Consider the following 288,358-nt stretch of genomic DNA (forward strand, 5'->3'; position numbering starts at 1 on the left):
TCCAGTCGGCTTCACAGTGGAGCTTTCTAATTCTTTAAGTTGTAGGGTTAGATAGTTTACTAAAAATTTTTCTTGGTTTTTTTGAGGTAGACCTGTAGTGCTATGAACTCCCCTCTTAGGACTGCTTTTGCTGTGTCCCATGGATTTGGGGTTGTGGTGTGTTCTTTTGCATTTGTTTCCAGGAATTTTTTTATTTCTTGATCTTATTGGTAACCCATTCATTGTTTAATAACATGCTATTTAGCCTCCAGGTGTTTGGATCTTTTTGAGTGTTTTTACTGCAGTTTTCATGCCCTTGTGATCTGAGATGATTGATATGATTTCAATCTTCTTGAACTTGTAGAGACTTGTTTTGTGTTAACATGTGGTTTATCTTTGAGTATGACCCATGTGCACTGAGAGGAATGTATATTCTGCAGCTTCAGGGTGAAAAGTTCAGATTAAATTCATCTGATCTAGTGTGCCATTTAGAACTTCTAACTACAGCAGTTCCTTTAACATTTCCTGTATAGTAGAATACCATACAGCTGTGAAAATGAACAAACAACACAGGTAATGTGGCTAAATCTCACAAACATAACATTGATGAAAGGAAGCAAGACACAATATAATGTATAGTAAAACTATAAAGTTTAAAAACAGTCACTAAACTTAATCTATGATGATAGAAGTCATAGTGGTTATCTTTGTGATTGGGACACTCAAAAAGTAGTCTAGCTTTAAATAGTTACAAAGCCAGGACAAGAGCCATTTTCATTGTGACATTCTAGAATATCTCCTTTGTTCTCAATGACTTTTAAGAGTTCTAGTTCATACATATAACTAGAAAAAGTCAAATCACAAGATGAAATAAATTATAAGATTGGTAATCACCTCCAAGTTAATTTGTTTTAATGTAGTGGTTCTCAATCCTGGTTCCATATCAGAAACATCAAGGAATTTTTTTTTAATCCCCACCTGAGGATATGTTTTTATTGATTTTTGGAGGGTGGAGGGAGAGAGAGAAACATCAATTGGTTGCCTCCTGTATACACCCGACTGGGGGTGGAACTCACAACCTGGGTATGTGCCCCACCTGGAAAGAAACCCACAACCTTTTTGTGTATGGGAGGACACTCCAACCAACTGAGCCACACAGTCCAGGGCGGAAACACTAAAGGACTTTAAAAAGCAAGTAAAACTGATTCCCAAGTCCCAGCTCCAGAGGTTGGAGCCTGGGCAGTGCTATTTTTAAAATGATCGACAAAATGTCACAACCATTAGGATGGCTACTTTTAAACAAACAAAAAAAACCCAGAAAATACCAAATGATGTGCAGCTAGGGAGGAACTGGAACTCTGTAGAATGTCGAGGGGAATGTACAATGGTGCTTCCACTATAGAAAAACACTTTGCAGTTCCTCAAAAAAAAATTAGAATTACCATATGGTCTAGAAATTCCACTTAAACATTTATAGAAGCAGGGTCCTGAAGATATATTTATACCCCCATGTTCACTACACTATTCAAAATAGGCAAGAGGTGGGCCAAGGTGTCAATGAATGGATAAACAATATGTACAAATATATAGTGGAATATTATTGAACTTTAAAAATGAAGGACATTCTGACAAGCACTACAATATGAATGAACCTTGAGAGCAATATGTTAAATAAGGCAGTCACAAAAAGACAAATACTGTATGGTTCTACTTATGAGATACTTGGAATAGTAAAATTCGTAGAAACAGCAAATAGAGTGTGGTTGCAAGAGGGGAGAATGAGGAGTTGTTCAATAGGTATAGTTTGTTTCACAAGATGAAAAAGTTCTGGAAACTAGTTGCTCAAAAGTATGAATATACTCAATACTACTGAACTGTACACTTAAAAATGGTTCCGATGGTAAATTTTATGGTATGTTTATCACAATCTTTTTTTTAAGTTGAGAATGAACACTGAGTTAACACAAACAAAGATATTGGCTAAATGTAACACTGATCTCTAAAAGTGGGCAGTTTATTTGATAATCATGCATTTCATTTTGCTAACATACTTGGTGTAGTACCTTTGTTCTCTGATCCTTAAAGTAACAACACTGTCTAGTTATGCTAGATACTGTCTTTCTGAAATACTGTGAAGTTTTAAAGTATTTTACTTTAGGTGTAGCAATGTGCAATAAAGAGTAGCATTTTAATACTGTCATTTTTTCATAATTGTTACCATTTTATTCAGATTAGCCAGAAATCCTTTATTTTGCCTTTTCCCCTTCATTGAACTAATGATTGTAGAATAACTATATACTAATATTATCTTTAACATTGCCTGTTATTTTATTTTTCCAGAAACTTAGACTTTTCCTGCTAAGACCTCAATTAGTGTTTTAGAAAAGCAGAAAGAAATAACTGTGAAAGACTGAAATAACCTAAATCATCCAAAAACGAAGGCATACATAATGAAACAACTTTTAGTACTTGTATAGGAAAAGGTTTGTATTTGTTTAAAAATTGATTCATTTGTTATTTGGCTTTTTAAAAATCATGATGTGCTTTAAAGTATGATGTCTGTTACTCTTGAATACATTTTACTTCCTATAGAGCCATTTTGAAAGTACTTTGAAAGTAACTCAGTTGTGGGTTTGGTTTTTTTTTTTTAGGACATGTACTTGTAGACATTAGAATATCAGGATTGGAAGCAGTTAAGAATGTCTCTTCCAAGTAGACAAACAGCTTTTGTTAACCCACCACCACCAGAGTATATAAACACTAAGAAAAATGGGCGATTGACAAATCAACTGCAGTATCTACAAAAAGTTGTCTTGAAGGCTTTATGGAAGCATAGTTTTTCCTGGCCTTTTCAGCAGCCTGTGGATGCCGTGAAACTAAAGTTGCCTGTAAGTATGTCTTATAATTGCATTAGTTTAAAAAGGAAAAGAAAACCGTGTAAATCTCTGAAATAAATAAACTAGTCTCTAGTTTTATAAAATATATTTAATAAACAGCTGATTTATTCAGCACCACTGGAGCATATACCAATGACTAATTTTTCCTAAATAACAATGCTCATTTTTCTGAGTATTGAATTTCTTACTTTAACAGTTTGTGTTAAATTATAGTTCATGCTTTCTTGTTATAGCATATGTCACTTGACTTTTTCATGCGGGCTATCATGAGGGTCACACCCATGAAGTCTCTCTTGACAGTTTCTGCCTAATTAATGTGTAAGATTGCTAGTAAACCATGGAACTGGGATTATACTCTTGCTCTGTCAAATTCAATAGATACTGGTTTCTTTTTCTTTATGCCTTTTACTTTTTGTTTTCCAGAATGGTTCTACTTTTACATTCTTGTGTTATTCTTTGTTTGTTGGTTCTTTTTCCCTCTTAAAAATAATGCCATGGCAATCAGCTTTGTTTCTCATTTACTAATGGTTTTAGTTTCCAGGTTATGGCTTTTGAAAGGTAACCTATTCTCTCTAGTTACAGGTGTACAGTTTCTTAAATTTCCTTGTGTACCAATTGTATTCATTCTTAATACTAACATTTATAATGTCTTCTTGAAAATCATAGGATTATTATACCATTATAAAAACCCCAATGGATTTAAGTACAATTAAGAAGCGCTTGGAACATAAGTATTACGTGCAGGCTTCAGAATGTATAGAAGATTTCAATACGATGTTTTCAAATTGTTATTTATACAATAAGGTATGTAAGCATTGTTATACTTGCTAATTCTGTGCTTTCACATATAGGAGATATGTATAAACAAGTGCGCTGATTTCAGATTTCAGGTCTTGATTTGGAGTATTTTACCTACTTTTAAAGATGATTTTTTTTTTTTTTACCAGTTTTTATCTATCAATATTTTTTCACTCTATTTGCTATATTTTTGCCTGGATAGCTGTAATGACTTACTATGCTTTAAAAAATGAAATGCCAACAACAGCTGGTTTCTGTGAGTAAAGTATTATTTCAAAATATTCTCCACCGCTCTTCTGCCATTTTAATTATAAGATGATAAACCTTGTTATATACTAATCTTGCTTAGATTTTCATTGTATGAATCCCTGGCCATAACCTAAGAAGCCAAACAGATTACATTAAACTTCATGACAAGTTTAAGATTAGACACATTCTCAGTTATATCCTAGTAGTAGTATTTGCATCTGTGTTAATGCATTAGACTGTTTGTATGTGGACACTTTGAGTATAATCTTCACATTTTATCCATAAAATCAGACTTGTCTGTTCAATTTTTCCTCCATATGGGATTCCTGTTTCCAGGAATACTGCATCCTTTCCAAGCTCTTTTATGATATCTAAACATCTTAAAAAACATGTCCTAATTATTCAGAATCACTAGTGACACTGAAATGTAATAGAGATTCTGATTTGCTTCCCAAGGGAATTATCAGTGCCACCTTATATGTTTAAAAGATTTAAGACTATTAGTCAATGTAATTTTTTAAAAAAAATCAGAACCACTGATACTCTCAAAGTACCATTTGAAACTTCATTTTAATTTAAGAATTCCAAAGGGTCTTTCACACTCTGCATTTAAAAATAAAGTCTAGTAATTCCCCTGAGCTACCTAACTGAGAAACAAGTGTTCTTTGCTTCAGACTTTTGCTTTGTAATTTAGTGTTTTTTTCCCCCTCAATAGTAAAGCTAAGGAAAGTAGTTAAGATTTAAAAATTGAGTTCTATAGTGTCATTTTATCATTTAGTTAATTGAAAACTGCAAATAATGAGGTAATTTGCATAGGCATGAATAGGTTTTGTTTTAACCTATTTGTGAGGTAGAAATTTTAATTTCTCCTACTTTTTGTATTAATGAGATTGGTTGGATTGTAACTCTTTAGCACTCAGAAGGCATCTTGTGTCCTTTTTAGAAGTTAAAGGGGTAGGATGTTAGAATTAAAATATGAGCTGCTGTCCTTTTTTCTTAACTTAGACGTGATAAATACTGTTTAATAAATAACCATCTAAGAGTGCTCTGTTTCTGCCTTCTATAAGATAGGCTGACTTATAGAAACTTGGTACTAATATTTATACTGTCTTCTGGAAAACCATAGGATTATTATACCATTATTTTAAAAAAATGACAACAAAAAACCAGTGGACTTAAGTACAATTAAGAAGCGCTTGGTACAGTGACCATATTGTGTAACCTTATAGTATATTTTCTAGACTGGAGATGACATTGTTCTTATGGCACAAGCTCTAGAGAAGTTGTTTAAACAGAAGTTATCACAGATGCCACAAGAAGAGCAAGTTGTGGGTGGTAAGGAAAGAATAAAGAAAGGTAAGCCAGAAAAGGTTTATGTGCCTGCACATGTGTACACACGGGATATAAATATAATGGCTAAAACTAAATAATAAATCCCTCAAGGGACATAGACATCCAGAAGTCCTTTTACATCCTGTTCTAAGGGTGTAAACTGTCTTTTAAACAGTCTGCTAAACCTTGAGCACAGGGATAGCTATCATATATGATTAGGGAGGATTACATTGATTATGACCTCGGAGCCAGATTTCCTATATTGTGAGCACCCAATAAATCATGACCACTATTACCATTTTTAGTGGGTCTTGTATCTGTGCTATACTAACAAGAGGGTCAGAAATGTTGATATTATCTGTACCAAAAGATCCCATAGCTAAGAATAAAATGTTACTGTTGAGTCTAAAAATTCTGTTTCTTTTTATTAACTCAAAAAAACTTTATAGAGAAACAGTTTACAGCTAATAATCCTAATATTCAAATATGGGATTATAAAATCTTAAGTATTCAAATAGATTTATTCTAAAAGTTAACCAAGATTGTCATAGATCAAATATTGGTTTATCTATGGATCACTCAAGCTGTATAACCTTGGTTAAGTTGCTTAATCATTCCATGTCAGTTTTCCATCTATACTATCAGGAAAATATTTAGCTTTCATTGTTGTAAATGTAGAGTATATAGTTTAGTGGCTTGGATGTAGAAGACATGTAGCGGGGTGATGGTAGAAGTTGGGTTATGTTGTTTTTTCTTCTTTAATTTTTTATTCAATTTATTTAAATTAAAAAAATGTTACCTATTTCTCCCACCCCTGTCTCTTGCAACTGCCAATCTGTTCTCTCTGTGATCTTGTTTTTTGTTTTTTGTTCTTATTTTTTTTAGATTCCACATATAAGAGAACCCATACGGTATTTGTCTTTCTTTGTCTAATTCATTTCTCTTAGCACAATGCCCTCTAGGTCCATTAATGTAGCAAATGGCAGTATTTTATTCCTATATGTCAATTTCTTTATCCATGTATCTATTGGACACTTAGGTTATTTCCGTATTTTGGCTGTTGTGAATAAAGCTGCAGCAAACTGAGGTACATGTATCTTTTTGAATTAGTGTGGTTTTTTTCCTTCGGACAAGCACCCACAAGTTGAATTGCTGGATCCATCTCTAAATATGGGTCTTTTTTTTTTTTTAAGCGCTTGATATTCAATATTCTTGCTAAATTCCATCTCTGTTATTAATCTCCAAATTTATGTCTCTAAGATAGTCTTATCTGAGCAACCAATTCTTATCCCCAAGCTACTTTACTATCACTAAGTTTTTCACTGGATATATTCGCTTAGATGTCTTATACACATCTATCACTTAACATGCTCACAGTTCAGCACTGATCTTTCCCTGATCATTCCTTGTAACAGAAAATGGTACTAATACACAGTTGTTCAAGCCAAAATACTAGAAGTTGTCCTTGGTTCCTTCCTTGCTGTGATCTCCCCCCCCCCCCCATATTCTGTTCATTAGTAAATCATTTGGATTTAACCCCCAAACTGCCCTTGCAACCATCCTCGTAATGTGATCCTGCTGTCTGCTTACAGTGATCCTGATTATCCTGCCTGGTCTCTTCTCTATATGATAACAACAATGATCTGTTAAAAAAATAAATTAGAATATGTCATTCACCTGTTTAAATGTCTTTGGCTCTCTTTGGCTTCCCATGGAAGAATGAAGTCTCAATTCTTACCATAGCCCTTTGTGATCTGGTCCTTGCCCAATTCTTCATTCTTATCCTGAGCTACTTTCCTATCACTAGTTTTTCCTACTGATTGTCTTGGAATACATTTTTACTGCCAACCATTTCCTGGCTGTCTGCTTCTTATCTTTACAGTAACATCTTAACTGCTATCTCCTCAGAGAGGTCTTCTTGGCTATCTTTTCTGTAGTAAGACTCTACCTTAATTTTGTCAGCATCCTATCTGTTACCTTCCCTACGCTTAGCATCACTTGTAATCAATTTGACTACTTATTTTATGTCTCTTTCTTACACTAGACAACATGTTTTACAAGGACAGACTGTCTTCAATTTTGTGCCCCAACAACTAGAATGGTGGCCTGATTCTTAATTGGCATGCAATAAATATTTATTGAGTCCTCCTGTGCTTCAAGTACGGTATTAAGCAATACAAGAAATATAGTGGAGACCAAAACAAAGTGTCTTTCCCCTCACAGAGCTTTTTGTCCTCGCTGAGGAAATAGATAAAAATAAGTAAATGTAGGCATTCCTCATTAAACGTATCTGTTTAGTTTCCGAGTTCAAAGAGCAACAGATGAGAGGCTATCAAAGAATATTCGGTTGTTTGAATCTTGTTGGTTCCTAAGTTTTAGTGAGTAGTGAGAGCTCAGAGGCTGAGGATACTAAACTTATCTTGAAATATATCCAATTTATTTGGGTCCTAAGTTTATTTAGCAATAATTCGGAAAGTAGGGAATACGAATATGTTGCATGTCAAATGTGATAAGGGTGTGGTAAAAATAAGAAGAGAACTGGAGAGTGGTGAGGGTGGGAAGACGGTTATTTTATATTTGTGGGCTTGAGGAGGTTACATTTGAGTAAAGGCTGACAAGAATTTTGTAGTGAGCCATCACGATGTGTCCTTCCAGGCAGAGCAAATAGTCTGCTCATGCTTAACAAGTAGGAGAACAGCCACGCTAGAAGGTTGGGGTGAAATAAGGGAGGGAAGTGAGGTTGGAAAGAGGTCAGGTGTGAGGAGAAGGCAAAGAGATCATGCATATACTTACAAGCCCTTGTGAGGACTTTGGCTTTTACTTAGAAAATTAGAAGTCCTAGGGCACTGAGCACAAGTATCATAATCTTATGAAATTTTAAAATGTCACTTTGGTTGCTATTTTTACAATAGACTATAGGATGTAAACACAGAAGAAAGCCTCTTAGGATGCTATTGCAATAATTCAGTTGAGAATTGATGCTTTGGACCAGGGCAATTACAATTTCTGAGAACTGTATAGTTGGATTTTGGATATGAAGATAGAGGCAAAAGGGTTTGCTGATGGATTGGATATTAGGTTTGAGAGAGTGGATTCAAAGATGACTACAAGGTTTTTGGCCTGAGCGACTAGAAGAATGGAGTTTCCTTGATGGAAGGATGGACTTGTGAAATAATAAGAACATGCATGCTCGTTCCTTTGGCAGAATCATCTAAAGGATATATTGATAAAGTCATGTTTGCATCTGTCATTCTGTGTCAGGTAGTGATGGATTATCTGTAATGATTTTGAATCCTTGGATATTTATGCAGGACATTGTGAAGGCCTCACATAGTATTATACAGTTTGTCTCCGAGACATCTGAAATTTTTGCTATCTGTCTGTTAGAGTTTACATCACACATCTTTTTGAGTAAAATTAATAAGCCTACCATTAATACCAGGTTTTGAAGTCTTTGATATATCTAAATTGGTCTAACACTGTCAGCAAGTATGTGGGAGGGTTTCAAAGGAGAATGGGAATGTACCATGTTTATACTGCTAAAAAGCACAACTAAATGGATTAAAATAGAATACTAAGAAAAATGTCTTAGTTCTATATTTTAATCAAATATTGACTGTGGTTCAAACTTTGCTAGGCACTCAACAGAATGTAGCAGTTTCTTCTGTTAAAGAAAAACAGTCTCCTAAAGTATCGGAAAAAGTACTTAAGCAGCAAGTGAGTCCCTCTGTACTTCCTGAAACATCTATTTCTCCTTTAAATATGGCACAAGGTGCTCCACCCAGCTCTGCCTCACAAACAGTGGCCCAGGTAAGTTTACTGTAGCTTTGAAGTATAGTTCAGTGTAAGTTTGATTGTTGTGGTGTCTGTACCTTTTTTAAGTTGATATGAAAATTGGTCTTTAGTATACAGCTGTCAATCTTTTTGCTTGTGTATATTTTGTGAACAGAAAACTAGGATGTGGGTCAAAATTTGGAGACCTCTTAGGTAGAATTTGAACTGCTTTAGTATCTTTATAGTTTCTTTTTTTCTTTCTTTATAGTTTCTTGAGTGTGTGTGATGTAACTTACTGAATTCCTTTAAAAAGTCAGGTCGATAAATTTTTTAAAAAATTTATATGCCCTAGCTGATTTCGTGTATTCAAAAACTTTCCATATAACCATGACCTTTTTTTCTATCCTTCATTAGTCTCAAAGGTTTGCACAAGACAGTTCATAGGGTATGAGAAGAAAATAAGTGAATTATTTCTTTTGCCTGTAAAAGAAATCAGCTTTTACTAATATTGAATATGTGGAAGACATGTTGCTAATAATCCTTTCCTTTGTTTTTTTTGATCATTTGTTTTTTAAAATATATCTATTGATTTTAGAGAGAGGGAGGGAGGGAGAGAGAGAGAAACATCAATAGTGAGAGAAGCATTGACTGGCTGCCTCCTGGCCCACAACCTGGGCATATGCCCTGACCAGGAATCCAACTGCTGAGCCACAATGACTGGGCTCCTTTCCTTTGTTTATTAAGAAAATTTGTTCTGAATGTCACCTTACAGTTTTTTTGTTGTTGTCGAATTGTTTTGTTTTAGGTTACAAGGGGTGTGAAAAGGAAAGCAGATACAACTACTCCTACAACTTCAGTAGTTAAAGCAAGTGGTGACCCTTCCCCAGCACTTACAGACAAAAAAACAACAAAAATACCACCTATAAAAGAAACTGTGCGGAAGAAAGTTTTGCAGAATTCTCAGCAACAATATAAAGTTAAAGTAACTGAACAATTAAGGCACTGTAGTGAGATTCTTAAAGAAATGTTTGCAAAGAAGCACTTTTCATATGCATGGCCCTTTTATAATCCTGTTGATGTTAATGCATTGGGACTCCATAACTACTATGATATTGTAAAAAATCCAATGGATCTTGGAACTATCAAGGTAAGTCTTAATGGGAAGAACTTCTTTTCTTGATTATAAAAGTGATTTTTTGTCCTTGTAAAGAAATATCAAACTGAGACAATGATAAACATGAAAATTAAAACCACCTGGACTGAATCGTGGGAACATTTAAAAATCTATCTTATTTTCTATTCAAACACATCCATTGTTTTTGTTTTGTTTTTTAAATATATCTTTATTGATTTCAGAGAGAAGAAAGGAGAGGGAGAGAGAGAGATAGAAACATCAATGATGAGAGAGTCATTGATTGAGCCCACAACCCGGGCATGTGCCCTGACCGGGAATCGAACCCTGATCACCTGGATCCTAGGTTGATGCTCAACCGCTGAGCCACGCCCGGCGGGGCCACATCCATTGTTCTTTACCACAGTATTTGAGTTACAGTATATAACTGTACCCTGAATTTTCACTTACTGTAGTGTGGATATTGTCTCATTATTTTTAAGAATTTTATTTTTATTCTTGCCTGAGGATATGTATTGATTTTAGAGAGAGAGAGACGAACATGGATGTGAGATACACACATTGATTGGTTGCCTCCCCCATGCAACCGGACCAAGCATCAAGCCTGGAACCAAGGTAGGTACCCTTGACTGGAATCACACCCAGGGCCCCTCAGTCCACAGGTCGATACACTAACCACCAAGCCAACCTGGGTAGGGCAAGAATATTTTTAATGAATGCATAATTCTAATGCAAAAATCTTTTTGCCTAAGCCGTATATATTGTTTCTAAACCTCTCTGCACTGCAGGGTCTCTTTATTGATGATTTGGAAGCTTTAAATTATTGGAAAAATTTGTTTATGTAAATTATAAGGGAAATCACTAAAAATAGAACTGTAGTATTTACAAAAGTTTTTTCAATCGTCTTCTGAATGACTACTCATTGTACTCCATACTTATTGCCTAGAACAAAAATTTTCAACCCTTTTCATCTCATGGCACACATAAATTAATTACTAAAATTCTAAAGCACACCAAAAAATGTACTATTTTTTGGAAATCTGACAAAAAATATGATTTTCATTCATTCACACCGAATGGCTATTCTTGTGTTGGATGTTGTCATTTTTTAATTTGACAATCTAAGGGAAAAGAGGTCAGTGCTTCTTACTAAATAGTTATTGGGTATCTTAAAAATTCTCATAGAACACCAGTTGAAAAATCATTGGTCTAAAAAGTTTGGCTTTTTTTTCCTTTAAAAATTTTTTTTTAATCATCAACTGAGGATATTTTTTCCATTGCTTTTTTAAGAGTGGAAGGAGTGAGAGAGAGAGGGAGGAACATCTATGAAAGACAGATTGATTGGTTGCCCCCTGCATGTGCCCCAGCTGGGGCTGGGGATTGAGCCTGCAGCGGAAGTATGTGCCCTGGGCCAGAATCGAACATGGGACCCTTCAGTGTGGGGGGACGGAGGGGTTCTAACCACTGGGAAAACCTGCTAGGGCTGGCTTTTCTTTTAAACAAAGGATTTTTTAATTTTTATCACCAACATGAAGTTTATTAACATGTTACTAATTTTTGTGTTCACCCTCATTTTTTTCCATCTTACTCTTTCCCTCTTAGTTTGTTTTCTTTTTACTAAAGTGCAAACTTTGTAACTCTTCCATAAACACTTAGGAGTCTATATTTTGTCTGTATTCTTTTTAATTTTTTAGCCTGGGCCACTGTGACTCAGTTGGTTGGAGTGGCTTCCTGTACACAAAAAGATAGCAGGTTCAATTCCCTGATTCCTGTCAGGACATATACCCAGCTTGCAGGTTCGATCCCAGTTTGGGACAAGTACAGGAGGTAACTGATGGATGTTTCTCTCTCACATAGATGTTTCTCTCTCTCCCTTCCTCTAACAATCAATTTTAAAAAATATCTTTAAAAACATTTTAATAGTTATTACAATATTATTGATTATATGCCCTATTTTGTACTTTACATCCCCATCACTCTTCTGTAACTACCAATTTGTACTTCATAATCCTTTCACCTATTTCACCTAGCCCTACCTCCAACCCCTTCCATCTGGCAAACATCAAAATGTTCTCTGTATCTATGAGTCTGTTTTATATGACTTGTCTTTCTCTGCCTGACTTACTTCGCTCAGCACAACCCTCTGGGTCCATGTTGTTGTATATGGCAAGATTTCATTCTCTAATGGTTGAGTTATATTCCGTTGTTTATATGCACCACTTTTTAACCCATTCATCTGTTGATGGACACTTAAGTAGCTTCCATATCTTGGCTATTGTAAATAATGCTGCAGTGAACATCTGGATACATATGTCTTTTCCATTTAGTGTTTTGGGTTTAAAAGTCTATTTTGTCGGTACAAGTATTGCTATCCCTGCTGGGTTTGTTTCCAGTTTTATGATATATCTTTTTCCATCCCTTTAAGGTGTCTCCTTTGATCTGAAGTGAGCCTCTAACAGACAGCATATGTAAGGGTCTTGTTATCCATTCAGCCACCCTACATTTTTTTGGAGCATTTAATCCATTTGTATTTAAAGAAGTTGTTAATAAGTATTTATTGCCATCTTAAAATTTTTTCACCTTTTTTTTTTTTTTTTTCTTAAAGACCCTTTAACATTTCTTATAATAGTGGCTTGGTGGTGATGAGCTCCTTTAGGTTCTTTATCTGTCCTTCAGTTCTAAATGATAGCCTTGCTCCGTACAGTAAACTTGATTGTAGGTCCTTCATCACTGAATATTTCCTGCCTGTCTCTTCTGGCCTACAAAGTTAGTGTTGATAAATCAGTTGAAAGTTGTATGGGTGCTCCCTTTTAGGTAACTGCTTTTAGGATTCTTTGTCTTTGACCTTTGGCATTTTAATTATGGCATGTCCTGGTATAGGCCTCTTTGGGTTTATATTGTTTGGGACTCTCTGGATTTCCTCGACTTATATGTCTGTTTTCTTGAGCAGGTCAGAGAAGTTTTCTGCCATTTTTTTAAATGGATTTACCCTCCCCCCCCCCCCCCAATTTGGTGGTTTTTGCTTCCTTATCTTCCAAATTGCTGATTTGATCCTCCCATTCATCTACTCTGCTGCTGATTCCTTGTAATGTATTCTTCATTTCTGTTATTATGTTCTTCATTTCTGACTCATTCTTTCTTATGTTTTCTGTCTCCATTTTTATGTTTCCTCTTTGTTGATGTTCTCAATAAGTTCATCTACTGTACTTCTAAATACACTGAGAATCTTAAAACCAGTGTTTTGAGAACTCTGCATCTAGTAGATTGGTTGTCTCCATTTTGTTTAGATCTTTTTCTGGAATTTTGCTCTGTTCTTTTATTTGGGTCTGTTTTCTTTGTCGCTTCATTTTGGCTGCCTCCCGGTGTTTGTTTCTATCTATTATGTAGAGTTGCTATCTCTCCTGGGCTTGGTAGTAGTTATGTAGTAGGTGTCCTGTAGTGCACAGTGGTTCAGCCTCCTCTGTCACCCAAGCTGGGCACTCCAGGTGCACCTCTTGTTGTAGTTGATGGCTGTTAGTACATCAGTGGGAGGGATTCACCCCTAGGCTGATCAGCTGCAAAGACTGGCTGAGACCACAGTGGAGGATCTGTGTAGAGGCCAACCCCATGGACTAGGACTCACTTCAGCAGGGCAATGTTTCCCGCTGAGTCTGCCCCTTTAGTATGCCACTAATGGAGGTAGCTGGGTGGTGCTTGGGCATGGTCTGAGGCTGTCCACCGTGCGTGCTGGCTCTGCGACCTCCTGGGAGGTGCAGACCAAGGTCAGATGATGTCTGTGCCCTGCCCAGGGACCACCTGGTATGATCTACAAAATGGTCTGCTGATGGTTGCTACTAGAGCTGTATTTGGAGGTACCCTGGAGAGGCCAAGCTGCAAACCAAGCCTGGCTTCTGCTAGTACCACACCCGGGGCCACTTAGCAAGAGATATGGGGCATGCCAAGGGCAGATGCTGCTTGTTTGAGAAATTTTAGGAACGCCCACCAAATGAGCAAGACAGACAATGTGTAAGGAATAGCCACTGGAAGAATCTTGGATCTGCCCAAAACTTGGGTCTCAGGGAATCACCAAGGTGGAATAAGCATTGTTAGCCAATCTGATACTCAGATATGACACAAGCCTGCCCACTGTGTGGGGAGTTCTCAGCAAAGGAACAATGGCCTCTTCCCGCACTTCCGTCTGGGAGAAAGCGGCTACTCCAGCCCTTGCCCTGATGCCTGACAATTCAGTTCCTCCTCTTATGTCCCTGGCACCTTATGAGCTGCTGCCACAGCACGGGAACTCAGGGCAAGTAAGTTCATGCACAGGCTCTTTCAGAATACCTGGGACTCCAGGAGCTTTCTGTCTCATTCAGCCTCAGTACCCGTTTGTTTTTCCAGCTAGAAGTTATGGGGACTTCTCTTCCTGGTACTGAAACCCTGGGCTTGGTTGGAGGGTCTGTTGTGGGCCTGGGGCCCCTTGCTCCTTGTGGGGTGAGTCTCTTCAGCCAAGATAATCCCTCTTGATTTTCAGCCACCACATGTGGGCATAATATTGCCCTGGTCTTAATCTCCGCCCCTCCTGCCAGCCTCGCTGTGGCTTCTTTATATCCTTAGTTACAGGACTGAATGATGGTTGTTCTGTAATTTAGTTGTAATTTTGATGTGGTTTTGGGAAGGTGTGAATACCACCTTTACCTACACCACCGTCCTGACCAGAAGCCCTGTTTTTGTTTTAATCTTCAATGATTCTATAACTGCCTATGCATTTCTAGAAGTTATTTTCCCTCAACACTAGGAGGATACCTTCTGGTATCTGTTGCTGCTGGTAAGAGCTCTGCTTTCAGCGTACTTGTTATTCCTTTGGAGGTAACCTGTCTTTCCTCTAGTTGTGTATTTAATTTTATTCATCCCGACTGGAAATTAGCACGTCCAATCTGAAGCTCATGTTTTAAGTTCTGAAAAAACATTTAACCATTATCTCTTCAAAATATCCTTCTACTTTTCCCTGTACACTAACAGACTGACAGGTCATGAAACATTTCCTGAACTAAGTAAACCTGAGCTGAATCTTAAAGGATAAATAGGACTTACTACGTTATAGGACATTCCAGGCAGAGGGAGCAACTTGCAAGGCCTTGAGGTGAGGAAAGCATTTTCAGAATACTGTAGCAGGACAACATGGAACATGGAGAACATGAAACAGTGACAGGGGGAAAGAGCTGCCATTAAACATGAGAATTATACCCTTATATTTGATTCTTAAAATGATTTCTCTAGCGGCAACCTGGAGATTGGTTAGGAGGCTATTATAGGATTACAGGGGTAAGATGGTGATATTATTTAGTTCTCTGAATTCATTCCAGCCTCCAGTGATATGATTGGCGGAAAGTTGTTTCATGTTTTAGTTTTGCATTTTGTCAATTACAAATGAGTTCTGGCATGTTGCATTTGTTATTGACCTTTTATATGTTAACGAATTGTTCATTACACATTTCCCCCAGCAGTCTAAAGGATTTTCTTGTCTGTTAGTTGGTTTTTCTTTTTATAGTTTTATAGTGTCTGCCTAACTGGCTACTCTACGCCCCCATTCTTCTACATACTTTATATGCAGCTAGCTAAAAATGAAACCCATGATTATATTTCTTTTCTGTTCCATTTTTAATGTCTTTTCATTCCTAGGACAATTTTAATACAAATCTTACATATAGATGTTCAAGGTTTGTTTAAGGAATTACCTTTCATTGCTTTTCTATGATCAAACTTGTCTAAGATTATCTGAAAACTTCCTGTTTTCGGGCTTTTCTGATTTTGTTCCTGTTCTTTTCTTTACTTGGAATGCTCTCCTTCCCTATCTCTACTTGTCAAAATTCATTGTTTGTTTTTTTCTCCAAGTCTAATAATATGAAATAGATAAAGCAGAATTTTAACATTTGTCAAATCTGGATGATGGGTATTTGTTTTGGCATTATCTGTATTATTCTGATGCTTAAATACATAATATCAACACTGCCTGTGCTCAAATAATTATTGAACTATGTTGTGAATCCTGTAACTTTTTCTTTATTTAGAGAAAAATGGACAACCAAGAGTATAAGGATGCATATGAATTTGCTGCAGATGTTAGATTAATGTTCATGAATTGTTACAGATACAATCCTCCAGATCATGAAGTAGTGACAATGGCAAGAATGCTCCAGGTGAGTTCCATGTGCTTTGAGAGTGAATTTCCTGTGAACATAGTTTAAAATTTTAGAACCATAACACAAGAGATAAAGGATAACACCCATCCCCCAAGTAATAAAGTACAATTTATAAATTATACTCTTAAAATTGACGGGATTATTTGTTTTGGGGGGGTATAGCATCATTCAGTAGCAAATCTTTTAACAAAGCTGCCCTGCATATAGAGGATATTGGGGAAAATGTTAGTGAAGAGGGGACATTAGACATCTGAGATAGGATTGACTGGAGCCCAGGTCCCACTGAAGGGAAGGCTTAAGTACTTTTGTGGCTGAGCCACTGGGAGGTAGAATGATAACAGCAACCACAGGGCAGGAGATCCTTGAAAGAAGGTAGAAGGTCCTCTATATAACTTGAAAGGTCTGTCTTACCTGGAAAAGGGTAAGAGAAAAGTTGCTGTGGTTGTCATAGCATGGGAAGCATAAGTCTTAAATTTCTTCTTGTAATTTTTATCTAGTTTTTTAGAGATATAATTGGCATATAACATTGTATGAGTTTAACTTGCACAACATAATGATTTGATAAAAGTATATATTACAAAATGACGGCCACAAGGAAAAACAGAATTGTCATCAAAATGACACTAAAGTGTACCTTTTGTTAAAAAGTGATAGTGCTTCATTAAATAAAAAATGCAGAAAACTTTAACAGCCTAATTCTCCATTATAGGATGTTTTTGAAGTGCATTTTGCAAAGATCCCAGATGAACCTGTTGAGAACATGCCTATATGTAACATCAAAACAGATACCACAAAAACTCTTGGTAGAGAAAGCAGTACTGAAGCTTCCTCTGAAGATAACTCTTCTGGTGATTCTGAAGATGACCAAGTCCAGCGCCTTGCAAAGCTTCAGGAACAGGTAGCTGAGTGTATTGATACAAGTTTTTACTACTGTGAGCTGTTGCTACTGATCCATTAGAAAATCCTTTTTGTAGATTAAAAGCTGTTATATTTAAATCACTTAGCAACTGTAGCTTCATTTACCTCTTGGCACATTTGTTATGTTTAATATTCTTACTAAAATATATCTTAAAATTCTGTTATTTGTATTCTTAAACATAATGAGTTGATTTGCTTTGAAATGATTTATATGACATAATCTGGAGATATTTTATGGATGAGATCTGTAACATTTGCTACCTTTTATGATGAAATGTTAACCTGCTCTAAGCTGAAGCCTGAAAAAATCAATGATTAAAAACTTAGGACTATCTGGAAATGTTAATTATTCTTGGTTTGGTTTTAGATGAATATTTAAGTATGGGTTGAGCACGATTGTGTTTGTAATTTAATATATACCCTTAAAAATACTGAATTCATGAAATGAAATCAGAACCAGAGGAAAATATAATATGAAATGATTTTAAAATGTAATATGAAGGATACTCTTGATTTTTGAGTGCTTCGTTTTTTCCTAGTTTCTTTAATTATTTAGAACCCTGATGTTTAACAAATTTTTCCTTTATCAGCTTAAAGCTGTTCATCAACAACTACAGGTTCTGTCTCAAGTACCTTTCCATAAGCTAAAGAAAAGAAACGAGAAGTCTAAGAGAGAAAAGAAAAAAGAAAAGGTTAATAACAGAGATGAAAATCCAAGAAAAAAGTTTAAGCAAATGAAATTAAAGGAAAAATCCAAGAGCAAGTAAGTATCTTTTATGATGCCTTATTAAAAGAATATTATCTAAAATAAATTTGACTAAATTTAATTTTTGTTTCAGCCAGCCAAAGAAGAGGAAACAACCAGTGTTGGCTCTGAAACCTGAGGATGAAGATAATGCTAAACCTATGAGCTATGATGAGAAAAGGCGATTAAGTTTGGATATAAACAAACTCCCTGGAGATAAACTTGGAAAAGTTGTTCATATAATACAATCAAGAGAGCCTTCACTGAGAAATTCCAACCCTGATGAGATAGAGATAGACTTTGAAACACTGAAAACAACAACGCTGAGAGAGCTGGAAAAATATGTTTCTGCATGTCTAAGAAAAAGACCAGTAAAACCTCGTGGTACATATTTCTGTGTATTAGTAGATATCAGTCTGATACTTGCTGGTTTTGATTTTGCTCACTCTTTTTATTTGTTTTGGTCCTAAATCACACAGGTAAGAAAATGAAGTCCAAAGAAGAGCTTCATTTACAGAAAAAACAGGAGTTGGAAAAGCGATTACTGGATGTCAATAATCAGTTAAATTCCAGAAAATGTCAAACAAAATGTAGGTGGCCATTTTCAAATGTTCCTGTGACTATAGGGATATCCTATACGTACACTTTGTATAGATACACTTTGAATAATCATAAGGGAAATGTTTATTAATATACATTTCATTTTCAAAATTGAGCTATCCGCTGTTAAAGTATGTATACATATTTGGGGGACACCTGTATTTAAATCGACTGGCATTTTAATGTGTTTCCCTGTTTTGTAGCTGAGACAACACCATTATCCCAAGCTGTTGTTGGAATTGGTTCCCGACTGAGTGAAAGCAGCAGCAGCTCATCGGAGTCTGAAAGTAGTAGCAGTGATTCAAGTTCTTCAGACAGCAGTGATTGCGAATCAGGTGAGCTGTCCCCTTAAGCACACCTCTGTTTGTGGGAATACTTTTTTCTTGTAATATTGAGACATATTTTGAAGAAATGTTTGTTACCTAGAGTGTATGGCTTGGATGCCACTTATTATTTAATTTCATGTCGATGATCTTACTATTTTCCTTAAGAGATTCTGTATAAAATGAAACTTTATATTATATGTATGCGGCTTATAGTCTTGTAATGTTGAAAATAATTTTACTAAAGGTGGGATAGTCTCTTAGCATATACCAGATCAGATCTAATGCCAGAAAAAATCAATTAACAAAATGGTTATCTTTTTAAAAGATAAAAGATTGTTTGAGGACATTTCACTTTACTCTTCATGATCTATCAGATCACTGTAACGTTGCAAAGCATGTCCTGTTGTGACAATGTGACAATATATTCTGACTCAAATAATCATTTTGAATTAAGAATTCAATCAGCCTAGAAACTGTGTAAAGCAGATTTTTCACTTTTTTCTCACCATACAATATTATCTTCCATTTATAGAAAATTGTTCTTTAAATTCAGGCTCTCAGTTATGCTAAAGTACCATATTACCTTGTATAGTTTATTGTTAACTGTATCAAACTTAACTCATTCATGTTTTCTTCATGCTCTTTCATTGATGGTTATGTAGCTCACAAGTAACCTCTGCCCCAAGGACCAGACTTGGCAGTGGCATTCCATCACTGCTCACCAAAAGGCAAATTCAGAATATAGAACACTTTTGTGCCTAAAATTTTGCTTTATTTCTAAATGAGATGTTTGTGTGTCATGGAATTCAATTCTCTCTTAAAAAACAAACAAACAAAAAACCAAACAAACATCCCACACAGAATATTGTCACATCAGATATTCCTACCATTTGTAAGAATATCCTTCTTATTTTAGTCTGCTAATAAGGGTCTGCTGCCTTGCACTACGTTCTGTTTTCACTTTTGGTTCTGTTTAGTTTGCATTTATGTGGCACTGATTGCTGCATTTGGTTTTTAGGTTTCTTAAGTACAATAGTGGTAAACTTTTGTTTTGTTTTTTTTGAGGCTTGTAAAGAGCCTTTATCTAGCACAAAGTATATACTGTCACAATCTTCTCTGTTACCTTTTACTAAAGTAATTTAATGTTTTTTACCACTCTACCAAAAAGTTACATTTCTTTTTCTCTCCCCAAATCAAAGTGGTTCAATGGAAGGTAAAAGCGGGCAGAGCTGGGAGGGGTGGGCCTTTCTCAGGAGATCACATCCTACAGAAAGTGGTAAACATTTTTGTTAGAACAAACAGAACTTTTAATTTTGTTGGAATTTGTCATACTTGAAAAAATTTTAATTTAGGGCTCTAATTATACATTATTTCTTTATATTTGACTTTTAAGCATAAAGCAATGCTGGAAAAACTCAAGTTGCATTTAGTATTTTAAATTGTAATTAGCATTTGTAATTTCATTTATTAATAAAGCTTTTGTGGCCTAATAAGTTAGAGCACTTTGTCTTTTATTTGTAGGATAGAACTCATATTGAAACTGTTAGCTTGAATTATCTAATTCAATATTGACTTCTTTTTAAAAATTTATTGATTGATTGATTGATTTGGGGGGGGGGCAGAAACACCGATCTTATGTGCCACGTACCTATGCATTCATTGGTTGATTCTTGTATGTGTCCTGACCAGGGATCAAACCTACAACCTTCTCATATTGGTACAATGCTCTAACCAACTGAGCTACCTGGCCAGGGTTATATTTCTTCTGATCAGTAAATGCCTTGAGTAATTGAGAAAAAGTCCTCTATATAGAGCACTTCAACAAAGTACCTTAATTTTTATTTGAATCATCATTTTCTGATAGAATCTTCCAAAATATTGCAATAAGGAAAGAAAATATTTATCATTCACTTATTTAAAAATCAAATTAGCAATTGTGGCTAGTGTGGCTCAGTTGTTTGGAGCATTTTCCTGCACACTGAGAGAGGTGGCAGGTTAAATTCCCAGTCAGGGCACATACCCAGGCCATGGGTTTGATCCCCGGTCGGATACAAATGGGCAACTGATCAATGTTTCTCTCTCCTTCTCCCTTCTCTCTAAAAATATATAAAATAAATTTTTAAAAGTCAAACTAGCAAAGCTTTATGTCATCCCACATTATGATAGTATATAGGTTTGTGATACAAAGTTCAGTTTGTCTTTTAACATGATAATATGAGTTATAATTTACCTTTGAAATTTTATTATCTTATGAACATTCAAAATATTTACTTCATTGGAAAACAATTATGTTTTTACTTAATAAATTATTAAATAAAAGCAGTAAGACCTTCTGGCCTAAATATGAACTTCAGTTGTACCCATTAAAATATTATAAGACGGTTAATTTCTAGTATGTAAGCTAAGAACATTTTTTACTTTTACTGAGAACAACAAAAATCTATAAATAGGGGATTGTAAATTATGAAAAGTAATGTTCAGGCATCAATAATATCTATTGTAAAAATAAGTAAATCACCTACCATTCTTAATTATGCTCATGACATTTTCAAGGAACAAGCAACAAATCCCAAGTCTGAGTTTACAAGTGGGGGGAAATGGGGCTTTTTACTGAGAAAATACAGTTTTTGAAAGTGAGATATGTTAGCAAAAACTTTGTTGGGTAAGTAAAAGTTAATTGAATACAAATAAGATTTTGTTGTTCCCCTTTGCCCCCAAATTATAAAAGAAAGTTTATTTAGAAAGTTACAGAGGTAGTAGAAGTGAACCAGCTGGGCTGCGCAGGCTCAGTGAACAAGTTACAGAAGCATAAGAAGGGCCCTTGGAGCGTAAGAGAGGGAAAGGCAAAGGTAATGAACACGCTGGGGGAAAGGCTTGGGTGTGCTTCCTAGTGCCAAGATTTTGTAGCTTTAAATTTATTATAATTTGCCTGAAACTTAGTTGGAATATCTTGATTCCTAGAACCCTAGTTAAGAAGGCCTTTGGTTATTCAAGATGGGAAATATGAATATAATTACATTCAAAATTTTATTAGAGGAAACTTTTTAAAGCTTTTGTGAAAAGTTATTTTCTGATAGAAAGATACTGATCTTTAGTACTTTTTTAATCTGTTTTTTAATACCTGTCCTGGATTTTTATAGCAACTTGATTTTATGCAGTTTTCTTAATCAAGTCACAATTTCTTAAAATTTTATTCACCAGGGACATGTCACTAAATTAAATTTTTAAAATTCCTCAATGTTATTGACTCTCCAGGTTCTAATAGTTATTCTGTATTTTGAGTTGGCCTCTTATTGCAATATCATTGTTTGGGTATGCGAAATGTTTTAAGGGTAACATCTGTGAAAAACATCTAAGTTTTGTAAATAGTGTTAGAGATGTTTATTCCACATTACTTAAATAATTATCTTCAATGTATTCTCAGACATTAACTTACATACTTTTGAAAAATATCGACTTAATCCTGCTTTGTTAAATAGGATAAATTAATGGCAGAGCAGTGATTTACAAGGAAAGTTTTATTTTAAAAAATTCTTTATCATTTCAAGCAAGATACTAAGTTCTAAGATAGAGTTGTAATGAAATCCCAAATCATTAAAAAATATAAATAAGAAAGCTGTGGGCTAGAAGCAGTGCTTAAATTGCAAACTTCTGATCTTAAATTATACTTTTGACTGACATCAGCATATGCAAATTTTCATGTGCAGATATCTGAGGACAATTTTTTAACATTGTTATATAAAACCTTTCTAAACTTTTTTTCCACAAGCATCAAAATCTCATTAAATGTCAGATCAAAGATGTAAATGAGGCTTGACAATAAAATGAATTCCAGGTGCATATATCCTGTGTAAGCTAGGTTGTACTAGGATGCTCACATAAGCTATTGAGAGTTTTGTAATGCTTAACAACCTTGGCTATCGTGAGTGATATAAAAGGGAGGGATAAAGTTACTAGATCTAATCTGGTGACCGATAATATTACTAAGAAACAATCAAATGAAGCAGCTCATTTCCCTTTCATAAAACGGAAACGGGCAAACATTCCAGTAATAGTGCTTTTGATTGACACCTCATTGGAAATAACTTCAGGAAATGTCTAAACATAAGCTCAGTACTTGATTAGTGTGGAATAGAATAATTTTCAGGAATGTTTATAATTCCAATTGCTAAACAGTTATACACCAAAAAAACCTGAAAGTTTACAGCATCAGTTCTTTACCTGGTCAAGACAAAGTGAATATGTCACCTCACCTTCTGGACTTTTTGCTTATATAGGTAGTGTTCAGAGAATTTAAGTTCTTTAACAATTGTTTCTTTTTAAAGTGACTTTATTGCTTACATATAAGAGAGTAAAATAACAGATAAAATAAAATTTCTCTTTAGTACTACAACCCAGGTCCTCTGTAGAGGTGGCAAGGATGTGGTGTGTTTTTAAAAATATATCTTTATTGATTTCAGAGAGAGGAAGGGAGAGAGAGAAACATCAATGATGAGAGAGTCATTGACCGGCTGCCGCCTGCACGCCCCCTAACTGGGGATCAAGCCAGCAACCAGGGCATGTCCCCAACCGGGAACCAAACCTTGGTCTCCTGGATCCTAGGTCCATGCTCAGCTGCTGAGCCATGCCCGGCTAGGCTTTTTTTTTTTTTTTTTTTCCATACAAGGGGAAAATGGCCAACATTCAAGTGTAGATTTTGTTTTACCATTTTAGGAGGAGAATGGTTTAGTAAATGTAGAAAGTACAAAATGAGAGCTTTGGAGTAATCTTTGCCATTTAAGCTAGAAAGTTTAAGAGAAATGAGTTCATTTTAGAGTTCATCACTTAAATTTTTAAAACTTATATTATGTTCTCATCAAAGTATTTTCAAAGTACCAAAAGGATAAATTCAAGAATTCATACTTGATAAAAAATGAAGTCCATACTTGAGCTTTGAGTTTTATAAACAGTGATGAATTTTGTCTTGTGCATTTAAAATTATTCTGTTCAAACTGGACCTGCTAGAATAAACAGGCTGAGTAGAATAGTATTTCTCATCCTTGGTAGCACATTAGAAGAAACACCTGTCTGTAGAACTTTGAAAAGTGTCCAAATCCTAATTGAATGGAGAATGAGGCCAGGTATATACAGTGTTAAAAGTATCCCAGGTGACTAATGTGCTGCCATGTTTGTAAATATCAATCTAGGGTTGTGTTTTGTTTCTACTTTTTAATTCTAGTTTAAATGACCTTGGTAAAAGAAATGGGCAGTTTATAATCAGTTTGTTCTTCTATATCAGGGGTGGGGAACCTTTTTCCTGCCAAGGACCCTTTGGATATTTATAACATCATTTTTGGGCCATACAAAATTGTCAACTTAAAAATTAGCCTGCTATATTTAGTCAGACATTTAATTAACTCACCCCTAATGTGATGGCTGGAACTGCTCTTCTTTGGTGAGTCCTTGGCAGGGCCAGATGAAATGATTTTGGTCCAAGGGCTGGAGCTTTCCCCACCCAAAGTAAGTACCAAACAATTCAATGAAAATTGCCAAAGCATTCTTTAAAGGAAGCATATGTTTTCAGTTCAGAAACAAATTCTTTGATTTTTATCAATAGACCATGGTTTAGGTGATAAGCTTGGGTAAATCACTTATCATCTCTGGACATGCCTTCTTTCCTATAAGATAGTAAAAGCAGGTAGTTATATCCCTGTCATATATGACATAAGTGTGATTTGTTTTCCTAACAAACCTTCAGTCATGTTTTCTGTATATGACATTATGTTCTGGTTTTGCATTATGAAATTATATTTGTAATCAACTTATTACAAATTATATTTATAATCAACTTTTAAGTAGGTATTGGCTTGCTGATAATATTTCTTAACTCTGGAGCATTTATCTCAGTGCTTTATAGGTGATGGGGATTAAACAAACCCTTTAATCAAATATCAGATTCCAGCTCTTTTTTTCTATGATTAATTTGGGGGGGGGGCACTTACTTTAACATGAAAACTTTCCAATCAAACTTTTATGTTGTTTTTGGGGAGCTGTGAAAACAGAACACATTACATAATGTGTATATTAGGAATGTGTCTAGTAGTTTACATATATTATTTAATCTTCAAGGTAGGTATGCATATTATCACAGTTGTCTTGAGAAATTAGTTGACAGTGTACCTAATGTCCATATATCATTGTTTCATTCATGTTCCCACGACTTTTTAGGGCTTTTTTGCTAATTAAAATATGATCTTAAGCTTGAGAGTGAAAATGTGTATGTTTGTCTTTTAATTGAAAAGGCCAGGAACTCACAACTAAACAGAAATGTGCAGTTTTACTTTACTGTGTTCCTGGAAAGTCAACAATGTGAGTAGAATGAGAAGCAAAATGCTGAGTTTTAGGCTATTATTCGTCTATCTATAGTCTGTAAGGCTTATAAGACATACCATATTAGATGGCTTTGGATTTGTTTGTGTGTGTGTGTGTGTTGTAAAAGTAAGTTTTTTGAAGGTCAGGATAGTGAGGCAAAACAAAGGTCCTTGGATACAGGACCAGGGGGTAAGCCCAGGATGAGCTGCCACTGCCCACTGCACCCCTGGTTGCTTGCATAGAGATAGCAAAAATACACGCCTGAGAAAGGGGCACAGGTGTGCTCAAAGAAGAGTGCACTTGGCTTTGATTTTTTTTTTAATTGAAATTCTTCGATGCCTCTTGCTAGTGTCTTCAGATTTTGAGGTGCTAATTTTTATTATAATTCAGAGCTTTAGTTTTATATGTCAGAAAACAAAGATAATGCCCTTGAATTTTTAGCAAAATAATGATGTGGTATACTTACAAGTTTATATCATAGAATAATGTAGTTTAGGTACATACTTGAACAATTAAGACAGATGTATAGATGTGCATATATTATGATTATCTTAATGAAGTCTGTTTTTTGTTCAAAATGAAACCATAATTTCTTCCCTAAATGTATAAGCTACCAGGACCTAAATCCTCAATCTTTGCAGTCTGTCTCCTTCCTTTCTCCTTCCACCTAACCCCCAACACTTAAATGATACTTACTGGAGTGACATTGATATGGTTCACACCATTTTAAATACTTGAATTCGTTAAATTAAAGCATGTTATTCACCAGCTCATAGGTTTCAAAGGTCTGGGACATAGACCTCATGAACAGCCTGAGGCTGGCAGCCCCAACTCAAACACACAAAGTACTTCAGAGGTATAATCAGCACCACTTACCAGGTGAGGTCCCAGAAGACAGGTACAAACTGAGCGGGGGGAACCAGGCCGGAGGCCCCTGCCTGCGTCACTCTCCTTCAGGCCTCTCCTGTGCCTGGGGACACATGGAATAAAAGAACCTTCCCAATTGGACTGCAAGGAAATCAGAAGTCTAATGTTAAGGGAATATAGGAATACCTTTCCTCGTGGGAAGGGAAAGATCTTGTGCGCGCATACACACAGACACACACACAATATCTCTTCAGCAGTAAGTCACCTATAATCATTTTGATTTGCTTGAGGGCAGCACAATTGGCCTTTGATAGGACATGTAAAAAAAATAAAGGCATTTCTTTTTCCTTTGGGGATTTTGCGCACTTGCCTTAGAGTATTCTCAGAGTTCACACTTCAAGGGCCCACCACACTCTATCCATAAAAGCTTGGATTTCAATATATTAGCATCTGATGCTGGCCTCAGGTTTCAACACTGACACAGCCACTAATGTCAGTGATTCCAGGTCAGTCTGTATGATTATGCTTTTGGAGAACAAAAGAGAATGTCCTCATCACTCAAAGAGAAGGCCATGGAGCTTTTCAGACATAAAGACATTGAACTTCCCTGGGAGTACTCCTTTTGTGCACGGAATTTTTAAAAGTAGACTACCAACCATTACAGGTGTTACTCATTTACAAAACAACTTTCTAACAAGCTGTGAGTACATTCTCTTCCCCCAAGAGAGTTTTATTAGCTAATATATCTTTTTCTATAAGCAGTTGCTTATTTTTAAGTTCATATTTCTTTATACTTTTACCTTATTTTGTACTTAATTGCAGTTCACTCAATAAACTTTATTTCGGTAACAAACAAAAAAAGAAAAGCACGTTATTGAGTGGCATTTAGCAATTTTAACAATGTCCGGCATCAAACATTTTAGGAAAGGAAAGAACAGTAACATATCCAATGGAAACTGATGGCATTTCAGGAGGCAGAAGGTAATTATTAAAATTAAAATGTTTTAAGTTTGAATAAGATTTGGTGTTGACCAGCCTTGGTGTCCTGGAGCCTGAAGCAAATAATGATGAGGTTGCTCATGAAGGCTGACCTGGAGAGGTGGGTCAAGGCCTTCACTACCAGTTTGGTGCTTTACCACACTGACCTAGGCTTGGGATGGGGGAGGATAGCACCAGAGTCAATTTTAGGATAAAGAGGAACCTATGAGCACCGTGTCAGAATTCTTTTTATACCTACTCTACTGCCAGTGTCAACGGTATTTGTAAAGGTAAATGAGTTACTATAAAACCCCTTTGTTGCCAAATAGTTGAGGCTGCCAAATAGCTTAGATGTAACTACAGCATTAATTAGATGGGATCTTTATTATGATGCTTAGCAAGCAAAGCAGACTTTACCATGAAATCAAATAGCTTCATTTTTAAATAAAGACTATCCTCTCAGATAAATAACATACCCTTCTCTTATAGTAAATTCTTATTTTAATTAAACCCTTTATGGCTACTTGGTAAATGATGATTTCAGTATAATTGGCACTCTCTGTTTAATTAAACCTTCTCTCTTTTGTGACTTCTTCCTTTTTAAACTATCACTAATTCCAGCTCTTAACTGTTAAGTAACACTGATCTTTTTTTCCTAAATATGTATTCCATTATGTGGGAAAGAAAATGTCCCTCTTAAAAGCAAGTATCCCTTTAGAAATTTTGAGCAAAACCTTGGAAAGTGTAAGAGCCTCTTGACTTAAGAGGTTCGTGTTAAAGGCATCTTCTTGAGATCATTTTATTTCTAACATGAAAATATTTGTAACTTGATGTAATTTTAAGCTGGCAAACATTGAAATATTTATTTATATACATTTGCAGAAATGTTACCTAAATTTACTGAAGTGAAACAGAATGATTCTCCTTCTATAGAGGAAGTAAAGGTAAGTTAATTCTCCATTTTTACCTTAGAATTTAAAAATTATGTATGTTATAACTCACTAGTATAGTAGTAGCTTTCTTTACAATTGTGTAAGTCAGGCAGATAAGTAGGGAATTTTCAGCTTAGTCTTGAGAGCCCAAGTAGATAGGGCAGGCTTGGTGTTCCTATGTATGCACAGTAGGGTATGCACAGTAAGGTGGAATTTCCAAGAAAAAAAAAAAAAATGTGGGAGGAGAATGGTACTTAGGGTTTGTAAAGATAAAGCTTGCAATTGCCAGCTGTTTTAGCACACCTGTGTTTGACTAGTGGTTGACTGACATGCCTTGAAAAGGACAGAAGTGATTTTATCTTTCACTAATTCAGGTTGTTATCATAAAACTTTTAATCCTTTGTGCCCATCCCAGATATAGAAGTATGGGTATATGCCTTTATTAAGTTATAAACTTAGTTAACAACACCTAACTAGATTAGGAGAATACAACATGAATCATACTGTCTTGAAGGAGCTCAAAGTTGTGAGAAGAGATATAATCAAATGGTTAAGAGATTATATGATTAGTGCTATAGTAATCCATATTCATAATTTATTGAGAATGAAGAAGTAATATATATACTACCTTAAACTGGATTTTAAATTATAGGGAGAGGGAAGAAATGGTTAGTATACTGACATACAGGTAAGGGGTTTATTTTTTTAAAGAGGTAGTAAGTAGCCTGAAAAGAAGCACAAGCACAGGAGGTGTGTTCAGGGAAATAGGCAGCAGAGGGTATTTTTAAGGGATTAGTTGGCCTGGGAGAAATAATAGGGAGAATATTGAACACCTAAGTGAAGTGTTGATATTTAATTTGGTAGGCAGGAATGAGCTCTAAAGGCTTTTGAGTAGGAAGAAGATGCAGATACCAGTCTTGGCATAGGTACTAGTGGAATCAGAAAATTATATAAAGTTATGAACAAACTTGGAACCCTTCTCAATCCATAGCATGTAGAATGCTACCTTTACGATCTGTTTGTGGCCATAATTTTTTCAGTGTCACTCACTGAGGAAAAGAATGTCCACTTATGATAAAAGAGGGAAGATATATAGTGTGCCCCCCCCCAATAAAAATATATACACACTTTGAATAATTAGAACAAATATATAAATACTTGTGTGTTTCAGAAAATTATTTTTTCACTGACTTTAACCTCAGCATTTGACTTTAAACTTTAGGCTTGGGTCTACATTGTTGAGATAAACATTCTTATGGCATTAGTTTATTTCAAGTTATCATAGGTATTCAAACTCTTGCCTTCTCTACTCACTACTCTAAGCCCTTTATTAGACAGAGGAGAGGGGCTGTCGTATTCACCTCTGCTACCTACAACTCAAAACTTAGTAGATAAGGTACCTGGGCTCTTTGGTATCATAACTTAGCTTGCCACTGAATTAGATGTGAGATTTTAGGTAAGGTGCTTTTATTATATCTAAGTCCAATCATAAACTAAACGAGGAAAATAAGTATATAAACTCATAGGATTATTGTGAGAATTAAAGAACTATATAAAGGGCTTAGTGTGTTGCCTTGCACAGTGTAAGCATTAAATAGATGTTAGCTATTCTAATACAGCTTTTACGTAATAGTTAACTGTGTATTGAGTCAGAATTTGTTGTTAGTCTTATGGGTCAACTATCGTGATTTTAAACCCTCCCTCTGTTTAGGTATGTAATTCAGTAAAGAAAGGTGTAAAAGAGGATTTGTCCCTAGATTTGGTATAAAAACTAAGTTTTTATGTTTAGTACATCTGGGAAAGCATTTGAAAATAAGCAGTACTCTTTGATAATACACATGTAAGTCTATGTGTACTAACAACTAAGATTTTAGGCCTGACTAACTCTACTGTAAGCTATCTGATGGTCAAGATATTTAATCTTTCTAAACATTAGTCTTCACAACTGTAAGATAGGATTAATTATACCATATCAGTTTGTGTGACTTAAATAATACCATATTCAAAAACAGTATTAAATTATATTCTTGTGTTTCTGTTCTTATATTTCTTGTGTGCTCAAAACTCTGAAAGGTAATTTTATTAACTTTGTCTTAACAGATACAATCTTCTATGCAAGATACAACCTCTTGTTCTACTGCCCTTGTTAATCAGACTACACATTCAAGTGAAACACCACCAAATCACTACCAGATAGCATTTAATCATCAAGAATTAGAACATACACAGAGTGTGAAAAACATTTCACCTTTACAAATCCTACCTCCCTCAGGTAATAAATTAGCAAGTAAATGACTGCAAATGATAAACTGACTTCCAAATCTGTATATGAAAATGCTAAGGTGACCTAAATTGTTTGTTTCTGGGATACTGAAAATCATGACTAGTAAATTTCAGGTTAGAAATAATCACTAAAACACATGTTTAGAAATTATCTGCTTCTCCCAGCCGGTGTGGCTCAGCAGTTGAGCATCGACCTATGATCCAAAAGATCGTGGTTCAATTCCCTGTCGGAGCTTATGCCCAGTTTGTGGGCTCAATCCCCAGTTGGGGGCGTGCAGGAGGCAGCTGATCATGACACTCTCATCACTGATGTTTCTATGTCTCTCCCTCCCTCTCTTTTCCTCTATCTGAAATCAATAAAGATTTTTTTTTTTTTAAGTATCTGCTTCATACCCAAAGGTACTCCTTACATTTGAATGGAAAATTATAAGTACATTTCACATGCAACTTACTTCCATATACACTGCCATGTGTGCTATATATAAAAACCTGTCACTGCCAGAGCCCATACGCCCAAGTACTAAGCTGACTTGGGAAATGTTGCTCTTAATTTCCATGATGTCCATGCCTACATGGGTTGGAAAGGTAGGATGGAACAAGGAAGGAAAAGATAGAGATTCCATAGAAAGAGAAATAAAATTATATACATTAGAAATAGTTTACAGTTAAGGAAAGTTAGGCTATAAATACTTGCCTAATGATGGTTCTTATTTACCAAAAACATTTTCTGAAGTTGACTAACTTTTTATATTGTTAGGTTCATTAGACTTTATAAATATCTTATTAGGTTGTCAGAAGTGGAGGCATTGCCCGTCTCAGCATGCTTCTCTTTGGGATGTATGGCACAAAGGATATTCTCTGATAGTGATTAGCCCAGCCTAGAGAGTGCCTGAACCTTTGGGCCAAGACTAGAGGCAGGCATGGATATTCCTTACGCAGGTCTCCCCGCTGGCTGGTCTCGGGTTTACCCTTGGCCTTCCAATGGCAGGGCTCTCCTAGCAGAGGTCACGTCTAAGCTGTTTTCTACAGTGGAGACTGGGCGGAACCAGTTTTGACCTTCCTTTATCACTTCCAGCAAAGCCTCCCTACTCTTTTGTGTCTGAGGGTTCTGCTTGTACGGATTTAATTTGAGTTACAGCTCTGCACCATGGGGAAGGGAGTGGCAATCAAGGGAAAATACCTGCCCAGCCGAGCGTGGCTCAGTGGTTGAGCGTTGACCTCTAGGATCCAGGAGATCGGGGTTCGATTCCCGGTCAGGGCACATGTCCAGGTTGTGGGCTCCATCCCCAGTCGGGGCGCCCAGGAGGCAGCCGATCCTCATCATTAGTGTTTCTATCTATCTCCCTCCCTCTCCTTTCCTCTCTCTGAAATCAGTAAAGATATAGTTCTTTAAAAAAGAAAGAAAATATCTAAGGCAACACTGGAGAGCATCCCAGGAAGAGGAATAACAGAAGATTCAGAGTGTAAAATATTTATCCTTTTTGGGGGCCGGGGGGAATGAAAATGCTCTGATGTAGTTGGGACCAAGCAGGAAATCTGAGTGGTATAATCTTAATTAAAGAAATTATGAGGACAAACTAAGGCAGTAAGTATAGACAAGATGTAGGTACTTAGCAAGATATTTTTATGGCAGAATTGATTGAAAATAACAGGTAGTGCTCATTTTGGACATGTGAGATGCTACAGAGTATCTAATTAGAAATATTACAACCAGAAATAGGTGGGAACTATGACAAGAACTGTAATTTAGGAATTAGCAATATTGCAGAAGCTACTTGAAGCCATGAGAAAGTCCTGGAAGAGGGCTTTAGAAGGAAATCCTCACCGAGCGCTGAAGCAGGGTACACAGGAGAGGGTAAAAACTGGCAATGTGAGGTTTTTTTCCTTTGGCAAAAGCTCTTTTAGTGGCCACTGTGACTGAAACCAGATTGCTGTCAATTGAGAAGTGATAGAATCTGGATATAAACCAGCCTTTCAACAAGTTTCTTCAGGAAGTGGATAGGAAGGGAAGATACCTGTGGCTTTAACGATAAGATTTTTTTGTTTTTGTAAGACTGGGAAAGATTGTTTTGTGTTGAGTTTTTAAATCAGAGATAGTTGAACATGTTTGAAGATTGGTCAGAGAGAATCAGAGGAGAGAAAAGTTGCCATTTTCATTATAGTAAGTTCATAAAAGAACCATAGGGAAGGGTCAGCCTTGAAGAAATAAGAATGAAAACAGGAAAAGTGTAGTCAAGGTGGTTTTTAAAGAAAACATCCTACCTATGAAAAGATAGGCTTTACATATCTAATTCTCCAGTTAGAATTAGTTATTGTTACTGTATTACTTCAACTTCTGTTTGGTTGTAACACAATGTGTAAAGGGACCATTTGGATGATTAGTTAGAGTGGCTGGCTATTCTATTGCACTTAGCAATTTTTCAGAAGCAACATGGTTTGCATTTCCCACTGTAGTGGCCCTATGCCCAAGAGAAACTGCAAATGTATATAATCTATAAAATGTATATAGAATTTTAACTTTTCTGGAGTTTAATCTTGATGGAAAGAAATTTTGGGTTAAACCTTCAATTTAAACAAAAGTAAAGAAAATGGCCCTAGCCAGTTTGGCTCAGTGGTTAGAGCATTGGCCCACAGACTGAAGGGTCCCGGGTTTGATTCCAGCCAGGAGCACATACCTTGGTTGCAGGCTTGAAAAATGACAAAATACTGGAGCATGTAAAATATTTTTAAAATGCATTTTCAGTGTTAATCGGTTTTTTCAAAACCTCTGACATTATCTTTACATTAACTGAAAGATATCTAATTTCTTTCCTTAAGATAAGTTCAAGTTTTTAGTAAAAAAAATTACTACCTTATCCTTATAACTTTTCTCCAGCTTATAAAAATCTCAGTTTTATAAAGAATTTTGAAAAAAAACAATATTTAATGCTGTCATCAGTGTGGATTAGCATAGCAAATGAAAAGGTAAATCAAAGAGTTTAACTTCCAGTAGCAGAAATAAACAACTGGGATATATAAAAAATAATGTGTCCTAAAAGAAGCAAAAATAAAATTTAAGGAGGGGGGAAGGCAGAATAACCTGATCTCTTTGGCAGATGTGTGTTTTATAGAATAAACGTTATTTGAGCTGGATACTGGAGAGAAAGTATGTATAACTAGGATTGGAAGGCATTTTGTATGGTGGAAATAACACGAATGAAGGTATTTAGGAAACCAGTAATTCGATGTGATTAAAGGTTTGGTTGGATAAACAGAAATACAAGGAAATAAATCTGGAAATGTATACCAGGTTCCGCCATAAAGAGCCTTGATATCTAGAGACTTTGGACATAATGGTAATGGTAGAATCAGTGGGTAGCCAGTGAAGGTTTTTTGAGCAAAAGGGTGTGCTTCAAGGCAATCTACCAATATTTTAGGTCAGTTGGAGGAATGGGGCATAAACGCTAGAGAAGGAGACGACCAACTGGGCTTGGAAGCCCCTGCTAATACAACAGCCCAGCTGGTCTCTAGTCTCTATACCCCATTCCTCCAAGTGACCTATATAACTACTGAACATCTAGTCTTTTTTTATAATCCTCACCGGAGGATACTTTTTTCATTGATTTTTATACTGGGAGGGAGGTGGAGAGAGAGAGAGACATCAATCGGTTGCCTCCTGCAGGCACCCCCACCGTAATTGGGGATCGAACCTGTAACCAACTGGGAGTGGAACCTGCGACCCCTTGGTCCCAGGCCAAAGCTCTAATCACTGAGCCAAACTGGCCAGGGCTAAACATCTATTCTTAAACATAACATAAGCATATCAAACAACATTTCAAAACTAAATTTCCCCTTTTTAATCCCCACATTTAAATCTTCTAAATTAGAGTTAGCAAACTGAGAGTCATTTAGAATTTACTTAACTTGACATATATACTCTTTCTACTTTTTAAATATCTAGCCCCAAGTAGAGAATGTAAGTTTCTACACTATATAAGTGGCCAGGATTTTGAACTTTGGTCAGTTAACAAAGATAGCAATATAGTTTTCATTTGTTCCCTCTGTTCTTTTGACACTAGTTAGGACCTATAGACAATAACTAGAGAGAATTGAAATGGAAATGACCCAGTTCAGTTTCGTGCATCGGGATTCTCATGGTCAGAAATGACAGACAATTCAGCTCAAACTGGCTAAACAATAAGGAATTTTGTTACCACACGTAATAGTCCACATGTAGGTCAGTTTTCAGGTATGGTTTAACAAAAGTGCAAGTTCTCTTTCTGTTTTTATCTTCACCCATGATAAATGACGTATTTGTATGAAAGCTTAACAATTAGCAGGATTGCATAGTTCTCTTCACCTCCAAGTCAAACCAACCTCTTGGTACTCCCATCCCTCCACTCACTATTTTAGGTGTCTGGTGTCTTATTTCTTCCCTCCTTTGTGTTTCCTTCTCGATGTGGCCTCCAGGATGCATCTTTCCCTGGAAGCCCTACATTGGCTTAGGCCTTGTCTTTCCTAAATGATTCACTGGTGTGGGGGTGGGATGACCACAATTGGTTAATGAAGACCCATCTCTGGAGCTAAGGTCACTACACACCGGAGGACTGCTGTACTTTTGGGACAGATAAAATAGATTTTGATGGGTAAGACACAATGTCAGCTATACTTTATGCTGACCCAAAAAAAGAGTAGCAGAAATAGAGGAGGTAAATTTTAAGTGAAAAGTACTTAATTGACATTATAATGATTTCCAGCAAAGTTGAGAAGCATCAAAAAATTAGTCATTTTGTTTTCATAGTTTCTGACCTAGAGGGGTTGAAAGTCAAATTCTGGACAAGCAAGATGAAACATCTTGATTATACTGTTCTAAAAATGTGTTCATCTAGGTGATTCTGAAAATCACTTGAATGGTCTAACTGTGATGCGTCAGTCTGGTGATGACACAATGGTCTTCGAATCAGAATGTCAAGTTCCTGTGCAGAAGGTAAGACTAATGTTTCTTCTCACAAATATTGAAGGGATTTAAAATGTAATTTAGAAGTAGCACAAAAGGTATTTGAAGCCCTAACGTGAATGAGTTTTTGGATCTCTAAACCTAATTTTTCCCTTTTTATTAAAAATAAAGTTACCTGTGAGCCAGCACCCTTTCCCCACCCTTAATTCTCATGATTGTATTTAATTGTAAATTCTATAATGCTGGTATCTGCCAGGTATCCTGGATTTTCTGTTTGTTTTTTAATCCTCCCCCAAAGGCATGTTTAGAGAGAGGGAGGGAGAGATGTGAGAAAGAAACGACGATTGGTTTGCCCTCTGCACAGTGCCCTGACCTGGGTTCGAACACCAATTTGGAAGACTTGATATGAAAAAATATAGTATCCTTAGTCTTTTTTTTTTTTTTTTAAGAGTTTACTTGTGTGTTTTTGTTTGTTTGTTTTTGAACAGTTTTAGACACACAACAATTTAGAGGAAGGTACATAAATTTCCCTTATAACCCCACCCCAACACATGTATAGCCTCCCCCATTATCAACCTGCCCCACCAGACTGGTACATTTGTTACAACTGAATGAACCTATATTGACACATTATCACTGAAAATTCATAGTTTGCATTAAGGTTCACTTATAGTGGTGTACATTCTGTGGGTATAATGACGCGGCCGTCAGCATAGTGTGCTACAGAATGTTTCACAACCCTAAAAGTCCTCTGTTCTGCCTAGTCATCCCTTCTTTTCCTCCTTCCCGGCTCCTTGGTCTTTGATATAGATTGCATGTTGATAATAATGTTTTGGGTATATTTACTTAAATAAATAAAATATATCATTAAAAATTTACTTTTAAAAAAAACTTTTTAATGTGGTATGGAAGATTTTAAAGTACATATATTTCTAGTGGGCAGCACTAGAGCATGACATCTCATTTAAGAACAGTAGTCACAATCAGTTTAGTCTTCATACCAAAGAAAAGAAAAATAGCACATTATTCATTATTCTGAACAAATAATGTGCCATTCTTATGACATCATCTCACTTATCTCTTATTGATCATTTATATATTTGCTTTATTTTCCCTATATGATCATAAGTATTGTCATTACAGTGACTGGTTTATTTATTTATTTTTTTTTAGGATATAAAAATTAAGAATGCAGACTCTTGGAAAAGTTTGGGCAAACCAGTCAAAACTTCAGGTGTACGGAAATCCTCAGATGAGCTCTTCAACCAATTTAGAAAAGCAGCAATAGAAAAGGAAATAAAAGCTCGAGCACAGGAACTAATACAGAAACATCTGGAACAGAATGCAAAGGAACCAAATGTATTTCAAGAAAATCAGAGGTCTGTCATTTACTGGGTTAAAGGAGGCCCTGGGCAATCTAGACATGTATTTAAAATCAAGTGACTATGATTCAGCTATTCTTAGTTAAACACAGAAAATTAAAAATGCAAAAGAGTACATTTGTATTGATTTTTTTTATTGGTAAGTAGTAATCTGCTTTGAAAAGGATAGAAATAGTCAAGTTATTCATTGAGCTATTAAATATACTAATTTCTAAATGATAAATATATCACAGTTTTCCAGAAATGTCTTAATATTGTTTCCATTCTATGTGTAAGAAGATAGTAGAGTACCTTGGTCACAGTTTTCCAAAACCTTCTCTTAGTTAGACATCAAAAATAAAGCTTAAAAATTATAATATATGAAGGGGGTTATCTAGAACATTGCTTTATATTTGTCATTTAATAGCATATCTTTGTAATAACTTTTAAGGAATTTGAAATGTACTTTGAGCTCTACTGTTTCTTTCAGGGACCCTGGCTTCACTCTAGAATCTTTTTCAAATAAGATACAAAACAAGTGCCTTGGAGAAGAGCAAAAAGAACATCAACTGTCTTTGGAAGCTCAAGAGAAAAGTAAACTCCGGCTTCTCAAAGACCGTAACTTAGCAAGGGAGAGAGAGCAAGAACGGAGGAGAAGAGAAGCAGTAAGTGAATTTTAGTTTACTAAACCTAACTAAGGAAAGATTTAACAAAGCAGTTTCTTCACATATTCAAAGATGTATTTGAGGTATTTTGTCAGTGACAGTGGAGTTACCTCTTTAGTAAGGATCTAGTTCTAAAATCAGGGCCTAAAATAAAGTTTTCATAGTCAAAAGACACCCTGGAGCTGCTACTACACTATGTGGGTTCAAATCCTGCTTCTGCCATTTACTAGACTTTTGGGTTTGGCCTATTTAACCTCTCTGTGCCTCAACTTCCTTATCTAGAAAGTGAGAATAATAATTCCTGTTGCACATAAATAAAGTGATTTATCACTTACTGTTACTGCTCTTGAAGAATTTAAAAACCACCTATGAATTGGGGTTAAAAGATATGCCATCTGTCCCAGGTTCAGTATTTCTTTAGCTGAACACCAGGTGGAGAAGGTGACTTGCAGTATGTCAATTATATTTTAATAAACCGGAAAGAAAAAAATTAGTTGACTTGTGTTTAGGATTTCTGTTAGTGATTTCTAATTGAATTCCATTGTGGTTAGACAACATACAATGCCTGTCTTGAATTTTTTTAAATTTATAGTTCTCTTGCATAGGTTAGATTGGTTCATTCAGAAAATAATTTGATGTGTCTAGCACTATGTTGGTTACAGAAGATACATGAAATAATGTAATCTCAGTTCATGTTCTTATTAATACCCACTCTGTCAACACAGAATTTTCTCTCACTTGGAGAGAAAGAATCAAATTTGTTTTTAGTGTTCTTGTCGGTTTTAATTTTATTTACCACATAAACAATACTTTAACAAAAATTGGATAGTATATATACCAAAATAAAAATTATGTGCAAACTCATTATATACAAACTCATTAAGTTGGATTCATATTGTATGATCTGTTCCAAATGTTGCATAATCATGTTTATATAGATGTAATAAAGGCATACATTTTTTAAAGTAACATTTAATTTTTCTCTTCCTTTTTATAGATGGCGGGAACCATTGATATGACTCTTCAGCGTGACATTATGACAATGTTTGAAAACAACTTTGATTAAAACTCAATTTTTAAATTAACCATCAACTTAAAATGAATGATATAAAAGATTAAGATGCACATGGCAAAATGATTGCTTTCAGACACCAATCTTATGTTGTATTTTGACTGCTCTAAAATGATTAAACAATTTTCACTTACATTTCTTAATAGGTATATGTTCATTATTTTAATGACATAATTACAGGAAATTTTATAATATTGGATCCCTAAAACTTGAATAAATTCCCAGATGTTATTCATTTTATCAATAATTGTCTGCAGTATATTATAGGCCTTGTCTTAGCAATGAAAATCCAAAAGAGTTAGTCCCTGCTTATTTAAAAATGAAGAATATATAAAGATGTATCAAAAACATAGTTCCTGTTGAATTTTTAACTTTTAAAACAAATATTTGTCTTCAAAAATATTTAGAACCTTGAACAAATAATACTTGGTTTCTTTATGTGTCAGATTACATAAGATTTTCTGCTGATTATATATTCAAAATTTATATTGAAATTAGTTTAAAGAAAATATTAGCTATGGTTTGAAATATGTTAAGCTTAAGGCAACATAACTAATAATACATATTAATTATGTATATAAGTCTCTATAGGAACTTATACAGCATTTCTTAACATGTATATGTGATAGCAATGGATGTTTAAATCTTAATTATATTAAGTTCTTTATTTAAATCTGTAAAATATTTTTCTTTCCTCATTCTCAAGTTGCTATTATGTATAAATCATGTATGTCAGCTCCATGTATTTTAAATTTTTGGACTCTTGAAGTGTAACATGATTCAGGCACTACTCTGATACCATCTAAATTAAAAATGTGCATGTATTATATAGAAAAAGTTTTCTTGAGTTCATTTTTTGATAATCTATATTTTTTGGAAACATCTTTAAACAATCATACATTTAGAAAACATGATTAACTAGTGGCTAAAATGACCTTCATGAAACATAGCCAGTATTAAGGTAATAGTCATACCTATTCAACTATTTCTATTTTTAACCAACAAGTATGTGTATACTAACAGTATGCATTGTTATTTTCCTAAAAGATCATATAGATAAGGTATATATCTATATATAATCTGTGTATGTATGTGTATGTAGATATATATAAGATATATCAGAAATACATGGTGGTTACCTCTTGGTGATGGAATTGCAGGTACTTTTTTTTTCCATTTTCTTTAAACTTTTCAGTATTTTATGGTTCTTTTCAGTATTGATTATGTAATACTTTTAAGATTGGGAAATTTTCCTTCCAACCTTGGTGTATCAAGGGACAATGCTCTAGCCAACTGAGCTACCTGGCCTGGGCAAAATTTTCATTTTGAAGAGAATGAGAATAGTAAAGAAGAATTTACTTCTGTAAATGCACATACTCAGTTTGGGAGTATGTGCATTTACATACTTAGTTTGCTCAGTGATTAGAGCATCAGCTTGCGGACTGAAGGGTCTTGGGTTTGAATCTGCCCAAGGGGCACAAACCTCAGTTGCAGGCGGGATCCCCAGCCCTGGTTGGGGTGGGTGCAGGAGGCAACCAATCAAAGTGTGTGTCTCCCATCAATGTGTCTCCCATTCTCTGAAAAATATCCCCCCGTTGAGAATTAAAAACATTAAAAAAAAAAGTTTAGCTTTATTAACATATCCTTTATATTAAAGGATAATGTCTCTCTCTTATTTATTGATTTGAGGGAGAGAAAGGAAAAGAGAAATGTCAATTTGTTCTTCCACTTATGCACTCATTTATTGATTCTTGTATGTGCCCTGGGGGACTGAACCCACAACCCTGGCGTGCTGGGATGAAGCTCTAACCAACTGAGCTACCTGGCCAGTGCGATGATGGGTTTCTTGAGGTTTCACGTATAAACACTTGGAGCAACCCTTAGAGAGTGATAATGGGTATCACTGTTTAGTTTAACAAACTTAAATTTTAACCTTTGCTCAATCTGTAAGGAGTCTGGCACATTGTAGATGCTAACAAACTTTTGGTACATGGTTGAAGTCTGTTTAGCAAAGAAAATAGCAGTTTATAACTTATGCATTATTTTTCAGTAAAAGATTGTTTGGCTTAACTTTTTGTTTGTTTGACATCGATGTGAGAGACATACAAATGACCGGGAATTGAACCCATGACCCTTCAGTGTACTGGCTGATGCTCTAACCACTGAAAACACTGGCCAGGGCATTAACTTCTAACATGGAGTTTACTTTTGTTAACTTCATGCACAAAATACTGCATATAACTTATTAACCCTCAACTAAAACTTGGTTTCATGAGAACCCCTTTCTGTCCTCATCTCTCCAAATTCTTTTTCAGTGTGTTTTCTGGAATTGGTGATCAGTCATCAACGTTCCCTACATAATAAACCTTTTTGCTTGTTTCTTTTCTCTTTTTGTTCTTTAGTTGTTCTGGAAGTGTGGTCCCTGGGCTATCTGCCTCTGCATCACGTGGGAATGTTTTAGAAATGCAAATTCTCAGACTTCAGACCTACTAAATCAGAAACTCGGTATGAGGTCCAGCAGTCTACATAGTGGAATGAGCCCTTCAAGTTTGAGAGTCACTGCTCTAACTGAACCAGGGCGCTCTCCTGCAGACTCTCACTTAGTGCCTGTTTTTTTAGTAATGTTCTTACCTTTGGAGTGCCACTTGCAGACCATTCTCCCTCCCTAAACACCCCAGTTTTGTTTTTCGTGATCATAAGATTATAATACCACTCAATCATTTGCCATCCCTAGCTCATTCCTTGTTCCCCAGAGATTTTAGTCTGTTTCATTGTCACACTCTATACACTTCTGAAACTCTTGACCTTTCTGCTAATGATCTTAACATCTAATCAACTGTAGCTACTCCTTAGTAATTACCAATAGCTAATGACTAAGTCAGGGGTTTGATCCCTTACTTAGTCTCAGTTTCAAGCACCACAGTCTCACTGCTATCTCCTTTTTTTTTTTTTAGCTTACTCCCTTGACTCCAGCAGTCATTAGGCCTCAGGAGGACTACAGCCCATTAATCCTATGCCTTCTCACAGTAGCTCTCCCCTTCAGGCCCTCACTTCTCTCCTTTGCACTATTACTTATAATCATTCCCTTGCATGTATCTCCACTGTGCTCACACCTCTAGCCAACACTACCTTTCCCATTATCAATCTATAATCTAAAAATTTTCTTTATAGGAATTTGAAAATTAAGCTATACCTCACCCTCAAAATGCGATTCAGTGGTTTTTAATATAGTCAACGGTGGGGATTTTTGTTTCTTTTCATCTTCACATATTCTGGATATTAACGTTTTGTGTTATCAATATTGCCTCTAATTGTCACTTGTTAATTTGTACATAATTGTGTAGAAATCAACAGCTGAGACCTGGCCAGTTTGGCTCAGTGGTTAGAATGTCAGCCCTTGGACTGAGGGGTCGGTCGGGTGTTTGTTTCCTGGTCAAGGGCACTGTACCTTGGTTGCAGTTTCGATTCCCAGCCCTGGTCTGGGTGAGTGTGGGAGGCGACCAATCAATGTGTGTGTCTCACATTGATGTTTCTCTCCCTCTCCCCCTCTTTCCTTTCACTCTCTAAAATCAATGGAAAAAATATCCTCAGGTGAGGACTTAAAAAATGAAGTCAACAGTTGAGGTCAATTTGCCTTTTTTTTTTTTATTCCTCACCTGAGGATATGTTTTTATTGATCTAGAGAGAGAGGAAGAAAGAGAGAAGCATGGATTGGTTGCCTCCTATATGTGCCCCAACTGGGGATTGAATCTGCAACCTTTTGGTGTATGGGGTGACACTCCAACCGACTGAGCCACGAGGCAAGTCATATGGCTAACAAATATAAGATGATGAACTCCACCACTTGTAGTCTGGGAAATGCCAATTAAGGAAACCAATTATTTTTCCATTCAGAGTCAAAGAATATGAGGGCAACAACTAATGCTGGTGAGGATAATGGGAAAGTGATACTTTCAAACTCAGAGGAATATGACCTGGTCTATTGTTTTTTTGGAACAGTTATCTGGCACCATTTATTATAATTAAAACTACATACTCCCACCCTGGCAGGATAGCTACTCAGCAAGTTAGAAATACAGGAAAATTACTTCAATTTGACAAGGAACGTCTACAAAAATCTACACCTAATGTTTTATTTAATGGTGAAAGATTCGATGCTTTCCCCCTACATTTGGAAGCAAGGCAAGGATGTCCATTCTTGCCACTCTTATTCCACATAGTACTAGAAATTCTAGCCAATGTCATAAAGCAAGAAAAACAAGCCATAGAGACTGGAAACTATTTTTGGTTTTGGTGGGTTTTGTTGTTTATTTCATTAGCTATAATTTCCCAAAATAAGATTAAGTAATGGAAGCAATATCTGTCATTCTTATTTCCAATTCCAAAGTAAATGGCTAAAGGATTTCACCACAGGCTATATGGTATTTTGTGTAATTAATGTTTAAGCAGTTTCTGAGTTAATTTAGCTTTAAGGAATAGCTGTTCAATTTCTCACCAAAATTAAGAACTTGCTTTATGAAAAGATAAGGTACAGATTAGGAGAAAATATTTATAAACTGTATATCTGACAAAAAATAGCAAGAAACTCAACAGTATTTCCAAAGGTTATGTACTATATGATTTCATTTATGTAACATGTTTGAAATGACAAAAATTGGAAACGAAGAACAGATTAGTGGTTGCCAGGAGTTAGGGACAGGTGTGGGTGTGGTTATAAAGGAGCAACATGAGGCATCCTTGGGATTATAGAAATGTTCTGTATTCTTGACTTTGTTGGTAGATAGATACACAAAGCTACATATATGACAAAATTGTAAAATGTAAAGTACACTGAATAAAGTGTACACAGGTTCTCTATTATGATTGCATATCAATTTATAATTATCTCATAGTTTTCATTTAAAAGTAATAAAACTAAAAGTTCTAAGCTTATTGTGATCACTTCACAATCATCATATCATGTACCTAAAACAAATACAATGTTATATGTCAATTCCAGGGGTGGTAAACAGTTGGTTTACAATTGTGAATATGAGAAAGTTTATTCTTGTACTAGTATTACTGTATTATTTTCCATATTAGTATTACTGTATTATTTTCCATATGAACAACTGTAAATGTACTTCTGCCCACCCCAGTATCTCTCAATTTTAAAAAATTATGGAATTCAGGCTTCCACTTGGCATCTAGAAAGCTGGAAAAAGCAATTATCCCACCATTACAACAAATTAAAAAGCTAGACAATCTTTGAAGTAGTGACTTCTCTTAAAGTAATCTGAAGGCTGAGATTGCAGGGTAACCAAATAACCTGAAATCTAAGAAAAGACAAACACATCAAAGTAGAGACAGGACATAAGTATAGGCTTACCTGAGGCAGATATTACCAAATGCTGTGTAATCTGGCAACAACAACAAAAAATCATCTAAAAGTTTTATCAAATTGCTAAAGGCGGGGTATGGGCTAGCTTGAGAATATAGAACCCCTGGGAGCACAAGAGAAATCTGCAACCACTTGCAGGTTCTTCTCCACAGACCTCATCAGTACTTTACAAGGCAGACTTGGGGGTGCAGGATGAAGGTTCTGAGAAAGCCATCTTTCGGATGAAGGCCTGAAAGAGAACAGCCGATATAAGAAAAGCAAAAAGTCCCCCCCTCCCCCATCTCCCCTAAAGAAGACAAACCAAGTTTCTGGGACAAGAACAGCAAACCTTATCACCTTTAGGGCACTGATGGACCCACTGCAGCTGCGGGAAGGAAACTGAAATAAACTTAATCCTGGGAGAGGGGCAGGAAATACATCATGGTGCAGATCCTCAGTGATACCTTGTCACTGGGGGCAGGGAAGGACTGAGGTCCCACACTGATATCCAAGGACATAGTGCCTGCCTGTGAGGCTGAATTAGGACAGCAGAGAACGCCCCTCTGCCCTCTGCCCTCCCTACCACCAGTAACAAGTAAAAGCAGTCAAAGAATATATTTGAGTGGCACACAAGTACATAAAGGTGTTCAACAGTCATTAGGGAAATGCAAGTTAAAATTTCAGTAATACACTACACACTTCTTACAATGGCTAAAATTAAAAAGATTTTTTTTGACAATCCTAAGTGCTTGCAAGGATATGACCTAACCATAACTCCCTCACACTGTCCATGTAAGCTAAAAATTGCACAGCCACTTTGGAAACCAGTTTGTCAGTTTCTTATAAAGTAGAATGAACACTTGCCACCTGACCCAGCAATCCCACTTCTAAGTATGTAACCAAGTGAAATGAAAACTTATGTTCACCCATACACACAAAAAAAACTTTACATGCATGTTTATGGTGGCTTTATTCACAACCACCCAAACTGGAAGAAATCCAACTGTCCCTTAACTGGGGAATGGATAAACAATATGGTACATCCATCCATTCAATGAAACACTAATGAGCAATAAAAAAGGAACAGTACATGTAACTGCACAGTTGAATCTCAGACGCATTATGCTAAGTGCAAGAAGCCAAAAACAAAAGGTTACATACTATATGATTCCATTTCTACAATCCTGTAAAGGACAAATTTATAGGGACAGAGAACAGACTGGGGGTTTCCAGACTTGACTCTACACATAATGATTCTGAACTAGTTGGAGAACATCAGCACCTTCAGAAGAGTGTTAGAAATGAATACAGTCATAATGTCTGCTGCGTAGGATGACAACTACGCCCCACAATTCTGTGGTCCAGAAACAGGCCTAATGAGAACCCAACAGACAAGTGGGCAACGAGGCGATGTGAACACTGGGCAGCACGGGAGTGGCGCGGAACGTGGCAGGGCCGGGGCCTCACCGGCGTCCCCCGCAGGCGGGCGATCTGGACGGGGACTTGGCCTTGCGCAGGAAGGCGGGGGCTTCACTCCTGCCTGGTCCCGGGCGGCCCCCGCAGCGCTGGGCGGCTCTCGGAGCCCGGGCACGGCGGCTGCCGAGCGCGCACCGCGAGTGCGGGAGCCCGAGGCTGCGACGCGGAACGGCGGCGGGGCGCGGCCGCCGGGCCCGCGGGGAGGTGCGCGCGGAGCCGCCGACCGCGGACGGACCGGCGGGCAGGCCAGACGCGCCGCGGCGCCCGCTGCCTCACTCGGGGCCGGTGCGAGCGCCGCCGCTCCGGAGCCTCAGGCGGGCGGTGGGCTGCCCCCGCCGCCGCCGCCGCCGCCCGATGGCGAGGCTGCGGGACTGCCTGCCCCGCCTTATGGGCGCCATCCGGTCCCTGCTCTTCTGGTCCCTGGTCTACGGCTACTGCGGGCTCTGCGCCTCCATCTACCTGCTCAAACTTTTGTGGAGCATCGGCAAGGGACCCGCGCAGACCTTCCGGCGGGTCGCCCGGGAGCACCCGCCCGCGTGCCTGAACGACCCCTCCCTGGGTACCCACTGCTACGTGCGGGTCAAGGTGAGGGCCGGCGCCGGCGCGCAGGGTCGCGAGGGAACGTGACGGCCGGGAGGGCGGAGGGCGCGGGCCGCTCCTTCCCTGACGCCCGGCCCAGCGTCCCCTAGTGTCCCGGGCTCGCGGGGCGCGCGGGGGAGGGGCGGGGAGGGGGAGGGGGCGGCCGCGACGCCAGGGGGGCGGGAGGGGCGGAGGGGGGTCGGGACTGTCTGCGCGCGGCCGGGGGCGCGGCGGGGAGGAGTGAGGGAGACCGCCCGGGTTCCGAGGGAAGGCGAAGCTGTCTCCCGTCACCTTTTTGCCCTTTAGCGCTCAGATGGCTCTAGGGAATTGCCCCCGGCGGCGCCCTTACTGCCTCGGGAGCCTGTCCTTGCCCAGCTTTTAAAGATTGGAAGAGCAAACAGAATAAGTCATCGGAAAGCAGGAGTTTGCTCAGATCAGCAGGATGGAGCGCTCACAGATGACCTAAGCAGCGTGGAGTCATAACTAAATGCTGTGTGTCTGTGGAGAAGGAGGCCGGCTTAGGAAGCTGGAGACCAAAGGAATGGGAGAGAGTGAATGTGAGGCGCGCGTGCAGACCCCTGAGTGGCCCTGCTGGCCCCGCGCCTCCGCGCGGTCGCGCGCGATCCGCGTCGCGAGGCTCCAGGTGGCGCCCTGGGAGGCGCCCCGCAGTTTGGCGCACAGGCCTTTCCAAAGTAGCCTCGCGGGAGCGGACGTTGATGTCACCCAGTGGGGGCTCCTGTTAGGAGCTAGGTTGTCCCGCAGCTGGAGTTCAGGAGACGAAGGGGTATGGCTCTCCTACCATTATTCAGCCTGGGATTGGGGTGAGAGTTAAATGAGTTAATATTTGCAAACCACCGCCACCCACAAAAAGTCGAGTGTCTAGCGCATAGCAAGTGCAATAAAATAATTTGTTTACTAAACCCAATCATGTGCCCACAGCATTTTATCTTCCAAGGCAGAGTCAGATTTTTTTTCTTTATCCAACATGAGCAGGAAAATCAGTGTAAACATCGCCTGGAATTCCTCATAATGCCTTTCTTCTCACTGGCCACCTAGTTTCCCCAGCCCCGCCGGGCGTGGCTCAGCGGCTGAGCATCTACCTAGGATCCAGGAGACCGCGGTTTGAATCCCCGTCAAGGCACATGCCCCGGTTGTGGGTCATGCAGGAGGCAGCCCATCGATGACTCTCATCATTGATGTTTCTCTCTCTCTCTCTCTCCCTTCCTCTCTCTGAAATCAATAAAGAAAAAGCGTTTCCCCAGAGACACAGAACCAAGGGGTGGAAAGGACAATGACATGGGAAGGAGCACATGATGGGGATTCTAACCACAGCCCTACTCCCAACCCACTTCATGATCTGTGTTATTAACATCCTTAGGCCTTGGTTTCTAAATCTGCAGAAACGATGGGGTTGGATTAAATCAACTTTAAGATTTTTTTCATATCTGAAAATTCAGTTGTTTGGCCAACCTGGTGTAAAACCCAGCGTCCGTGCTCAGCTTTTGGTTCTTGGTTTCTTTCTTCACTTCCTTCTGAGGTTTTGTTTCTCTTTCTTGCCTTTTTCCTCTCTTCGGTTTGCTGTGTATTTGCTGCATCCTGTCTCATTCCTGTGCTTTCTGTTTCCCTTGGGCAGCCTTGTCTCCCACAGGCAGAGTGATCTTGAGCACTCAGAGCATTCTGCTGTTCCGAGTACACTGATGTGACATGAGGAGCAGGCAGCAAAGGGAACTGTGCACGCAACTCTCAACTTAAAATAAAAATGTGGGAAGGAGAGAACTAAAAATAAGGAAGGAGGTGTGAATTATATAACTGATGGCACAGCTCTTGACGGGCAAGCTGAGAAAAATACATGAGTAGGGGGTAAACATGGCAGGAATATAAATTCAGATCAGAATCATTTACATGTCTTGTAGAATTCGAATGAGATGAAATGTGACACAGCAGTAAGATGAAAGTCACAAATTGTGACATTGTTTCAGAAGCTCATAATATTCAAATTGATCTTGTTTGTAAATAGAGGAAGGGAAGGTACTGTAAAGGGAATGTTGACAAAAGTAAATCTGTTGCCCTAGCAAGTTTGGCTCAGTGATTAGAGCGTCAGCTGGGGGACTGACGGGTACTGGGTTCAGTTCTGGCCAAGGGCACATAGCTTGGTTGCAGGTGTGGGAGGCAGCCAATTGATGGGTCTCTCTCACATCGATGTTTCTCTCTCCCTCAAAAGCAATGGAAAAAATACCCTCAGGTGAAGATTAAAAAAAAAAAAAAAAGTAAATCTGTCAGTTTACCCTATTGATAAATCATGAAGTTTTTTCTTTTTGAAAATTAATAATATTTATTTTATTTCTTGATATTAAAAAATAATGCAAGTGAGTTTTTTTTAAATGAATTGAAATATTAAATGTATTGCTTTGACAATCAACACAAATCATGACTAAACTTTCATGTCCTCTATTTTCTACTGCAGGATTCGGGGTTACGATTTCATTATGTTGCTGCTGGAGAAAGAGGCAAACCACTTATGCTGCTTCTCCATGGATTCCCAGAGTTCTGGTAAACTTACCAACTAAATTCTTTTGCGTTAAAGGCTTAGAGTGTCACACATACAGGGACTTTATTAATAAATGCATTGAGGACGCTAATGTACTAGACATTGAAGAAAAGAAGGGGGGATGGCAAAACCCCACCTACCTCATCATTTTTCCAGAGTAAAAAGTCTTTGGATGCTTCTTCCTGAGCTTTTCCCACGTATAGATTTTTCTCCACTCTGGATTTACCTGCATAAATAAACCCAAGTCATTTTCACATTACACTTCTATTTTCTTCCATCTGGAGACAAGTTAATTAGGTGGTAAACAGCCCATGCAAATCAACATGTGTATGTAGACTCGGTTAGTGGAATGCTTGACATGATTGGCTCAGAGTAAAATGTAAGTCTGAAGCATTAGTCAAACCCGCATAAAGGAACATGGGCAGTGAATTCTGGCTCAGTCACTTACTTGCTGCAGGACCCTGCACACTCATCTACCGTACTCTTGCAGAGCTGTGAGGATAAAGAGCCTTTCACATGCCCCAGTGAACACTCAATAAATGTTCATTTTCTTCCTTCATTCCCATTCACTCAGCGTGGAGATTCATGGGCCAGTAACTAACATCCTCGATGCATTTATTCATAAAGCCCCTTTTATTCATAAAATATTAACTAAAGTGTATTAAGGTAATACCCCTTTCAGAGCTAGGTGCATTTTAAATCAGGACTTTGGATGACACAAAACCTTTAAAACTCTGAAGGAGGTAAATATGTCATTGTGGGCTTCTAGGTGTTAAGAGAAATAGTAAGGGAGAAATTTGGGGACAGGGCATTGCCTCAGACCTTTAAAAAAAATCATTTTCTTATTCTGCCCGAAGAAGATGATGATGGTGGTGATGGTGATAGTTAACATTTGCTGAGCATTTACTATGGGCCAGGTGCTCTTCTAAATGTTTTACACAGAACATCTCACTTAAGCCTCATAGCTACCCTTCTGAAATTGCCAGTGCCAGAAAGTGAGGCACACCTTGTTCTTGAACTTGAGAGCTGACCTCTGCTGCATGTCCTCGGGATATAGGAATGATAATGAGCTGGGAACATACATGGATTTTTACCCTTCAAATTTCATACCTTATGGAAACATTCAAAAGGGTTGATATTTAACTTTTTAGAAAGAAAAGATTTAAAGGTTGTTCCCTGTTTCTATCTCATACCAACCCCAATACTTGTCCGTGATTTTTTTCCTCCTGGGACTTGGCTTCTTTACACGTGAAACTATCTACATGAAGATAAAAATAAACAACCATTTGGTAATTGTTTCGAGGAGTTCTAGATAATAGCAGTGATACCATTTAATACAGGAACAGTGGTTGCTGTCACATTTTAAGAAATTATACTTTTGCACATTTTTCACTGTATTGTCCCATTGTTTACCCTTTATAAGAGCACTTTTGCAAAATAGAAATGCCTGGTGATTCTTGTACTTGTCATAAAGTCTTCAGTGAGTGGAACAGCCTAGGAGGTGCCCAGGACTGGTTCTTGGATATCAGTCCCATTTGCTCCTGCAAAGTCAAGTCTTGGATGTGTCCTAAAGGGATCTGGTCATTGTGATACATGGTTTAGTTTTGAAAAACAACTCCTAGAGATATTTTCACTCTGAAGAGCATAGATTAGGAAATATAAGCAGATCATAGGAACAAGTCTCTTCTATTCACCAAATCCACCATTTGTTACTCCAGCAAGAGCCTTGCTGTAATTTATTATTATTATTATTTTAACAATAAATTGATAAACAAAATAGAACCATAGACATGGAAGCATGAAACAGATCTCAGAGGGAAGGTGGGAAGGAGGGCAGGAAGAAATTGACCAAAGAACTTATAAGCATATATGCATAGCCCATGGACACAAACAACAGACAGGGGAAGGCCTTACTGTAATTTAAAACAACAATAACAAATCGCTGATAACTCCCTCAAATGGACTATATTGAATTCACTGAACTTTGCTAGCCATCAATCTGAAAGCTACCTAACTGTTCAGGGAGATTCCAGAAGCAACTACATAGATATTGCTGGTAATCAAAACCCTCTTACTATGTCATACCCAAACAAAGACCTCTATGTTAAGGCTTACTCTGTCTTTCTTTTCAATCAAATTGCTACTATTATCCATTATGGAGTTTAGTCAATTCCATTCAGGTGCTCCAATCAGGAAAAAGTCAATTCAAAGCAGAGTTTAGAACAAAGTTATTTTGGTTTTGTTTGTTTAAATTTTTATTGAATTAACTGGAGTGACATTGGTTAATAAAATCATATAGGTTAAAGGTGTGCAATTCTATAATACATCATCTATATATTGTATTGTGTGTTCACCACCCAAAGTCAGGTCTCCTTGCATCACCGTTTATCCCCCCTTTACCATCTTCTACCTTCCCCCACCCCCTTTCCCTCTGATAATCATCATACTGTTGTCTGTATTATGATTTGTTTTTGTTTTAGTTTTTTTTTTGCTTAGTCCCTTCACTTTTTTCACCCAGCCCCACAATGTCCCTTCCCCTCTAACAGCTGTTAGTCTGTTCTCTGTATCTATGAATCTGTTTCTACTTTGTTTGTTAGCTTATTTTGTTCGTTAGAGTCTACATGCAAGTGAAATCACATGGTATTGTCTTTCTCTGACTGGCTTATTTCACTTAGCATAATACTCTCCAGGTCCATCCAGGCTGTCACAAAAGGTAAGATTTCCTTTTTTATGCTGAGTAGTATTCCATGGTGTACATGTACCACTGATTTTTTATCCACTCATCATCTACTGATGGGCACTTGGGCTGCTTCCAAATCTTGGCTATTGTAAATACCGCAATGAACATAGGTACATACATTCTTTTGAATCAGTGTTTCAGGTTTCCTCAGATATATCCCTAGAAGTGGATAGGAAGAATTAACATCATTAAAATGTTCATACTACCCAAAGCAATGTACAGATTCAACACAATTTCTATCAAGATACCAATGGCATATTTCACATAACTAGAACAAATATTTCACAAATGTATATGGAACCATGAAAAACCCCGAATAGCAACAGCAATCTTGAGAAAGAAGAACAAAGTTGGAGGAATCATGCTACCTGATATCAAACTATACTACAAGGCCATAGTAATCAAAACAGCATGGTACTGGCATAAAAACAGACATATAGATCAATGGAACCAACTAGAGAGCCCAGAAATAAACCCATACCTATATAACCAATTAATATTTGACAAAGGAGTCAAGAACATACAATGAGGTAAAGACAGTCTATTCAATAAATGGTGCTGGGAAAATTGGACAGATACGTGCAAAAAAGATGAAACTAGACCACCTTCTTACACCATACACAAGAATAAACTCAAAATGGGTTAAAGACTTAAATGTAAGATTCAAAATCATAAAAATACAAGAAGAAAACATAGGCAGTAAGATCTCAGGCATTTCTCATAGTAGTATTTTTTCTGATATATCTCCTAGGCAAGGGAAACAGAAGAAAAAATAAACAAATGAGACTACATCAAACTAGAGTTATTGCACAGCAAAGGAAACCACTGACAAAATGAAAAGACAACCCACTGAATGGGAGAACATATTCACCAATGATACATCCAATAAGGGGTTAATATCCAAAATTTATAAAGGACTTATACAACTCACCACCAAAAAACATACAATCCAATTAAAAATGGGGAAAGAACCTGAATAGACACTTCTCCAAAGAAGACATACAGTTGGCCAATAGACATATGAAAAGAAACTCAGCTTCACTAATCATCAGAGAAAAGCAAATTAAAACCACAATGACATATTACCTCACACCTGTGAGAATGGCTACCATTAGTAAATCAACAAACAACAAGGATTTTGAGAAAAGGGAACCATCCTGCACTGTTGGTGGGAATGCAGATTGGTGCAGCTACTGTGGAAAGCAGTATGGAGTTATCTCAAAAAATTAAAAATGGAACTGCCATAACCCAGCAATTCCACTTCTGAAAGCAAAGCTATTTAAGCCACTTCAGGTCTGTCTCTTGGGCTTTGTCTTCTCTTTTTCCAAAAGCCCCTTTTCTCTTGCATTTCTCTCTTCTTTGAAAGCCAAGAAACTTTTCCTGGCATTTTAAACCAATTTCAATACATTATAAATATAAATATTATTCCTCTATTAATCAAGTTTGGCCTCAATACACAAGAAATTATAATCTTATTTGTAGATCAAGTAGGTCAGACTATTTGACACAATGAAAGCAAAGTAATGGTAAATTGGCAATGTGTGTAAAAGTGCTTTTTAAACAGAAAAGCATTATCTGCATTTATTATCATTACCTAAGAATAGCCATTTGAGAATTGGTGACATTGAATACAGGCTGCCCCCCCCCCCAAATGTACACAGACTTTAACCGCTGAAACCTCAATTTTGAAAATGAAATGTGCCTTTATAGTTATTCAAAGTGTGTGTATACATTTTGGGGGGACCCCTTCTATATACTATTAGATGTTACACAGAAACAACAAAATCCTGGGTCTTCTTTTTTAAAATCTTTTTTAATATATCTTTATTGATTTCAGAGAGAGGAAAGGAGAGGAAGAGAGAGGTAGAAACATCAATAACGACAGAGTCATTGATCAAGCCCACAACCCGGGCATGCGCCCTGACCGGGAATCAAACCCTGATCGCCTGGATCCTAGGTCGATGCTCAACCGCTGAGCCACGCCCAGCCAGGCTTCTTTTTTAAAATCTTAAAGAAACATCAAACAAGACACACATCTGTGAGACCTTTATCTAAATTAACACCAAATAAAGCTGTTTGCCAAGAGATGATTTTTCTCCCGCTCTCTCCCTGCCACAATTTGCATCGCTTTTAAAAATATTCCGAGCTGATGCAGGCGATTTCTTTGAGTCGTTTTCATCACCAGCTGCATGGAATGCACTTGTCATTATTCAAGTGCTGAGGCAAATGAGGGCCCTTCATACACACAGCTGAGCAGAGGCTGATGACAGCTGCCTCTTCTCTGCTGTGAAGGGGAAAGGACATTCTACATCTGAAAATGGCTAGCCTGGGAAACGTAATGTAGCCTCCTTATGTTAAGTGTAATAACGAGGAAAAGGGTTGCTTTTAAAAGAGTTCTCTGCTATTACCGAAAGCTACCAGAAAAAAAAAAAGTGGATGAAAATAGCTCATCTTGTTTATTTGTATTATTTTCAGGAGTTACTGATTTTGCAATATGTCTCATTCTTGCATCAAAGGGTTTTTTTTTTAATCATATGAATGACATACCCATCAGTCTATCACTGGTGTTATTTCTTTTCCAGTTAAAAGTGTAAATCAAATATGCTTTTTTTATGATCTTCAGGAATATTACATTTAAAAAGTATTCTTTTGCAGTTTATTAAGATACCAGTTGCCCTATTTCTTAGAAATGTTTAAGATATTGTTTAACTCCACTCATTGATAATGGCAATAAATTTATTTGTAAGGCAATTTTAATTACTAATATAATAGTGAAATATGCAGGTATTATGTTTACATAATATCTAATATAATTTTAAATGTAAAATATTGTGGAATTGTACACATTATTTTGAATCAAATTTCTACCTTGAAATCACTAATTAAGTGAATTCTGAATGAAGACACAGATACTTAAGATATTAAAACAATGAACATTTTAGCTGGGGCTGGATGAAAAAGGTGAAGAGATTAAGAAGTACAGGTTGGGCCCTGGCAGATGTGGCTCAGTTGGTTGGAGGGTCGTCCTGTACATAAAAAGTGGTGGATTCAATTCCCGGTCAGGGCACATACTCAGGTTTCAGGTTCAATTGCTCCCTGGTCAGGGTGCATGAGGGAGGCAGCTGAGCAATGTTTCTCTCTCTCTAAAAAATAAAAATAAAAATCAATAAATCTTTTTAAAAAGAGAACAGATTGGTAGTTACAATATAGTCACAGGGATAGAAAATACAGCATAAGGAATTAGTCAGTAATGTTACAATTACTATGTACAGTGCCAGGTGGGTATTGGAAACATCGCTGGGGGGGGGGTCCACTTTGTAAAGTGTGTGATTGTCTAAGCACTATACTGTCTACCTGAAACCAATGCAAAATAATATTGAAAGTAAATGGTAATTGAAAAATAAAACAATGCACATTTTAATAGAAATTGAATATAAATTTCCCTACAGGAACTTGGGAACTTTAGTTGACATTGTCTCAAGCACTATGATGATTCAGTGCTTTTATTTGTTTGTGGTTTCACTTTTTATACAAATCTCTATTGAGCACTTACATGGTCTAGATATTCTTCCAGACAATTCAGGGAGCTCACAATCGAGCAGAAGCACCAGAGGCCAACAAATCTTTATAAAACACATGCCCAGTGTACTGAAGTGTGTGTGTACAGTTGGGAGAGGATAGAAGGGACCCACCCAGCCCTCCTGGGAAGTCTCCCGAGGAGAAGATTCCCAGGGTGAGGAGGAGTTCTGTGAGTGAAGGTCGGGGATTTGGGGGAGTAGGGAAATGATGGGGAGGGGTAATGTTTCAGACAAAGGAAATCACGTGAACTAAGTTATAAAAGCAAAAATCGATACTTTGTTTATTCACTGCAAGTGGCTTGGTGCCCCAGAGGCAGCAGGATTTAAATCCTGCTCTGGCTCTTTGCTAATTCTGTGACCTTTGGCACAGCGACTAACCTCCCCGCGCCTCGGCTTCTTCAGCTCAAGTGGGATGATAATAACCCCACTTCACAGGGTCGTTTTGCAGATCGGCGTTCCGGTACATGGAGCACTTAGTATCGCGCCGGACACGCGGTGAGAATGATGCAGATGCTAGCTAGTGCCTTTTGTTATGTATCGAGTGAGAGAGAGTAAAATAATCAGGCTGGGAGATTGGGTTTAGTCAAATCTTGGAGGTTTTGTCTGCCAGAATGAGCTTGGGTTTCACGTTATGAGTAATAGAGTGTCAAGAAAATATTTTAAGTGGGGAAATTACATGAGTTTGTGGTTTTGCTACATCACTTTGGTTTCGTAGAAGGAAGAACCTAAGAGGATGAAGTGGACACAGATGAGTCAATAGGTTGTTGCATTAATGGAGGCCTGAATTAAGGTAACGAGAGCAGGGATGGGCAGGAAAAGTGATTAAATAAATATTGAAGAGGTTAAATCTGCAGAACTATACTGATTGGGTGTAATGGATTATATAAAGAGAAGAGTTGTGCTTCAGTTACAAAGACATAAAAAAATCAATTCAAAATTTTAAGTAAGGCTAATAAGAAAATAATAATATCATATGTATTGACAGATGAATATCTTTAAGGAAACAAACTGCTTTATTTGTTTGTTACAATCCAGAGGCAAGATTAACACTATCACTATGGCCTAGCTAAGAAAGACACTTTTTATTAACATTTTCAAATCCAGCTTAATTGGTAATGATTTTACAGATTTTCATAAATCATAGATAGCCTAGTAATAGATCAAAGATTCTGTATCCATTCATAATTCCAAATATATGTCTGACACTCTTCCTGATAATGTCTGTTGATATAAAGTGGTTGATTTATTTTATTGGTCTTACTGGATTTTTTTCATTTTGCATTGGTTTATAATTTCAGATCACTGTGTTCACTTGCCTGTAGCACTCCAAAAGTCTTTTCAGACAATAATCTGCCATTTGACTAGTGTCAGATAATTTTTACACTGTGTTTCCATGAACAGATGTGCATGCAAATTTTTTAATGCATATTTTGAGTTCCATAACATAGTGAATCACTTTGAAAAATCCATGTCTTTTTCCCCCCGTTTGTTATCTAAAGTGATTTTGCTTGTTTGAAGAAAAAGCTTGTGGGTCTCTGTATTTAAATTAATTCTGCTATTAGGGAATATCTGGCCAGCGAGGCCTCTGGACTTGGCTATAGCAATATGGCCATTTTAATTGGTCAGTGCCAGTGCCATTTTGGTTGTTAAGTGTTTTTAATATCACGCTTGCTTGTACTCATGGTGTAGGATCTTCTCCACAGATGAATTTTGTTTTAGCAAGAAGAGGTTTATCTTAACCAGTTGTTTTATTGGATTCTTCAAGTCATAATCTTTCTGTAATCTTTGGACTTTTTCATTCATAAGTGGACTATTATTACTAAAAAACACTGAGCCCTATTTGCCAGTGGAGTTAGGTAAGTAAAATCTACCTTTAAGGGAAATAAATTTTCATCTCATAAATTTTTTCAGAGAATCAAGTGGTTCTACAATATAGAAGCATTTGTAGCTATAGATTCCCTGATAGCTGCACACATTTAAGAAAAGCTTAGAAAATTAATTTATTAAGTACATATATAAGTATATTACTTTTAGTATCTGATATTTTATAGTTTCTGTAAATACTGGTGCTTTGTTACACCCCACTGGAGCTGGTAAAAAAAATTTTAATAAAGAATATCAGTGCTTCCTTCTCAAACAGGTCTCTTCTTTCCTGCTCATACTCAGCTCTATAACCTTTCTTAAGATAAAGAATTTCTCATAGTTTTCTACTTAGGAAATTATAGTGTTACTATTTGTATTGGTTACTGTGGTATTTTTAATGTTTCTTATGTCCCGCAGGTATTCTTGGCGTCACCAGCTAAGGGAGTTTAAAAGTGAATACCGAGTAGTAGCGCTGGATTTGAGAGGCTATGGAGAAACAGATGCTCCCATTCATCGAGAGAATTATAAACTGGACTGCCTAATTACAGATATAAAGGATATCTTAGACTCTTTAGGTAGGTTACTTAAAAAATAGTATTCTTTTTAAGGGACTAACATTCAAGAAATTGTAAATTGATAACCGCATTTCCTGGGAGGATGCATTTTTCACCTACCTGGGTTGTTATCTGGATCCTGTCACCATGGTTTTGGGTTACAGACCAAAATGTTTACACCAGGAATTTAAAATAATACATCCAGAATAAGTATTCAATCCACCAGCCAAGAATGACTTTCAAAATTATTTTTAAAAATAGACCTAATGTTACTATTTTCCCCCCCAGAACTAATTATTGGAAATTTGAGTGTTATACTCAGAAAATTTGTCTTCAGAACCCACACCTAAATACTCATTTTAAAATGTTACAAGCTGCAGAAGCACTTGCATTATCTTACTTGTATTGATGAGTTAGTGCCACAGTAATATTATGTAACAAGCCACCCCAGACTCAATGGCATACAGCCACACCCATTGATTCCTATGCTCATGAATCTACAGAGCAACTGTAGGCTGGACACCTCTGGGTTTTTTCCCTCAGGCTGACCTGTAGGTCCAGCTGGGACTGGCTTCTCACTGTGAGTTGGACTGTAGCCCAAGCTAAAGGGGAGTAGCTACCTGGGGAAGCTCTTTTCCTGGCAGGGCAGACATGGTAAGAGGGTGAGCTGAGCTGCACATGCATATTTCAGGTCTCTACTGTCAGCCCTTTGGCCAAAGCAGGTCATATGGCTGAGCCCACAGTCCAGTCATACACCCATCGCAAGAGCAAAGCAAACCACACAGTCCAGCCTAACATCAAAGGGGCAGCAAAGTACACTCCCGTGGCAGTGGGGAGAGGGGAAGAGTAAATTTTTTTAAACAACAATCTAATCCACTGCATCCCTTTTGACTAAAACCCAGCAGTTACCACAGTATGTTAATGGATACTGTTCTTACAATTTAGTAAGAAATCCATGAAATCAAATTAAAGGCCCTTTCTACAATAATCGAATGAGAACATAGATCAGGCCAATGTTCTTAGAGCAGAAAAAAATGGATGAGTCTGGGGGGGGGGTCAATGCAATGTTGTCATTTAGTCTGATTAGAACAACATAGACTCAGAGAGACTTATTTCCAACAGCCATATTTCATTCATATTTTGTGGTAATTCAGCCAGACCTGGCCTGAATTTGTCATCATGCAATTTTCTAGGCAAATCAATAATAGAAACAAGATGTTTCTCTGTGTGTGTTATTAGGATAGTGGTGGGGTAATGGTAAAAATACTTACTTGAAAAAAATTAATTTTATGTACTGTAGGAATGAATTACAAGTTAATCTTACCCATCCATACAAAGGAAATCCTGTTGGAATCACTACTAATCAATACTTTAACTTAATTCAGATTACCATAATGATTACATGAAATGAAACTTGTATGTAATTGGTACTATAATTAAGACTTTCCACTAATTCAGTTTGATTTCACAGTTCCAAATTTACTGTGTTGAGTTGTAACATTGAATTTGTGAAGTTAGGGAGAAAATAGATGCTTCTTTGAGATACAGATTTACCAGGTGGACACAGATGGGACATTGATGATTTTACTGTAACTAGAAATTTTCCAGCATTCAAAAATAGCTCGAATAATGTTGCTTATGACAACCTAATTATGTGTAGCCTTAATCATGGTTTCCAAACTATTACAGATTAAAATATATTTATATTCCTGGGAGAGATTCTGAATTTGTAGGTCTAGAGTGGAGCCTGGGCATCTGAGTTTTCCAAAAAGCTACCTAGGTGATTCTGACATACATACAGGTTTTGGAAATACCAAACTCAGTATCTGCACAAAGTGAATCACTAGGGTTGAATAGTGGAAAGATTAGCTTCAGAAGTGAACCTCTTTTATGTGAGTTAATGACACACCCACCTGTTTCTTTTCAATGATGTCAACATTATTTCTTGATTATAGGGTATAGCAAATGTGTTCTTATTGGCCACGACTGGGGGGGCATGATCGCTTGGCTGATTGCCATCTGTTATCCTGAAATGGTGATGAAGCTTATTGTTATTAACTTCCCTCATCCAAATATATTTACAGGTGAGTTTAAGTTTCCATTAAAGCATCTTTGCCAGCATGACAATTCACTGTTGTCATTGACACTTTGGATTAAAAACAGCAAAATTTGGTTAACATTTTTTAAATTAAATTACTAAAATATGATATTAGCCTATGACTATGTGCTTTAAATATTTACTATTTAGAGTCTCTAAGAAACAGTAGCTTCATACTTTCTCGCATAATTTTGTTTCTTTTTAGAAAACATTTTACTGTTAACTTGGGGAGGGATAAAGGGAAGATGCAGTAACATTACTTTGATGGTAATGGATCTTGACAGCCTAGAAATAAGCTCTCCTCTTGCCTGACAGCTTTGGCTATCAGGAATGGCAGGATTTTTTAAAGCAACAGTTCTCAAATTTTTGGTCTCAGGACTCCTTTATATCTTAAAAATTATTGAAGACCCATTGAGCTTTTGTTTAGATGGATTATACCTATAAATGTTCACAGTATTGGAAATTTAAAATAAGACTTTAAAAAAAATTTATGTATGAATTTATGAAAAATAACTTCAGTACATGTTAACATAAAATTTTAATGAAAACTAGCTACATCTTTCAAAACAAAAATTTTAGTGAGAATAGTGTCATTGTTTTACATATTTGCAAACCTCTTTAATTCTTGGCTTAATAGAAGGCAGCTAGATTCTCAGATCTGCTTCTGCATTCAGTCTGTTGCAATATGTTGTTTGAATTGAAGTATATGAAGAAATCTGGTCTCACACAGATTTGTAATTGGAAGAGGGGGGAATATTTTAATAGCCTTTTCAGATAACTGGATTTTCTTTAACACTACATAAAAGTCAAAAATTGGTGGTCTTTTAAAGGTTAGTAACAATGTGAAATCTGATGTCATATTAATGAACTTTTTGTACTGTTATGTTAAAATCCATTGGTATTTCTAGCCCTTTGAATGGATTTTTCTACCCATGTATGATTTTGCATCATCATGTGTTGGAAGATATTGGTTGAGTTATGCCGATCTTCCATAATTTGACACATTTCATTATATGATATCAAAGAATCACATTCATTAATATCACCCCAATTTCATTTTTTCAAAAAGCCATTAAGTGTTCCAAAGCCATCAAGCTCACAGCAGCAGATACAAGTTTCCAAAATTCTAATTTTCAGTTGACAGTTTGAATATTATCATTGGCAACAAATACTGTTGTTTTCCCTCAAGTGAAAGGCTTGCTTTGTTCATTTTTAAGAGTCAATCTGCCAAATACCCAAGTCTGATAATAGTTTGTTAGTTATCCTTTCAAGTAAAAATGGTGTTCCATAAAAATGCAACTTATCAACTCAAACAATTGCACAAGTGCTTTTCCTCAAGACAGCCTTTGTATCTGGGTGTGCACAGAACTGCTTGTATGTACTTGCTATTTCACCACAATATTAAAAAGACAGGTACTCAAAGGTTGAAATATAAAATAACTTTTGCTGTTTCAACGAGGACATTCTTAAGTAAAACTGGCATTTAGTTGTATGTGTTTATTTGCTTATTGCAAGTATGTGGTAGTGCAGAATATTGTCACTACCAGTATTGTTTAGTGTCACTGCCTTGATTGTGCTCAGGCAGCGATGCTGGACTCTACCGTGGCTTTCGTACCATCAGTGCAAATGTCAGCAAAATGAGAAACGCTGATAGTGTCTTAGTTTTGTTATGAAATTGTTTTGATCACCTGGATTCCTTTAAAGGGTCTTGGGGATTCCCAGGGATGTACAGGGACTGTACTTTGAGCACCTCTGCTATAAAGGGAATTCATAAAATCTTAAAAGTGATTAAAGACTAGAGACCTGTGAATCATGCTTTTTTTTTATTTGGTTTGGGCAGAAATTACAATTTTTTCCTCTTTAGCCTTCTCACATTTTCTGGGGTTCAGGTACTGCTACAACCTACGGCAGCCTCTGGGGAACAAAAAATTCAGAACATATTTCTGTTTCCTCCTCAAAATTGAGCAGGTAATCGAGAAAGGGACCATGACTACCTAAATGTTTTATATTATGAGTGTAAGAGCTGAATTTTTAGATACATATCCAGTTGACCAATCTCTGTTACAGCGATAGGATGGATGCTTAGGATTCAAATGTCAAACTGAGATACATCGTGTTTTTCTCAGTTGCATTAGTCAGCAGAAGTCTAGCTACATGCTTGTTCGATTGACCAGGACCCTAGACTAAATGTTATTTTGGATAAACTGTAATTGGTTGTTTCAGCAAAAACATACTTGGGATATTTCTGAAACAATTTCATCAATGAGTTTAATTCCAATCAGATCAATATGCTTATAATTGTTTTGATATCTCTTAATGCAGGGCTGAAAAAATCTTGTTCAGTGATGACGATGCTCCGCTTACCTGAGAATATGCACATTTAATATGTAGGATTTCATAACTTTCCAGTTTAAAACGTCAGTGTCTTCCCAAAGCATTTTAAATCCTTATCAATTTTGGCCCGACCTAGCCAGGCTTCTCTTTTCTTTCTGACTCATTTCATACCATCTCCCCCTAGTCATTCACGAAACACCAGCCACGTTAGCCTTCTCTCTGCTTCTTGAACGTGCCAGGCCCAGGACCTACTGACTGTTCTGGATGCTCCTCCTAGATCTTTGCATGGCTGATTCCTTCTTACCATTAAGGACTCAGCCCAGAGAAGCCTATTCTGACAACCTCTGTTACATTATGGTCCCTTCGTACCACCCAACTGGCACTCTTCATCAGATGACCTTGTTTTGTTTTCTTTATGGTATTATTGCTATCAAAATGATCTTTTAAGTATTTGTTACTTATTGTATAAGTTAATGAGAACATCTTTTGTCTTGTTCACTGCTAAATTCCCTCAAACACAGTAGATATTCAAACATTCATTGAATGAATGAATTTTCTGGGTACATGAGTGAATTTATAGGAAACACTTTTTTTCTGTTGAGGCCAAGTGGACAAGTTATTGAGATCAACCAATAAGGAGAACTTTTAAACAATGGAAAATTATCTCCCTGTGTATCCCTAGGAAAAGTGTTAGGTCACTGATCATGACCTTGAAAGAACGGCAGTGTTGTTTGGGTTTCCTGTTCCTTTCTGAGTCAAGACTTTATAAAGTGGAACTTTCTTTTTATTTAAATTGCTATAAATTTTCTAAATAACAGAAAGATCCATAATAAAGTAGAAGAACATAGGAATTGTTTCAAAGAGAAATACACAGAAATCCCTATTTGTGGATTCTTTTATGGGATCATCTCAAAGGTGAAGTTGCCTTAAAAAAGAAGTTCTATCAATAGTAACTAATTTATATTCCTTGGATAAGATCTAAACATGGCATTTTAATTTCAGAATATATTTTACGGCACCCTGCTCAGCTGTTCAAATCCAGCTATTATTACTTCTTCCAAATACCATGGTTCCCAGAATTTATGTTCTCAATAAATGATTTCAAGGTAAGTCATACATAGTGAAAGACGTTAACCAGTGCTATTGCAGTGATCATTTGCAATGTATACAACATCAAATCATTATACTGTACACCCAAAACTAATACTAATGTTATAAGTCAATTGTACCTCAATTTAAAAAAACACTGATGCCCCTAGAAGATGACAGAATTAAGAAGTTAAAAATATAGACTGAAGGACTAAAAAAAAAAAGAACTGGTCCTGCTCATGTTGTTTTGCTTTGCGTTTATTGTACGTCTGTCATATGCTGTGCACCGAGTTAGGCATTTCCTCCTGTGCAAAAGAAAAAAGGATATTTTAAATTAAAATCCATCCTTAAGAAAGAAAAATAGACAAATACCAAAACTTAATAAATGCTTCTAAGGCCTCATCAATAGGCTTACTTATTTTTAAAGTCTATGTTTGTATATTTGAATGCCTGGCTGTTCAGTTTTTTTGAGCGCCTGTGACCCTAGAGGAATACTTCTTTTTAGAAAGCATCCCACGGGGAGATGAGGGAATATGAATGCCTGGGGAGAGAGTTTGATAGCAGCAGAAGTTGAAGCCCTTGGAGTAAACAAAGCCCTGAAACAAAGTAAGCGTGCAGGTATTGGTGTACCATGTACACTGACACCAGGAGTCCTATGTAGAATCTATTTCTTGAGGTTTATTGAATGCTCCTTGTATGTCCAACATGGTGTTCGATATTTAGGGAGATTAAAAAAGGGACAGTATTATTTTACCTGAAAATACTTCAGCATGTATCTTTGATAGGTAAGGACGTTTTTTTTCCTTCACATAACTCCAATGCCATTATCAAACCTACCAAAATGAACAACTCTGTAATATCAATTACTGTCTCCCTTGTCTTTACACACTTCATTTGTTTGAATCAGGACCTAAACAAGGTCCACACATTGTATTTGGTTGTTATGACTTTGTAAATTATAACAGTTCCTTCTTTTTTTTAATTTTGAAAACAAAACTCCCCAGAAGACTAGACTATTTAAGATCTTACTTAAATTTTTAGTATGCTAGATGTTTCCTGAATGGGTCGTCTCCACAGTCATTATATACAGGGCTCTAAGAAGCCATAGGAATATACAGGCGCAGACTGAAGGGACAGGCTTATCTCCAACGCCTTGGAAAGGATTGTGTGTTATGGGCAGAGCCTTGTGCTCCCCTGTGCCACCTGGAGAGGGCCCACAAGAGTAACCTCCGGGAGTAGCCACATTGAGTTTCTGTTGTTTAACACAATTTTTTTATTGAAGAAATTTAGTCAAAATGTCCTGTAGTCATTTGATCTACATTTTGAATTTGGCTGACTTCTTCGTATTTAACTTGTTCTGCCAACCCTTGTTTTTCCTACTTCATAGATGTTACTGATCTAGAGGCTTGATTAGACTGTTTTAATTTCACAAGAATACTTTATAAGTGGTACTGTGTATCACTTAATGTATCACCTCAGGGAAGTACATAATGTCTATTTGTCTAAGTTTTAGTAATGCTAACACTGACCAGTGGGCTCACAAGTTGTCAACCTGTCCAAAATTTCCTAGCAACCTTTCACCAAATAATTTTAGCGTAACTTGACCATTACTGCCTAGGTCCATTATTTCATTAGGCTGTGCAAAATGGTGATTTTCTAATTCTCTCATATTTTCTGCTTTTATTAACTGGAATTCTTCTTTTTTCCTTTTATTAAATATCTTCCCAGAGTAATGAGTTGGTACCTTAGAAATCTACAGTGGTGACTAATAAGGGATTTTTTCATATCGTTATGAGCTCATGAAGTTGCTTTTTTATTTGTTTTTAAATGTTTTATATGTTTTTATTGATTTCAGAGAGAGGAAGGGAGAGGGAGAGAGAGAGATAGGAACATCAATGATGAGAGAGAATCATTGATCGGCCGCCTCCTGCACGCCCCCTACTGGGGATCAAGCTCGAAACCCAGGCACGTGCCCTGACTGGAATCAAACTGTGACCTCCTGGTTCATAGGTCGATGCTCAACCACTGAGCCATGCTGGCTAGCAGGGAAGTTTTTTTTTAATATTTGATATGTGTCCATCAATTACAGTCATTATTCTTTTTGGTACCCAAATTATCCCATATTAGGAAAGTGGAAATCCTTTCAGGTTGGCTCCTGTGTCCTTTTGGCAGAAGCACTTTAGTCAGTGATAGCTTGCTTCCATAATGACCTAGGTTTATCTTTTATTTTCTACCCCAGATCTGGGATCAGTCACTTATCAAAGGGACTCTAGCCCCTATTAGTAGGGAATGGCATTTTGAGACCACAATCTGGGTGTCCAGGTAATTATTGTTTTACTGGGTTTTCATTTCTTCTAGATCTTTCCACTGGACCAGATTTAGACACATATACAGGGTGTCCCAAAAATATATATACACACTTTGAATAATTATTAATTCCAATGGGTTAAATCTGAAAAGAAACATTGGAATTAATAATTATTCAAAGTGTGTATACAGTTACGATTTCTTACTCATATTTCCAAAGCAAATTTAAGACTACAGTGTTTTTACTTAACCTCTCTGGTTGTATATAAAACATTTGTATAGTTTCAAGTCAAAACTCTAAAACAAGGTGCATTCAGAGAGGTCTCGCTTGTTTACATTGTTTCTCTGTTTCCTCCCTCTCCCATAGAAGACCCTCCTAATTAGTTTTTGTTTCATCTTTTTATTCATTCTTTTTAAAAATATAAGAAAATATGTATATATTTGTCTCTCCCTTCTTACACAAAAGGTAATATACTATAAACAGAAGCCCTTTGCATCTTTCCCACCCTTGCTTTTTTTCTCTTAACATATCCTGGGGGTCACATCATTTCAGCATATAGAATATCTTTAACTTTTCTTGAAGTACTAAGAACACACAATACACCATTGTGTGGCTAAACCATAGTTTCTTCAACTAATCTCCTACTGATGGACATTTGATGTGTTTCCAGTCTTTTTTATTACAAATAATGCTGCAGTTAATTGCCTTATGTGTGTGTCATTTCATATTTTTGCAAGTGTATTTTGGGTTGAGGGATCTGCATTTTAAACAAGAATCCCAATATTCTGATGCAGGTGTCTTAGTTCCATACTTCGAAAAATGAGGTATAGAGCAGTGTTTTTCAAGTTGTGGGTGGGGATCCATTAGTGAGTCATGAAATCAATTTAGTGGTTTGCTGTGTGAATTATTAAAAATAAAGTAGAATAGCCCAGCTAGTGTTGCTCAGTGGCTGAGCATCAACCCAGGCACCAAGAGGTCCCCAGTTTGATTCCTGGTCAGGGCATATGCCCGGGTTGCAGGCTTGATCCCCAGTAAGGGGATGCAGGAGGCAACCGATCAGTGATGTTTCTCTCTCGTTGATGTTTTATCTCTCTATCCCTCTCCCTTCCTCTCTAAAATATCAATAAAAATATATTTTTAAAAAAAAATTAGAACAGAATTGAATTGAAAATATCAGTGCATGCTACATTAAGTTCTTTAAGCTTTTGTTTCAGAAATATATATGTAAAAGTATGAACTGGATCATGATGTAAAATTTGTCTGACTCTAGGCTATGGTACCAAAACACAAGCTCAAACAACTTTAGGGAGAGAACTGGTTGTCAGTAAATGGATGAACTACTACTGCTAGCTGGAATATTGGGGAAGACTTTAGGGTTGAGATAGTAGTTGAGGTTGGCCTTGTGGAATGTGAATCGGCACCAAGAAGACAGGATGCTTTTCATAAAGGTGAAGTGTGCATGGGGGTTGGAAGGGAATATTAGAAGTAAAGCCAACAAAGCAGAAATGTTTAAAATGTGTTTGTAAACAATGAAGTCTCCAACCTTTATGGAGCAGAAATGAGGAGTTGTCAACGCACACTGACCATCTTTATCGTTTTCTTTCAAAAGCCAAAGATCTAGTTTATTATTAGGTAACAGAAAAGCTTTAATTATTCTTCTTTCACTTAAATTAGGCTTTGAAACATCTGTTTACCAGTGATAGAACTGGCATTGGAAGAAAAGGATGTCGCTTAACAATGGAAGATCTTGAAGCTTATATTTATGTATTTTCCCAGCCTGGAGCATTAAGTGGTCCAATTAACCATTACCGAAATATCTTCAGGTCAGTATAATTTTTCTTCAGTTAAATAACATACTCATTCCCTAAAGAGCCAATACTGTATTTTTAATAAGTTTACCACTTATCAAACTCAAATAAAGTATTTTGATTTAGTAAGTTGAATAATCTTTTTTATGGAAAATTTCAAACATATGGAAAAGTAGAGAGTAGTATAATGGATCCCAGTAGAGCCGTCACTGGTTTTATCCGTAACTCTATTCACTTCATCTCTCCCTTTAGATTATTTGAATAGATGTCTACTTTTAGTTATATTTTTAATGATAATTTATTCATTCAAGAAATATTTATTAAGCGTTCTTTGTGTTATGACTGTGCCAGAACCCAGAGTATAACAACAAACAGGACAAGGTCCCTGATCTCTCAAAATTTATAGCCGAGTGGGAAAAACAGACATCAAGCAAATATTCACAGTAATGAGTACATGGTTATAAATTAATGTAAAGACTTGAAAGAAAGGGATGAGAACTGGAGAAATGATGTTTGAACAAAGAAATAAAGGATGAGTTAAGTATTGACTGGACCAACTTCGGGGTAGAGGAATTCCAGAAAAAGGAAACAGCTTGTGCCAAAGCTGTGTGGGAAGATGGAGGGTTGTAGGGGTTTTGTTTTTTTTGTTTTTTAAAATATATCTTTATTGATTTCAGAGAGAGGAAGGGAGAGGGAGAGAAACATCAATGATGAGAGAGTCATTGATCAGCTGCCTCCTGCACGCCCCCTACTGGGAACTGAGCCCGCAGCCAGGGCATGTGCCCTGACCGGGAATCGAACCCCTATCTGGATCCTAGGTCGATGCTCAACCACTGAGCCACGCCAGTCGGGCAGGGGTTGTGGTTTTAAGTAATACAATGAGGGCCAATGTGGCTGGAGCCTAGAAATGGAGAGTGGGAAGAAGAGAATGGAATGAGACTGCGTCCAAGAGGCAGGCAGCGTTGGTCACACAAAGCCAAGCAGACCGTAGTCAGGACTGAAGAGCCATGAAGGTGAAGCCAGTGAATGAGAGTTTCAAGCAGAAAAGTGAAACAATCCAATTTGTATTTGACTAAATTCACTCACTGTGGAGAATGTATTAGAGGAATGAATGTGGGGAACCAGCAGGCTAAAGATGACAGTAGCTCGAACTACGGCGAAAGCAGTGGAAATAGGGAGAGTGGGTAGGTAGATTGAGGAGATATTGAAGAGGTAAAATTGACAGGGGCATGTGATAGGTGGGGTGGCAGATGAGAAGGGAGATGTCAAGGATGGCTCCTGGGTTTGTGGAATGAACAACTGTATGAGTCATCACGCCATGCACTGAGGTAGAAAACACAAGAAGGAAACTGCTTTTGAGGAGAAGGTCATGAATTTTATTGATCTTAAACTAGTTGAATTTGAGGTAGTTCCTTAGATATTTAAATAGGTAATTGGATAGTAGGGCCTGGGACTCAGGAGAGACCCTGGAATGAAGATACGTAAAATCTTGGAGTCACTGACAGAGACAACTGGAGCTTTCACTTCAGAGGATATTATCAAGGGAGGAAGTCTAGAGTGAAGGGTAAGACACAGAGGCTTGTCTGTTTGGGTTTGGACTCTAGGTAGGAGAAAAAGAATTTCCCTTGAGGATTGGGAACTACAGCCTGCCTTGAAGAGGTTCCGGGGCTTGATTTTATGCTAGCTCCATAATATTGGAATTCTTGGGGGGAAAATATATTTTTAAAATATAGCTTATGGTCTTAAGCTAGTTATATTCCCTAGCACTCCTGGCAGAAACAAATAAGAAGCCTCTTTGCAGGATACATCTCAACTCAGACTCACACTGTTCCCACAGAGAAAGCCTCCTGAAGTTGGGTTCATAATCCAAATCACCCAAAAATACCAGTCCACCATTGATGAGCCAGAATCTAATTGCAGCAGAACTCTGCCCTGGCCAGCATGGTCCGTGGTCAGAGCACTGGCCTGCGTACCGAAGGGTCGCGGATTTGATTCCTGGTCAGGGGCACGTACCTGGCTTGCAGGTTCGATCCTGGCTCCAGTGGGGCGGGTTCAGGAGGCAGCTGATCAATGTGTCTCACGTGGATGTTTCTCCCTCTCCCTCCCTTTCACGGTCTCTAAAAATCAATGGAAAAAAAGATCCTTGGTTGAGGATTAGTTGCAGCAGAACTACAAATTTCAAATGATAGAAACAACAGAGACTGTAAAGCATGTTTAAATCATTTAATACATGAAAATAAAAAATATGAGAAAAAAATAAGATAATAGCAAGACAGAACAGAAATTCCTGAAAAGGAACCAAAGGGACTTCCAGAAATGAAAAATATAGTTAACTGAAATCTAAAATTCCATAAGTGAGTTAAATAGTAGAGAGAATTATGAGTTAGAAGATAGATCTTCCAAAAAATTATCTAAAATGTAGCTTAGAGAGATAAAGAAGTGAAAATATGAAAGACAGGTTATATTTGACATGGAAGATGATAGAATTATAGAGAGATAGGTAGATAGATATCATTCATATATAATACATATGCTAAGAATCTTTTTCTAGTAAAATAAAATATTAGAAATAGAATATATTATTTTCAGACCAGTAGAGGGGGACAAGAAAACTATCAATTTTAACAAAGGCAAGAAAGGAGAAAAAGGAAGCAAAGCAGAGTAAATAGAAAGCACAGATTAGATGACAACAACAATTTCAATATTTCAGGATGTTCAATAAATACTAACATATTAAACTTGCCAGTTAAAAACCAGGAAATATTGATTGGATTTAGCCACAGTTAAAACATAAGGACACACAAAGGCTGAAAGTAAGCGTATGGGAAAAAAGTTATAGCGGGTGTTATTTTAAATAAAACAAAATCTCTCAAACTCTTTGAATATGGAATCTGAGGGGAGTCATGAGATTATATCAATGAGGGGAGAAGAGGTAAATTCAAGTCTTTGTTTTTTATTAACAAGAAGACTTGTGTGTAGATATGTCTTTGGCAAAATAGAGATGTTCATTTAAACAGTATTTGCAGGTAATAATTTATCAACCAAGGCAATGATTAGAAAGGCAGACAGGCATTGCAGAGGCTACATGTTACATTTTACAGGATATAGCAACATTGTCTGAAGTCCATGTTGTTTTTTGTTTTTTACAAATAATATTTGTAAAGTCAATTATAAGAGAAAATAGAATGACACATTTTCATACAGTCTAAATTTTGGACAGGAGACAGGAATGATAGTTTTTAAAAGTTCTCAATTTACCTCTTTACCAGAACTAGCTTTGTGATGCAAAACAGTATGTTTTAAGTAACTATCAGGAGGAAGGGAAATTATTTTCTTCTTGCTGAGGTTCTTTTACTAACAACTTGTTCATTAGGACTTGCATTCCCAAGAGTAAGCCCTAGAATCCTGTTAATTAGCAAGGGGGGTGAGTGCGGAGCAGGCCTGTGAAGGTCAAAACTCACAATTGTATTTCAAAGCGAAGACAGTTTTTGCCTAGATGTTGTAAGTTAAATCTAGCTAGGTGAAGGTCATGTCAGACTTTCTCAAAGTTCAACTGACTCCCTCTCACCGTTCTTCATGTAGGGTAATCAAGATCAAGTACATCATTAAAAACAGGGTTCTGTGATATATGACTATAAATAAAATATAGTACATTACACTCAGGCATGAAAATCATCCTCATTTATCACACTAAGGCTCTCCAGAGCTATAGCCTCATCAAAGGACTTTTCAAAATTTGAAGCCAAGGAACCAAAATGAACTAGGAATCGGACTAGCAATAGGACCTAGCCTGCAAAAAAGACGAATACATGTAAACATATAACAAAACATCAAATAATAAAACAAAAACTGACACTTACAGGGAAAAATGAAAATCCACAATTACTATTTGGCAGATTTTAATCTGCCTCTCTCAGAAGGTGATCAGTAAAACAGAAAAAAGGTAATAAGGATATAGAAAATTTGAACAACCCAATCAGATCTTTGATCTGATGAATAATTCTGGAGTCCTGCACTTAACAATTAGGAAATACACAATATATTTAAGCACATACTAACATTTACAGAGATTGAATAAATACTGGACTATAAAGCAAGTCTTAACCAATACCAAAGGATCACTATCATGTAGATTATTTTCTCTGAACACAATGCAGTTAGAAAATAACAACAACAACAAACCTTTAGAAAACACCATATATTCAGAAATTTGAAAAACATTTCAAAATTACTCACATTAAAAAAATCATTAAAAACTTAGAAAAATGATAACATCGAAACATGCAGAATACAGTTAAAAAATACTTAGGAAGAAATATATTTGTAGCTTTGTTTGCTTACATTAGAAAAGAAAACTGAAAATTAGCTAAGAGTTCAATTCAAGAAGTTAGAAAAGCATCATCTAAACAAAAATAAATGAGAAGAAAAATAATTTAAATTTGATAAAAAGTGGAAGTTAATACAATTAAAAGTAGAGATACAGTAGAGAAAATTAAAAAATAAAGACAAAAGCAGATTTTCTGAAGACTATTAACGGATAAATTTTTGGCAAGATTGGTAAAAAAAAAAAAGAATGGTACAAATAAATAACATTAGGAGGTAGAAGGTGGACATAACTACAAACGTACCTGACATTAAAATATAGAATTAACAAATTTGAGAACTTAGACAAAATGTTAAAAAAGTAATAACATAAAAACTCAAAACTGACTCAAGAAGAATTAGAAAACCTGAATAGACATAGCCATTAAAGAAATCGGTTTATTAATTTAAAGCAACTTATCTACAAGAAACACTTACACAGCCCAGCCAGTGTGGTTCAATGGTTGAGCATCGACCCAGGAACCAAGAGGTCGCTGATTCGATTCTGGTCTGGGCACGTGCCGGGGTTGCGGCTCAATCCCAGCAGAGGTGTCAGGTGAATGAAGAGTATTTCACACTCATTTGACTGGGGAAGAAACTTAAACCTTTGAGAACAAGTGTTGGCAATGATGTGGAGCAAAGTGAATTCTCATATGCTGCTGTGGAGCATACAGTCAGTTTGCAAAACCACTTGACAATATCGAGTAAGGTTGAAGACGCGCATACTCTCTGAGGAAGCAATTCTGTTACTGGGATGTACTGTAAAGAAACTTCCACATGTGCAACAGTGGACATACACATGAGTTCAATATTATTTGAATTATCAAAATAATTGGAAAATTTTAAATGTCCATTAACAGGAGAATGGATCAATTGTGGTATAGTCATAGGATGGAATTTTACACAAGGGTGAAAATGAATCATCATTGGATGAATCTTAAAAATATAATGTTAAGGCATGAAAGCAAGTCGTGGGAGGATATGTACAAGTTTTCAAAATGCAAAACACCTCCATATATTATTTACAGAAACATATATACTGTATTTGGGGGGATCTGACAAATAGTACCCCCTTTTCCTGCCTAATATCTGACCTAGTTGAGAAATCAGACAAGAGTCAATAGATGAAAACCAAAATATCACCTTCATTACTGACAAAGGACAGACTGAAGGCTATGGCTTAATATGAGAACTGAAATGCTCTTGATCACTCCCTGCTGCCTGTGTGAGACTTTAGAGCAGTTTGTCGGAAGAGCAAACTTGTACCTCCCCTGCCCCTCAGGTAGAGAGGAGAAGAGAAAGAAATTAAATCTCTTACTTTCAAGACATATTATTTGATAGACCCACCTAGCCCAGAGCCCTGAACCAGCAACTGTCACTCTCCAATCAAGGATGGGCTAAAGATCTAGGAGGGTTTAAGGAAAATCTCTCCTTAAGGAACCAGAGGAATGGGGTAGAGGTATCCTAACACATGTAAGTTTAAAAATATTCATGGGGATTGTAAGAACCAAATTCAACCTAGTCATTACTCCTAAGGCCGTGGTTCCTCACTCTGGATTATATCAAAATCACCGGGAGGGCTCGTTAAAACACGGATGACTCAAGCCCACCCTTAGAGTTTCTGATTCAGTCAATCTGGGATGGGGCCCAAGAATTGGCGTTTCTGACAAGTTCACAGTTGATACTGACGGTGTTAGTCTGGTGACCACACTTTAAAAAATCACTGCCTTAGGGTCAGGTGAAGAAAAGAAATGGTATCAAGGAAAGGTAAGCAGAAAGATCTAAATATATTTTAAATGTTTTATTTCTTGAACTGAGTGGTAGGTGTTATTTTCTACATTATCCTTTTAAATCAAAGTAATGAAATATTTCCACATACGAAAGTAATGATGGCTTATATAACACTCTGGAAAATGCTGCCTTAATACTTACAAATCATCTGATTACTCAGACTTTTGAGGGGTAACATGTTAAATTCAGGCTAATTTGAAATAAGTATGTTAAAATACATTTTTATAGGTTAAATGATTAACAATATAGAGCAATAATTGTTACTACTTGCTACGGTTTTTAGGTCTTTCAAATTGTTTCTATACTTACTAAGATTAATCAACTTTAATCAGAGATATTTTCGTGTTTCCCAGTTAAGTTCTTTAGCTTAACATACTAAAACCTACTCTGTTAAAATATTTAATGTTTTACTTTGTTTTATTATTTTTGTTGAGGTATAACTGACATATAACTATATTAATTTCTGGTATACAACAAAATGATTTTATATTTCTATATATTGCAAAATGATTACCACAATAAGTAGTTAATAGTTGCCACCATACATAGTTATAAAATTTAATTTTCTTGTGATGAGAACTTTTAAGATGAACTCTCCTAGCAACTTTCAAATCTGCAATACAATTAACTGTAGTCACCAAGCTATACATACTTTACATGTAACTTATATTTCATGTGAAATTCAGCAATTTGAATTCTCAGGACCAGAGAATATGCCTTTCTTTTTAGTTTTCTGGAAACTCCTCCCTTTTGATTCTAATTTGATCTGGTGAGGAATTGATGTTTCTCTTTGTTTTTTGACTAATAGCCTTTAAAAATTCCCCTTATCTTACTGATTGAATTATAACATGCTCAGATATTGTTAAGTATGCAGATAACTGTTAAAAAATGTTTTACCTTTGAACATTTTATGAGCTCTAGAATTTAAGTGGCTTGCAAGTTTGTATAGCAATTCATGTATTAATAATTAAGTATAGAATATATTTTTCTATCAGTTTAGCCATTCACAAAGAATTTTTAGGACCATTACAACCAAATGATGGCCACTTGCATGGGAGTCAAAAGGTAAGTCCTTGGTGGACATATGTGATATCCTGCACATTCCAGCAGCATCTGTCAACCCCAAGTAGCCACAAGTCAAGCTTTTGGATAAGTAGTGAAAATGTAGGTCAGTGCTGGAGTGTCTAGTTAGATGCTCATTCTCATCCTTATCAGCAAGAGTGTAATTAATACCATCCCACCTTTCTGAAAAATAGTGTAGCAGAAGGTGTCAAAACTTTAAAAATGTTTATACTCTATCTCAGGAATTCCCCTTTCAGGGCTACCCAAAGAAATGATCTAAAATGCAAACAAAGATTTATGCACAAAATGCTCATTATATTATCACTTAAAACAAGGGGATCTTTTAAGCGATGCTATGATCTAAATATTCAATTATAAGAGAATAGTCAAGTCATTTGTGGGTTATTATGCCATAAAATAGTACCTTTTACAGTTATGTTTGAAAAACTTTATGAAATGAGAATGTTCTTTAACTATAACTTAATATGAAATTTGCATATTTATACTGTACTTATTGCATTGTATTTATAGTATGGTTTTAAATATATGCATAGGAAACAATCAAAAGATTATCTTTTAATGATGGAATCATGCATGATTTTATTTATACTTTTCTGTACTTAAGAAAATATACAATAAAACTTTGTTTTAAAAAGATTCTTCTTGCAAAATAAATATAGTGTCATGTAGTATTACAGCTCAGTCCCTAGATATTTTCTGACTTTCCAGTTCCAATTTTCACATAAAATGCTTTAGATTATCTAACAAGCAATTTAAAATATATTTAAGCAGTAACATTGTTTAAAGCTCTCATCACACCACTCAGAAATTTTGGTATCCTTTTAAAGCAAATTATTCCTCATAGTGATAACTTTTGTATTTAATTTATAGGCCTCGTTATAAATTTTGCTAGCCCATCCAATTAAAAAATTTATTGGGCTCTTAAATAGCCTTTTAAATACTTTATTGGATAGGTGGATTGCCTAAAGCAGTGTTTCTCAACCATTTTTTCATTGTCACCTCCCCAAGGAACCTGGGTAGACATTTTTCCCTAGTTGCCCCATCACACGAAAGTTTAACACCTGCTGTGTACTACATGGATATCCATAGTTTGTATATAGGGTAAGATGTTTTTCATTCTTCCAAGAACCAATTTTTCACCCCTTTGGTGGCAATATTGCCCCCTTTGAGAATGTGTGGCCTGAAGAAACATTATGAAAAAGTGTTATTTTAACTTTTAAAATGAGTCTCAAGCCCATGTGTTTTGTTTTTATAGCTGCCTGCCTCTCAAACATCACATGGTGACCACTCCAACACTACTACTGTGGGGAGAGAAAGACGCATTTATGGAGGTTGAGATGGCTGAAGTCACAAAGATTTATGTTAAAAACTATTTCAGGCTAACTATTTTGTCAGAAGCCAGTCATTGGCTTCAGCAAGAACAACCTGACATAGTGAACAAATTGATATGGACATTTCTAAAAGAAGAAACAAGAAAAAAAGACTGACTTTTCTATATCTTCTATGAGAGGTCTGTAATAAAATCTCTAATTTTTTAAAATTGTTCACCAACTTCTTTGAGATTCACTAGGCAAGAAAATGTTTTAACATGCTTTATCATAAATAAATATCCTGACAAATGTTACTGAAAAAAAATCTGAGAATGTGTGTGAACTTGTAACATAATGTTGATTTTCTTCTGTTGTATTTTACACAGAAAATCACCTGCCTTAACATGCATACACTTGTACAAAAAGGAAGTTGGGGAAAGTGGCTCAGTTTTTCTTTCTTTTGTTCTTTGCCCTGTTAACATGTGGTGCCTTTTACATATGTATAGTAAAGAATAGCCATATTAAAAAGCAAACCTGCAATGGTATAAACTTTCGTTTTATTGCTCAAAAGTTCTCTTAGCTATTTTTTAACCATTAAAAAAATTCTATTATCAAATCTCTTATAGTATTTTTATTAGTTTGAAGGCAAATATGACTAGATGAATACATATTCTTAAAATAGGCCATAAATACTACTTATACTGGGAAGATTAACAAGAGATGATGTGAAGATTCTCATATATACATATATATTTATTAAACATTGCAAAGTAGGAAGCATATCCATTAAATTACTTGCCTTAATTCTCCAGCTAAGTTGGTGAGAGATTTAGAAAAAGGACCTCCTGGCCGGGCAAGGCTCAGCGATTGAGCGTTCACCTAGGATCCAGGAGATTGAGGTTCGATTCTGGGTCAGGGCACATGCCCAGATTTTGGGCTCGATCCCCAGTGGGGGGCATGCAGGGGGCGGCCGATCAATGACTCTCTCATCGTTGATGTTTCTCTCTCTCTCTCTCCCTTCTTCCTCTCTCTGAAATCAATAAAAAGACATTTTTAAAAAAATGGAAAAAGGATCAGTGTCCTTTTGCCCCACTCAATACAACAAGAATTAAATACTGTACTTCCTGTGTGCACTAGAATCTAAGCTCCACAGGGCAGAGACTTTTTATTGTTTTATTAACTGACATCCAGCATCTAGAAGAAGGGACTGGCTCATTGTAGAAACTCAAACATTTGCTTAATAAATAAAGAATAGTCCATGGCCAGGTAGCTCAGTTGGTTAGAGCATTGTCCTGATACTCTAAGGTTGCAGGTTCGATCCCTGGTCAAGGCACACATAAGAGTCAATGAATAAATGCATAAATAAGCGGAACAACAAATTGATGTTTCTCTCTCTGTTCCCTCCTCTCTCTCTCAAATCATTCAATAAATAATTTTTTAAAAAAAGAATATATCTGACACACTGCCAGGCACTGTGGGAGAAATGTAAAGATGACATGGTAATATAGAACTTCCCCTTAAGAAGCACACGCAGAATGCAGTTAAGTTAAACAAGGGTTCAAGAATAGTAATGCAGGTACAAATAAAAGTGTCACCGAATAGAGAACAATACCAGTTTAAGGAACTACTCATTCTCTTGGGCTGCCCTCCTTGGCAAGGGAGACAAACAGTGACGTTGCTAAGTCATGGCTCCTTAGGGACTACAACTGTGTTCCCTTGGTGAAAGGAATGTTTCCCTCCCTGAGCATAGTTCTGATAGTGACAGGAGAAAGAGGAATGGCCCTAAGAATTCTCGTCATTGTATCCTAACAACTTGTATTTACTAATAAAAGCCCAATTTTCTGTATACATTTTACTTGTGCCTCATAACCACCTTGCAAGTTAGGGAGTATCACCAATTTACAGATGTGAAAATGAGGTTGGCAGTGCCCACAGTGTAAGTGTTGGAACCAGCACCTGACCTAGATCCGTCTGGTTGTAAGGCCCATAGTCTTTCCACTTGGATCACATTCTGTCTAGCAGGCTCCGGTGTCCACACTGCTCTTCCTGTTTATTGCTAACCTGGTGTGCTCCAAGAAATAGATACATCTCTCGGAAACCTTCGATTTGACTTTTAATTCTGCGAAAAGGAATTTAAACTAGCAATTAGCAAGCACAGGAATATTTTGTATAGCACTGTCAGAGTTGCAAATGCTACAAAGTGTAGAGGAGAGTGTAGGTTCACACCAACTTTGATTATGCTTTCCTCTTGATTATTTCCAAAAGACAGCAATAAAGGGAAGGGACAGGGGTTTGTTGGCTGTGTCTGTTTACGCAATGAAGTGACCCTGACTTATTTTAATAAAAATATGTTACTGACAAAGGTGATCTCAAGGTTTCTTGTTGTTACTTATGTCGGTTTGGAATGCTGACTGGCTCACGTGAGTAATGTTAAGAGTGTGAATCAGACGTGCCATGGCTAATTCTGGCCTATAATAATGGTATATTCTAATTCTCAATGGACGTGGAAGAGGGTAACAGATATAAAGGCTCAAGGGTGCTATCAGTTAAACCTCTTAGCGTAAAGAGATATTACTGTCTGCAGAAATCAGTCTGTAAGGAGAGAGAATGAATTCGCCCGCCTTACCAGCTGCCAAAGCACCTCACAGTAAGTACACTGTACTAATAACGGCATTTACATTTTAAAATCGTCCTTAATCTCCATATATTTAAATTCACACATCCCTAGTAGCCATCTACTATATGCTTCATATAAACGTCATGAAACTGTTACCTGAAAATCACTTAGGAAGCCTGTCTGTATCAGAAAGAAGACGGTTCCCAAAAGCAAAAGATAGGGTTCTAATTCTCCTGCTACATCACCTACCCCTTGGAAATCATGTTTCGGATTTTAGAGGCAATACATCATTTCCTATTAACACACAATCGCCTCTAGGAGTTCTCTAATTATGTGCGAACAGAAAAGAGCGCTGTGGGGAAGGACCGTGCTCCGGGGGCGGCCCGGGCCCCGCGCTCCCGGCCCCCCGCGCCTGCTCAAGGGCGGGCCTCATGTCTCAGCAGTCCCTGGACTGCCAGGCGGAGGGGACCGAGTCTGGCGACAGCCTGGGCAGGATCAAGTCCCTGTACCCGCCGGCCGTGGCCAACCCGTTCACGCAGCAGACGCGCCTGAGCGCGTGGCGCTGGGCCTCCACCCTCCTGCTGGGCACGGTGCTCGTGCCCGTGCGCGTGTCCTGCATCGCCGCGCTCGCCGCCTTCTTCTGGCCCGTGGCCGCGCTGTCCACCCTCGGCCGCCCGGCCGCCCCCGAAGAACCCGCCACGGCTTGGAGGCGGACCCTGGTGCGCCTGCCTCTCAGGCTCTTGTTTCAGATCTCTTTCTTGGTAGCGGGGTTCCTGGTTAAAGTGAAAGGGAAGAAGGCGACGCGGGCCGAGGCGCCCATCTTCGTGGCCGCCCCGCACTCCACTTTCTTCGACGCCGTCGCCTGCGTGGTGGCCGGGTTGCCCTCGGTGGTCTCTGCCAGTCAGAACGCGCGCATCCCCGTGGCCGGCAGGTTCCTGCTGTCCACGCAGCCGGTGCTGGTGACCCGGGAGGACCCCGAGTCCAGGAAGACCACGCGGGATGAGATCCTGAAACGAGTGACCTCCAAAATGAAGTGGCCCCAGATCCTGATTTTCCCAGAAGGGGTGTGTACCAATCGCACGTGCCTGGTCACTTTTAAACTGGGGGCCTTCTCTCCAGGTGTCCCCGTGCAGCCGGTGCTGCTCAGGTACCCAAACAGCCTGGACACGGTGACCTGGACCTGGCAGGGCTTCACAGGCTTCCAGGCCTGCATGCTGACCCTGAGCCAGCCCTTCACCAGGGTGGAAGTCGAGTTTCTGCCTGTGTACATCCCAAACGACCAAGAGAAAAAAGACCCCGTCCTTTTTGCCAATGCGGTGAGGGTCAGCATGGCAAATGCCCTGGGGCTGCCGGTGACAGACCACACTTACGAGGACTGCAGGCTGATGATCACCGCGGGCAACCTTCACCTGCCCATGGAGGCGGGTCTGGTGGAGTTTACAAAGATCAGCCAGAAGCTGAAGTTAGATTGGGACAGCGTCCACCATCGCTTGGACGAATACGCTGCCATCGCCGTGGCCGCCAAAGGAGGGAAGATAGGCATCGAAGAATTTTCAGATTACTTAAAACTGCCAGTTTCAGAACCCCTGAGGCAGCTCTTTGCCCTCTTTGACAGGAACAACGACGGCAGCATAGACTTCAGAGAGTACGTGGTGGGCCTGACTGTCCTGTGCAGTCCTGCCAACACCGAAAAGATTCTGCAGATGTCCTTTAAGCTTTTCGATCTCGATGAGGATGGCTTCATCACAGAGCAGGAGTTGGCGGCTATACTTCAGGCGGCTTTCGGGGTGCCAGATCTCGATGTTTCCAGGCTCTTTCAGGAAATAGCTAGACAGAACTCGGAGTACATTTCATACAAGAGCTTTAAGAAATTTGCCTTGAAGCATCCAGAATACGCCAAATTATTTAACTCATACTTAGACCTCCAGACAGCCTATGTATACGCATTGCCACAAGTACAAGTTTAGTCGCTGTGTTCACATGTTAAAGTCAGCTCCGAAAATGGTGCAAGTACCTTCCAGGTAGAAACTATGAAATAAAAATGTTTCTTTGAGGAAAAAGACAATAGTTTTTACTCTTAGTGGTCTGGGCACTTAATTATGTATTTAAAATGTACTTAGGAATATATATTTCAAGTAGACTTTCTAGTACCTGTTTTTTTCTTTTTTTGAGGAATAAAACTTAGATTAGATATAATTGCCCCCCTCCCCCAGCAGCAGTATTAGTAAATATTAGATTTCCTTGATTTAACATACTAAGAAGTATAATTTTAGGGGGAAAAGAAAATGATTCTTAAATGTGTATGTGTATTATAAAACAACTGTTGATACCTGTTTTTAAAGATATAATTGTTTTATTTTTTATTTAAAAAATATTTTTTTCTTGCTTTTTAGAGCAAAAGGAAGGGAGAGGGAGAAGGGAGAAAGATAGAAACATTGATGATCGGCTGCCTCCTGCATGCCCCCTTCTGGGAATCGAGCCTGAAACCTGGGCATGTGCCCTAACCAGGAATTGAATTGTGATCTCCTGGGTCCTGGGTTGATGCTCAACCACTGAGCCATGCCAGACCAGGCTGGAGTGTTTTTTATAAGGGCACTAATCCCATTTGTGAGGGGCTTCACCCTCGTGACCTGATCACCTCCTGAAGGCCCCACCTCCAAATACTATCACATGGGGGATTAGGTTTCCATATATGAATTTGGAGAGGACACAAATATTCAGTCTACAGCACCCACCCAGCTTGATATTCCCATGACAATAATACATACACATGTAATTCAAAAACAATGATTTTTAAGATGTACTGGAAAATAGTAATGTAATTAAGAGATTTTCATGTAAAAGTAGTTGCCAAGGTATATCTTTATTCAAACAATTGTGCTATTACTCAAACATTTAACAGTGAAATTGTTTCTAATTAGAAAATGAGCTATACCCAAAATGAGCTATACCTAAAATCAGGGTCATGTATTTTTCACTTTTCCGACAAGTATTTAGTATTAAGCCATGATTCAGGATCCCAGGGTGGGATGTACCTAGGTCCCCTTTCCTCTATCTCTTGGGAGAAGCATGGAGGACAGAGGAGAGGTGGGGTGCAGTTCACATCTGCTCAGGCAACTGCCTTCTGCCTAGTGGATGTCCCGGGCTGACACCCAGGATATGGGGCAGAGGGACTTGTACACACACAGTTACCATCCGCACATCAAGACATCACCCCTTTTAGCAGTCATTGTCTTCTCACAGTGGTGGAGGTCCAGGTAGTTCAGCCAACAGTTCTCTGTCTGGGTCTGGCTGGGGAAGCAGCTGTCAAAAGGGGCAGTCTGGCAGTTCCTGATTTGGGTCTTTTTTTGTTTTTATTGATTTCAGAGAGAGGAAAGGAGAGAGAATGAGATAGAAACACCAGTGATGAGAGTCATTGGTCGGCTGCCTCCAGCACACCCCCTACTGGGTATCAAGCCTGCAACCCGGGAATGTGCCCTGACTGGGAATCGAACCACTATCTCCTGGTTCATGGCTAGACACTCAACTACTGAGCCACACCGGCTGGGCTTGATTTTGGTCTTGATGTCTTCTGCCATGTTATTGACTCTTAATGACACCACAGAAGCCCCTGGCAGCTCAATGTGACCCTCAGCAAAGCCACCTCCATCTGACAGGAAGGGGAATTCTAGGTCATTATTATACTCTACCTTTTAACTCGAAATGTTTAACATAACTTTATTTAACCCTTTTAATACGTAACACTTAAAAATCTTTTTATAGTAAAACAAATAGATAAAACTACATCAAACAAATATGTAGCTAATAATTATTACATAAGTATGTAACATATATTAAATAAATGTAGTTTGTTTAAATCCTTACCCAAGGATATTTTTTCCATTGCTTTTCAGAGAGTGGAAGGGACAGAGAGAGAAACATCGATTGGTTGCCTCCTGCACTCCCCCGCATGGGACTGGGCCAGGGATCAAACCCAGAACTCTTCAGTACTCCAATGGATGCTCTAACCACTGGGCAAAACTGGCTAGGGCTAAATATAATCTTTTTAAAGATGAACACTCTTGCAACTAACACTCGGACCAAAACGTAAAACTTTGCCAGACCCCCCAGGCCCCCAATCATAATTACAAGAGTCTCCTTCCTCCCAAAATTAAGCTACTTTCCTAACTTTTCTGTTGCACTTCCTATGTTTCTTTACATTTTTAGCATCTAAATGTGCATGCTTCCTTATCTGTAAATTGGGCTCATAGCAGCACTTATCTAAATGGTGGTCGTGAATCAACACATATAAAGCAAGTAGAGCACTTTTCTCACCTAATAAGCACTCAATAAATATTAACCATTATATTATCTCTGACACCCTCTTCTCTACAGGAATTAGAATCAATTACCTAGTTACGTTTTAATTAAGGTGCCTGAATAATTGAGGACATTATTTGGAGAAACGGCCACTTCTTGGCCAATTTTATGGGACAAGGTCCATATATTTTCCAAGCAATTAGTATCTCATTCGTTACCTTGTACTAGCGCTGCTGAATGAAAGTGAATGAACTTTCTTCCTTTGGAGAAAGTATAGTGTTCAAAAAGGAAAAAAGAAAAAAAAGGCTTTTTCAATGATTCCACTACAGCTATTTTCTTCGGGCAAAAATATTCAAAACCCTGTAACTCATCAGTCCTCCCACTTCCCCGCTCAAAGGCTCTGCCCCTACAACTTTACCTCCTCTCTTCATCGCCCTAAGTTTTGTAGCTCTAAAAGCAAAGCGCTGGCATATAACCTGAGGTTTCTCAGCTGAGGTCCAGGAGCAGTTATTCGCGCCACGCTGGATGTTGTACACACCCTTTGCAAGGGGCTCAGGAGTGTTCTGACTCCCGCTGATTTTATGTTTTCCCCCAACCCCCGCACCCTAGCACCCCCAATATCCCTTGCCCAAAACCATTAAGCGAGGGAGTGCCACTCGCCTCTGGAAAGGTTTTGCGAACCTGTCTTTTCTAAAGCCGGGGGGGGGGCGGGGGGGGGGGGAAGCTCTGACATCCCACACAATGTAGGAAGGCTGCACGGGTTGTTAGAACTCGGCTCTCAATTTTAAAACCCTATTAAAATGCACGGTTAACACCAACCCGAGAGCAAAGAGGGACGCGGGAAAGGACCACGAGGACCGGGTAGTCCCGGGGCCCATCAGCCCCCTGCGCGCGAGGGGCGGGGTCCTGGCCGGCGGAGGTAAACAGAGCGACTACGCCTGCGCCCAGCCGCCCGCGTCACGTGCCGGCGCGGCCCGGGCCTCGGTGGTTTCCGGGACCGCTGCTCGGCTGCCGTACGGAACAGCCGAAGAGCTGACAAGAGGCGTCACCTTTCCCTTAGGGGGCGGATTCGGGTGGCGGCCGAGCGCGCGGGCGGAGACGCCCCTTCGCCGGGAGGCGGGGAGTGAGGCCGTGTCCTGGGCTCGCCTGGCACCGCCGTACCTCGGTGGGACATGGCCCGCTGTGGGGAGGGGAGCGTGGCCCCGACGGCACCTGTGGGGTCCCCCGGCGTGTGCAGTAAGGGGTTGCCAAGGAAGGGGCCGTGTGAGCGGCGCCGGCTGAAGGCGTTGGTGTCGGAGCAGCTCGGCCAGGATCTGCTCAGGTAGGAGGCGGCGGGAACTCTGGCCGCTTCAGTTCTAACGCGCCCACCTCCGCCGCTGGCGCTGCGGCTCCTTCTCGGTCTCGGTTCCTCCCGCCTTGTTCTCCTCGCCTCGGGCCATTGGGGATGCCCTGCAGTCTCCTCCCTATGAAGCGGTTCGCTCCCGAGCACCTCGGAGACCACGTACCAGGTTCAAAAAGAGAACCCCGGGTGTAAAATAAAACCAAAATCAATATCATAGTTACGTGCAGCACCAGTAACAACACGGCTTAGGTCTTGAAAGACAGATATCGCTAAGGTCCGGGTGCCCCCAGGTTTCTTGGTCCTGAAACGTGCACAAGTTTTTCTAAGCTTAAGCAATTTTAAGAAAAACGATAAAATTAGGCAGAAAAAAAAAATTAAATTAGAATGAGGAAGAACAGAACAAATTACTCGAGCTTTGGAGGTTTCCTTTTTTCTGAGCTCTCTTTAAACAATTTATCAAATGCTTACATAGAAACAGCGATTGCAACCTGGCTTCCCCTCTCCACCTAGAACACTACAGCTCCCAGCAACTTCCAGCTCCCATGAAGTCCAAAGCAGATAGACGGAGGGTTGTTGTGAAGCTTCACCCAGGCTATGGTGACCCTAGCTAAAGTCATCTCAGTTTATAAAGAAAATAAAGCTTAGAAGTATTCCCTAGCTAATTTCCATTTCCACCAAAACATTGATTCTTGATCTTTAGTGTGCATCAAAATCACCTGGAGGGTTTGTTAAAATTTAGATTTACTGGGTCCCAGACCAAAGGCCTAATTCAGTTGGTCTGGGATGGGCCCTGAAGTTTTTGCATTTCTAACAAGGTCCCTAGTAATGCTGGTACTGCTGGCCTCAGGCTACATTTTGAGAACTACTGAATTAGAGTAAACAGTTACAACTAATAACTAACAGTTGTGCAGCTGTCTACATTTAGGCTCCAGCAGTTAACAACTGAACTTTATAAGGTAAAAATATTTCCTTTTAATTTGGGCCTATCAGAGATGCCCCTTTGTCTCCACCAATTGTGGATTGATGTAAAAGATGGAAGAAATAAGACTGAAGTTGTGTTTTTCGGGTAAGTTGCTGAGGATGAGGTACTCCTCTTCAGTGGCTTTATTCTTCTGACTGTATTGTGAGCATAAAATGTCATGAATTTCAGGAAGTTAATATATCTAATGTATATAAAGAAAATGAGGTTAAAAGTACAGCACTTGAACAACTTATCCTCATTCTAGCAGCAGGTAACGATGGGACCCTGAGCTCCCGAGTTATTACAAATAAAGAAATACAGGTGTAGCATCTTTTTAACTACAAAACAACTTCACATGCTCACGCAGCCACCTTAAATGCTAATATTCTTTAAGCACAGCAATAGCTTTGATTTTTTCCTACAAATATTAATGAAGTAGCTAGCACCTACTGTGTACCTAGCTCTGTACGAGGTCCTGAAGAATGAAAGATTAATAAGACATGGCTTTGGTGTTTGTGCTTAAACTCTAGTGAGAGAGATAACAGCCAAACAAAAGTGATGTTGGGTCCTGGCAGTTTTACTCAGTGGTTAGAGCATTGACCCTCAGACTGAAAGGTCTCAGGTTTGATTCCAGTCAAGGGCAGGTAACTTGGTTGCAGGCTCCATCCCTGGCCCTGGTCCAAGGTGTGTATGGGAGGCAAGCAATCAATGTGTGTCTTTCTCATTGATGTTTCTATCTCTCGCTCTCTCTCTTTCTCTCTCCCACTCTCTGAAAAGCAATGGAATTTTAAAAATATCCTTTGGTGAGGATTTAAAAAAAAAAGTGATGGGACCCAGGTGAGTTGTGGAAGGCTTTTTTAGGGTGACATTTGAATTATCTCTTGGGGGTTGATTAAAATTGAATAGGTAGAGATTAGGAAAGGAGAAATCAGAGTGTATTTAAACAAGGGGAATGGCTTTTACACAGGCATAGAGATTTGAAAGAGCTTGATATAGTTTGGGAAAGCAAGTTGTATTGGATTCTTCTAAACAGCAAGGAATAGACATCTCTGGGCTACCGGAGGTAATAGGATATATGGAGAATTAAGGAAAAACAGGAAATAGTTTCAAAATAAAAAAGCCAGATCTGATGTAGAATTGGAAAGTTGCTGGGGATATAAAAGCAACTGTACAGTAAAACTAATTGAGAAATGGACCATTATTCACAACAATTGTAGTAAAAATACTTACTGCCTTCCTACTATTAGCTAGACCCTGGTCTGAGACATAATGGTTCATTTACTCCCCTGTGAGGTAAGTCTTGTTATTATTCCCATTTAACACACAGGGAAACTGAGCATTAGAGAATAAGCGGTGGAATGTTGCCAGTCAAGCTCACATTAGAATCACTTGCCCAAGGTCACACGACCAGAATTTGAACCCAGTCTGACTTCTCTGCAGTAGTTACATGAACTGATTTGTCCAGTAACTGTTTCTTTATCTTTGCTTCTCTCCTTACACATTTCTTTTTCTTACTGTACTCTGGGTTAGCTTTGCAACTCTCTCAAGAGTGTGATTAGTTGGTCCCTGTTTACTATAGAACATTTCTGCCAGAGTTTACTTGTTTAACTACTGCATTGGCTGATGGCTAACCGTGGATCAGTCTGTTGTCCATCCACATGGGGTTAAGAGCCTCAGGGTCATATGGTACTAAGCAGGGCCATATGTAAATAATAAATGAATTTGGAAGCTTTATGTGGGAAGGGATTGTGTGATGGCAGGCAGTCAAAGTGACAGTAGATAAGGGTAAATGGGTAAACTAACACTAAATCATGGAGGCCTTTTTTCAGTAAAGAGTTTGGAATGTATTTGGAGGCAGTGGAAAGCCATTGGTACTTTTTTTTTTTTAACATTCTATATTATTTTATATTAGTTTCAGGTGTACCCATTGGTGTTTTATTTAAGTAAAGGATCAACATATTTAGGTCTTGAATTGAGGAAAGAGAAATTGTAAACAAGGAAACCAGCCAGGAGATTTTGTGATAGTCTAGAGATACATAATGGTGGTGGAAATGGAAAAGGTGAAAGGGATTCATATGTGCTATTGGCGAGCTTTGCGACCAATTACATGTGGAGGAACAGGGAAAGGGAAGTATAGAAGATGGTGCCAAACCTTAGGACATTTGAAAGGGAGGAGCATGGTGAATGTTCAGGAAGCCACATCAAAGAGATCATTGGAAATATGTCTGGAGTTTAGGAGGGAAATTGGAAGAGCAGATATAGATTAAAGGTTGGTGGCATCACCAGCACCCAGTTGTCCAAACCAAATATTGGAGAGATCCTAGGTTATTCCCCTCAGCTTCTATATCCAGTCACCAACTACTGCCAGTTTTATTACCTAAATATATTTTAATCCCATCCCTATTCTCTTTTTAAAAAATTTATCTTTATTGTTGAAAGTATTGCAGGTATCCCCCTTTTCCCCCCCATTGATCCCTCCACCCTGCAACTGCACCCCATCCTCCCAGGCCTTCACCACACTATTGTCTGTGTCCATGGGTTATGTAAATATGCGTATAAGTTCTTCGATTAATCTCTCTCCACCACCCTCTCACCCCCGCCTTCCCACTGAGAGTCATCAGTCTGTTCCATGCTTCTATGTCTCTGGATCTATTTTGTTCCTCAGTCTGTTTTGTTTATTAGATTCCACATATGAGTGAGATCATGTAACCTGAATCAGGAAGAATCAGCAAAACTGAATAGGCTAATAACAACTGATGAAATCGAAAGCAGTAATAAAAAAACCCAGCAAACAAAAGCCCTGGTTCGGACAGCTTCACAGGAGCTTTTTAATTCTTTAAGTTGTAGGGTCAGATAGTGTTGACTTTTTGTCTGGAAGATCTATCCAGCAAAGTCAGTGGGGTGTTAAAATCCACAGCTGTGACTTTATTGCTGTTGATCTCTCCCTTAAAGTTTTTAAGGTTATTATTGATAGGTCCTTATTTATTGCCATTTTAATTCCTTATGCCTATGTTTCTCTCTCGCTTTATTCTTATTATTACAGCAGTCCCTTTAACATTTCCTGCAATGCTGGTTTGGTGGTGATAAAATCCTTTAGCCTTTTTTTGTCTGGGAAGCTCTTTTCACCATCTATTTTGAATGTCAGCCTTGCTGGATAGAGTAGTCTTGGTTTCAGATCCTTGCTTTTCATTACCTGAATACTTCATGCCATTCCCTTCTGGCCTGTAGCGTTTCTGATGAGAAGTTAGCTGACAGCCTTATGGGAGCTCCTTTGTAGGTAACAGATCGCTTTTCTCTTGCTGCCTTTAATAGTCTCTTTGTCTTTAATTTTTGGCATTTTAATTATGATGTGTCTGGGTGTGGGCCTCTTTGGATTCTTCTTGCTTGAGACTCTGTGCTTCCTGAACTTGTGTGACTTTATCCTTGACCAGGTTAGGGAAATTTTCTGCCATTATTTCTTCAAACAGGTTCCTTGCTTACTTTTGACCTCCTCTGGCACTCCAGTGACACTAATATTGTTATGTTTCATGTTGTCCCACAGGTCCCTTAGACTATCCTTCTGTTTTTTCATTGTTTTTTCTTCTTGGATATTTTTTCACGCTGTTGAGCGTCCTTACAATCAGTATTCTGAACTCTGTATCTGATAGATTGCTTATCTCCATTTCATGTAGCTCTTTTTCTGGAGACTTCTCTTGTTCTTTCATTTGGGGCTTGTTTTTTGGCCTTCCCATTTTGGCTGCCTGTTTGGGTTTGATTCTGTGTATTAGGTAGATCTGCTAGGCTTCTCAGTCTTTTTGGAAGGTCTCTGGTGCAAGCCAATGTCAGACGCAGTTTGTGACTGGCCCTGAGTACCCTGTTTGGAGCTATCAACAACCCAGGGCTTGGGATCTCCTCTGTTGGGGCTGGGTGTGTTTGAACAGGACCAAAATGCACACCAAAGTCTGCTTTTCCAGAGCCCGGGTCCAGAAGCAGATCAGGTAAAGACTCAAAGCACTCTGAGGTCTGCCTCTGCCTGCAGACTGATTAATCTGATTTTCTTAATGAGCCTCAGGCTGTAGAAACTCCTCTGGGTAAGGTGAGACTTTTCCAGCAAGGTGGGGCAATTGCTTCCCCCTTCAGGCAAAAGCTGCAAATTGTCTGCCTGAAAAAGATGTCCTCTGCAGTATGGGGCAATGACTCTGCACAGGCACAGGAATCCAGATGGGTGCCTTCTGATCTCAATCCCCAGAGCCCACAACCCTAGATTCTTCTCACACAGTTCTAGTCCACTCTGCCCTCCCTCTTCTGGAGCCCAAGGTGAATAGCTACACACAAACTTTGTGTGTTGGCTCTTTAAGAGGATGCCTGCATTTCTAGCCATCTCTCTGTGGCAGACAGAAACCCTGCTGCTTTTCACAGCCAGTTGTTATGTGGGCACCTCTCTCAGGTCTGGTGCTCTTGGCTGGGAAGCCCAGCCTGGCGTTTAGGCCCCAGAGTTCTCAGTGGGAACCCCCACAGCTGAGATCTCCCTCTGGAGCTTCAGCTGCTGCCTCTGGGAGCCCAGCCAGCCCTCTCGCACCTCCGCACTTCCTACCAGTCTCTATGTGGTCTCCATGTTTCCTCCTTGGCTGTTAGGGTGCTCTCCAGCTTGCCTTCAGTTGCAGTTGATTGTTCAGGATGGATTTTCTATATTTTAGTTGTAATTCCAGTTTGGTCCCAGGAGAGGGTCAGTGTAGCTTCCACTCAGCCCACCACCGTCTTTTCTAGACAGGCTTACCCTGACCCATCTTCAAACTTAGCTCCTGCCTCCTCTATCCCTGTTCTCTGTCACCAGTCATCTCCTGGCTCAAGTCCTTTACATCATTCATCTGTGCTGTGTAGTAGTTTTCTCATCTTCATTCTCATGTTCCCCTAATTCCTCTTCTACACAATTATCAGGTAACTTTTTGAAAAATGAATTTGTTCGTGTTTCAAACCATTTAGTAATTCTCCTTCAACTGTAAGAGTTTAGCTCTTTGCCTCTCACTCATCTTTATCCCTACAGCTGCCTCTTCCTCTTCTCATCTCAGTACTCTGCTGACCAATTTGTAGCTCCACACTCCACATACCAGGAACTCCTTTCTACCTTGCTTTGCTTCCCTGACCAGCTCTTATTCAATCTTCAAAATCCCATTTGGTTTTCATGCCCTCTATAAGGCCTTATGTCTGTCTCTGAAAAAAATTTACTTATTTGTGCTATTGAAAATATCATGCTCTTCAGTTTTCAGGCCTGGCCTCCCTAGTATTATTCTGTACACTCCTCAAGGGCAGATATTATGTTTTAGTCATCTTTATATCTGCAATGCTTAGTACATAGTATACTTGCTCAATAAATTTTTAGTGATAACCAGGTTTACTCAGCAGTCTAAAATGCTTTAGATAGGTTAATATGGTAGTTGTTGACAGAGAAATAATATGGAAAGAAGTTGGGCCTTGACATCATTAAGCCTTTACTCCAACCTGTTCTTCTTCTAAACCTTACTGTTAGATGAGACAATAAATCTCCCTTAATGTTTAAGAGGTCCAAATTAGATATTGTTACTTGTAACTGATACAAGGGGTTTTATAAAATAAAAAGCACTATATTTTCACATTAACAATTTTTAAGACACATTAACTTTTTTAAATTGAGCAAATATTCATGAGCATCTATTATGAGCAGCAAGACAGATTCTCGAGTGAAGGTTGTATGGCTAACAACTGCAATGCTTCCTTATTCACTTGACAAGTGGGGAATGGGAAGAAGGTGAGTGGGAGAGAGGAACAAATTATTTGTACAATTTGAGTTTTTATTAATTTTTGAGAGACCAATACATTTTTGCATAACTTTAAAAATCAACTGAAAGTAATTCATTGATGAAAATGTTGACTAAAATGCATTTGTTTGCTCATTGTTTCCAAGGTTCTGAAAGCTTTGTTCTGAAGCATTTTGTTTACGGTAAAACACAACAAAATTTAACAAGCAGATATCGAGCTCTTGCTATATACTGGGGAGTTCATTGTCTAATACGGAGAAAAAACACATAAAAATGATGATGTAATGACGGAAGTACTGTAATAGAGGTGTGTACTGAGTGTGATGGGATCAGAGGAAGGAGCCATTAACTTGGTCTTCGGGGAGTGAGTGTCAATGGCAACATTCTAAGCTTTCACTGTAATGGATCTCTTCATCCATTACTTGTACCTCCTATAGTGAATTGGTTCTGATTGCCAGTTATACCATGTAATATACAAGTCCTCTGAGAATACGTACCTTGCTGATGATAGTGTTATAGTAATATGAAGTGCTTAATATAGAGAGAGTAAAAATATAGTTACCACGGAGACAAAAGATTATATTATCACAATTTCTATTATGATGCTAATTTCTGTTCTTCCGTCTCTTTACTATACATGTAATCAGTGGGCATATATACTATGTCTGTACATTAGTAAAGGTATTTGAATGGGTTTTAGATCATTTTAATAATAGATTAGAACATCTGTAATATTTTCAACAATAAAGATTTTTTTTTTAAATGGGAAAAAAAATAGATTAGAGCATGATTAGTTGTGTTTGTTGGGGGAAGGGGATGGAAAAGGGCTTAAATGTCACATTCTTGACAGCCAAACCTGCATTTCAGACTTGGTATTTGACAATAGTCAGAAGAAAGTGTACCAGTTTCTAATCTGTATTGTCTATTGTTATATCTGGTTTGTTGGTGTTGTTAACTGGTTACTTTTTTGGCGGCAATTTTAGTAAGATTTTAAAAAATTGATTCTGCACAATAGTCAACTATATTACTACTTTGTATTTTTTTCAAAATAAATCTGAAATAGAAAATCAACATAAGTAGCAGAAGATAAACTTTACTATTATTAAAAGAAATAAAAAGAAATATTTTTTGAAAAAGTATCTTACTCTTTAAGTGAAATTACTTTTGTTTTCACGTATAACTTTTGGAAAATTAGATTCTAAACCAGTATTAGTGTTCTTTGGAATGAACTGAGAACAAACTTTTTTGTATTAACATTTATTTTATGTTACCTCTGTATTTAGTTTGTGTTATTTTTAAAACCTATTTTATAACAATGGGTATATTACATATTTATGAGTATCACTAATTAAACTATGGTTCCTTTTTATTCCTGACAGGCTTCTAAAGGAAGAAATCCATACAGATGTTACTTTCTCTATAGGTTGTACTTTATTCAAAGCACACAGAGCGGTCCTTTTAGCAAGGGTTCCTGACTTCTATTTTCATAGTATTGGACAGACATCAAATAATTTAACAAATCATGAGCCTGTTGCTGTGGAGAACTTTGAAGCTTCAGAATTTAGGACATTTTTGCAGTAAGTGCATTCTTTATCTTTTTTTCTTATATTTAAGCCTAATATGTAATTCTTTTTAAAACATATGTATATGTTTTTATTTCATATATTTTTATAAACTTCTAAGAAAAAGCCATTCATTTAAATTCCAAATTACCTTAAATTAGTATTAGCAGAGGCTATGTATTAGTGTTAAGAGTATTAGGAGACTTAGTGTTGGGAGAAGCTAAGTACTAACTTAAGATTGATCCTGAGAGAGAAGATCTGCCTTCTGGCTGTGCATTATCTTGTTTTATGATTTCTCTTAGTCTGTTTTCTCATGTTTAGGACAGGAGTTTGATAAATGCTTTGTCCTTCATAGCACTTCACAGTCCTCTCTTTTAAGCACTTAGTCACATTATATCTTGTATTAGGTTAGTCATATATGTCTGTGGTTATATAAGCCCCCTGAGATTAGATCCTCTCATTGATGTGAGCATCCCCAGTGGTATCTCATGTACTCTCTTGCACATACAAAGTGTTTGTGATGTACCCTTCCCCTCTTTTTTTTAGTACTTTGCATTGAAACGTCTACATTACTATAAAGCATAAGTAGAGGGTTAAAATGGAAAATATGAGATTAAAAATATTTTTAGTAAAAATTCTGATAAAATAGATTTTTGAGGTTTTACTTTGTAAAATTCACTCCTTATAAGTGTCTTCAATGCATTCTTTCTTTTTAAATAACCAATAAAGATTTTGAAATATTCCGTTATGTTGTTACTTTTTATAGAGTTCCTTTGGTGTATACTTGAGTTAGAGTTGGAAATGCAGTCTTTGAAAAGTTTTTTTTTATACAGTGACTTCAGATATGGATCAAATGATTGACAGTGGAAAGTAGTGCTTGCTTTATGACCTCATGATTAAAATTTAACTCAAGATCATTAAAATCTTTGATTTTCCAATAAGACATCCCCTGTTACAGTTGTGAGAGAGAGTATGTGTATATTTGTATGTGTGCATGTGTGTGTGAAGGAAAGAAAAGAGGGAAGACCTTTGAATTTTCAGTTTAACATCAATAACTGGGAGATGCTGGGGTAAAGTGTCAGCCATGTAAACACATAGAACAACACAGAACAAAGGATTCCATATCCCCTGCAGCTTTCTTGGGTGGTGGCTATTTTCTCTCCCATATCCTCTGTGCTAATAGGGCTAGAAGTGGGTGGGATAGGTATATTCTTGTATTAATTATATTTAACTATATTTTCTGTGTTCTTGATGCTTTGGCATTTGAGGCCCTACTGACCCAGTTGGTGGAAGGACTACTTCTCCCAGGATTAGCTAATTTCCTGTAAGCATGCCTTTTATAAGCAAACCAGTTCAGAGTTCATTCAGACACCCATGGCTTTTATCTGATTCTTACACTCCAGAAAGCAATATTCCTCTGCTCTAATCATTCCAGGGCCAGGTACCAAGCAACTAAAAGACCACCTTTATAGCTCAAAGGACCCCCCCTCCACACACACACACACACACATTCAAATTATCCAGTCCTAAATTTGCTCAGCTGCTTGCCTTGCCTCATTCGCCCCTTCCCACAAAACCACAATAAAGGCTTTTGCCCGCGCTTTGCCCTTGCTCCTCCTGCCTCCAGACCCACCCTGTTGCTTCCCCATTCAGCCCTTCCTGATGTGGTATTCCCCACTCCTCTTGGGAACTGCAAGTAGCTATTTTTCCAATGACATTCGTCTCCTGATCTGTTGACCTCAGCATACCTCCATAAAAACAAATTCCCAGGTACATTTTTAAATGCTTGTGAACTGTATTAGTTCTTCCAGACCTTTCTTTCTTCTTTCTTCCTAAACCCTGTCTTTGAATCTCATTTTACATAAGTCTGTACCACTAGCCAGTCATGTGTAGATCCCCTGGTCAGTCAGCCTCATTCCTCAGTGAAACTGACTATTGCCAGTTTCTCTTGTAACAGACATTTTGCTAGTTGCAGTTGCCATATAAATGGTGTTTTCAGTACCATGGCTGCTTAGTTCCTTAATCCCCATCTTCTAATAATCTTGTTTCCATTATATCTCAACCACTCAGTACCAAGTGAAAGCATAATTTATGTCATTATCAGTAACTGCAACTCTCCACAATCTGAGGTCCAAGCATCTCAGTCTCTTAACTTCTACTTCCTATCTTTCTAGCTTACTCCCTTAAAACTCCACTTCTACTAATTCATCAACTCCACCAGGAGCTGCAATTAATCTTAACCACATTTTTATTGTTTCTTATCCTCATATATTTTCATTTCCATCCTTACTCTGCTTAAATTCCTTTCTATCGTTGTATCACTTCCTTTACATAAGCCTCTGTTCCCTCATCACCTCTAAATTTGCCTTATTTGCATGTCAGAACTCCAAACCTTAATTGTAATCCTTTGACTTCTCCATTCCTGCATCCATACAGTTGAATAAAACAAGAGAAAAACACATGCTAATCAGTCTTGCTTTAAATCATGACCATGAACCTCAGGTAGACATTTAGTGCTGTTGGTCATATTACATGAATCGTAATATTTCCCTAGTTTCATTTGCTCTCCCGCTCTCCTGGAGGATATTGCACATCTCCTCCTCCTCGGACTTGCAAGTGCTCTTCCCTTATTTTCATTCTCACTTTATGACCTTGCTTTCTATTTCATTGAGAAAATCAAGGCAATTGGAAGAGAACTTGCACAGATTTCTCCCACAGCTACATACTTGCATCTGTATCCTGTGCTTTGTCTCTCCTCTTGTTACTATTGATGAACTGTCCATGCTTTAAGATCAATTCCTCCACTTGTCCACTAGATCTCATTCTATTCCTTTTCACCTACTCAGAGACATTGCTCCAGCAATTTTCACTTTCAGAAAACAAGTTTCCCTTCTCTTGGATCTTATCATTAGCATGTAAACATGGTATCCCAGCTCCTCCACCTAAAAAATCAATGAAACCCTCTCCTTATCCCACTTCCCCTCCAGCTAGTACTCTACCAGCTAATGCTCTATCTAATGCTCTGCTCCCTTTCACATCAAATCTCAACAGTTATCTATCACACTCACCAATTCCATTCTCCTTTTTAAAAATTGAGATATTCACTTATTATAAAATTCACTCTTTTATAGTGTTTAATTCAGTGATTTTAGAGTACAGTTGACCCTTGGACAGCACAGATTTGAACTGCACAGGTCCATTTAAGTGCTGATTTAAATCTGGGCTATTCAAGGGTCTGTATTCACAATGTTGTGCAACCATCACCACTGTCTAATTCCAGAATATTTTCTTCATCGTAAAAAGAAACCCCATACCCATTAGCAGTCACCCCCCACTCTTTCCTCCCCTCTAGTTCCTGGCAACTGATAATCTACTTTCTGTCTTTATGGCTTTGCCTATTGTAGGCTCATATAAGTGGCATCATTTAGTAGTACATGGCCTTTTATGTCTGGCTTTTTAAGCTCGGTATGATATTTTCAAGGTTCATCCATGTTGTGGTGTTCATCAGTATTTCATTTTTATGGCTGAATATTTCAAGGATCAAGGGTCACCAAGACCTTCCTTAGGTTTGATGATTTTGTGAGGAAGACTCACAGGACTCAGGATATAGTCATAATCCAGGCTATAATTTATTACAAGGAAATAGAGAAAAGGCACATGGGGTGAAGTCCACAGGAAACCAGGTGCACACTTCCAAGGGTCCTTTCCCAGTGGAGTCATACAGGGTATCCTTAATTCCCCTAGCAATGAGTTGTGACAACATTTCTGAAATGTTGCCAACCAGGGAAGCTCATTAAAGACCCAACACCAAGGGTTTTTATTGGGGGTTGGTTACATATGCATTCTTTGCCTAATGTATACCCATATTCCAGATTCCTAGAAGGAAAAGAGGTGTTTAGCATAAAACAATTGTTTAGGCAAAATGAGCCACCCTTGTCATTTACAAAATGCTAGGAACACTCCTGAAATCATGTTTTCAGATACCAGCCAAGAGCTGACCTTGTTAGCCTTACAGAAGATAAGTCAGGCCTGCTATGTTAACTCTTTTCTGTGCATGTGGATATACCATATTTATTTATGTATTCATCAGCTGATAGATATTTGGGTTGTTTTGACTTTTTAATGTTATGAATAATTCTGTGAACACTATGTACAGGTTTTTGTGTCAGCATAATGTTTTCAATTCATGTTATACCCCTAGGAGTAGAATTGCTGTGTCATATGGTAAACTTTTGAGGAAATGCCAGACTGTTTTCCAAAAAGGCTATACCATTTCACATTCCTACTACCATGTATGAGGGTTTCAATTGTTCCACATTCTCAACAAAACTTTCTGTTATCTTTGTTATTGTAGCCACCCTAATGGTTATGAAGTGGTATCTTGTGGTTATGATTTGAGTTCTCTGATGGCTAATGATTTTGAACATCGTTTTGTGTGCATATTGGCTGATTGTATATCTTGTTTAGAGAATTGTCTGTTCTTTGCCTATTTTAAAATTGGGTTGTCTTTATATTTATTGAGTTGTAGAAATTCTTCATATATTTAGATACAATATCTTATCAGATAAATGATTTACAAAAGTTTTCTCCCATTCTGTGAGTTGTCTTTTAACTTTTTTGATAGTATCCTTGAAGGCACAAAAAATTTAAATTTCTATGATTTCTATTTTATCTACCTTTTCTTTTGTTAATTGTGCTTTTGATGTCATATCTAAGAAACCGTTGCCTAATCTTAAATCATGAAGATTTATACCTGTGTATACATACAAAAGTTTTATACTTCTAGTTCTTATATTTAGATCTTTGACTAAGTTAACTTTTGTATATAGTGTGAACATAGGGTCCAACTTCATTCTTTTGTGTTTGGATATCCAGTTGTCCCAGCACCATTCTTTTGGATATCCAGTTGTCCCAGCACCATTTTTTTAAAGAGACTATTCTTTTCCCATTGGATTTTCTGGACACCTATAAAGGAAAAACACTCTCCTTTGTGTCTCTTCCACTCTTAATACTCTACTCATAGAATACTTTAGTTCTGACACTTCTGGTCATCAAATGTGTGGGGATTTTTCCTCACACCAAGCAATTCTGAGATTCTCCAGACACCAGCTGGGTGTCCTATAGATTTAACTAAATTCTGACAATATATACCTGGAGAAAGCATCAAATCCCACAGGTTAAGGCCTCATTCACACAAGACTGCTTCCCATTCCCTACTTCAGATGCCAATCCCAAGTCCAGGTTGTTACCTATGCTTCTGACCAACTGACTATAACTTGGAGGTTTTCAAGACACCTACCTTAAGTTCAATTAATTCGCTAAAGCAGCTCACACAACTCAGGAAAACACTTTATTTACTTAGATTACCATTTTATTATAAACAGATATAACTCAGGAACTGTCAGATGGAAGAGATGAATAGAGCCAGGTATGTGGGAAAGGACACAGAGCTTTCTTCTCTGGAAACACCACTCTCCCAGTACCTTCACATGTCCACCAACCTAAACGCTCTTTGAACCCCATCCTTTAGAGTTTTTAAGGAGGCATCATTACATAAGCATGAATGACTAAATCATTGACTATTGGTGATTAATTCAACCTCTATGTAAAGGTTTGTCATCTGTAAATAGAGATAGCTTTATGTATTCTTTTCCAACCTTTTATTTCTTTTTTTTTTACCTAATTACCTCAGCTAGAACCTCCAGTTAAATATTGAATAGAAATGGTGAGAGCAGACATCCTTGCTGATTTTAGAAAGAAAGCTTTCAGTCTTTCACTATTAAGTATGATATTAGCTATAGGGTTTTTTAATACATCCTTCATCAGGTTGAGTATGTTCCCTTCTGTTCCTGGTTTGTTTAGTGTTTCATCATGACAAGGTGTTGGATTTTGTCAAACGCATTTTTGTGTGTGTTTATTAAGATGATCATGTAGGTGTTGTCGTATTGACATGGTACCTCAGTCCATTTAGGCTGCTATAAGAAAATACCACAGACTAGGTGGTTTATCAGCAGCAGAAATTTGTCTGTCACAGTTTTGGAGGCTGGAAGTCTAAGATCAGAGTGCCAGCATGGTAGAGTTCTGGTGAAGGCCCTATTCTGGCTTGTGGACTACTGACTTCTCACTGTGCCCTCACGTGGTAGAAAGAGGCAAGGGGTCTCTTTGGAGTTTCTTTTATAATGGTACTAATCCCATTCATGAGGCCATGACCTCATCACTTCACAAAGGTGTTACCTCCTAAAACTATAACACTGAGCATTAGGTTTTAACATTTGAATTTTGGCAGGGGCTCGGGGAGGGGGGCGTGTAGGGAACAGAGTCATTCAGACCATAGAATATGGTATATAGAATTGATTTTCACATGTTTAACTACCCTTGATTTCCTAAGATAAATCCCAGTTAGTCATGGTGTATACTTCTTTGTATATGTTGCTGGGTTCAGTTTGCTATTATTTTGTTGAGGACATTTTCATCTTTATTAATATATTAATCTTGTGATGTCTGCAGCTGCTTTTGTATAGGATAATACTGACCTCACAGAATAAGTTAGGAACTGCTTTCTACTCTTTGGAAAAGTTTGTGAAGGATTGGTGTTAATTCTTTAAACATTTGGTAGAATTCACCAGTGAAGGCCCCTTGCCCTTGGTTTTTCTTTGTGGGACATCATTTTTGATTACTAATTATAGGTCTACTCAGATATTCTGTTTCTTCTTAGGTCCGATTTGGTGGTGTGTGTCTTTGTGGGAATTGTCCACTTCGTGTAGTTTATCTAATTTGTTGGCATTATATATTCCTGTCTAACATTAAAAAATTTATAGACTACTTTTCAAACTTTCTGCTATTTTAGATTGACTTTTCTATAGTTAGTCCAGATTTTAAAGATTCTAAAATTATGTAGTTGTTGTATATGAAAGCTGCACATTGGGAAGCTATCTTTTAAGAATCACCATTATTTTTATTAATATTTTATATTTTGTCTTTTAGGATTGTATACTCATCAAACCGAAACTTAAAAAACTATGTAAAGGAAATTCTTAGCAAAAAGATAGTAGAGAGTGGGGTACCACAAAAAAAACATGACTTCAATTTTGGAAAGTGTACTGACAGTGATGGAAGACCATCTCTAGAGTTCTTAGATAAAAAATCACCTGATTGTTCTCTTCTGAAGCATGAAATTCCAGATGTCAACGATGGAGAGATCAATTTTATTTCCAGTGGTGAGGCATTTTTATATGTTGGTTTTTATAAAATTTTATAGGCATAAAAGTAATTATATTCTGATATAATTAGAGAAAAGCATACTTCAAAAATCGGTTCACTGCTCTTTTTATAATAAGTAAATGAAAGTAAATGTAATGAAAGTAAATTTTTTATGAGTAAATGAAAATAATAGTATGGTCAACTTCCAGTGTTCCGAAGTAATTGGAGATGGAATTATTATGAATAAATACACACATAACTCAAAATTCTCCTTTTAAACCTCCACATGTTATAATCCTTATTCTAATCTATGCAATAAAAGCTTTACCAGAATATAAAGTTAGTTCTGTTATAATACAATAATATAGGCACTTCTTACAAAACACCATGCAACACAAAAATCACCATTGTCATGACACACAAAAATTACTGGAAATTTTGTTGTGACACATTTTAGAAAGCTAGGAACGTAATAAAAATGGTAGCTTAGTTTTAAGCATGTTAAAAGGTGAAGAAATATACAAATACTACAATAAATATAGCATTTGACTTTGCAAAGGACCTTTGTTTGTAGAAGTGGATGTCAGAGGGGTTACAGCTTGTGAATTATTGTGAATTGGCGGAAGGAGGATGTTAAGGATATGCATATAGACATACAGATATATAGATATAGTAAGTATTCTAACAGGAAACTTGAGATCTCTGGATCAAAGAACAAACTGTTTATTATTCACAGAGCATCTTAGTGCTAGTTCCAGCTCCTAGTCCCCATACGGCTCATTGGTGAAGGCTGGATGCTACCCTTCACATGCAGTGGGATTGCACCACGGAGAGGAACACAAAATAGCTGGTAGATCTGCCCATCCTCCTAACCAGAGAGACAGAGACAGAGACAGAGAGACAGACAGACAGAGCTTTATTTTGGAAGGTAAAGAAATCTTCTCTGGTGAAGGGAGAGGAAGGCAGCTTCACTACCTGGGAGTATAAGAAAATAAATGGTTTGGGGGTGAGGAAAGTCTTTTTGGGGCATCACATTATCTCTAGCTTCCAAGGCATGTTTACTGTTTATTCCTTTATCCAAATTTGCCAGTGCTCTTCTCTGAAAGGCCAGAGCATGTAGAAACACAAATATATTATTAGAAAATGGTCTCCCAAATATTGGTTGAAATCCAGCTAAAGTAAGAGCAGAATTTGCTCTTGAAACTTCCTCTGTGTTCTATGACATGGTGCTCTCTTGATTTTCCTTGTTGCTACTCCTCATTCTCCTTCACCAACACATCATTTTTCTGCCTGTTAAATAATTGGTATTCCCAATTTTTTTGAGCTTCTTGTATCTGTCTAAATAAAGGGAGGGGTAAAAGTTTGTATGGAAAGTAATACAGTAATTAATAAATAATAATACAAGAATAAACTGTGTTTCACATACAACTGTAAACCTACTTTCCCTCCATCCTGAATACCTTAAATATCTCAAAATTTAACCTGTCCCAAACTAACCTACTCACCCACCTCTCCCAACCTGCTCTTTATTTAAATACCCTATTAATGTGAATTAAATCACCGTCTTTCTACTCATTTACTCTCCTGTCCTTTATTCACGACCTATCTATTGATTTATTTACTAAATATTCTTTTTATTTTATTATTTTTTAAAAAATATATCTTTATTGATTTCAGAGAGAGGAAAGGAGAGGGTTAGAGAGACAGAAACATCAATGATGAGAGAGTCATTGATCGGCTGCCTCTTGCACGCCGCCAACTGGGCATGTGCCCTGACCAGGAATTGAACCCCAATCGCCTGGATCCTAGGTTGACACTCAACTGCTGAGCCACGCCCAGCCGGGCCCTAAATATTCTTAAATACTTCTCTTTTATATCCTCTTGCCATTTCTTTATTTTAGGACTTTGCTACTTTTTCTTGAGAATTTGCAACCCAGCTGCTAGCTAGGCCTCTCATTGTGCCACCCTCCATTTGTATCAGATAGAGCAATGTCTGTTAATTGCAAGTCTAGTCATGGCACTCCTCTTATTAAAATTCTTTAGTGGTCTCCCATAGCATGAATATAAATCTCAAAATTCTTTTCTGTTGTATGAAGGGATTTTGTGAACTGGCTCCTGCCTAGAACTCCACACCATCCTGTTTTCAAAACCCCTTTGTACCCTGTGAGCTCTTGTCTTACTGAATTACTTGACTTTTCCCTCCAAAGAACTATATTTAGTCACCGTGTGCTTTTGTATTTGCTATTTGTTCCTGGAATGCCATTCTAATTATTCATCACATGATCTAATTGAGTATTGACTTTGTGCTAGGTCTTAAAGATTTATGAGTGAGCAAAACAGGTAGTGTTCCTTTCCTGCAGTTTAGTAGTGTTATCGGTGGGGTGCTCTTCATGTTCCCACATGGTGCTGGTTGAAGTGGGCTTCTTGGGTGTCACAGGAACAAAAATTTCCTGAGGCCCCCAGGGAAGGATGAGGTATTATGGAAAGCTTTATTTCTCTGGAATTAAGCCCCTGAGTTTCCAGTGACCCATTTCTCTCTGTCCCGCCCTGGAGGAAGTCCCATTTTGTCTTCAGCAGGGCTAAGATCAAAGCCATTGCCCAGAATTTCCACTCCATATTTGCACAATCCCGTCCAGCATCAGGGTAGCTTAGGTTGTGTTCCCAGCTGCAGACTATTGCATGTGGAATCTGCATGGCCCTTGGCCATGTGGCTTCTAAGGGCACGTGACTATGGAGGGAACACAGAGGAGTGCAAGGAAGCTGGAGCGAAGCAAGAGGAAGCAGAGAGCCAAGAGAATTTACAAAGCATGAGATTCAAGGAGGTGGCCAGATGATTGAGGTTTATATACCCCTTTAAGGCTAAACAAAAGAAAAAAGTTTGAGCTACTGGGTGTTGGAAGCAAAGTGAGGGAAGGCCAGGGGACAAAATGTATAGTAAATAAGGGTGGTTTTGTTATGTAGGTGAGTCAAGTGCTGAGAGTAGTTTCTTCCTAGTAAGGAGATACCTTTACAAATGGAAATTCCCTTTATAATTTTCTTTATAAGAGGGAAAATTTATACTTTATTTTTAGGCAGTTAGGGGAGAAGTAAAGAGTTTTTCCTGCATTTGCTGCTTCTCAATTACCTTTAGCTAAAAATTCTCCTTATGCCAAAGTGGCATATTTTGGAGTGACATATTTACTACCCACAGCTGAGCCCAGCAACTACAAATTCAGGGTTTCCTACGACCACCTCCCTTCAAGGTTTAATAATTTGCTGGACTGTCTCATAGAACTTATAAAAACATTAAGATACAACTTAGGAACAGTCAGATGGAAAAGATGCATAGGATGAGGTATGGGGTGAAGGGGCTACATACAGAACAAATGTCCATACTCTGTCAGGGTGTGCCACTCTCCCAGCATGTCAGTGTCTTGACCAACTTAGTAGCTCTCTGAATCTCATTGTGCAAGAAGTTTTTATAGCTTAATCTCCAGCCCCCTTTCACTCTCCAGGGGTCTGAGGGATATTTCAGTAACTAAAATGGACTTCCAGCCGTTTTGGAACTTACAATAAACATAGTAAAGAAGTTAGAAGGTGACATGCTATAATAAAAATAGGACAGAGAAAGGAGGGTTGGAAGTTGAAGGGGTTCAGAACAGGCCTCCCCCAAATGTGCTCCTTTGGCCTATGGTTTATTTTGAGCTGAAGGCAGTTAAGACCCTGTGGGCTCAAGAGAAACTTTTACCTCTCCCTTGAACAGTTTAAATGTGGGCCTTCCCCATAATAAGAGTTATTATAAAAATTAACTTTTTATGACATCTGTATCGCAGGACAAACATCTAATTACTAAATGTCTGCTCTTATCATCATCCCACAAATTATCATTCTCCCCTCTGAAGCTCCAAGCACTTTATCTCATTCCTTAGCTCAGGATGTCATTTTAAACTTATTTTACCTTTCTGTCTCTGAACCTCTCGTGTTTGTGGGGTCTCTGATTCTCTCATGTATGTGGTACTCCTATACATACATATGTAATTAAATTTGGTTATTTTCTTTTGTTAATCTGTCTCATGTTGATGTAATTATTAGACCAGCTGAAAGAACCTGCAAGGGCAGAGGAAAATTTTTCCTCCTCAACAGAGTGCTAGTGATGGGAATTGCAATTATAAATGGGATGGTCAGGGTCAGCCTCATTGAAAAGGTGACATTTAGACAAAAGTTTTAAAAGCAGTAAGAAGGTTAGACAAGCGAATATCTTGGAGAAGAGTGTTCAAGGCAGAAGAAATGGCAGTGAAAATGTGGAAACATAACCTGCCATTTGGAGGAATGAGAAGGAGTTGAGTGCAGAAATAAGCCAAAGAGTAGGCAATGAGGTCAGAGGGGAAATGGGGAGCCAGATGTTGTGGGGCCTGGTAAGCCATTGTAAGACTTTGACTTTGACTGTAAAAGAAATGGAGAGAGCCAAATGGTTTTGAACTAAGATGGGCCATCATGTTAGTTCACAATCTTAGTTTAAATTACATTTAGAAACATACCTCTGAAAAATTTATTAAAAATAGACTGTGAGGGTCAAGAGTAGGGGTCCTATGAGGAAGTTAATGCAGAAATCCAGGTGAGAGGCGGTGGTGGCTTGGACTAGGGTGGCAGCAGTGGAGATATTGAGCAGTGGTTAGATTCTGAATCTCTTTTGATAGTAGGGCCAATATTGGCATCCTGGTTTATAAATACTTAGTTTGTAATTTTGGTTAGGAGGAATCTGTCTCTGTGACTGAGCCTCACCAGATTAATGGTCAAAGTTTCTGGACTGGCAAAGCTATCATATACAGTGTAGTGTTTCTCTTTTTTTATATATACATGTTTTATATTTTACTTCCCACTACCTAAATTGTGAATCTTTTGAAGTAAAGATAGTTTATAAACTATTTCTTTTCTGTACCTCTTCATATTGTGTATGTACTAAACTCATAGTAATCCCATTGATTTCAGTTGAATTTCTTTGGTTCACAAATCATTCTAGACATAAATTCAGGAATAGGGTGGAATTAAGTAGTGAAAAATACCAAAATTGGAAACTTTTCTAACTTTCTAAGTCAGATGTTTATGCAGTGGCTTCTATTTTGGTGTATAATTTTATGATAATATTACCTATATTTAAATGTATTTATGTTTAAAGGTATATTTATATTTAAATATAAGTGGAAATATTTATTTCAAAGCAGAAAGTATAGATGATTTATTTTTTTTAAAAAAATATATATTTTTATTGATTTCAGAGAGAGGAAAGGAGAGGGAGAGAGAGATAGAAACATCAATGATAATGGAGTCGTTGATCGGCTGCCTCCTGCATGCCCCCTACTGGGGATCGAGCCTGCAGTCTGGGCATGTGCCCTGACTGGGAATCGAACCTGGATCTCCTGGATCCTAGGTCGATGCTCAACCACTGAGCCATGCCCAGCTGGGCTAGATGATTTCTAAATGTTGTTTTATTTTTAATTTACCACTTAAATAGTCCAGTCATTGTTGCTCTATTTCAGTAGCTAATCAAGGTAACTGTGGAAAAACCTTTTGTTAATATTAGAATACAAATATTTGGATATTTATAATATTAAGGGAACTAATTTTTAGTCTTATTTTTCCCTTTTAAAGATATTTCTGACTTGGAACCTGCATCTGAATTAGGAGAAGACTTATTGAAACTTTATGTGAAACATTGTTGCCCAGATACTGATATTTACGTTGATGGAAAAAGTTTTAAAACTCACAGGTAACTTGGCATGTCATTGATTTTTGTGTCCTGGTTGTGACAATATAAAGTATAAAAGCATGACTGTCTTTTTCTAGCACAGTGGCTTTCTGGCTCTGATTCACACAGACCTCAGTGGGTTTCTAACAGGGAAGGGGTTGGCCATTAGGCAGAAATTTCTGCCTGCAGGTGCCCCTACCCGGACATGTGCACATGTTTCAGCCAGAGTAGATCTGTGTTGGGCATGACCCTAAGATTTTATTAGAAGAAAATATTCTGTTGCCTAAAATAGGTTTGAAAGCCACTGTCACAGAAAATGTAATTAAATGCAGTTTTTAATTTCACAGGCATTCTAGTATTGAGAATAATTATTTCTACATGAATGACATGTATTTTCTCTGAATGCATTTTGGCTGAGTCTTTCCTTCAGAATGGATGGTTCTCATGAATAGCATTGATTAGGAGGTTTAATATCTCAGTGTACTTTTTTAAAAAAAAACAACAACATTATTCTGCTTTACAATTGGGTTGCTTAGACATTCCAGGCTTTTAGATTTTAAACTAAAGCCTGCTGCCTGTATTAGTCGGATTCTTTTTTGCAAGTAACTAAAATCTGCTTAAAAGAAAAAAAATTTTAGTAAGAAATACAGATTTTCTGTTGAAACACAAAGGAAAGAAGTACAGCTGGGACTCACAGTGGACTAGAATTGAAACCAGAAAACTGAGGAACCCAGACAGTTCTTTTTCACTCTCTGTGTTTCAGACAGAACGTTGTTAAGTTACTCTGTTGCTCCTAAAGAGGAAGAACCGGACTATCTGCAATAGCAAGAACCAGTCTTTGAGGTTCAAGGGTGCACAGCCTTAATAATATTAGCATTGAGTTTAGATTTCAGGACCACCAAGCCAAGCAGTAGTGATGTTTGTGCTTTGAAAAATCATACTGGTCCCCTGGCCATTGTGGCTCAATTGGTTGGAGCATCATTCAGTGCACTGAAAGGTCACAAATTTGATTCCTGGTCAGGGCACACACCCAGGTTGCGGGTTTGATCCCCGGTGTGTGGGAGGCAGTGGATCGATGTTTCTCTCTCTTATTGATGTTTCTTTCTCTTTCCCTCTCTCTCTTTTCCTTTCTCTCTCTCTCTATTCTCCATCTCTCTCTCCTTCTCCCTTCCTCTCTCTCTTAAATCAGTGGGAGTGTGCCCTTGGGTGAGAATTAAAAAAAAAAAAAATCATACTGATTGTGCCTGTTAATTGACAACAGTACATTGCTAAACTCTAGGATTGCCAGTTTCGTCCAGACTATGTACCGTTCAGAGTATGAACTTTTCTCTCTAGGAACATATATTTTTAATTATACGTATACACATATACACATTTTCCTAATTTTTATAAAATCTGCATTATGTATAACAAAATACAGAGTATAATACAGATTTATCAATATATTTTCCATACTATGGAAATGTATTTCCTAGTTCATGGTGTGTGTGTGTGTTGGTGTTAGTAGAGAGAGAGGCCAATACAATTTTGCTTAAAAAATTAATTTAATTAAATTTTGGTCCAGATTTTTCTTGACACAACATGAGTATCCTACCATAGTTCTACTTAGAGTCCTAAGGCTACTGTCACAAGGGGAAGCAGTGCCCATGACCATTTGCAGTGCTCTCTAACAGTGTCTGTATTTGGCTTCCCTGTGTGTGCAGCTCAACAATGAACTGTGTTTTAGAAGCTGGATCTAGAATATTAGGTTTGTATTCCGGGACAACTCTTGCTCACATTTCTGGTTTATTTTGTTCACCTACCAATAGAAATAAACTTGTATTAATTAGAAAAGCAGTTTCCTGAGGACATATTTCAAGATCTGACTTAAGTTTTCCTACTTTGTTGCTAGTGCTCTATGTGAGTTACAGTGGCAAGTGCTAAATTCCAAGATTACCTTCGTTGTCCAAACTCAAACATCTCTCTGTTTAGTACATAATAATTTTGTTACTCAGTTCAAGGAATATTATGTCAGGAGTTTCTAAAACACGTAATATAGTTTAAAGCCCAACATAGAACGTTCTGCTAGATCAGTGTCAGCATTTATCCTGGTAGAATGGCTAAAAATTCATTTGTAATGTGGCTGCTTTAATTTTTAATTTCTGTGTACTTATATATTGGAAGATCATTGCAAGTACTCACAAAGACCAGGATGTATGATCAGCATTACATTCAGTTTAGGTCTCAAATTTCAGAACAGCTTAGGTTGCTAGTTTAATATGTTCGAATTGGTATGGCAATGAAATAGTTTCTTGGAGTCACTGTATTCCTCTCATGTTCAAGTTCCTAACTCAAAATCATCCTTGCTACCCAAGTTTTACCAAGAGTCTCTCTCCAGTTGCTAGTTGCTTTGTTCAGTCTTTATCTTAATCCCCAGCCCATTGCCTATAGCCCTTTATATGCTACAAGACAGTATGATGCCAACTAGTTGCTTGTGGTGGCACAATTAAGCCAAAGAAGTTATTTATAACAGAGTGGTTAAGAGTATGTGGACTATATGGAGCCTGTCTAATGGGTTTGAATTCTAGCGCTACTGTCTTTGAGCTATGTGAATATGAGCAAGTCTTTTAACAGTTCTGTGCTTCAGAGATCTTATCAAACATTGGGATTGTAAAAAGTACCCATCTCACGAGGTAGTTGTGACGACTAAATCACTTATTACATTTAAAGGGTTTTAAACAGTACCTGGCACATAGTAAGTACTATGTAAGCGTGTGCTATCATACAGGTGATAGGCCTTTGAAGCAAGCTTTTGTATAGATGGTAGCTACATCCTATATGCCCTTTACTTATGTGGGGCAAGCAGAGAAATGTGGTTTGAATCATTTGCCTTTTCCCACAATCCAGGGAAGAAAGAGGTAGCATTACACCTCCAGGTAAGTGACATTTATTACACTCCTCTCCGTCTACACAGACCTTTCCCTCTCTGACCATACTTCTCCACTCCTTCCCACACCTTTGTCCTTGTTTATATCTAATACTTCTGCCCTAAGGAGATAGGAAGAGAGCTATTTTTGGGGGGAGGGAGGTTCTAATAAAAGGAAGATCTATTAGAATTCATTGATCCCATTTGTTAGTTATGTTACTACGTTTTTGTATTACTTCCTGGGATGCTACCACACATCACTGCTTGTTGCGGATCTCTGTAACCTCACTTTCCTGCTTGAATTGCTCTCAGTCATCAGATGAATACCATCTGGGTATCGTGCATTTCTCTCTGCTTCTATTTCCTCCTGTCACCTTCAGCCTACCCCTAAGTACCTATCTGACCCACTCTATTGCTGATCTCCCATTTTATATTGTTATTTATTATTTTAGTGTTTTCTGAGAGGAATTAAATGTTACATTTTTAAGGTAATTTATTTGTTGCATTTCTATGTTCCATAGTTAAGATTCCCTTATGCTGCTTTATTGAAAAAGCAGGGCAGTGATTCCTTATTTTAGCTTTGTGACACTTCAGATATGATATCCCTTCCAAAATACCTTTTTTTTCAGTGCCTGATATTATACCATTAGATATTCATTCATTGGGTTAAAACATTGTCACATCCCCCTTTAAAATGCAGATTTTTTTGAATATTTAGTACATCGTCACTCAGTCTGGAGGTCAGTGTCTGGACTATACCACCAATTAGCTATATGTTCTCAGCTACATCAGCGGAAAGCTTTTTCAGAAGCATATAGTTTAATAATTCAGAAGTCAGTCTTTCTGTGTTTAGATTCTGATTCTACCATTTGTGGAATGGTTGGGAAGTTAATCTCTCCAAGTCTTAATTTTTTTATCTATAAAAGAAATAGCAATAGTAATTAATACCATAGGAGGCTATGAGGATTGATCAGATAATGCACACAAAACACTTAGCACAATACTTGGCACATTGTAAACTTTCAGTAAGTGTTAGTTGCTATAAATATGTGTTAGATAACTGGAAGAGAGACATATTGTTGCCTCTCCTACCTTTATAGCCAGAGTTGGCAAACCACGGCTTAAATCCTATCAGTGGCATGCATGCATACACACACACACACACACACACACACACACGCAAACACAACAAAACAACAAAAACAAAGAGAATGTGCAACAGGAACCTGTATTTGTCTGATATTTACCACTTGGCCCTTTACAGAAAAATTTTGCTGGTCCCTGTCTTACTAGGTTTGCCAGGAAGCTTTAGTGAATTAATTATAATACAATTCCAAATTACCATGCAATAAAGTGAGTTACTAATGTCTTAATACTAACTAGTAGTGATAAATGGCCAACCCTGTTCACTTGAAAGGCTTAAAATAATGATAAATTATATGTGAGAACAATAGAGGGAAAAGAGGTGAAATTCTTTGGTACCACAGATGTTTGGGGACAGTTGCAATGGGGAACCAAAGCAGAAAGCACTCTGGGTGCCTGAAAGGAAACAAACCACCCATAGAAGAATCTCCTTAACTAAACTTGACTGGACCTGCTCTTCCGATATTCTCTACGGAACCTGCTAACAACATGTTAGGCAGAACTCGCAAGGCTTAGGAGGCCATTCTCTAGTATACCTACACATTTCCATTCCTATTATTGAGTTTGTGTCTTCCAAGAGTCACTTGGGTTTGTTACCAAGCCTGTTTAATGCCATTCAAATTTATTATTTTGATGGCATAACTTAATGAAATATCACATAAACCAATAATATATAAAATATGAAGAGAAAGGTAAAGTGAATGCTTTGGAAAGATTTAATAAAGGAGGGGCACTTTAAAAATTGCTGTTGAATTCAGTGTAGATGAAACTATAAAAGTTTGAGGAGAAGCTATAAAATCTAAAATGATTCTGAAGTACAGATTGCTTCATAAAAGTTTTAAATTTCATTCTTTAGAACAGTTTAACTAGGAATCATAGAGAGCATATATGGGTATAGTTTGCAAGAAATATGAGGCTCCAGTCAATAAACCCCCATTTTTAAAAAAAGATTGGCCTTAGGACGAAAAACTTGTGAATGAATGCATATTTATATTTTAAATTAGAATAAAGTGATTATGATATACACAAATCATTTTTAAAAATTCTCTCCTAATTTTTTGATTAACCAAGCAACTATCAGTCCTAATTGTGTTCGATAATAGGGCATCCACTACACTTTACAAATAATTTTTTAATTTAGGAAAGGCTAATCCTATGAAAGCTGTAGTCAATGGGTATCAAAGTGGATGTCTCAAGAGAAAGCTTTCCTTTTTTAAAGTTTATGTTCTCTGAAAATATTTGCCAAGAATTGGAGTGCGTAATAGTGACAGCTCCAAAAAGGTTGGATTCACTACTCTGGATCTAACCCTTATTAAGTTATGTGGAAATAAAAAGGGAAATAATATTCTTGGAAGCAAGGGTACTTTAGAAATTAGTCCTGGTAAAAAATTCCTTCTTTAAATCTTAGTTATTCAGGCCATTATTCTGCCTGGAGTAGTGAATCTAGTTCAGCTAACATCAGGAAGTATTGAATAGCAATGTACTTAAAAACCAAGAGCAAGGGGGAAATTAGGACATCTCTGCAGTGCCAGAAGCAGACTTGTCAGTTGAAATTAAATTGAATCAAATGAAGAAAATAGTTTTTGGCATGTTGGAAAATGAAAAATCTGGCAGAGATTTTTTTTAATATGCCATATACAACATTATTTTTTAAACTGAGGCTTATTTCCTGATTAAATGGAAATGTTTTCTAAGTTTCTGTCTCAAGGTGAGGGTAATTGTTGCAGCCCCAGATGCTTTTATTCTTAGAAGGAAAAGCTAGCATGCTATATTAGTTCAGGTCATCTGAAAAGTAGACACAAAGATGGGATTAGACTTGCAAGAAATTTATTAGGTTAAATGCATGTGAGAGAACATGGGAAGGAATCCAGAGATGACTAGGAGAGCTGTTAAACTGAAATGTTAATCTGACCCTGAGTGAAGGAGACAGGAAGGAAAGGAAGCGTTAGTAAAAGCATCTTAGACTGCAGTGCAATTGTGAAGAAAGTTTGACAAGCTGGTGGAAAATTCCCAAGCCAAAGTCACCTATCAGAAAAGGCCCTGTCTCCCAGGGATAAGCCTACTTTAGCATCCCTGATGTGCTCAGTCACTGGCAGGGAACAGCCAGTGAGAAGGCAGCCTTGGGATCAATGTGCTGTAGATTTCAGAGTGCTGTAGCTGGGCCATAGGTCAGTTTATACAGTCAAATATCAAAGAGATGCATTCTTGTGATTAGTCACACATGTAATTTATGACATACTATATAGTTACATATCATTACTGTTAGGCATAGTCAGGTAAAGTAAATAGAGGGAGGGAGAGAATTCTAATAGTGTTCTTCATTAAGATTTATTTAATGGCACTTATTATATGCCAGGTACTGTGTTTTGTGCTAAGATTGAGATACATACAAGTAAAGAATGAAGTGCAGAGGATCAAATAGATTATTAAAATTCATCATAATTACTGTATTAGAAAAGACTGCCATAGGCAAAGATCTAGCAGGATTTCCAATAGATTGTTAACAGTGGTTATTTCTATAGACTTAAAATGTTCACTTTTTAAGAGTCTGTATTAGTTTATTACAGGCAAAAATTACAATTTAAAAATGTTTTTAAAATTTTAACTTTCCATGCTTGAGGAGAGAATTGTAGACTGCTTAATATTTTTTATCTGTTTACATAGGTTCAATCATACTCTTAAGGTTAACATCTTTGTCCTCTTATAGAAAAATAAAAATTCCATTGCAAACTTATTGAAGTGATTGTTTCACTTAATTGTCAGTTTCTGTTTCTTCTTCTCTTCTTCTGCTTACTTTAGGTGTGATTTATGCTTCTTTTTATAGTCTCTTAAGGTGGAATCTTAGGTCATAGATTTGAAACCTTTTCCTTTACTAAGATAAGCACTTAAAAGCTAAAAATTTACCTCTAGGTACTGCTTTAACTGCATTTCATATATTTTGGTATATTGTATTTTTATTTTCATTCAAATAAATGTATTTTCTAATTTTCCTCTTTGATCCATGAATTATTTAGGTGTGTACTTAACTTCCAAGTATTTGAGAATTTTCCAGATATTTCTCCATAATTAATTTCTAGTTTAATTCCACTGTGGTCATAGAACATATTTCATATTAGCTCACGTAAATTTGAAACTTGTTTTATGACCCAGAATATCTGTCTTAGTGAATGTTCCACATGTACTTGAAAAGAATGTGTATTCTGCTCTCCTGGGATAGAGTGTACTCTAAATGTCAAATTGGTTGATAGTATTGTTCAAATCTTCCATGCCCTTAACTGATATTTTTGTTTACTTGTTCTGTTAATTGCTGAGAATTTTGAAGTCTCCAAATATAATTGTGAATTTTTCTGTTTCTCCTTTCAGTTCCATCAGTTTTTGCTTCATGTATTTTGAAAGTTGGTTATTTGGTACATACACATTTAGGATTGTTATTTCCTCTTGCTGAATTGACTCTGTTTTTATTATGAAATATCACTCTACCACCAATAATATTCTTTGTTGTAAAGTGTTTTGTATGATGTTAGAAGAGCCACTCCAGCTTTCTTTTTTCATTTTTAAAAATAATGTATAAAATTGACATATTAGTTTCAAGTGTACAACATAATGATTTAATATCTGTATGTATTGTGAAATGATCACCACAGTAAGTCTAGTTAGCATTCCACTCCAGCTTTCTTATGGTTAGTGTTTATATGATATATGTTTTTCCATCCTTTTACTTTTAACCTCTCTGTGTCTTTATATTTAAAATGAATTTAAAATTAGTTTCTTGTGGACAGCATATAGTTGTGCCTTGCTTTTATTATCCAGTCTCATAATCTCTCCTTTTAATTGAAGAATTTAGAGCTTTTTTGATAATGTAATTACTAATATGTTGGGGTGTAAGTCTATCACTTACTATTTTTTTAACTATTTGTTTTTAATTTTTTATCTTTTTTTCTCTTTCCCTTTCTTTCTTTGTATTAACTGAATTAATTTTTTAAAATTTCAATTTATTTTTGTTTTTGTCATACTAGCTATATTTTGTATGTGTGTTTGTGTGTGTGTATATGCACATTATTTTTTTAATGGTTGCTTTAGGATTTATAATATGCATCATTAACTTATCACCATTTACTTTCAATACTATTATACATCTTCAGGTATAATGTTAGGACTTTCCCCTCTCCTGTCTTTTGTGCTGTTGATGTCATACATTTTATTTCTATATACAGAGGTAGGCAAAAGTAAGTTTTCAATTGTGAGTACAAGAAACAGTTTATTCGCTATTTTAAGAATCAGAACCTGCATATGTCTTTTCATACGAACAGCTGTAAACCTACCTTTTACCCACTCCTGTATATTCTGAACCCTACTCTAAATTGTAATTATTCTTTAAATAATTATCTTTAAGTTCTTTTTTAAATGAGGAAGAAAGTATTTTATATTTCCCCACATTTCTAGCACTTGCAGTCTTTTGTGTAGTTTCAGGTTTCTGTTATAATTTTCCTTCAGCCTGAGAACTTTCTTTAAATTTCCTGTAATACAGGTCAGCTGGCAATGACTTTTCTCAGCTTTGGTCTAAAAAAGTCTTTATTTAGTCTTTATTTTTAAAAGATATTTTTGCTGGATACAAAGTTACAAGTTGGCAATTTTTTATATCTTTCTGTGCTTTAAAGATGTAATTTTATTGTTGCCTGGCTTGCATTGCCTCTGATGAGAAGTCTGTGATCATTGCGTACCTTTGTTTGTCTGTATGTGATGTGCCTTTTCTCTCTGGCTGTTTTTTAATTTCATTTCTCTATACTGTAATAAGTTCTCAGCAATTTAATCATTTGTCCTTTTCTTCCTGTTTATCTTTCTTTTGAATTATTTGGCTTCTTGGATTTGTGGGTTTATAGTTTTTATGAAATTTGAAAAGTTTGCAACCATCATTTTTTTTCCAAATTTCTTGCAGTCCCCCTTGTTTGTCTCCTTCCCACATAGGACTCTAATTATATGTACGTTAGTCCCACAGCTCACTGAAGCTCCTTTGTTTTTTGCAGTTCCCTTTTTCTCCTATGTTTTATTTGGATAATTTGTATTGCTATGTGCACAGGTACACTGATCTTTTCTTCTTGAATATCTACTCTTCTCTTAAGTCCATGCATAAATTTTTAAGTTTCAGATATTATGTATTTCATCTCTTAAAGTTCTGTGTGGCTTTAAAAAAAAATCTTTTATTTCTCTCTTCCTTATGTTTGTTATTTAAAAATCGTTAAGCATATCTATAATAGCTTTTCAAAATTCTTTGTCCGCTAATTTCATCATATCTGTCATTTCTGGGTCTGTTTCTATTGAGTGATTTTTCTCCGGGTTATAGTTCATATTTTGCTACTTCACATACCTAATAATTTTTTATTAGATGCAGGATGTTATGAATATTATGTTAAGCGTTTGAATTTTGTTGCCTTCCTTTAAAAAGAGTGTTGAACTGTGTTTTAGCAGACAATTAAGTTATTGTGGTTCAGCTTTGTCTTTATGAGACTTGTTTTTAAAATATTGTTAGCATGAATCAATAGTAGCCTTTGCCCTAAATGTCGTATAGCTTTTCTACTAAGATGATCTTTCTGGGATCTTTTCTTAGTGCCCCAAGTATTCAATTCTGGCCGAAAGGAACTTGAATGTCTACCAGCCCTGTGTGACCAGGCTTATAGCTCCCTGGCCTTTGTTCTTTGGCTGTTTCATGGAGTTTTACTTTATGCTCAGATTATGTTCAGACAAAGACTCAAAGGGATCCCTTCACAAATTTATGGATCTTTTTTCCTTTAAAACTCCCACTTCTATAGTAATGTCCCCCATAAGTTCCGACTGACTCGTCCTCCCAGAGCTCCTATATTTATCTTTACAATTCAGCAAAACATCCTGGTTCTGCTTCTGTTTGTCCTCTCTGTGCCATGATGTAAAAATTGTTTTCAGGAAGAAAATCATCATGATTATAGGACTTACCTAATTTGTTTTCCTTCTCTTAAAAATCAGAGTCCTGTACTGCCTTTTTTTCAGTGTCACATTCTATTTATTTTTCTACTTGTTAATGGAGGTTAGGCAAGTCCCATATTTGTTGTCTTTCATGAGTAGAAACAGAATCCCTAATTTTTAAAAAATATATTTAACTTTTTAGAACAGTTGTAAATTTACAGAAAAATTCAGAAGAGAATACAAGAGAATTCCCATATGCCACCACACTCAGTTTCCCTATTATCTATATCTATCTATCTATCTATCTATCTATCTATCTATCTATCTATCTATCTATCTATCTATCTATCATCTATATCTTAGTATACTGCATTTGTTACAGTAAACCAATATTGAGTCATTGTTATTAACTAAAGTCCATAGTTTTTTCAGAATTCCTTAGTTTTTGCCTAATGTCTTTTTTCTATTATAAGATCCTATAATATTTATTAGTTATGTCTCCTTAAGCTTTTCTTGGCTGTGACTGTTTCCCAGACTTTCTTTGTTTTTTGGTTTTTTGGGTTTTTTTGTGTGCTTTTTTTTTTGTGTCCTTTTTTTTTTAATATATCTTTATTGGTTTCAGAGAGAGAAAGAAGGATCAATGATGAGAGTCATTGATCAGCTGCCTCCTGCACACCCCCTGCTGGGGATGGATCCTGAAACCCAGACATGTTGCCCTGACTGGAAATAAAACTTCAGTCTCCTGGGTCATACATAGGTCGATGCTCAACCGCTAAGCCACGCTGGCTGGGCAACTTTCTTTGTTTTTGATGACCTTGATGGTTTGAGGAGTACTGGGCAAGCATTTTGTAGAATGTCCCCCAGTTTTTTTAAATGTTTTTATTGACTTCAGAGAGAGGAAGGGAGAGGGAGAAAGAGAAACATCAATGATGAGACAGGATCATTGATGGGCTGCCTCCCGAACACCCCCCACTGGGGATCGAGCCCACAGCCCGGGCATGTGCCCTGACCAGGAATCAAACCGTAACCTCCTGGTTCATAGGCGAACACTCAACTACTGAGCCACACTGGCCAGACAAATGTCCCCCAATTTGAGTTATCTGATGTTTTTCTCATTTCAGTTGGTTCTTGTGTGCCTTTGACATACCACCCTCCATCACTGTGTGTGTGTGTGTGCGCGTGCAGCATTTTTTTACTTTCTGATTCTAAATGATAGCCTAGGCTCATCTGTTCTAGAATCAACCATTTCCTTGGCTGCTTTTATTCTAATGGTATTAGAAAATAATATCTGGGCACTGAGTGTGCTTGTTGCTATTTCTTTTAGGTGCTTTCGGCTGACAGAGCAAGGAAATATATATATATATTAGCTTGCATGTATGTACTGTCTACAAATATTTCTATATGAATCTATCTTTATATTAAGCTAAACATGAATTCATACTGATGTCTCCAACATTAATCTATTACCACATGGATTATCCTAGTCTTCCCACTTTCATTGTTTACAATTTTCCACTATAGTAGTGAGAAACCTGGCTTTCATTATCTAACATCTTAGTACCTAATTGTTCAATTCTAGTATTCATGTATAGCAGTTTCAGAATTGTTCATATGTACTTCCATGGGAAATAACTTTATCCACTAGGGTACAGTGGCTTGTATATAGTTCCTTTGCTTTCATTCTTATAGCCTTTACTCATTTGCAAAGTTATTTAGGCCAGCACCTTTCTTTCCCATTCCTTTCAGTGAGGTTATTTCATTCATTTGCAATACAGCTAGATTCTTTTGTCACAGTCCGAATTTCATCATGAGATCCCCCTACCTCCTCCTAAGTGTTTTTGTTTTAATTTGTATACACTAAGTTTCACTTGTGCTATGAAGTTTTATGGGTTTTTATAAATGCATATTGTCCTACATCTACCATTACAATATTTTACAGAATAGTTTCAACTAAAAGTTTCTCAGCATGAACCTATTCAACTTTTCCCCCTCCCAGACCTCAGGCAGTTTTTTACTGTCTCCATAGTTTTGCCTTTTCCAGAATGTCATATAAACAGAATCACGCAGTATGTAGCCTTTTCAGACTAGAGTCTTTCACTTAGCACTTTGCATTGATAGTTCATCCATTTTGTGTCGCTTGATAGCTAATCCCCTTTTTATCACTGAGTAGTATTTCATTGTAATGAATATACCATGTTTTGTTTATCTGATAACTTATTGAAGAACATTATGGTTGCTTTAGTTTTGGTAATTATGGATAAAGCTTTTATAAACATTTGTGTGCAAGTTTTTGTGTGGACATGAGTTTTCAGATCCGTTGGGTAAATATCTAGGAGTTTGATCGTCAGATCATATGGTAAAACTGCATCTAGCTTTGTAAGAAACTGCCAAACTGTCTTTCAACGTGGCTGTATCACTTGTATTTCTATTAGCAATGAAAGGTTCCTTTTGGTCCTTATCAGCAATTGATATTGTCAGTTTTTGGGTTTTAGTCATTCTAATAGGTGTGTACTGGTATTTCCTTGTTGTTTTACATTTTATTTCCCTCATGACAAATGGTGTTGAGGGTCATTTCATGTGCTTATATGCCATTTGTAGATCATTGGGAGTTTTTGTTCAAATCTTTTGCTCATTTAAAAGTTGGGTGTTTGTTGTCTTGTTGAGTTTTAAGAATTCTTTGTATATTTGGGATAGTCCTTTTTCTGATCTATGATTTGCAAATACTTTCTCCCAGTTGGTACCTTGTCTTGTCATTCTCTTAACAATGTCTTTTATAGAGCAAAAGTTTTTAATTATAGTAAAGTCCATATTATCAATGTTTTCTTTTATGGATTGTACTTTTAATGTATCTAAACTCAACACCAAACCCCAAATCCTATGTTTTCTTCTAGAATTCTATATTTTTGTATTTTACATTTAGGTCTATGGCCCATCTTGGGTTAATTTTTGTGTGAGGTCTGTAGATAGGTTTATTTTTTTACATATTGCTGTCTGGTCATTCCAGCACCATTTGTTGAAAAGACTATCCTTTCCCATTGAATTGCCACTGTGCTTTTGTCAAAACTCAGTTGACTATATTTATATAGGTCTATTTCTAGCCTCTTTATTCTATTCCTTGATCTCTGTCTTTTGCCAATACATGCTGTCTTATTTTTTTTTTAATTAATTAATTAATTTGTTTTAATAGGAACATTTTCTTTTTAATATATCTTTATTCATTTGAGAGAGAGGAAAGGAGAGGGAGAGAGAGAGAGAGAGAAACATCAATGATGAGAGAGTCATTGATCGGCTGCCTCCTGCATGCCCCTGACTGGGGATTGAGCCCGCCACCTGGGCATGTGCTCTGACCAGGAATCGAACCCCAATCTCCTGGATCCTAGGTCGACGCTCAACCGCTGAGCCAGGCCCGGCTGGGCCATGCTGTCTTAAGTACTGTAATTGTATAGTAACTCTTGGAATCAGGTATTAGGAATCCTCCAACTTTGTTCTTTTTCAGTAGTCTGTTGGCTATTTTTGGTTCTTTGCCTTCCCATATAAATTTTAGAATCACTTTGTCAGTATCTACAAAATAGCTTTCTGGAACTTTCATTGGAATTGCCTAAATTTTTAAAATTATAAATGTGTGTTGAATTTTGTCAAGTGCTTTACTGTATTTTGATGATCACATGATTTTTCTCCTTTATTTTTTTACATATAAATTGCTTGATTTTGAAACGTAAAAGCAATCTTGCAGTCCTGGAATTATTTCAGCTTGGTTTTAATGTTTTATTCATTATATTTATTGCTAGATTCAGTTTGCTAATATTTTATTTAAGAGGTTTTTGTCTGTATTCATGAGAAAATCTGGCCTATTTTTCTTTTTTTATAATGTCCTTGTAATGGTCAGGTTTAGGTTTCAAGGTTATACAGGTGGGGCAAATGTAGGTTTACAGTTGTTTGTATGGAAAATAATACAATAATTAATAAATAATAATACAAGAATAAATTCTGTGTTTCGTGTACTCACCCTGAATTGACTTCATAAAATTAGTTGGGAAGTATTTCTTTTTTTCTATTTTATTTATTTATTTTTTATTTATTTAACTGAAGTCGATTTTATTTATTTGTTTATTTATTTATAATACATTTTTATTGATTTTTAGAGAGAGAAGAAGGGAGAGCAATAGAGAGATAGAAACATTGATGAGAGAGAAACATCATCAGTGGGCTGCCTCCTGCATGCCCCCTACTGGGGATCGAGCCTCCAACCCAGACATGTGCCCTGACAGGGAATCAGACCTTGATCTCTTGGTTCCTGGATCAATGCTCAACCACTGAGCAACACTGGCCAAGCTGAGTGAGGTTGATTTTATATTTTCCTTAAGTGTTTATTCGAATTCACTGAGGAAGTCTTCTTGGCCTGTTCTTTATTAAGTAGGTTTTATTTTCATCCTTTCTTTAATAGTTTAATTTATTGATCTAGAATTCATATGCAATTAAATGCACACAATTAAAAGTTCAGTTTGATGAGTTTTGACTAATGTATAAACCTGTGTAATCTAACCACAATCAAGATATAAAAAACTTTCACCACCTAAAAAGCTCCCTTGTGCCCATTTGCCATCAGTTCCTCCCATCTTTACAGCCCCAGGCAAAAACTGAATTTAATATGTTTATATGCCATCTGTATATATTTGGTGAGTTTTCTGTTCATATCTTTTGCCTATTTTTTTAATTGAGTTGTTTTGTTTTATTGTTATATTTTCTAAATTATAGGTTATTTTACCTGTCCTAGAATTTCATATAAATGGACGCTGACATATTATTGTGTTTGGCTTCTTTTGCTTAGCATAATGTTTTTGAGCCTTATCCTTGGATATTATGTATCTCAGAATTTCATTCCATTTTTATTGTTGAGTGGAATTGCATCATATGGATATACCACAATTTGTCCATTCTCTTGTTGATAGACATAATGGTTGTTTCCAATATTTAGGTATTATTAATGAAGCTGGTATGAACATTAGTGTGCAGGTCTTTGTATAAATATATATGTTCATTTCTCTTGGGTAAATACCTAGGAGTAGAATTACTGGGTCATATGGTAAGTGGATGTTAACTTTTTGTGAAATCGACAAACATTTCCCCAAACAGGTTGTGCCATTTTACACTCCCACCTGCATGCTATGAAGAGCTCCAGTTTTCCACATCTTCAACGTCACTTGACATTGTCAGTCTTTTTAATTTTTGCCCACTCTAGTAGGTGTGTAGTGATACCACATTGTGGTTTTAATTTGCATTCTCCTGATCACTAGTAATGTTAAATATCATCTCATGTGCTTATTGGCCATTTGTAAATCTTGTGATGTTTCTGTTCAAATCTTTTGCCAAATTTTTTAAAAAACTCCTAAAAAGAGAGTGATTTGGTACAAACTTTAATGTAAATAAACTATTGAGAAAAAAACATATACCATTTTTCCCCTTAACACGAATCATGAACATTCTGTTCTGACCATAACTTTTTCCATTCCTTATCTAATGCTCAAAACTTGATGTGATGTTCTTCTTTATAATTAACCACAAATTGTAGTTTTTGTTTTTTTGTTTTATCTTTATTCTTGAAAGTATTATAAATGTCCCCTTTTCCCCCCATTAATCCCCTCCCCCCTGCTCCCTCTTCCCCAAGCGTTCACCACACTATTGCCTTATCTATGGGTTATGCATATATGCATATAAGTTCTTAGGTTATTCTCCCTGCCCCCCCTTCCCTCTGAGATTTGTCAGTCTGTTCCATGCTTCTGTGTCCCTGGATCTATTTTGTTCATCAGTTTATTTTGTTCATTAGATTCCACCTGTGAGTAAGATCATGTGATACTTGTCTTTCTCTGACTGGCTTATTTCACTTAGCATAATACTCTCCAGGTCCTACCATATTGTCTCAAAGGGTAAGGGATCCTTCTTTTTTACAACTGCATAGTATTTCATGGTGTAAATGTCCAAGAAGATGCTTGATATGATTTCAATCTTCTTGAACTTATAGAGACTTGTTTTGTGTCCTAACGTGTTCTATCTTTGAGAATTTCCCATGTGCACTTGAGGAAAATATATATTCTGTAGCTTTGGGGTGAAATTGTTGTTTAGATAAATCCATCTGATCTCGTGTGTCATTTAGAATCACTGTTTCCTTGTTGATTTTTTTGTCTGGAAGATCTATCCAGCGAAGTCAGTGGGTTGTTCAAGTCCCCTGCAATGAAGGTATTGCTGTTGATCTCTCCTTTAAAGTCCTCCAGAAGTGTTTTTTTGTCTTGTATTGTTTCATTTTTTCAGCCTATGTGAGTCTTTTGTTCTGAGGTGAGACTCTCATAGACAGCATATATTGGAATCATGTTTTTTATCCATTCAGCTACCCTATGTTTTGATTGGAGCATTTAACCCACTTATATTTAAGGTTATTATTGATAGGTACTTATCTATTGCCATTTTATTTCTTTATGCCTATGTTTCTCTTTCTATTTCAGCTTCTTATTATAGCAGTCCCTTTAACATTTCTTGCAATGCTGGTTTTGTGGTGATAAACTCCTTTAGCCTCTTTTCTCTGGGAAGCTCTTTATTTCACCATCTATTTTGAATGGTAGCCTTTCTGGATAGAGTATTCTTGGTTTCAGATCCTTGCTTTTCATTACCTTGAATACTTCATGCCATTCCCTTTTGGCTTGTAGAGTTTCTGATGAGAAATCATCTGACAGCCTTATGGGAGCTCCTTTGTAGGTAACAGATTGCTTTTCTCTTGCTGCCTTTAATATTCTCTCTTTGTCTTGAATTTTTGGCATTTTAATTATGATGTGTCTGGGTGTGGGCCTCTTTGGGTTCTTCTTGCTTGGGACTCTCTGTGCCTCTAGAACTTGTGTAACTTTTTCCTTGACCAGGTTAGGAAAGTTTTCTGCCATTATTTCTTCAAACAGGTTCTCTAACCCTTGCTTGCTTTGACCTCTTCTTGCACTCCTATGATGCAAATATTGTTATGTTTCATATTGTTCCACAGCCCTCTTAAACTGTCCTCCTATTTGGTTTTTTTTTGGTTCTCTGATTTTTTTTATACCGTGTCTTCTAATTCACTGATCTGAGCCTCAGCTTCTCCTAATTTGCTGTTTATTCCAGTGTCTTTTTTATTTCTACTATGTCATTCTTAATTTCTTTCATAGTTTCCATTAATTTTCTCATGCTGTTGAGCATCCTATGATCAGTATTCTGAACTCTGTGTCATAGATTGCTTATCTCTGTTTCATTTAGCTCTTCTTCTGGAAATTTCTTTTGTTCTTTCATTTGGGGGTTGTTTTTTTGTCTCCCCATTTTGGATTTGTTTGGATTTGTTTCTATATGTTAGGTAGATCTAGTAAGATTGCCAGTCTTTTGGATGTTCTCTGGTGCAGGCCAATGTCAGATGCTGTTTGTGACTGGCCTTGAGTACCCTATTTGAAGATTTCTGTACTTTACAGCTTGTAGTTCCCTCTGCTGGGGCTGGGTGCATTTGGACAAGACCAAGATGTGCACCAGGGGCTGCTTTTCCAAGCCCTGGGTCCAGAAGCAAATCAGGCAAAGACAAAGCACCCAGAGGCTGATTTTTATTCAGTCACTTAATGAGCTTGAGGCTGTAGAAACTACACAGGGTGGCGGGAGAGGTTTTCAATGTGTGGGGCAATTGCTTCCCCCACCAGGCAAAAGCTGCTTGGAGGGTAAATGTCTGCCTGAGAAGGACTGCCTCTGCCATATGGAGGAATGACTCAGCACAGGAATCCAGATGGCTGCCCTCTGAGCTCTATCCCCCAAGCCAGCATCCCTAAATTCTCCTCCCACAGCTCTGTTCTACTCTGCCCTTTCTCCACCAGAGCCCAAGGAGAGTGGCTGCACATGAAACTTTGCGTGTTGGCCCTTTAAGAGGATGCCTGCCTTCCTAGCCGCCTCCCTGGCAGACAGAAACCCTGCTGCTTTTCACATCCAGATGTTATGTGGGCACCTTTCTCAGTTCTGGTGCTCTGGGCTGGGAAGCCCATTTAGGCGCCAGAGATCTCAGTGGGAACCCCCCACAGCTGAAATAGATATTCCTCCCGACCTTCAGCTGCTGTCTGTGGGAGCCCGGCCAGCCCTCTAATGCCTCCACACTTACTACCAGTCTTTATGTGGTCTCCGCTTTATGTCCTTGGTTATGAGGGTGCTCTCTAGCTAGTCTTCAGTTGCAGTTGATTATTCAGGGTGATTTTTCTGTATTTTAGTTAAAATTCCAGCTTGGTCCCAGGAGAGTGTCAGTGTAGCTTCCACTCAGTCTGCCACCATCTTGGAATCTCCCCATAAACTTTAGTTTTGAAGTAAAACTGTTACTATCAACTTGGCTCATTTTTTTAAATTGGGTTGTTTATATTCTTATATTGAGTTTCAGTGGTTCTTTATATATTCTGGATGTGAGTTAATTGGCAGTTAAGTATTTTGCCAATATTTTCTCCCAACAAATTGCTTGTCCTTGCATTTCTTAAAAATGACTTCAAAAGGACCAAAGTTTAAATTTTTATGTTTCTTTAAAAACTAGTTTGTGCTTTTTGTGTCCTGAGGAACCATTGCCTACCCTGAAATGCAAATATTTTCAACTGTTTTTTGTGTTTTTTTTCCCTTTAGAGTTTATAGTATTAGCTTTTACATTTAGGTTTTGGTCCATTTTGAGTTGATTGTTGTGTATTGTGAGGTTTGTTTCTTTCCCTTCAAACCTCCAGTTCCCTGTTGAATGACCTTAACACCTTTGTTGAAGAGCAATTGGCCATGTATGTGTGGGTCTATTTTTGGACTCTCAGTTCTGTTTCAGGAATCTTTATATCTATCCTTACATCAATACTTTATTATCTTGATTACTGTTGCTTTATAATAAGTTTTGAAATCATGTCTTTCAACTTTCTTCTTCCGTTTTACAGTTGTGGGTCCCTTGGGTATCCATATACATTTTTAAATGAAGTTATCAATTTCCACTAAAAAAAACTTAATCGAGATTGGGCAGAATCTAGAAATTAATTTAGGCAGAATGGATGTATTAACAATTTTGGATCTCCAAATCCATGAGTGAAGTTTAACTCTTTCTTAGGTCTTTTAAAATTTATCTCAACAATGTTTTATAGCTTTTAATGTAGAGATGTTGCACTTTTTGTTGATTTGTTATAAGTATTTGACCTTTTAGATACTAGTGTAAATGAAATTTCTTCATTTTCTAGTTGTTGATTATTATTGTCTGATTGTCTTTAGATGATTGCTGGACATCTTATTGAAAATTTATAAAAGTAATTTGACACTCTGGGTAAACTTATTTTAGTGAAGACAGGATTTCCTTTTGCTCCTGGCCAGCAGTTAGGCTAGATGCAGGTCACTCTAATCTAGTCAGGGGTTGAGCTGATTCAAATCTGGACTTCAGTTATAATAAGGGCTTGCCTATTTCCCATTCATTCTTCTCCCTATGTAGCCCTTCAGAGTCCAGTCATAATCCTGGGTTATCCACCAAAGCCTCTCTTCTTTTGATGGATACCAAATTCCAACTTGTGTGCCTGTAAGCCTATGAAGAGTGCTAGAAGCTATGGTCAGCTTTTAGCCTCTCAGCCATTGCTTTTGTTTTCAGATTTGGCAATTGCCTGAATGGAAAGGTATCTTGAATACTTGGATCACCTTTTCTGCCTTCTCTCTCATAACTTGTCTCAAAAGCTACCATCAGAGTAGCTTTCTGACGCCTTCAAATTATGCTTGCTTTCTTTCTTTTTTTTTACAGATATATATTTTGCCCATTTTCCTAGCTGTTTCCAGCAGGAGGGTTGGTCAGAGGCAACCTAGTCGGCCGTTGCCGAAAGTGTCTTTCTCTTCTCCCTCTCCCGCTCCACTCTTCCAGCCCATCCTCCACTGGAATATAACATTGTTCTTTATAGTATCTCATTTACTGCTGTATTTCCAGCATCTAAAAGAGTGCCTAGCACAGAATAGAAGGCAATAGATATTTGTTGAATTAAAGAATGATTTAATTAATATTTTATCTGAAAAGGTAGAATAGAAACTCACAAGAAAATGTCTTTACTGCCATTTTCTCAAACCTAAGATACAGCCATTCTCAAGTATAATTAGAGTGCGTTCTGAACTCGAACTTGGGCCCTTTAGAGTTCTAGTCTCTCTCTCATTGATACTTCCTCAAGAAATTAACATCTTTTGGTCTTCTCCATTTGTAGATGATTTGTTACTCTCTTAATGGAAATAGTTTCAACTTTTTTTTAAATTAAAGAGCTTTCAAGAGAAAAAATTTGTAAGATAAGGACATTGGAATAAATGTTATAATCAAGCAATCAAAATACTTTGGTATAAATATTTATTGTAATGATTCTACCAGTGAATACAAACAAGGTAGATTATCATATTTTAAAAAGTAAAGATGAAGAGTTTCATAAAAAATTACATTTTGTACAGTATATAAATGTTTACCTGTGTTATTTTTCCCCCTCTTTCCTTTAGAGCCATTTTAAGTGCCAGATCTAGTTATTTTGCTGCAATGCTGAGTGGATGTTGGGCTGAAAGCTCTCAAGAGTACATTACTCTTCAAGGGTAAGCATAATGTTTACAAGGCAGTTTGACTGCAAATGATTGCAAATAATGCTTTTTATGAATTTGATTTCTCTGTAAGTTAAGTGGAATATTTCTCATGTGGTAGAATTCAACTGAAGTACATTTTCTGAAAACATGAGGAAGTAGGGAACATTTAGTAACAATAGAGATAGTGTATTAGTCTTCTCAGACTGCTATAACAAAGCAACACAGACAGTGGCTTATGCAACAGAAATTTATTTTCTCTCAGTTCTGCAAGATCAGAGTGCCAGCAAGGTTGGTGTCCAGTGAAAGGTCTTACTTTGGGTCCTTGGGTTGCATGGAGTCACTTCTCACTGTGTGTTCAACTGGCCTTTCCTGCCTGGCCGGCGTGGCTCAGTGGTTGAGCATCGACCTAGGATCCAGGAGATCGGGGTTCGATTCCTGGTCAGGGAACATGCCGGGCTTGCGGGCCAGTGACTCTCTCATCATTGATGTTTCTATCTCTCTCTCTTTCCCCCTCCTTTTCTCTCTCTGAAATCAATAAAGATATGTTTTTTTAAAAAAAGAAATGCTTTAAAAAAAAGGCTTTTCCTCAGTGCATGGGCATCAGATGGGGGAGGTGAAAGGAAGGAGAGAGAGAGAGAGAGAGCTTTGGTGTTTCTTAGAAGGGCACTAGTCTTATCACATCAGGGCAGGCCCCACCCTTATTACCTCAGTTAACCTTAATTACTTTCTTAGAAGCCCTGTCTCCAAATACAGCCACACTGGGGAGTTAGGGTTCAATATATGAATTTGGGTGGGTAGAGGAGCACAAATATTCAGTCTGTAACAGGTAGGTTCTTTTTTCTCTTTTTTTTCTTATTTATTTATTTTTAAATGTGTCTTTACTGATTTCAGAGAGAGGAAAAGAGAGGGAGAGAGGGAAAAACATCAACGATGAGAGAGTCATTGATTGGCCCCCTCCTGCATGCCCCCTGTTGAGGGTCAAGCCCAAAACCTGGGCATGTGCCCTGCCCGGGAATCGAACCTCGATCTCCTGGATCCTAGGTTGATGCTTAACTGCTGAGCCACACCAGCCAGGCTTATTTTTATTTTTTAAGAATAACATGGATAGGTGTGGATTTCAGTGATCTATGATAGTACAATGGTGAATCTACACAATTGGTGGTACTTTATTTAAACTGCTGAGACAGTTATTAAGAGATGAACTACTTCCTTAAATGGTGAAATGGAACATTTCTTGGTCACAGATGATAACTGTGAGATTCTGTAGTGTATAGTATGGGGGAGAACTTTCTCAGTAGGAGAACTGCCTGGGAGTCCTGAGGGAGCTTCTCAGTTCTACATCATTTTCACCATAGATGTTTCCTTGATGGGATCAGTTTTGGCCAGAGGCTTGGGTATGGAATGGTGATAGTGGCAATTCGTAACAGTGGATGCATGGAAAGTATTAATAAATTTTTACTGACCATTTATTTGTCACACAGCCATATAATCTTGAGCCTTCTAGGTTGTAACACTGGTTCCCTTTACCAACTATGAGTACCTTTTGACTACCTTCACCCTCTACCTCCTGCTTCTGGCAACCAGGTAGTTTCTGAATATGGAAGATTTTATATGCCCCAGATGCCTCTCATTTTATAATGTCTCACTCCATAAAACATAGAATTTTGAAACATTTGTAAGAATATGTAATGTATTTTCATTTTATTTTATTCACATAATAGAAATGAAACACATATGAAAAAGGACCCAAGCCATTTTCTTTCATGCCAGGTACATTTTAATTATACTACCACAATTTCAATACACATATCACAATGTATTTTGCAGCCTAACTTTTGGGTATAGTTTCAGCAACTGCCGTTGTTAGTGATTTTAATTATGCATCCATGGAATCATGTGCATGCCTTTATTATACTGTTTTTATTTTTTAAGAAAAAGGAAGACTAGACACTAATGAAACATTAATAAAGAAAAATAATGTAGGATGCAGCCCAGCCAGACATGGCTCAGCGGTTGAGCGTCGATCTAGGATCCAGGCAATTGGGGTTCGATTCCTAGTCAGGGCACATGCCCGGGTTGTGGGCTCGATCCCCAGCCGGGGGCGTGCAGGAGGCAGCTGATCTATGCCGCTCTCATCATTGACGTTTCTATCTCTCTCTCTCCCTCTCCTTTCCTATCTCTGAAATCAATAAAGATAAAATAATAATAATAATGTAGGATGTAAATCTATATTTATATAAAATCACCAAGTTTTTACTTGATATTACTGCTAAAATAAACTTCCTCCCTACCTAATTTGTCCTGCACATGCATAAAATACTTACACATGGAAAGTTTTGGGTTTTTTCCTTTTTTTTTTTTTCTTCAGTCTCCCACTTATATAGCATCAAAACATAACATGAATTGCTTTGGTGATGTTAAAAAAAAGTAATGTTTGCTTCTAAGTAATCCTGTTACCTTTCCATCTGAGTTTCTCTTTTATTCATTTATTTTAAAATATTTTTATTGAGATATTATATAGCATATTCTTAGGTATACAACTAATAATTTGATATATGTAATATTGTGAAATGATAGTTAACAACCATCACCACCCATGGTTACAATTTTTTTTCTTATAATGAGAACTTTTAAGATCTATTCTCTTAGCAACTTTCAAATATACAATACAGTATTGTTAACTATAGTCACCCTGCCATATATTCCCAGGATTTATTTATCTTATAACTATAATTTTATATCTTTTGACCACCTTTACCCACTTTGTCCACCTCTTTACCCATCTGACAGATACTGGGTTTTATCTACATCCTTTATTATTGTTACATAATATGTTTTTCTTTTTTCTCTTGTATCACATATCAAATTCACTGTCTCAAATTACTACCTAAAATGTTATTAGTATCATGGTATATAAAGCCATAGAAAGACTAAAGGGGATTTAGGAATTTTACTTTTTAAAAAAATCACATCTTTTAAGAATTTTTATATTGTAAAATGTAATCTACAAAACAAATTTGCTTTTCACATTAACTTATATTGTAACCCTGGGTAGATGTTTCCATGGGTAGTGTGGCATAGTAGAAAGATAATGGACTTTGGTGTTTTATAGGCACTTCTACCTCCAGTCCTAACTTTTTATATGATTTTTGGAACATTTTTACCTTCCCTGAACTTCCTGAGGTTGTTGAAAAGATTAAATGAGACATAGCAAGGAAAGAACCTAGCAGGGTGCTTGGTACATAGTATGTAGTACTCAATATTTGTTTTGTATTTCTTTCACTAAATTAGATTGTTCTCATTTTCTAGAGAGAGATGGGTTCAAGTGAGGGTTGTTACCAATACCAGGACAGCAGTGCCTGCTTTGCTTGGTCAGCAGCCTCTTTTGGAACTGTGCCAGTGTTACATGTCTGCAGGATGTTTTCTGCAACAGATTAGAATGAAAGCCTGTCTGTCCTCACAGAAAAGACAGGATTTTAATGAGTTTTTAATGAGTTGGTAACTCAGTGACATAATGCATATAATATTTTGCAAGAGGGACAGCCTTCAATAAATTGAGGTAGGAATAGTAGAGTCCTACAATCCTAACTCTACCCATGCCCCAGAGTTGGGAGGTAGAAGGGTATGGTTAGGAGAAGTTCTGTTCTGGTGGGAGAATTTTTCCACTTCCTATATGGGATATTGAACCACAGCCAGTATTTCTGCGAAGAAACCCCACATATTTCAGTTTTATAAAACAGGTGTCTTCTAGTGGTGGCTTGGGGCTTTGAAGCATGAAATTAGGTTTTCCCATCTCCCTTGGGAGAGTCCTTGGGCTTGCTCTCAACCTTCAGTGTGATGTTTTGAAATATAAATCAGATCATACTTCTCTTCTGACTAAAATCTTCAGTGCCTTTTCATCACAGAATTAAATCCAAACCTTTACCATAACCTACAAGACTCTATATGAGCTGGCCTCTGGGCTTTCCCCAGACTGTTCCACCTAAAGTAGCCAAACTTTCCAGTTACTCTATTTTATGTTGTCTTGTTGTACTGTCTTCATGGCACTTTTAAAATTATCTTCTTTATATGTTATTTACATGTCTATTGTCCATGTCCTTCCTCTAGAATGCATGCATCTTGTATCCTCAAGGTCTAGAATGAGCCTATCATTCAATAAATACTGAATATGAACAGATGAACAACCAAACAAATAAATGAATGAATAAATGAGTTCCTATGTTGCTTTAACACACACACACGGGAACCGGGAACCTTAGGAAGCACAGAGATTTTACTAGACTAGATGCATGTTTGCTCTCTGATCTTAGAGTTCTGTCCTCTCATACATTTTTCTTTTTTCTAACTCTGAGTATATGGAATGTTTTCATACAAGCTTTTATTCTGATTATGTTGAAATGGAAATAGTGCTTTAACTCTTTCTGTTTAAACTGTAGGCTATTGGAGTAATATGTTCTAGGTCGGTTGATTATGTCTTTAATAAACACTTCTAGTAAAAATACAAATGACTTACAACACAATACTGAGAATGCAGTTTAGTAAAACATCTGTCAAGACAGCAGGAAAATGGTTTCTTGCTGTTTTTATAGCTATCATATATACTGATATATAGGCTGAAATGTCTAGATTTTGCTATTTATGTTAATAAAACTACTTTTGTTTTTATTTAGTCATTATTATTTTTTGCTTAAATATGTCAAGCCTTAAAAGAAACAATTCTTTCAACATAAATAGCCAATTCTCATTAACATTGACAAGAATGGCTCTTGATATTTGAGGAAAAGTGTTTGGAATAGTATATGATCTGGTAATTATGCTAGTGTTTAATATTTACAGACTACAGATATTATATCATAATTAACCTTGTCATATCTATAGTATATAAATGAGAACATTTAGAGATTGACTTTTTTCTAAGTATTAAAGTAAAGATTGGAGTTTTGAATCAGTAGAAACCAGTACTTAGCTATGGGAAGGGCCAGTTTATATTTATAAAATGAGTTGAAAAGTATTTATATATATTTTAACTCAGTGTGTTCCTCTGAAGGTTTGGGAAGATGCTGTAAGTGCCCTACCTAATATGCCATTCATGTAAACATTCATCAAACATTTATTAAGCATGCATTATTTAAGTCCATAGAATCAAAGCAAACACCTTTCTGAGTGCTGCCCTATGGGACTCCATTTCTTGTCTTCTTGCCTTCCTCATTTTGTTCCTTTAGCAGATATTTAGGTCCTATGCTTAATAAACTGTGAGGGTCTTATCAGCACTGTCCCCACTCTTATTCTACTGCATAGCTCCAGGATTATGTGGGAAATAGAAAAATCTTCTCATTCTGGGATATTGGATTGATTCTGCTTCTACTAGAGATGCAAGGGTAATGAGGATTCAAACCCTCCCCTCACAGAACTCAGTCTAGAAGGAGAAATAAATATGTAAACAAAGATATTACAAGTCAGTTTGATAAATGTGATAATGGAAGTATATACATAATACTTAAGAGCCCAAGCTTTGGAGTCAGACTGACTGGATTTAAATTAGTCCATCACTAGCCATTTGACCTGGGGCAAGTTATTTAATTTCAGTTTTTTCATCTATAAAATGAGACTAATAATGATATCTACAACAGTTGTTATGATGGCTAGATACACTAATAGCATTCAAAATGCTTATTAGCTCAATGACTGGCTCATAGTAAGTACTCAATATAGATGTTAGTTATTACGGTGTTTAACAGTCAGTGATTTTTTTTTTTTTGCCTTAGGGGCATTAAGGAAACAATCAGAGATAAAGAATCATGTATCTTGTGTCTGAGAGATGAAGTAAGTAGAGAGGGAGAACATTTTAAGCCAAGTAAACAGTACATGCTAAGGCATAGATGTATAAGGAATTATAAGTAGTTTAGGTATAGGAAATGAGTAGTTCACTTTTCTTGGAACAGCTACTAGAGAGGGAGAACCAGAGGTCAGATGATAAAGAACACTGTACACCAAGCTAAAGAATCTGGACTTTTTTTTTCCTATGGACTATGGAGAATGTTGAAGGGTTTTCATAGTGGAAGGACTAGATCAGCTTTACATTTTAGCGAAGTCAGTCTAATGGCAATGTGGGAAATGGAATGCAAGGAGATATATAAAATGATATTGTTGTCATACTGATGAGAGAAAATGGGAGGCTAAACTATAGTAAGCAATCAATAAACAATCAGTGATGTGATAATATACTAATAACATAACATAAAAAGCCATAGCTGCAATAATACTTCATATTAAATTAATGACGTACCTGCAAGGGTGTTATTTGAGGAATTTATTATTCAGATAAAAGTGAGGTTAAAACTTTACCTTGGCTTAAAGTTTATGGGAAAATAGAATGTATCATTAATATCATTTAAACCTTAATTATTTCTGGATTGAGTTTAGTTTTCTTTTATTTTTTCAGTATAAACCATGTAGAAATGAATGTTATGATGTATTTTATATATGGAGGAACTTTGGACTTTCCTGACAAAGCTAATGTTGGGTATGTATTACTTTTTAATGATTTTAAATACAAAAGTATTAAAATTTTTTGGCTTCTGCTTTGTGGAGCTGTTTCACAGTGTCAGTGAAGTAGAAGCTTCACTTTCATTACCCCTTTTGCCATATTGTGTGTGTACTTGGGAATATTTAAAAATAATAAGTCACTGTTTCTAGGAGAAAAAATGTTCTAACAACTCACAGTAATAAGATTAAGGAAAGTCTTTATTAGACTTAAATTATGTTAGAAAAACCTTATATTTGTTTTAGAAAATAAAGAAGAGGATTTTCCAAAATAAAATTGAAACTTTATCAAATTTTGAACAATTATTTTACTACTTTATTTTTTAACTTTAGGGTGTCTCTTAAAACAGCAAAAGAAAAATCTTAAAATTTATTTAAGAATATAGGCATCCTAAAGACCAACAACGATGTGCTTCTTCAGTGCTCTATAGTGAAATGCCACTTAAACTTCTGAAATCCTGCTGGAGAGTGAAATGTACCTGCTCACCTGATTTTCTGGATGTCTTCTCCTTTTATTGCTATTCTAACATCAGACAAAGTGAAAGCTGCTCTTTTATTTTTAAATATTCATTGGTTCTTTTAATTACAAACTGAATAAATATGATTTGGGGGCAAAGTTTCATGAGTCACAAGGATTAAGTACTGAAGTATTCCCCAGGGAAACCTATATAAATTTTATCATGCTCTCAAGGCTTGTTGGTTTCCTAAGTACCTAAGTATGTATGGTTGCTCAGAAATATTTGTCAAATGGAAGAAGCAACATAAATGTTTTTGAATAACTGAATGCTGTCTCTAATCTTAGGGTCATTGTAAGCATTTCAACCTGATAAGCATCAATTAATTGCCCTACCTCCAAACATTTATTTTTACAGACTTGTTGCAAAGAGTTGTAACTTTAACAGCCTTCAAAGTAGTTTCCTGGACTTTGAGATCCTATATATACATGTGTATGTGTATATATGAGAATCTGAGGGGTGTTTGGTTGAAACAGCTTCAGGTTTACCTCTTGTTATTCTCCACTATTCAAATCCTGTGACAGTGCTTTCAACTTTTGGCCTTTTTATGATCCTTAAAGATAATTTATTATGTAGGGCAGAAAGTTAGAATTAAAATAATTCAGAATTTTCTTTTTTTCTGAACAGACTATATATTATTAAGAAATTACTATGTAGTATGTCTTAGTTTTTAAATTGGAAAATTAACACCATATCTATTTTTATTTTAGTAAGATACTCAATATGGCTGATATATATGGACTAGAAGGATTAAAAGAAGTAGCAATCTATATTTTAAGAAGAGATTATTGTAATTTCTTTCAGAAGGTAATTATTGAGTCTTAAAGTCATATACTATTACCTACTACATTTTTAACTCTGATAGTAAAAAGTGCTTTAAGTCTTTAAAATATTAAGTTAATTTAACTAATGGGAACTTCAGTTGAGAAATAACTCATGCTGTACTTACAAAAAACATAACAGAAATTAAGATTATTTAATTTTTTTTGTAATCCTCACCCGAGGATATTTTTTCCATTGCTTTTCAGAGAGAGTGGAAGGGAAGGCGGGGGAGGGGGGGACATCTGTGTGATCGGCACATCGATTGGTTTCCTCCCTCACTCGCCACTACCAGGGCTGAGGATCGAGCCTGCAACCAAGGTACATGCCCTTGGCCGGAATTGAACCTGGGACCCTTCGGTCCGTGGGCTGACGCTCTAACCACTGAGCCAAACCGGCTTGGGCAAGATTATTTTAAATTAAATCAAATTGAGGTGGGGGTTTATTGAAAGGATATAGGAGTATCCTCTGTAATTCAAAGATAGAGTATATAGCTGGGACTTAGGGTTTGGAACGAAAAGAAAGGAAATCGGGAACCAAAGTTACTTTCCCTTTTATCAAGGTGCATTTATGACAGTGCTTCATTGGTTCTTTTTCCTAAAATTATACCACTTTCTACCACTTCTCTTTATAGCATGTACTTGGGGTAGAATATATCTCTCTTCTCCCTGTCTTCCCAGGTGGAGTATAAATACTGACTTTTAAATTTTAGTTTATGTAAACATAAATTGATTGTCTAAAGAAAGATCCCATATTATATGTTTGTACAGAGGCTATTTTGTACATTGGTTTTAGTTTCTGCATTGTTTTAATTTACTCGTGTAGTTTATTTTTTATTTTCTTATTTATGCTTTCTACATTTTGTAAATTTTCTACAATGGTATGTATTACTTTTCTTTTTTAATCTTACCCGAGGATATGTTTCCATTGACTTTTAGAGAGCGAAGAAGGGAGAGGGTGAGAGAAACATTGATGTGAGAGAGAAACATTGGCCACCTCCCATACATGCCCTGACTGGTAATTGAACCTGCAACTTTTTGGTGTACAGGATGATGCTCCAACTGGCTGAGCCTCCTGGCCAGGGCGATATGTATTACTTTTATAGTCAATAAAAAATGAATCTTAGCAAAATTGTTTACATCAATGTTCCCCTCTTATTGGATACTCAAAGCAACAATGTACATTGTATAAATCTTACAATTTATTTGGTAATTTTAATAATTTCAATAATACTTAAATTTAGATTTTTGTGCTTGGGTAGGACTTTTTCTAGCTTTCTATAAGTTGTAGCTAAGGTAGCACTCCATGTACCAAAACAGAACCATGAACAGCTGGGTTCTGTACCACCACCACTACCACTCTCTCAGGGTTTACTGAGAAACAGTTTAACTCCTCAGCCACCTTTACTCAACTATTTATTCCAGCCTCTCTACGTAAGAGGGCAATCTGTGGTATCCTCAGCTTTGTTAGAGAGTGAAGAATTCTGGTGAAAGATCTTCCTTCTCTTTCATCTGCTTTCCCCATCTTCATGGCCAAATAAAAGTGAGGAGGAAGAACCAAGCATATCCCAAATAAAGATTAAAGATAGAGGGTATCTGCAATGAGGAGATAGTATCTTCTCATCCCCCAGAGGGACATCTACTGTATCTATAAAACCAGCCTACTCTGGAGCTTCCATTAAAGAAAAAAAGAAAGTGGTAAGAGATTTCTTGGGAGTGCCTGAAATATGCCTCAGAAACCAGTGAGAGTGTACTTGAATGTGAAGATTTCTAAAGGGGGCTTGCTGGGGAAGCCTGTACTAGCCTGGTGATTAGGGACAGTAATTACTGTCATAAATAGAAAAAGTATGGGGAGTTCACTCTACACCTGTTAGTAAGGAAGGAAAATTAGAGGAGACTGATACAGGGCCAAGTGACACTGTGTCCCACCTGAGGAGTCATTGTGCATCATGAACCACTAGAAGAATCTTTATCTACTGACAGACTAGGGTGAAGTTCAGTCTACCCCAAAAAGAGCCACCACATCAGCCTAGGCCACCACCATCTTAATTAGAGCAAAATCAAGGACATCTCCCTACTACCATTTTGGTCTCTGGTTAGTTATTTAAGATGACCATAGCCATCCACAGCTCTCTTCCACAGGAGTTAGACCTAGAAGAGGGAGGGGCAGGAGACCAGAACATGCTCTCTCTAGTCCCTATTCCATATATCCCACTATAAATGTAGTCAGTAATTTAAGTCAGATATGAGGTTGGTGTTTAATGGTACTCTACTGGATTTCGATACCAAAAGTAACCACAAACTGCTGAAATTTGCCTTTAATGGCATTAAGAGACGGAAAAAGGGGGAATTGAACACAGGATGGTTGGCAGTGCTAGTTGGGAAAAAGTTTTATGTTAGTGTCTCCTCTGAACTGAGAATCCTTAATAGACGAATTACATCTAACATTTTAAAAATAATCTCTTTTATGGATAGTTTTATAGGCTATATGCAGCTTCTTATATTTTACTTTCAATAATCCACTCAGTTTTAAAACACAAAAGTCATATTTGTTGTCATTAAAACAGCAGAAAAGGAAATTTAAAAAAAATTATTAATATGGTATTTTGTTGAAAACTTTTTTCACTTTATTTTACTTATTTTAATATAGTTTGTATTACTGTGATAACAGATATTCGTGAGTACACTTTCTGTTTTTATTGACCTGATCTTTAAATTATTTGCTTTATATATTTTGATAATGTTTATTTGTCTGAACATATCTTTAAATATGTAATTTTAACTTGTAGATCTCAGCTATGCAGTTTCTTGGCAGTGACCTAAATATAGTAAACCTTTAATAACACACTCCCTAATACATAATACAAATTTGGGTATAATGTGATGGATCCATCATAACTGGCCCTGGAACTCCTGGCAAACTGACTTCAGTTATTTCATTGACTTTACAGTCTTGCATTTTACATGATTTTTGGACTTTATTTATAGGATTATAGTGGGATTTACATGGTTTTTTGCCACTGATTTAATTTTTTAGGTAATGTTTTAAGTATGTATCTTTCCACATTCTACAAGTAGGCTTTAAAAATAACTAAATGTGAGTCATCCTATTTTTACAAAAACACTTGGGAATCATTATTTCCATATAAGTAATATTCTCAGAAAGCTAAAGTTAACCCTTTAAGCCAGGGGTCAGCAAACTTTTTCTATAAAAGTCCAGATAGTAAATATTCTAGACTTTGTGGGCTGTGTGGTCTCTATCACAACTATTCAACTCTGCTGTTGTAGAGCAAAAGCAGCTATAGACAGTATGTAAATGAAAGGGCATAGCAGTGTTCCAATAAAACTTCATTCACAAAAACAGTGATGGGCTAGATTTGTCCCACAAGCTATAGTTTGCCAGTCTCTGCTTTAAGCAATAAATTATTTTATATTTTAATAATTTTATGGAAATTATTATTAAGTTATATGTCAATAAGTGGACTTTGTTGAAGAGGGCTGGTTATTCCTAAATAAAATTAGACTGTTGTACTTTTTAATTCTTGTGTTTACTTTTAAGTTTTTTAGACTTCTGGGGGCTTTTAGGTTGTCAAGTATGCCTGTACCAGTAGTCTGTTCCCTCATTCTAGTTTAATACTCTCACCTAAACTGGATCAGAAAGCCAACTTTTTTGATAGAGTTATCACTGTAAAATCTGTATCAAGATAGTCATTTCTGATTTTAGGACAACTTAAGAGTACCTCCAGTTATCCAAAGGGAACAGCTCAATTGTTAATATGCAAAGCAAAATATTTATATTAAATTTCTTAAACACTAATATAACACTTTAAGGAGAATGGTATTACACAGCCAAATTAATAACAATGCATAATTTAAAAAGCTGGAAATCACTGAACTTATTAGGACTATGCTGGAGGCATTTCTGAAGAAACTTTTGCTCTTCTCTGAGAGTAGTAATCTCCAGAAGGACACATTTAGAGACTATATACACAAATTGGCTGATTGCTGGTCTTTATTAAGTGTATAAACCCTAAACCACAATCAATATGTACAAAGAGAAGTTGAACTCTGTTCACCCTAATGAGAAATAGATATGTTTAGGAACACAGTCCAAAAACTGAAAATATGTGACACGGGCAACATGTAGCACAGAGGCGTAATGAAGAGCAGTAAGTTGTTTTCACTACATTTATCTACATTTTATTTATTTGTTATTTTAGTTCATTACTTCTGTATATGTGCTTTTAAAATATATGTTATATAATTATGATGTAATTAAATTCTATCATTTTATCTGAGGTCAGTGTAGGACCTTCCATTGCACATGTACTTAAAGTTATATTTGTACTTTAGGAAGCAGATTAGATCAAATGATCATATTGCAATGTGATGTGCTAGAAATTATTATACCACTTTTACTTTAAAAAATTAAAGCTAAGTGAAATTAGAATAGAAATTGTGTATATTCTGGCAGCTAAAAGATCTCAAATGCTATTCTATAAAACTAGAAGTTATTAGTGATACTTGATTTTAAAAGAATAACAGACTTTTTCATTACACATATTTATTCTGCAATGTAGGTAGTATATGAACCAAATAATTATAGCTTCTGTAAGTTGAAAAAGAAAAAATATAGTGTTTTCTATCAATTTCAGCCTGTCCCCAGAAGCTTGGCATCTATACTAGAATGCCTGATAATTGCTCATTCAGTTGGAGTGGAAAGTCTCTTTGCTGACTGCATGAAGTAAGTGATTTGAAGTAGTGCTGATACTGTTAATTTAGGGATTTTGTTCTTTCATTCTCCTAATTTTCTGGGAAATTTTAGACTTGGCCAGTTTTCTTGGGCACAATATATGTAGCTTAATGCTTAACTAGTTGTAACAATTGAAAAGTTGTATTGATTTAGATATTACTCATGGTGCTTGGAATCAATTTTATTTTAGCTCAACCATTGTTATTTATGTTAAAATCCATGTACATTATTCCAAAGTGGATTTAAAATATCCGTTTATTGAAAAGATTGCATACTCAAGCCCACTAAAGAGCTCACAAAGTTAACTGTAAGAGTTAGTCAAAACATATATATGTACACATTGAAAATGCAAATATTGTTGAATATTTTAATGAAAAATATTTTTTTCTCTCTAACTTGGAATTCTTTGGTTTATAACAGGTGGATTGTAAAGCATTTTGCAAGGTTTTGGTCTGAGAGAAGCTTTGCTAATGTTCCTCCTGAGATTCAAAAACATTGTCTTAACATGTTGATTCAGTCCTTAGTAAGTATAACCTGAATACCCTTGTTTGTGTTTGTCTTCAAGAAGTTAGAAGTTTATTCAGTTTTGTATAGGTACTTTCAATATTTTAAGTATAAATGTGGGACTATTTATAAAAGCAAGATGAGAGAACCAATTCTAGATAACGCAGAACCAATTCTGTTCCTGTGTACCAAATTCATTAGTCAAGGCTCAGTCAGGGAAGCAGAGAGGTATATATTGGTTCATGAACAAAAGGCACATGGTACCAGGGATGAAGGTTATATATTGGCTCAGCAACATGGACTTCCACTCACTAAGGTGGATTTGGATATAACACTGAAACTCTTCTATGGCAACATTCCCCAAGAGGACCATCTGTCTACCTGGTGGCAGGTTAATTACATTGGACTTCATCATGGAAAAGGCAGTGCTGTGTTCTCAGTGGAATAGACATTTGCTCTGGATATGAATTTGCCTTCATTGCTCCTCGTGTTTCTGCCAAAGCTGCTACCCACAGACACACAGAATGCCTTTTCCACCATTATGGTATTTCACACAGCATCACTTCTTACGAAGAAACTCCACAGCAAATAAAGTATAGCAGTGGGCCCATGCTCACAATTTCACTGGGCTTATCATGTTTCTTCTCATCCTGAAGCAACTGGGACATGGCAGAGCTTGGTAGGAATTGAGTGCCTGTGCTTCCTTTAGCAATACCCAGCCTCTAGGATGCTCTAGGTTTCCTTTTTGGCCTTGCTCCCTGGCAAAAAGGAGAGAAGCGACATGTGTTTGGGGGAGGTGTCATCAGATTGGGATGGCCATGTGGGCTGGGGAGCCACCTGGGTCATCGACTCAGTGCCTTGTTCCAAGGACTGTAGTTTTATTGCTTGCTATTTTGCATTAGTTTCTTTGATTAGTGAATAGTTATTTCTTGTTCATGAAGGCAAACAAATGGCCCAGCTGTAATGCAGTTTAACAAGTGGAAACATCATTTACCACTACCACTGCTACTATCACTGCTACTGCTACCACCACCACCACCACCACCACCACCTCCACCGCCGCCACCACGAGGAGGAGCAAACGGAGGAGGAGAAGGAGTGGTAGTAGTAATAGTAGTAGTATTTAGACCTTTACAGTTCAAAACATACTTTTTATTTTTTTGAAATTTTGTATAAGACAGGTACTGTTATCTCCATTTCACGTATGAGAAAGGAGATTCAGGGAAGTAAGTGCTTTATTCAAATTCACAGTGTCAGTAAATGACAAAGCCAGGTCTTAAAACCAATTGCTGCCATTCTCTCAATGTGAGCAAAGATTTTTTATTTTTGGAGAAGTGTGGGCCTACATATAGATCAGTGGAACAGAATAGAGAGCCTAGAAATAAATCCACGCCTTTATGCTCACTTATTTGACAAAGGAGGCAAGAACATACAAAGGGTTAAAGACAGTCAGTCTGTTCAATAAATGGTGTTGGGAAAATTGGACAGATATGAACAAAAAATTAAGCTAGACCACCTTCTTACAGCATACATAAGAATAAACTCAAAAATGGATTAAAGACTTAAAATGTAAGACTCAAAATTATAAAAATACAAGAAGAAAAAGGCAGTAAAATTTTGGACATTTCTCAAGCAATATTTTTTCTGATATATCTCCGTGAGCAAGGAAAACAAAATAAAAAAAGTAAGAAATGGGACTACATCAAACAAAGTATTTGCATGGCAAAGGAAACTGTTGCCAAATGAAAAGACAACCCACTGAGTGGGAGAACATATTCAACAGCGATACATCTGATAAGGTGTTACTACCCAAAATTTATAAAGAACTTATACAACTGACCACCAAAAAACATAGAATCCAATTAAAAATGGGAAAAGAACTTGAATAGACACTTCTCCAAAGAACACATACAGATGGCCAAAAGATATATGAAAAGATACTCAGCTTCACTAATCATCAGAGAAATGCAAATTGAAACCACAATGAGGTATCACCTCATCAACAAACAACAAGTGTTGGTGAGGGTGTGGAGAAAAGGGAACTCTCATGCACTGTTGATGGGAATGCAGGTTTGTGCAACCACTGTGGAAAAACATTATGAAGTTTCCTCCAAAATTTCAAAATAAAACTGCCTTATGACCCAGTGATTCCACTTCTGGGAATATATTTGAAGAAACCCAAATTACTTTTATTTATTCCTGGGAAAGGTATAAATTAGCACATCTTTTGCTGTGTTTTTCAAACTTTTTTCACTGTAATCCAAAGTTTGTTGTTGTTTACATTGTAACCCAGTACACTCACACGTATAGAATGGAAATCATTTTCCTAAAAGAATGGTGACCATTATTACATATAATATACTGGTATTTTCTATTTTTCTCTTCTTTCTTTCTCTCTTTCTGCTATTTTACTTTGCTTTGTAATGCTGATAGTGAATCACTAAAAATACATATTTCTCTTCATTGCTGGGAGAGGAGTCTACAGTTTGCAAAACAGTGCTCTATTGCAGATACGTTGCTAATGTTTTGGGGTACTCTGGTTCTTCTCCTCATATCCTCTTGACCCATGTGTATGCTCCAGCCATTGCTGCAGCATCCAGCTGCACATGGGTATAATCTGACATCACTTCCTTTCAGCCACATCACACTTATTCCTCACTCTCTATCCTGGGGCTTCGCTACTACTACCCACACAGTAATCTACAATTCTGGAGTTCTGACACCTTGCAAACCTGGAAGTAAAAGGGAGTTAACTCCAACCGACAAGCTTTGACCAATGGGATATGGAAGCTCATGGGTAAATGTTTCCCTGTTCTGTCCTTTGGGTGAATAATCAAGTGTAGTCTCTGTGACTTTTCAGAGGGTCCCCAGAAAGATTGAGCCCTAGTTGCTTATGATAGTGCATGCTATATCAGTCCTTCTCAAACTTTATCTATAAAACACTTCAGGATCTTGGTTACGTGTAGATTCTAATTCAGTAAGCCAGGGGTAGAGCCTAAGATTCAACATTTCTAACAAGCTTCAGGCAGTGGTAATGCTGTGGATAATACTTTGAGTAGCAAGAATCTAGAAAACATACCCTTCCATTGCCTTTCCTTCCTTTCATGTTTCTCCCAGTGCCTCAAGTCCTCTTGGAATCACTTCTCAAAATAAACTATGTGCATACAAGCGTGTTTCTCAGACTCAGTTATTAGGCAGACCCAGTCTAAGACAAGCAGTATTGACCCAGGAATGCTATTTTTAGGAATTTATCCTATAGATATATTTACATGTGTGTGAAATAATGTTATCTATGACTATCACATTACAATAGTAGTAAAAAATTGGAAACAACATAAATGTCCATAAGAGGACTGGTTGAATAACTTGATATATCCATATTATGAATTGTTACATAGTTTGTTAAACAATAAAAAAAAGTTCTTTATACACTGATAAGAAAAATATTCCAGATGTATGCTGAGTGTAAAAGACAAGGTACAGAGTACTGTGCATGTTAATGCCTCCATTTGGGGAAAATAAGGGGAAAATTATATATATTTGTGTTTGTATATACATAACTCTGGAAAGATACAGAAAATAATGATTGGAACAAGGGAAAATGATTGGCTTGGGACAGGAAGAAGAGGGAGACTTCCCTTGGTAATGCCCTTTATATTTTTTGAAGTTTGAATCGTGTGTTCTGTTAACTATTGAATTAAAATTTTATGTGCTTGGTCTAGAAGTGTGTTACATTTCTTTCTTCTTTGAACCTCAGGATACTCTGACATTTAATGTTATCATGGATTCAGATCAGTATGAAATAAGATCACATACCACTTATGTTATCTTTTATGTCCACAAGTTAAATTATGATAACTGTACTCTATATCTGTATTTTGAAAAAGATATTACTGTCATAGAACATAACATTTGTATGTAGTAAACATTTTTTAGATACCTGCCAGTTTATTTGAATACCCTACATTTGGCACTACTGCCAGAAAAATCCCTATAGTATAGCAAATTGAGCTTATTGCCTAAAACTCTTAGTGTTGCAGTTATTCAGGAAATCACCAGAGAGAAGGATGATGGTACTAAAATAATTTTAAAAGAATTATAGCAAAGTATGGTTTCTTTTTACTGTAATAAATAAAGCAGGGGAAGTATGTTTTTAAAAAATTCTTGATAAATGGGTGAAAAATTTAAAGTCTTGGTGTTCAAGAATTAAACTTAATTTAGCTTAGGAACTGACTTATAGACTGAGTCTCTGATAATGCTAAGAGATCAACAAATATTTGAGTGTCTACTATGACCCAGTTCTATACTAGGCCCTGGGGATACAATGATGAGCCAAAAACAGACATGGTTTCATACCCAATAAACATGCACCTTATTGGAGAGCTGGATATTAATCGTCATTATGTTCATTATTGAATAATTGCATATGAACGAAGCAATCTAAAGAAAAGGGAAAGATTCTCTGATGACATGTATAAAGGAAATCTGATCTAGGTACAGGAGTCAGGGAAGAAATAGTGCTTGAGTTGAGATCTAAAAGCCACAGGGGATGTGCAAAGTTTACATCACACAGCCTATGTTAAGGATTTCAGGCTGTCAGATTTATCAGTTATCTATTGCTGTGTAACAAACCACCCCAAAACTAAGTGGCTTAAAACTACAATTCATTATTTCTCACAATTCTGTGAGTTGACTGGATGATTCTTTAGCTAATCTTGCCTGAGCTCAGTCCTGCAGCTGTTTTCAACTGATTGCTATGTTGGAGGCTGTTCCATGTGGTCTTTCTTACCAGGACTCTGTATGACCTCATAGCCCCAGAATTCCAAGAGGGTAAAGACAGAGCTGTGCCCAGCTGGCACGGCTCAGTGGTTGAGCGGCAGCCTATGAACCAGGAGGTCATAGTTTAATTCCCGGTCAGGGCAGTTGCCTGAGTTGTAGGCTTGATCCCCAGTAGGGGGCAGGCAGGAGGCATCGGATTGATGACTCTGTCGTCATTGATATTTCTACCTCTCTCTCTGAAATCAATAAAAACATATTAAATGAAAAATTTAAAAAAAGAGCTGCAAGGCTTTTTGGGGCCTAGGCTCGGGAACTTGCACACCACCACTGTTGGTTTGAGCAGGTGAAAAGGTCAGTCTTAGACACAGAGGATGAAGAAATAGATTCCACCTCTTTGATGGATGGGGGTACAAAAAATTTGTGGCTGTTTTTCAGTCTACTACAGTCTTTCAGGTAACTGTTCAATAATAATTACTAGCAAGCATTGTTTGAAGAACTAGAAATTAAACATGAATAAGATATAGTGATTTATAAATTGTTACTTTTTTTCTTTTCCTTGGAGCCTGTGGTAGTTGTGTATTGTCATTCCATTTTCCATAGAGATTAGTATTTGTGAACATTTTTTCCTATGGTATAAAAATGAATCATCATTAAATGAATAAAACATAAAAAGAGGGGTCTAACTAATTAGAGAGGAGGGGGAAAACCACTGGGGATTAGAACTAATTTTTAGCTTTTATAAATTTGTAATAAAGAACATGTATTTTATAGGCATAAAAGAATTAAGGCTATGCTAGTGTAGCCATGCAATTATGAATGATATCTATAAGGACAAAAAATTCATTCAGTAGTGAAAATCTCAGGAAAGTTTTTCTTGTGGTTATAACTTTGCTTTCAGGTTTTTGTTTGTTTTTTAAATTTATCTTTATTCCCCTTTTTCCCCACATTGTCCCTTCCCCCCACCCCCTTTCCCCCTCCCAGGTTTCAGGTTTATTTTAGCTGTTTTTTTAAAGATTTTTTTCTAAGCTCAAAGTTTGCCTTTTGGATAATTCTGAATAAATGAATAAATATTACATGTAATACTAATGATAAAAATATTTGCTACCTGAAATTTTGGTTTTTTTTGCAGGAAGCATCACAAGAAAACAAAAGTAATTGATTTGCTTAGAAAATTATTTTATGAGCAATAGTCTAACTTTTTTCCAATATTTTTTTAAATTATAAGAATGATAAGAATGCTGCTTTTCTTCTGATGGAAAGTGACAGACTAATCATCAGTTTACCCAGAGTGAAGTGGACAGAAGCAGCACTGACTATGGCATCTCAGCTACAGGAAGAATGCATTGCATTTATTATAGAAAACTTCTCAAAGATCATTCAAAGTGAAAATTTTGCTCTTCTCTTACAGGTACTATGTCTAAAATTATAATCCTATATTTAGTTTCATCTTTGTGTTCAGATTATAATTACGCAAGAGTTTTTAAATACAGGTTGTCATTGATTAAATTAGTATGGCTTAAATAAATTTCATAGCAGATGGTGGGTTTGCATAGGATTTAGAGCAGTGATGGACAGAATTTTTGGCTCACAAGATAATGAAGGCAGGAGGGGAGAGGTTTGAGTACCCTGGCAAGGCCTGATATAACTCTAGCCATTTCTAAGCCTCTATCAGCATAAGCCATATTTTAAAAACCAAAGTCATAAAATAATGTTTTGGTCACTAATACAGTTATGGTCCATGCAAATTTCTTTGTTTTCTTGGCGACCCACTTTCTCTAAATTTATTCGTTGAATAAAGAACTTCTGCTTATTTCTAGCCTCTATTTTAGGACAATTTTGTGTGTGTGTGTGTGTGTGTGAAGGTATTTTTAACAATGGAAAGGGATTATTATAATAATAGTTATAATAATTATTATTAACAGAGGAAATAAGATTTCTGGTTGATTTCATATAGTCAGTTATGATGAATGGTCTTCTGTTATGCCAGACTTTTATATTTCTTACACATTTTACATGTATTCCTATTAAATATCAATTTCTATGTTTCATAGTCACAAGCAATGAGCAGCACAGCTGATCTGTTGGACAAAATTTTAAAGGCAATTGAAGAAAACATTACCACTGAGAATAGTTGCACTCTTCTTATGGCTCTGGACATGTTACTGAACTCTGACAGTACAAAAGAAATGGTATTGAATGTAATAAAGTTCATTACAGTGGTATAACATTTGAACTGTTTTAAGATTTTTAAAAAAAATACACATATTTTAAATGGTGCTTGGTTCATTGAAATTAGGCAATTGCTACCTGGGGATTGGTTAAAGTCTCTACTTTTGTGTATATTTGAAGTTATTTTATAATACAAAAATACTTAAATTTTTATTTACCTCCAAATGAACATATTATAAAAGTTTAGAACTTGGCAGTTTTACTCACTAATCCTAGACATAGTTTGGTACTTAACAATATTAACTGGTATAGCATAACTCCAGTATTTCTCTCTGGTCACTGCTTTAAAATTCCTAAATATAAAATGTAGAATTTAAAATAATTTTTAAGAAATTTTAATCATCAGTATCTTTTATTTTTATAGTATATTCTTTATTCATTTTTTGTCTTAAAGTAATCATATTTAAAATAGGATTGATTGGGGGAAATCAAAGTTAAAATATTACTTATTTTTAAATGCAGTTAATAACGGTAATTACTAAGCTGATTGCAAATTATTGACATTTTATATTTGTTTAACAAGAATGATTAAAAAATGTCATCATACTTATTACTATTGCATAGAGTATTTGACCTTGTAATGTCATAGTGAATTTAAAAAGGCTGAGGAAGGTATTCATGTAAAGGCCATTGGTGGTTTAAAATAATGTTTGGTTGAAAGGATAAGGTTTAGCTTCATGTTCACTGTAAAATTCTGTTGTGAAGAGTAAGTCTTCATAAATAACATGTACCCGACGATCTTGAAAATCTTAAGTGATGACATCATTGATCTAGCTTAGGAATAAGTAGATTCGGAAAGGAATAATGACTGGTTGCTATGACAATGTGGCTCTCACCAGCTGCTGATTTGTTGCCTGAACGCAGGGCTTTACGTGCAAGATCCAGGCTCTGCGTGATAAGCTGTGGATCTTCCTGGTTCAGTCTTTCTATGCTGTTCGTCACACAGAAAGCTGGAAGCTGATGAGCACAGATGATCAACAGAAAATCCAAGCAGGTATGTTAGCCTTGAGATGTTTTTATTCTTATAATCATTGTGACAGGATATTTTGAGGGGATTCTAATAAGTGATAGGATTAATGTTTGTTTGCTTCTGTTCAGTAATAGCTTGCTGATTAAAATTAGTGATAGTATGTTTGGACAGTTTTAATAAATCATGCTTTTTTTGCTGTTCTTAGAAAATGAAACTCATTTCATTATATGTGTGTGTATGTATAAATTATTTATCTTACTTTGTATTAGCAACAATGTTCCAGCCAAATTTGCTTAAAAGCATTCTTGTTTTACTTAAAGAGATTGATTAGAAGAGTAGGAAAATGTCATCCATACAGAACAGATTACCAAGCATCATACTTTCTCTTCCTTTTTAAATATATATTTTTCATAAAGCGTTTCCATCTTTTGCACATGATACCCTTTCTTGTGGTTTTTGCCTAGATTAGATGGGTTAATTTCACAATTGATTGGTTCAGTGATATGGTCTGTGCTATTGCGGAGTGTCCCTCAGGAGCTACACAGTGGTCTCTGACATTTAATAGGTACCATTTGAAACATTAGCCTTAAACAAAAGATGTATATAGCTCAGAATGTGTGTGTGTTTCAAAAATATTAAAATGAAATGTTGAAGGTATGGAACTAAAAATGGCTTCGTGACTATTTTTGGGTTAAAGCAGGTGCCTTAGAAAAAATACTGGCAGATTCAGCAAGTGTACTTTGAAACATTTTAAGTTAAGAGACTAGAGACTGTATTTTATGAAGCAAACATTTTTGTATTATAAACCATGGAAGCCATATGTGATATAACATATTCTTGATAGTACATAGATATGTTAAATTCTTTTGTGGTTCAGTCAGAATATGATTTGCTGTGTCTGGTGTTATGAGCATAACATAATAGTGTAGCTAGATGTGATCTCAAGAACACTTTCAAAGAAATTCCAACCAAAAAAGATAAAACGACAAAATCATGGAAAAAAACAAAAATCATGAGGTCTTTAGAAATTGGAAATTTTTTCCTTGTGACTTTTGATACTTAATTTTAGATAACAGTTAATCTTTACTATAAAATCTGTACAATGTAAAGAAATAAGATAGGCATTTCCTGAGTAAGTGGTGTCACTCAACTCTCTTCTGATTGGCAGTTAACTTTATTTTTCGCCGTTTTACAGGATTTCATACTTAAGTTAAGCCTCAAACTGTGTTCTTTATCTTAATTCTTCAAAGTGCTAATTAAAATGACATGTAAATACATATATATACATACACATATCTAAAACAGAATATTATTGGTAATCCAACTAATTGTCAAAAAGAATTTTTCAATCTATTGCATTTCATCAGTGTAAAAATGTTTCTTAAATCTTAAATGTGTTGAATTATAATTACTCCTGACTTATAATTATTGTATTGGGAAACCCCAGAGAAAGGGGTGATTCTAGGTTATCTTCCTATTCTAGTGAGTTACTGACCTGTGGGAGAAATCATATATTCATGTCTCCCTGTGTATTACTGTGCAAAGTCATTTGCTCACTATAAATCAGTTTTGATAATGCCATTTCTGTGATCTTGCTTTGTCTTTTTAGCACAGATCCTAGAGAACAGAGATGGTAGAAGATGCATCGTAGAGTAACAAATAATTTAATGAATTTTTCATCAGTTTTAATAAAAATAAAATAATTTTTGGAAATTATATGTATTTCTTCAAAATATATTTTAGAGCTCCATAACCTTCAAAAGGCAAAAATTCATTAGGTAAACTGTATTTATAGCTCCTTCACCATTATTCCTATATATTTTCCTGATGTCATTCAAATTCTTATTTGAAGAACATAAACATGACTCCCCCAATAATTTCCGTATAAACCTAATCTGTAAAATGAATATTTATGTAATTCTAAAGAGAATATGAGTTTGAGGATTGTTTCTTGTTTTATTTCAGCGGAACCTTATTTTTTTCTCTTTTCTCCTTCCTTATACACCTGCAAAACCAGAAAATATCTATACTGTTAATTTAAACAGTAGTTTTACAATTTTTAGAATAACATTTTCTCATATTTAATAGTTTATAGAATATTACATTTGCCACAATAAAATTTTTTTTTTGAAATTTGGGATACAAAATGAAACCAGTTATCTCTAAAATTTTATAGCTTGAGAAATTTTTGGTTGCTATCAATGCATGAATCTTCTCTGTGGGATTTTATAGTTCTCATTTATTAATTTTAATAATAAAATTCATAGGCATCAAAAAATAAGATTCAAAATGTGGTTTTTAAAAAAAAATTTTTAAATATAGGAAATTGTCTATGTACTAGATTGTCCATCTAGACATAATCTTTTTGTACTAGTATACTATTTTCCCTCTAATTCTGTGTTAATAATAGTGCCTACTATAAAAATAAATTGCTGTTTCTTTTTACAGCTGCATTTGACAAAGGTGATGATCGAAGACTTGGTAAAAAGCCTATATTCAGTAGCTCTCAGGTAAACTTTTAAAATTTTATAGGTCCAAATGAAAAAGGATACCAAATAATTTAAATTTTATTATTTTGTGTTTCAAAATAATTTGTAAAAATCAATTCTTTCATTAATTAAAGCTATTTCTTAATGGAAATAATTTTTGAGTCTTTTTTTAAATCACGTGAACATTTCATAAATTTTTTAATAATGTGAATTTTTGACATCCAGCTGGCATAGAAAGTGTAATGTTGTCTACCTTTTTTATTTCCTTGAAAACCTTTTTTGGCAGCTAACATATTGGAGCTATTCCAGTAGATCAGAAAATGTCTAGAATTCTAGACCTAATTCATGTCTATTTTTCTAATTAACCTATTTCTTACAAAAGAAATTTTGGGTTGTCCCAGTTTTCTCTATACTAAGATTTTAATTCATGTAATAAATATTTAGTGTGAAAAAGGCAGTAAAAAGAGTACAGTTGTATTTTACTTTAAAAGTTACTTGATATACTTACATGAGGTATCCAACGTAGTCAAACCCTTAGAAACAGAAAGTAGAATGGTAGCTGCCAGGGGATGGGGGGAAGTAGAGTTTCAGTTTTGTGAGATGAAAAAGCTTTAGAGATTGTTGCACAATGGGGAGCATATATAGTTAACCTTACTGTACTACCCACTTAAAAATGGTTAAGATGGGAAATGTTATGTTACTTGTTTTTTACCACACACATAAATTATGTAGCATATTCATTATAATGTGAAATACTTTTTGCTTCTCCAAAAATATTATTAATGATGGTTAGAGGTCCAAGCTAGCTAACTTACAGATGGTCACTCAATGATATATTTGAAGTATGAAATTATACTAACCTAGTATGTGCATTACAGTGATACGAGACATACATTGAGAGTTCCAGTTTTGAATGCAAAGAACATTCTGCCTTTGCAAAGTGGATTAGGGAATCTTTTCTTCCTCATTAGCCGGTAGATAAGAACCCACACAACTCTAAACCTCAACTGAGAGCTCTCATGGCTCGAGGCAGAGGTCAAGCTCCAGATGTCTTCTGTGAAAAACTGGGATGCTGGAGTTTGGGGCTAGGAAACTTCCTAGGGCTGTTTCCCAAAGTGTGTTCCACAGAATACCAGCTCCCTCATATGTTCCACCTAAGAACATGTAGCATCAACTACGTTTGACAATTGCTGTACCCAGCAGCCCCTCTTAGAGACTGCTGATGCACACTGGCACCTTAAAGGTCTGAGAAACTACAGTAAGGAACACTGTTGATTTCCGTTTTATCCAAAATTTTCCCAAATTTTATAATCACAGAACACCACTAGACTCCTCCTTGGCACCTTTTAGGCATATTATATAGTTACACTGAACATACTCTAGGACATGCACCTTATGACATTTTTTTCTGTGTACCAGCTCCCTGTTATCCCCTGTGGGTTTTTTTTTTTAAGCCCCCAAGAATTAGCCTACCTGCCTTCCCTTCCCCTGTTCTACTAACTGTTATCCACCAGGCTTTTCCTCCTCCCTTGCCCTACAGCAAAATCGAACAGAGTCTCATTGTCCTTTCTTATCCCACTGACTTTCAGGTTGTCCAAGGGTTTATACTCTTAACTACAAGGAAGAAAACAGATTCAGATGTTTCCCTCAGAAAGGCAGTGGTCTTCCAAAATGGGTGCTGGACATAGGATCAGAAGAGTACAAATCTTGACTTCACATTTGTTAGCTGTATCATCTGTGAGCCCTAGTATGCTTATCTGTAGAATGCAGTGCTAAACCTAGCAGGATTGTTGCGAAAATTAAGTCAAATAATTTATGTGCCATTAGCTGGTATGTAGTAAGTGCTCAATGTGTGTAAAATGAATAAATGTGTTTTCCAAAAGGAGATGAGATCTTTTGGAGGTTGGAGAAAGTAAGATAAGACAGAGAGAAGTTTAAGAAGACTGTTAGTATCGAAATACTTAAGGGTAAAATTATATGGTGTCTGGGATTTGCTTCAAAATAAAACAGGGATAGTTATATATTAAACAAAAATGGCCCAGAGTTGATGATTGTTAAAGCTGGGTAATAGGTCCATGGAGATTCATGATATTGTTCTGTCTTCTTTTGATTGTTCAAATTTTTCTATATAAAAAAGTTAAAAAACAAAACAAGAAAGAATAGTGCTAAAACCAAAAGGGTGTCTAAGAGGATTGCGTTAGAGGGTTACCCTCTTTTTATTTTTATCAATAGCATATGGTGACCATTCCCAGTTGGCCATTTGTATATAGATAATATATGTAAACTTTGCAGATGTAAGTCAGAGATTGCCTAGAAATGTGTATACATTGAATCCTCATTATGATATACTATGTTAATGTGATATTTCTAAAGGACTGTAGTTAGCCCATATACTACATAGACCTCACCTGTATCATGATGCTTTAATGATATAATAAATTAAGTAGGATCAGTCTTAAGGGTGGGAAGAGGTCTACTTGGTTTTAGGTATCAAAAATAAAAAATAAAATAAAGAAATATTTTTAAAATCTTTTAAAAAATAAAGGGCCCTGGCCTGGTAGCTCCATTGTTTTAGAGTGTCATCCTGATAGCCAAGTTTGTGGGTTTGATCCCCAGGTCAGGACACATACAAGAATCAACCAATGAATGTATAAATAAGTGGAACAACAAATCTCTCTTTCTCCCTCCCTTCCTCCTTTCTCTCACTCTCTCCCCTTTCCTCTTTCTCAAATGAGTTTTTAAAAAAATAACGAGCCCTGGCCAGTGTGGCTCATTTAGTTGAGCGTCATCGCCGTTTCAGTTCCAGGTCAGGGCACATCCCCAGGTTGTGTGTTCAGTCCCTGGTTGGGATGAGTACTGGAGGCAACCAATCAATGTTTCTCTCTCTCTCTCTCTCTTCCCTCCCTCCCTCTCTCTAAAATCAATAAAAATATATTTAAAAAATAATGAAATAAAGAAATGTTTTTTGAGCTAAGATCTGATCAATAGAACAAAAAGTGAGGGCTAAGCGTATTTGACCTTTATAAATATTACACAGAATCCTAGAACACTGCATTGAATAGGACCAGTCTCCACCCTCTAGACATGCATAATCTGAGGCCCAGAGATATTAATGATTTCTTAGATATCCTAAGTCAGAGGCAAAGTTAGGACAAGAACTAATGTACTTAAAGAACAAAGTACTTTTGTTATCATACCTTGTTTTTTCCTAAACTTAGCCAGGTTATTATTTATTATGTGTGCGCGTGTGCGTGTGTGTATGGGTATGTGTGTATATTCACACTCACCCACATACATATGTATGTTATTTTTATCTTAGACAATATTTTAATGTAACTAGAAGCTTTTTATATTTAGAAATAATTTGACCTTGAACTGTATATCAGTATATGCTCGAGTTTAACATTCATCGTATTTTTTGTGTGTACCCAATGTGTGATGGGCACAGTGCTAAGGGATACAGAGATGAAGATAACATGGGCTTTGCCTCATACCACTACCATCTCATACAGCTTTCCAGAGCGGAGAAAAAGTATTCACATAAAAAACTGGAAATGTAATCTTAAATTTGTATTTTAAAGTTTCTACCAATTTTTTTTTTTAATTTTAACCTCACCTGAGGATATTTTTTCCATTGCTTTTCAGAGAGAGTGGAAGGGAGAGAGCAAGAGAGAGAGAAACATCAATGTGAGAGAAACACATCGATTGGTTGCCTCTGCATGCACTCCAACCAGGGCCAGGGGTCAAGCCTGCAACCGAGGTACGTGCCCTTGGCCTGAATCAAACCCAGGACACTTCGGTCCATAGGCCAACACTTTAACCACTGAGCCAAACTGGCCAGAGCTCTACTCATTTTTAAATTTTTTTGTTCCCTTCCATGTCAAGGTTAGTTCTAAACAAAATGATTAAATAGGTGCCTTTATCTTCAGTTCCTTTCTATTTTCCCTTATTACCTATTTTACCTATTTTTAGGATCCCTTTTCCTCTACTTCCTCCAGACAACCAATACTGTATTACTTACTGTCTTGTTTCTTCTCAAAACCAAACTTTTCGGATGTGATGTGTTATGTTTTTCAGGAACACAGTTTTTTTCTTTTTTAAAATGAGGACTCCAAGAAGTAAACCGTTCTTACCACAGAGCACAGAGGGTAAAATTCCTGGCATTTGGGTTGAAGAGAGAATTTTTGGTGAAAAGCTTGATAATGTCTCTCAAATTATACCATATAGATGCCTACCTACTTAAAGCAGTAAATCATGAGGTCATGTCCTATTTCCATCCCTTATCAGCCTGTGATCATGGGTAAATCACATACTTGCTTTTATCCCCAGTTTTCTTGCCGAAGAAGTAGAGATAGCACGAGGAGTTAGCCATTTCATAGATCTGTTGTTAGGATTCAGTCAGATGATAGGAAAAAAGGGTTTTAGCACAGAACCTGGGATTGGACCCTCAGAAGCATTAGATGTTATCATTCACTCCAGGCATCCTGACACTGTTAGATAGAGAATTACTATCATAACTTCATAAAGTTAAGTAATATGCCTTTTAAAATAGTGTTTTTTCTTCTTTGTAGCAAAGGAGACAAGTTTCTGACTCTGGTGTTATAAAAAACAAATCTTTGAGAGAAAAGAACAAGAAAGAGTGCTGGAGGTGCCCCTCTACTAATCAAAGGATGAAATCTGATGGATTAGGAGCATCTGGACATTCATCAAGTATTAATAGAAATACTGTAAACACAACTGTGAAGCATGACGACTTAAAGGAAAAGGGTAGTATAAAAATAGCACCTAAGATTACAAAAGAATTGAAATCTGGGGGGAAAAGTGTTTCTGGAAAGCCCAAAGCTATCATAAAACCCAAAACAGAAAATGGTAATGCGAAGTCAGCAAACATGTCACCTAGTCAAGTTGTGGAGAGATCAGCAACAGCAACAACAAATGGACACAAACATGCATTAAATGGAAAAGGAGTGAGGAACCAAGAAGGACAAGTTACAGGTGCCAGACCCAAGGTACTCACTGGAAACTTAAATGTGCAAGCCAGAGCAAAGCCTTTGAAGAAAGCGACAGGAAAAGATTCTCCATGCCTTGGCATCGCGGGACCCTCCAGCAGTATGGAATTACTGGTTTCCACTGAATGTCCAGATGAACCTAAGGAAAATGGATCAATAGGAGAAGAGAAGCCTTCTGGTCATGAACTGTCCTTTTGTGAATCTCCAGGACAGGCAGAAAAAAACAGTGTAGAAAGTATCAAAACTTCCACTGTAGGTGGGTTTTGGCACTCTAATTTTTAAAAGCCCTGGCAGTTAAAGTTCCTAGAAAAAAATGACCCATTTGAACTTTTATTTAGTTTCAAATGCAAAAAAAAAAGTATGTACTTACATGTATTCATGCAGACAACACAGTTTTTCCTTCAGTTGACATTTAATTTTGTTTATAGTGCCTGATCAGTGACTTTGTACATAATTGTTACATATTTGATATTCTATTCTTGTGACTCACTTTTTCTTAATTTACAGCAGTAAAATCTCGACCTGTTTCAAAAGTTACCAATGGAACTTCCAATAAAAGAAGCATTCATGAACAAGAAACTAATATAAATAATAGGTAAGTCTTCATTCATTGTTTTACCTGTACATTAAGCTTTCTCTGAAAGGTAATTATATACTAACTTCTAGCTAGCTAAATATCTTAAAATATTTCTTCTTTTTTGTTAGAAAACTTAATGTATTTACACAATGATATTTTAAAACTTACTAAAGAAAGTATATTTATGCAAAATGATTGATGCAAATAATTTAAACTTGTTGCACTTGATTATGCATTGCTTTATCATACTTGATCTACAGTTTTATAAACTCAAAGACATATGAACATATTTTTTTTGTTTTCAGAAAAGATATTTTTTTATTTCCTTGAGGAAAAATATATTTCATGTATGGGTCTTTTAAAAGCTCATGGTTTGAATTTCAGTGTAACACTGAATGCAAATCATTTTTCTTAGTGTGCTAAAGAAGGTCACTAGCAAAGGATATAGTGAACCAATACCACAGGCACTTTTAAAGAAAAGAGGAAATGGCAATGGATGTGCTGCAGCTCAGCAGAGGACAAAGAATGCGCCTTCGAATCCTGCCAAAACTCAAGGTAAAGCTGCCATCGTCCTGGACTTGCTTCCGTGTTTAAAGTGAATAAGCAGAACTCTGATTTGGAACTTGAGCAGCAAAAAAGCAAGATGTAACCTGGTTGCACTTATTTTACATTCATTTCTAGCTGTAGAAATGAGATTTTTTTTACTTTTCAGACAGGTATTTTGGTGTTCTGGGCTATTGGGTTGGTTTTTATTATCTTTTGTGAGAGAAATAATTAAGGGAGTCACTACATTATCTGCATTTCTGATCCTTTTATATATATTATGTCCATGTTTCCTCAAAGTTTCATTGATAACTAGGAATCCCATCTGCAAAACCGGCACTGAAGAGTTCTTGAAAAAGCAATAGCACAGTCTAGAGAGCTGCAGTACGTAAGAGGAAGAATTTTCCTCTGGAATCTGCTGTGCCTGTTTTTTTTCCTTGCTCTAAGAGAGAAAAGAGTGCTGATCAAATTGCATAATTTGCTGACATAATAACTGATTTAAAAAATTAATTTGCTTTAGGTATTAGGAGCAGTTTATAAAATCCTAAAAATAATTTTGAGTTAAATAATGAATTAATATTGCCCGGCCGGTGTTGCTCAGTGGTTAAGTGTCGACCCATGAACCAAGAGTTCACCTCTTCGATTCCCAGTCAAGGCACATGCCTGAGTTATAGGCTCGATCCCTGGTAAGGGGTGTGTAGTAGGCAGCCGACCTATGTCTCTCATTGATGTTTCTCTCTCTCTCCCCCATCCTCTCTCTCTAAAATCATTAAAAACATTGAGAAAAAAATAATGAATTAACACTGAAAGTAAATAAAAAGGCAGAGAAAAATTATTCATGATCCAATTATAGTTAAAATTAAATGTTTAAAATTATTTTGTAATTCTGTTTGACAGTGCTCAGAATATGATCTCTAGGACTTTAACCAGTATCAACAAATAAATTCCCAAAATTAATACTCTTTCCCTCTGGTTACTAGTTTTAGTTTCAACTGCATATTTAAGTTATTAACTCTAATGAGCTACAATAATAATGATCTGGTTATGAAAAATAAATTAGTTTTATTCATGTTTGAGGAAAAAATTTGCAGCAGTTTTAACTTTCCTATTTTATAGTTAGCTTTATTTTCCTTTTCAGCTGTGTGGAATGTAATCTTTTTCCCCAAAAAATTTCAAAGGAAAGTCCCTTACTGCTATTGTGGTATAAGAAAATCAGAATTTTCCACCCCCATATATTTATGCAAATCCAGTTCTGGCATTAAGGATCAAGGCTCTTTACTTGAGGAAGAGAGATCCTATTTTAATAATTTTACTGAGACTATGGACTAGTTCCTTTATATTTATAACAGAAAAATATTTTCTTTTTTATTTTATTATACCACTAATTCCTAATCTATAATTGTCCATTTGATTGTAGATGTGTTACCATTCCATTGTTTTATTTTATTTCTTCTAAAGTAATTTAAAAACAAATATTGAATTTCATTCACAAATTAGAAGGTATATTTTTGAATTTCCTTTTCTTAGGATCCCAAGGAGAGTCACCAAATTCAGTAAAATCTTCAGTCTCTTCAAGGCAATCTGACGGAAATGTGACAAAGTTGGACCACAGTACAACAGATAAACATACACCTAAGAGAAAAATTGTCAAACAAGGGCACACAACTTTGCCTAAGGTTAATGCAAAAGTAGTAGCAATACCTAAAAACCTAAATCAATCTAAGAAAGGTGAAACTTTGAATAATAAAGATTCAAAACAGAAAATGTTTCCTGGACAGGTCATATTGAAGACTCAGTCTTCTTCTCAAAGACCTTTAAAAAGTGAAACATCTGTTGTCCAAAAAAGTAATAATAAGGGCAGTGTTACTGAACAGAAGCCTCATGGACCTCTAATTAACCTCACATCTGAAATCGGTGGTACAGAGGCATTCCAGACATCATGCACACCCGACCCACAAAAGCCGTTAAACAATCAGGAAAAAGAGAAATTTGTACCGGAATGCCAAAACATTTCAAATCTGGATAAATCAATAAAACATGGATTGGAATCAAGACAGAGTTGTTCAGATAAAACTGAAACAAAATTTTCCAGTCACAGAGAAACAGATAATTGCAACACAGCTAAACAACATTGTCATTCTGATGGAAGTGATAATGTAGATCCAAAATTTTATAGCACCATTGCCACAGAATCCATGATTTCAAATCCAAATGAAAACCTCTTGAACTCTAATCCAGTTTGTGATTTAGACTCAACAAATACAGAGCAAATCTGTTCAGTATTAGATAAGGAGAACCATGTAGGGAGAAAGGACACGGACAAAAAATCAAACATTAAATGTGTGAAAGATGTTTTACCTTGTGTTCCTGAAAGAACGAATGGTACCTCGCATACTATTCAAGACGACAGAAAATCTCAGTTTCACGTAGAAGAGACAATTCCTAGTCAGTTATCTGATGGCTCTGCTATGAATGAAAACAAATATGCTACAGCAGACTCAGATAATTCCTCCAAGTGTTTTTTGGAACAAATATCAGGAAAAAATTCTCCTAAAGATATGGAAACAACAGAAACTCCAGAGAGCCATGAAAATCCAGAAGGTCCATTCATGAGTCACTGGAATTTGAGTACCGGTGTTCTGCATCAGGGAGAGAGTCCTGAATCTGACACTGGCAGTGCTACCACGTCCTCTGATGACATAAAGCCCAGGTCTGAAGACTATGATGCTGGAGGATCTCAGGATGATGATGGGTCAAATGACAGAGGTATTTCTAAATGTGGCACGATGCTGTGCCATGATTTTCTTGGAAGAAGTAGCAGTGATACCAGTACTCCTGAAGAATTGAAAATATATGATAGTAACTTAAGAATTGAAGTGAAAATGAAAAAGCAAAGTAGTAATGATCTTTTCCAAGTTAATTCAACAAGTGATGATGAGATTCCTAGGAAAAGGCCAGAAATTTGGTCTCGATCTACAATAGTCCACCCTAAGGAAAAAGAAAATATTCTAAGAGGCAGTGTCCATTTTGCTCAGGAAGTAGATCAGGTTTCTTCCTCAGCAGATGAAACAGAAGATGAAAGATCTGAAGCTGAAAATGTTGCAGAAAATTTCTCTTTATCTAACTCATTTCCTCAGCATTTTCAGGGGATAATTAATTTAGCCTTTGAAGATGCAACTGAAAATGAAAGTCACGAGTTTTCTGCAACTAAAATTTTTAAGAGGTCCGTTTTACTTTCAGTAGATGAATGTGAAGAACTGGGATCTGATGAAGGGGAAGTGCATACACCCTTTCAGCCTTCTATAGATTCTCTTTCACCTTCTGATGTTTTTGATGGCATTTCTCATGAACATCCTGGAAGGACTTGCTATTCCAGAGGCTCACAAGAAAGTGAAGGCAGTATTTTAGAATGTAAACAAGATAAAGGCAATAGTGTATGTAAGAACGAAAGCTTTCTCTTGGGCATTAGTAGCATTGACCCTTCAAGAAAAGCTAAACAGAGTGCTTCGGCCACAGGAAAAAAGTATACAATTGATGTCCTGTCCAAAGGAGGCAGACAACTTCTCCCAGAAAATACAAAAGTAAACAATGGAAGCAATGTAGATGACTTTCAGCAACACAGCAGACTCTCAGATAGTGATACAAAATCTCAAGAAAGACCATGCCATTTGGAGCTTCATCAGAGAGAACCCAATTCTGACATACCAAAGAACAACTCTACAAAATCTCTGGACTCCTGTCGGAGTCAGCTTCTGCCTCAGGAAGGTCAAGTGAAAGAGAGCCATTCTACAGCTACCGAAAAAGCTAATATTGCTTTATCTGCAGGTAATGTACAGAAGTAGAAGTGTTAAATCCATAAGAAAATTAGTTTATAGAATTTTAAAATTGTATGTAGCTCTGAATGTTATATTTTAGTTAGCTAGAATAATTATTTAAGCAACAGATTTAAATTTTAAATGAAAACTTAAATTTCTTAATATTAAAATTAGCTAGTTACTCTTTATTGTTCACTTAAAATCCTAGTGCAAAATCAATATCTAGTAAAAATTTTGGTTATTTATTAGAGCTAACTTACTCTTAAGAGATTTTACATGAAAGAATAAAGAGAAAAACTTAGTTTGCTGTAATTTACTTATTTCTAATTTAACATAGGAATTCTTGACTATCAGAAATTTTATTATACATTGGATATGATTTATGGACTATGCTAATATATATCTAAGAGGTCTGTGCAATAACTATAGTAATATATAACTAAAAGCACTGAACTATTTTAACTAGATTAATTATTGCAATTTATATACATTTTACAGAGATCAAGACTTTAAGGATCACTATAATTCTATTCTAAAGTTTTCAAGTAAAAAGATAAATTTCCTAAGAGATTATATTTAGAAGCAATGATAATATATGAAAAAGCCCAGGCTTATTTCATATGTACAGATGATTTCCTGTCTAATTGTTTTGTGTTTGTCGTCCTTATTATAGTAAATTAATAACCCACATTTAAAATATGCAATAGTCGCTGACTGAGTAGCTATTGTATATCAGAACTAAGAAATATACTGATCAATAGTCCCTGTTCAGCAAAATCACAAGAACAGGGGGCTCCTTAAAGTTGTACTTTTTTGTTTGTCCTTGCTGGCATCCTCCTTTGCATGTGCAATATACAAATAAGGCTTTAGATAAGATGTATTTATTCTCCTGCTGGAACTGACTTACCTTAAAAGTCACCATCAAATAGCCATGTCTTTTTTTTTTCTCTTTAAGTTTTTATTGTAGTGAATTAGATATATGTGCATATTCTGTGTTTATGTTTAAATAATTTCTATTGTTTTCTGTATCATAAGTTTTCAAATTAAAGTATGGAAAAATATTGTTAGTTACCAATTTTGATTTTGCTGCTAAACATTATCTTTGAGTTGTTTTGTTTTTAAAGATAGAAAAAGAAATGCCTCAAAAATCTTGTCAGTTTTGTATAAATGTTATTTTTCCCATTCTATGTTGTTGGGTTTTTTGGACTATAACTGTTATATTGTTCTACAGAACTCTGAGGGTACCAACATGTGCAATTTTTACATTGTGTAGTATTATGAATTATTTCAGGAGACATAGATGATTGTGATACACTGGCACAAACCTACATGTATGACCATCGGCCTTCAAAAACCCTCTCTCCAATATATGAGATGGATGTAATAGAAGCATTTGAGCAGAAAATGGAATCAGAAACACACATTACAGACATGGATTTTGAAGATGATCAGCACTTTGCAAAACAAGATTGGACACTATTAAAGCAACTGCTCTCTGAACAGGATTCAAACTTAAATATTACAAATTCTGTTCCTGAAGACGTAAATTTAGCACAGTATCTAATCAATCAGACACTACTTTTAGCACGAGACAGCTCAAAACCTCAGGGTAAAGCACATGCTGACACTTTGAACAGATGGAGTGAACTAACCTCTCCACTTGATTCCTCTGCAAGCATCACCATGGCTAGTTTTTCCTCTGAAGAATGTTCACCCCAAGGGGAATGGACAATTCTGGAACTGGAAACCCAGCATTAAGAGTACTAAGACTTTGGAAAATTTTGAACTATGCCACCCCTTTATTTTTTGATGTTTATATTTCCAAATGATAATTACATTAGCCAGAGATACCCAGTCCTTAATATTGAGGGAGTCTTTCCAATTTATTGAAGTAAACATAGTTTATTTATTAACATGATATCACATATAGAAAACAAGTTTTTCTTAAATTTTTGAGCATGTTTTATTATTAGAAAAATTAGAAGACTATAAGGAAGCTCTTCAGTTTTCCTTTCCTTACTGATCATTTGTTCACTTACCATTCAAGACTTTAAAATGTGAATGCACAAGTAGACCTGTTCCTTTACTTTTTGCTCTGCATATGGTAACATAGTAATTTAACAATAAAAAAACATATTGTGCTTGTGTCAATTAATGTAGAGCTAATGTGTGAGTAACATTCAAACTTTGGTTGGTGGTTGGTGTGGTTGAGGCCAACAGCTGAATATTAGAAAAAACCTTGCAGGTATTATGGTAAGTGAAATAAGTCAGACACAGAAAGACAAATACCATATGATTTCACTTATGTGTGGAATCTAAAGAACAAAATAAATGAATAAACAAAACAGAAGCAGACTCACAGAGAGAACAGACTGATAGTTGCCAGAAGGGACAGGGGTTTGGGGCTGGGTGAAAAAGGTAAAGGGATTAAGAAATACAAATTGATAGTTACAGAATAGTCACAGGGATATAAAGTACAGTATAGAGTCAATAATATTGTAATAATTATGTAGGGTGCCAAGTAGCTACTTGAAATATTAGGGGGGTCACTTTGTAAAGTATATGATTGTCTTAACCACTACGCTGTACACCTGAAACTAATATAAAATGAATGTCAACTCTAATTGAAGAATAAAAATTTAAAAATAATTTTAAAGAAAAAAAAACTCTTCACTTCCCAACAATTCAGGTCTAGGAAACTGTGAAGTTAAATGCATCTCAAATTTCAGTCACATTGTTATTAGAGAAGTGAAATGGAATCCCTTTTAACTCTAAATGTTTTGGATGTGTCCAGAGAGAGACATCTTCCCTTGTTCAAAAGAAGTGGGAAAACTCTTCATCTGTGTTACCAATATAGACTCCCTTTATAGTTAGTTAACCACTCCCATTTCCCATTCCATATTGGAGAGATTTTGGAACTGCACCTGTAAAAAATGCTTGCACTAAATATTAACTTGAAAATGGGTACACGAGGCAGTTGAGTTACTGAGTTAAACTGTGTGTGCACATATGTGTGTTTGCTTTCTCCATGTGTCTATATACTCTACTTATAGAAGACATTGATCAAATTGTCTTTCAGTCTGTAATTTTGGTATCAAGACAAAGATAAAAATCTTTTCTACAAAATGCTACTGGGGAGTGAACACTTGGATACCTACTTGGTATTAGTGGACATTGCCCTTCTGATGATGAGATTTAGTATAATTAGCCTCTCTGAAAAGCTTTGTAACTGACAATTTCTCTAAAATATCTCAGAAGTAAAGAAACTTTGGTTTAGAATTCCTTTTCTAAGTGAACAAAGTTTTCAAATGATCGATAGAATCTGTATATTGAATATCAAAAATCATATTAATACACGCCAGTTATTCTTATGTAATACAATTATGTAATATTAGCTACTAACCTATTATACATTTGCTATGCCTTTTTTTAACTAGAAGCTCTGCAGGGGACACTCACTCATTCAAAGAGTCAAGAAACACATTGGTTCTAGGCACTGAGTTGCAAAGATGAATAAGGATTTCTGTCCCCTCCCCATCAAAAAGAGAATGTAGTTTCTACTGAAGGGAAAAATTGTATAAGAAAAAGGTTAAGCCCTGGCCAATCTCACTTAGTTTGCTGAGTGTTGTCACATGCACCAAAAGGTCGCCCGTTCGATTCCCAGTCAGGACACATGCCCAGGTTACAGATTTGGTCCCTGGTTGGGGTGTATATAGAAGACAACCAACCAATTTTCTCTCTCTCCCTCTCCCTCCCCTCCCTCCCTCCCTCCCTCCCTCCTCCCCCCTCAAAAAAATGAAAAAACATTTTTTAAAAAAGAAAAAGGTTAAAATACAGTATCATAAGAACTTTTTATTTTAGAGCTGGATGGAAATTTAAACAGTCCAATCCCTTCAAATTCCAAAGAAGGACTCTCAAGCCCAGAAGAATTAAAAGATTGCCCAAGGTCCCACAGCTAATTTATGGGCTAGAATCCAATATTTTTATTTCAGTTTGATGGTATTTCTGCCACACAACACACTTCACTTGATATTTATAAAACTCGAGAACAAATACATTTATAGTTTGTGGTATAAAGGAGTAATATATGATTGTGTCAGAAACAGCACAGATACCCAAGACAGTGTATTTTCTTTTTCTCCAAATGTGAAATTTTTTTAAGTGTTATTTTTCATAAACTACCTCAGAAGTTCAGAAATTTATCATTGAAATTTCATCTCTTTCCCAGTGTCAAGGTTTTGACAACTTTTTTCTTAAACTACTAGACATTAAAAAGCTATTCAATTTCATCTCCCACCTGTAAGTAGGTAGTAGGAAAGGCATTTTGCTTAAGTAGGGATCCCTTAGGTAGTTCAGGACATGTGTGTTTTCTCTTACCATGCTCTTTTGTAAGTGACTCATCGACCAGTCTGTTTACTGTGGGACTCTTTGGACTAGTTCATCATTCAACAAATGTATTGAAAAATAATTGCTAACATTTATTTAGCACATATTAGACACTGTGCTAAGTGCTTTAAATATGCATAACATTTAATGCTCACAACAGTTCTATGAGGCTTTGTCTTCTTTATTTTACACATGAGAAAACTGATGTAGTGTCCTTACCCTGGATAAGCTCCCCTACTGAAGGAACCTAAAAGAGAGTAACACAATATATGCTATTGTTTGGTAAGATAACAACTGTACATGGATGGTTGTGGTAGCCCAGAAAGAGGAGCTATGAACAGCTTGTCAGGAAGAGATTACAGAAAGCTGCTTAGAGCAATTAATATTCAGTAACTGCTTCAGAATTTCTATAAAGAAGGGGCTTAGTGGCTGCATTCTATTTGGAAGTGTAGGCCAAGGGACTTGTCTTGAAGATCCAGTTGTATAGAAAGTACTTTGCCTTTACTTAGATTGTATGTTACAGGTCAATAAAAATAGATTTTTGTGTGTGTGTGTTTTTTTAAGATATATCTTTATTGATTTCAGAGAGGAAGGGAGAGAGAGAGAGAGAAACATCAATGATGAGAGAGTCATCATTGATCGGCTGCCTCCTGCACGCGCCCAACTGGGGATCGAGCCCACAACCCAGGCATGTGCCCTGACCAGGAATCGAGCCTTGATCTCCTGGATCTTAGGTCGATGCTCAACCGCTGAGCCACGCCAGACCAGGCTAGAAGTGTTTTTTAAAGATGGTTTTATGCTAGTTTACATGAGATTGTTAAAAACTAATCCATAACAAAAAATAATCTTATTAAATGTATTTTGATTTGGGCTGCTTGGGGAGGATTGATGATTATGTAGAGTCTTAAGTTCTTACTATCTCAGAGCAACCAGGTAATATCCGATGCTAGCTTTCAAGAATGAGTAGGAATTGGCTTGGTGACAGGGCAGTCTAGCCACAACTGCACATTAAAGGATGGTGACCAGGATGTGTGTTGGCTGTAGGGCTAAAGATCTGGGCTGGATTTGGATTCTGAAAGTTATTAAATACTATGTTTAAGTAGCGAAAGCCCTGGATTTGGTAGGCATTGTGTCTTTTCCCATTACACATTCATTTATTTTTAATTCTCAGTGGACAATGTTTCCTTTTTCGTGTGAAATAACCACCTACAAATCACAATGGGTAGCCATCAAAGTTGTTTGTTTTTTAAGTAGTTAGGTAACATAATCAGATGTGTTTTAGAAAGATAACTGTTAGCAGCAATGAAGATGGCCTGTTTTGTAGAGGCACTCAAATCTCAAAATGCAATTACAATGGTTTTGTCAACTTTACAAATGGGAAATGGAGGTGGATTTGGTAACATATTAGGTAGACTGAGATTATAGAACTTGGTGAATGATTAGATGATGGAAGAAGACGGAAGGGAATTTACGTTGCTATCAAAAATAAGATTTATCCCACACATATTTTGAGGGCCTAATATATTCCCAGACAATGCTAGTGCTGGGGATTAAAAGATGAGGGACATAGTATCAGTCCTTGAACATGTCAGCTGAGGGAGAGAGATTGTTAAAAATTAAAAGTTGTGATGTTAAGTGTCATAATAAAGCTCTGTATGAAGTGTAATCAGTGGGTAAAGGAGAAGGAAATGATGCAGTGACACTTGGATGGGCTACCTTACTATTTTTAAATTATTAGGTATTCACAAGACAAAGGAAGAGGCATACCGTTGGCAGAAAGTTTAGAGGTAGTGGGGCATTCTCCTACCGGAGGGGAAGGGAGTGGCTGGGAAGGGCAAGACTTGAAGTTGGATAGGGGTGTTTAGTCTAAAGAGGAACACAATCAGGTTCGCATTTCAGAAAGATCACTCTGGAAGCAGCATGTAGGATGGAATGGAGCAGGGTGATGAGGCAGGAGACTGGGGATGAGTGCTCACAATAATCAAGTCTTGAGTTAGGGCCGTGGCTGTAGAGAGGAGTGGACGAATTTGAGAGATTTAAGATGTGGACTGGAAACATTTAGCGACTGATGAGAGGAGGGAGTCATCTCAAAAGATTCAGGTTTCTGACGGGCTCCTAGGTGGTCGATGTCATTAACCAAAAACTGAAGCAAGTTTAAGAGTGAGGATGAGATGCCTGTGAGGCATACAGGGACTGGGGACAACATACCATGAAACAGAAAAAGAAAAACCTGAGAAGGAGACAGAAAAGGAATATTCAGAAGAGAAGTAGGAGGCCAAGGTGAGGAGGAATAAATGTATAATCTCACTACCAGTCAAAGAAGGTCATGGCCTTAACCTCGTTCTTTCCCTTCTTGGGATCTACCATTAAAAAATAAGAATCTTGCCCGGCCGGGTGTGGCTCAGCGGTTGAGCGTCGACCTAGGATCCAGGCAATTGGGGTTCGATTCCTGGTCAGGGCACATGCCTGGGTTGCAGGCTAGCCAGTCAGTGACTCTCATCATTGATGTTTCTATCTCTGTCTCTCCCTCTCCTTTCCTCTCTCTGAAATCAATAAAGATATATTTTTTTTAAAAAAAATAAGAATCTGAGACAAAGATTTTTCTATAAATACATTTATCAGAGAACTAGATATATTAGTGAAAATGGAAAACTAGCTAAATATCAACAGGAGAAAGGCTAAATAAATTATGGTACATCTATAAAACACATTATGCAATGATTAAGATAATTTCCAAAGTACCTGTTTAATGCCAAGGGAAGATACTTATAAGAAAAAACTAGAACATGTACTTATAAATATAATATCCAATTTTTTATACTTATAGGTAAATAGAAAAAGACTTGAAAGAAAACATTAGTGGTGGTTATAGTTAAGTGGTGCTTATTATTTTTATCTTTTAACACATTTTTCTTGTTTTCTACAAAGCACAGAAAAATAAGTGGGTTGGTGTGCTTGTTTATAGGTAAGTAGTAGCAGTTAACAGTGTCAAATGATATTTGAGGTGTCAATTAAGGCGCACAACTAGTCCATTGGATTTGGACATTAGGATTTTTTTAAAAATTAATTTATTTTTATTTTTTAATATATCTTTATTGATTTCAGAGAGAGGAAAGGAGAGAGAGAGAGATAGAAACATCAATGATGAGAGAGTCAGTGATCGAGCCCGCAACCCAGGCATGTGCCCTGACCGGGAATCGAACCGGGATCACCTGGATCCTAGGTCAGCGCTCAACTGCTGAGCCACGTCCGGCCAGGCTGGACATTAGGATTTAATTGTTAGTTTTTGTCAGTGGGTTTGTTTGTTTTTAGAGTAGTAGTAAGGGCAGAAGCTAGACTACAGTGGGTTGAAGGGTGAGCAGGCAGTAAAGAAGTAAAACTTATTCAAGGAGCCTGACTGAAAAGGAAACAGTGGTAGCGTGAAGATACTGTTGGTTTTAAGATAAAAGTAACTTAAGCAGTTTGAAAATAAGTTGGGAATAATCAGTGAATCGGGGACCATCAAGGAAAAGGCAGGAGGCAGGATCAAGCACAGAGAGTACTAACTGATGCAGGGCATTTTTAGGAACCTGTAGTGGTTAATATAACTTAAGCACCGAATGCACATGACACAGCAGTAGAAGAGAGCTGAAAAAGTGCAGGGAGGCCAATGACCGTGAGCATGCCGTTTAGCCAAACATATTTAAATTTTTTAATCGAATGTAAACACAGGATAGGACTCTAGCTGTATAGCGTGAAAAATATTTTGGAAAAACGAGACTGGAGGAAGGAAGATCTGTGGGGGGTGGGGAGGTCATTGGAATAAAAAATGAAATAAAAGAGGCCTCAACTAAGGAAGTAATAGCATAGAAATAAGAGGATGGACTTGATAGAGAATTCAGAGCAGAATGAACAAGATGTGGATGTCAACTGAGTGTGAAGACTTGGACGAAGGGATAAAGATTATTCCCTCCCCATATCCCAGAATTCTAACAGGTAAAAAATGGAAGGCTGATGGTTCCTGGTAAGAAAAAAAGGTAATTTTAAATTTGGACATGTCTCATTTAGCCAACTGAGACAGCCAGGGTACACAATATAATGTTTTTCAAAATTCAGAAACCCAACAGACTATGGTTTTTCCGCTCCCACTCCATCTTCTGTTGTTTTCATTGGTTGGTTGGTTGGTTTTTTGGTGGGTTTTTTTTTTTTTTTTGGAGGGAATGTTATGGGAAAGAGGTGGGGAGTAGGTTCAGCTCAGTTTAATCTATTGCAAGAGAGATTTCAGAGTTGATGTTGTCTACCTAGTTTCTCCAGTTATATATTATTTTCATATTATGAATTTTTAAAATATGTTTTTATTGACTTTAGAGAGACGGAGAGAGGGAAAGAGAGAGAGAAACATTGATGTGAGAGAGAAACATCGATTGATTGGCTGCCTCGCTTACACACTCCGACTGGGATTGAACCCACAATCTGGGTATGTACCCTGATCAGGAATCGAACCGTCGACCTTCTGGTGCATGAGATGACTCTCAACCAACTGAACCTTGCCGACCCTGGGCTCATAAATTTTTATACCAAGACTACTTTGTATTTAGCTTAGCTACATATATGAAGTGTACATTTTTATCATGTTAATATTGCATGAGTTACTTTTAGAAGAACTATAAAGAAAAGGTTTTTTGAAAATATGAATAGATTCAACAAGTAATAAAAAATTTGGTGAGAATATTATAAGTAAATAATTGAATATCCTCCAACCCATTTTAATTATTCAGGGATAACAAATGAAAACATGTTTTGCTAACATTATAAAAATTATTGGAGTTAATTAGACTTCAATTGGTTAATCAACTAATCAATTGAAATATATTAAAGTAAAAAAAAACACCCAAGTACTATTATACTATACAAATTTAAGTTATTGGTCAAATTAGATAACTTGCTTGGAATGCAATTTCACTTCCAATTTTGAAAATCAAACTAAAATTCTGGGAAGATTTTATTAAATCTCAATTCAAAAGCAGGGTGGGGGATGATTGTGCTTTTCATAGTCAATGAGATAAGAAAACTAAAAATTACTAAGAAGGAAATGAAAATATGTGGCACAAATGCCTGAGCCAATTTGTATTACTACACAGATTTATTAGCAACATGTCATTGTCATGTGGCTATTACTGCCATCACAGATTTAACACCCTTATTTGCTGCTTTTTAATTTTTTGATTTCTTTAGAAACAGGATAGAAATCATATAAGATCATTGTTTAGTTCTTTGTCCCATAATTTTTTCTTAAAAATTACTGATAATCTTAACATTTATTTGAAAATAACATTGACATCTTCAAAACAACAGTTCAGCCAGTAGATTCTAAAGTTAGTAATACTGGTAAATGAAGAAAAAGATTACATATGTAAGAATTCATAGGGGGGGAAATTGAATTTTCTCAAGTACTGTTTTTGGAAAGATGTGACTAATTACCTGAGTCATCTGTGGGAGTGATGCTTCATTTGTGTAGGAAAATAACCTCATTTTCATATTTTAGTTTCCTTTTTCTCAGTCACCAATAATATGATTATATATTTATTAATTTTCTAAAATATTTTTATCTTTATTAATTTTGATTGTTTACCCTAAGTGAAAAGTTGAAGTATATATAGTTTCTCACATTAAGTAATTTGTATCCTAAAAACTTTATAATAAGAAAAAAGTAGGAAAGCAAATTAGGAATCACATTTGCATGCTCACCATAAAAAGGAGTTAGACATTAATGCATATATGTAGTATGATCCATTTATAACACACTGCTGCGATAGTCTTACATGTCTATTTGTCTGGGCCATAGTACCTAGTGATTTAGTCAAATCCTAATCTAGGAGTTGCTGTGAAGGTACTTTGTAGAGGTGTTTGGCCTCTACAGTCACTTGACTTTAAGTAAAGGAGATTGTCCTTGATAAACTGAGTGGGCCTCATCCAATCAGTTGAAGGCCTTAAAACTACTAATAGAGGCTGCGCACAGAAGAAAATATTCTGCCTCCAGACTGAAGCATCACTTCCTGCCTGAGTTACTAGGCTGCCCTACGAAGTTTGGACTTTCTAGCCCCCACAATCCAATAAGCCAATTCCTTAAAATAGACCATATATGTATATTCTATCGGTACTGTTTCTTCTGGAAACCCCTGACTGGTACACCTGCTAATATCCTAACCTAATATTTACCCTCCTTTTCCTTCCTAATAGAACCCTGAATTTTATAGCTGGGCCCTTGGCTACTCAGAACGAAGACCACATTTCCCCACCCTTCTCGCAGAGAGTTGTAAGCACGTGACTAGGTGCTGACTAATGAAACAAACAAAAGTGCTGAGTGATACAGTAGCCCACACGAGTCAAATGTGTAATCTCACCGTTTGCACTTGTCTTATTTAAAATGAGGAATTAGCCTACCTCACTCTCCAACACGCTCCTCTGGCCTTATGTCTTTTCTTGCTCCTTTCTCTGTTTTCTTCCCTGTCTCTCTCCTACCTACCTTTGACCTTTATCTCTTCATCCTGAAGTGTCTCAAGTAATCCTCATTATTTATTCAATATTTCTCCAGAATCAAGTCCTTCTTCGTTGCCAGTGCAGGTTATAATCCTGTGGTTGCATCATTTTGTATCATTCCCATCTTCTTTTATTTCATTCATTCTCTTGGCTTTCCCTTCAGCCTGTCCTCGTATCTTTCTTCTCACACTTTATGGACGCATGCTTGGGGAACCTACATGGCCCTTTGGACTTTATTCAAAATACAAGTCGTATCTTACAGTTTTCTTTTGGATCCTGCAGCAGGTCATTCTTATGCTTTCGCCTTGAGTCTTTATGAAGCTATTCCCTTTGCCTTGTTCTGACATATTTTTTTCATCTGATCCACGTTGACTTCTTTCCTTCAGTTCCTCACCTTTCCATACGTAAGAGTCCTAAGTCCTAATGTTTATCAACAGGCAGAAGGTGCGTCTCTCTCTTGGCCCCGTTGCCTCTCCGTTTGCATGTAGCCAGTTCCTATTTCAGCTTCCTTGTCTACTAGGCCGAGGGGCTGTAGCTTCTCTCTGCCGGCTTTTTCCGTCCCACGGTCGGTTGGATCATTTGTTACTTTGAAACGATGGAGCTCGTGAAGGAGACAGAAGAAGACAGAGTTCAGTCTGCGCGGCGCTTAGCGCATCCTCTGCCGTCCCTGCCTGCGGGGTTACCACGGAGACACTGCATTTCTCAGCCTGCAGCCCGCTCCTCCTTCCTGCCCCCCTGTTTTCTTGGAGCTCCTCTCTCTCAACGTGGAACAGCGGGATATAGGGAGGTAGAGGCAGGAAGGGAGCAAGAGGTAATGGTACGATTCTGGCTGCCGCAGACAGCAATGTGCACCCGGTAAAGTGATAATCACAACATTGCAGTTGGTGCAGACCCTTGATCTGAGGCAGGGGGCAAAGAGATAGATAGTCTGTATCTGTTATCGTTTTTCAGACACTGTCTCATTCCTATAAAATCTGACTAGGCTTAGAAGGGAAGCCTGGGTAGGAATTTCTTTATCTGGTTCAATATGCCTTAAGTTTAGGAATTTTTCTGTTCTCAGATTTAGTGTTTGCTGATGTGTTGAGTTTTCATCGTAGTTGTTTTACATTATGACTGAGGACTACAGATAGTTTCCCTTGTCCAAATACAAATCTTGTTAAAATGTCAACTTTGAGAATTCACCATTGAGTTATATGCATGTTCAATAGTTCAGCAGGACTTGAGAGCCAGCTGAAAGTCAAGTGCGAGCCAGGAGAGACTTAATTCAAAGAGGATGAGCTGGACCAGTGATGTGGGAAAGTGCAGAAACTTTTTCTTAGTGCCTGAGCAGAGAACTGAATATGTTTTGCTTTGATTATATAAACCATTTACATACACACTCAAACCTATTTGGAAATAGAAAAGCTTTTTTGAAGCCAAAAACCAACTATTTTAGAAACATCCTGTGGTTTAATTAAATTGAGCCTGTGTTTTCAAAACAATAAATCATTTAAATCCAATCATTGAAAAATAAGAATTTATATACCTGGTCAGGGTTTGAGAACATAGTATACTGTGCTGTGTCAGTTTCCATATCAAAGAAAACTGGTGAAAGGCCAGTTTGTATTTCCTTTTGACAGGTTACAACATCAAAGTCAAACATCAGGCAGAAAACAAAAAGAACATGCAGTTGGAGCCTCAAAAGAAAATGCTTGTTCAATATTTGCTGCTGACTAAAAGGGGAAAATATTGAAGTACACTTATTATTATAGCTCTATCAAAGCATTCAGGCCACTAAATAGAGGGTTTGTTGTTGCTTATAAAACTGAGGCACCTCACAAAAAGCATTAAGCTATTCTTTATACAGTCTCATAACAGCTTGTCATTCTGCAACTAATGTGGAAATATGGCTTTGCAAGGTTTATAAAATATATACTTTTTATTGATTCTATGCTTTCAAGTTGAAGTTTACATTTTCAGTCCAGGAGTCAACAGTTTATGGAATTAATTTTTCATCATAACTTTCTCACAGCTGCTGGATTGGGAATGTTCTGATACTAAATAGGCATGTAAATTGAACATGTTTCTCTGTGAGAATTCTAGGGAGTAGAGAATCAGGGAGTTGGGCTGTTACAGAATTGTCAAATATATGGGTATTCAATTTCAATATATTTGAGCCTGAATCATGTAGACACCTTTAAAGGCACAACTCAAACAGCCTTATTTGTTCTGCTAATGAATAAATCATGGTAATACGTAAGTCCTCTGAATGAAAACTCTTTGGCAGAGTCAGCTATTAAACATTTATTTCCAGCAAATACCTCTCAGACAAACTAGTTAGCTGGGACCCAGAAGACCAAAGCTTGAAATAAATTAGTTTACGCCTAAAAGTAATAAGGCTAAGAATTTTAATAAAAATAGAAGCTCCTATTCCTACTATTTTATCTTATGGCTGCTAATATTCAATGAAGCGTGATATGTTGTCATTGAGGCACAAAACAGAAGGGGCCTTATGTGTGAGGGTGAAGGATACTTCGACCTTTGACTCTATTCCTTAGTGCTTAACAGGTACCAGACATTGTTTTAGGTGCTAGGGATTCATCAGACAAAAGTCCCTACTCTTGTGGAGTTTACATTCTAGTGAGAGGAGAAAGGCTATAAACAATAAACATAAGAAGCACAGACATTATATAACATGTTAGAAGGTGACAAGTGCTTTGAAAAAAACAAAGCAGACTAAGAGGGATCAGGAGTGGTTCCAATATTTTAAATTAGGGAGTCAAGCTGGGCTTTATTGGAAAGATGATAGTTGGCTAAGATTTGAGAGAGAGTGAACTATGAGTATATCTGGGAGGAGGGCACTTCAGACAGAAAAGCTGGTGCAAAAACCCTGAGACAGGAGCATGCCTGACAGGTATGAGACAGCAAGGGGGCCAATGTGGCTGGAGCAGAGGGAGTAAGTGAGAGAGAAGAGGTTAGATAGGTAATAGGGGGATTGGATAGTTGGGCCCTTGTAAGACATTATAAGGACTGTAGCTTTAATTCTGACTTCTATTTTAACAAGATTACCCTGGTTGCTCTATTGGAAAAAGGCTTTAAGGAGCAAGACATAAACAGAGAGACCTGTTAGAAGGCTATTATAATAATCCAGGTGAGAGTTTATGGTGGTTCAGACCAGGCAGGTGGTCAGGCTCTGGATATATTTTGAAGGTACAGGCAACAAGAGTTTCTGATGGATGAGATGGGGCAGATAAGAGACAGGCGAGGTATTTAAATTTAACAACAGGGAACATGGGAGATATTAACTGAGATGAGGAAGACTGTGGGTGGTACAAGTTTGCAAGGGGAAATTAGAAGTTCAGTTTTGGACATGAGAAATTTGAGATGTCTGTTAGTGGAAATTAAATAAGCAGTTGCTTATACCAATGTGGAGTTCAGGGCAAAGACTAAGGCTGGAGATAGAAATTTAGGATTTGTCAGCATATGGATTATATTTAAAGCCATGAGTTGATGAGGTCAGCAAGGGAGTGAAATAGCCAGAGAAGAAAAGAGGCCCAAGAACTGCACTTGGGGTGCTCCCAAGAGCTTGGGTATCGGGGAAGAAACAATAAAGGATGTTGAAAAGTGGCCACTGATGTTAGAGGAAAACCATGAGAGTGTACTGTGGGAAAGCCAAGAGAAGGAAGTGTTTCCAAGAGGAGGAAGTGACCAACTGCAACAAATGCCGCTCACTGGCCAAGTAAAATTAGTATTGAAAATTGTCTGCTGCATTTAGCAATGATCTTGACAAGAGCAATTTCTGTGACCTGGTGAAAACGAGAAGGCCTGACTGAAGTAAGTTTAAGAGAGAATGGGAGAAGAGGCATTAGACATAGAAACGGTAGACAATCCTTTTGAGTTTTACTGTAAACAAGAGCAGAGAAATAGGATGGTTCGCTGGAGTGGGAAGCAGGGTCAAGAGATTTTAAGATGGGAGAAATAACAGCATATTTATTTGCTATTGAGAATGGCCAGTGGGGAGGAGAAAAATGATGTTGTAAGAGAGACAGGAGAGAATTGCTAGAACTGTATTCTTGAGTAAACAAGAACAGGTGGGATCAGGTGTCCACTGGAAGGCTGGCATTATATAAGAGCGTGCACAGTTCATCTACTATAACTGGAGGAAAAGCAAACTCTGTGGGTACAAATGATAGCATATGGGCAAATGTGCTTGTGGGCTTCAGTGGAGGTCCAGGTTTGGATGCTTTTATCTCATTTAAAAAGTGAGCAAGATTTTCAGCTGGAAGCGAGGATGAGGAAGAGGTGCTGGAGATCTGAAGAGAGGAGACAGCATGAAACAGTTATCTGGGAGAGTGGAAGAATGAATGGACTGGACAGATAATCGTACGACTAACAATATTAAGGAAACATTTGAATAATAATACAATAGCAGGTAAACATATTGAGTGCTTATGTTTTAGGCACTGTTTTAAAAGACTTACATATATCGAACTATGAACTGGCACAATTATTATCCTTATTTTAGGATAAGTAAAGTGAGTTGTTGCTTACCTGTGGTCACAAACCTAAGTAAAGTGGAGGCATGATTTGAGGCCAGGCTTTTTGACTCCAGACACTAGTCTCTTTCTTCTACACAGTTAAATATTTGTTGATTGACTGAAAGAATGAAGGATAAATTAAAGAAAGGAAGGAAAAATAAACAATCAGTGCCATCTCCACGGTCTGTGGATGTCTTTTAAGTCATGTTTGCTACTCCTGTGACCTAAATGGTGTGTTCCAGATCTTATAAAGGGGTCCATGTGTGGAGAAGGAGCTGTACAGGTAGGGATGTGGCCCAGGCATCTGATAGGCTTAGGTTTGAATCCCAGTTCTTTTCTCACTAGCTGTTATCTTGGCCAAATAATTTAATCTCTGAGCCCCAGTTTCCTCATCTTTAGAATGAGAATTACATGTACTTACAGCATTTATGGAGAAGATGAATAGAGTGTATGTAAAGTATTGGGGATAGTACCTAGTACAAAGTAGGTTTTCAGTAAGGTCAGTTTTCTTCTCCCTCCCTATTCCAGTGAGTTGCCCAGAACTTCAGTACCCTCCCCAGAATGAATCCTCCTTTACACTTCACAGTTTAATTACCAGAACTGCAGTCTCTGCTCTCAGCCCAGCTGAGTCTCGTAATATCACAGGTGGAGAGGGAATGCTGTCTGGCACTTTACTTGTTGAGACCCTCTGCTGTCTAATCTTGGGTGCCTCCCCTACCCCTCTGCTATTTGGCTGCTCTGAAACAGTGAGGGCCTTCTAAGGAGGATCCTCTGGCAACACCAAACTCTTCTGCCCACACTGGCCATTGGGTAAATTTCTTTCTTTTTAAAAAATATATCTTTATTGATTTTAGAGAGAGGAAGGGAGAGGGATAGAGAGATAGGAACATCAATGATGAGAGAGTCATTGATCGGCTGCCTCCTGCACACCCCCCACTGGGGATTGAGCCCCAATCCGGGGCATGTGCCCTGTACCGGGAATCGAACCCTGATCTCCTGGATCCTAGGTCAATGCTCAACTGCTGAGGCATGCCAGCCAGGCCAGTCAATTTCTTGAGTTCCCAAACCCAGAAGGTATTGCTGCAGCCAGGTCTCCTCTAACCAGTTCTTAACAAACTGTCCAACAGGGGTAACAAAAAAGTGAACTTAATTTCCATAGTATCAGTTATACCAAACTCCAAATTTACAAAATGATTATCCTAGGGAATAATTAATCCATATTACTAGTGTATCTCAAAGGCTTTTTCCTGGAGCACTTCCCCCCCAAGAATACATGTTTTATAAAGTAAGACACATACATAAACAGTTTTGTAACCTAACCATTAGGCTCCAGGCAAGTGGTGGTTTTTCTTTTTCTTTCTTGTTAAATGTTTACAACTGTGAGCACTAGCACCCAATAACTTTCTGAGCTTCAGTTAGACCTGAAAACAATGAAGTCCCAAATTGCAAACACACAGGCCTCTATATGCTAAAAGCATTAATGAATGTTACTTTATTTTTTTATAATTTGGATAAACCAAAAGGCACTTTGGTTTTATGTGTTTATATTAGGACAAGAATTTAGAAAATTGTGAAAAATCAATTCCAGGCAATTAAGTCTAATACAAAAAAAACCCGTTTTTTCTTAACCACTTAACAGTTCGTGCAGATTTGCGAACTGAAGCGCAAGAGCCACGGGGCGGGGCCAATGTACCAGGGGCGGGGCCAATGTAGCGGGGGCGGGGCCATGGCAGCAAGGTCTGCGCCTGCGCAGAAGCCGGGAGCATGGAGAAGGTGCTCGGTGGGCTAGAGTGGCCAGAGAACAAGCTTGAGCCTCTCTGCTCCGCCGGCAGCGCTTCTCGCTCTAACAGAAGGTTCTAGAAGCTTGAGGACCGCGAGCTGGCCCCAAGGACCGGCTGATCAGGTATGTTTGCAGCCTTGGGAATGAGGCTTCTGAGGACCAGGCACTTCACGTTCTTCATTCTTTGTTCTTCAGGCAATGTGTTTTCTTCCTTAGCCTTGCCAAGAGCAAATCTTTACCTCAGAGCCCAGGTCGGTGAGAGAGGATCCTTCTTACCGTTTTCTACCTTCTGGAGATGTGTGGAAAGAGGTTTCCTCAGGTTTTTCATGTAGGATTTGTAGACCTTTTCAGAAGCCTGGTCATCCACCTGGCGAGTTTATATTTTATTTATTTACTTTATTTTTGGGTGGTATTCGTAATCTTTTGCCTCTCCCACCCCCAGGAAAAAAAATCTTCAAAAGTTAAGAAGGGCCCCCCCTGCGTAGCTCAGCGGTGGAGCATCGACCTAGGACCCGGGAGATGGAGGGTCGATTCCTGTCAGGGCCCATGCCCGGGTTGCGGGCTCGTCCCCGGTGGGGGGTGTGCAGGAGGCAGCCGGTCAAAGACTCTCATCATTGATGTTTCCATCTCTCTCTGAAATCAATGAAGATATATATGTGAAGAATGGACGGGGCCATGAAGATCACTGTAGGCCAGCCTCTCTCATTTGAGAACTGAGCTGACAGAGCGGAGAAAAGGTTTTTTGGGAGACTATTGTGCTGTATTAAATTTATTTAAATTTGAAAACTTGGGGCTAGCAAACAAAACCATAACAACAAAGGCTTAAGAGGCCATTGAGTCCAAGCTTTTTATTTTTAGTTGAGAGAGCCGGCCTGCTAGAGGTGATGTGCCTCAAGTCACACCTCTGGAGCCAGTGAGTCCCCTGCATGGCTGTTACTCCAGGAGCGTTTCCCCAGAGATATCGAGGGAGCCTTGCTGCTTCAGCCCTATTTTTCTGAATCATTCTTAGTTGTTAACAGGACACTCTTAGGGATCTGCTGATCCCAGTTCCTTTCTCAATTATTAATGCACAGAATTACTTAATTTCTCTTAGCTTTAGTTAAATTAGTTAAAATTGTTTATAAAACCTGCATATAAGAGTGTAAATATTTAAATGAATATATGTTATATGGATGGATATGTTTCAGGTGGATTGCCATCAGCTAGATAGTATATTAAATTTTATGGGAGGAGGGGGAGAATAAAAGTTAAAGCCCTTCCCCAAGCCAGCTAGCAAGACATTAAAAAACAAACATATTTTGCCCAGCCCGTGTGGCTCAGCGATTGAGCATCCACCCATGAACCAAGAGGTTGCTGGTTGGAGTCCCGGTCAGGGCACTACTGGGATTGCAGGCTGATCCCCACCCAGTAGGGGGCGTTTAGGAGGCAGCAAATTGATGTTTCTCTCTCATCAATGTTTCTCTCTCTCTATCCCTCTCCTTTCCTCTTGCCAAAGTCAATAAAAACATTTAAAAGAAAAAAAACAACACATTTTTGAATGTCTACTGTATGCCAGGTGTTGGAGAGATGTATTAGATAAAACAGAAGATGTCCTTCCTCTCATAGAGCTAGTTAACTTGTCATTCATTCATTCATGCAATAAATGAGGAAATTATAGAGCAGCTGGTTTCAACCCAGCAGGAAGAACTTTCTAATTACTAGAGTTATTCAAAAGGAGCATGAAACTGCCTTAGGAGATATTAACTCACCGTTATTGAAAGTAACTTTCATTTGGATTAGTTGGTTTCTAAATACTGCTTTGACCTAATTTTGTATTGAGTAACATGGAGAATATAAATTTGGTTTACATTAAGAAGCTTATGAATTACTGGAAATGAAATGTGTTTTTAAATAAATTTTTAAGGCTATGGTAAATGCTCAATAGAGGTTGTAAGGTGGATTCTGAGGAAGGATGGGTCTCATTTAGTTCAAGGGAATCAGGGATAGCTTCTTGCAGGAGGCAGGATTTCTAATGGGCTTTGATTAGAATTTTTAAAATAGACTATTTTTTAGAACAGTTTAGATTTATAGAAAGAAATGAGACAAACAATGGTACAGTGTATTCCCACATACTCTCTAACTGGTTTTCTCTATTAATAACACCTTATATTGGTATGGTACATTTATTACAATTATTGAGTCCGTATTACTTCAATATTACTAACCAAAGTCTATTCAGATTTTCTTAGTGTTTTCTGTGTTTTTGTTTGTTTTGTTTTTTGCCTAATGTCTTTTTTTTCTGTTCCAGGATTCCAGCTAGTATACCACTAGTTGCAGTGTTCCCTTAGATTCTTGGCTCTGAGTTTCTCAGACCTTCTTTGTTTTTGATGATATTGACAGTTTTGAGTAGTGCTGGTTGGGTATTTTATAGGTTGCCCTACTACTGGAATTTGTTTGATATTTTTCTCAAGATAAGACTGGAGTTATGGGTTATGGGTTATGGGTTATTGAAAGGAAAAATACATCATATCAAGGGTACATACACTATCAACATGGTTTATGAATGCTGATGTCGATTTTGACCACCTGGTTGAGGTAGTGTTTGTCAGGTTTCTCCAGTGTTTCATGGAGAGTGTTAGATTTATCTCGTCTCCCATTTATTAGTTTACGTAATCACTTATATCAATATGGATTCATGGGTATTGTACTTTGAGTTATAAGGTAATAGTATTTTATTTTGCTGCTCAGATTGTTCCAGCTTTGGCCATTGGAATCTCTTTCAGTTGGTTCCTCCACTCTTTTGACATTCCCCTCTCAATGTGTTTTTTTTCTTTGTTTTTGTTTCAAATCACTTCCTTACTTTCTGGCACTACGAAATGCTCTAGGCTCATCATGAATATTTCTTGTCCCTGTCCTAGAATCAACCATTTCTCCAAGGAGCTGGACAAATTTTATTGGGCTTATGCTTGGGCACAAGGGAGGCAGTACAGAGGAAAGAAAGGTCCTCCAAACTGACCGTTGCTGGCTTTGCTTCACTGCTTTTCAGAAAAGGTGGGCTTTTTTGAAAAGATAGGCTTACGAGCTGTCTACGTCAGGGTGTAGCTCCTTCCTCCTCCTGTTGGGTTGATTAGCAAAACTTAGCTTCCCACCGGGGCTATGAGGGCCAAGATGGTAGACTATTCACTACCACCACCAACAACACAGGAAGGTCGTATTGCTGTCAAACCTTGACCAACTGTGCTTGTGGAACTGTGGCTTCAACATCTGCAAAGAAGTAATGCATTAGAAGGGAATATAAGGAAGGTACTTCTGCATTCTTAGGCAAGTAGGAGTTAAGGTGGTAACATTTTTGCATCAGATTATCTGGTGTTCCTTTTAGCCATCTGGCATTCCTTTAGCCCCAGGGTCCCAGGTCCCTGTGCTGTCTCAATCTTATATAGAGAGAATCCTAGACTCCATAAAAAAACAACTGTTAGAACTAACAAATTCAGTCAAGTTGAAGGAAATAAAATCCACATGCAAAAATTAGTTGCATTCTATATATTAGCAATAAACTATATGAAAAGGAAATTAGGAAAATATCCCATTTATGACATTTATATCCCAAAAAATACAATAGGAAGAAACTTAACTAAGTAGGTGAAAGACTTGTATACTGAAAACTGTAAAACACTGATGAAAGAAATAGAAGACACAAACAAATGGAAAGACCTTTGTGTCAATGGATTGGAAGACTTGTCCATACTACCCAAAGTGAACCCATTCATTTCCACTCTGTAGGTGTATATGACCTTTGGCTCCATTCTCTCTTGGCCTGAATTTCCTGAAGTGTGAAGTTCTATAAATATTTTCTTTTCCCCCCCACATTTGTTCAAAATCCAGCCAGAACTGAAGTTCAGTGTTCCATTTCTTTGAGCATTCCTCACATTATAACATAAAATAAATTTAAATATATGTATACATATTCTCATTTCATTTCTAACTGATCTTTTGTTTTGTGATAGTTATGTCTCCATTCTGAACAGCCTTTAATTTTATTAAGTTTTGTTGCCGGTGGGAATAAGGTTCTTCCACGGAGTCACAAGAAAAGCATTTCAGGGACTCACACATAAGAGGATGAGATGTAGTGGTAAGATTTATTGGAGCAAAAATAAAGTGCTGTCACCAGGTGCCCAGTGTCTCATCCATGACCAGGTGGTTTAGCGCTCTCTTACTGTGGAAGAAGTCCTGGGCCTGGTGAGCTTAAGTGCCTACCACGAGGGTCAGGATCCAGAACTGTAGTGCCATCACCCTGGGCTCTGGTAGTCCACCATAGTCTCTGCTTCTGGCTGTGCTCCTGCTCATGCTGTGCTGCCACATCCAGGACTGCACTACGGCAGGTGATTGGAGCAGTGCTTGGACCTACACCGCGGCTACAGAGAGAATCACGAACAACGGCGCGCTACCCACACAGGCCTTCCTTAAACTTTCATTAGATCCCCTCTAGCTTGGGAGAGAGCAGGCTTTCTAGCTAACCAATCTCTTTCCTAATCCTTCATGAGCTTGTGCTGGGTCCTTCCCCTATCCAACCTGTTCCTTTTTCCAGATTTTCTCAGGCTACACTCCACCCCTTATGTCACCATTTTGGCTCCTACTGCATGCCCCAAAATTTTGCTGCATCTGGTTTCTACTGCGTTTAGGCTTATCTCCCCCTGCACCATCTTGGCTTCTACTGTGCATGCACCTAGCAAAGGAATTTCCCCAGCTGTTTCTGTTCTTCCTTTGGTAATTCCAGCTAATGACCTGTAGCCTATTCTTTCTGCCTGTTTAGGGGATTAAATCTCTTAAACAAAGGATGCGGCTGTCCCCTGGGGAGCCCGTGAATACTATGGCTTCCTAGTGAATCAGGTTTAATGTCCGATTTAGCTCCCTAGTTTATTAAGTTTAATGTCTGATTCCATTTGCTCCCTTATTAATAACTAACAGTTTCAATCATTTTGGCTTCCTCTCTCCCCTTTTGTCTCCCCCCAAACTGTCTATAAAGAAACTGTAAGAAAACACCTAGGATGTGGATGCCTCAGTTACCCAATTAAATCAAATAACAAAATAGTTATTAGAAACTGCAAAGTAACCATAGGATTTGAACAACAGACATGAAATTCTGTTGCTTATAAAACAAGGGGCAGCTCTCCTTTTACTACTTTGAGCACCTAAGCATTTTCTTTAAAAAAATATATAAATTTACATTTACAATTAACAATCTTGTGTGTATTGTACCTTTTTAAATAGTGGTATTAACATTTATTGAAGCTTATTATTTGCAAAGCACATTTCAATAGACTACTACTTCACTTATGTGCTCCACTATTTTAAGTGCTTTATGGATAATATATTAATCTTAATAGACCTGTGGGGCAGAAAATATTATTCCCCTTTTAGAGGTGAGGAACCTGAGACATGGAGAAGTTAAGTGATTTGCCCAAGGTCAGATTATTTACAACTGGTAGGTGGCAGAGCCAATCAGGAAGCTTGACCCAGGCCACACTTTTAGCCATTATGCTATCTTGCTACTTTACAATCTGATTTAGTCTTCACAAAAGTTGTGAAAGAGGGACTGAGACAGTTGAGGTTTAGAGAGGTTAAGTGACTTGCCCAAGTGAACAGAACTAGTAAATGACAGAACCAGGATTTCTATCTAGGTACTCCAGCCCCAGAATTTGTGCTCTTAACCATGTTATATTGCTCTGAAGATGACTAGACAAGTCATTTAAAAAATAAACTTAGCCCGGCCGGGCATGGCTCAGCGGTTGAGCGTCAACCTAGGATCCAGGCGATCGGGGTTCGATTCCTGGTCAGCACATGCCCGGGTTGTGGGCTCGATCAGTGACCCTCTCATCATTGATGTTTCTATCCCTCTCTCTTCCTCTCCTTTCCTCTCTCTGAAATCAATAAAGATATATTTAAAAAAAAAATAAACTTAAATACTGTATATTTTAGCCTTTTAAAAATCTAAATACTTTTGATCCCATTTACTTTAGGTTTCGATTTAATGTTTGAGAATTTCCAATATCTGTAGCTACCAAAGCCATACCGGATAAACTACCAAGCCAGATAAACTGTGCTTTCCTGAGTTTGTTTCAATTCCCAATCTAGAAAGGAATGTTTATTTGGGGCTTCCTTAGTGCCGCCTCTCCTTTCCTTTATGGAATAGAAACTTATTGTCAGTATATCCTCATCTTGGTGATTTCCATGCTTTAAGAAAAGGGAAATAGCTGCTGCTTACAAAAATGTAGGAGATCCCTGTTTTGATAGAACCCTCCCATTTAATACTATTGTAAAAGATCTTACCTCTGAAAGAAGATGCTATAAAAGAAAGATTTCTTTTTTAGCCGTATAAGCAGGCCAGGTTACTTTATCTAAAAATGTGTTTTTCTTTTCAGAAATAATTGGGATGTGGTAGCTCCTGGGACCCTTTTTAGTGATTATCAAGGTGTTTCAAAAAGGTTATTTTTTTAAATCCTTGCCCGAGGATATGTTTGATTTCAGAGAGAGAGGAAGGGAGAGAGAGAAACTTTCATGTGAGAGAGAAACATCGATTGGTTGCCTCCTGTACACATCCCAACCAGGGACAGAACCTGCAGCCTAGCTATGTGCCCTTACCGAGAATCGAACCAGCACCCTTTTGGTGTATGGTATGACACTCCAACAAACTGAGCCACTGGGCCAGGGCTATTTTTCACTTTTGTAACAAAGAATTCGTTTTGCTTTTTTTTGCCTGATTTCAGCTGCATGGCATTAATTTTGGTTTCTGTAGCAGCAAGAGTAAACAACTGGTAATGGGGTAGCTAGAATTGCTGCAGATTTCAGAACTCCACCACAAGAAATTTTAAAAATAGCTCCTGTGTGTGTGTGTGTGTGTGTGTGTGTGTGTATGTACAAATTTATATCATTATTACACATACATGTGTGCAGTTATATTGAGGTATAATAGATGTGTAGTAAATTGCAGTGCATGATCTAATGTTTTGATACATTGATACACCTGTGAAACCATCACCACCAATCAGTATAAGGGATATACTATCATTCTCAAAACTTTCCTTCTGCCCTTTTGTAACCCTCCCTTCTGACCCCAACCCCTCCATTATAAACATTCTGTTTTCTGTTACTTTCTTTGGCTTCTTTCACTTAGCATAATTTTTGACATTGAAACAGGTTTTTGTGTGTATTAGTAGTTCATTTTTTTATTTATTTTATTGCTAAGTAGTATATCATTGTATGGATATATCCCAATATCTATTCACCTGTTGAGGGACATTGTTTCTAGTTTTTGGCTATTTATACAAGTAAAGCATTTATATTTAAATCTCTGTATAGACATGCTTTCTTTTTGCTTTGGTAAAATATCTAGGAATGAAATAGCTGGATTATATGGTAGGTGTGTAATTAACTTTTAAAGAAATTGTTAAACTGTTTTCCAAAATGACTGTACCACATACTTTCCAAGTGGCAGTGTATAAGAGTTCCAGTTCCTCCACATCGTCACCAACACTTCATTTGGTTAGTCTTTTAAATTTTAGCCATTGTAATAGGTATGTAGTGGTATCTCATTTGGTTTTAATTTATATTTCCCTAATGACAAATGATGTTGAGTATCTTTTCATATGCTTAATTGCTGTTTATTTATCTTCTTCATTGAAGTATCTGTTCAACTCATTTGCCCATTTCTAAATTGGGCTGTTTTCTTGGTTTTGAGTTTTTAAGGTCTTTAAATATATATTCTGGATACAAGTCACTTACCAGATAATACCTTACAAATATTTTCTTTCAGTCTGTTTTTTGGCTTGTATTTTTATTCTCCAAGCAGTCTCTTAAAGGGAAAAGTTTTTAACTTTGATAAAGTCTAAGTTATCGATTTCATTTATGGATTGTGTTTTTGGTTTCATATCTTAACATTCTTTGTCTATCCCAGAGTTGCAAAGATGTCCTGTTTTCTTCTAAAATATTTATAGTTTTATGTTTTACATGTAAATCTATTATCCATTCTGAGTTAACAGTTATATGGTGTGAGGTACGGCTGTAAGTTGTTTTTTGTCTTTTTACATATAAATATCTAATTGTTTCAACACCCTTTGTTAAAAAGACTATTATTCTTCATTCAGTTGCCTTGACACCTTTGTAAAAAATCATTTAACCATAGTGTAAGTAAGGGTTTATTTTTTTTATTCAGTTCCAGTGATCTGTATGTCTTTTGTTTGTTTGTTGATCCTCACCCAAGGATATTTTTCCATTGGTTTTTAGAGATAGTGGGAAGGGAGGAGGGGGGAGAAAGAGAAAAACATTGATGTGAGAGAGACACATCCATCGGTTGCCTCCCGTATGCATCCTGATTGGGGCCAGGGATCAAACCTGACCTTTTGGTGTGCGGGCCAGCGCTCTTGACAACTGAGCAGTGCCGGCCAGGGCTTTATGTCTTTTTTTTTCTTCTCCAGTACCACAGTCTCTTGTTTGCTGTGGCTTTATAGTAAGTTTTGAAATTGGGTAGAGTAAGTCCTCCAACTTCATTCTTCTTTTCCAAAATTGTTTTGACTATTCTAGGCCATTTGAATTTCTATATTAATTTTAGGATCAGATTAACAAGTTCTACAAAAGAGAAAAAGAAAACCTACTAGAATTTTTTTTCCCTGCAAAAAGCTTATTTCCATCTGGTCCAAGGCATGGGATAGGTTTCCAAGGTGGTTAAAAGGATGCCAGGTGGTGGCAGAGAGAGGCACAGGCAGAAGCCAGACACCAGGGGGGATGCAGAGGAGCCCCTCGCAGGTCTCTAGTGGTGTTTGGGGGTGAGCCTTTTGAAGAGAGACTCACCAACCCAGCCTGGGGGCTGGCCAGTCTGAGGAGGTTAGTCCAGTGGTTGCCCATCTTCTTGATGAGTTTCACTTCCTCATCCAGGAAGTCACAGAGATGGATGTCTGTGTGGGTGGAACCCAGAGGCTGCAGATCCAGAAGGGCCTGGATCAGGTTCTTCTCCATGACCCTGGTGGCTTCCATGGTGTCCTGAGTTTTACCCCACTTACCTTGGGAAGGCTTCTGCATGTACAGGAAGAGGGTGCGGCTGCTGCGCTGGTTTTGCAGCTTCAAGAGACTCTGGGCCCCCTTCTGCTTCACCTCAGTCAACTTATGGAAGAAGTAGCCCACACCCTCCAGAGCCACATCACTGTGGTCAGAATAGAAGCCGAGAGAGGAACGGGTAGGAGGCCCGCAGATGCAGGTTTTCCAAGTGGTTGACAGAGGCTTTGCTTGCAGCTTACTATAGAAGTTTGGGGTTTCCTGTGCTCAGAGTTCCTTTATTCCAATACAGCCCACTGTCTGTGCTGTTAACTGGCCTTGTCCCATCACCCAATGGGAATTGGACTTGGGGAACTGCCAGAAGAAAATTATGATACTCCTATTGCTGTGAGTAAAGACTGGCCTTTTTCTGTAACCCAAGAGCCTTATATCTTTTGCTATATCCATGAAACTTGCAAGTAGGAGACTTAGCTAGCTTGTAAGCACGTTTCACAGTTCTTGACACAGGTCTTTCTTTAAGTTAGTGCCCTGAAGTGGGAACCATTGCTTTTAATAATTATTAATAGGAATCATAGTACTGAATAAGTTTAATGTATAACAAGACAAGTACATTTTCAGTGTCAAATTTTGACCTTCAGATATTTTTAAGAATGTCTCCATTAGCCTAGTTTTCTTTCTATCTTTAAGGTATTCATTTTAAACAAACATTTTTGTGTGTTCTTTTTGCTCTTATTTTTCTCAGACTGTGGCACCATTAGAAGGTAGTTTGATCCAAGGACAGATGGCAGAAAGTGCTGAAAAAGAAAAAATAAAATGGACAACCACCATTATTATGAGCTCATCTCTTAAGGTAAAGAGGCATTTGGGCCATTGATCTTTAATTTAAATATTAAAAGTGGTAGGATGATATTTTAAAAGATCCTTAGCTTGATTATCCAAAGTTCTGTGGATCTGCAATTACATAAGTTAAATGCATTTTAAAGATTAAATTATAAACTTTACTGCATCCATTTCCAACATCCTACTTCTCTAAATATTTGAAGGTTGGAAATTTTCTAAAATTATTTTTTTCTCTCTAAGCCTGTTCTAATTGAGATGTTAAGGAAATCCAGAAACAGTAACATATATGCACATAAATATTACTTAAAATGTTTTGAGAGATAAACAAAAACTGGTCTGCCTAGTCTCAGTCTAGTCTAGGCATCAGGAGGAACAGTCAGTTTGTCGTTTCCTGAGTGATTACCTATCTTTACTCTCTGACTGCTTTTCAGATTTTGGCACTCTACAGTTTAAAGTATGAATTTCTTTTTATCTTTGAGGCTTCATGAATCTGTGAATTGGTGTTACTTTCTTATTCATTATCTGCTTTAATATTGCCTCTGTCCTATTCCCCTACTCATTCCTATTACATGTGTGTTAGATCATCTCACAATATTCTCTGTGCATTTTGACTTCTCTTTTATTTTACTGTGTCTTTGGGCTGCAATCTATAGGTAATTTCATCAGTTGTGTCTTCCAAGTTAGTATTTATCTCTTTAATCCTGTTAAACTTATCCATTGAGAATTTTTTTCAGTTTTGTTTCACTTTTTTCAAATTATAAACTATACATAAAGAAAAGTACATAAAAATATATATGAATATATAGACACAGAATATAGTGTGATGAAAGCCTGGGGGAGGGTCGGATGTGGAGTGGAGGGGATCAATGGGGGGAAAAAAGGGGGATATCTGTAATACTTTCAACAATAAAGATAATGTTTTTTAAAAAAGTCATTAGGAAAAAAAAAAACCCGATGAGGGAAAATGGATTATTCAAAAAATATATATATGTGTATATATATACACACATACATATATGACCATTTAACATACTTATAGAGAGAATAGTATGTAGTTAATCACATCAACAAAAAGGATACTACTAATTCCTTTTCCCCTCAGGACTTCTATTAATTAGATCAATGATAAAATACTAATTATATTAGATATTTATAACTTTTATTCATTATGTAAAATGTGTATAACATTTACAATTTTTATAACCATAATTTCCACATTTATTTTAATATTAGTTACACAGTTAAATGGATTCAATGTTCACTTCTAGTTTTTATGCAAAAGATCTCTTTCCAACACCTAACATTTTAAATGATCCATCAGATAAGCATCAGGCATAGATGAAATGTTCTTTCCCTGGAGGAGCCCAAATTCTCAGACACTGTTTTTAGATATGTCCCCCATGGTAGAGGGTCTATTCTTTTTCATGTGTTTTATTTGGAGTTACACATACCTCTTAGTTTCATAAAATATAAAATTTGCTTTTGTTTCTCATTCTCCTCTGGCTTTTGTGTACTTTCTAAAGAAAGGAGGAGGAACCACCACTTTTATTCCAATAGGTCCTATTTTTAATTTTTTTTCTATTTATTGATTTGAGAGAGAGAGACATCAGTTTGTTGTTCCACCCATTTATACATTCATTGGTTGATTCTTGTATGTGCCCTGACTGGGCATTGAACCCAAAATCTTGGTATATGGGGACAACTCTCTAACCAACTCAGCAACCCGGCCAGGGCCTATTTTTTAATATTTTAAATGGTGCTTTGTATCCCATCTGTACACATAAATCTTTTTGTTTTTTGCTAATTATTGTTTTAGAAAAATTCTTAGAAATAGAATAGTTGGGTTAAAAAAAGAGGCATGCACATTTTAGGACTTGGATATGTATTGTCAAATGATCTTCCAGAATGTGTTTATTTACACTCCCATCAGGAGTACATTGGAGGGTCACCTTACCCTCAAGTTTGATAATTCCAACTGTTATCATATTAAAATCTTTGCTACTCTGATAGCTTATATTTTGTGTTTATTTGATGAATAGAGAGATTAAACATTTTTTCATATACATATTTATTAATTTCATTTTTTCTATAGTTGTCTTTTTTCTATTGGCATAAAAATTAAATTTTTAGTCTTTCAAAATATTAAAAATAATATACATTTGTATTATAATATTGATTACAAATTTTCTCAAGTTTTTTGCCTTTCAGTATTATTTTTTTCTCAGATATGATTTAAATTTTTTTCATATTATTCCTATTTCTTTCTATGTACCGAGATAGTTGATGTTTTGTTGCTATTATGAAATATTTCATAAATTATATTTTTTTCAAAAATTTACCTATTTCATGGAGGTGATTAAATTTATTAAGTTGAACTTTATGAAACTGCCATTTCTGTGATAAAAATTTCTTATTGGCATTCTTTTAATTTTCTAATAAACTCTGTATCAGTTATTAGGTGCCCTTCTATATCTGTTATTAGGTTCATTTCTGTTTTTATTTATATTTTCTTTTCTTTAAATAGATTTGCTAGGCAGAACACTAGTTTTACATAATATTAATAGATGTTACGTTGTAGAAAGAGGTATGCAATAAATTTTATTTGGAATGCTGGTATAAAAAAAGTTTTACAAGTTTTTTTTACTGCATTACTCTTCAGAGCTTTTAATTGCTCAAATGTATTGTAATTTCCCCCAAAGGAGACAAAATAGTATTCAGTGTTTCCCAAGCTTATAAATAAGGAATACCTTTTAATATCTTATGGGGCTAATATTCCATGAAACATACAGGGGTAGACAAAAGTAGGTTTGCTGTGCCATTGTGACATTGTTTTGAGTTAATAAAGCTATGTTAATAATCATAACCTGCATGTCTTTTCCATATGAACAATTATAAACCTACTTTTGCCCATTGCTGTACTTTGGTAAATCTAGTCTTAGCTTCTGGTTATTTTGAAAAATTAACTCTTCAACTTACCTATTTTGTCTTAACTAAGTTCTTTCTAATTTTGTCTTCATTCTTTTCTTCTATCATTTTTATTATAATTCTTTTAGTAGGCTCCCCCAATAGGGTAGAATTGAAATTCATTAGCATGGCATACATGGGTCCTCATGATATGCCAACATTTATTCTAACACTGTCCCCAAATTAACTGACGTATATACACATTACCACATATACACGTTACACACTTACACATAAGTCTCATGCTTTTGGCTCTGAATGACTTTATCTATGTTATTCTTTCTGTCCAGGCTGTTCTCACATTTGTCGTCTTCCTTCACTTGTCTGCTTAATAAACTGCTTGCCACTTTAAAGATTTGACTCAAATTTTATGAAGCTTTCCTGACTCATATCTGTCACAACACACCCTTTTTTGTATAGTTTCTGGTTCTTTGTCAAAATTTTCAACCTTGTCTTTTATTTTCTTCAACATAGCAGCTATTTTAAGGTATATATCCGATAACTTCACTGTATGTATTCCCTGTGTGTCTGTTTATATTTCCTGATGTTTCTGATGGTTCTCTTTCATGTAATCTTGACTCTTTGTATGTCTCATTACTTTTTATCGTGTGTTAGAATTTATATTTGAACATTATTTCTAGAAATAATTTGAGGCCTAAAGTGGTGTTCTATTTCTCTAGTAAAGTCTTCATTTTGCAAGAGAATTAAACCCCTAATGCCCTAAGAGGTTTGCCAGATAAAATACAGGACACTCAATTAAATTTGAGTTTCAGATAAACAATGAATTTAGTATAAGTACATTCCAAATATTGCATGGGACATACTTATGCTAAAAATTATATTGTTTATCTGAAATTAAAATTTAACTGGGTATTCTATATTTTTGTTAATCTAGCAACCCAAGCTCTAAGGTGTCTGTTGTATGTAAAAATGAACTTATTTCCTATGCATCTAGAATGGTACTGGTATAGGAGAAGTGAGAAAATAGTCACTGAAATAATTTTGTTTGTTCTGTAGTTCAAATGAGGAGACCTGATTGAGAAAGGCTGCTCTAGGGAGTGATTCTGAAAGGTGCTTGGGAGCACTACTAATACAGTATCAACTTAATACAGTTTCAGGGATTGAAATGATTTGAAGCGAGGCTACAATCCCTGTGAGAACTGTTCTACTTTTGTCAAAGGCTCTGTTTAGCCTCTCATGCGTCTTCCTTAATTGGCTGATAGATGCCCTCAGGGAAAATATGGCCTAAATGCTTGTCTCATATCTTTAAATTTCTGTATAGATCTTGGTCTTGCAATTTTTCACTATCCTGCTAGCTCTCTAATGCATTCAGACAGATTTTAAAAATTGTCCAGTTTTGGTGCACTTTCCCTCTCAGGAGCACTCCTGCACCTTTTCCTTCTCCCACTTCTTCCCCCACAGGCACACATCTCCTAAACTCTAAGGAACCCCATTAGGCTTGCAACCAGGGCAGTGGTGGGCAGAAGTTTGTCCTGGGCAAACTCCCTGAACCTCTTGCCAAGGCCCCCTTTTGTGACTTAGTGAGCCAAAGCAGCCCAGCCGAGGCTCATTTTGATGTCTAGTCCCTCTCCTGTTATCCTAGACCCTTCTTTATTTCACTATCCCCAGCTTTAATAAACATCCTCTAAAAAAAATGAAAAAAGAAAAAAATGTCCAGCTTCCCAGTTGTCTTTAGCAGGAGGGTTGGCCTAAATTAGTTAGTCTGCCATCGCTGGAAGCAATGTATAATTTTAAAACAGCAGAAGCTCATGGGAAGTGTCATACTTGAACTGTAGGTCAGGATCTGTTTGAATGGCACAAAATACTCCCTTTAGGAAGGAAAGGAAGCATGTATTTTATGCCTAATTCTAGCCTGTGTGCTTAAAATATACATGATCTGAGGAAAAAATATAAAATAAAAATTAATATACCTAAGGGATTTTTATGTATTTGGAGAATAACAAGCTTGAGTTTTGACCAATCAGGAAATAATATTAACCACTTATGTTTTAGTGTCTTGGGTATTATGATCTAATTACTTGGTGGAATTGGAAATGAGATGAATTTTGAAATGGTTAGTATTTAAACCAAAAGTTTAGTTGCTGTTTTCAGATATATTTTCTGACTCAACTAAGGCATATTTTAAAAGTATACTAAAAGTAACTGGAAAGTAAACAGGTGAATTTGAGAATTGGTTGTCTGTGGTATTCTGTGCCTGGCACCTCATGGTTCTGTCAGCCATCTAAGAAACATACCACCACCCACATTCCTGTTACACAGTGGTACCTCGGTTTTCGAACGTCTCCTTTGAGGAACATTTCGGGTTACAAACGCCGTAAACCCGGAAGGAAACGCTTCGGTTTTCCAACCCGCCTCGGAAGTCGAACACGCCACACGGCTTCCACTGAGGGCAACATCCTGAGGCCCGGCTGTCGGCTGTGGATCCCTTGGTTTTCGAACATTTCAGAACTCGAATGGTCTTCCGGAACGGGTTACATTCGAAAACCAAGGTACCACTGTAAATTAATGCATGTCAGAATCCATCTCTAAGTTATTATTTTTAAATATGTTTTTATTGATTTTACAGAGGGGAAGGGAGAGGGCAAGAGAGAGAAACATCAGTCAGTCCCACACACACCCCAACTGGGGATGGAACCCACACCTGGGCATGTGCCCTGGCCTGGAATCAAACTGGCATTCTTTTGGTGCATAGGACAACACTCAACCAGCTAACTGAGCCACACCAGCCAGGGAACTAAGTTTTTTGTTTTAAAGTTTGCATTTACTCTGGTTTTTATAGTTTAGTTCTTTAATTATGTCCTTAATTTCTGTCCCTAAGTAACATAATTGTAGTATACAACTCATTTTCAAACCTGCAATGATTGTGTTTGAGCTGAATTAAATTTTTTTTTAATGTTTTTCTCCATAGAGAGAACATTTAGTCTGTCTTTTGATGATCAAATCTTTAAGTGGTATAATTATAAAAGAAGCTGCTATTTTAATGTATCAACTATTTTTTAATCCTCGCCTTTGGTTATTTTTTCCATTGCTTCTCAAAAAGAGGGGAAAGGAGGGTGGGGAGAAAGAGACAGACAGAGAGAGAGAGAGAGACAGACAGACAGAGACAGAGACATCAATATGAGACACATGGATTGGTTGCCTCCTGCACACACCCCACCTGGGGCCGGGGATCGAGCGTGCAACTGAGGTATGTGTCCTTGGCTGAAATTGAACCTGGGACCCTTCAGTCCACAGGCTGATGCTCTAACCACTGAGCCAAACCAGCCAGGGCAATATATTAGCTTTAATAAAAAACTATTCTAAGCATGTCTTAAGTTTGTATTTCTGAAAATTTTTTTAAAGCATTGTGAAGTTGCAACTGCCCTAGAAAATCAAAGCCACAAGGTGCGGTATTCAGCTTCAGTGGAAAATGGATCAATTATATTTTCTCGTACTGGTACAGTATATTTGCTAACTGCCTTGTAAGATTTAAGTTTCTTATAAAATATGTATGTATACGTTCTAATAATTTGGTAGTTCATTAACCAAGTAATAAGCTTAAGGTGTTATCTTTTGAAAGGTAAATGTATAAAACTTGGTTGCTGCTGCAAAAGCAGTACTTATAGCCAATTACAAAATATATCCCCTTTTAAGATTACAGTTGTTGAACTAAAGCTGAACCAGTGGAATCTGGTAGAGGATGGTAAAAACTACTTGCTTTGGAACTAAGATGAAAATAGAACAAAGCCACCTTCCCTATAATCAATACTTCTATTAAAGTATTACCCATATTAACAAAGAAGCCAACATCACAGTATTGGTCAAAACCCACACATAAAAACAATATGGGAGAATATTTTTCATGATTTTGTACAAGGTGCTGAATATAATATAAATACTAACTAAAAGAACCAAATGGGGACACACAAGTGTTCCTTAAGTCAGAATACTGTGTGACTGTGAGTCATGGGCAAAGTACAGAAGGAATTAGATTAGGATATGAGGCTGGGGAAGGGGGCAATTATATTTGTGCTTGGAAAAGGATAGAAGTGACAAAAAGAGGTGCAGGTGACTTTATTAGAAGGGTTGCAAATGGACTTACACTCCAGCAGATGTTTTGGAAGACAGGTGGTTTCAAAAGCTTCCAGGCTAAACATAGTCCTACCTTAAACTCATCATTCCCTGTTGAACAGAGTCCTCTAGGGAGAAGTAAAATGTTTGGTGATCCCACTATGTGCCTTCACCACTTTATATACAGTATCTAATCTTTAATCCTTTCAACAAACCTATTGAAGAATTATTCCAATTGTACAGATGAGGCAATTTAGGTTGAGATTAATTGCCCAAGTTCCTCAATTAGCATAATCAGTTTCCTTAGATTATGTCTTTTAGAGAACTGATTTTATCGTGTTTTAAAGAGCTAATTAGGTCCAGTTTTTCTTCTGGACCATTCTTATAGGCCTGATACTGTTCCAGAGATCCTAGGTATCTGCTTATTATAGTTTATGTTCTGGTACAGAGGTTTCTCCAAGAAATAATTGGAAGCTTAAGACTACCTTTCTTCAGTTGATTTTCAGCTTTTAAAAATCATTGTAACATGGAAAGTTAACCTTTAAGTAAAATTAGGCATTACCCTCATTGTGCCTTAGTCTGAAAAAGAAAATGGTTACTGACCAAAAAAGTTTTTTCTCCCTATATAGAGTAAGTCATCCTTTTATACAGAGCACTCCAAAGAACCACCTAAATTATTTTGTTGTATAAGAATTTTGTTGTAGTAATTTCTACTCCTTATGGTTTAGGGCCTGGACACTTAATAGCTATGTTATACTTAAGAGCTATTTTTATTGATCTTACTGAGTTTATAAAAAAATTTGATTTTAATGATGTTTTATATTACATTCACCTTCCCTAGGAGTTGCATTTTTATTGATGGATGCTAAAGAATGCTTTATTTCAGCTGAAGAAATATTCCTAGCCAAAATTGAGAAGTTTATTAACATTCACCGAAATAGTTTTTTGGTTCTGTCTGCTGCCCTCCATGGGCTTGAGGAATGGAAACTGATGTTCAGGATTCAGCAGAGGTATGCAAGAGCACTAGACTTACTTTTCATAAAATGCAGGCCAAACGGCTACTCTGTGAATCAGGGTGACAAGTTTCAAAGTTCATGCTGATTTCTGGGATTCTCCTGCAAGACTAAACCAAAGTAAACAGTTTTTATTCATTTAAGCTCTGACTACAAAGCCATATCAGTTCCTCTGTGAAATAAGGCAGGGCATGAATGAAGAAACAAAAGACAAGCAGTAAGAAGTTTGTCTCTTTTTCCCACTGAAGATAACACATTAGTAAAAGTCATATGATCTGTTTAACTTATGAATTGTTTTTCAGATTCCTGGGTAGTAACTTACGGATACTTCCAGTACACAACACAGTAAATGCTATTGATCTTATGTGCACTCTAGCTAAGGTGAGTTACCTAAGGAAAATAACACATACATACATACACATGCTCAATACACTTTTTTCTTGACTTGAAAATGCACACCCTCTTGGGCATGATTGACAAATACTCTGCTTCAGTTCCCCTCAGAGAAGTTGCTATTTCAGCACGCAACCCTTTCCCAAGCCTGAACTCAGCCTCTCCAGTCTTCTCAATTTATTTCCAGTAGCCACTACCAAAATGACTCATTTTAGGCCAAAAGAGCATTTGGCATATTGGTTACTTAAATTTTCCTTGAAATTAGAAGTATAAATATTAGTCAGGTTGTAGTCATCAACTGTCAGAGTGTAAACATACTATTTCATAGAATGATGTCCACCAGTTGTCTCCTTTCTTTTCATGCTTATCCTCCTGTGTGAAGTGTGCCCCCAACTCCCCTAGGCAGGCAGGTGTTCCTTACTCTTCACTTGGAATAGATCTCCATTAAAGCAATTCTTAGCATATTCTACTTTTTGGCTTGTATGTTTGAAATTCTTTAAAGACAGAGATCAGGTGTCTATTACTGTAATGACTCATATGTAGTATTTAGCACACAGAAAGTGATCAATACTTGAATAATTGAAAGTTAGGTATTTTTTTTTATGTGCCCCTATAAAAAGACCTTATTTCTGTAAATAATGTTGCACATCTTTATCTTTTCCCAGATTACCTCCAAACCATACATAGATAGCATCTGTTACAGAATGATAACAACTAAAGCTTATATCATTGAGCAAAGCCCTGTCTGGAAAACACTTCAAAAGATAAATCTCAGTGACTCATTTAACCCAAATTAGAGTATCAATTATAAATGTTCTTTTGGAAGAATATTAAAATACTTAAGACTGGTTGAATTATAATGTTTGAATATATATTTACATTAAATATTTAAAAAATTTTAAATAAAATATATACAATTAGAAGTGATTTTATTTTCAGGAGTTTTGCTGAATAATTCTTTTAATAATGTTTAGAAAGAATTGGAGTGATATCCAATTTAAAACTAGTTCTAAAATGCAGCATAGCATCTAACGAACATAAAGTGCATCAGTATTTTTATAAACTCATTACAACTATATGAATGAAGGTAATTCAACTACATTTTATGAAATTGTAATACAAAATTATTAATTTGTATTAACTTTAACAGTAGCATTTATTATATATGGGCATTATTTATCGTGGAGATTACCTTTTTAAAACCAAAGAATACCACTCATCCATAATATAATGTGTCATTACAGAAACATGAGAAAAGCTACCGTTAATTTTTCTATTGGTGTTTTACAGAAAAATTTTGTAAAAGCATTAAATCATAATGGAAAATATAGTATTTTACTAATTTTTATTTAAGAGATGGAGCTTTCACTTTATCCCAGTATTTTCTTCAGAGGTAGACTTTGTTTTTATTTCAATGAGTTCTTCTACTCGAGCCAGAACACTTTCAATCAAATCAAATGTGAAAAGTGCTGAATGTAGGACCTGCAATGCCAAGAAAATTTGGAGTTAAGTCTGCATTTAAAACAAAACAAAGTAAAAAAAGAAAAGACTTCAGGTGGAAGTAGCTCAGAAAAATTTTAGATCTACCTTAAGCTGCATTTCAGGAGGCATATTAGGGATCTCTTCTCCACCTACAGTTACAGAACAAAAATCTTTACACTTCTGGGCTTCTATAAGAAAAGAAAAAAAATCCTGTCATGTTTAAATATTAAAACAACTCTCAAGTTTCAATAATAAATTTATAAGTTACTTTCATCATTCCCTTATTTAAAAAATATGTCGGTTATTTGTATAAGTTAAGTTTAATAGCTCAGGGTATGCTTAAATCAAGCTATTAGCAAATATAACTATCAAAGTTCTGTAACATGTGAATTAATGTTTCTCTAAGTGACTAGCATTATTTTGGCATGTATAGCATGAATGAAAATTTATAAACGTTTTCTTCAGTATATAATCAGAATTATACACATTACACCAAAAAAAAAAAAAAATTTAATAATGCCTATAGAAATATTACCATAGTTATATGGAAATGATCACAAGATTATTGTAGTAGAATTGCTGACCTTAAAAAGTAATTCTGGCCCTAGCCCATTTTGCTCAGTGGTTAGAGCATCAACCCACAAACTGAAGGGTCCCGGGTTCCATCCTGGTCAGGGGCACGCTCCTTGGTTGCAGGTTTGATCCCCAGCCCTGGTTGGGGTGCATGTGGGAGGCAACTCATCGATGTCTCTCTGACATTGATGTTTCTCTCTCCACTCTCTGAAAAGCAATGGAAAAAATGTCCTTGGGTGAGGATTAAAAAAAAAAAAAAGTAATTCTGGACCCAAGATTCTTTTTTGTAATTTGTAAAGATTTACTTGAGGATGGGTGGACCAAACAATACCTAAGGAAATACAATGATATCCAAACAGAAACACTTGTATTACAATTAGATTCCCAACTAGGACTTGAGATTTTTTAAACCAGAATATGTTTCAATTTGGTTTAAATCTTTAACCCAATTTCAGTGTTAACTGGCTTACAGATCTGCTAAGAATCATTTTAATTATAAATAAAATGACTTAGCTGTCATGGTTCCTTGTTTGCTATAAATTAGACAAGTGCAAGATTAAAAAGTTCTGTATTTTAAATATAAATTGCAGTTTTAAAATCTGACTAATTTTTAGACCTAAGCAAAAATGAAATTGCACATTACCAACCTTGGCTATTTTCTTGGCTATTTTTAATTTCTGCTTCATAATGTGCTTTTGACATATTAAGTCCTGTATGGAGGGGCTTTAAGAAATTATTCTCAATCTTTCCAAGTTCTGTCCATAATCCAGTCTGTTCAGAAGAATGAATGAAAGAATTAGTTATTTGGTTCAGCAATTAGATTGTCTTTCCAGGTAGAGTTTACTGTTTACTAATACATCCATTACTACATCTAGTTATTTTACACAAATACTAATCAAAACAAAACTTCACTTTGGTCAGTGCACTCACTGCTGTGCCATTTGGGCAGCTCCAGGTTTTGAGATCTCTAAGAAGTTTTATCCATAAGAAAATTATCTGAGGATAATACACATGTTCTAAGACATTTCTCTTTCCCTATAAACATTCCCACAATGACTCTACCTTATATATTCCTTCAACTCTTGATTTTTCCATGGATACCCTTGTCACAGACCTAGTTCTAGAGGGTTCTTTCTTTCCTTGTTGATGGAAACTTTTCTAACACAAAGCTGATACGGATGTTCTTGGTGATAAATGTACATGGAGATTTTACCTACTTAGGACAGCTTAGGTTTATTTGGTCAAACCTATGAGAGGTTTTTATTCCAAGAGCATTTCTTCCCACAGTACTAAGGAAGGAGAGTCATAAAGTCCTAAATACAGTTTATTGGTATTAAGTTTCCAGGTACTCTTTACCAAGGAAAATATCTTATGTTAAAAAAAAAAAAGGAAACAGGAAATTCTGGTCAAGATGGTGGCATAGGTAAGCACGGTACCTAAATCCTCCCACGACCACATTAAAATTACAACCGAACTATAGAACAACTGTTCAGAACTGCCTGAAATCCACTGAACAGAAGTCCTACAACTAAGGTTATAAAGCAGCTGCCACACTGAGACTGGTAGGAGGGGTGGAGAATCGGAGTATTAATTTATATAATAGTTTATGTTCTGGTACCAGTCAGAAATGAAGAATACATTACAGCCCTTGCTGATGTGGCTCAGCTGGTTGGGCATCATCCTATGCACCAAAAAGTTACTAATATATTCATTTTCATTGGACATTTAGTTTTGAGGAAACTATTTTACATAATCTTTAAAGTCTTATATTTTCTTTTTAAAATGTGCCTCAAATGAAGTCAAAGTTTACTAATTACAGAGTCAATATATTTCTGAATATTGTCACTATTTACGGTTTCAGATCAGCAGCTCAACTTGAACATGGTTATGTATTTTTTACTTCTTTTTATCTCCTAATAAAAAAGATTGAGTGTAATTTTATACATGCCAGATGAAAGTTTTGCAACTGTCATGAATTTGAGAAAACAAGTATCTTCCTCAGTAAAATTCATTCTGAAAATAGGTTATTAAAATAATTTGATTGTAAAACTTAATTTTACAGACAGTGGGTACAGCTTCACAACTAACTACATATTATATTACTATAAAAATAAAAATGTACAGTGTTAGCTCTTCTCCTCTGGTAATGGTCAAACTGACCATTAAATACATCAAAAGAGATGTTGGTAAGCAATACACAACATCTTAGTCCTAGACAATTTGTCGTATTCCCTCTCCACTTGCTCACATTGTTCTTTGTAATTGGCCACAAAACTTGTTGCAATATCCGTAACTTTTATTAAAAATCTGTACAAGCAAACTAATATTTTCAATTATATAGTATTCCATTTTGTAAAAATTGCTGGTCTGACCCACTGAACTGACTTAGTGACTCAATACGTTTGGTTATGATCAGAAGTTTGAAGAACACGGCTCTAAATAATATACCTATTGGAGGAGTGGTGAGTCAGGGTAGTCATTCTTCAGCTTTATTGGATAATGCCAAATTGCTCTCCAAAAGGGAGTATACCAATTTGCTTCATTGCTGTTCCATATCCTCACCTATGCTATCCACCTTTTTCATATTTGTCATTCTGATGGGTATGAAATGGTATCTCACTGAAGTTTTAAGTTGTATTTCCATAAACACTAGTGATACTGGGCCTTGTGGTTATTAGCCATTTGGATTTCCTCATCTGTTGGTTGCCTGTTCAATATCTGTATCCTTTGCCTATTTTTCTGATTTGTGGTCTTGTTTCTCTTGCTTTATAGTTATTTAGGTATTTCTTATACTAATTATTAGATGGAGGGATAAAGATTTTTTCTCCCTCACTGTGACTTTTTTAGTTTGTACACATTTTCTTTTCTTGAATAGGTCTTAGTTTAAATGTCATTATTTCAGTCTTCTTGTTAGTACATACTATTCTTGTCTGTTTTGGTATTAAGGTCATATCTTATTAAATAGACTCACAACATTAGTTACAACTATTCTTTTTCTAGCCTTTGCAACATTTTATATAAAATTTGATTATCTGTTTCTTGAAATTATGATGAAATTATTTGACTGATTTCTCTTAAGACTGTGATAGTTTTAAGTTATATTTTCTAAGATATTCCATTTCACTTAAGTTTTCAAACTTACTGGTATGTTTTCATGTAAGTTTCATACTATTTTTCAACCTGTGCTGTATTAATTATACTTGTTTTTAACATATGTGTCTTCATAAATTTGTGAAATCTTGCCGGAAATTCATTAATAATTTTATATTATTTTCTAATACAAGCATTTAAAGCTGGAAACTTTTCCTTAAGTATCACTCTTAGCCATATCCCACAAGTTTTAACATATAGCATTTCGTTATCATTCAGTTCTAAATAGTTGATATTCTTTTATCATATCTTTAAAATAGATTTTATTCATAACTCATAATATGTAGAGGTTCTCAAACTAAGTTAAAAATGCAGATTTCTGTGCTTTACGCATAGGCTTTCATTAACAAGATTTGGGGCTGAACCTAGAACTTTGCATTTGTATATACCTAACAAAAAAATACCCAGGTAATTTTGATTAGGAATATCTGTTGAGAAACAATGATCTAGAATGGCCCTGTCCAATGCCAATGAGGAACTGAATTTTTAACTAAAATTTAAAAATTAACTTAAAATCTAAATAGTACTATGTGGCTACTATCTACTATATTGGACAGTACAAATCTAGGTCTTTATTACGACCTTAGTTGTTTTTAATGGTAGTAATTTAATACACAGCCCGTAATCATAAAACTTAAAACACGGTAATAAAACCACATGCCAAAATTAGGCTAATTTTTTGCCCATTTTGTTCAGCATAATTCCACAGTCTTTCATATGATGAACAACAGTAGTATTTTTAGAAGCATGTAGGAGTGAAGAAGCTATGGAAATAAGAATATTTTCTCTCTTCCCCAGCTGGTGTTGCTCAGTGGCTGAGCATCTTCCCATGCACCAAGAGGTCACCAGTTCAATTCCCAGTCAGTGCACATGCCAGGATTTCAGGCTCAATCCCCAGTACTGGGCATGCAGGCAGCAGCCAATTGATGTTTCTTTCTCTCCCTCTCTCTAAAATAAAAATTAAAAAAAAAAATTTCTCTCTCTAACATTAAGATTACGAAATCGTCTAAAAAAACTACAAAGAAAATAATTTTAAGATTGAATGTCTAGAAAAAGTAACTCAATATCTTAAACAGTCAAAAGGATAAAAATTTGAAATGCTCACACATGCTTGCTTTTTCACCCAAGTAGTCTCACTGATGAAGTAGTTCTTAAATCTTTTCAGTTCTAAAGCTTAACTATATATTCCAAAATTCACTGCAGCCTATCTCACAAAAGGAAGACTAGGCAGTTCTACACCACAATGAAATTTACTGCCAGAACAAATATGGACCTTGCAAAGGACACTGTCAACCATGGTAATGAACAAATAAAAAGAAGGAAATTCATGAGACCCAGTTTCCCCCTTCCTCCCAATTTGTATATGATTTGTTATTTATGAAGTAAATTGGCTCTGCAAATGACACAAAAGGGGCATGCTTTAATCTTGGAGAAAGAAAAAATTTAAATGAGAACCCAAAATATGAATGATATAGAATTATATGTATATGTGCCAGATACTTAGTTTTTCTCCTAAATAAAAAACATGCATACATTACACAACTCAAATTTTAAAAATTTCTGATACTTATGGCCTTGACTACCTCACAGTGCCTCCCTTGACTTTGCTTTCATTCTACATATTATGATCACAACTTATTTAAGAAAAAGAATAGGTGTAAGAAGGCGGATGGGAAGGATATGAGTAGAAAGGACAAAGGTTAATACAATTATTATAGGCTATGAATTAGAGTATTATTGCAATTCAAAACAACTAACCCATATTTAAAGATACCTCCCAAATAATAGAGAACATTAGGTATAAAAACTAAGCTGGTTCTACCAGTAGAGGTGGAGGTTCAAAGTGCAGAAGGTGCCTATAACTTATGCAGAGTTAAAGAGACATGAAATAGTAGGATGAGGAGGGGAATGACTCATGAAGAGAGTAAGTCAGCTGACAGTGACCCAAAATAGCAGCAAAAGAAATGGATTATTATTCAATTATGAATCACTTTGTTTTGTATTGAACAATTCTTATTTAATTTTCCTATACACCTTTCTGAATTGCTTTTCATATGACTAGTTACCTTCTCAGCATGCTTAACTGCTCAAAAACAAGTACTGGTAGGAGTCCTTTTGAATAGAACTACCCACAATTCAGAATCACTAGAGTATTTTGTTTCTCCTTTAATCAGAATTTCTAAAAACTCATAAGCTGTCATTTTTTAATTAACCATAGCAAACAGTTTTGCCTCTCACTGATACACACGACCTGTTGCACTCAGGAGAAACACTTCCATGATGAACAGGCTCTTACGCTGCCTGAAAGCTGTCAGTTTGACATCATAGACTGGGTTTTTTGTTAATTTCCTTGATATGATAATTCTTATGGTACTTTGCATGGCAATAATATTTTGGAATAGTTGATCTCTAAGGAAAAATTTTTTAAATCATTAAATAAGAAAACAATCTTACAAGCTGGTTATACCCTTTTCTTCACCATATAATGTTCAAGCCAAATAACAGTGAAGCATTAGCTGTGAATATCACAGCTGACATTGCACAATGCTAAACTGCTCTGTCTTCCATTTCTAGGCAGAGGTCCATCTGCTCCCCCTAGGCTCCATACCTGATAAATCAACTTTTTTTTTTTTTTTTTAATATATCTTTATTGATTTCAGAGAGAGGAAGGGAGAGGGAGAGAGAGAGATACAAACATCAATGATGAGAGTCATTGACTGGCTGCCTCTGCAAGCCCACAAACCTGGGCATGTGCCCTGACTGGGAATCGAACCTAGATCTCCTGGATCCTAGGCGGACACTCAACCACTTAGCCATGCCTGGCTGGGCTAAATCTATCAACTCTTAATCAGGAAGATTCTTTGTCTTCCAATCAGGCAAATCAGATCATCTGTAGGTATGGCCTTTCTGGATTACTGAAAAAGTAAACTCATACCTCACCCTAAGGACACCTTCCTGAAGAAGGGCCTCCACTGATGTTGCATTTTACTTATCTTTTCTACTTTTATCAGAAGCTCCTTTACCAGTTAGGATTTAGTTTTTGATTCAAAGGTTGTGGCCACTAGATGTGTCCTTGTGCAACTTAACGATCCTTCCTGTGCCTATGTTACCTATGAAAAGTAGAAAATAAAAGTACTTAGAGCATTATGAAGAATAAATGATATATAGCACCTGGCCAGAACAGTGGTTCCACTGGCAGGGCGTGTGGAGAGGTGTGGAGTGATGAGGTCAGAATTAACTGGGAAGGAAAATGGAACTTCAAGTGATGACAGTAATGTTTTATATTTGATAAGGATTTGGGTAATACACCTCTATCCATTTGTTAAAAATCAGTGATCGCTTTAACATCCTTTCAATTTGGCTGTACGTTTGAAAATTTTCACAATACAATGTTAGAAAAGAAAGCACCCTGGTGCAGAGAGCACATAACTATGCTAGGCTGGCGAGGGATGATGAATAGGAGGTCAAACCACTGAATGGACCAGATTTCATCAAAAGGGAAGCAAACTGCTACCTCTCTCATGTACTTTTCATAACAAATCACAATTTACTTAAATTTTTAAAAACAAATTCTCCGTCATTTTATAAAAAGTCAGTTACTTTCATTTCTTTTATTTCTAAAAAAGAAACAGATAAACAAGTGATTCGTGTAGTTAACAGACATGACACACAGGGAAAGCAACTATTAGAACAGAGTGGGTGAAAAAGAAGGTATAAAGCAAATATAATTCTAGTGTATGACACATCTCCCTCAAATAGTTTTCTATTTCTTGAACACCTCTAATGATGCACTACTGAAAACAAATCCCACATCCTACACTTTATTCAAAGGTGCTGTTAACAGGTTTTAGTGCTGAAAATGCTTCAGTTTGTCGTGTCTGATGAGGGGACTTCAAATTATCAGATGGTTTTATACATCTCAGACTGAAATCATGACTTGGAGGTGGAGGCAGCTGAACAAGATACCCAAGTATATGTTGAGCTCCAAAAGATTAGTTGACTTAGGGCTTCAAACTTACCTACCTACCAGGTCTATGCACTGCTTAGAGCAAGAGAGCAGAAGTACAACAGGAAAAAGAAAGGGAAGCTGGATGTGGGAATTAACTTCAGAGTTCAGAATAACTGTTCGCACTTTCTCCAGCCTCTGTGGCTGAGCAAGATATGAAACACTAGCATAAGTAGATATTGATATGAAAATCTGAAACACTCCTTATGTATTTTGAATATACTCACAGTTTCTTTTTCAAAAAATTGACTTACTTGATTGTCACTTTCATTATCTTTGATAACCAAATACCTCAATAAATTTAATGAAGCCATTATCCTGTTAATTAAAAATATAGAATTTGTTACTCATAGTACAGTTTTAAAAAATCAACAGCTATTTCAATGAATAAAGTAAGCTAATACCTAGGGTATATTTGTATAATTATGTTTGCCTTTAAAAGTACAATTGACCCTTGAACAATGCAGGGGTTAGGGTTGCCAAACTCTGCACAGTTGAAATCTGTGTAATTACGTATCCTCTTTACCATAGCTTTTGGAGAAGTAGTAACTCATCACTCCTGTTCTCCAAGTTCACAAAATACAGCTGTGAAAAATACTATTCTTTTCTTCCCCCAAGGAAGCCTTGTTATCCTTAATATTTATCATCTGCTGCTTCCTGAACTTTAAGTTTCCTTTTATAAATGCTTATAATCATTCCTCAAAATCCACTCAAGTATAATGAAAGTGCGATTACATGCTCTATATGAAAAAACGTGCTAGAAAACAAAATAAAACCTAAACCCATACGCTTTGTATAAGTTGTACACGTGAAATGCCTAATTTTTAGTCAGCAATGCTGTAGTTGTAAATCTCTGTTAACTGTACTGAAATGCTAGGTATGTTACAGGTACAAAATAATACAGTTGGTCATACTTCTAGAAAGGATTTTTTATTATGTTTTTACATAGTACCTAATTAAATATTAAAATCTTTATGTAATTTTAGGAATTAACAATAGATCACATAAAATCATAGGAAAATACAGTTTACTCTCAGTTTACTATGTGAACCTTAGTAATGATCACCTCACCTATCTGAGTTTTGCAGTAGATCTGATTCAGCACCCTCTGGGAGAAAGAGTACCAAATCTAGAAGGGAAATTAGCTGTGGTCCCGTAAACCATTTGTTATGTGTTCTCTGTAAAGCAAAAGAAAAACTGAGAGAGGTCTTAATAAATGTGTTTTCTAACATCATGATACTACAAAAAGAAACTATTACACATTTAAAATACATATTTTTTAACTTTAATTTCCATTCTGTCCTTTACTATTTCCAGACACCTAGAACAAACTGCCAGTTTGTGAACACTGGTGCATTCTTTCTCTCTTTCTTTTCTATATGGAATCACTGAGTATTCACAAACAGATTAGACTTCAGTTTCCATTACTATTTCAGAAGCAAAACAAAAAGAAGTCGTGTTATCAGCATAAAGAACACAATTTAAATCTATAATTAAAGAAGTTTCAAAATTAAGGTTTTAAAAATACAAACAGTGGAAATGAAGAAAAAAATACCCTAATACTAGAAATAGAAAAAATCCATAGGGCAAAATCCACATTAATGTATTCCACAAATAAATATATCCTACAAAATAAATAAATTGATAATTAATACCTTAGCTATGCTCTTACCTTTAATGATACGTCAATTTGATTTTTGATATTTTGAATAATGAAGGCCTCCACACCTGAGTGATTACTTGTACTCAATAAGCACCTTGAAAGCAAAATTACAACACATTTGAAATTCTCCTGGACTATATTACAATGATGACACAAATTTTACAAATTCAAATGGGCCATGTGTTATTTCTAGGAATACACAAACCAGTGAAGACAGTCAGCAAGGTGGTTAACCAATTACAAAGTCACCTATTACGGTTATTGCTCTGACTAGTAAATTCTATTTTAACTGGATTTTTCCAACAAGAAGCTTCTATCAAATTGAATTTGAAACTTTTTATGCATATATTTGCAATGATTTAATATGGCAAGAATGAGCACTAGTATAATTACCTAGAAACTCCCCAAATTATTCCCTGTGAAAGTAACTAGTCTGGTTAGACTAATTTAATTGCAAAGAAAGGAAACTCAATCTGACTAGCTTAAGGAAAAAGGGGGATTTCTTGGTAGGAATACAAAAATTGAGATTTCATAAACCTGCTTTGAATCTATCAATAGAAATGAAGAAAAGACGACTTCCTAGCACTTTAACAATGCCCAAAGCTGTTTTTAACTTAACTGATTTTTATTACCTAGGTGTCAATAAAATAAGTTCTGCAGGCCAAATTCAGCATGCTGACTATTTTACTGGAACCTTCACTACAAAGACAAAATTGAGCAGTTGAAATAGAGACTGGCACATAAAGCCTATATTTACTATTTGGCCTTTTACAGAAAATTTGCTTTTTTTTTTTAATTTTTTTTTGGGGGGGGGGGAGAAACATCAATATGAGAGAGAAACATTAATTGGCTGCTTCCTCCACGATCACCAGCTGGAGATCAGGCCCACAACTCTGGCATGTGTCCTGACCAGGAATCGAACCTGCCACCTTTTGGTGCACAGGATGATGCTCTAACCAACCGAGCCACACTGGTCAGCGCAAAATTGGCTCTTCTTTAACTCAGAAAGTTACCTTTCCCCTCAAACAGCACTATTAATAAGTTCTACTGTTAACGTACAGTGAATAGTCTATCAATGACTCCAGAGCCATTAATTTCAACTGTGAATAATGGAAATTATTGACATATGTAAAGATCTAGCAGGAGCCTTATCAATCCGTTTACTCTTTTAAGTCTTCTTTGGTTTTAGAGTAATTTAATTAACTGAATAAAAAATATATTATTCATGTAATTATATGTAAATATATATGTATCCGTAATATTTAATTAACCCTTCTCTCTCCATCAGATACGAGTATTATAATATGTCATACAAGTGGAGATGAATTACACATAAAACATACTGAAATACTGCCCAGCCAGGCATGGCTCAGAAGTTGAGCATTGACCTAGGATCCAGGAGACTGGGGTTCGATTCCCGGTCAGGGCACATGCCCGGGTTGCGGGCTCGATCAATGACTCTCTCATCATTGATGTTTCTATCTCTCTCTCTCCCTCTCCCTTCCTCTCGCTGAAATCAATAAAAGATGTATTAAAAACAGAACAAAACAAGACCAAAAAAAAAAAATACTGAAATACTGTAACCTGGAATAATTAAATGGCATTAATTTGGTTTTCAATCAACCACACACTTCACAATTAACCAGTCTTGTATGATACATACCTAAATAAGGTATATTTGCCTTGAAAATCCAACTTGTTAATATACAGCTGAAGCATAGCCAAACCCTTTTTCCTCTAAAATAGAAGAAATCATATTGTTAAATAAACTGAATAAAGATTAAATTGTTTATTAAAATATCTCACTGTAACTCATTATTTAGTCCAAAAACATTTACATACCAATGTCTCATCAGGGCAAAGCGTCATTACTTTGACTAAGCCCTGGAAATAAAAAAAAATTGTTAATTCAGATGTGACTAGATTACATTGACCACAAAGAAACAACTATATCATCAATGGTAGATACTAAAAATTCAGAGAAGTGAGAGTAGGCAATTTAAAAATGAATTTTCCCCCAAGCCTTTCATTCCACTGTTATGTCTATAGGAAGCTAAGTATAACCTATTTTGAAAGTGATATTCAGTGGGGTGTTGCAGAGTTGAAAATTTAGAAGTGAATGCTAATTTTCAATTATGTCTTCAGTGGTCAAAACACGATACCAAACATGCAGAAATATAATCCATCATTAAAAATATTTAGGCTTAGCCCTTGTCGGTGTTCTCAGCGGTCAGAGCGTCGGCCTGATGACTGAAGGGTCGCAGGTTCAATTTCCAGTCAAGGGCACAGGGTTGTAGGTTTGATTCCAGGCCCTGGTTGGGGCAAGTGTGGGAGGCCACCAATCGATGTGTCTCTCTCACACTGATGTCTCTTTCTCTCTCTCTCTCTCCCCCTCCCCACTTCCTTCCCTTCCACTCTCTAAAAATCAATGGAAAATACCCTTGGGTGAGGATTAACAAAAACAGTATTAAAAAATAAAATAAAATTTAGGCTTAATGTACTAACAAAAGCCATGTTTTTCTATTTAAATGGTGGAAGAACAAGTCTCTACATTGACATCTAAAGACCTACTTGGCTGTGACAACAAACAGAACTAGGCAAAATATATCCTAGGAGGAAAAAATAAAATTTTTTTTAGTAAGGAGTCAACGCATGCCTTGATGAAGCCCTGAGGACTTGAATTGTAATAAAAGTAAAGGAGCTTCATTTTCCAAGGTCCCTAAAGAAACAAAGTGTTAAAGAAGAAAGTTATGTTCTTCCACTAGATGCTAATGCTGTCAACTATGGTAGGCACTAGCCACATATAACAAATTTAAGTTTAAATAATTTAAATTACATTAAATTTAAAATTTAGTTCCTAGTCATACTAGCCACATTTCAAGTGTTCAGTGTGGCTAGTGGCTTTCATACTGTCCCGTATAGATAACATAGCACTTTCACCATCGCAGAAAGTTCTATTGGACAGCATGGCACTGAAGTTTTCAGAAGATCTGTATGGAGAAGGTAGGAGAGGAGTTTGAAAAGACCTTTGCTTAAACTCAGAACAGGGAAGGGGTTATTTTTAAGATTAGAATCCACATTTCACTTACCTGCGGTACAGTAAGAAAACTCTTGATTTCTAAGTACTGGTGAAGTAGACTGTTGTCTTCCATTCTCAACAAACTAGTCTCCAAAAGATCCTACAAATTAAAATATAGTCATAAGTACAGACAGGGGTGGGCAAAAGGAGATTTACAGTTGTGTACACAAAACAGAGTTTACTCTTGTATTATTATTTATTTAAATTAAGAGGAAGGGAGGAGGGGGGAGAGAGAGAAATATCAATGATGAGCCTCCTGCATGCCCCCAACTGGGGATTGAGCCTGCAATCGAACCATGATCTTCTGGATCCTAGGTTGATGCTAAAACGCTGAGCCACACCCAGCCGGGCTTCTTGTATTATTATTATTCATTAATTATTGTATTATTTACTTGTATTATAACTGTAAACCCACTTTTGCCCACCCCTGTATATGGTAAAGCCAACAGCTGTATTTGTTGACATGACTATGTAATTAAATTATGATGGGTACAAACAAATCTTACCAGTCCTTTGGAGAAAACAGACTCTTCTGTTCTGGAAGAGAATATTAAAATTTACTGACATGATTTTCTATATTTCTTTAGAATGATTCTTCATTTTAGGAAAAATAAACCAAAAACTGAAATTTAAACACCTTAAAAATATGTATCATTACGGAGAAATTCTGATAAAAAAAGCAGTCAACATTCTTAATCCATCTTTGTTTTGATTTGGTTACTGACAGCTAAACATGACCCAAACCAGCCCACTCAGGGCTCATTTCCTGGTATCAAACCAATAGATCTTCAAATAGTAAGTAGTAAGATATCAGTTATACCTGATACAGTATATTGTATTTAATTTGGTTAATCCATAAAATCTTTCCGTTCTTTTTATACAAAAAAGTAAATGCTTTTCATTTTTGATAATATTTTTAAAAAGGTTTACAATCATTGTTAACTAAATATTTAACAATTGTGGCAAAAAAAGTATCTCATGCAAGTAGTCAGGAGTGTTATGTTTTCAGCTCAGCGACTAAACAGTTTGGAAATCTTAAGAATATAGACTTAAGATTTACATATTCTCATTGTATGAATATAACAAAAACTAAATAAAAAGAATGTAAAATCATTAAGACATACATAATACAGTAAATTTAGAGTTAACAACCACTTGGGCCAGGAGACCCTTGGAAACTCCTGCCTTGTAGGCTGAAGCTTGGATATTTGCCATGTTACAAATTTTCCTTCACCTGGGAAGAGATGGGGTTAACTGTCACTAGTGTTCCTAGAGGATAGTACTGAAAGGCCCTGACCTCAAGAGATACTTTAAACATGATATAGGAGAGGAAACAAAGCATATAGAGTTCTGCAAAATTCTTAAATATCCATTACTTTGTAATTTTTTAAAAGAGAAAGTCTTGCTGCTTAGTGTCTCAAATGAAAAAAGTTGAACATTACCACTGTCAATAATCTTAAGTTTTAACAGATGGACTCCAGACACCCCCTTCCTTTTGAAGCAGTTCAGATTGTATCCATGAAACAAAAACAAGGATTAACTGATTTTACTGACCACTCTTCCTTAGATGGAGGAGACTATAGTGGAATAGAGGTATTTTAAATTACCAACTTTTGAAATAAGGCAAGAAACCTCAGAAGCAGAAGACTGGAAATCTCCTTATAAGACATTATTTTTATATTATCTTGGATTTAAAATAAAAGATTTTGATGTATAACCTTTGTGAGTCATTTCTGTTTCTGTTGTGCATATTTGCTTCACTGTTTTATAAAATAACCAATTAATTAATTAAGGCCTGGCAAAGAGAAGGTACTCTCCCCTGATCTTGACAAAGGACTATTCTGGTACTACTACTTAATTCTGAGATGCCATGCAAATGATCTTACCTTTGCAGAAAGACTTCAATATGCCCCATATTAAACTGCAAAAGGTATGATGGGCTAAAAGAGAAAGAAAAAAACCCCACACATACACACATGTGTGTGCACATATTTTTAGAAATTTTACATACATACTGTTATGGTTCAATTGTGTCTCCCTCAAAAGATTCGTTGGAATCCTAAACTCCACTACCTCTACCTCAGCATATGACCTTATTTAGAGATAAGGTCTTTTTTAAAAATTGGGGTAGGAATAGGCAGAGGCAGAGCAGGAACCCCCCACTCTGGAGGTAATCAAGTTAAAATTAGATCATTAATGTGAATCCTAATTGGATATGACTGGTGCCCTTTTAAAAAAGGGAAATGTGGACAGAGACATGCAGACAGGGACAGTGACATATGAACACGGAGAGAGAAGGGAGTATTACATCTGCAAGCCAAGGAACATCAAGGATTGCCAGCGAAACAACAGAACCTAGGAGAGGCATGGGACAGATTCTCCCTCACAGCCCTCAGAAGGAACCAATCCTGTTTTTGGCCTTCAACTTCTAGCCTCCAGAACTGTGAAACAATAAACTTCTGTTTTTTTAAGCTATCCAGTTTGTGCTACTTTATTATGGTAGCCCTAGCAAACTAATATACATACTTAAGTCATTTTGGTGGTAGAGTGTAATTAAGAGTATAGGCTCTGGGGTCAGATAGAACTGTTTGAATTCTACCTATCCTGCTAATTAGCTGTATGGTTTTGGGTAGTATTTTAACTTGTTTAAGCCTGGTATTTTCATCTATAAAATGAGATAATGCTCTATTTCCTAGGATTAGTATACAGATTAGGTAATGCACACAAAACTGTCAGCATAGTGTTTAATACACGGTGAACATGCAAGTGGTGGCCATTATCGTAATCTTTACATACAAATAAATCTGGGGTACATTCGTACATAAATATACAAATGTACACAAAGGAATACACCCAAGGCCTGCAAGGCATATACATAATCCTAATTATGGACCTTAATGCCCAAGAGATATTACATTATAAAATTATATATTTATTTTAAAAATAATTTGGATAAACTTTATGGGAAAAGGACAAGGTCAAGCTAATTATAATAGGAAGATTCAACCTAAATTGGGTGGTGAAAGGAGGCTTTCCTTAGAAAGTGACATTTAAGGATAAAGATGGTTCTAAGCATCACAAAGGCCCTGCAGCAGGAAGGTTCATGACACATGGGAACAAGAAACCAAAGGGTCTGTTACTGGAGCACAGTAAACAAGAAAAAGGTGGTAGGGGGTGAACCAAGAGAAGTAGGAGATCATGCAGAAGCTTGTTTCACGTGAAGGGATTTAGACTTTATTCTCAGAGCAATAAGCAGCCACTGAAGGGTTTTCATTAGGGGACTGATAAATACCCACTCAGGATTATATCAATAATTCAGTGAAAAGACGATGGTGATTTAGACTCCCCCAGGGGTAACTGGCCAGTTCCCTCCCTTATAGTTCAGGGTGGTCCTGACAGCTTCAAAATCAAGCCCAATTTAACACTTTCTCGCTCTCCTCGCTATCATTCCCATACGTCTATTTCAACAACAGCCCCACCCCATTTTCACCACTTAACTACTGACTTTAACAGATTACAGGCAGTATTACTTAAAATACAGAGGGCTTTTGTTTATACTTCATTTAAAATGTATCAGCAAACTAATAAACATAGATTGGACATTGGATAAGTGAGTGTGATGATACTCCCTTTAGAATACATGAATAAGCCAAACACTACCTCCTACCTTAAGACCATGGGCAGCTGATCGATGCTGATGCCCTGTACAAACACCAGGTATGCCAGAGAAGCCAGAGAGTCTGCTACTTGCTTGTCTTCTTCTTCCTCAAATTCAAGATAGTCCCAAGTCCTCTTTTTCTTTCCATGATTAAAAATCATTTTGGGGAAAGGGTAGCCAATTGCTGATAAAAAACCCTGTGTGAGATGGATAAAAAAGGAAAGCTATAGCAGATAGACTCTAGTGTGCCCCTGCTCCATTCACATCCCACACATATCAACACCCCTTGAGTGTGGGTGGGACCTGTGAGAACTGCTTTTAACTAAAAGAATACAGCAAGATGCCTCCCCGTTATTGGCTTATGTTATATGGCAGAAGTGAAGGAATTTTTGCAGATGTGATTGAGGTCCCTGTGGTCAGTTGATCTGGAGTTATTGAAAAGGGAGACTATTATTGGTGGGCCTGACTTAGGTAGATGGTTTTAAAAACAGGGTCCAGGCCCTCCTTGAATCAGAAACTCACCGCTGCTGGCTTTAAAGAACTAAGCTGCTATGTTAAGAGAGGGCCTATGGAGAAGGCTGTGTGGCAAGGAACTACAGGCAGGAGCTGAAAGTGGTCCCTGGCCAACAGCCAGCAAGAAAATGGGGACCTCAATCCTATAGCTTCAAGAAAGTAAATTTTGCCAACCTCAAAAAACTGAGTAGGAAGATGAAAAAGTTCTAGAGATTGATGGTGATGATGGTTGCACACCAATGTGAATGTACTTAATGCCACTGAACTGTATACTCAAAAATAGTGAAAACAGAAATTTTATGTTATATACATTTTATCACTATTTTTTTTAAGTGCTTCAGAGATTTTTGAGAGCAATCTAGAAATGTGAGACACATATCATGAAATGACAATGACTCAGATGAAGAATACTCTAGGAATAATGCTCCACTGACCACTGTCTACCTATACACAGAGTGAGCACAGGAACACTGCTCAGTGGCAGCAAAGGTTGAGGAAATGAGGAAACATTGCTGATATCTCAGGTTATATGGGCTCTTGTATCATAATAGAGAAGCATTTCTGCATGAGTGGCTAGGACTACAGTTTTACCTTTTTTATTAAGGAGAGAAAAAGAGACTCAGAAAGTATACAGTCACTCCTATGCCTCTTACACTATTTCTACTTCTGGTATACTAGAAAGCACCGGACCTTCAGAATCTAAGGCAATTGATTATAGAGTTTTGGATCTACCACTTACTAGCTGTGAGACACTGAATGTGTTACCTAACCTCTCAGTTTTCTTATCTGGAAAATGACATAATACATATTTACTAAGAAGCTCCACAAAAAAAGTACAAGAAAGTTAAGGTCACAACAAACTACTAATAGAAGTTAAAAGGGGATGACAAAAATAGCTAAATCGGAATGAGCACCTTCCACATATTCACTTATTTATTCAACAAATGCTTGAGTACTAGGCATTGGACTAGACATAGTTGGGGATTATAAAGACACATAAATCTTCTCCATCCTTCAGGGAGTTAAAATCTGCTGATCCCAGATGGCTCTTAAGTCATTTCAGAACACAAAAAGGAAGCATGGAAAATCATCCCGTCATAAGAGACTGCTATTCAGCTACCAGATGCTAAATATACATACTGCTGTACTGATTTTCAAAGCCATGCATTCTTGTTACAGCTGTAACACAAAAAGGTTCCTGTGTTCAGATTCCAAATGTCCTCTTAATCATGAAGCTCCATTTCTTGATTCAGCTGATGATGCTACATGTGTTTTCTCCCCAGAGTAAGGTTAGCCTATTTGAAAATCATCCTATGCAACCAGATTCTACAGTGCTGCTCTGGATATCTGGGGTCTCCCTGTTGTCCAAATCAGGGCCTTCACCATCTATCCACATACCATCCGGTAGGCTTGCTCAGACCCAGGACATACTTGCCACTCTGCAATTTTTCATGGTAGCCTCTGCCCTTTCAGAAATGTTCCTATGCCGCAGCCTTTGGGATATTCAAGCAGTTCTATACCAAAATAAGCTGTGCCAAAGGAGGGATGGCTGAGGCCATCAATCTCAAGTATGCCACACTTAGCTGAGCACAGAACAGAAGGCACCTCCTCACCTCATCTCTTACTCTGATTTCACCTCTACTTCTTGACTACTTTGTGCTTCCTCACTGCTGGCTCTTTCTACTCATAATGCTCCTTCCTTCCACTGTGACCTTAGTATCTCTCTCCTACCCCTCAACCTCTGCACAGGATGTTTGCTCTAGCTCACTGATTTAATTAAACTTGATAGTTCTGGTGGGAGCTGCTTACGCCTCTTACATCGCAGAGCCAGGAAAGCAGCAGTGGAGAAGAGTGGTATGGGTAGAGGCTTACTATGGGTTCTGCCAGCACTCAAGGAAAAGCACATTCTTCCTTTGAGGCAGATACCATACTGCCCTTTATTTGTCCTTTCCTCATGCTGACATCCTGGTCATTTCTGAACATGCACTGAAAATTTTGGTACCTGCTCACAATCTCTTTCTCTATCCAATTCCTGCTATGACTCTGGGAAAGCTGAATGTTCATGTAGATAACTCTCCTAACAGGCCAGCCTCATGGTTCTTGATTTCTAAATTCTAGAACTTCTGATCCATTTTGGCACCTAAATCCATCCTGGATCTCTGTCAACATTTGGAGCTATTATTCCATATTAGATACCTGAATTCCAGCATCTCATTTTCTTTTTCTTTTTTTTTTTTTTTTGTTTAAATTTTATTTTTGTTTAAAATATTAGATGTCCCTTTTTCTCCCCAATGACCCGTTCCACCCTGTCCCATCCCCCTCCCCAGTCCCTCTCCCCACCATTGTCCATGTCCTTGGGTTGTGCATATATGCATATAAATTCTTTAGTTACTCTCTCCCCCTCCGCCCACCCGCCCTCCTCCATCCCTCTGACATTTGTCAGTCTCATCTATGCTTCCATGTCATTGAATTTATTCTGTTCATCAGTTTATTAAGTTCTTTAGATTCCACGTATAAGCGAGGTCACATGATGTTTGTCTTTCACTGACTGGCTTATTTCACAGCATCTCATTTTCTGACCACACCCTCTTATCTCCTTTCCTATCAACCTGCTTTTCTCCCTCCAGTCCTGCGATCCCTTCATTTTAATCTATCCATCTGCAGCTTCCTAATTCCCTTTCTTTCCCTATCCAACCAATGTACTATTGGTCATTTGAACTATCTGCAACCTCTATTTCCTTTAGCTGCATCTATCCAATAAAATGCTAGCCTTGGAAAAATAGCTATACTCTACCTTCTCTACTTCCACGCCCAGGCAGCTGCATGTAGAAAATCACACACAAAAACACAGCTGAGTGCTCAGTTCTAACTAATGCCTTCCTGGTCTTCCACCGCCTCTCTCCTCAGTGTTCCAAACCTTTAACACTTTCCTGAAGCTCCTTATTCAACCCCCACTTCTACTTCGTTATTCTTAAGAAATCTTCACCTTGCCTGGCCAGGCGTGGCTCAGTGATTGAGCGTTGACCTAGGATCCAGGCAATCAGGGTTCGATTCCTGGTCAAGGCACATGCCCGGGTTGCGGGCTCAATCAATGACTCTCTCATCATTGATGTTTCTATCTCTCTCCCTCTTCTTTCCTCTCTCTGAAATCAATAAAGATATATTTTTAAAAATTTAAAAAAAAGAAATCTTCACCTAGGAATCTGAGGCCAGTGGGTCTGATTCCCCTCAATTACAATATTACATCCCTGCTACAAATTTCTCTCCATGCATACCCATCCTTACCTCCTGTCCTTGATCCCATGCCCAGCCACCTGCTCTCCTCAAGCCACATTTCTCAGTTATCCCATAACCGTTCTCTTTCCCCCACTGGCTCCCACCCCTTCAGTCTATAAACGTGCTCAGTCCTCCTATGTCTTCTAGCGGTTGCTTCTCTTCCTTACTCTTCCAGTGCTTTTAAAGGATAGTTTATACTAGTATCTCCTTTTTCTCATTTTTCATGCACTCTTTTATCCGCTCTGCTGATTTCTGTTTCTAATACTCCACTCAAACTGTTCTCGCTAAGATTACCAATGCGATCTTACTTCCTAATCCGACGGATGCTTTCCAACTCTTACGTCACCGGCTCTTTCTGTGGCACTTAACAGTATCAATCACTTTTTTCTTCCAGAAACTCTGCTACCCAGTTTCTGGAATATTTCTACCACCTCTTCCATCCTTCCTCCTTGGTCTCTTTGTTGGGCTCATCTTAAGTGCTGGTCCTCTGCAGGGTTCAGTCCTGAGCCCTTTTCTCACACTGATGTGCCCCTTTAGGTGATCTCATCTACTCTTAATCAAAATTTACTCCTTATATATGTATGTATATATATGTATATATATATATATATATAAAATAATTATTTTTTTAAATATATCTTTATTGATTTCAGAGAGAGGAAAGGAGAGGGAGAAAGAGAGCTAGAAACATCAATGATGAGAGAGTCATTGATCGGCTGCCTAGCCTGCAACCCGGGCTTGTGCCCTGACCGGGAATCGAACCCCGATCGCCTGGATCCTAGGTCAACGCTCAACCGCTAAGCCACGCCCAGCCAGGCATGTTAGGTATATATTAAGAAATTATTGCTAATCTTCTTAGGTGTCATAACAACACTGTGGTTATGTTTTTTTAAAAGTCCTTACCAATTAGAGAAGCATACTTAAAGACTGTGGATGAAATGACGTATCTAGGACTTGCGATAAAACACTACAGCAAAAAAAGAGTGAGGGTGAAACAAGAACGGCAAAATGTTTGGCAGTAATTTAAAGCTGGGTGACGGGTACGTGAGGGTACATGACACTGTTCTCTCAACTTTTCTGAATGTTTTAAACGTTCTATAATTAAAAAAAAAAAAAGTTTTTTAAAGCACAAAATCCGCCTGCTCCTTGCTCTGTATTCTCTATTTCAATTACTGACACTGTCATCTGCCCGGTTTCCTAAGCATGAACCTTATGCATGACTTAACCTTTTTACTATTCTTCTAAATCAAATCAATGACCAAATTTTGTTAATTTTACCTACTATTAATTCTCCAGTCTGCCCACTCTTGTTCATCTCCACCACCATTTCCATACTCAGGCTCTCATCATCCTTACTTAACTCCAAAAAGATACCTAACTGGCTTCCCTACTTCCAATCTTATCTCAAGTAAGTTAATCCTCCGTTAAAGTGATGAATACAAAACACAATTTGATTACATCACTCCCAGGCTTAAAATCCTTTAACTGTTTCCAACTTTCATAGCCATCTCTCAAAGTTGGGTACATTTTTCTGATGGCGTTTACACTGTATCCAGAGAGTATACTGTACTCTGTCTAGCATGGGCAACAGTGAAGAAGCTCACACCTATATGTGCTCCTGGGAAAATCCTTCCATACCATGGAATACTATTAAACTGATGGAAAAATATTCAAAATATGCTAAGAAAAACAAAGTAGATTACAAAAGAGTACATATAATATGACAGAATTTTTGAAAAAATTATATAATATATAAATGCTTATTTATTTATGATTATAAAAACCAAAAAAAGTCTGGGAGGTATTGCTATTATTTACATTTGGGTAATGTAACTATTGTTACTTATTTTCTTTTTGTTTACTGTGTTGTACAAAAAAATACATATTGCTTTACTAATAAATGTATCAACTTACATGCTCAGTACAGTACATAAGAATATAGCAGGATGACATTTCAGTTAGCTGTACTTACTATTATTTCAGATGCAAAACACCTTAAAGGATCATTTTCAGCATCTTCAGACTGCTCAGGGAATTGTGCTGTCAGCAAAGGGCATTTCAAGCTTTTGAAACAACTAAGGTATAAGAAATGGGTAACTATGAATACAGAAATTCCCAAGTATAAAATGCCTAGTTCCATAAACATATCTAAGTTAATTTTACATGAAAAACAACACAAGCACCAGTGGCTTGTCAAACTGGTGATGTAGGATCCTTCTTGCTAATAATGGAAAGCATGAGAAGAACTTGCTAGACTTAATGTAGTAAGATTCAGTTCCGAGTCTGGACTATATCAGTGGATACTGAATGTTTGTCTGGGGACTAGTGCTAGTCCACTATATAGTTTTTGATTACTCGAGGAAAAATCAGGATGATGTAGTAATTTTTTCATAAAGGTGTATTTATTTTATTTAGAAAATCAAACTATTCTGTGATTAAGCTGTTCCTATTTCTTTAGTTAAAATATATTTTCTTTTATGAAAAAATGGGTTTTATAAGTAGTAAAAAATAATATTTTCATGTTCTAACCTGACAGAGTAGAGAGCTAACAGTAGTTTTAGTCTCTAAAATTTTTAAAATAAAATTATTGGTCCATGTAATTCAATAATCTAGTTTAGCACTGTACAATAGAAATATAATGCAAGCCCCATATATAATTTAAAATTTTTTAGCAGTCACATTTAAAAAGAAAGAAAGAAGAGAAATTAATTTTGATAATTTAATCTTATTAACCCAATATATCTGAAATATCATTTCAACATGTTATCAGTTTTAAAAATTGAGGTATTTTAGTATTTTTTTTTTTTGGTAACAAGTCTTCAAAATCCAAGTGTATTTTAAACATACAGCACATCTTAATTTGGACTAGCCATATGTCAAGTGTTTGAAGGCCATATTGAACAGTGCATCATTAGCCTATAATATCCCTGGAGTGAATGCTATTGGGTACTCCACTGCTGTTTTTGCAGTCAAGTTAGATATTCAACTGTCTGGTGCTTCTTCTGCTTTCAAAGGGAGAGTTAAAACACAATTTCCATACAGCAAGACCAGATACTTTGAGCTACATCTATTTTCCCAGCTTTTATTATTCATTTACTATGATGAGTTAGGCAATTCATAAAAGAATACAAAGTAAAGTAAATTAAACAAATGGATTTTTGTTTTTAATTTTAAAAAATAGCAATGCCTCATTAAATGCCCATGTTATATCAACTGAGCCTTATATTCTTTGAAAATTCAAAATTTGAAACTAGAGTTATATTTCCATTGCAAACAAACAAAATAACTGAACTATCAACTAAAGTCTACTGTGAAATGTTCTTAAAAATATACTTACAATTTCAGTAATTCATCCTTTAGCTTTTCATTTTCCAGGGAGTTTTCTGTGTCATCAATGACTTCTTCCACAAAAGGCTTCGTGAACTCTATTAAGGCCTTGCAACATTGACAAAGGCCATAGTCATCTGTTTGTATTTGTTCTTTTGAGTACGGAACAGGAAGAAGAGATAGTTGACTCCAAATGGTAGACAATGCTAATCCAACTGAATATGCCTTGTTGCTATGAAGTTTCTGTATCACTAAAACAGGGACCAAGTTGTTACTTGAGGTAGTCTCATCAAGCACACTGAACACGGGACAAGAAGTCCAGTTAATGTAGAATTATAACACACTTATTTTTTTTCATATTGCAACAACTCTGGAATCAGGACGTGACACAATAGTTTAATTGGCAGTATTTTTTCCCCTTAGCGGTGCATAAATAATGGAGCATCTTACAATTATGGCACTTTACAATGGATGCCATGAAGTCTTGTTTAGGGGTGTTTACAACAGGTTACATACTTAACACGGAAAAACTTTTTCCCATATATTTTGGTTGTTTTAAGTATAAAGTAAGAGAAAGTATAAGGCAAACTATACTGTAAGAGTAAACTGTAAGGCACTGTAAAAATGGGAGACTGAGTATTTCAAGTGGTATCATGCTGCTGGGCATTCACATTTAAAACAAATTTACTCTACTTTCCAATTGTGAGCCCTTCTATCAGACTCTGAAGTCATAAGTAGATCATAAAATTAAAAAGTAGTCTCTTCCCATGGATAAATACTGCCTGCTTTGGTTGCTAAGGCCCATTACTTGCCAATATGGTCATGGCCCTCAGCCATGAAGCCTTTCCTTCCCACACCTGTTGTTTCCTTCTTCACAGTCCTTCTGCTGTTTTCGACCCTAACCTCCCAATGCTGAGGGTGAACAATGCCCTGCCTGATACTGTTCCTAACCAAGATACAGGACTACCGCAATGCTATCAGACTGAGTATTGCAGACACCACAGAGGCAATCTTTTAAATACGTTTACAGAGAAAATTCTAGAATGTAAGTTGCAGATAGGAAGGTTAGGCAAAAAGCTTTAAGTTACAACAAAGTACATGAAATCTGGCATGACTGTCAAGAAAATGTTTACTGGGTACCCACTGAGTCAGACATTGTTATCTTTCTATGAGCAGAAGGATTCCAATTGGCACTGCTATTACTAGTTTAAGCCGAGTACTCTATAATTAGTCATAAACTTTACTTCGGTATACTGTTGACATTTTGGAGTAATATCAAGGCACTTACACAGAAAATAAAAAACATGTAGATATCAAAATACTCATTACCTGTTTGTAATGGCTGAAGTAAAAGAAGAATAATTTGGGATATCTGTTTTCCAGAGGGCTCTTCAATCAGTTCAAGCAAACCCAACAATAATTCCTTTGGATTACATAACTATAAAAATATTCACAATTGAACCTGTTTAATACAAGTTGTATTTAAAGCCACATGATTACTATTTTTAAAAGAAGGCATATACTGAGAAAATATAATTATTTTTTGCTAACAATAAAACCCCTCATGCAATTGTTAAAGAAATACAACAGCAAAACAGAATCTGTGATTGTCAAATCACTGTAAAACTAAAAAGCAGCAAGAAGTCAAAAATTAAAGGGTCTATAACAAACAACTACATTTTGGAGACTCCTATTCCTGGCCAAAGGAAAAGGTAAAGAAATGGGAAGGGAGAGTCTGATCACTAGAACTGAGGTTTCCTTTGAACTTTGCCAGTCTACTCTGAAGGCTGCCTCGGGTTCCCAGAGGTCCCAGCAGGTGGATCTTTTTATCTCACCTTGTCATAGTATCTAGATAAATGCAGTCTCTTTCGTCCTTCCTGAGCAGATAAAACTTTCGTTGCCTTCAGTATCTTACTGCCTCACTTGCTTTGTGTTTTAAAAAGCCTTCATAGTTAATAAATAATATAAAGATGGAGTTCCCTCTTTCCAACTATATATTTGTTTATTTGCACCAATCTTTAAGTAGATTTTTCTAATGTCATTCTTCTCAGAATTTCTCTCTCTTGATCACCATTTTTGACTTAACACTATTAAGCTTTTACCAAGGGTTGCTTTCTAAAGTTGTCGGCCACAACTAATCCGCTCCCTATTCCTATTTTCACCGTGATCACTTGCATTCTAGGTTTTGCACATCCTTTTAGGGAACATACCACAGAACAAAGGGCACTGAGATTTGGTTCTAGTTCCAGTGTTGCCAAAAGATCAGTGTAGCCTTGAACTACTCTGAACTTTAAGTTCCAGGTCTATACACTAAGCTACTTATTAAAAACAGAGCTTCTTAGGGCTCTCCTTGGAGATTCTAAATTAGTGGGTCTGAGATGAGGTTAGACAATTCTTATATCCAGAAAATTTGAGGAAACTGAAATGGACTTGCCCAGCCAATCTATAAGGTTACACCTTTCTTCAAAGAGTTCCCTCCTGTATTTTCACGAACAAAAAGCTTTCTCACCAGAAAACAAGCATTAAACATTAAAAAAAATTATAAAATACTGATGTGTAATGTGACAGAAAACCTAGTTTTGTTAACTTACCTTTACCAATAAATCAAGCACCAGAAAATATTTTCCTTTATCATCTTCCTTATTATTCCATAAAAGGCATCGAACAACAGGACCAACAAGATTCCAGCCCATATTCTTGATGATGACCTGTATTAATATTTTCAGAGTAAAACAAATGCTGCTATCTATAGGACACTCACAGTGAGCTTTCTTAACTTGGAGGAGCTTAGAATTTCCTCTAAATAGAAAAAATGAAGCAAGCAAGTGTACATCTCACCACTGACTTCCCAGAGTTGGCTGCTAACAGATAATATTTTACGATAGTTTTTAATACTTTCACTGAGAAGAGGCAAATGGACTTTACTTTTAATCAGGTAAGTTGGTTTTTCCCAAGATTTAAATAACTCCTCTAATTCCAACAAGAGCATTAATTTGCTTACTATGAGGAAGTACTTAACTCTCGTGGAGAATTTTACTCCCCTGATTCATAATGAAACCCAGCCAATGATCATAAATCTTTTAAAGTTCTTTGGATAATCTATAAATATATTATAATCAAGTAACTTATGTAAAGGTGCCATTTCATTAATTTTCTCTCCTATTTTCAAAGATATTTCAGAATGCTTACCACACAAGTAAAAGTTTATAATTAGAGATTCACATTCATTATCAAAACCACTGATTTTCAAAACTATCAACAATATATTCCATTTGTCTGGCCTGCATTCTACTTCAACTCATCAATATTTATCAAGCATGTACTATGTCGGGTCCCTAGAATATTCTAGGTGCTATTATTAGTTTTATTATTAGCTAAAAGGTACTTTCAAAAATTATCCTCAAGGAGTTAAAGAAAACATTAAGTTTATTTTGGGCTGCAAAGGAACTGTAAACACATCAAAAACAAATGTTTTAAATAAAATGTCCTAATTTTTCTAAAAAAAGTTTTTTGAAATGAAAAAGGGATAAGACCCTTAAACTACTAAGAGGCTCTATAACAATGATGGAAAAGTTTTAGGAATCTCCCAAACACAATCAAGGTGCCCTGGATATAATCACAGGTCAACAGGACTAGACAGTGATAGCGATAAAGAAAACTTCTGTATAAATAAACAGCACTATAAATGAAAAAAAGAGTGTGTTCCTGGAAAGAAGATGGTCTTCCCTTGTGCAAGACGAGAAGTCCAAAGACAAAATCTGGCAGTGTTGCCAACAATGTGGCTGAGAGCCCGGCCGGGTGTGGCTCAGCGGTTGAGCATTGACCTAGGATCCAGGCGATCAGGGTTTGATTCCCGGTCAGGGCACATGCCCGGGTTGCGGGCTTGATCAATGACTCTCTCATCATTGATGTTTCTCTCTCTCTCCCTCTCCTTTCCTCTCTCTGAAATAAATAAAGATATATTAAAAACAACAACAACAACAAAAAAAAAAAACAACAAAAAAAACCAATGTGGCTGAGAAAAAAGTGTTTCTGATCCCAGAAAGGTCCTTTCCCATTGTGGTGAATGGATTTCTCAGTTAATTGTAGCTGGATGATACTGATCAGTAAGGTTATCCAGCTCTACTCACGTCAAAATATTATCTTACTTCATACCTGGTTTTCTATACACATCTGGCTAGAGGAACAGGATGTGCTGATCACCAAAAATGAATATCTAGCCTGCCTGATATTTCCCAATGTAAATTAATGATCCAAATGCCACTTTTGGTGCTTAACCTGAAGTAATCCCTTCTCTTTTAAAGTACTTTAATTATACTTTAACTAGAACACTTATTTCAGTTAGTCTGCCTTTTTATTGCTAGTTGTTTACATGTTTATCTCTTCCAGCAGACTGTAAGTACCTTAAAGTATATGAATAGTTCTAATTCCTTTTTTGTTTTCCAGTTTCCTACTATGGAAATTTAAGTTGATTTTTAAATGTCTGATGAATTAATGAACGGGTGAATAGCATCATGTGACTATTCTCTTCCTAGTAAAGACTGAAAAGTACGGACAAACATCATACATACCTTATTCTTTTCATTTTGAATAACTTCTAATAGCTGGTCTATGTGCCCTTCATCTATGCATCTTTGGCCTGCTAACTGAAATAGGCCAAAATCTTCTTCTTTAAAGTCCTGCTCTTCTAGGATTTGCTGGCAAAAACAAAATAAACAAAAACCAAACATGTTTAGGCAAATAAAAATTCAAGTAACTACTTGACTTATTTTATTTCTGAAAATTCTAAGTTGCACACAGTGTATGTATGAAAATTAGGATTAGCCTAATAAATACTTTAATGATCTTGAAATACTCTGTGTCAAAGAAATCTATAAGGGTCAGTATTCAAAATTTTAAAGGTTATTTAGATGAGTATGTCACCTGGAAAAATAATCCAATCTGCCTTTCTGTCCTCATGCTATTTTTTCACAGGTCGAAAAAAGCAAGGATAAAAGAAGACAAACAATTTGAGTGACCGAAAGTGCAATTAAAAATAATGTGCCTTTCCCAAGGTATTGTGAAAGGTATTTAACGTTATAAAAAGAAAAAAAAAAGAAAAAACTTACACATCTCTTTATTATGGACTGAAGTTCTTCCACAGCCATTCCTCGTTATTTTTCCTAGTTTTGATGCTGAAATGTACTAATATAAAGCACGCTGTTAACTATCAGAGATATTACATTAAAATATTAATGTTATATTTCATTCTGATAAATTATTAGTAAATATAATAAAGAAAAAAGTTTTAAAGCTGAAATTTTTATTGATTGATTGACTTTTTTTAGAGACAGTGGGGTAGAGAGAGAGAAAAACATGGATTGGCTGCCGCCTGCACAATCCCTACTGGGGATGGAGCCGGCAACCCGGGCATGTGCCCCGACCAGAATCGAACCAGCGACTTTTTGGTGCATGGGCCGAGCTCATCCAACTGAGCCACACCAGCCAGAGCTAAAGCTGAAATGTTTTTACTGAAAGTTTGCAGTAGGTTAGCCTAAGAAAATAAAAATCTATTGTTTTAAAAAGAGCTTCTGTCGCATCCTTTAGGTTTCCTTAAGCATAGTTTTGCTTGGTGTGTTTCTGAAAGATACGCCTGAAAAAATAATCCTCTACAACACTCCCAAGAGGATCACAAATATGGACTACACAAGGTGCACTGAAAAAGTAAGGTATTTCATTTCTGAAAACATTTCCAAAAAGTGGGCTTGAAATCAGTTCTAATCAATAGGGAGTGTTTTATACTTTAATGCCCCACCTGACAAAAATTTAAGTCAACACAACTCACGCAGAGGTGGGGCAAGTTCAGATGCCCTCCACCCCACGTGTGACCATGGCATTTTCCTTAAGAGACGCAGTCCCAAAAATAATGAATCCAGTCAGTGAACTCAGGGGAACCCCGTCCGGTTGCCGCAACCCACCCTTTCCCTGGGCGCGGAAGCGCGGACCCAGCCCCGCTGCAGGGGCGCGGATCCGCCGGGTTCTCCAGGCAGCGCGCTCGGGGGCGGATAAAACCCCAGCGCGCGTGCGGGCGGCATCCAAGGGAAGCCATTTCTCCCGATTCCCGATCGCCTGGGCGTTCAGGCCCCACCACCTCCCGGGCCTGATCCGCTTGCCGCACCGCATCCCCACAGCTCAAGGTCGGCCGCGCGCCCGGGCCGCGCCGACGCCGCTCTGCGCCCACTTACCCGCCGGGCCTCTGGCCTCTTCAGCTTCCCGCTGCACCACCGACGGCCGCGCAGCCGCTCTCGGGCCCCGCCCCTCCGCGCCCCGCCCCGCGCTACGCCAGAGGAGGCGGAGCCTCGGAGGAGGACTCCCGGGTCGGCGCCGACCGTCAGACGACGCGGCCCATGGCTGAGCTCGCCGGGCTGCCCTCGGCGCTCCGCCAGGCCCGGGGCCCCCGCGCCTCCCGAAAGGCCGCAGGTAGGTAGAAGGGCCTCTTCCCACGCTTGTACCCTGAGAACGGGCCCCTGCAGAGTTCCAGACCCAGCGCGCGGGGCGCCCCCGAAAGGCGGCCGCAGGGCAGGAGGTCTTCGGGGCAGGGAAGGCCGAGAGCGTCCCACCGCTGTCCTCGGCCCTCTGGGAAAGGCCAGCGGCCGGACCCCCAACTCTTTGCCCTAGCGTTCCAGGACTGTCCCCAGAATGGGCTGTGCTCCCGTTTCTGAGGGAAAGGGCGGTGGAGCCCTGGGAGCCTAGGGCTGGGGTCGCCGCAGTGGGCAAGTGAGCGGGGCAGGGGGGCAGCTCCCCTTGGACCTAGCTCTGGTCCTCCTTCCAGGGGTACTGCGGCTGTGGTGCCCCGCTTCCCTGAGGTATTGGGGAACCTCCTCCCTTCTTACCCGGGAGTATTTGGGGGACAGAGAGAGGTTACCCCTAAAAGTACCCAGATCTCAGATTTTCAGGAGTGCTTAACTCAGCAAATGTGTTACAAGAGAAAATTCAACCCTGAAAGCGATACATATTAACCAGGAACAATTTGGGAGCAATTAACTTAGAAAAACAAATTGGATTCCCATTCAATTTCCCTTGATTTACACACAGGGTTATGTGGAAAAGAAAAGATGGTATAGTTTATTTGGATAGGAATCTGTCCTGTCTAGTGTATTTGGGTAGAACTTGACCTACTGTGTTTTTGTTTTGTTTGCTTTTAATTTTAGGTACTAAACAGACAAGTACCTTGAAACAAAAAGATGCTTCTAAAAGGTATGAGAACTATTTTAAAAAACAGTGATGGGTGCTACCTTAAAGAAAATTATTATGAGAAGGGCGCTATAAATTCTCACACACTCTTACACCCTCCTACTCCATGCTTTAAGAAAACCAAAATCAGACGCTTTTAGATTTCTAATGAGTATCTACAGAAAGGTGACTATGGAAATAAACATTCCTGAATTAATCACGTTTTCCTTTTCCACCTTTTTGTGTACTCTCCTTTTTTGTTCTTTTCTTCTTTATATGCCAGAGACTCCAGGAAACCTTTTCTGTTTTTTGTTACATTATGTCTAGATTTTCAGCAAAAAGTTGTCCTGTACTGTTTCTAGGATTTATCTCTTGTCACAAAAGGTTTCTAGAATAGGAGTAGTCTATGAGTATGAATAAAAAATTACATATCTATGGTATTTTATGAAGTATTGGCTTTGGCATTAATTTACCCATTTTTTTCAAAAAATTATTGGTGTAGGGTATGCCAGACCTCTTAGGCCCTGAGGATATAGTTTTGAACAGAATAGACACAGTTCCTATCTAGTGGAACAGAGAAATACCAATTAAATTATCACAAATAAATACATAGTCACGAATTGTGATAAGCGCTGTGAAGGAGTACGAACTCATAACCAGGGTCTAATTTAGCTGGAGGTTGGCAGGTTTTCAGGGAACGGCTTCTCAGAAAGTAATAATTAAGCTGAGACCTGAAGGCTAAGTAGACATTAATCAGAGTAGTGAGGAGAGAGAGACCTCCAGCCAGAGGTGGCAGTATGTGTGACAAGAAAAGGTTTGGTCATTTAAAGAAAGAGATGCCCAGGGTGGTGTGCAGCATTCTGAGCAAGGAAAGAAAGGAGCATAGGGAAAGGTTAGAAAGGCAGGATTCTATTCATACAGTACCTGGTAGGTTGTGGTGAGAAATTTAGATTTTCTACGTGCAAATGAGAAAACTTTAATAAAGTGATGAAACTTAAGTTTAAAAAGTTTAACATGTTAGGGGATGGTGATCATCTGGGATGGAGAAATTGGATGGATTTGAGATCTGCTTTGGAGAGTACACACACATCTCAGAGATATTGCAGGTTCAGTTCCAGACCATTGCAGTAAAGCAAGTCATAATCTTTTTGCTGGTGGAGGGTCTTGCCTCAATTTGTAAAACACACAACATCGGTCAAGTGCAATAAAGTGAGGGACGCCTGTATTTCCCTGACTTTACTTTGAGAAATATTACAACTCTCTTCAACACTGATCTAACCACAAACCTAAGGAGATTATATTTTATTTTGAGCACTACAATTTGCAGGATATAGATAAGCTGAAATGTATTTTGAGAAGATCACCCAAGATGATGAAATAATTAAAAATCCATGGGAGTAGCCAAATAGTTGTTGAGGGGAGTGATCATTTACAAATTTATTCCAACTACAAAATACTTCTCCATTCAATCCAGATGAATACTTTTAAGCCAGAAAGTAAAGAACTTTGCAAAAATATAAAACAATTCCACTCTTCACACTAAATTTTTTATTTAAAAAATATGTTAAGGTGTAATGGGTATATTATTAATAAATTAATGCTTTAAAATTTTTTCACTTTTAATCTTAATATGGTATCAGCAGATATAATTTACATAAGCAAAAGCTCTAATTTTAAGAATGTAAACTGCTAAGACCAAAAAGTTTGAGAACCACTGCTCTATACCACACTACCTGTCATCATTTCTAACAGAGGGCAGCTGTGGAACTTGCTTATCCACGGGAAGCAGCTGTAGGTATCTATCAGCTAAGAGAAGTGTGGCTGTTTATTGCAGGTTGAGATAGTTAATACTTAAATCAGCAATTTTGAATTCAGGTTGTATACTGATCTTAGTACATGACATAGCTTTTATTGGTTGGCAGCAAAATGAGGAAAATAATGTTTTTCATAAAGTGAACTATAGTCAGTATGAAGAACTACCTTTTAATCTATGTTCATGTCTTTATACTTTGATGTAAGCATGGCCTTTATGAAATGATAGGAGAACCAGGTGTTAGCTGTAAATTCTTGTTTTAATGTCCTTATTTGTTCCTAGTTGACAATCCTCTCTAATTGTTTTATAAAACATATTGTTCCAGGCAAGGAATTAGAGTCTAAAGTTTTGAAGGTAGGGAGAAAAGGTGAGTACATTCTAGGTCCAGATATGAGAGCCAAGTCAAGGTTCAGGAGGCCAGCAAAGGTTGTTTTAGGAGGCAAGTAGAAACCAGTTCAGGAGAGGAGCAAATACATCACCAAAATAGTTGGTGTCTTTAGTCCTGTGACAGTGATTCTCAACCCTGTTGCATGCTAAGATTATCTAGAGCACTTTTAAGAAAACAGCAATAACCGGGCCCCATCCTCAGATATTTTGATTTAATGTGCCTGCACTGGGACTTGAGCATAGTATCTTCTTGAAAAATCTCGTCAGATGATTCTAACTTGCAGCTAGGATTAACAACCACTGTCTTAGGGCCATTGTTTGACCTGATAGCCTGTGCTTTAATGTTCCATAATGTATGGGGCAACAAAGGCTGACAGAGTTCCATTGGTGCCAGGACAAGGACCGGCCTTCCTAGGAAGATTGCTGTTTCTCTAAACCATAGTCATATCAATATAATTATTTAATAAGACAACAAAAGTAGGTAAACACTTCTCTGCAAATATGACTCTCTCCTGTCAAACTGGGCCATCTGTTAACCTTTGAGACTTGACACAGATAAATTCTTTCTTGTAAGAAGAGCCAAAATTATATTTTTTCCTCTCTCATAAGGATTTCGGAGGAAAAGCCTCCCTTTTTAGGTACACACAAAAGTAATAGAGTATAAACTAACTGGCAAAAAGATTTCAGCTCGTTTTCTATAGGAATCTCTTAAGTAATTCCTGTGCTCTGGAAATCAAATGATCTAGTTATTGTGGCTGACTTTCTATGTGTACAGTACAAGTAGCTTGTTTCCTTTTTGAAAGGTATTGGATCAAAAGTAAGAGCTATTAAAAATATAAATTTAAGTAGCAAAATAGTAAGTTGTTAGTGTTGTATTTTAAAACAGAAAATTGGCTATGATAAAGCCTATAAGTACAATAACTTAAATTTTAAACAATTCTTTTTTAATTTTAGGAAAGCAGAACTAGAAGAGACTGTGAGAAAGAAGATTGAGTTTGAGAGGAAAGCTCTACACATTGTTGAACAGCTTTTAGAAGAGAATATTACAGAAGAATTCTTAAAGGAGTGTGTAGGTGTTGACAAATTATTACTTTTGTAGTAGAAAATCTTTAAATCTGTGCAACATGAAACTTCCATTATTGAAATCTTTAAATCTGTTCTCAGTCACCACATGCACGTAATATGCTATATAATTCATGTATTTTAAAATAATCACGTATTTCTTGTATAATGACTTTAAATGCACTAATGAAAACTAACATGTATATTTCACCCCTTAGTAGTAGTTGTTTTAACCAGTCTGCTAATCTCACTTGATTTTCATCATTTACGCTAAATGAGCCCAATGTCATTTTCCATGTTCTGTATGTTGTCCTATTTTAGTAACAGAAGAGTATTTTGTTAATGTAACTCCATTAATTTGGATATTTTAAAAACCCCTAATGTAGATTCTTTTTGATTTAACACATAACAAGAAAATTATAATCTGCATATTTTTGTTTCCTTTGATGGCTCTATTACATTAAATTTTGGAATTGAAATTTCTTTTATATCCTCATAATCCTTAAGAGAGAAAAAATGGAAAATTAAAACTCAGAGCTTCTATTGCAAAAATAATTCTTGCTGTGGCTCAGATTTTTCTAAACAAGAGGAATATAAATATGATTATATATATATATATTTAAATATATCTTTATTGATTTCAGAGGGTGGAAAGGAGAGGGGGAGAGAGAGATAGAAACATCAGTGAGGAGAGACTCATTGATCAAGCCCACAACCCGGGCATGTGCTCTGACCGGGAATCGAACCCTGATTGCCTGGATCCCAGGTCGACGCTCAACCGTTGCTGAGCCATGCCCGGCCAGGCAATATGATGATATTTAAATTGCTATAGGTAACTGCATTAAAATCTGCAAACTGTGATGACTCTAGAGACAGACACAAACCAGAAATGCTTCATTTGAAACAAGTACCTTATAGCACTCTCAAAAAAAAGTTTTTCAGTCTCTGTAAAAACAGAAAAACTTTTTCAAAAATAATCTCAAGAAGTGAAAGTATTTGAACAGGAAAATGTCAATGGAAAAAATTTAGTGTTAGCTTTAACTATCACTTCACCACTCTCCTGTATGGTTTTTTCAGAAGTTGGAAGATTTTGCACAAAATTTGCTCAGGAGTCACAGTAACTTTTGTTATACTGTGTTTTTTAAGATTGTGTTTTAAAAATAGGTAAAATTATATTTTATGTGGTTTATTTTTTGAATAATACTTTTTAAAAATAAAATATTCTATCAATATTTTACCTTGATATAGCAATCACTATAGTACCATTTCTTCCTCCTGCCTCAGAATTATTCATGAACTGTATAATCTACAAAGATGCATAGTCTACTGTGGCAGAAGTTTTTTGTGTTTGTTCTTTTTTAATAATTGCTAACATTTTTTGAGTACTTACTATGTGTTGAACACTTTCCTAAGTTCTTTTTCTGTATTTTCTCCTTTAATTCTAACATCAAACCTGTGAGAATAGGTACTGTTATTATCTCTGTGTTTTCAGATGAGACCTATGGGACCTAGAGAGCTGATATGAACTTTTTCCAATAATCTGGGGGTGGGGGTGTCCCTTTTATTTCATTACAGGGGAAGTTTATCACACCTGCTCACTACAGCGATGTCGTGGATGAACGCTCTATTATCAAGCTCTGTGGTTATCCCTTATGTCACAAGAGACTAGGAATTGTAAGTAATTTCTTAAAATATAGACTTTTAAAATTTATATTTAACAGAATACTTTGTAGAAAGAATAAGAAGTGAAACTGAGGTCATGAACTAATGACATGATATATAGATAACCTATAACATAAGTTCACATTTATTACTTGAATTCTTTTGTAAGCGTACTTTCTTTTCTTTTAGGTACCAAAACAGAAATATAAAATTTCTACCAGAACCAATAAAGTCTATGATATTACTGAAAGAAAGGTAAGTTTAAAGTTTATTTTCAATTTAGCAGTCAATTCAAAAGTTATCATTTATAGATGTTTCATTCAAGGTGCTTTTAAAAACTCTTTGCTCATGCTTTAATTAATACTTGAACATTTAAAAATTAAAAGTGTTTATTGGAATAAAATCAGGCAAATAAATCATGGAACAGAATAGACTCACTACATTTGTGGACGCTTGATATATGACATCAGGAATATTATAGGTCAGTGGAGAAAGGATGGATTACTCAATAAATAGTACTGGCACAATTAGTTATCCATATGAAGAAATGAAAATTTACCTCTATCTCAGTGTACATACAAAGATCAGTTTTAGGTTAATGAAGGACTTAAGTGCAAAAGATAAACATTTGAAAGACAGTATGGGAGAATATCTTTATAAACTTGAACTAGAGAAAATTTTTTAAATAAGATAAAATATTATATATTGTATGCCCTGGCTGATGTGGCTCAGTTGGTTGGAGCCTCCCCGTACATTGAAAGGTCATGGGTTCGATTCTAGATCATAGCATATACCCAGGCTGTGGGTTTGTTCCCCCGGTCGGGGAATATGCAGGAGGCAACCAATCAATGTTTCACTCTCACATGGACGTTTCTCTCACCCCCTCTAAAATCAATAAAGGTATGTCCTCAGATGAGGATTAAAAAAAATAAATTATAGACTGTAGAGGAAAAATTGGTGAATTTCTCTACATTAAAATTAAAAATGTTTGCTTCTTAGAAGTGTCCAATAAAGGGTGAAAAGATAAGCTCCAAATTAGGAGTTATATTTCTGCCATATCTGACCACAGATTCATAACCAAAAAATATAATCTATAAGAAAAAGACAAACAATTTTATAAAAGAAACTTGAATGGCTAATGAATATATGAAAAGGTGTTCAGTCTTAACAGTAACAAGGAAAATAGCAAATAAAGACACATTGAATTATGTTTTCACAGCCCCCAAATTAACAAAATTATAAAAATTTGACAATATTATTAACTGTATACTGCTAGTCTAATAAAAATTGGTGCAACCTCTTTGAGAAACTTTTTGGCATTATCTAGTCAAGTCAAATTTACATGTTATTTATGACCAAGCCTTTCTATTCCTTGGTATATATCCGAAGGAAATTCTTGCTTGTGTGCACAAATATATACGTATATGAATGTTCGTAAATGGATAAACAAAATATTGTATATGCATGAAGGTGAATATTATTCACCCTTAAAAACTTAAAGAAAGGAAGGAAATTCTGACACATACTACAACATGAATGAAATTTAAAGACTGGCTAAGTGAAACAAGCCATCACAAAAGGACAAATACCTGATTCCACTTACAAGAGGTAACTAGAGTAGTCAAATTCATAAACAAAATAGAATGGTGGTTGTCAGAGGAGGCAGAAATGGGGAGTTATGTTTAATGGGTGTAGAGTTTCAGGTTTGCAAGGTGAAAAGAGTTCTGGTGATGGAGGTGGTGATGGTTGCACAACAATGAGAAGGCACTTAATGTTACTGAACTATACAATTAAAAATGACTAAGATGGTAAATTTTGCTCATTTTGCCACATTTTTTTAAATTTTAAAAATTGTAAAAAAACAGTTTTGTAATAACACTGTAGTGATAGCAGAAAGAAATAGAAACAATTCAATTGTCCATAATAAAGGGTAGAGAACTTGCACAGTGTAAGTGAAAGAATCTTAAAAAACATAATGTGGAATAAGAAACAAGAATATATAACATGGAAGCATAGATGAGACTGATGAATGTCAGAGGGATGGAGGAGGGCGGGTGGGTGGAGGGGGAGTGAGTAACCAAAGAATTTATGTGCATATATACATAACCCAAGGACATGGACAATGGTGGGGAGAGAGACTGGGGAGGGGGAAGGAACGGGTCATTGGGGAGAAAAAGGGACATCTGTAATATTTTAAACAATAATAAAATTTAAAAAAAAAAAGGAAAAAAAGAATATATAACAATATGATTCCATTTAGGCAAAATTTAAAAGTAGGCAAAACTGAATGATAGATTTTATAAGAATATATAGTGTGTGTATATGTGTGTGTATATATATATATATATATGTAGCAAAACTAAAGGAAAGCAAAGAAATGAGCAATAAAATTTATAATACTGGTTACCTCTGGGAATGTGGAGTGTGGTGCTATCTGGGAGGGGCACACAGAGGCCTTAAAGGTACTCTATATCTTACCTTGGGTGGTAGATGCATGTGTTTTCATTTTTTTCTTAGAACTGCATATTTATGTTTTATACTCTTCTTCTGTACATATGCTGTGTTTCAGAATTTAAAAAAAAAAATAACTAGTTAAAAAAATTTTTTTTCAGTGTTTCTGCAGCAATTTTTGTTATAAAGCATCTAAGTTTTTTGAAGCACAAATTCCTAAAACTCCAGTATGGGTCCGAGAAGAAGAAAGGTAATTTAAATCATTTTATATATATGATTTATATATAAATCACTTTGGAATGTTACCACTGTAAAAATTTTAATTGTGGGGAAATGGTTATATTTTAGGCATAGCTGTTAAGGATTTTACACTGAAAATCAAAAAATTAACACGTACAGATGTTATTTGTTTGTTGTTTTAGCTTTAATCACAAAACCCAAACTTTGCTTCCTGCAATGGTAGTTATGGCTTGCTTCCTCCCTCCCTCCCCCCTCCCCCTCCCTTTCTTTCTTTTGCCTTCTTTTCTTTTCCTCCTCCCTCCCTCCCTCCCTTCCTCCCTTTTCCCTTTCCCTCCCTCCCTTCTTTCCTTTCTGATTTAATTGGCTTATTCAGTGATTCATGAATCAGGCGACATCCCATGTAGTGAATAGAAAGGTACTCTCAGCCAGTTATTTCTTAATTTTTCTACTAATATAGTAGTCCTGGAGTAAGAATGTTAACTTTTTTCAGAAGACATTGGATTTTAGGATTAGGAAACTGTTCTAAGATTTTAAAGTTCAGGTTACTAATTTGTCCAATCTTTATTAAAAATTAGTACAATATTTTATAAACTTAATCCCAATTCAATCGTTTTTAGCAAAAAAGTTTATGGACATTTTTGGAATTTTGCCTCTTGGGAAATGTTTAAACATTTACAACATTTTAGTAGTTGCTGAATTTGAGAGAAAATTTATTATTGTCGGGCAAAGGGCATAATAATATAAAAACAGTAACAAAATTATTGTTATATAATTAACCTATATTGTCTGGAAATTCCAAACAAAGTTTTAACCCTTTGCGGTCGTATGTCTACTCTCAGCCACCAAAGCTTTTTTACCGTTCCAGTCGTATGTCTGCTCTCAGCCACCACAGCAAGGAACCATACGAATCTTAACTCTATTCATTCATGTATCAGTTCATAATTTCTCTGAAAGCTCTTAAGTGTCTAAGCGACCTTGTCACGAACCAAAACATTGCCCCGACAAATCGGAGATATCGAAACTCAATATAAACAAACTCGGTCGTTCCACACTCGCCATGCAAAACACTGTGGCGAGTCCGTTGCCTTTTGAGAGTGAAGAAATCAACAAGCTTCGGGGATACTTCGCAGAATTTCAAATAAAGCTTTACAAATTACATTTAACTGTAATTAGGCATTCTCGCTTGTTAAGATATTTCAAAATAATACTCCAAAATGGCAAAAAGAAAGTTACCGAAAGAAGTGTACTGCGAATCTGAAAGTAACAATGAAGAGTTTTATTTTGGCACCTTGAATACTGACTCTGACGTAGAAAGTGATAATGTTTGTAGTGATTCTACTAGTAGTGACGTAGTTCCAGTGAAGCGACGACTAAGGCAATTAGTAATATCCAGCGACAGTGAAGCAGAAGAAAATGATAAAAATGAGAACAGTAATATAAACGAATTTACTACTTGGAGAGATGTTACACACCGAGATCAGCCTCAATCAAAAATTAATTTTTCGACAGGATCTAAGATTGTTGGACCTAATGTACCGGTTCATTGCACGGAACCTATCGACTTTTTCAGACTTTTTTTCACGGACACACTTCTTGAGACAATTGTCCTAGAAACAAATATGCCAAAAATAAAATAGAACAGCAGAGCTTATCTGATCGATCAATGTGGCATAACTGGATTGATGTCACGAAAGAAGAGCTAGTAGCTTTTTTGGGTGTAATCCTTAACATGGGTACTATACCAGTTCCTGATATGAAATATTATTGGACTAAGGAACATGTTGGAAATATACCATTTTTTAGAAATATATTTCGAAGGGAAAGATTTCTTCAAATATTTTGGATGTTACATTTGAATGAAAATGTTTCCAGAAATGCAAATGTAAGGACGAGAATCCAAAAAGTGAGCAATTTTATCGATTATATTGATGGTAAATTCCAAGAGCATTTTACACCGGATAGGGAAATATCAATTGATGAGTCTGTCGTCAAATTTAAGGGCAAAATTAGTTTTATAACGTACAATCCGAAAAAGCCCACCAAATGGGGAATCCGTATTTATGTCTTAATAGACATACGTACAGGATACATATATGCTATGCTTCCCTACTACGGAAGCGTTAGTACAGAATGTCTCATCTGTCCGGGCCTCCCTGTCAGTTCAAGGATTGTTTTACAATTATAAGCTCTTGACCCCAAATCCTGAGGCAAAGGGATATCGTATCTTTACAGATAGATATTTTACAGGGATCCCATTAGCGCAGGAGCTTCTAAAACTAAGCTGCTATTTAACTGGTACACTTAGTACAAACAGAAAATACATACCAGCTGTGATAAAAAAACCAACTGTAACAAAAAGTAATACTGTTGCTGCCTATCGATCAGATGATATTTTATTCTTAGCGTGGAAAGATAAGAGAATAGTCACCATACTAAGCAGTTATGATACCTCGGGCATGACAACTATAGAAAGAAGGGTGAAACAAGGTGACACCATCAACATTAGCAAACCGAATGTTATTATAAATTACAATATGAATATGGGAGGCGTCGACAAAGCTGACCAATTAACAAGTTCATATTGTTTTATGAGAAAATCTTGCAAATGGTGGAGAAAGATTTTTTTTCTGGGGATTAGAGATCTGTGCAATAAATAGCTACATCTTATATAAGATGTCAGCTAGAAACGAAAACAGGATGCCTATGTCACATTTTATGTTTGTTCGAAAATTGGTCAAACAACTTGTAGGTGATTTTCATGAAGGAGCGTCTTCAAAACCAGGAAGACCATCGGCCTCAGATAAAGATGAAAGGCTTAATGGGAAACTGCATCTATTGTGGCACTGTGAAGGTGTGAAAAGTAAAGAATGCTCTGTATGTTCGAACAGAAAGATTAGGACGCCAAACTAATTATTTTTGCGATACATGTAGTCGAAAACCAGGACTGCATATTGGAGACTACTTTCAAAGATACCACACAAGGGAGAAATATAAAATATAATTTTTATATAAAAACATGTTATTGAAACACATTATTGTCTAAACATACATCTAATGTTCAAAAAAGAATTAATAAATCTTGTTTACCCTTCATAATCTTGCATGTTATGTATCACTGCTCTTTCAATGGAAATTAATTCCGACCAGTACGACACCCATGTCCAAATTTAATATGACCGCAAAGGGTTAAATTAATGAGATAATGTGCCAAGTAATTCATGTTTGATAGAGAATATTATAACAACACAAGGCACTGTTATTTGTGGTAAAATAGGATCTATGCTAAATAAAGTCAGTTACATAAATGTACTGAGGTGCAAGTTGATGAAAGATATCTACCTAAAAAAACAAAACAAAATCTTAGTCTTAGCTGCTACACAGTCTAATATGACGCTACTGTAGGTTCAGCTAGCCCCAGTTGTACTGATGGCAGTGTCTTTGTGAGACACCTCTGCTGGATGATCCATTCCTGTGTGGTTTAGAATATGTAAAACATACCACCCTACGGCCTTCGTTAATTGAATTAATCTTTAGGAAGACTAAATTGTTCATCCTTTCTCCACCAGTCTATCTGACTTCCTTGTTTGTAGCATTGTCTAAGTTGATTAGGAAGCTGAGAACACCTTTTAAACTATTACTCTTTTTCTCCATAATATTCCTATCACCAGAGCTGCCCATCACCTTCCTTAGCCCTACATCAGCAACATACTCCATTTCCCACTGTTAAAACTAGTGTTTCCTTACATTATCTTTAACCTTGCTTCCAAAGATATCGTCTCTACTTAAATTTAGCCAATCATCATCTGCTTCAACTGCTTCAAAACCATTTGCTTCAAAACTGCCTTTCCTATCATCTCTGTTTTCTTCAAATATAGTTATTGTTGCCCAGCCAGGCATGGCTCAGCAGTTGAGCGTCGAGCTAGGATCCAGGCAATCAGGGTTCAATTCCCGGTCAAGGCACGTGCCCAGGTTGCGGGCTCGATCAATGACTCATCATTGATGTTTCTACCTCTCTCTCCCCCTCACCTTTCCTCTCTCTGAAATCAATAAAGATATATTTAAAAAAAAAAAAGATTCATCAAATATAGTTATTGTTACTTCCTTTAGCTAATTTAAAACAATTCTTCCCTCTAACCCTTTTCTTAAAAATCTTACCATCCTGTGTTCATAATGCCCACTTTTTCCTGAAATATGAAGCCCTGTTATTTATATCTGTGGTTCTTGAAATTCTGCCTTCTCTATATGCCCTTCCCTACCTCACTAAAAAAGAAAGATGAAAGTGGCCTTGGTTTCCCTAATCTAAGCTAGTCAATTGCGTTTACATTGAAAATGTATGGTATGTGCTTAGTATCTGGCAGGTTACACACATGTATAAAGCCCAACCTGTGAGTTTAAATTTAAATCTCATTGGGATGGCAAAACAAATACACATGAGTGAAACAAATTTGTACTTATAATGGGGACCTGTTATGTAAGTAGTGAGGATAAAACATTGCACAATGGGAAACTGTAAGCAGATATGAGAAAATAAACTTGTTGGAGTGGGTTAGGGTGTTGGAAGTAGATAGTGAGGACATCAGCTCACTTGAAATGAAGGGTATGTTTTGGGAAAAAATAGAAGATAATGATAGATGACAAGGAGCCAAGCTAAGTTTGGTATGCCCTGGGGAGCCATCAAATATTTTTGAACAGAATATAATCTGGCATTGGTGTACAAAATGAATCGAAGAAAGGATCATAAGAGCCTGAGAGATAGTGTAATCCAACCTCTATCAAACAAGCTCAGAAAGAGTATTTATTTATTAAGCTATTGATAGATTCTGAACAAGGCCATAATTCTTTCATCATATTCCACTTGATTGGAAGTAATCAGTCTATAATATACAACTGTCACATTGTACATAGTGTAACTATAGCCCTTATTTATGTATAATACTTTTCAGTATATAACCATATCAGTATCTTTTATAACTGGGTGCATCAGTGTTACCTTAATTTTTAAATTCTTATGGGCAAGGATTATGTCAGTTTATTTAATAATTCCACTAGAGGTCACTGTTTTCACAGAGAATGTTTGATATTTTTATGTGTGCTAATGATCAGAATTCTAGAATTCAGTTTTTTAAAAAGTTTGTCTAGCTATTGCATATATAATAATCTCAACAGAAATGTGATATTTTAAAGAAAGTCTGTTCAAATATTATACACGGTGTATAACATTCAGAACCTATTTTCTTTTAAAGTGGGGAAAAAAGGCTTTTTAAAAATGGTGTCATTTACTCTTTAATGCAGAGATATTTTTATTAGCTTAAAGGTGAGTCATTATAAAGAATAAATTACATCATCACAATAATTTTAGTGATAGTTATCTTATTACTAATTTTATTATTAATTATTGAATACTTATCTAACAGTAATCATTAGTTTAAAATAAAGAATAAATTTTAAAATCCCTCAAAGAATTAATATTTTATTGCAATGACTTCTAAAATTTTTGACTACTATAATAAATGCATTTTACATTATGATTCATCACATACATATAACTGAAACAAAAGTTTTATGAAACAATACTTATCTCCACTACATGAAAAGCCTCTGATATCTTGTACTCTATTGCTTTTTAAAAATGCTGGTAGCAACCCACTGAACTGGTTGATCCTTATTTGCAGTTTTAAGAGCACTGCTTTGTTGGATCTAGCTTAGATTTTTTTTGTCTTACAAAAAACAAAACTTTTTGATAGGAAAGTCTGTTATCAACAGTAAGCCTCAGTTTCCTCATTTGTAAAGTAGAAAGTCGCATTTGAGGTCTTAGTTCCCTTTAGTTCTGATGTTTTATAGTTCTAAGCCAGTCTGCTGCTATAGTGAAAGTCTTCTAGATAAGAAAATGTCATAGTCATAAAAATGATAAAAATTAAAAGAATCCTCATAAGACTAGGAAAACTTCAGTTTCTACCTGAAATAATTTGAACTCATCAGTCTGTGAAGATGAAAACTAATAAAGGATTGGATCAGAGTTTATAAATTATGAAGAAAAACCAGGAATGCTTTATATTCTGTCCAGAACAACTTGAAGTTGACATCTGCAGGAACACCATGACCTTACACACCATTTGGAAATAGAATATTGAATGTGATACAGTTTAGTCTTTCTTACATTACTGTGAAAGCAAATATAAATTTACTCACCAGATTCTAAAATACTAAAACCCGTAGTGTCTCTTAAAATTTCTAGATTATTTTATATTTATAATCTCACTATCTCATTAATTTAAAAAATATATAAGTAGAAACAATTAGACAAACTTATGAATTCTAGCTCCATATTCTAGCTTGTGGCTTTGAAATCATTAAAGAGCCTTAGAGGTTTTCTAGGCCCTTGTTTTTAATATTAAGGTATGAAAAAATATCTGGAGTGTATCCTTAATGTCATGGAGAGCAATAGTGCTTCTCACAAAATGTCTCCTGATGCCCTGTCAGACATTGACCTAGATGGCCTGGGTCATGATGCAGTATGATGTTTCTCGTGTTGTGAGTCAGAAATTTTTTACCCACTTAGTGGCCAGAAACAGACCACATACGGTTTTGTTCCTCTGAGACAGTGTGTTTATTTAGATAGTTGCATAGTTGCATTTATAAATTCTGTTTGGTTGACTGTAGGCTCTGACACATCTTTGAAGGAGGGAAGTTTCTTGAATTGTAACCTAAAAAATCAGGAGTTAAAACTAAGAAGGACAAATGCTGAGAATCAAATTGTGATTTAAAAGATCAAATTGGCGTGAAAAGAATGATTAATGCTGACAGAGCTAAAAGCGCCATCATGTGGCTCAGAGTAGGGGATTTTCACACACACTTCTTGGCAATAAACATAGTGTAATCTCAGAGGTACGGAAGCCAAAAACCTCTGCAGAACAACTTCTATAACCTCTTCCTGAACAGCCAGCTCTGTTGCTTGATACACAGAATAAAAACTTTCTGAAACAGGTTTTAACATGTCTCAAATTATATTTGAAAAATTCCCACTATAATGGGCAATTGTAGCCTGCTGCTTCTGTTGGTTTTATACATGTTCTAAGTGATAAACAGATGTACATACATACAGACATATATACCAAAGGTTTTTTGGTATGTTATTTCTAGTTTTAGATTTATTTTGTTAAAATTACAATTAATCATCTAATTCTTGAGGGAAACTAGCATGAAAACATTTATGAAGAACAAATTTGAAGATATTCTTTCACTAACATGATTACTTATTTTTGTTTTCTGAATTGAGCTTATCTCAGTTAAGTTGAGAATAATCTCCAGGACAACAAAAACCTTTGAAAGGGATAAAAGATACTTAGAAGAGAAATGACACTTTTAACAAACAAAAAGCCTTTGAATTTCATCTAAGAAAGGATAGAAAAAAAGAACAACTTGGTGCCTCATTTTTAAAACAGCTCTTAGCAAAAACAAATTGAAGCTTTGTATTGAACTTTTTATCCAATGCCTCGTTAAATTTTTTATTAATTTTCTTTTTTAAAAAAACTATATCTCTATTGATTTCTGAGAGAGAGAGGGGGAGAGAGAGAGAGAGAGAGAGAAAAACATCAATGATGAGTCACTGATCAGCTGCCTCCTGAGCATGTGCCCTGGCCAGGAATTGAACTGCAATCTCCTGGATCCTGGGTCGATGCTCAACTGCTGAGCCACTCCCGGCCAGGCTACCTCATTAAATTTAAACTTAGTTTATTTTCATGTCAGGTACCATTTCCATTTTATAGATTGGGAATCAGGCAGAGTATTAAGGTCACTCATAAAATATCTAGAAACGTTTAGTGCAGTTTGGGAGTGGGAGGGTTGTTTTTGTGTGTGTGTGGGGGGGTTCCTATAGTTGGAAAAATGAAACAAAGGAGAGGAAAATAGTAGCTTGTAAACTATACTGAGTTCTTATGACAAAGGCAGTATCCTCACAACTTTTTGGGGTCTTTTCTGACTGATTAGAGGCAGCATGTTTTAGAAAGAGCTTAGACTTTGAAAGACCTAAGTTCAAATCTTAGATTTACTGCTTGTTAGCTGTATTGACCTTAGGAAGTCAGTTAACTTCTGAAAGTTTCAAGTTCCTCCTCTATAAAAAGTTATGTAAGTTATGTGAAGATTAAATGAATTGATATATAAAACCACCTAGCAGAAACAGGGAAGATGAAAAAGTTCTGGAGGTAGATGGTGGTGATAGGTGCAGAACAGTGTGAGTGTACTTAATGCCACTGAACTGTACACTTAAAAATGGCTAAAATAGTAAATTTTGTTACGTGTTTTATCACAATTTAAAAAATTCCACCTACCGTAAAAAAGGCACTTACTATATTCTAATTTTCCCTTTGCCTTCTTTAGAGATTGAATTTTCTTTTAACTCAATGTTTTTCTCAAAAAATATCAAGTTGTATAGCTGGATATTTCTCATAAAACTATCTTAAATTGTATGCATGATTTAGAATAATGTTTACATTTTGATTACCTCTTGATTCAGCCATACTTGAACCTCATTATTTGGAACTATTCTGCCTCCAAGATCTTGAAATAAGAGCTTTCCGTCTCTGACCACAACTTCTATTTCATCTGTAGCTACCGCTCCTGAGTGTGCTTTGTGACCTTATTTTGACCTCCTGTCTCTACCTTAGCTCTGTTCTAGGTTGGCAGACCCTCGTTAAATTTGAGTTCTTGAGCTCTACAGATAACAGTTACAGTATTGTCCTCTCAAGTAATCCCAGATTCTTTCTCCCTTAACCTGCTATCATGTCCACCTTCACACATCATCCTCTTTTCCTGAGCGTAGGTTGCTGAGCATTATTAGGTAAAGTTCTCAAATAAGACCTTTATCACTTTAGATAAGCTGTCTTATTTAATTCAGTCCTCACAACACCCCTGGGGAAGTATTGCTACCCGCTGTATTGATGGTGCAACTGAGGTTCAGAAAGGTTTAGTCACTCACACTTAGCTCATATATTGATTTTGGATTTAAACCTAGATTTGTCTGGCCCAAAGCCTGCTCTCTCTGCATTCCTTTGGCCCAATTTCCAGTTCATTCTGTCTCCTCTCAACTGTGTGCTCATGTTTCCCCCCCCTTGTTTTTTCCCCCCCAACACCATTTATCCCCTTTGCCCTCTTCCACCTCCACCACCCCCACCCCTGCCATCACCACACTGTTGTCCATGTCCATGAGTTCTCTATTTTCTTTTTTGCTCAATCCCGCTACGCCCCCATCTTTGTTTCTTACTGACACTTATATACTCAGACTTTTTACCTTTCCTCAAACTTTGAACCTAAACCCCAATTCGTAGTACATAATTTAACCTACTGCTTAACTGAAACAATTGAGAGCATCCAACAGACTCTCCTTCAACATTATTTTCTTCATTGTTCTCTCATATCTCTGCCTCCTCATTGCTAATATACTGCCCTCTATGTTACTAATTCCGTCCTTTCACCAAGGCTTTCCTTTATGATTTATTCCTATTTTCTTCCTCTTTCATGCTCTTTTCATATTGCTGCTTTTCCCTCTGCTTTGAAAAGAAAAAGAATCCTGAAAAATATCCATTAAATTTAACAGTCCTATAGTAATTGGCTATGTTATCAAGAGTTAATTCAGTAGAGTACCACCTACAGATTCCAGGAGGCAGAGGGTCGATGACTGAATAGGAGATAAGGAATTGAAAATGGTGAATGCAGACTTCTTTAAAGAAGGCTTACAGCGGAAGGAGGCAGCACTATATGATTGAAGGACAGGGTTTAAGAGATAGGATACATTTGTTAAAAGGAAAGAGGAAAAGGGAGAGATTTGTGGAGTAAAACATTCCAAGTAAAATCCATAGGTTTAGCCTCAGATGCGTTTATATAGAAACTAGATCCATCTTTATAGACCCAGCTGAATCTGAAGATTTTCTTCATTGGCTCAGCAGGAAGTGTTTCAGAATTCTCTAATTTCCTATGGCAGCTCATGTCTCTTCTGGTACTTATCAAATACTCTCTTGAATTATGTGATGCAACAGTGTTGTTCTCATGAGCCATGCTGTCAGGGTTTGATTCCTGGCTTTACCACTCATGAGCTGTGTGACTTCAGCAAGTGACTTATTCTTTCAGTACTCAGCCTGTCTCTGTAACAGGGGATGATAGTAGTAGGTTTATGATTCTTATGAGGATTAATATTTGTAAAGCTCTTAGAACGTGCATTTTCCTTCTACTAAATTATAAGGTCCTAAGAACAGGTACCTATTCTTTGTATTACCATACCCAGCATAGTCCATACATGTAATAGTTTCTAATTTTATTTTTGGAGGAGTTTGTTGAATGATGGAATATACTCTGTATTTGCAGATTAGCCATTTCATGTAAGAAGCCAATTGAGAACCCCTGTGTCTGCACATACTTTCTTCCCTACAGTGATACTCAGACCCCAGTATGGGACCACATGCCAGAGAGCTGCATGGTACTGAACCTCCATAATTTTAGGCAGGAAGACTTGGGCCAGGAAGTGGGATAGGACGAGTAAGAGAACTACAAGTGGAAGTGGGAGGGTGTAGTCAGCCAGCAGTAAAACACTATCGTAAACTTTTGCATATTATTTAGGCCAGAAAACTCAATGGGAGCTATAAATATCCCTGCAGTAGTCAAGGTTAATCACCACCCAAGCAGTGTCATTTATTTTATTTGAGCAACATCAAACCATGGTAGCTTCTGTGACTATAGTTTCAGTGGGTGGGAAGTAGGGTAAACAGAATAATTTGGATGATTGGGAAAGGATATACCTCAATTGGCTGAGGAACTAAGGAAGAAGAAAAAATAGATTAAATTTTTACTCTCAGGCAACTCACTGCCATTGCCTTATTTTGCCTTTTTCTTCTGAATTTTTTTTATCTCTCTTGGGGAATTCCTGAACTGCAGGGGAATCTCTGGAGCAGGGATGGCAAATACTGGTTTCATCTCATATGCCTCCTGGTGTATGGTACTGAAAAGGAGTGTAATGAAAAAGAATGCCTTGGTCAGTTAGCAGTGCCTCTCATAACTAAGAAAAGGATCACCAAGAGAGTCTGTTCCCTTGCAGTGCCTCCTGTGCTTGAAACTGAACAAAAGATGAATGGATTATCTAGGTAATAGTTATATAGTTGAGAATATCCCACGTGGACTTGAGGAGAATGTCTGTTCTGCAGTTTTGGGGTGAAATGTTCTGTGAATGTCAGTTAAATCCATCTGATCTTGTGTGTCATTTAGAGTCACTGTTTTCTTGTTGATTTTTTGTGTGGAAGACCTATCCAGTAAAGTCAGTGGGGTGTTAAAGTTCCCTACTATGACTGTATTCCTGTCGATCTCTCCCTTAAAGTCCTCCAGAAATTTGTTTTGTTTTCTTTTTTCAGCCTGTGTGAGTCTTTTGTTCTGAGGTGGGCCTCTTATAGACAGCATATATTTGGGTCATGTTTTCTTATCCCTGGCAGTCTTTAAATGTTATAACTCAAATGACTTCTGATTCTATCCATTTAGCCTGACTTTATTTATTGAAGGTTTTTGTAATATGGCCTTTTTTGCGGCCCTAATTTGCCCTTTAAATGGGATTTAAGCTCAGTGCCTTAGCTTCTCTTTAATGCACACTACTTCCTTATATTTACTTTTTTTTCCAATTAATTGACCTTTTAGAGCAATTTTAGGTTCACAGCAAATTGGAGAAGGTACAGAGGTTTTCCATATGTCCCCTGCCCCCTCATAAATCCTAACCTCCCCCATTAGCAACATCCTCCTCCAAAATAGTACATTTATTACATTTGATGAGCCTACATCATCAACATGTTGTTATCACCAAAAGTCCATGGTTTACGTTAGGGTTCATTCTTGGTGTTATACATTCTGTGGGTTTGGACAAATGAATAATGACTTGTATCCACCATTTACAATATCATGTCCTAAAAATCCTCTTTGCTACACCTGTTTCTCTCCCCACCCCCATTCAGCAACTCTTGATCTTTTTACTGTCTTCGTAGTTTTACCGTTTCCAGAATGTTATATAGTTGGAATTATTAACAGTATATAACCTTTCATGCTGACTTCTTTCACTTAGTAATATGCATTTAAGTTTCCTCCATGTATTTTCATAGCTTGATGGCTCATTTCTTTTTAGTGCTGAATAATATTCCATTGTCTGGATGTATCACAGTTTATTTATCCATTCACCTACTGAAGGACATCTTAGTTGCTTCCAAGTTTTGCCAGTTGTGAATAGAGGTGCTATAAATATCCACGTGCAGGTTTTGTGTGGACATAACTTTTCCACTCCTTTGGATAAATACCAAGGTTGCATAATTTGTGGATCATATGGTAAGAGTTTGTTTAGTTTTGAAAGGAACCACCAGACTGTCTTGTAAAGTGGCTGTATCATTTTGCATTTCCATCAGCAGTTCTGCATTTGATGTCATTGTTCTGGATTTTGGCAGTGCTAATAGGTGTGGAGTGGTATCTCATTTTTGTTTTAATTTGCATTTCTCTGATGGCGTATGAGGTGGAGCATCTTTTCATATGCTTATTTGCCATATGTATATCATCTTTGGTGAGGTATCTATTAAGGTCTTTGGTGCATGTCTTAGTCTCTTCAGGCTGCTATAACAAAATAGTGAAGACTGGGTGGCTTAAAAAAGATAGGACATTTTTCTCATAGTTACAGAGGCTGGAAGCCTGATATCAGGATGTCAGTATGGTTGGTTAAGGACCCTCTTCTGGGTTGCAGACTTCTAGTTATATCCTCACATAGTGTAATGGGAAGGGATCTTTGTGGTGTTGTTCATAAAGGCACTAATCCCGTTTATGAGGGCTTTGTCAACATGACCTAATTACCTCCCAAAGTCTCCACCTCTTAATACCATCAGGTTGGGCATTAGGATTTAACATATCAATTTGGGGTGGGGGACAAACATTTGGACCCTTGATCTTTTCAGTGTCCTGAATTCTAATAGGTGTATAGTGGTTTCTCATTTTAATTTGCATTTTCCTAATGACATAGGATGTAGTGCATCTTTACATACGATTATTTGCCATCTGTATATCTTCTTTCTTTCTTCCTTTTTTTTTTTTTTTTTTTAAGAGAGAGGGAGAGAAAAATATTGATGTGAGAGAGAAACATTGATTAGTTGCCTCCTGTACTCTTCCCCCCCCCCCCCCCCCCCCCAGCACACACACACTGGGGATTGAACCAGCCACCTTTCTGTGTATGGGACCAACTGAGCCACACTGGCCAGGACTCTTTTTTTTTTAATGTATCTTCTATGGTGAGGTGTCTATGAAAGTCTTTTATCTATATTTTAATTGTGTTGTTTTCTTATCGTGTTTTAAGAGTTCTTTCATATTTTGGATAACAGTTCTTTATCAGATATGTCTTTTGCAATTATTTTCTCCAAGTCTATCATTTATCTTTTTATTCTCTATAGTATCTTTTGCAGAGCAGACATTTTTAATTTTAATGAAGCCCAGCTTATCAATTCTTTCTTTCATGGGTTGTGTCTTTGGTGTCGTAACCAAAAAGTCATCTAGGTTTTCTTCTGTGTTATCGTCTAGTAGTTTTATACTTTTGCATTTTATATTTAGGTCAGTGATCCATTTGGGGTTATTTTTGTGAAGGATGTAAGATCTGTGTTCAGATTCATTTTTTTTGCATGTAGATGTCCAGTTGTTCCAGCACCATTTGTTGAAAAGACTCTTTTTTCATTTGTATTTATTGCCTTTGCTCCTTTGTCAGAGATCAGTTGACTATATTCACATGGATTTATTTCTGGGGCTTTCTGTTCTATTTGTCTGTTCTTTCTCCAATAACCATGTCTTGAGTACTATAGCTTTATAGTAAGTCTTGAAGTCAGTTCATGTCAGTCTTCCAATTTTGTTCTCCTTCAGTATTGTGTTAACTAATCTGGGTATTTACCTCCCTATAAAAACTTTAGAATCAATTTGTTGGCATCCACAAAATAATTTGCTGGGATTTTGATTGGATTGCATTGAATCTATAGGTCAAGTTGAGATAAACTGACGTCTTGACAATATTGTCTTCTTATCAATGAACATGGAATATCGTTCCATTTATTTAGTTTTTTGTAAACTAATTTTTTATTTAATCCATTTTGTAGTCTTTAGATGGCACATTTTCTGAGTCACTTCAAAAGTATTTTAAAGAATTTTCTTGTCCTCTTGGATTCATTTGCTATTATATTTGCTCCTTTTTATAGCTAGCTTTCTAAGAGTGCTTTCCTCCCCCTTTTTAATATCATGATGCCCAGCCAAAAGTGATTTCTGGTATTGCATAGCAAAATTATTCCTAGAGTTAAATTAAACCACCTATCTACAGTTTACATCCATACTACAACACAACTAGGACAAAAAGTTTTACTAACTGTATAAAGGAAATATAAGAGCTTGTATAATCTTTGCCCTCAAAGAGTTTGTGGTCTATTTAAGAAATCAGAATTAAACATGAAAAATAAGACATTTAGATAATAATTCTAGTATTGGATCATAGAGGACATGATTGATATATATTAATTGTTCATACTTTGGAATTTAGAGAAGGGAGTGATTTACATTAGCAGGTTAGACAGGGAAAACTATTGGGCTCATGGAGTTTGAACTTAGTCCTGAAATATGAGTAAATTTTGCATAGTGAGAGCTATTAATCCAGATTACTTATGGATGAGTTTTATAATACTTTGTCCCTTAATTTTTTCTTTTAAAAAGTCTTTATGTGAACTATGTCCTTTTAATTATATTTTGTATCCAATGTAGTTATAATAAACACTTGAAAGTGTTTGACATATCAGTTACCTTCAATTTTCTATTTCTGTGTGTTTGTCACAGGCATCCTGATTTTCAGCTGCTACAGGAGGGACAAAGGTATGGTTGAACCGGTATCACTTACCTTCTATATATTCATGTTAATAAAAACATTAAGAGTAAACCAGGTGATATGAGCTCCTGGACTTCCTGTGCTGATGCATTGTGTAAGTGCCCATTCTAGCCCACACAAAGAAATATTTGCCATGTACAGCTTTTTCTTTTGTGATGGTAAGATGAAGTATTTGCTCTGTATGATTTATTGTACAGCTGTTTCTACCAAGAAAGTCTAATTGAACCTGTTGAAATATGACACAAATACAGCTTCCATCTGAGATGCTATGCTGCTTTGACAACAGATTGTGCCAATTAACATTTGTTGAAAGGTTTTTATAGTCGTATTTATTGGATTTCAAAACATTCATGTATCTGTTATTTAATTATTTGAAAGAGTATCTAAAGCATTAATAGAGGTTCCAAATTTTGATTTTTTTCCCTAAACTCCCCTCATAGTGCTGCTTGCCCAACCATAATCATCTCTCAAAACGTGTCCTTTTATCTCCCAAAATAAATTTTCCTGGTTATTAGTCACTACCTTAGTTACATGGACCAGAGCTCAAGTGAGAGATATTGATTTATTGATGTATATCTTTTTTTTTTTAATCCTCACCCGAGGATATTTTTTTCATTGCTTTTCAGAGGTCGGGGGCGGGGGAGAGAAACATCAATGTGAGAGAGAGACATCGATTGGTTTGGTTGTCTCTGGCTCACACAATAACCAGGGCCAAGGATGGAGCCCACAACCAAGGTATGTGCTCTTGGCCGAAATTTAACCTGGGACCCTGCAGTCTGCAGGCTGACACCCTAACCACTGAGCAAAACCGTCTCGGGCTGATGTATATCTTTAATTTATAATTGAGTGTAGTATAGAAAAACATATTGCCTTCAAATTCTGAGGGAAAGTATGAAAGTTTAATTGTTCTATTTTTTTTTTCAAATTATACTTACAAGAGACAAGTCCCATGACAATACAGGCTAGATTCTAACTAAAAAATGATATCTAACACTAAATAAACTTGTCATCTTTTCTCCATTTTTACCCACAACCTTACTTTACACTCCCCACCCCCACATACTATTTTTAAAAACTGCTGCGTTATTTTACTTCATTTTATTTTTAAAAATCATTTCTAAAAATTTAATAGACTTTTTGGGGGGACCAGTTTTAGGTTTACAGAAAAATTGCATGAAAACTAGAGAGTTCTCATACACACTCTCACTACCCTCTACGTGCTTCTTGACCCAGAGTCCTCCTCTGGATCTTTTCAAGTTCTGATAGGTGCATTTGCTTAGGAGCTGCTCACTTACCCTTTTTTACCTTAAGCTTGTATAGACAAAGCTACTTTGTCTTCGCTCTTTCATAATTCTTAATCTCTTTTAAACCTGAAAATTGAAGGAATATAGTCAAAGGGAAAACTGTTGTCTTTTACTGTTAATCATGTAATTCTAGAATTTCAAATGTAAATATCTTTCATTGATAAATGTTGACTTGCCAACTTTATTTTCTGCTGTGACTGACTTTCTTGTGTTTTTCATTCTTTGGAATTTTCTGTATGACTATCAACTGGAGTTGGAAAATGTTTAAATATCTCTTTATCTTTCAAAGCCTAAATAAAGTTCCTATAATATGTGTGTGTGTGTATATATACATACATACATACGTATGTTTTGAGAAACCAGTAATGAAGTTTTCAAAAGGAAACCTTTTTGTAAAAAGGATATATGAAACAGTCACAGAAATGGAACAGGCTAAAATAAAAATAAATCAGAAGAGTGAAATTATCAAGGTGTTTTTTTTTTCTCGTTGTTACTCTCTTTTAACACTTTTAAAATAATTGGGGGAAAAGGACAAAGAAATAAGAGAATTATCAAATAAATAAGATGTAAAGAAATTATAGAATTACAGCTTTCTTGTGAAGTGTGTGTGTGTGTATACAGGCTCATACAGATATAAGCCTATAAATAAGGCTTTGCATAGGGAATAAAAATTTCTGCCTTGAAAGGTACAAAGTATAAATACTGTGGGACATTCTTCTTTTCTGTTACAATTACTTTGTTTCTTTCCTTCTACAGTGGCCATTCTGGAGAAGAAGTACAATTTTGCAGTAAGGCCATTGAAACATCAGATGTTGACAGCCCTGGCCATTTTGAGAAGGAGTATGACTCTGATTCTCCCAGCACTCATGGTGATAGTAGCAGTGATGATGAGCAAGACTTTGTTTCCTCCATTCTACCAGGAAACAGACCAAATGCAACGGGTGTAAGGACTCAGCCGCACAAAAAAAGCATCATGAAAAAGAAAGCTGGTCAAAAAGCTAACTTCAGGCAAGAAGACAAAGAACAGACAGTAATAGATGTTACTGAGCAGTTAAGCAATTGCAGGTTAGATAGTCAGGAGAAAGCTGCTGCTTCTGAACTTGCTTTACAGAAAATAAATACTCAGATTTCTTCAAATAGTCCTTTGAGAGAAAAATTGGAAGCTTCAGAAATTCCTGAAAGTAAATACAATAGTTCAGAAATAACTCTAGTAGGCATAAGTAAGAAAAGTGCTGAGCATTTTAAGAGGAAATTTGCCAAATCAAACCAAGTTTCTAGGTCAGCTTCTAGTTCAGGGCAAGTGCGTCCTGAAGTTGCCAAGGCAAACTTACTTCAAGTTCTGAAGGAGACTCTGATTGAGTGGAAGACAGAAGAAACTTTGAGGTTTTTGTATGGCCAGAATTATGCTTCCATGTGTCTGAAACCCTCTTCAGCCCCTCTGGTTAGAGAAGAACTTGATGAAGATGACATAAACTCTGACCCAGATAGTCATTCCCCTTCCTTGTGGGAATCTCAGGACAGCTTGGATGAGTCTTTGCCTTTTAGGGCCTCAGATACAGCAATTAAACCACTGCCAAGTTATGAGAGCTTGAAAAAAGAAACTGAAACATTAAATCTAAGGATCAGAGAGTTTTATAGAGGACGGTATGTTTTAAATGAAGAATCCACCAAATCACAAGACTCAGAAGAGGTATGTCTTGATGATGAGTTTTCCATGTTGCTAACAGATGGAACACTCATCGTAGCAAATCTTGAAGCAGGAGGGAAAATACTGAAGAGATAATTGTTAACTTTTCAGAAAGCTGCTTTAGTTGGTCAGTCTTTTGATTTAAAATGCCGTCTCCAGTATTGGCATTACTATTTTCCAAATAAGTTGAAATTTGCCCCTGAAAATTTTCATAAATGTGGAACTTTTTTTGTAATGTAGAAATAGCCTCCAATTGTAGGACAGAATTTTCTTTAAACCTAGATCTTCATATAATATGTAGAACCTCTGAAGAAGCTTGTTTTTTCTTCATCAGTATGTATGCTTTCAGATTTCTATATGGGGAGCGTATCTTTGTGCTTTATTTCCAGCGGGACTGTATGCAGTGGAGTAGACTTACTAGTTGAATAGTAAAATATTTGTATGATATTTGGCAAACATCCTATTTAAAATATTGTTAATGAAAATAATACATTAAAGGAGAATTATTGGGACATAATAGACACAGAGAAAATGAAAAGAGCACATTCAGGTAAGACCTAGATTTGAATATCTGCTGTCATTTACTAGCTGTATGAAAAATTAATTTCTTGAGTCTGATTGCTTATCTGTAAATAGGACCATAAATATCTTCCCTTGCTCAATTTTATGAGTTTTAAAGATAATGTATATAAAGCATTTATCACAGTGCCTGACATATAATTGGTATTCAGTAAATAGTAATTATATGTAGAGACTAAATGTATGCCACTGAAGTTTAGGGAGATTTTTCAGTATTTCTAATACCCAGTTTTGGTTGATGTGTAGTTTGGGAAATGAAGTCATTTGACATGAAGAAGAGTAGGCAGTAACCTGGTTTTTACCACAAAGTTTGTTACTAAAGATTTCTGAGTAAATGTGGCTGTAAATTGAACACATTTGGAGATTTAGAAAGAAGGTGAAAGTGGAAATACAGTAAAAATTTAGAAATTTCTTGTATTTCTAGAGTATTACCTAACTTGGTACTATATTTGAAATCACTTCAACTATATTAGACAGCATCCATAGCTTTTATATTTAGTTTGGAGAAACATTAATTTCTGTCAGCTGCATAAACCTACCTTAGTACATTACTTGTTTTTATCATTTTTATGTTTATAAGCCTTAAGAAGGAAAATCCCTGAAATTTGACTGTTCCTCTATTGCATAATGTTTTAGAACTTTTTTTTTTAAGCCTTACCTAAGGATATTTTTTCCATTAGTTTTCAGAGAGAGTAGAAGGGAGAGAAAGAGAGAGAAACCTTGATGTGATAGAGACACATCGATTGGTTGCCTCCTGCATGTACCCTGATGGGCTGGGGATCGCGCCTGCAACCAAAGTATGTGCCCTTGACCAGAATCAAACCTGGGACCCTTCAGTCCATGGACTGATGCTCTAACCACTGGGGAAAACCAGCTAGGGCACATTTTAGAACTTTTTCATTGAAGTATAAACCAATGATGTAGCTCATTGAGCACTACCCAGGCCAAAAAATATGGATAAACCAGAGCCCCACTGCATCTCTTTCTAGTCATTACCTCTTTCCAAAATGAATGACTATTATAATAGCACAGATAAGGTTTACCAATTTTGAACTGTATATAAGTGGATTCACACAGTATATATTCTTTGGTGTCCAGTTGAGTTCATGCAGCATCATGTTTGTGAATCATTTGTGGTGGTAGTGAATCATTTGTGTAGTTATAGGCATAACTCTAGTTTTATTCTTTTATTGCTGCATAGTATTTTATTATAGAAATGTACCACACTTTCTCGATCATTAATGAGCATTTAAGCTGTTTCAGTTTGGGGCTATTATGAACTGTTGTTATGAACTTTCTTATATATGTGCCTCCAAATGTGCATGCATTTCTGTTGGGTATATATCTAGGACTGGAATTTTTGGGTCATAATGTTTGGGGTATATGCAGCTATACTAGATAATGACAAATGGTTTTCCAGAATGGTTGTGGCAGTTTATGTTCCACTGCCACACTGTGAGAGTTTCCATGAGTCCACACACTCACAATACTTGATATTGTTAGTTTTCACCATTCTGGTGGTATTGCTTTTTGGTTACATTTCTCTGATGATTAACGAGTTGAGTATTGTTTCACTTGCATTGGCCATTTGGATAGTCTCTGTTCTGAAGTGCCTGTTTTAAGGCTTTTTTCCATTTACCTATTGAATATATCTAGGTGTTTTTTCTTGTATTGATCTGTAGGAATTCTGTAGGTATTCAGGATTCAAGCCCATTTTTAGTTAGATGTATTGTGAATACCATCTTCCACTCTGAAACTTGCCCTTTCATTCTCGTTACTGTCTTCAGTCTAGTTTATTGTTTCCTTTAGTGACTTCTTTAAGAAATCTTTACTTAGCCCAGGTTATTTAATCTTCTAGAAGTTTAATACTGTTTTTCCTTTCACACTGAGATCTGCAATTCATCTGGGATTGATTTTTGTGTATGGTGAAGAGCATAGGTCACATTTCATTGTTTTCCTTTCGGGAAGTATGTGCACATCAAAGTTTAAGAAGCAATATTGATATCTGTTTGCTCATTCCATCAGTTACTGAGAGATGTGGGGGAGGTAGGTCAAAATCTCTCACCATAACTATGGATTTATTATTTCTCCTTTTAGTTTTATGAATTTTACTTTTCATATCTTGAGACCATGTTATTGGGTGCAAATGTAAGATTGTATGTCTTCCTAGAAAATTGAACCCTTTGCATTATGGACTAACCTTTCTCTACATTGATTCCCCCCCCCCCTTAGAGTCTACTTTGCTGACAATAGCTTTCTTTTATTAGTACTTTCAAGAACTATCTTTTCTTAAATCTAGGCTGATAATCTTTATCCTTTATGTGGAGAATTTAGTCCATTTACATTTAATGTCATAATGCTATATTTGAATTTAAATCTACCATCTCACTCATTGCTCATTGCTATCTGCATTCCACCTGTTGTGTGTTCCTCTTTCTTTACTTTTTTGCTTTCTTTGTATTATCATTATTCCATTTTCCTACCCTCTATTAGCTTCTTATACATTCTTTTGCTAATTGATAATTGGTTATCCTAAAGATTAAAACCTGAGCCTTTGTCTTATTAAAGTCTAATGTAACTTGCCTGAGCTGGTTTGGCTCAGTGGCTAGAGCATCAACCTGCAGACTGAAAGGTCTGGGTTTGATTCTGGTCAAGGGCATGTACCTTGGTTGCAGACTTGATCCCCGGCCCTGGTCAGGGTGCATACCGTAGCAACCAATTGATGTGTCTCTCTCTCTCTCTCCCTTCCACTCTCTCTGAAAAATAAAAGCAATGGAAAAAATATCCTCGAGTGAGGATTAAAAAAATAATTATAAATAAAGCCTAATGTAGCTTAATACTTTTATTGCTTCCTCGACAATTAGAACTTTATTTCCATTTACTCCCCTTCTTTACTTATGTGCTCTTGTTGTGTACTTTTGTCCTCTCTACATTTTAAATCCTACAAGATTATTCGTAGTCAATATTCAGTTCATTTTGTCCAGTTGCTTACTCTTTCATTGTTTTTTGTTTCTTACTGAATTTCCATTCTTCCATCTCAGATCATTTGCCTTGGACCTAAAGAATATCCTTTGTTTCTGTTAGTGCCAGTTCGCTAGTGATGAATTTTCTGTTTTTGTTTCTAACAAATTTTTTATTTCACTTTTACTTTTGAAAGATATTTTCCTGGATATTGAATTCTAGATTAGCAGTTATTTTCTTTCAGCCCATTGAAAATATTTCCTTGTCTTTTGGCTTCCATTTGTTTCTCTTATTGCTGCTTTTTTGCAAATACTATGTTTTCTCCTTTAGCTCCTTTTAAGACTTTTTTCCTTTGGTTACCCTCAATTTTAAAATGCTTTGTGTAGGTGTGATTATATTTGTTCTTTTAGCTGTTGTGATACTTGATTCTGTGACTTGATTTCTTTCATCAGTTTTGGAATATTCTTAAATAATATCTGATATTCCAATTACAGATATGCTAGTCTTTTTCACTGTACCTTCATCTTGTATTCTTTTGTGCTTTTGCATTATGTGGAAGGGGGAGAGAGGTGTTGGGTATGACTGTGCTTCATTCTCGATTTTTTTTTTTTTAATATATCTTTATTGATTTCAGAGAGAGGAAGGGAGAGGGGGAGAGAGAGATAGAAACATCAATGATGAGAGAGTCATTGATCGGCTGCAGCCCTCAACCCGGGCATGTGCCCTGACCGGGAATTGAACCCTGATCGCCTGGATCCTAGGTCGACGCTTAACCACTGAGCCACTCCTGGCAGGGCTCATTCTGGATATTTTCCAAGTCAGCACTCTCTTCAGTTATTTCTACTATATTATTAAATCTATCCATTAAGTTCTTTCAAATACTATATTTTTCAGTTCTAGGATTTTCATTTGGTTCTTTTATACAGTTTTCAGTTCTCTGCTGAAAATTTCAATCTTGTCATTTCTTTGAATATCTTTAACACATCATTATTAAATAAAGCTGATAACTTCATTATCTGGATTCCCTGAGTGTTGATTTCTATGGGCTAATATTTCAGATTTTGATCATATTGTCTTATTGTTTCATTATACGGCAAACGTATATTAGTTACAGAGGTAACTTGAGACCCAGGCTGATGTTATCTTCCTCTAGAATGGAATTATGTTTGCTTCTGGCAGATGATTTTGTAGCAGTTCCAAAACACCTTAATCCAGTCAGGAATTATGATGATTTAAAGCTGGACTTCAGCCTCTATAAGAGCCAACCTGTTTCCTATTCATTCTTCCTCCTAGAGTGTGAGCCTTCTAAGTCTGGTCTCTAACATGGGGAGGGATGCTAGTGCCTCTCTCTTCTTGGCATGCCCCAAACTCTGGTGTCTACTAGAAAAGCAGTGCTTGGGTTCTCAGTATCTAAATTGCCTCTTCTGAAATTAGTCAGTGGCCTTTCTAGAATTACCTTCTTCAGAATCTCAAGGCCATAATTCTTTACTGCCTTATTAGCAATCTGATGCTTTCAAACAAATGTGGGTTTTTTCCCACCTTTTTCAATTCTCAGCAGGAGTGTGGTTTGAATGATCTTGTCTGCCATTTCTAGAAGTGGAATTCCCCATAATATATTTATATTATTTGCTAATTTTTATCTTTTAATCTCCTAAATTTATATAGCATTTAGTAGTTTACAAAGTCTTTTTGTAAACATTTTCTCATTCAGTGAAGAAGGTATTAGTATTCCTTTTATACAGATGAGAAAACAATCTCAAAAGGGCAAATGACTCAAGCAAGTTCACATAAGCCTAATGACTGAACTGATACTCAGATTTAAATTTTACAATTTTTAAGTCTAGTTTTCATTCTCGCATACCACAGGTGTTAACTTTTGTATTTTAATGTTAATTGTTCTTACCAAAGAAAGAATGTAAATTCATGATTTTGTTTTGCTTTGTTTAAAACTGTGATTCAGCATGATCCCACCTTTCCACTGATAGATTCAAGTTCTCAGAACCAGATTAGAAAACGCATCGTACTTGAAAAATTGAGTAAAGTGTAAGTATGTAATTGTCATTCCACTTTTACAATATTTTTAAGTTAACTTTATATTTGTTCATAATTTATAGGTGTTGTCATTGAATTTTGAACAGTGAAGAATTATGTGAAAAATTTACATGGATTCCTTTACCTGAGAAATTTAGATTTTTAAGATATCCTACCAAGGAAATACTAAATTAAGTTTTGTATACCAAGGCACATGGTAAAGAGGAAGGTTGAGATTATGGGAGTAGAAAACCAAACCACCTCACTTCAACTTAATAATCCAGTGAAGTCAGGGAAAAAATATCAAAGCTAGACCCATTTAAATACTGATTTGTGGTAAATGTGTCACATCAGTTTCACATGTGAATAAGACTTTATAAAGTTTTAACGGTCTGTTAATTCACTCTGCATATATATTCATAGGACAATTTCACACTCAGCAACTTGAGTTTTTGTCCAACTCAACTTTGCACTTTAGTTTTAAGCTTCCCATGGTGGAAATTACTGTTCTTGTAATTAGAACAGTCATAAATGACATTTAAAAATTGTAATCTTGGTTTCTCTTCCAAAAGGAGCTTAAAAATCTTTTTTTCAGAGCTATGAGAGCGGTTTTAAACTTTTCAACCTGCATTTTCTTTCTTTAGCAGAAAAGATGAAAGGTGTTTTCAGTCATTGCTTAAGGTGTTGTGCATGTGGAGAAGTTTTAATTATGTAGTTGTTCGAACTAACAAAAACATATTTTTTTGGAAGCCATAATTTGAGCAGCTTACTCCTCTAAGTTTTACATTTTAAATAAATCTTTAAAATAATATTTATTGAGTGTCTTTTATATGTTAGGGTCTTCATATGTGATAAATCTGTTATTAATTTTGCCTTTTATATGTTCTCATACTGGTACATTTCTGTTAAATATTAGGTTAGAAGAACAGTATAAGTCACCATCTTTCTGATTTGTAGAACAAAAATATCAGTCCTTGACTTTAGTTACATAGTTTCTGAAAGTTGGGATGGGTTATCTATACTGGTATATAATCAGTAGATAGGGACTTATCTGAAAATAGTTTTCTAGAATTTTTAGCTAATAAAAGTACCCAATTTTAAATTTAAGATCACATAGACATGTCATTGAAGGAATTCTGTTCCTTCTCAATTTGGGCTGTGACAGAAGATAACAAAAGGACCCCCGATAGAAGATCAAATTATTGGTATTAGCAGAGGAACTGAATTTGAGAAGAGGTGAAATAACAAGAAAAAGAAGAGCAAACAACACTGAAAACAAAATAATTATAATGACATAGGTTTTTTGGTTGGTTGGTTGGTTGGTTGGCTGTTTCTAAAAGCAGTTGAGCTTTTTTACATGGTAAAAGTAAGACTTTTCTTCCCCTTCGACTATCACATTTCCTCCTAATAATATATTTTAGTGGCTGTGCTTGCGGGATAGGTGAAAATTGCCATGATCTGAAGAGGGAGGGTTTATTTGTGTCTTCTTCCTCTATGAAATGGCTGAGCAGAAAAAGGGAAAGAATTGTGTACTGGGTATTAGATGATATTGAGGAATTATTATTAATTTGGAATAATAAGAAATTATCATGATAATTTTATTGTGGCTATATAAGAAAATGCCTTTGTATTTAGAGGTACCTAAGGAAATACTTAGGGGTCAAGTGACATGATGTCAGGGATCCACTTTAAAATATTACAGGGGGAAAAAAGGAAGGAAGAAAAAATAAAGCATATATAACAAAATATTGGGAGGTTGAATCTGAGAACAGATATATGAGGTTATTGCTATTCTCTGTATTTTGGAGCATGTTTGAAACTTTCATAAGTTTCAAAAAGCAATACATGCTTATTGCAGAAGATTTAAGCATTAAAAAATGCTATAAAGAAGGAAGTGACAATCACCTGTAATCCCACAACTCAACAATAACTACAGTATATATTTTAATATTTATCCTTCACATATATATGATATATGTGTATATGTGAATCTATACCCCTTGATTCCCTTTGTTATAGTGTAAACCTGGAAGAAGTGAAATATTTCATATATACTATGTATTATATACAATAGCATTATATAATATTTATGTTTTTGTAAAAATGGGACAATACTCTGCATGCATTTTTTTTTACTTAACATTTTTCATGAATATCTTTTCACATTAAAAAAAAGATTTGCATTATTTTAAAGGTTCTGTTATATTTCATTATATGGGTATGTCATAATTTATTTGACCAATCACATATTGATGAACACTTGTTTCCATTTTTTCACTACTAAGAATATTCCTACAATAAGCACTTTTTTTATGTTTATCTGATGACTTCTGTAGGATAAATTTTTTGGAAAAAAAGCTAGTGAGTCAAAGAGTATCTACATTTAAAATGTTAATATATCTATTGTCAACTTGCTCTCTAGAAATGTACCAATTTTTACTCCCACCATAAGGATTTAGTAATGAGAAATATGCCACACTCCCAAATTTGACCATTTGGAGGGCAATTCCTCTGGCTTTGTCTTCTTTTTATTTGGTCTAATATTTGAAAGTAAAGAGGTAAGAAAACTAGAGGTAGGAATATAGATAGCAGACAAAATAATATTTTTATATTTCAGTGCCTCACACTGTAGCATAGACTACAAAGTGGAGTGTGGGGTTATTATGAAATATTTCCTTATGACTTCTCACCAGTTATAACCTAGCTTAACTGCCTCCACCTAAGTGCCATATTACCTATGGAAAATCCAGACTTAGTCGTGACCCAAAAAATCTATAATTAAATCATATTTTGAAAGAAATGTTTTTGTTTTTTTTTAATTTTCAGATTGCCTGGACTTTTGGGACCTCTTCAGATTACTTTAGGAGATATTTACACACAACTTAAAAATCTTGTTCGGACTTTCAGGTTGGTGTTAATATTGTGATTTTTCTTCTCAGTTATTTTAACTTTAATATGATTGCTTTGCAGAACCCATAGGTAGACTAAGGCATGAAGAAAGTGGCTTGACCTGTAGTGTTGTATTTAATCTAAATACAGTGTCTATTTTCTCCACCACAAGACAGTATTACTTCTGTCTTTTATTAAACGCAATCCCTTATTTGCTCAAACCTTGATATATTTAGCTTTGAGTAGTTTATTTATAGAATAGCTTAAAACTACAAAGGAAAATGATATTAAGACACAAAAAGTGGTTAGCCAGCAACATCTTGGATCTTATTGAATTAGTAAATACATATCAGATGACCAGATCTGTGCTGGGCACCACGGGCATCAAGAGTCATGCAATAATAAATTACCCACCCTCAAGGAAGACTCTCCTGTGAGAAGATAAGGCAAGCACAGTGAACAGTACAAAACAGTGGATAATTTAATATTAAATTGTGTGGAACAGATTTGAAGTGATAAGAAGTACAAAGAAAGGAAGAATAGAGAATATTAATTGTGAAGTAGAGCAGTTGTGATTTTTCTAAAACTATCAAGGTTAAAATATTGAACCAACCTAAGACTAGATTCTCTACCAAGAAGCATAGGGACAGGCCTCTAAATACCTATTAGTAGAGATGTGCCAAATATACATTTTGGCCAAATATCAATTATCAAATATTAAAATCAATATTTGCCTGTGGCTAAAGCCACATTGCACTAACATAGAATGAACTTCTAAGGTAGAATCATTTCATCCAAAGAATTAATAATCATTATGGTTTATTGTTGTCAACAGTAATAAGATTTGAAAAGTTTAATATTATAGTACAGGAACAATTTCTTAGCACTGTGAGCTATTAGATTTCTCTTGCAGTCAGTCCTGTATATCAAAATACCAAATAGACAGCTTTCAACATGCACATTTAATTAACATCACTAACCTTTTTTTGTGCCACAAAGTATTTCAGGAAAACATTTTTCAGTAAGGTATTTACTAGAAGGAACTAGGATTCATAGTTTAGGCAAATCTCAGAAATTCTTCATCTTCAGATACAGAAAAGGATCATGTATAACGTTTTATGTTTTAAATGTTTAGCCTTTATAGACTCCCTCCTCTCTCTCTCTTCCTCTTCCCCTCTCTCCCATCCCTCCTGCCCTTCTACTCTCTCTGAAAATCAATGGAAAAAATATCCTCGGGTGAGGATTAACAACAAAAAAGATATTTAAAAAAAAAATAGTCATTTATCATCTCCCTAGACCCCCAAATAAGAATTCTACTTAAGAGGGTTCTGTTACCTATGAAAGTAAGCCTTCTGTGACACCTAAGCTAGCCAAGACCAGAGGCACAGTGTTCATCAATCTTGTAAGAGGTAGCTAACAGACTACAGATATGAGGAGCCTTCAAATGTCATATTTCTTTCATATTTATAAACTATTATCACTTTTTTCTGTCATTCCTATTGTGTAAGTTCTTCTCAGTTACTTTCTGCATTGTTTGCATTAAATTAAAGCCTAGCTGAAACAATATGATGTCTGAGATTTGCTTCCAAATTATCCAGATTAGGGGATGTTGAATATGGGGTTGTATAGATAAAACATGATTAGCCAGGAGTTGATCATTCTCAAAGTAGTGATGAGTATATAGGAGTATATTTTATATTCTCTACTTTTATATATGTTTTAAATTTAATGAAAAGTTTGAGGGAAATAAGCCCCCAAAACATTATTTTGGTGTAGGGGATGTTATAAAAACTTTGATGTTAATTTACTTTTCAAATCTTTACTCTTTAGTACCTGCAGGTCAAAATCTATAGCTTTAATAAAAATTGCTTAAATTGACTTTGCTGCTTTTTAGAAAAATGTTGATTACTTAGAGTACAGAATGACCTCTGGTAACAGAATTCATTTGGGGCCTTCAGATTCTGTCATTATGACTTCAGCAAGTATGTGACTATTTGTAGGCTAGGGCTTATAAGTGAAGTCTGAAAAAATGCCATATTGATGACAGTGACTAGTGTTGGAAGATCTTTTCAGTCATTGCTGGCAGTGGAAAAGAGTTGACATAAATAACCATGTACTTCTCTTAGAAATGCTAATCAATAATAGGAACTTGTAGAACAGTGGTTCTCTAGCCAGCTGTGCATCAGAATTACCTGGGGATCTTTTAACAACCCCAGATGCCTGGCTCCACCCCTCAGATTGAATTTCATTTGGTTAGGGTTGGGCTAGGACATTAGTATTTTTAAAAAGCCCCCCAGGTGATTCTTATGTGCAGCCTGAGTTGAAAGCCTGTTAGAACTTAAATATCAAGCAGCTTTTTCAGCTATTTGAAGAATCTTTCCCCAGTGACTAGAGCTGTCCTTTCCACTGAATTGCATCACAGTCATTTACCCGGAATGTTACATTGATTTACCTGTCATAGTGGTTCCATCAGAACTTGTTTGGTAATAATTCACTGTCCTCAGTGTTGACTTAAGATGTTTTTCTAAGTCTGATTTGAATTAAAATTTTGACACAAAAGTGCTTTTTAAATTTCATCAGTGATAAATGAGACCTTTTTCCTATATCTGTATTGAATTTCAAATTATATTTTAAAACCTTCAAATTATATTTAGAAAGCTTTTTAAATGCTTTCTATCAAATATTCCTATTTTCATTTCTGAATTATCACTCAGATAATAATAAATATATTTATTTAGCATCTGTGCTTGAAATTATTTTGACTCAGCAAAAGAAAAATATGAGAGCAAGTAAAATGTTGCAAGTCTGCCACGAGGTGTATTTGAAGTGAGAGCAAAGGCCTTGTCATGTTTTCCTCAGTGCCTGAAACAGTGGTATAGATAGAGCAGGCATGCAGTGCATTTTTGCTGAATGAGTAAAGAAATTCATGAAATCTTAAATCTGTTTTAACTTCAGAGACTTCAAATACAATAGAAAAGGAAATTTCTACTTAACTGTATTTGCCCTTTTTTCTCAGATGCTTATTCTTTGACCTTTTTTGGTTATGTGCTAAATTCTGTTTTGCTACAGACAAAGCAATGAACAAAACACAAGTCCTTCTCTCGTGGAACTAGCTTAATAAAGAGGATATGTAAATTTTTAAAAATCAATATATGTACTCTTATTATGTGGTGATATGCCCTTTCCCAGTTCATTCTCCTCCTTTTCCCCCCAGAAGCAGGGAAAGGGGATGGTACTGAGGAGGGAAGAAGTTGTCATTTTAAATAGACTGGTTAGGGAATACCTCATTGAGAAGATGCCATTTGTATAAAGATCTGAAAGTTGGTGAGAGAAGCCATGTTGCTATCTGTGAAACTATATCAGACCAGAAACAGCAGGTGCAAAGGCTCTGGAGCACGAGCAGGCCTGGTGGATTCACAATACATTAAGGATGCTGATGTGGCTGGAGAAATGAGCAGAGGCAAAGACACAGAGAGATACGGTCAGACAAGTATAGGGTGGGAGTGAGTGTGGTATAGTATACAGGGCTTGTAGCCGTGGTCATTCTTCGACTTTTATTCCGAGATGGAGAGCAGTTGGATTCTGAACAGAGGAATCACAGGACCTGACATACATTTTTAACAGTATCATTCTGGCTGATGATTTGAGAATTACAATAGATGGGCAGCGGCAGGAAGACCTTTTAGGATGCTATTTTGGTCATCTAGGCAAGAAATGATGTGGACCAAAGTGAAAGCAGTAGAGGTAGTAATTAGATTCTTTTTTGAAGATAGAACCATCAGGACTTGATGACTTGTTGGGCATGGGACATGAAGAGAGCCAAGTTTAACCACAAGAATTTTGGCTTGAGCAACTGGATTCTGGAAGGATGGGTAGCCATTTACTGAGATGGAGCTATCTGCGGGAGGGCTGGTTTGTGGGGGGAAGATGAGTTCAGTTTTGGCTGTACTATGTTTTAAGAAGCCTATTTTACATTCAAGTGGAAATGTCAAATAGACCATTAGATATAGAAGTCTGGAATTCAAGGAAAATGCCCAGGCTAGAGATAATAAATTTGAGAATTGTCAGCATATAGTTATTTAATATTTAAAGCTATGAGATTGGATGATATCACCAAGGGAATGAGCATATATAGAGGAGATGAGAGACCCAAGGGCAGAGGCCCTGGGGCAAGCCAAAATTAAAAGGTCTGGGAAGGAATGCCAGTGAGGGATGGAAATCAGACGAGTGGAAAACAGGTGAGGAAAGTGTTCCAAGGAGAAAGAGCAATCAACTGTGTCAAATGCTGCTGATAGATTAAGGACTGAGAGAGGTCCCTTGAATTTGGCAACATGGACGTCTTTTGTACACTTAATCCTCACAAAAACCCTGGGGTACGTAGTACTAGTGTTCCTGATTTACTAAATTAAAAAAGTTTTACAGCTGTTGAATATGCCCTAGGTAAAACACTACTAAGTGAGAGATGTGCGTACTGAATTATGTCTGTCAAACTTTTTAACTACTATACTGTACTTCCTTTCTATATCATCTAGAGTTTTAAAATTTTTGTAAAACATCTTAACTATGAAAAAATGAGATTAACAAAGATACACATATTTTCTACTCAGAATGAAAATATTTTTATACTTTAAAATATTCAGATGTATATTTTTAAATAAAAGAAATAAAATAGGTTAATTCATTTGTTTAGAAAAAATTAATTCAGTGCCTGTTGAATGTGAGGCACTTGTTCTTTGCACAGAGAATAAATAGGTAAAGAACACAAAGATTCCTGCCCTCAGGAAAAACAGATAATAAACAATAATTGTATGTTAGAAGGTAATAAGTGGTACAGAGAAAAAAGAAAAACATATAGCAGAGTAAGGAAGTCAGAAATTTGGAGCTGAGAGGTGGAGAGGTTTACTTTTAATAGGGTAGTCCAGATGGGCTTAATGCAAAGGAAACTTATCTGGGGAGCAGTCGTCTCTGGCAGATGTGATAGCCAATGCAAAAGTCCCGTTTGTTCCCTTTCCCAATCCATTCTCTTTTGCTCCCCAGAAATAACCAAGACTGTGAATTTGATGTGTATCTTTCCAGTCTTTGTTTTTATACTTTTACTACACATATGTGTACATAAATAATGTTGAGTATTGACTCTTCTTGGTTTATATAAAATACTTGCTGCTGCCTTTCATTCAAATTATGATGAACAAAAAAATGTAAGTCTTGTTCATTTATTTTGACAGCTATTTAGCATTCCTTAAAAGTGCCACTATTTATTACTATTTTTTCTTGTTACAAGCAGTGTCGCACTATCCTCATACACATTTCCTTATGCATGAGTGGGAGAATTTGTTTAGGGTTTGTATCTATAAATAACTGAGCTATTTATATGCATTTTTAGCTTTGTTAGATATTACCAAATTGATTGCTCACATCAGCAGTATGTTAAAAGTACTCTTTCCTCTTGTCCTCACCAACCTTTAGTATTGTCAGTATTTTATTTTTGTCATTGAGATGGAATGAATTATTGCTTTTATATTGATTTCCCAGATTACTAGTGAGATTGAGCTCCTTTTCATATGTTTCCTGGTGACTCAGTTTTCCTTCTCTTTAAATTGCCTGCTCATATCCTTTGCCCATTTATTTATTATCAGTTTTTATTAAGGACTTTATTTTTTAGAGCAGTTTTAGGTTCATAGCAAAATTGAGATGAAGGTACAGAGATTTCCCATATTCCTCCTGACCCCCCCTCCCACATAGCTTCCCTCATTATCAGCATTCCCCACTAGAGTTAATACATTCACTACAGTTGGTGAACCTGCATTGACAACATCATTATCATCTAGAGTCTATAGTTTACATTAAAATTCACTCTTGGTTTTGTATATTCTAATGGTTTGGACAAATGTATAATGGCATGTATCCATCATTATAGTATCATAGAGTATTTTCATTCACTGCTCTTAAAATTCTGTGTTGCACCTATTCGTCTACCCCTCTCCCCCTCTCCCACCCACAAACCTACCCCCCACACACACACACAACCCCAGACAACCACTGATCTTTTTACTCTCTTCATAGTTTTACCTTTTCAAGAATGTCATATAGTTGGAATCATACAGTACATAGCCTTTTCAGAGTGGCTTCTTTCACTTTAGTAATATGCATATAAAGTACCTCCATGTCTTTTCCTGGCTTGGATAGCTCATTTCTTTTTACAGCTGAATAATATTCCCTTATCTGGATATACCACAGTATATTTATTCACTCACCTACTAAAGGACTCCTGGTTGTCTCCAAGTTTTAGCAATTATGAATAGAGCTTCTGTAAGCATCCTTGTGCAGGTTTTTGTGTGGACGTAAGTTTTTTACTCCTTTGAATAAATACCAAGGAGTATGATTGCTGGATTGTATGATAGGAGTATGTTTACGTTTGTGAGAAACTGCCAATCTGTCTTCCAAAGTGGCTGTACCATTTTCCATTCCCCCCAGCAATGCATGAGAGTTCCTTTTGCTTCATGTTTATCAGCATTTGGTTTTGTCGATGTTCAGGATTTTGGCCATTCTAATAGGTGTGTAGTGATATGACATACGATTATGGAGTATCTTTTCATATGCTTATTTGTCATTTGCTTATCTTTGGTAAGGTGTTGATTAAGATGTTTGGCCCATTTTTTAATTGGGCTGTTTGTTTTCCTGTTGTTAAATTTTAAGACTTCTTTGTATATTTTGATAACATCCCTTTATCAGATATTATTGGTTTATTTTTTTCTTATTGATTGCTACTATTTTTTATTTAGAGCAGTCTTTCTAAATGCTTTCTGAGAAACTAAGATGATTACAACGTATTTTGTTGTCGTCAACTGCTAAGTGGTAGAATTTACTACTGATTTTTTAAAAACTTAAGTCTTTTTAATAAAGACCTAGTCTTAAAATTTATTAAGTGAATGCTCATTTCTGTAACTTATGGGTTATGACATCCTTTAATTGCTTACTGCCAAACCTAGCACAAAGGTAGGAAGGTGTGAAAGATGAATTAAATTTAAAATCAGAAATTCCTTACCTTGTTAGCTTTAATAAAATGTTTGATTAGGGAAAACATAGAACATATGGTTATAGGGAGGTGTGTACAAGTGTGTATTTTAATAAACCATGCAATTTAGTTCTCATGTTCCTTTATTTCCATTTTGTGTAATAGTATTGTTATAAATATATAATAGTAAGGCTGGAGCACTTACTTTTGAGATGGTCATTATCAGATACTGAATATGGACCCACATTATTTTGCTATTGACTCTTTTCTATCTAATATAACAAGAATAAAAAAATATAGTGCTCTTTGACACATGTCATAAATCTGACTTTTCTATAAATAAAAAAATATAACAATCCTTAGGTAAATTTTATCTTAATGTCTTTCAGATTAACAAATAGAAATATTATACACAAACCTGCAGAATGGACCTTAATTGCTATGGTGTTGCTGTCATTGTAAGTATTCTTTCAGACTTTAAATACTAAATATGAAGAATTTTGATTACGGAAAAACAGTTATTCATTGATTTTGTAAACATCCTTAGAAAATGGTGTGCCTCTATTTTGTGCCTAATTTTTCTTTCCCTTTTAGTAAAATAACTTTTATGTAAAGTGATATGCTGTATTTTGATAAGCTGTAATCATTCTCTGTATTTTTTAATGTCTTTTTTCTTGAGGGTCTTTTTCTTCACAAATATTACTTATCTTTTGAAAGAGAAGAACCTCCCCGTGTGGGATATATACAGAAGAGTCCTTTAGTTTCATTTTTAACAGTGCATTTTATTAATATTAAATGAACCTCATTATTTGAAATCTGTATTTTTACCAACATATCTAATGCTATTTCATTTTTCTTCAACATATTTTATCATTAATAGCATCAGAAAAGTTTCATTTTCCAAATTAATGTATATCTTTAAAATCAAATAGATTTAAAGGAATTAAATACTACACAAGCATATATAAAACATGTAATACTCATTCACCTTTTAAGAAATCACTAGTGGTTTCTAAGGATGTCTTCAAAGAGGGTTAAAACCATCTAGTAAGTGTAGTGTTTTTCAGCTTGAATTGAAAAAGTCTTTTTTTGAGGACCATTTATTACTGCATTACTGTTGCTACTTGGTGCTTGTTAGGTCATTGAGGCCCATAGGACATTTAATACACACTGGACACTTACAGGTCAAGAAGTGTTATGAGCCAACCTCACAGCATCTCCAGCCCTGCTTTCTCTTTCTTTGATATTACTTTAGTCTGACATGTTATTCTGGCTTTACTGTCCCAAGGAAGGCTGTGCTGGGAAACATTAGAGTAGGCTTCATTGAGCCAGCATTTGTGTCACCTAGCCAGATACAACTCACATGATTCATTAAATCAGAACACAGAAAATAACTTTACTTAAATGCCCTGATATAAATTTTTTATCAACTATAAGAACAAACTTTTATCATTTCTACTATTCAGTGTTCCAGTTGAATTGGTTATTTTTGAAACAGATCTTATTCATTTTTAGAAAGTTCTTTCCATTTTATGAAATTCGTAAATATTTTGGTCACTGGCAAAAAAAAAAAGAAAAAAAATCAGTATCTGCTCACCCACCATATCCTATGCCTGCTAATAAACCCTCATAGATAACTGTGTAACTGTACTTCTGCAATTCATTATACTAAAGAGGAAGTAACTTTTTTGGTTGACAAGTCAGAGGCCTAGGACCAGCAGTAATCTCAGAATCTTGCTTTCTAAGCCAGTAACTGGAAGTATTATCTTAATGAGCAGCTGCTTACTAAGGACACATGTTAGGTCCTGCTTTTTTTTGTATAAACTCTTGCCATATCTCTAAAATGTATAGTAAGGAACAAATAAAGTGTGGGAAGTGAAATAATAAAGGCTACCATAAAATTTCATATGATTTTTCCATACAAAAATAAACCTTAGTGTTTGATTTTAATAGAGGCATCTATGTGGCAAAAAATACTGAAAGCTTTCCTAGTCCTTTTATGCACTATTTGACTTTCCTAACTTTGGATGTTGTGTAGGGAACCTCTTATTTCAAGGGTCAGTGACCCATAAAAATAGTAACTTAATTCAATTCAAGAAACAAGCTGCACACATCTTAGATATATTGCATGTTTCACACTGTGCAATCAATCTTGAGGTTCTAGCAGTAAATACTATTTTCTTTTGTCATTCGCCTTGAATCCTTTTATTACTCCCTAATCCCTACAGCTAGATCTGCCCATCTTCTGGTCCTTGGTCCTTTTGATATCTAGACAACTAAAACCCTTTCACTTAGGGCCCTTTTGGCATTTTAAAAAATCCTCAGGCACTATAGATACCAAGTGAGGTGGCACTTCATTAGTTTTGTTTTTCAAATCTTGTTTTCTCGTAATTCTAACTTTTGCCATAGGCCCTCCTCATACCTTATCACTGATCCTTTCCATTCTGCATTTGCATTCTGTGTCTTCACTAGCTGAATCTCCTCATTCTTAGGTCATCAGCTTCTAAGACTTCTGTCTTCTGCCCCCATATTTTATTTCTTATTTCCTCTTTTCTCAGAAAGTCCCCTTTGGCTTTTCATATTTCTGTCCCCCGTGCCCCCCAGGAAATCTATGGCTCAACCAAAACCCCTCACATTCTCAGCCTTGTCCTTTTATCACCCTTTTAGAATGAATATTACTGTATGAATTGGGGATAAAATTAAAATACATATCCACGTTAAAACTAATCCCACCGACTTCTATAAAGTATAATTATACTTTACATTGGCACCCTCTTTCTTCCCACTTACAGTTCACAGCTAAGAAGGTACTTCATTCAGGAAAGAAAAAGCAGGTATGAGGGCAGGCATTGCATAAAGAACCTTAAACACTGTGAAAAATGTGGAGGTTTTAGATACCCAAAGAGACATTCACAAATAGAGAAAGGAGGTAACACACTCATACATATTTGTGGAGTAGTAATCCAACCATTCAGCCTTTTAACTTATTGCTGCTAAAACTGAACATACATGGGATTATCTTTTTTAAAAATAATTATGATTCAGAAAACCATTACATCTACTCTTAAATTTTCAATGGAATTTTTTTAGTCATTATTTGTAGACATTTCTGGAATTTGTGTTAAAAAATGAACTTCTTAAAAGTCTTTATAGCTAGGAAAAAGATTCTGAATGGCAGTTGTAGTCACTTAATGTGAGCATAATAAGATAGTTTGTTCAGTATTATAACAATGGTACTATTCTTTGCATGTGAATATTGTAGAGCTTTATTTATTACTAGCATTTGTTTAATGCATGAAAGCTATTTTCAAAATTTCTCATGAGAACTTAAAAAAGTACATACAGGGTGGGGCAAAAGTAGGTTTATAGTTGTTCATATGGAACATAGTACAATAATTAATAAATAGTAATACAAGAATAAGCTGTTTCATTTACTCACAACTGTAAACCTACTTTTGCCCCACCCTATATACACTAATATAATTTTATTAATATGTTGCTATACTGGCTCAAGTCTAACTCTTGTTAGAGGGGGCGGAAATCAGCATTTTGAGCAAAACATGATTGTCCAAAAGAAAGAAAGCTGGGTCTTGAATTTTCACAGCTGTATTCTTAAAAGTAAATAAGGTGTTTCTGTAGCAAATCCCTTGTACTTTAACATATTAACATTTTAAAAATTTGAACTACAGTGTGTAATTTATCAGTGTATACTGATGAGAATGTTATATCCATAAAATCTAAGAAAGAAATAGATCAAATCAAATTGATACACTTGAACTCTGCACACTCAGAGAAATGCATCTACATATAAAAAGACATCATGACCCATTCCCACTTCATTTACTTTCATAGGACTTGAATGGCCAGTGGAACCGCAACATTTTTTTATATTTATACTACATATTCAGACCCTAAATAGTTACCAAGAGCCCAGGAAGGACCTTTTAAAAGCAGGGCTTAAGCTGTGTACATTTATTTAACAGTGAAGGAATTAATGTCCTTTTAGTTCTCTAATTCTTATTTAACATTATAATTAACAAAGATTCTTAAGAACTCCTTACACATAGAAGAACATCTGTAATAGTGATAAATGACCCAGGTTTCTTTTTGTTTGTTTGTTTGTTTAAAATAATTGATTACAAGTGGAATAAACTAACCTGGTATTGGTATTATTTCGTAAGCACTTATAGTAATTTTATATTTTAATTGAACTTTATCAGGTTTTATTTTTACTATATGTTGAAATAATACAAAGCTGAATTTGATTTTCCCACATATATAATGTTCTAATAAGATATTAGGCTCTTTTCAGTCTTGATGCATGATTTTTCATAAAAATGTCTATAAATATATATACATAGTCTGCTATAAATTATTTAGTACCTATATACTCTATTGTGTAAAGTTAGTTAATGTATTTATATATTTTGACATGTTTATATACCAAATTAGAAAGCATAATAATTAGTTACAGTAAAGTGCATTTTATGATGCCTCCTCATAGTATATCATATATTTGTTTTTATATTTTATAATTTTCATCTTACCCCTAATATAGGAAAACAAAAACTGAAGAATCACTTGTCATCATGGTCACTGTATTCAGAATACTTTCTTTCAAAAGGGTTTGACCTGTATTTTGAGAAGATTTTATTGATAGCCATAGAACACCTCCCTCAGTTCAGTTCCTTTTCTTCTCTCTTCCCTTTCCTCTTAGTCTTCCCAGTCTTCTTTGACCTTTGTCATTATATTTGAGCCTGTAACACAAGAGGGGACTGCAAATGTTGACCTAAAGCTGAGAAATCTAGGGAAAGGTCCAGGCCAAGGCTGGCAGCCCAAGAGAAGCCAATAGAGAAGTATATGGAGAAGCAAGTAGACTGAGCCTTACTTTCTTTATGTGCAGCCCACATACCAGAAATGGGAATCAGTTTCCTCAAAGACTTCTTGTATTTAAAATGTAACTTTTCCACTCAAGTTTAATATAGAGCCTTTGTAAGTAGGCCACTGTTTTGTATTTTTATGACGTATGGTTAATTGTGGATAGGAATCAAATGTCTCTTAGTGGGTGGCCAGGGAGAGAGGTGTGTGTTGTGTTCCATGAAAATGATTTCGTTATCTAAAGGAGATGAATACTTTGTATTAGTTAGAAAGAACAGAGGGTAGAAAGTGATTTGTGATAGTTTAACATGGATACATGCTATTCCTAGTTTTATGACCTTGATGTTCTCTAATGGAAAGCTTTCAAGATCATCTCCAAAAATGTCTGCTTTCATTTTATTTATCTGAACTGTCTGTTTCCAGTGAACTGTGGCCCACTTTCTAGGCAGAGACCATGCAATAGTTTATTCCCCCTAAAAGCTTTGAGTATTCCCGTCGTTCAGAGAGTAGCATGTAAGTCCTGGGAAATGGTATTTAAACAAGCTCAACTTAACCATGATTACTAAACAAAAGCCTTCACTGGACATGGGCAGCCACTTTAGGTAACCATCATACAGATAGACACTCAGGAGATTCACTTCCCTAGGGTACTAGGCATGAACGGAAAGATGTGATTAAGGCTTTTTGCCTCAGCATATTGTTTTTTATAGCACACCCATCACTAATATCCTTAGAGAAATGTGTGAGCACAATGAAAAATGAAGAGATGGTTCATTAGAAATTTATTGGTTCTCAGTATTCCAAAGCCTTTCTCTTAACATTCCCAATTTAATTCTGAGTATTTGAAACCGTAATAGATCATCATTGGAAAAAATGTTTGTTTCCTTATAATTAAGGAATTTTTTATACTTAAGTGAATTTTTATTTAGCTATAATTCATATAACATAAAACTCACCATTTTAAAGTGAGATGTACAATTCACTGGTTTCTAGTATATTCACTATATTATACAACTATGACCATAATTTAATACCAAAACATTTCTATCATTCCAAAAAGAAACCTCAGATCTCTTAGTTTACTCCCAATTTCCCCTTCCTGGGTCCCTTGGTAACCACTAATCTACTGTTTCTGTGGATTTACCTATTCTGAACAGTTTATATAGATAGAATCATATAATTTGCAGTGTTTTGTGTTGGCTTCTTTCACCTGACATCATGTTTCAAGGTTCATTCATATTGTAGCATACAACAGTACTTCATTCTTTTTATGGTTGACTAATATTCCATTTTATGAGTAATTAAAACATTTGATTTATTGATTAATCAGTTGATGGTCATTTGGGTTGTTTCTACTTTTTGGCTATTATGAATATTTGTTTACAAGTTTCTATATGAACATGTTTTCAGTTCTCTGGGGTAAAATAGGAGTGAAATTACTGGATCATATGGTAACTATGTTTAACCTTTTGAGGAAGTGATAGGCTGTTTTCCACAGTGGCTGCACTGTTTTTCACTTCTACTGGCAATGTATAGGGCTCCATAGATTGAACTTTAAAGGTCATCTCTTCTTGTCTCATACCCAGTAGTCATAAAGGCTTATATTTGCAATTTTTTCAAATTTAAATATGCCTATTCTAACTTATTTTAGACTTTCATGGACTTGTAATGTCAAATTCTTATGTTCTAGGAATTTCTACTACATATGCAAAATGTCCACCTATGAGCACCCACACACACTCTGAAAAAAAGATAATGATGATGAGACCATATAAATTAAATGTCTGAAGCATAACTAATGGTATTTATTTTGGGTTCCTCCATATCCATAACATTCTTTTTTGTTTGTTTGTTTTTCTTGCTTGTGTAAATCTTGGATTTATCTTACGGTGTTTACGGTCACAGTACCTTTGTCACTGTGAAGTTTATATATTTACCTATTTACTGAGGATTAAGCAATACTTGGATTATTTTCAACCTCCCTATATTCATTGCTGAGAGTTTATATTAAAAATATATAACATTTTTAATTGAAGTAACTTACACTCAGCTGGTAGGGCTACGTGGGAATCCAGATCTTTTTCTAAAGAAAAAATAATGGTTGTTTAAATTTTATCCCTCAGAGTTCTCCATATTTTTGGCAATTTTATAATGTTAGCGGTTTTTTATTCATAAATGGCTGAGAGTTCCCAGCCTCTGGCCACAATACATATTAAAATGACCAAGGATTCTCAGCAAAAAGGTGTGCCATCCCAGCAGCAGCAGCGGTGGCAATGGTGACAGTAAGTAGCAAGAGACACTTGCCCTTGCAAGTTACAGCCATCACTTAGGGAGTCAGTTTCCATGTCTACCAATGACATCTTCACACCCTGACTGAGCTCACTGAGAGGACAGGGCAGGGGAGGCTGGGGAGCATGAGGCTTATCGGCCCCTTTCTCTCCAGCCTCAGGGTTCTATACTATAAGAATGTGAGCATGTTTTCAATCTTAGAGCATTGCAAAAAGAGTTGGAGCCACTATTCTGAGAAAATTGTTACATAGCCACAGTTATGACAAAAAGCTTTCCAACACTCATCTACAAAGCTCCTCTATAGATCTGACACAAACAGGATTTAGATATAAAGTTTTAAAGTCACTACAGCCCAGCCCTTTAAACAAACCTGTGTGTAATATATCACTACAAAGTGAGTTACAAAGAACTTGTTTCTTTTGAAATAGAAATATCAATGGAAAGCATCCCTGCTTCCTTATTAATAGGTAATCCTAAAGCATTAAATGCAAACATTATCAGGGTATAAACCATCTGTTATAAGAAGAACATTTTCTTTTATTTGGCTTTCATAGTCCTTTATAATCAAAGTTTTTATCTTAATTTTCTAGATAGTAATTCTGAAATAGAAAGCCCATAATGACATATTTCTTCATGGTAAGTTCTTCTTGTCTACTTTCTTTATAAGTTTTTAATAGTAATAGCCTCACATGCCTCTTGGTTTTCAAATTTGGGGACTTTAGGTTAATGCCTAGGATAAAATTAAGTGTAATTTAAGCTTCTGTAAATAATTTTTATCAAGCATTATATTTTTTATTAAATGTAATTCCCTTACCCCAGAGAGCGCCTTTAGCTATGCAAAGGTCTCTTAAAACCCTAAATTCAGTCTCATTCTGGATGATATCCTATTTTTTCCCCTTGAAGTAGCAGTGTAGCCTTGCACAAATTTCTTAACCTCATTGTGCATTATTTTTCTTGTTGGCAATATGAGGGGTTGGACTAAATCCATGTTAAGTCAACTTGGCGGTGCTAACTCAACTTTGAGATGTTATAAATAAGAAGCTTTAACATGTCTAAGGTTACTGAAAGAGACAATGAAGATGAGTATATTTAGCACAGGAAACAATTGAATTTTGCTGATTGAAAACCATGGTGACACTGCCCAAGTACTACTACTACTTTGTTAGGTATCTTAGTCATTAAGCTTGACAAAGACATGCATGGAGTGATATGGTTAGTCACTCTCTCTGTGGAAGGATTACAGAATACTCACTAAGTAAATGGGAGGGACACCCCCAAGATTCCTTTACTCTATTTCTACTACAGACTTAGCTGACATTATATTGCTCTACATATCAAAGATGAGGAACCTTCCCCGGGTGCAGAAGGAAATAGTGGAGTGGTTTAGTACCTCAGCGTTATACTAAAGGTGGTGAAGAGCAAAATGAAATGGGTAAGTTGATTTTTTTAATGTAAAAATAAACTTTAAAATATTTTGCTTACAGAATTCTCACCACAATCATGAACTTTTTCCTCCCTTCCACATTAGTCTTTACATTTTATTCTGGAAATAAATCTTATCAGTGAATAGGGATGTCTAGAAAGCTGTTACTTTATGTGAGAGTGTCTGATTCTGGGTTCAGATCACATTTAAGGAAAATTTTAAAAGTAGTTCTAGAGCAACATTTTCCTTTTTTGCTTCCTATTTTTTTTCTCATTGATGAAAACATCCCAAAAATTCATTAATACATCTTCCTTGAACTAGGTTTGGTAGAGTAACTTGAGTTTCTTCTCTGGGATAGTACCATCTGATTGTCAACTATTGGATTGATAAGTACCTTACTTACAGGCCTGATTTTTCTTCTAAATAGTTTTAGATTTTTTTTTTTTTTTGGTCTTTAATATCATGCCATGAAAACCATAAGTAGTGCCCATGTATACCAGAAAAGGAGATGAGACTCACACTTTGCTGTAGCATCATAACTATAAATCAGTGTAGCAGCTGGCATCTACATGATAATGGCAAAGTTTTCAAATACTTAGAAACCTCACTCAGAAAATAGCCAACAAATGTTTATTGAGCGGCTGCTGTGGGTAACACTATGTCTTAGTGTGGGGGATACAAAGGTTGAACAAAGCTCCTGCCCTCAACACTTTACAACTTGCTGAAGGTTGAGAAAAGGGGGAGACAAATTTGTGCACAGGTAACTACAATACAAAGCTGAGTGTATTAAATGGCAAAAAGAAGCACAAACTATTGTGGGGGTTCAAAGAAGCAAAGATCTCCAGGACCATCAAAAAAGGGTTTCACAGAAGTGGCATATGTGATGGGCCAAAAGATAGAAAGGGTTTTAAAAAACAGAAATGAAAGATGGGGGCATTCTCGGAGGTACCTAAAGCATGAAAAAAGAAAAATGAAGAGCTGGAGTTAAAAGTACAAGGTAACTGGAAAGAGTGGTTTGAAAGTTGGATCTGTTATAGAGACAGTGGACAGTGAAAGCTATTTAAGTTTTGAACAGAGAGTACCATCAGGAAGCCTGTGCTTTAGAAAGATCAGTGTTGCAGAGATCTGGAGTCAGATCCAATCCTGTCTTCTGCCTTGTACCAGTTCCTTCAGAGGCTTCCATTGTGGCCTGCATGGCCCTGCGTGGTCCAGCCCCTTCTCCGGCCTCATCTCCCATCACCCATCCCCCTGTCTTGCTCTCCCATTCCCGCCACTCTTACCTTCTTTCGGCCTTCTCATCATACTCTTTCTCACCATAACACACAGGTGGTTCCTTCTGTTCAGAATATTCTTCCCTCCCCATTTTCTTTGGTTAATTTCCCTTCATCTTTCAGAACTTGAGGAAGTATTTCTTCCTCAAGAAATTTTTCCTGACTTCCCTGACTAGATTAAACATCTTTATAAATAGGCCTTCATAACACTTATTTTTTCTAGCACTTGTCCTGTTTTCAGTTTCACATTTAATTGTATGATTACTTGATTAATGTCTGTCTCCCTCACGCAACCTGAAGATTTTAGGGGCTGGTTCTGTATCTGATTTTACTCACCATTATAAACTCAGCACTTAGCATTGCACCTAGAATATCATAGGTTTACAGTAAATTTCTGGCAGAGAATGGATGAATGAATGAGATTAATTAGGAAGCAGTCATTTCTTGCTCTCTGTCAACTCCTTTCCTACTGCCTACAAGTGCTTATTCATCTTTAAAGTTTAAAAAAACAAACAAAAAACAAACACACCTATCCTTTATTCTTAACCTCACTGACCCCTCAGACTGTCAACCATTCACCTAACCAAACTTGGAGAGCTAGTCTGTTGTTAGTGATTGTAGTGCTTTTCATTAATCCCTTGCATTCAAACCTTTTATGAAATTGATTTTCTTAAAGCTTCTGCTATAACAGCCTAGTTAGCCAAAGAGCACTGAGGCAGGGAACTAAAATGATTGCAATGACTGATTGCAGTGGAATGTTAGAGACAGATGTTGAGAGAATTACAGCTCCACATCTACACATTTTAGCAGTGGGGTGTTGGGAGAGTCAAACATGCTTTCACAACATTAAGACAGATGGCTGGGAAAATACTGGTGCCTGTAGGGAAGTAGGTAGGAGGGACTAATTGAAAGAGATGATGCCTTTGGTTTCATACCTGTTACAAGCATCGAGACTGTTTCTGTTCAGTTTAAGATTCAGGCAGGTTATCCAGTTGGGTGGTTCCCTCCAATGTGGAATTGGAGCTGAAGAATTGTAAGGAAAACTGGAGACCTGATTTTGGAGTCAGCATTGTGATGGGTGAAATGGCAGAGGTAGAGGGTGTTAAATGCAGAGTCAACGTGAGGCAGAACCTGTGGAACATCCACATCCATGCCAGGGATGCCTGAAGATAGAGAAAGCAGAAAGCGGGGAAAGACAGACATTTTCTGAACATCATCGATGTGCAAATACTGTGCTAGACTCTTTATATATGCTATTTCATATGATTCCCACATTAGTGAGGTCAGTGGTTGTGTCCCACTCACAGAGGAAGGAAACAGACCGGGAAGATAAGCCTTTGTCTGAGGCCAGAGTGTGTGCATTTTCCACTGCACAGTGTACCTCAGGAAGGTATGTATGCAACCAGAACACTATCGAGGAATCCAAAGCGGGTTTGAGGGTCAAAAAAGAGGTGGTAACTGCCTTCCTGAGAAGCAGTAGCTGTTCTCTGCCAAACAAGGAGAAGGACTGAAAACAGGCTGTGGTTTTGGCAATTAGGTGGTTGTAGGTGACCTTTAAGAAAGCAGTTTCTATAGAGTGATAGTAGTAGATTGCAAGGGCTGCTGCAGTAGACAGTTGTAAAGATACTACACGCAACAAATGTTGACCACTCTTTTCATATGGTAGGAGAAAAAGGAAAAGAGGGGATTATAACTTGATCTGACATGGCAGATCTTCAGAACGCTTCCCAGAACGCCTGAGCATCTTTTGGAAGCAGAGGGGCAGGAGATGGTGGTAGGTAGGGTTGGGATTACTCACAAGACATAGGGTTACTGATGGGATGTGGCCCATGAAGAAACTGGAAACGTCATCAAAGGCATATTTGGGTTTTCCTTTTTCTTCCCTAATCCCTGTCACCTATCTTCTTTCCCACCGTTTCCTCCACACGTTTCTTTTTGCCTTGAATGTCAGTGTTATTTTGTAACATTTTGTCTCCTGTACTTAATTTCAAATGTGAATGGACCAAACCTTTTATATCTCCTGAAAACCCATATTAGTATTAGTGTTTCATTACTTGCTCTGATTGATTCTTACCCTCCTCCACCACAGGTCAGTGACCTGCCCTCGGAGAATTACCTTAGGGCAGCATTTGACCTATGCAGCCACTATGTCTAATTCTGGTCACTCACTTTTTTTTCATATGTATGATTTTCACCTTCCCTGCCTTCTCATTTTTCATGACCCACAAATCAGTGTTAGGGACATATACATGTACTTCACACACACATGCGCACACGCACACATGCAGGCATATGCATTTCTACATGAGAATGAGAGACTTTCCATTCATCAAAAAATTGTGTTTGGACAATGTGTGAACAGTACTAAACCAGGAAAGATGTCTACAGTAAGGGAGGTGAATTTAAAACTGTTTTCTTACCAAAACATAACCTCCATGCAGTCAAGGACATTGTCTAGATTACTTTTTATCTCCCTAGTGCCAAGCACTCAATCTGGCACTTCATAAGTACTCAGTTAATATTTGTAGAATAAATCAACTGAATGAACAGATAGGACAGACTTGGATAACTTACTGTTGGTGTTATGGATGTAAACACAGAATTGGTAGCACTGGTAAAATATTACATGGGGAAAAACAAAAATAGTTGCTTACTATTATGAATGAAAGGAAGGACAGTGACCCTGTGTCTCTGTAATGATTCATATTTTCCAGGGTGGGTATAGTCTAAGGAATGTGACTATTTAGGTTTAAAAGAATTGCCACTTTTACTCTGGCCTGGTAGCTCAGTTGGTTATTAAAGTGTCCTGCTGATAAGTCAAGTTTGTGGGTTTGATCTCCAGTCGGCGCATACAAGCAGCAACCAATGAATGCATAAATAAGTGGAACCACAAATCGATGTTTCTTTCTTCCTCCCCCCTCCCTTCCCTCCCTCTCTCTCCCCGCTTCTTTCTCTCCTCCCCCTCTCCCTCTCTGTCTAAAAATCAAATAAAAAAATTTAAAAAAAGAACTACCACTTTTAACCAAATCCAGCATTTCTTTTTTGCAAGTATATTTTTGTAAAGCCTTTAATAAAATTAATGAAAAACAGTCAAAGCTACATGTAAATGTGGTGTTATCTTTTAACTCATAATTATAAAATTAGTGAACATTTTAATTTTTTAAAATGTTTCTTTGATTTAAAAACTTTTTTACAAATACGACTTTTCTCTTGGCTACCATGAACTGGCTCTTTTATCTTCTGTGGACTGATAAAATAGAAAACTTGGTTAAAAGGCAATTAATTACCAAGTATGTAGATATGGCACTAAATCTTTTATTTATCTGATGCATCACAAACATAGTTATGTAGAATTCTTTAAATGTTTTACTTGTTGGTATTTGTTGAATTGGAAGCATTTATCAAATATTAATGGATCCTAATGGAATATTTCACTTTAGAGGCAAACTGTTCCTTTAACTAGTTTTACTAAATATATTATCTTAACTAGTGCTGCAAACTTGAAAGTCATAAAGAGAAAAAAGTGATTATTCTCAGTTGTATTGATACTTATTAAGTTCAAGCTCTTAATTGCATAGTATCTTTTCTCTCTTGTCTTTAAATACTTGTTTAAATTGTGTATGATAGAGACTTAACACCTTTTTAATATTTTTCCTGTCTCTGACTCTTCTCATTCTGATAGTTCTAGTTAACATTAAAGTCTTATGGTTCTTGTAGGCAGAATTCAAATGCTTCCATTTTATTCAGTGCTTAAATATTTTTACAGAGGTTTAGAGCAAATGATAAAGGCCAAAAGGTAAAATGAGGCTTGGTATTCTCTAGTTCTCACTATTGCTGGTTTTTACCTCCCTGCCTTCTCATCTTTCATGACTCACAAACCAGTGTTAGGGACCTATACGTGTATTTCGCACACACGCACACAGAGTATATATAATGGATATTTCTCCCACTGTCCATTTTGAATAAGGAGTTTCAGAGTTGGATCTTTGTCCTTTTAGTACAGCTCAGGTGTACTGTGCCTTAAAAGACGGGACATATCAAAATACACAAGACTTAATGCCAGTATTCCAGTGGAGCAGAAGTACTCAGGAACCTACTACAGACTGCTTGGTGAACACCTGCAATTTCTGTGGAGGTGAAATCACAATATAGTAACCAAATTGCCTGCACTATTTCAGTTTCGTTGTTTACTGATTTTCTTTCTGTTGAGTTTTTCAGGTCCCACATTATGATGCTCCTCACGTTTTTAATTGCAGTGAGTGACAAATCAGCTGCACTGCAAAAATGTTTTGTAAGAATAAAGCAACCCCCAGGTTGTAACTAGTGTTCCTGTGGTTTCAGTACATAGAGAAATGCTGCTTATCTGAAACACTAAGACTTAAACATGCTCCAGAATTCCTCAAACTATAAAATTAAATGCCACTAACAAATTCTCTGCAGCTAAGGTTACACATTGAGATATATAATTGTACATTGAAAGTAGGAATAAAGATATGTATTCTTTCCTCAAGGGATAAAAAATGTACATTTGTGGGGAAAATTTTATATAATTTGAAGGGATATATGAACCCTAATATCCCAGATTAAGATGAGGAAGTAGAGTCAGCAAATGTAAATTTCTCTTTTGAGAAACTTGGTAAGGGTAGGAGAGAGATTGAACAGTAACAATTTGTTTTGGATAAAAAAAGACTTAAGCATGTTGATAGAGTATGGAGGTGGAGCCAGTAAAGAAAAATAATGTGAAGCTGGGATGGGGAGTGGGGGAAGATATATGTGGTGGAACAGAGTCCCAGAAGGAGGCACAAGAAATGAGATCCTGGTCACCGGCAGATGCAATAGCTTGAACAGGAGAGAAATACTACATCATCTGAGACAGGAAGAAAAAAAGTGAATATCTGGTCATAGGTAAGTTTGTATGTTAAAGGAAGAGATTTTAAAATGTCTGACTTTGTTTTTCAAGGAAGTAGGATATGAGATTATGTTCTAAGAGAAGAGATGGTGGTTGGGTAGAGAGTATAAGTAGTGATAACAAAGTAGTCATTGAGAGGGTCTGGAAAAGGAACTAACCAAGGGCCAGAGAAAATTAGTAAGTGACACTGCATGCCCCGGTGAGGCCAAAGATCATGGATTTGTAGTAGTATCAGTCTTCAAAGTAACCCCCTTCTCCTCCGCCCCTGCTCCCAGTAGTTTTCAGCTATCCTGTTGTAGGTGGAGAAAGCAGGTCGTAGCACTGATCTCTGGTTGTCATTGTAATGAACAGGAAAGCTAGGAGGAGGGTGCGAGAGATTCAGGAGTGGCGGTGAGAGGGATTAGTTCAGGAAATCAGGACAGACATAATTGGTAAGGATAAGGAGTTATCGTAGAGAAAACATTGGCCTTCCCAATCAAATGTATCCTGTGTCCCTACCCCCAAAGTTGTATATTCAGCTCTGCCATCTCTCCTAGGGTTGAAGGCCAAATTTTTATTTTTTTTGCTGAGCATCTCCATTTGCATATCCCTCAGGCAGTTCGAACTCTCAAATTGGAGACTAAGCTCACCTTCTCTTTCAAATGTCCCTTTTTCTCTGGTTTTCATATTCCTGATTATCTAGAATTGAAATCTGATTTGTCTTTGGTGCTTCTCTTGCCCTTATCTCCCATATCTACTCAATTGCTAAGCCCTGCCTTTTTAACTTCTCTTTCCGTTTTTTCACCTTTCTACTGCTAAGCCCACAGTAGGCTTTCCTTACTTGCCTAGACTCCTGCAGTTACAGCCTTCTTAACAGGTCTCTTTGCCTCAACTAGTCCATCCTTCCTCCTGCTATAAGAATCATCTCACTGAAGCTCAATTCTAAGCAGAATAGGCCTTTGTTCAGAAACCTAGTGATGCCCCAACTCCTACCACATAATTTTGCTTGAAATTTACTCCTAAAGTGGCCCCAGCCTGCCTACCCAATTTATTTCTCTTTTGTGTCCTTACATTGCGTGCACTGTTTCCCCTGCAAGCATCTTTGTTAGTATTGTGAACTGTGCTTAACATGACCTTCTTTTTCGTATTTGTCTTTCCTAGTCTTCAAATGTTAAATGTTCAAATGTTACCACCTCCTTAGAAGCCTTCCCTGCCCCGCTGAGGCAGAAATATTATCTTCCTTGTATAAACTCCTACAGAGGAGACCTTTCCTTTGGACTGTATTACCTTCTCCTTCATTATGTAGGTATTTATGTAAAGATTTCACTTTCTGTGCTCTTCAGTTTCTTCCAACAGTGTAGTTAACAACTGTAACATCAGAACTGCACAAATTTATTCACTTCAAAAATTTAACAGTGGTTCTCAACACCGGTTGTACATTATAATCACATAGGAAGCTTTTAAAAAATACTAATACCTGATTCAAAGATTTTGATGTATTGGTCTGGGGTCTGGCCTGGACATATTCTTTTAAGTTCCCCAGGTGATTGTAATTTGTGCAGACACTATTGAGAACCACCATCCTTAATTATAGTGCAATTATTAGTATGCTAGGTAGAGATACACTAAGTCAGTTAATTTAGCTTTGTCTGCCAGTATTTGCTGCTTAGAGGTACTTAGCTTTCTTCTAAAGTCTTCACTTAGTTAATGGTGTTGGAAGGTGCTTCTTGGCTGTCAGGAGAAAGGATGAACTAGAAACAATAGAACTGTCAGTTTTCATTGGCACATTTTTATTTTGTAATGATAGATTTCAAAAATTATTTGAAGAGCATATACAAGTGAACCTTTGAAATCAGAAGGTTCTTCTTAAAATGAATCAGACGTGAGCTTGTGTGGTATAGTGGTTAGAAGTGTAGACTGGTGGGGAGTACGTTTGGGGTTATTTGCTCACCTCTTACTGACTACGTGACCTTAAGAAGGTCGCCTGAATCTCACTTTGGAGTTAACACTTGCTGCAACTTCACATAAAGGCTGAAGACCAACAAGTTAGTTTCATAAAGAAAAAAAATCTTTTTGCAAACTTGGAAATCACTGATGCTTCTTATGTTTGACTTAGTGGTTGAGATCTTGCCACAAAGGGAACTGGGGAAAAGAACTGGCATTCTTCAAAGGAAATAAATTCATTTCCTTCCATTTAGAAACCCACCCACCACCCATTTTAAAGTATCTGACTTTATTTAAACTCAGCTCTGACTACTTGGCATTTGTTTCCCTGTCAGTGGTAAAGCCATGTTTACTATTTAAAAAAAAAAAACAGCTTCAGAAAGTGCCCTGAAGTAGTTACCTCTATACATGGCCCAGTCCATGTTTTATGGAAACAGAAAAGGTCTCCCACAAGGTGGCTTTCTCCTTTTCCTGTGCACCAGTGGCTGTGGTACTTTGGGGAGGAAGCAGGAGCTACAGATTAGACAAATGTTTTTAGAGAATCGCTGACAGAGCTGAATCTTCTGCCTTCTCCCCAGTAAGAGAAAAGCAAGAAGGTAAAGAGTTATGTGAAATATGAAATGCTAATTACTTGCATGATAAAGAGCCCTCACTATACAGATAAAATTCCTTTTGAAAGTTTGTATTAGAATTTTTTTTTACTATCTGAGAAAGACATTTTGCAAAATGTCTTGGGTTTGTGTGGGCCCTCAAATTTCTGAAAATAGATGACATTTTGACCCACTGTGTTACTTGTTGGTCACAGCTCTTTGTTTCAGTTTTGAGTGTGTTTGTGCAGAGGTATTCTGGTTTAGTCCTTTATCATTTAGCACTTGTTCATGTAGAGAAGGAAGGAAAATCCCAACTCATTTTTTATAAGAAAACAAAATATGGGTTAAGTGACAATCCTTACAGGCAGGAAGAAAGGAATAGTGAGACTTGATAGATAAGCAAGATGACTTTGTGAGAAAGGTGTCCATTTTTAGCACTGTTCTTACCCATTGTGATGCTGGATAAATTCCTTATTCTGTCCAAGGCCTCAGTTACTTCAACTGTCAAAAGGAAACTAGTTAGGTTGAGACTAAGTCACACTGGAGGAAATTAAAGTGGTGGTATAGCCTCATAAAATAAGACTCTGTAGTTAAACCTCATCTTTTAGATTCTTCATTTACCCAGGCCATTATTAGTAAAGATGGCTCATCTGTCCCAGAAGACTTTTGTTTTTGTTTGATTCTAAGCCCACAAAGTGTCAGGTATTGTATTATCTGTTCTAATTGATAAAGTGCCAAGCATAGTGCTTGTACATGTAAACATTGAAAAGATTTCTGTTTAAGAGGAATATTCCTCTTACCTTCTCCCTCCCAGCCCTAACTTCTGACAGATGAGAGAGTGAATGTTAAAAAAAATTTTTAAGCCCAACATTATCTTTAGCAGTCTCTGCATGTCATCACCTTTATGCACGGTAATCAGCAGAACAGGTTTCCCTCCTGCAACAGAACTCTGTATGAACCCAGTAATTTCTCAAATCTGATAGGTACAGAAAATGTGTGGCTTTTCACTTCCTGTCCCTTCCTCCAACCCCAAACCATAGAGAACCATGCTTTCTGGTGACATTTATTCCGCTAGACATTCTCACAGCTTTTTTTCTTCCCTTAAGATTGAGTATGAGGAGTGTTGTTCATTGTCATTTTACAGCAGCCTACCAGCTTGATTCTGCGAGTTTGGAAATTAATAACTCTCAGGAAACTGTTTGCTTCTCTTAGTTTTGAGGGTCAGGGTAAAGGATGTCTCTGCTCCATCTATTTCAGGCAAGTGTCTGATGTGATCACACATTTCACACAGATTATTCAGAAAAGGACAATGCAGACAGTGCTGTGATTTCCAGTGTTCCAGGAGCTGCACTGTATATTTCCTAGTGGGAGTGAGGGCAGTGAGCAAAGCAATAAGGACCATTATCAGGAAGGCCATTTAAAAATCCAAGTTCATTACTGACTTTTATTGCGCTACAGGAGATGGATAGCAGTTCCATCAGTTGTTTGGCTCCACTTTCAGTATTCCACAACTCCCTTTATATTGCTTTGCTTTCTCTGTTGGTAAGAGACAAACCAGTGACTCACAAAATCATACATAGGTAACTTTGAGGCTTAATCAAGAGTTTGTACAGCTCTAAATCCTTGGATGTAAGGATCTATTTTTTTAAATGCCACTTTTTAATTAAAAATCTGTTTCAGTTGTCAAACTTTGAAACTCCTCTTACTGCTGTGTATAATAATTCCTGTTAACCAGATGTTGTTTGATAGATAGCTCAGTAATAACAAATGGAGAGTACTTGTCCTAACCTAACTTGCATTCTCTCTTTTTGATGTGCAGCATATGTGGAGCAGTCAGCTAAATAAAGGTCTTATCATTAAGATACAGTTAGACACTTGGCTTTTTGCTTTTGTTGTCATGCCATTTACCATATGGTAAAGAATTAGTTATTAGAGAAGGCTGCCTGTCTTTTCAGAATGGAGATTTGAACTAGTGGCGTTTTCATGAGCAGATTCCTCTCTTCTTTGTGATTTCTATATTGCAAGTTATGTCATTTTTTTCAAATTATATTCTCCAGCATACAGTTTATGGTAAGCCATCCTTTTAGTGTCACCTTTAGAGGTTTTTATTCACACTTAAAAGAACTTGAAGGAAATAAATTGAAACATAAAAATCTTTTGTTTTTACTCATGGCCAATCACATTTTCTGTTATTTTAAAGGTATTTCCTACATAAAACACATTGTTAAATACCAACTGTGGTATATTACTGTTCTTAAAGTAGAAGTAGTTATTTGGGCCCAGTTTACTGTGGTTTTCTTTGATATACACTGTTAGAAGTTGCAAGACTGGAATAGATGCTAGAGTCTTTTTTTAATATATAATAGGGTGGGAGTTGTTCTTTAATGAAAAGGTTAAACAGATAAGTGATTAGCATATCATAATTGTGTACAGATAAAGGGTTAAGGGGAAAGGATGAACCTGGAGAGTCAATTTAACAAAAAAGGGGGTGTCAGATAAGGTCCCAAGATTGTACTTCAAAAACAACTTAGACAAGCAAGGTATTATTTCATGATATCCTCTTTAGGGTGGGAGATATGTTGGTTTATGTTTTGAAGTAATGAATTTGGATAATAATTATATTCTGGGGCACTACATTTTAGGAAAATGAGAAGTTAGAAGTGGGTATAGTGAAGATTACCAATCTGAATAAGGAGTAGTCAGATGGCATCTCTGAGGAAAGACCAGAAGGACTTAGACTTAATTGAGAACCATTTTCAAGAATATGAAGGAATAACTTCTAAGACCTTGCCCCTAAAAAAAAGTTATACAAAGGAAAAAATAAAATTCTGTAAGAGATATTTAGATTATATATGAGGAACAATGTCTAGAATGTGAAGTTTATTAAACCATTGCAACATGATACACACATAGGTATAGAATCCCCCTCCGTCAAGATAGTGGAGGTAGTTGATTTGCCGTCCATCTGTCAAGGAACCAAGTCACTACATTAAGAAAGGATCTTGGATCTCTCTTCTTAGATTATTTAACTCTTAATGGGAACAGACAGGAAGTATAGATTCTGAAAACAGTTGAGTTCTTGTTTTGCTGCTACATTGTTACTTTCATTGACCTAAAAAGAATAAAAATACACCCCATTCAGGAAGAGTAGAAACAGCCAGAAACACACAGAAATAAAGACCTATATTAGTTGGATTATAAATATCGTAAATTGTTTTCTTTTGGCCAAGTGAATCTCATCTCATTTAGAGTGAAAAGAATTTCCTCTCCTTTTATACTTCACCTGTGAGACTACAATACTTTTTGCTCCTGAGTAAGGTCCTACCAAGCACCCACGCCGCAGGACTGGAAGTGAATTAAAGCTATAAACCAAGCCAGCTCCATGGCACTTAGCACTACTTACTCTTGGCCAATCTTAGCACTACCCTGACAACACTGAGTTCCAGGACAAGTGGAAGTGAGGAGGGGAAATGCAGGAACAAGTGGTAGGTCTTGATTGATTTTTTTTAATTTATCTTTATTGTTGAAAGTAATACAAATGTTCCCTTTTTCCCCCATTGATCCTCTCCACCTTACACCCCTTCCCCCAGGCCTTTACCACACTATTGTCTGTGTCCATGAGTTATGCATATATGCACATAAATTCTTAAGTTAATCTCTCCCCACCCACCCTTGCCTTCCCTCTGAGATTCATCAGTCTGTTCCATGCTTCTGTGCCTCTGGATCTGTTTCATTCATTGGTTTATTTTATTCATTAGATTCCACATGTAAGATCATGTGATACTTGTCTTTC

At 36.5% G+C, this 288,358-nt stretch overlaps 7 protein-coding genes, 2 non-coding genes and 1 pseudogene across 13 annotated transcripts in view; 7 read left to right on the forward strand and 3 right to left on the reverse strand.

The window, feature by feature from the left end:
* Window positions 1-2,663: 2,663 nt before the first annotated feature.
* Window positions 2,664-38,368, forward strand: BRDT (bromodomain testis associated). Its single transcript, XM_016197222.2, has 17 exons — window positions 2,664-2,867; window positions 3,543-3,680; window positions 5,165-5,279; window positions 8,893-9,065; window positions 9,835-10,176; window positions 16,209-16,337; window positions 17,050-17,238; window positions 17,849-18,021; window positions 18,098-18,387; window positions 18,483-18,593; window positions 18,807-18,938; window positions 28,008-28,069; window positions 30,158-30,329; window positions 35,209-35,306; window positions 36,450-36,655; window positions 37,128-37,302; window positions 38,300-38,368. The coding sequence occupies exons 1-17, from the start codon at window positions 2,679-2,681 to the stop codon at window positions 38,366-38,368; spliced, it is 2,763 nt and encodes a 920-aa protein (XP_016052708.2). The 5' UTR covers window positions 2,664-2,678.
* A 7,186-nt stretch (window positions 38,369-45,554) lies between these two features.
* Window positions 45,555-75,803, forward strand: EPHX4 (epoxide hydrolase 4). The gene is made up of 7 exons (XM_087820018.1): window positions 45,555-45,794; window positions 48,253-48,338; window positions 56,935-57,092; window positions 59,027-59,155; window positions 62,506-62,609; window positions 66,575-66,723; window positions 75,200-75,803. The coding sequence occupies exons 1-7, from the start codon at window positions 45,564-45,566 to the stop codon at window positions 75,429-75,431; spliced, it is 1,089 nt and encodes a 362-aa protein (XP_087676144.1). The 5' UTR covers window positions 45,555-45,563; the 3' UTR covers window positions 75,432-75,803.
* LOC148092477 (small nucleolar RNA SNORA73 family) lies at window positions 63,640-63,840 on the reverse strand. Its single transcript, XR_015715078.1, has one exon. It is a non-coding gene; the product is annotated as a small nucleolar RNA SNORA73 family (small nucleolar RNA).
* A 2,499-nt stretch (window positions 75,804-78,302) lies between the features above and the next one.
* Window positions 78,303-79,838, forward strand: LOC107525128 (lysophosphatidylcholine acyltransferase 2B-like). Its single transcript, XM_016197219.2, has one exon. It carries the CDS (start codon window positions 78,303-78,305, stop codon window positions 79,836-79,838), a length of 1,536 nt encoding a protein of 511 aa, XP_016052705.2.
* A 1,068-nt stretch (window positions 79,839-80,906) lies between these two features.
* On the reverse strand, window positions 80,907-81,449 carry LOC148092478 (cytochrome c oxidase subunit 6B1 pseudogene; annotated as a pseudogene).
* Window positions 81,450-83,342: 1,893 nt separating this feature from the next.
* On the forward strand, window positions 83,343-161,005 carry BTBD8 (BTB domain containing 8). 4 transcript variants are annotated; one of them, XM_016197193.2, is made up of 18 exons: window positions 83,343-83,491; window positions 91,627-91,824; window positions 98,794-99,026; window positions 104,638-104,755; window positions 125,223-125,312; window positions 131,743-131,823; window positions 133,069-133,165; window positions 137,832-137,920; window positions 138,350-138,452; window positions 144,438-144,620; window positions 145,264-145,401; window positions 146,306-146,435; window positions 148,860-148,921; window positions 153,472-154,165; window positions 154,417-154,504; window positions 154,902-155,041; window positions 156,557-158,854; window positions 160,136-161,005. In XM_016197193.2, exons 1-18 carry the CDS (start codon window positions 83,343-83,345, stop codon window positions 160,600-160,602), a joined length of 5,358 nt encoding a protein of 1,785 aa, XP_016052679.2. In that variant the 3' UTR covers window positions 160,603-161,005. The 4 variants fall into 4 exon arrangements, with proteins under 4 accessions (XP_016052679.2, XP_016052678.2, XP_087676711.1 ...); XM_016197192.2 differs by lacking the exons at window positions 83,343-83,491; window positions 98,794-99,026 and having other exon boundaries at window positions 91,685-91,824; XM_087820585.1 differs by lacking the exons at window positions 83,343-83,491; window positions 98,794-99,026; window positions 104,638-104,755 and having other exon boundaries at window positions 91,741-91,824.
* A 24,797-nt stretch (window positions 161,006-185,802) lies between these two features.
* On the forward strand, window positions 185,803-195,148 carry C9H1orf146 (chromosome 9 C1orf146 homolog). Its single transcript, XM_016197191.2, has 5 exons — window positions 185,803-185,920; window positions 192,238-192,331; window positions 193,787-193,955; window positions 194,261-194,339; window positions 195,017-195,148. The coding sequence occupies exons 1-5, from the start codon at window positions 185,852-185,854 to the stop codon at window positions 195,146-195,148; spliced, it is 543 nt and encodes a 180-aa protein (XP_016052677.1). The 5' UTR covers window positions 185,803-185,851.
* Window positions 195,149-195,679: 531 nt separating this feature from the next.
* On the reverse strand, window positions 195,680-225,187 carry GLMN (glomulin, FKBP associated protein). Its single transcript, XM_016197190.2, has 18 exons — window positions 224,187-225,187; window positions 223,650-223,775; window positions 221,670-221,786; window positions 220,408-220,516; window positions 219,089-219,329; window positions 217,724-217,826; window positions 211,972-212,159; window positions 210,191-210,244; window positions 208,811-208,841; window positions 208,315-208,404; window positions 207,068-207,109; window positions 206,889-206,962; window positions 205,235-205,319; window positions 204,634-204,740; window positions 203,817-203,880; window positions 197,054-197,177; window positions 195,939-196,021; window positions 195,680-195,833 (listed from the first exon to the last, which is right to left on the reverse strand). Exons 1-18 carry the CDS (start codon window positions 224,223-224,225, stop codon window positions 195,717-195,719), a joined length of 1,794 nt encoding a protein of 597 aa, XP_016052676.1. The 5' UTR covers window positions 224,226-225,187; the 3' UTR covers window positions 195,680-195,716.
* Window positions 225,188-225,460: 273 nt separating this feature from the next.
* The window catches only part of RPAP2 (RNA polymerase II associated protein 2), a 72,205-nt gene continuing 9,307 nt past the window's right edge, over window positions 225,461-288,358 (forward strand). Inside the window, exons 1-11 of one of the 2 annotated variants that reach the window (XM_016197188.2) lie at window positions 225,461-225,537; window positions 226,269-226,314; window positions 229,445-229,559; window positions 231,128-231,226; window positions 231,404-231,469; window positions 233,827-233,915; window positions 248,768-248,803; window positions 250,877-251,810; window positions 257,308-257,390; window positions 260,205-260,285; window positions 267,672-267,740. In XM_016197188.2, coding sequence (XP_016052674.2) covers window positions 225,465-225,537; window positions 226,269-226,314; window positions 229,445-229,559; window positions 231,128-231,226; window positions 231,404-231,469; window positions 233,827-233,915; window positions 248,768-248,803; window positions 250,877-251,810; window positions 257,308-257,390; window positions 260,205-260,285; window positions 267,672-267,740 — 1,691 coding nt within the window. In that variant the 5' untranslated portion in view covers window positions 225,461-225,464. Of the gene's footprint in view, window positions 225,538-226,268; window positions 226,315-229,444; window positions 229,560-231,127; window positions 231,227-231,403; window positions 231,470-233,826; window positions 233,916-248,767; window positions 248,804-250,876; window positions 251,811-257,307; window positions 257,391-260,204; window positions 260,289-267,671; window positions 267,741-288,358 lie in introns of those variants that run through there. The other variant, XM_016197189.2, reaches the window with a different exon arrangement.
* LOC148092479 (small nucleolar RNA SNORA29) lies at window positions 258,756-258,895 on the forward strand. The gene has a single exon (XR_015715100.1). It is a non-coding gene; the product is annotated as a small nucleolar RNA SNORA29 (small nucleolar RNA).

The sequence above is a fragment of the Miniopterus natalensis genome, chromosome 9, assembly GCF_054644295.1.
Source record: "Miniopterus natalensis isolate mMinNat1 chromosome 9, mMinNat1.hap1, whole genome shotgun sequence".
NCBI classification, from domain to species: domain Eukaryota; kingdom Metazoa; phylum Chordata; class Mammalia; order Chiroptera; family Miniopteridae; genus Miniopterus; species Miniopterus natalensis.

What these genes read in the sequence shown, in the direction of transcription:
- BRDT (XM_016197222.2), top strand. Translation starts at nt 2,679, where the DNA reads ATGTCTCTTCCAAGTAGACAAACAGCTTTTGTTAACCCACCACCACCA. An exon ending in TTGCAAAGCTTCAGGAACAG is followed by an intron (nt 17,239 to 17,848) that starts GTAGCTGAGTGT and finishes TTCCTTTATCAG; the next exon opens with CTTAAAGCTGTTCATCAACA. An exon ending in GTATTTCAAGAAAATCAGAG is followed by an intron (nt 36,656 to 37,127) that starts GTCTGTCATTTA and finishes TGTTTCTTTCAG; the next exon opens with GGACCCTGGCTTCACTCTAG.
- EPHX4 (XM_087820018.1), top strand. Translation starts at nt 45,564, where the DNA reads ATGGCGAGGCTGCGGGACTGCCTGCCCCGCCTTATGGGCGCCATCCGG. An exon ending in ACTGCTACGTGCGGGTCAAG is followed by an intron (nt 45,795 to 48,252) that starts GTGAGGGCCGGC and finishes TTTCTACTGCAG; the next exon opens with GATTCGGGGTTACGATTTCA. An exon ending in CATGGATTCCCAGAGTTCTG is followed by an intron (nt 48,339 to 56,934) that starts GTAAACTTACCA and finishes TATGTCCCGCAG; the next exon opens with GTATTCTTGGCGTCACCAGC.
- LOC107525128 (XM_016197219.2), top strand. Translation starts at nt 78,303, where the DNA reads ATGTCTCAGCAGTCCCTGGACTGCCAGGCGGAGGGGACCGAGTCTGGC.
- BTBD8 (XM_016197193.2), top strand. Translation starts at nt 83,343, where the DNA reads ATGGCCCGCTGTGGGGAGGGGAGCGTGGCCCCGACGGCACCTGTGGGG. An exon ending in CTCGGCCAGGATCTGCTCAG is followed by an intron (nt 83,492 to 91,626) that starts GTAGGAGGCGGC and finishes TATTCCTGACAG; the next exon opens with GCTTCTAAAGGAAGAAATCC. An exon ending in TATCAAAACTTCCACTGTAG is followed by an intron (nt 154,166 to 154,416) that starts GTGGGTTTTGGC and finishes CTTAATTTACAG; the next exon opens with CAGTAAAATCTCGACCTGTT.
- C9H1orf146 (XM_016197191.2), top strand. Translation starts at nt 185,852, where the DNA reads ATGGCAGAAAGTGCTGAAAAAGAAAAAATAAAATGGACAACCACCATT. An exon ending in TTATGAGCTCATCTCTTAAG is followed by an intron (nt 185,921 to 192,237) that starts GTAAAGAGGCAT and finishes ATTTTTTTAAAG; the next exon opens with CATTGTGAAGTTGCAACTGC. An exon ending in TTATGTGCACTCTAGCTAAG is followed by an intron (nt 194,340 to 195,016) that starts GTGAGTTACCTA and finishes ATCTTTTCCCAG; the next exon opens with ATTACCTCCAAACCATACAT.
- GLMN (XM_016197190.2), bottom strand. Translation starts at nt 224,225, where the DNA reads ATGGCTGTGGAAGAACTTCAGTCCATAATAAAGAGATGT. An exon ending in AGTCCATAATAAAGAGATGT is followed by an intron (nt 223,776 to 224,186) that starts GTAAGTTTTTTC and finishes TGTTTTTGCCAG; the next exon opens with CAAATCCTAGAAGAGCAGGA. An exon ending in CTCCTGAAATGCAGCTTAAG is followed by an intron (nt 195,834 to 195,938) that starts GTAGATCTAAAA and finishes TTGGCATTGCAG; the next exon opens with GTCCTACATTCAGCACTTTT.